This window comes from Lynx canadensis, chromosome D1 (genome assembly GCF_007474595.2).
Source record: "Lynx canadensis isolate LIC74 chromosome D1, mLynCan4.pri.v2, whole genome shotgun sequence".
Taxonomy (NCBI): Eukaryota; Metazoa; Chordata; class Mammalia; order Carnivora; family Felidae; genus Lynx; species Lynx canadensis.
Genome location: NC_044312.2, coordinates 46,711,381 through 46,955,699, shown reverse-complemented (window position 1 = coordinate 46,955,699; position 244,319 = coordinate 46,711,381). Strand labels below are relative to the sequence as shown.

Below are 244,319 nucleotides of genomic sequence, written 5' to 3'. Positions count from 1 at the left end.
AGTTTGAGAAGCATTTCTCTATACCAGTCCTACTGATGAATGAGGAAGATGAGGCCCATGCAGACAAGATCTTCCTTGACCTGGCACAGGCTCATCTCACTACCCAAGTGACTCCCTACAGTTTGGCCATTGTGGACTTTCTTCAGTCCTCAGAACATGCCATGCTCTCCTCTTCTGGGCCTTTCTACATGCTATTCTCTCTGCTTGAAACACTCTGCTCCTCTCCATGCCTCCTTGTCTTCCCACCCCACTCCTGCCTGCTGGACTCCTCAGTAACCTCTGGATCTCAACAAAGGCCTATTTGCTCTGTTCAAAGGCCTATTTGCAACTGAGGCACAGTTGCCAGCTCAAAGGTGTGAGATTGCTGACTGCCCCTCCACCCAAATATGGGGTGATTGTGAAAAAATCCTTGTCCAGTCCACGTTGATTCCTTCTCAGGGAGTTCTGACTGGTGTACAACAATGTGAGGTGAAGATCCAAGTAATAGGGAAAATGTGAAGGAAATGCAAAGTGAGACACACTTAGAAGATGTTGGTAGGTCCATGTGACAGCAGCCTTCAAAGTGGTCATACAGAGTTATTGGCAGATATCTGTTTCTTATAATGACAGTTTTCAGAGATCATCCTGACCTGCTACCCTGAGAGTTTGGAATACAAGAGGTCTTAAATATGACTACCTTCTAACCTCAGTAACTATATTTGACATTACTAGTAGTTAATCTTGCAAAAGTTCCACAAGAAATTATTGAAGACTTCACCAATGACAAAATACAGACACAAAACATGCTACCTGGTATATCTCAGGCATTTCTGTGGTGGATGCATGAATCTCTCCTGAAACACCCATCTGACAATAAATAAATAAATAAATAAATAAATAAATAAATAAACAAACAAACAAACCTGAAGTAATGTTGCACTAAAATTGTTCTAAACATGCAAGGAGCTACAAATGCTAAGTCAACATATTCCAAAATTGGCTCACCCCATTAGTATGTGGGCAGTATATTGTTAAAAAAAAACTAATTATCTTTTTAGATAGTATTACCCCAAACATTATTTTTACAAGCTTCGTAGAGTAAGTCAACAGGTTAAGTCAAGTCTCTGCTTAAGCTTCATTTTATTTAAAGTGACACTTCCTGGTAAACAGGTTTTAATTAACAAGGAAAATTACATTTGCATCCCTGGAAGATAAAGGAGAAACTACAGACTATTTCACTATCTACACTCTCTGTTTCTACTTATCTTTGGCACCAGTTACAAAGGAAAACTACCTGGAAGGATAATTTCTCCCACAAAAATCCCTTCCAATTAGACAGGACTTAGCAACTTATAAAGTATATTCATATACGTGATTTCATTTGATCCTGTCAACGGCCCTGAATGGCACATATAACAAGAATTAGAGTTAACTTCATATCATAAATGAGGATGCCATGGGTGCTACGTGACTTGCTCATGGTCACCCTGATGGTAGGCAATCAGCCAGGCTTTGAATACAAGGTCTGTGATCACAGCTCTCAGAGCTATCATCATCAGGTAAACTGTGGTTAAGTCGACCTGATGTCTTAGATCATATTATAGAGGGCCCGGGAAGGGTCTTCAAGTTGCTGTGGTTCTCAAACTATACCTCTTAGAACCCCAAAGGTCCCTAGTGATGCTTAGGAAGCCACCATAGGGAACATGAGAAGACCGGATACTGGGCTAATATCCCAATCAAGGATCTCTGTTTTCATGTCTCATATACTGATGTTTCAAGTAAAATTTCTTTGGAAGAAAGTATTCCACTGCTAAAAAAAAAAAAAAAAAAAAAAATTGAAACTCCAGTATACTAGTCCAAACTTGTCATTTTACATATTGGAAAAGACCCAAAGGGGGCGCCTGGGTGGCGCAGTCGGTTAAGCGTCCGACTTCAGCCAGGTCACGATCTCGCGGTCCTTGAGTTTGAGCCCCGCGTCAGGCTCTGGGCTGATGGCTCAGAGCCTGGAGCCTGTTTCCGATTCTGTGTCTCCCTCTCTCTCTGCCCCTCCCCCGTTCATGCTCTGTCTCTCTCTGTCCCAAAAATAAATAAACGTTGAAAAAAAAAATTAAAAAAAAAAAAAAAAGGAAAAGACCCATAAAGATCACATAATTTGTCCATTTTCACACCCAACTTAGATTGGAAACCACACCCAGTCGATGACCCTGTGATTGGGATAAGAGTTAAGTCTCTCAGTACAGTGTTTTGTCTCCATCTGAAGTTCCCCAACCTGAGTGTGTATCAGGATTGCCTACAGGGCTTGTCACAGATTTCTGGGTCCCGTGTCCAGAGGTTCTGATTTAATAGGGTTGGGGTGGAGCCTGGGAATTTGCATTCTCAACAGATTCCAGATGACACTAATGCTGCTGGACCACCAGTCTACAGAGTACAAAACAACTGAAAAGTCTATTGAATTGACCAGCAAATTGTGCATTTCCTCAATTTTATTTCACTCTGGAAAAGCAGTAAAGGAAAATTTCTCCTTCAGAATTTATAAACCCATGGCTTTAACCATGTCAGTATACATCCTCAACACCTAGTGTTGATATGCTATCACATCAAGATCCCAAACCCTCCATGTAGCAGATAACATTGAAGTCCCAGCTCATACTCCCTCATCCAACCTCTGAGTTCACTGGCATCTACAGTAGGCAGTTGCCATGCACACAGCCAGCTTTCTATCTCAATGGATGGCATATCGTTGGTGTCTCTGAGGACTTTCTTTAGCCAAAAAGAGCTTGCTTACTCCGTGTGTGTGTGTGTGTGTGTGTGTGTGTGTGTGTGTGTAATTAATGTCCCCATTTTCCAGGGCACCCTTCAAACAATGAAGACATGAATCTGCAGATAAACACTCCAGGTTCCCTATCTCTTGGTGGGATCATTTTTTTTAAGTTTATTTATTTTGAGAGGCGGGGGAGGGGTGTAGGCAGAAAGAGGGAGAGAGAGAAACCCAAGCAAGCTCCCACCATCAGTGCAGAGCCTGACATGGGGCTCACTCTCATGAACCATGAGATCATGACCTGAGCTGAAATCAAGAATCTGACGCTTAACTGTCTGAGCCACCCAGGTGCCCCTCGATGGAATAATTTTGAAGCTTGTTCAAATGACTCCTCAGAGGGTCCCCAGCGAGATTGTGCCCCAGTTTCACACAGCAGTAACTCACTTATTCATCACCCTTTGTTGGCATTTCTCCCTTTCTATCCACCTTCCCCACTCCCTCACTTGTGCTTCCTGAGATCACTTCCTGAATAAACTACCTGCATTCCATGTTCTTGTTTCAGGGTCTGCTTTTGGGAAAAAACAAACCAAGACACTCTATCTCATAAGTTGTTCACCAAATTCACAGAAGCATCACCTCCCAGCTGACTCACACCTGTTCTTGCTCACCTTTCATATCTCTGCCTTGGGGTTTTATCCACAGGTCTTCCAATAACACCATTAACACCAACTTAGGGTGCACAAGATGGGTGTTAAATAAGTGAAACAACAATTGTTGCTGCCCTAACAGCAGCAGAAATAGAGACTGTTGAATGTGTGAATATGATTCACTGACTGTACACTTAAGTAGTCACTCTTCAAAAAGAGGTCCAAGTTCATCAGTCATATTTGTGAAGGATGCCAGCTTTAAAAAAAATTGGCATTGGGGCACCTGAGTGGTTCAGCTGGTTAAGTGTCCGACTTCGACCTAGGTCATGATTTCGCTATTCCCAAGTTCGAGCCCCACGTCAGGCTCTGTACTGACAGCTCAGAGCCTGAAGCCTGCTTCAGATTCTGTGTCTCCCTCTGTCTCTCTGCCCCTCCCCGACTCACACTCTGTCTCTCAAAAATAAATAAACATTATGCATATTTTTCAGGGCATCACTATAAATATATTTTTAAAACTATCAATTCTGAAATGGAGAGAAGTTTCCTTTTGTACTGTTAAAGCAAGATTAACTTTCAGCTAATATTTACATTTGAGGAGTGGAGTTTCAGCAGTGAAGGCATTGACATTTGTCAAACTGTAGTGCAAATCTCAATGAAAAAAGAAAAAAAAGAACTATGTGAGAAGCAATTAAATTGTCCTCAAATTGAAGCCAAAGAATAGATACAGATCCTTTGGTTAAAAAAACAATTAAATGAATCAAACTTCATCCTAAATAATAGAGCTATTACATGTATTTCATTCCACTTGTTATTGATGGCTTAATTTTTTTCTTTTTTTTTTTTTTTAATTTTTTTTTTTTCAACGTTTATTTATTTTTGGGACAGAGAGAGACAGAGCATGAACGGGGGAGGGGCAGAGAGAGAGGGAGACACAGAATCAGAAGCAGGCTCCAGGCTCTGAGCCATCAGCCCAGAGCCTGACGCGGGGCTCGAACTCACGGACCGCGAGATCGTGACCTGGCTGAAGTCGGACGCTTAACCGACTGCGCCACCCAGGCGCCCCTTAATTTTTTTCTTTATTGAAAAAATAGTCTTATTGTGGGATAACTGACATATAATGAACTGTACATATTTAAAGTGTACAACTTAATAAATTTTGACATATATATGCACCCAGGAAACCACCATGTGCACTTATTTTTTAAAGCAATATTCTCAAGTTTAAGTCTATATTATTTTAAAATCCAATTTCTGGAATAATGCATTAATTATCATATTGATGCAGTGATTCCTTGTGGGCTAAAAGCTCTTTAAATTACTCCCTATTTCAAATGGCTATATATGAGTATGCTCAAAAAACTGGTTGGCCCAATTCCCAAGAACTTAGACATAGCTGGCAAATAATTATAAAAGCTACCACTCATTAAGGATCTGTCATTGCCAGGGGCTATTTTGTAGCTCTTTAAATATATCATTTGTAACCCTCACAACAATTCCATGAGGTAAATGTTACTAATGCTATTTTACAAGTGAGCAACTGAGACTTAGAGACATTTAAGGGGTACAACATGACAGAGCTTGGAACTAGATTCCCTCCATTACATAATATTCCCAAAAATGTTAATTTGCTTTTTATAAAGTTTATTTATTTTGAGAGTGAGAGCACAAGCATGAGCAGGGGAGTAGCAGAGAGAGGGAGAGAGAGAATCCCAAGCAGACTCCACCCTGACAGCATGGAGCCCGATGCAGGACTCAATTCCATGACTGTGAGATAATGACCTAAGCTGAAATTTAGACTCAGATGTTTAACCGACTGAGCCACTCGGGTGTCCCTTATTTCTTATTTATTGAACAAATATGCCCTGGACCCTAAGTTAATGTTGAAGATATAGCAGTGAAAGTGATTGATACGAAATTTCTTCAGTGATGAAGAAATTTACTATTTCAATGAAATACAGTTGCACAAATAATTGATTACAATTGCTATTAATGCCTACGGGAGAAGTACAAGGTGCTGTAAGAGCATGAAAGGGGACCTGATCTAGTTTGGGGGCAGGCAGTCAGAGGAGGCATTCATAAGGAAGTAATCCTTAAGCTAAGACCCAACAAATGAGTGGATCTATAATTTTTTAAGTAGGAGAGGTGACATAATCAGATTTGCAAGACTATTTAAGGGAAAGCCACTTACCTGGTAGCAGGCAGTACAGGAAGAAAAATGTCTTCCTTGAGAATTGCAAACTGCAAGCTCAACCCTCGGGCGGGGTTGGAACCAGAATCTACATGCCTATGTAACACAAGAAAACCTCATCACACCTAAATATTGTTCAGAGTGGTTCTTGGTTAGTTAATGCTCTCAGGCATTTAGGTTAGTAAAAGCAAATTTCCAGGGACAAAAACCAACTTTCAGAAAGTTCACACATAATAAGGTTTCCATGGACATGAACTCACAATCAAAACACCATGAAACAAGCTGCCATGAGCAAGTGTTAGCATAAACAATAAAGTATACCAGAATTAGAACTGCAAAGACTGCAGATATTATTAAAATTATCAGACTGAGAATATAAAATAAGTTTGTTTGATACATTTAAAGAAATAAGAATATCAAAAGTACAACTAAGAAGCAAGATATTTTAAAACTGATCAAATATATTTGAAAAAGAACAACACAGAACAACTTAAAATTTTATGTGTAGATAGATAGCATTAACCCTTTATCTCCTAAATATGTTGCACGTATTTTCCTCCAGGTTTGTTGTTTCTGTTTTAACTGAATTTGTGGTGATACTTGTCACTCATTCCTGAATTTTTTATTCTTTGGAGGTCAAATCTGTGTATCATTTGCCTTTAAGGCTTTTGCAGTTTGTCTCTTCCTTAGAAGGGCTTTTTGTACTTCAAGGTTATTTGAAGAATCTTTATTTTTTAATGTTTATTAATTCACTTTAATCTGTATTTTATATTAACACAAGAGTCAAATGTTGTTTTTAATAGACTGCATTTGGAAATTCCAGCACTGTTTATTAAATAGAACTTTCTTTCTAACTAATTTGAAATAACACTTTTAACATAAACTAATTTCTTGTTCTAGTCAATAAGAATTTAGTTCTCTTAAAACTTCTGACCTCACTTATTCCCTCCCCCATCGTCCAAATTTTGGGATAAATCATCAGTTGACTACTTATATAATAAAAAAGCATGCAAATATTATACACTGATGAAGAAGGTAATTACTACTATTATGTTTCCTTTCTTGAACAACTTTTTTTTTTCCCAGGAGTTAACAATCACCTTGTTATTTTGAGTTGCACAGTTTCCTATGAATCTATTCAAATGCTTAATTGGAACTGTCAAACACCTATTGTTATTATTTTCCAGACACTAAAATATATCAAATAATTTTTTTGTTCCACTTTTTTCCCCCCTGGCAATATCCCCCTCAAACTCTCAAGTTTTCCTACTCCATCTGGGCTAATTACTTTCTAGGCCTACAGCACAGCTGTCAGCTAGAATTTCCTTTAGTGCTTTCCTACGCTGGATCCTTCAAATGTCAGTATGTGGAGGTGTTTTCTCTTTAGAGAAACAGCCTCCAGTTTCCTGCCTGGGGGGACATATGCCTGATGGCTCTTTGGAAGAAGGGTCTTTGTGGGAGTAGATCTGAGAAAGAAGGCTGAGGGTACCTCTGTTTATTACTTGAATTTTCCCAGAATCAGCATGTTTCAGTCTCCTGCCATTAACCCAACCCCACCACACCCCTGTATGTCTTGTGTCCCTGAGTCTGTCTGGGTCTCTCTGGCTCATTGTCTCCAGAGAACATACTTCCTATCACCTGTGGAGGGTAGTTTCCCTGACTTCAAGGGATAGGGAAGATGCTTTGGCTTTAATATCTGCATAAAAACTTCAACCAATCCCTGCACCTCACTCACCTTTGGTGTACCTGGTACCACCTCAAGTTCTGCATCCTCTATGGGCTCTCAATAGTAGCCTCCTCTGCTCTCAGTTACATTTTGCTCCCTCACTCATTTTCCACCTTTCAAAATTTGCTCACATCTCCTTTCTAATTTTATCAGTCTTTGTGGATTTACACTCCCTCCAACTCTACCCCACCCCACCTCTTCCTATTTAGTCATGTTTCAGTAGGAGGAGACAAAGTCAACTATGCTTAACTGGAAGTCTCTCAACTTCACAGTGCCATATATGTATGTATAGATAGCACTATGAGGTATATAAAACCCCATCCTCAATGAAACAATCACTGATCTGCTTTCCATCACAATAGATTCATTTGCATTTTCGAGAGTTTTATGTAAGTACAATCATACATATGTATTCTTATTTGTCTGGATTCATCTCTGGATAGATTTGACCTTTATTCAATTCTTAAAAACCAGCTTTATTGAGGCATAATTTACATACAAAGTCACTAATTTTATTTACTTTTAATTTATTTAATGCTTATTTTTGAGAGAGAGAGAGAGAGAGAGCACAGGGGAGGGGCAGAGAGAGAGGGGACTCAGAATCTGAAGCAAGCTCCAGGCTCTGAGCTGTCAGCACAGAGCCCTACATGAGGCTTGAACCCACAAACTGCGAGATCATCACCTGAGCTGAAGTCAGACACTTAACTGACTGACCCACCCAGGTGTCCCCAAAGTCATCAATTTTAAATATAGAGCTTGAGAAGTTTTGATACATGAATATCATCATGTAATCACCACTACAGTCAAGATGCAGAACATGTGAAAAGGAATATTTAAATATTTGCTTAAACTTAAGCAAAGTTTTAAGGGAAACAGTTTCTTAGTTTCAGAGAAAGTCATGTGCTGTATGCACGCAACATTCAGGCATCATTCCATGGACACACAAAAATCAGTGCCATTTCACCTCCCTTTTCAAGTTACACAGTTGTGAGAACTTGCATTCTTGATTATTTACAGGGAACCCTTGTGATGACTTATAACTTTTTTTTTTTTTTTTACAAATACCCCTTTGGTGTCTTAGGAAATAACTTCAAAGATTAACAGAAGAGGCCTTGTAAGGGAGTTCGATTAAAACCTAAACTGTATTTGCATACTGTATATACTTTGATTCATTCACTGCTGTGATTCCTCTGTCTCCAACCAGGCTACTGGCCCCATAAGAAAGTGTCACACAGCTCACAAGTTTCTGTTCAGCCATGTTGTCTCAGTGCTCTTTGTTCCTATCTTGTGTCCCAGCCTCCAGTCTCTCCCCATTCCACTCCCACCTAGGCATCACTGTTCATTAATCTTTCTGAAGTCTTGCTTTTATGGCAGGGCACCTTCCACACTTCCCAGTGCTCACAGGAGTAGGTCTGAGTTCCGTAATGCTGCCTTCAACTTCGTGTGCTCCACCTTATTTATGTTCAAACTGTGGACAGCTGGGAGCCATTTCCAGAGAGTCATGTGGCTGAGCCCGGTTGTTGTTGTGCAGGGTGGGCTGTGTGCGTTTTATCCTTTCCAAACCCAGAACAACATGTGGAATGGCCTGGGTCTAGAAAAAAGGTGTTAGGATTTGTTGCAAAAGGATAAACATTTACACCTTAAGCTTTATTTAAAAAGCATAGTAAAGCTTTTAATCAGCTACTGTAAAGAGAGTTCAGTAATTTATGTGAATATAGAGATTTAGGTGTCACAATAACTTAGAGGTTTTATGCTCCATGTGTAATTTATTTGTCAGATACAGAGCATGACATGCCTTACTTACTTTCTGGTTTTTTTTTTTTTTAAGATTTTTTTTTAAGTTTATTTTTTTTGAGAGAGAGAGAGAGCAGGGGAGGGGAAGAAAGAGAAGGAGAAAGAATCCCAAGCAGGCTCCACACTGCCAGTGCAGAGCCCGACATGGGGCTTGAACTCACGAACCATGAGATCATGACCCGAGCCAAAACCAAGAGCCGGACACTTAACTGACTGAGCCACCCAGGTGCCCCCTGGGTTACTTTCTGAAAAGGATCATCATTTATTTACTTATCCAAACATTCATTAAATATCTCTTGAGCAACTATTACTTGTCAGGCTCTGTGCTAGGCATTGGCAATACATTTGTGAAGCAGAGAGATATTGTCTATAGCCTTACAGAGCTAACACATTGGCTGAATGAGTCATTTTAAGGATAAGCAGAGCTACGGATGGAAAGTAAACTGGGGGCTGTGGAGGCCACTACTGCCCTGCTCACATCCCCTCAGCACTCACCAGGCAAGCCAAAGGCTTCTTCCTGCAAGAGACTCTCAAGCTGAGTAAGGCTTCTCTGGCCCACAGCAGGCAGGAGCATGCTCGGCCCTAGTATGGTGCAGGCCGTCAGTGCCAAGGAATCAGTGCCCTCAGGAGCAGTCCTCAACCCATGGTGAATAAGACTTGAGAGTTAACTACGCAGATCCCTCACCCTCTGGGTGTTCTATACTATCTAAGCCTGGGCTGCCATAACAAAATGCCATAGACTGCGTGGCTTAGACAACGGAAATGTATTTTCTCACAGTTCTGGAGGCTGGATGGCTGAGATCAGGGTGCCAGCATGGGTGGTTTCTGGTGAAACCTCTCTTCCTGGCTTGTGGATGACCACTTTATCACTGTGTGTTCACGTGACCTCTTCTTTGTGTGCTCTCTCATGAAGAGAAAGAAAGACCTCAGGGGAGCTCCCTAGTGTTACTTCTTAGAAATATGCTAATGCTACTGCATCAAGGCCCCACCCTTATGATCTCATTATAGGCCCTCCTTAATTTTTAATTATCTCCTTATTGTCCCTATCTCCAAATATAGGCATATTGAGGATGAAGGCTTCAACATATGGATTTGGGGGAACACAATTCAGGCTATGGTGTATACTGTCTCCCAGAGTTTCCCAGTGAGACTGAGCCCCAGTCACCCACCTCCCATGAATCCATTCATTAAGGCACTCTGAATAGCCTTCTTTTTCTTCCTTCCTCATTCCTCTATCTTCCTACCACAGCTTCCTGAGATTACCCCCCACATAAACCACTTGCACTCAAATCCTTGTCTCAGGATTTGTTTTGGGGGGAACCCCACCAATGACTGGAGCATATATCAGGGAACCAGACTTATGCCTAGTGGGCCTGGATCTTAGAAAGTCTTACTGGCTGTGCCAGGTGGGAAGCCATTTAAAGTCTTAAGCCAAAGGAACGAATCTCTGGTAGCATGTGGAGAAAAGATTCAAAGAGGTAAGAAGCTGATTCAGGGCAACTAACAGGGAAGCTATTTCTTCAGTCAAGTCAGAAGAAGATTGTGATCAGTACTAGGGAGGAAGCAGTGAAGACAGAGCCTGACATGATGCCTAGTCCATAGTAACTGCTCAACAAATATTTTTGGATGAAAATTAATGAATAGGTTCAATGTACCAAATCACTAGATAGACTGTCAGAACTTGAAGACTCGTTTCATTTGGGATTTGAGGAAAAGGAAAGAGTCAAGTCTTCAGGCTTGAACAGCTAGGTGAATGCTGACACTATTTACTCAATATGGATCACAGCTTTGAGGATCAGCAAGTTGGAGGAGTAAGAGATAATGTGTTTGGGGCATGGTGTGCCTGTGAGACATCTAACTGATGCTGAGTAGGCAGCTGGGTACACAGGTTTGGAGCTGGGTTAGAGATGCATATTTGGGTCCCACCAGATATAGCTGCAAATTGCGTGGAGCAAGCCCTCTCCAACCACATGGGAAATGTGACCCAGAAGAGCTCCATGTTTTCCTATTTTCTGGAATTCTCTCTAAAATAACATTTCAGAAGGAGTATGAGGGAGAACTAATATCCATTGAGAACCTACTATAGGCCAAGAATTGCACTAGGTGTTTAATCTTCAGAACAGCCCTGAGAGGTATGAAATATTATCTCCATTTACAGACGAGGATATTAAGGTACAGAAAGGAGGTCATTTATCCAAGTTCACAGCTGGTCAGCAGCTTCAGAAAAACTCTAGACTGTCCTAGTCCAAATTTCATGTTTAAAATAAGAATCAACAAAACATGGTTCTGTATCCTATGACTCTTAGTCTCACCGGACTTCACAATGTGCAATTCCCAAAGTCAGGTGCATTCAGTAGTAGAGTCTTTCGATTCCAGGGACCAAAGGTTATTCTCTCTGCAGCCCTCTGTTCAGCTCCTCATCCCTCATTTGAACAACTCTCTTTCCAAGTGGTCCCCCTGCTGGTGACCCTGCTGTGGTAAAGCCCCAACTGAAGTCTCTCAATTTCTGTCTCCGCAGATTTGCTTTCTCTGGACATATCATTTAAATGGAAGCATATAGGGGCGCCTGGGTGGCGCAGTCGGTTAAGCGTCCGACTTCAGCCAGGTCACGATCTCGCGGTCCGTGAGTTCGAGCCCCGCGTCAGGCTCTGGGCTGATGGCTCGGAGCCTGGAGCCTGTTTCCGATTCTGTGTCTCCCTCTCTCTCTGCCCCTCCCCCATTCATGCTCTGTCTCTCTCTGTCCCAAAAATAAGTAAACGTTGAAAAAAAAAAAAAAAGATAAATGGAAGCATATAATGTGGTCTTTTGCAATGATGTTCTCAGCCAGTGTGCTGAATAAAAGGTAAAATATTTAGTATTTCCTCAACACCATATGTAACATAGAGAGTAACCCAAAACCTCATTATTTTTTTTAATTTTTTTTAATGTTCATTCATTTTTGAAAGACAGAGAGAGACAGACCACAAGCAGGGGTGGGGCAGAGAGAGAGGGGGACACAGAATCTGAAGGAGGCTCCAGGTTCTGAGCTGTCAGCACAGAGCCCAACGTGGGGCTCGAACTCATGAACTGCAAGATCATGATCTGAGCCAAAGTCAGATGCTCAACCAACTGAGCCACCCAGGTGCCCCTTTTTATTTAAAAATATAGCACACCATCTTGGATTTGCTAATACTGATACACAGTAGTGCAAACATTTTTTTTATAGATCTGCATTAAACTTATACATTTATTTGGAAAGATTAATACTGATATTATCCAATGTTATATATTTTCTATTCCTGGTATGATCCAGTCTGTTAAGTCAAAAGTTTTGAGAACTTTAAGAAAACTATTATTTAGGTTTTTAACACATACTATCTGTATCAAACTCTTTTTGTGGTGATATTTTTATATGGCACATTTTCCCACAGTCTATTCTCTCTCTCTCTTTTTTTTTAATGTTTATTTATTTATTTTGAGAGAGTGTGAGAGAGGCACAGAGATAGGGGCAGAGAGAGAACGACAGAAAGAGAGTGAAGCAAAGCGAGAGAGAGAGAGGATCCCAAGCAGGCTCCATGATGTCAGTGCAGAGCCTGATGTGATCATGATATGAGCCAAAATAAAAAGTCAGACACTTAACTGACTGAGCCACCCAGGTGCCCCCACAGTCTATTCTAAATCATTGTTTCTAACAGACAGGGAAGCTATTGAATTGCATATTCAAATTTTGGAAAACAGTATGGAGGTTCTTCAAAAGATTAAAAATAGAACTACCACATGATCTAGCAATCCCATTTTGGAATATTTACCCAAAAGAATTGAAATCAGGATGTCAAAGAGGTTATCTACATTCCCATGTTCACTGCAGCATCATCCATAATAACCAAAATATTGAAACAACCTAAATGTCCCTTGATGGATGAATAGAGAAAGAAAACATGATATAGGGGTGCCTGGGTGGCTCAGTCAGTTAAGTGCCTGACTTCGGCTCAGGTCATGATCTCGTGGTCCGTGAGTTCGAGCCCCGCGTCAGGCTCTGTGCTGACAGCTCAGAGCCTGGAGCCTGTTTCAGATTCTGTGTCTCCCTCTCTCTGACCCTCCCCCATTCATGCTCTGTCTCTCTCTGTCTCAAAAATAAATAAACGTTAAAAAAAATTTTTTTTAATAATAATAAATAAATAAATAAATATTAAAAAATTAAATTAAATTAAAAAAAAGAAAACATGGTATATTCATACAATGCAATATTATTTAGCTTTAGAAAAAGAAAAAAATCCTGCCACTTGCAACAATAGCCTGCAGGACATTATGCTAAGTGAAATAAGTCAGACACAGAAGGATAAATACTGCATGAATACACTTATATGAGGGATCTAAAATAGTCAAACTCATAGAAGCAGAGAGTAGACTGGTGGTTGCCAAGGGCTTTGGAGAGGGAAAATGGGTAATTGCGGTTCAAAAGGTATAAAGTTTCAGTTATGTCAGATGCATAAATTGGAGAGATCTGCAACTAAATACAGCACCTATGGTTAACAACAATATACACTTAAAATTTTGTGAGAGAGTAGATCTTATGTTGTGTTTCTTACCACAGTAAAAAAAAAAAAATCAACTAAAAACAATTATACAAACACAGTTCTTAAAAGATGGAAGTCAGAATCCATACTGCCTCATTCTCCAGATGTGAGGTAGTGCTGCTCCCTATGTTCTAATTCTTTTAATATGTTTGTTGGAGGCAAAGTTTCATAGACTACTTCCTGGTGTGGGGGTGAGCATCTCACCTGAGTCATAGAAGGTTCCAGAGATTGGGCAAGATTGAGCCAGAGAGATGAGGTCATTCTTTTTGCCAATCATTGCAATGTTGCAAAAGGCAGAGGCGGTGTCTTGGACAAGAAACTAGACCTAAGTGAGAGGCCCTCAGGCAGAAGAAAGAAGTATGATCAGTGGAGTTCACCCTGGACCGTGTCCCCTTCTTGACCTCTCCCAACCCCTCCACACTGTAGCCAGAGTGAACTTTTGTCACCATGAAAGATGGTTCAGAGGATCTGTGACTACTGGCTAGCTCCTCTCCTTTCTCTGGGAACCTATTCTCTAAGCATCTGTAAATCTCTTTCAGCTCCAAAAAACACATCATTTTCATCTTTACCTCTAGGCCTTTGCCCATGCCCATCCCTCTGTTCCAGCCCCCTTCACATCCAACCCTCCAAACTGACTAATGCCTGCTCATTGCCAAGTCTCTGTTTAGACCTCATTAGGAATTTTTTCCTGACCCTCAAGACTGGGTTAGGTTTTCCCTTTTCAGGGGCTTTTACCCCTATTCCACAGACCAGCCGAATGTGTTGTGATTGCCTATTAACTTGTCTACTCCTCACTCCCCCTAGACTGAAAGCTTCTTCAGGCAGGGACAGAATCTGCCCAACATCTGACCTCATGAGATACCCTAACTTAGAACTTCCCAATCAACTTGCTCCCAAACTCCTGATCCATAGGCACTGTGAGATAATAAGTGATTGCTGTTGTCCTGAACCATTAAATTTTGGAGTGATTTGTTATATGGTAATGGATAACTAATACACTATCAAAATTTAGAAGCTTTAAACAATCGTATCCCAGATTCTGCAGGATAGCAACTGGCGACCTCTTGCTCCTTGTGGCATCAACTATGGCACAACTCAGCATTACTCAGCTGGTGGATGGGCCGATTGGGAGGATCCAAGACAGCTTCACTCACATCTTGGGCACTTTTTGGGCTAGAAAATAATCTCCATTGGAATAGATTACCACAGAGCCTACACTTGGCCTCTCCAGAATGGCTGTCTCCAAGTAGATGAACTTTACATGGCAGTTGGCTTCCCTCAGAACAAGTATCCCGAAAGAACCCAGAAGAAGCTGTACTTTTTATGACCTAGCCCTGGAAATAACATACAGTCATTTCTACTATATTCTCTTGGTTGAAGCAGTCATAAGACCACCTAGATTCAAGAAGTGACTCCACCTCTTGATGGGAGGAATATCAAGGAATTTATAGCTATTCTTTTAAAAATAAATTAATTATTAAGGTATAAATTATATGCAATAAAATGCACCAATTTAAATATGCAATTTGGCAAGTTTTAACACATGACTATGTATTACCCTGTAACTACTATCACCATCAAGCTACAGAACATTTCCTTCATCCCAAAGTTCCCTTCTGCCTCCTTGCAGTCAATCCCTTCACCCTTCCCTCCTAGTGCCAGGCAACCACTAATCTGCTTTCAGGCTCTTCTAGAATTTTGTGTGACACCATATATGGTTTTTTACAGTTGGCTTTTTCACTTAGCTAAATTCTTTTGAGACCCATCATGTTGTTTGTTGCATGAATCAATAGTTCATTTATTTTTTATTGCTAAGTAGTTTCTGTTGTATGTCTATAAATGTTTTGTTTTAGCAGTTACCTGTGGATGGACATCTGGGTTGTTTCCAGATTTAGATTATTATGATAAAGCTGTTATGAACATTCATTTTCATTTCTCTTGAATAAATATCTAGGAGTGGGGTTGCTGGGTCATACTGGAGATAGATGTTTTAACTTTATAAAAGACCACTCAATTGCTTTCCAAAATGGTTGTGCCATCTTATTTTCCCAGCAAGAATATATGAAAGTTTTAGTTGCTCCCCACCCTTGCTAACACATGGGATTGTCAGTCTTTTTAAGTTTAGCGATTCTAATGGGTGTATAGCAGTATCTCATTGGGGTTTTAATTTGCATTTCCCTGATGACTAATGATGTTGAGCATATTTTCATGTACTAATTGATCACTGATATATCTTCTTTTGTGGAGTGTCTATTCAAATCCTTTGGCATTTGTAACTGGTTATTTTCTCACTATTGAGCTTTAGAAGTTGTTTATAAATTACGGATACCAGCCTTTTGTCAGGTCTATGTATTAAAATACTCTCCTCCTCAGGGCACCTGGGTGGCTCAGTCAGCTGGGCGTCCGACTTCGGCTCAGGTCAGGATCTCATGATTCTTGAGTTCAAGTCCTGCGTTGGGTTCTTTGCTAACAGCTCAGGGCCTGGAGCCTGCTTCAGATTCTGTGTCTCCCTCTCTCTCTGCCCCTCCCCCCCTCGCACTCTGTCTCTCTCTCTCAAAAGTAAACATTAAAACATTTTTGTAAAGAAATATTTTCCTCCAGACTGTGGCTTGCCTTTTCATCTTCTTCAAACTGACTAAAGAGCAGAAGTTTTTAATTTTGATGAAGTCCAAATTATTATTTTCTTTTTTTTTAATTCATGCTCTTGGTGTCCTATAAAAGAAATCTTTGCCTACTCAAGATCACAAAGATTTTTCTCCTATGTTTTACTCAAGAAGTTTTATAGTTTTAGCTTTTATGTTCAGATCTATGATTCACTTTGCGTTAATTTTTTCAAGGTGCATAGTCAGGTCAAGACTCATTTTTTTCCCAAACATATGCAATAGTTACAGTAGCCTTTGTTGAAAATACTATCCTTGCCTCGTTTATTTAGCTTGCCACTTCTGTCTGAAGCAACTACCTATATGTGTGTGTATGTATATATATAAAATAAAATATATAGTCAAATATATGTAAATATATGTATATATATTTTTGTGTATCTATTTCTGGATATTTTTGTCACGTTCTATTGATCTGTACATTTACCTATGTAGTCATATTTTAAAACTGCCAAAAGCATAGCAACTCACTGTAGCTGAACTGGCCTCATGACATCAGACACCAAAGCCCTTAGGCATGGTCCATATTACGTGGCTCAGGCTCCTGGGAGATGGCATGCTGGCTCCTGCTTACCATTCTGGGCTCCTCTCCCTCAGAGAGAATGAAGAGATCATAAAAAATTAGTAAGGAGGAGGAGGTATGTGGGGAAAAAAAAGAGATGTGATCTCTTTTTGCCAGAGTTCTGGTCATTCAAGTTAAACTCGGTGTGAAGAAATGAAGAGATGAGGAGAGATTGCAGAGCTATGTCTCTGGCCTAAAAGAAAAAGTTAGGACCCATATAAATTAGATGGGAAACAATCCCATTTTACAATATTGAAACATGCCAATGGATGTTGCATCACAACACAATCCCTTCTATGGGTTTGTTACAGTGTCTGCATAAAGGTAATGTAAGCCTTTCCTCTCAAGAGAATATTTTACTTCATGACTTTTTTTTAAGTTTATTTATTTATTATTGAAACAGAGACAGTGTGAGTGGGGGAGGGGCAGAGAGAGATTGAGAGAAAGAGAGAACCCCAAACAGGCTGCACACTCTCAGCACCGAACCTAACGTGAGGCTCGAACTCACGAAACCGTGACATCATGACCTGAACAGAAACCAAGAGTCAGAGGCTTAACCGACTGAGCCACCTAGGCACCCCGACTTTTTTTTTTTTTTTTTTTGGCAAAACACCTATTTAATTATCTCATATTTGTCAGGAACAAAGTTTTTGAATAAGAAGTTATCAGGGTTTTTCTGTTTCTGAAAAGTAACCTTATTTTCAGTAAACTTTCTGATTTACTGAAAGTTTTAACTGGTTTACAAAGTCAATATGTTAATCACTAGTTCAGGCGTCTAAAAATTATTGTGAGATTTAATATGAATGCATTTAGTTGATTGCTGTAGGGTCTGTTTGCAGAGGTAGCGATCCTCAGTAAAAGTGGGTGAAAATTTTGAAAAAGTATAAAATGTTTAGCAACTGTGCATACCAAACAGGTTCTCTGGCATTTTGCCAAATCAGACAACATATCTGGCTCTTTCTACCAAAGAAACTCTCCTACCTGTATTTCTACATCACTCAACATGGCAGAGCTAACAGAAAACCAAAGTCAAATGAGGAAACTTGGCAAATGATTATCTGGCTTCACTGTTTGACCACTAACTGGCAAATACCATAACAAAAACTGCCCAGGAGATAAATGAGGGGATAAGAGTACATTTCTGACCCTGGATCCAGGCTCTCATGGAAGAAGCAGGTCTAAGATTTATAGGAAATGATTTGAGAATGAGTTCAACGTACTGAATAATCACAAAATTGTTTTTCCATTTAACAAAAATACTCCCCACGCTTCAAAAATTTTGGTGGTAGCTTTTTTTTTTCTCCTGCAACAGCACTCTATTTAATATTCTTACCCCATAATCCCACCTGTTGGTATTCTAGCTAAGATCAAGTACTTAAAAACCTTTATCAGATTTGTAGATCCCAGCAACCTGCTGGCATTTAACAAATACACAACACTGATGGAAATAAAGGAAGGTCCAAATGAGGTAAAACACATAAATTGTCTCAAACTGGTTATTTTTTGGATGACTTTTTACTGATGAGAAAAACTCTCTCAGCCAAAAGCTAATATGCGTATTAACTGCTTCAATTCCCTTCTTCTAAGAAGTTCTGAATTTGTTATTAATATAACACAGCACTAGTTAGAAAACATATGATAAACTAGTTTTTAAAAATCGAATTCAAGAATGCCAAACAGGGTGACTAAGAGTGGAGGTTCCAGGGAGCGCCTCACTTCCGTCTCCCCAGGACAGAGGGATAAATAACTGAGTCAGAAGTTAGTGGCCTAAGTAGGTGATGCCAGGGCGTAAGAAATTGTTGTCTTGAGGCAGAGGATGAGGAAAAATGCAGAAGAGGAAAGGGGAACCTTAAAGGATGTAGGTGTGTGGCGATATTCTTTTCTCAAATGAGGACAGAGCTGCAAAAAGTATCAGGAGGGGCAAAGACGAACCTGCGTTGGTTTCTCGAGGTTTAGGAGCAAAAAAAGTAAAGCGACAAGCAAAAGAGGCAGGATCTTTCAGATCTTTCAGGATCTTTCAGAGCTGGACATTATCATACAAGCACTTAATCCAGGGGGTTGCAATTCTGTCTGGAGCCAAACCCGAAGGAACTTTTACCCAAAACAAGAGCAGAGAGAAGACAAGCCTTGGTCGCTGAAGGGCAGAGTGCGGCAGAAGCCCTCCACGCGCCTACACTCCTGTCCCCATCCGGTGAGCTGCTAGGAAACCCAGAGCGGTCTGTGACTCAGTTTACAGCGGAAGAAACAGACACACAGACCCAAGTGACCCGCTCACGGTCACAGAGCAGAGCCGGCTGTCACGTCTCCACACAACTCACCACTTACCGGTTTGCCACTCCAGGGAGGCAAGGAGGGGGTTGTGTGTTTCATGGAATCAACAGGGGGAGTCGTGGCGGTCAAAATCACGCGGGGAGAAGGCGGGAGGACGCGATCTCGGCTGCGAAAGCGTCCGTGCGTGCCCTTCGCCTGGACTCCTCCCCGTGCGGCCACCAGGTGGCGCGCCCGGCCCGCGGGTCGCGGCGGCGCGTGGCGGAGTGGGCGGGGGGGGGGGGGGAAGCCCTCTCGAGCCCATCGCCTAGGAAACGGAGGGCTAGGCTACAGCAGGGGAGTGGGTGGGCCTGGTCCGCGGGCAGGACGCGAGTGCTACCTGCGGGCCCACTGCAGTGCATCCGCGCCTGGAAGCGGTCGAGGGAAGGTAGGGAGACTGGCTGGACTCCTCGCTCGACCCCTGACTCCTTCCAGTTTGGCACTTAAGACTTTACATCTCCGTCCCACCCCCACCAGGCCTGGGGCTTGCTCTACGCCCAAGCGGGCCTGGGGTCGCTCCCTCCTGGCGTCCTCCACCAAACCCTGCTCCTGGACCGTGGGAAACCGCCGGGAGGGGTTCTCATAGGCCCGCCCCTCTTCAGGACGGAGACAGTGAGGGAGATTTTTTGAACTGATCAAAATATTAACCTCTCTTCGCCTTGCAGTAGAACCCCCGGTGACTTGCTGATTTGCCCGCCCATCGAAATCTGTTCCTGAGGGCAGGATCTGAATGTGATTCAGGTTTGTGACCTTAATGGTGCCCTCACAGCCTCTAGCACATAGGTGTTCAGTAAACTAATCCTTCCATTTGTGTGGAGCTTTATCGCTTGACAGTATTCCCAAAGCATTTGAGCCTCACTGATAACCTGGACAGGAGGTAGGAAAGATGGAAGAGAACTCAGGGTCAGAGGGGATTAGAGACTCAAGGTTATAAAACTCACTAGTGGAGGAGCCAGAACTAGACTCAAGTCTTGCTTTGCTTAGTGCTCTTCTCACCGAATTCCTGGTTTTGTGAATGCGTTTTGAGTGAGGACTCACACCTCCCTGCAACCTTCTCAGAGCCAGCATGGAGCCCTCCCACGAGGGTACTACCTGAGTGCTCTAAGTGTTGCTGATGGCCTTCCCCCCGCCCCCACTCTCCTCCACAGTCCATAGATTGGCTTTAGCTCCTTGCCGTGGATGCTGCAACATCCTTCTGAACAGGACATTAGGTTTCTTTCTTTTATTAATGTTAGATTTGTACAGTACTTTGTTCTTCACTCCCCTTCTTACTCCATGATTAATTCTCTGCTGGGCAAGAGAGAGTTGAGGAGATGGTTGGGTAGTGGGAGATGTCCCATTGAAGGAAAAAAAAAAAAAAAATATATATATATATATATATATATATATATATATATATTCTGTTAAGGCAGAGAAGGAAAACAATAAACCTGGGTATTTATCACTGTGTGTGTGATAATTGCTTATGGATTTCCTTACTGCCACCCCAAGACCTGGCCCCAGTAGATCTCTTTGTATTCACCACTGCTCTCTGAAAATAGAAGCCCTTTGGTTCTCCTCCACCATCAGAGTTTGAAAATACTACATGTATTTCCATTATCCTCACAACATTCTTTTCATAATTATGTCTCTTTTATTTTGACATTTCTAAGCTTGAAGGACAGCAGGAGTTGGGGAAAAAATGTAGTAGTTCTGGTTGCTAGAGAAATTAGTATACTATAATGCTTCTCAAACTATTTGTTATTAGCAAATCTGGATCAGAAGATAGACCAATTCAGAAGCTAAGTGTAATTTGGGAACTGCAGTTCAGAAATGTCCCACTGACCAAAGGATTTGTATTGGTGAAAAAAATACATGGTAATGTAATGTACATCACCAATTAGGCATGTGAAAGTTGAAAGTGTTATTTATCCAGATATTTTTAAATATCTTGATTTGAATATTTGGTTGTTTCACATATCTCCAAACTGGCTGTGTTTTACATTTTAAAGCTGTTTTGGGCTTTATGTATACATAATCTATACAAAAAAAGGACTGAATTTGTTTTAAGCTAACTTTTAGGTGATATTCTCACTACTAAAAGGCTTTAAATGAATTCAGCGCTTTTTAACATACACTGAAGAGCATTTCTTTTTTTAAATGTTTATTTATTGATTTATTTTGAGAGAGACAGAGAGCACAAGTGGGAGAGAGGCAGAGAGAGAAGGAGAGAGAATCCCAAGCGATGTGGGGCTCAATCCCACAAACCATGAGATCATGACCCAAACTGAAATCCAGAGTCAAATGCTCAACCGGCTTAGCCAGCCAGGCACCCCTACACTGAAAAGCATTTCTAAAACATTTAAATATTGTATTAACAATATGTTCTAGCATAAGTGAGAATTTGAATATAAAAGTGATTTACTTTCTAAATTCAGGGTATATACAACATTACAAGAAAATAAATAGGGCCATGGATAAAGAAAGTGAGTATACATTATTTGCAGGTCATTCAAATTAGACATTTATTGAGCATCTACTTTGTGTTCAACAAGGTATGTTCCAACATATATTTTGAAAACATATTTTGAAAATATATATTCCAAATATATGTTCCAACATATATTTTTGAAAACCCAAAGATGGTTTGTTGAAGCGGTTAGTTGTTATTCAGTATTAAAGGAATTATATTTTGTTGAAAATGAGCGTATAACACCATGAATGCTTTCAAATATATATTGCAATTAACACTATAATGGGATACTACTACATTATTATTATTTATTAGACATACACATTTAGAGCTAGTTAATGGCAGAGCCAGTACTAGATAGACTTCGAGACTTCCCACACCCATATAGAGATCTTTTCACTAAATCATGCCCTCAATCTCTGATGAAATCTTATTCAGAACTTTTACCGTTACTAATGCTGTTAAGTAGATATCTTCCATTTTAATCTACATAACAAACATCAGAATCCATTTCAAATGTCAAAAAAGCTATTAGGGCAGAGCTGCCATCCCTCTTAGCCTCCACAAAATTTGGAAAGAGTCATTAGGAGGCTTCTGGATATCTCCACAAAGTCATGAAAAAAGTCATTAGGAGCTTTCTCAGTATTGAGCCAGGATCCTGAGAATGCACTCTTTGGTTTTTGGGGGGGTAATTTTGCAGAGTCAAGTAAAGCATTATGGGATAACAGTACATTTGAATAAGATGGCTATTCTATGTCCATTTTTTCTAAACAGACCTCTTCCTTTCCACTGAGAAGCATTTGGGGAATATGTTTTGAAAAATTTTCTGACAGAAAGTGATTATGGAGTAGGCTCTGAAAAGGCTGGAGACCTGAGTCTTTCAAACCTAGCCTCCTCGCCTGCCATCGCTCCATGGCATATGTTATGGAATGCCCAAAGAGCATTGGGAAAGGACAAACAGATAGTACAAAAGGTCATACTGTGAGCAAAGATCTCCAGAGCATTCATTGCCTGCACAATCTTGCTAGCCTTTTAAAGTTGTTCATTATTTTTCTTAAAGTCCTACTAGAGTATGCTTCTTTCTTCCTATCCGTCTGAGTAGAGATCTTGCCTCTTCCATATGTTATAATTAAGGACCAGGTAACGTGCCATGCACAGAGCAGGCACCAGATAGATGTTTGCAGTTACTGACACACAGATTAGGTGTCCATCTGTCAAGAATTATTCTTCATAAAACCTCCTGGAAGATAACCTACATTACTGTGTGAATATTTTTCTAGGGTCCTCACCCTTTGCTGAGATAGAAGTCCTCTAGGTGGACAGGAACTGTAAATCCTTGTAAATGTTTATGAAAATCCCCATTGTTTGTAGGACATTATCAAATGTAGAAGGACATTCTGAAGTAATGTCATTAGCTCATTGCAAAAATGCATCTATTAAGAGGCCAATCCTCTGCTTACTGATTTTCTGGAAAGTATGTAAAACAATGAATCTTAAAATAGTTTATGGATAAATAATTTGTGCTAATGGATGCACATTTTCACTCATAGTTTGTTAAAGTGCTTTGCCATGAGTTGCAGTTAGGTAACTAATAATACTTTAGTCAGAGAGCTGAAAACTTAAGAGCCAGGTAACTGAGGTAATGAGCAAGATGAGGTCATTTTTCCTCCAGCACCAGATGGGTATTATAGATGGAAACTCTAACACTTGATCTCCTCCATATGACTCAGAAGGAAAATTAGAGATCAATGTTAACATTTGTTTTAACTTTTAAATAAAATATTTATAGTAAAACAATCACTGTTAAGTAGTAAGTTATTGTTGCAAAATGATACACTTGTCAGCATGTTATCTCTTTGTGCAATAGTCAAGTTAAAATTTCTAATTCTAAAATAGAAAATAATATAAAAATTCAACTCTGCATCTAAAACAAAACAAAAGCAATTTTTACTCAACTTACAAGTTTCTGTGAACTGTGACGGGAGAATGACACATTTTATTGTGTAGTTTATGAAATTATTCTCAATACTTTCATATCTGAGAAGATACCACTTAATATATTACTCTGTGTTAATGTGTTAAATCTTTTTGTTGACAGCTGTGTGCTTTTCAGTTGGAAAGTATTATATAGTATGTTTGCATTCACATATACTCGAATCTGTTAGAATGTAGAGATGAGCACACTGGCTGGAAAAGAAAAGTCTCAGACACAAAGACTGAGCCTCACTGGAGGTCTAGGTATGAAAACAGCATGTCTAGGAAGAAGTGTTTCATTTCAGAGACATTTTCCACTGTGGATCTCAGTGATCTATGTAGATTGCCGAGTCAGTGACCCAAGTCAATGATGAAGATTGACAATAGCAAACTGCATGGATTAGTTTTTCCACACATCATTATACTTGGCATTGGGTAGACATCCTCTGCTTTAGTTACCCGGAGTTTGAAAAAGCCTGATCTGGAGCTTTAACTAAAAGGGCATAATACTTAACTAAGCTCTTTCTGTATGTCACCCACTATGCTAGGTGCTTTAAATAATGGCTTATTTAATCCTTACAACAGCTTTTAGAGTATGATTTTTGCTCTTAACTTATAGATGATGAAACTGAAGCTCAGAAAGATTAAGTCACCTACCCAAGGTCACATAGATAATAGGTGGTGGATATAGGATTAAAACATGTCTGCCTGATTTATCCATCCAGTTTTTCCTTTGACAAGGACTTACTGTGCATCTACTTGTGCTAGGTGGGGAATACAGTAATGCACAAGAATTACATCATCCCCACTCTTATGGACTTCCCAGCCATCTAAATAAATAATTACAAAGGTTAAATTCTTTCTACCATACCCAACTACTACTACTTTGATTGAAGCTTAGGCACTTATTTTTTTTAATTAATGGAAATTAGAAGATAAAAATCTGTTAAGATTATAATCTGAAAAGAAGTACTTTAGTACCTATACAAAATCCATCAAGTATTCCTGTTTGCTATAAAAATCTGTTAACAGTGGACCTGATTTTTCACTCTTAAAATCTATTATTTTTGATAATTTTTAATTATTAGATAAAAAGCAATCGATAGCTGATGAGCAGTGACTGCTAAATATTACATTATTATTATTACTTTGTATTTGTAAACCTTTTAGCCATTTAAAAAAACATTTGAATATGTGCTTTTATTTGCTCTAACAACCCTAGCCATACCTAATTCTTTTGGATTCTAGTTTCTTTGGATTCTAGCTCACAGAAAATTGTGCTTTTTTGTTTTGTCTTAATTAAAAAAAATTAACAGACATTTCCTGAGCTGTTATTATATGCAGTAACACTGTGGAGAAATAAAATGACTGGAAAAGTATAGTCCTTGTTCTTAGAAAAGCTTGATAGGGACAAGAGATGTAGATGGATAACATAAGGGGGTGAGTGTCTTAGAAAGTTTGGGTAGGAAAGGGCACCTGGGTGGCTCCGTTGGTTGAGCAGCTGACTCTTGATTTCGATTCACATCACGATCTCACAGTTCAGTTCCTGGGATGAAGCCCCACTGCAGGCTCCACACTGACACCAGGGAGCCTGCTTGGGATTCTTTTTACCCCTCCCCTTCCCCTTCCCTCTCCCCCTCCCCCTCCCCCACTGCACATGTGAGCCTGTGCGCTCAAATCTCTGGCAAAATAAACTTTAAAAAAGAAAAGAAAATGTTTTGGAATGTGGAAATGCTGTACCTGGTCCAAACACGGAACTTACTAGACTCAAGAATCCATTGATTCACTGATGTCCCAGCACTGTGGTGGATGATAGGTCTGATAGGTTTCCTAGCCTGAATGGAAAAACAGTTTTAAATTAAGTGCTGGCAGTTCCTTATCTTGAGTAAACACAAGTAGAGGGGCAAAGACAGAATTTATTTGCTTTTCCTACTTCTTTTCTAAACAGGCATACCTCTTACTAACGAAGCAACACAATGGACAACACAGTGAAAGCAAATAAAAAGGATATTCAAAATGAGCCACCCAAAGAAGTCCAATTGCCTACCAGTGAAGCACTTCTAGACTATCAGTAAGCTTAGATTATGAAATCCAAACATCCCCACATGTAAATGGAAATCATTGTTAACATTCATATAACTCCAAATGGACAGTAATGCACTCAAAAGTTGTCAAGAGAGCCAGACTAGAGGTAGATTGGAAGCATAATTGAACTCTTGTGCTATGTGCAGACTTTTTTTTAAGTTTTGAAACTTTGACTATAATATATCCCAAGTAGTAGCTGTGAAACCACATTCATTAATGTGGTTTTGGATCTCTCTCTCCCTCCATTGTATTATTGGTCACTCTCCCACATACTGTGTACACTTTGTATATAACAGCTGGCTGGCTTACCTCTTAAAATACAACAGAGAATAGTTAGTGTCATCTCCAGTGGCTACAGATCAAATCCAAAAGATAGAATTATTTTTAATAACAATATTTCTTAATGTCTCACTCCCAGGAGCTGAAGATAAAACTAAAGGTAATACCTATTCTATATTTATGTTTTCATAGATAGTAAACTCCCGGAGAGATTTTGAACCTCAGCTTTTGACACAGGGTAGGTGTTTTAATGTGTAATTCTTAAGGAGTGAATGAATTCATTTCATTCTTTTACACACAAGAATGTACTTCATAACCCTCAACAAGGTAGGTTTAGAAGGAACATACCTCAACATAATAAAGGCCATATATGAAAGCCACACAGCTAACATCATAGTGGCAAAAAACTGAGAGCTTTTTCAGGAAGGTCAGGAACAAGGTCAGGAACAAGACAAGGATGTACGCTCTTCCCACTTTTATTCAACATAGTCCTAGCCACAGCAGTCAGCTAAGAAAAACAAATAAAAGGTATCCACAATGGTAATGAAGGAAGAAGTAAAACTCTGTTTGCAGATGACTTGATACTATACATAGAAAACCCTAAAGACCCCACCAAAAAACTACTAGAACTGATTGATTTATTCAGTAAGGTCACAAGTTACAAAATAAGTATACAGAAGTTGATTGCATTTCTATACACTAATAATGAAGTTGCAGAAGAAAAACTTAGCAAAAAAAATCCCATTACAACTGCACCAAAAAGAATAAAATAGCTAGGAATAAACTGAAGGAGGTAAAAGACCTATACTCTGAAAACTATAAAACACTGATGAAAGAAATTAAAGATGACACTAACAAATGGAAAGATATTCCGTGCTCATGGATCAGAAGAACAGATATTGTTAAAATGTCCATACTACCTAAAGCAATCCACACATTTAATGCAATCCCTATCAAAATACCAACAGCATTTTTCACAGAACTAGAACAGATAATCCTTAAATTTGCATGGGACCACAAACAACCCTGAATAGCCAAAGAAATCTTTTTTTTTTTTTTTATGAAATTTATTGACAAATTGGTTTCCATACAACACCCAGGCTCATCCCAAAAGGTGCCCTCCTCAATACCCATCACCCACCCTCCCCTCCCTCCCACCCCCCGTCAACCCTCAGTTTGTTCTCAGTTTTTAACAGTCTCTTATGTTTTGGCTCTCTCCCACTCTAACCTCTTTTTTTTTTTCCTTCCCCTCCCCCATGGGTTCCTGTTAAGTTTCTCAGGATCCACATAAGAGTGAAACCATATGGTATCTGTCTTTCTCTGTATGGCTTATTTCACTTAGCATTACACTCTCCAGTTCCATCCACGTTGCTACAAAAGGCCATATTTCATTTTTTCTCATTGCCACATAGTATTCCATCGTGTATATAAACCACAATTTCTTTATCCATTCATCAGTTGATGGACATTTAGGCTCTTTCCATAATTTGGCTATTGTTGAGAGTGCTGCTATGAACATTGGGGTACAAGTGCCCCTATGCATCAGTACTCCTGTATCCCTTGGATAAATTCCTAGCAGTGCTATTGCTGGGTCATAGGGTAGGTCTATTTTTAATTTTCTGAGGAACCTCCACACTGCTTTCCAGAGCGGCTGCACCAATTTGCATTCCCACCAACAGTGCAAGAGGGTTCCCGTTTCTCCACATCCTCTCCAGCATCTATAGTCTCCTGATTTGTTCATTTTGGCCACTCTGACTGGCGTGAGGTGATACCTGAGTGTGGTTTTGATTTGTATTTCCCTGATAAGGAGCGACGCTGAACATCTTTTCATGTGCCTGTTGGCCATCCGGATGTCTTCTTTAGAGAAGTGTCTATTCATGTTTTCTGCCCATTTCTTCACTGGGTTATTTGTTTTTCGGGTGTGGAGTTTGGTGAGCTCTTTATAGATTTTAGATACTAGCCCTTTGTCCGATATGTCATTTGCAAATATCTTTTCCCATTCCGTTGGTTGCCTTTTAGTTTTGTTGGTTGTTTCCTTTGCTGTGCAGAAGCTTTTTATCTTCATAAGGTCCCAGTAATTCACTTTTGCTTTTAATTCCCTTGCCTTTGGGGATGTGTCGAGTAAGAGATTGCTACGGCTGAGGTCAGAGAGGTCTTTTCCTGCTTTCTCCTCTAAGGTTTTGATGGTTTCCTGTCTCACATTTAGGTCCTTTATCCATTTTGAGTTTATTTTTGTAAATGGTGTGAGAAAGTGGTCTAGTTTCAACCTTCTGCATGTTGCTGTCCAGTTCTCCCAGCACCATTTGTTAAAGAGGCTGTCTTTTTTCCATTGGATGTTCTTTCCTGCTTTGTCAAAGATGAGTTGGCCATACGTTTGTGGGTCTAGTTCTGGGGTCTCTATTCTATTCCATTGGTCTGTGTGTCTGTTTTTGTGCCAATACCATGCTGTCTTGATGATGACAGCTTTGTAGTAGAGGCTAAAGTCTGGGATTGTGATGCCTCCTGCTTTGGTCTTCTTCTTCAAAATTCCTTTGGCTATTCGGGGCCTTTTGTGGTTCCATATGAATTTTAGGATTGCTTGTTCTAATTTCGAGAAGAATGCTGGTGCAATTTTGATTGGGATTGCATTGAATGTGTAGATAGCTTTGGGTAGTATTGACATTTTGACAATATTTATTTTTCCAATCCATGAGCAGGGAATGTCTTTCCATTTCTTTAAGTCTTCTTCAATTACCTTCATAAGCTTTCTATAGTTTTCAGCATACAGATCCTTTACATCTTTGGTTAGATTTATTCCTAGGTATTTTATGCTTCTTGGTGCAATTGTGAATGGGATCATTTTCTTTATTTATCTTTCTGTTGCTTCATTGTTAGTGTATAAGAATGCAACTGATTTCTGGACATTGATTTTGTATCCTGCAACTTTGCTGAATTCATGTATCAGTTCTAGCAGACTTTTGGTGGAGTCTATCGGATTTTCCATGTATAATATCATGTCATCTGCAAAAAGCGAAAGCTTGACTTCATCTTTGCCAATTTTGATGCCTTTGATTTCCTTTTGTTGTCTGATTGCTGATGCTAGAACTTCCAGCAATATGTTAAACAACAGCGGTGAGAGTGGGCATCCCTGTCGTGTTCCTGATCTCAGGGAGAAAGCTCTCAGTTTTTCCCCGTTGAGGATGATGTTAGCTGTGGGCTTTTCATAAATGGCTTTTATGATCTTTAAGTATGTTCCTTCTATCCCGACTTTCTCAAGGGTTTTTATTAAGAAAGGGTGCTGGATTTTGTCAAAGGCCTTTTCTGCATCGATTGACAGGATCATATGGTTCTTCTCTTTTTTTTTTTGTTAATGTGATGTATCACGTTGATTGATTTGCGAATGTTGAACCAGCCCTGCATCCCAGGAATGAATCCCACTTGATCATGGTGAATAATTCTTTTTATATGCTGTTGAATTCGATTTGCTAGTATCTTATTGAGAATTTTTGCATCCATATTCATCAGGGATATTGGCCTGTAGTTCTCTTTTTTTACTGGGTCTCTGTCTGGTTTAGGAATCAAAGTAATACTGGCTTCATAGAATGAGTCTGGAAGTTTTCCTTCCCTTTCTATTTCTTGGAATAGCTTGAGAAGGATAGGTATTATCTCTGCTTTAAATGTCTGGTAGAACTCCCCTGGGAAGCCATCTGGTCCTGGACTCTTATTTGTTGGGAGATTTTTGATAACCGATTCAATTTCTTCGCTGGTTATGGGTCTGTTCAAGCTTTCTATTTCCTCCTGATTGAGTTTTGGAAGAGTGTGGGTGTTCAGGAATGTGTCCATTTCTTCCAGGTTGTCCAATTTGTTGGCATATAATTTTTCATAGTATTCCCTGATAATTGTTTGTATCTCTGAGGGATTGGTTGTAATAATTCCATTTTCATTCATGATTGTATCTATTTGGGTCATCTCCCTTTTCTTTTTGAGAAGCCTGGCTAGAGGTTTGTCAATTTTGTTTATTTTTTCAAAAAACCAACTCTTGGTTTCGTTGATCTCCTCTACAGTTTTTTTAGATTCTATATTGTTTATTTCTGCTCTGATCTTTATTATTTCTCTTCTTCTGCTGGGTTTAGGCTGCCTTTGCTGTTCTGCTTCTAGTTCCTTTAGGTGTGCTGTTAGATTTTGTATTTGGGATTTTTCTTGTTTCTTGAGATAGGCCTGGATTGCAATGTATTTTCCTCTCAGGACTGCCTTCGCTGCGTCCCAAAGCGTTTGGATTGTTGTATTTTCATTTTCGTTTGTTTCCATATATTTTTTGATTTCTTCTCTAATTGCCTGGTTGACCCACTCATTCGTTAGTAGGGTGTTCTTTAACCTCCACGCTTTTGGAGGTTTTCCAGACTTTTTCCTGTGGTTGATTTCAAGCTTCATAGCATTGTGGTCTGAAAGTATGCATGGTATAATTTCAATTCTTGTAAACTTATGAAGGGCTGTTTTGTGACCCAGTATATGATCTATCTTGGAGAATGTTCCATGTGCACTCGAGAAGAAAGTATATTCTGTTGCTTTGGGATGCAGAGTTCTAAATATATCTGTCAAGTCCATCTGATCCAATGTCTCATTCAGGGCCCTTGTTTCTTTATTGACTGTGTGTCTAGATGATCTATCCATTTCTGTAAGTGGGGTGTTAAAGTCCCCTGCAATTACCACATTCTTATCAATAAGGTTGCTTCTGTTTATGAGTAATTGTTTTATATACTTGGGGGCTCCGGTATTCGGCGCATAGACATTTATAATTGTTAGCTCTTCCTGATGGATAGACCCTGTAACTATTATATAATGTCCTTCTTCATCTCTTGTTACAGCCTTTAATTTAAAGTCTAGTTTGTCTGATATAAGTATGGCTACTCCAGCTTTCTTTTGGCTTCCAGTAGCATGATAAATAGTTCTCCATCCCCTCACTCTCAATCTAAAGGTGTCCTCAGGTCTAAAATGAGTCTCTTGTAGACAGCAAATAGATGGGTCTTGTTTTTTTATCCATTCTGATACCCTATGTCTTTTGGTTGGCGCATTTAATCCGTTTACATTCAGTGTTATTATAGAAAGATACGGGTTTAGAGTCATTGTGATGTCTGTATGTTTTATGCTTGTAGTGATGTCTCTGGTACTTTGTCTCACAGGGTCCCCCTTAGGGTCTCTTGTAGGGCTGGTTTAGTGGTGACAAATTCCTTCAGTTTTTGTTTGTTTGGGAAGACCTTTATCTCTCCTTCTATTCTAAATGACAGACTTGCTGGATAAAGGATTCTCGGCTGCATATTTTTTCTGTCTAGCACGCTGAAAATCTCGTGCCAATTCTTTCTGGCCTGCCAAGTTTCAAAAGAGAGATCAGTCACGAGTCTTATAGGTCTCCCTTTATATGTGAGGGCACGTTTACCCCTTGCTGCTTTCAGAATTTTCTCTTTATCCTTGTATTTTGCCAGTTTCACTATGATATGTCGTGCAGAAGATCGATTCAAGTTACGTCTGAAGGGAGTTCTCTGTGCCTCTTGGATTTCAATGCCTTTTTCCTTCCCCAGTTCAGGGAAGTTCTCAGCTATGATTTCTTCAAGTACCCCTTCAGCACCTTTCCCTCTCTCTTCCTCCTCTGGAATACCAATTATGCGTATATTATTTCTTTTTAGTGTATCACTTAGTTCTCTAATTTTCCCCTCATACTCCTGGATTTTTTTATCTCTCTTTTTCTCAGCTTCCTCTTTTTCCATAACTTTATCTTCTAGTTCACCTATTCTCTCCTCTGCCTCTTCCATCCGAGCTGTGGTGGTTTGCATTTTGTTTTGCATTTCATTTAAAGCGTTTTTCAGCTCCTCGTGACTGTTCCTTAGTCCCTTGATCTCTGTAGCAAGAGATTCTCTGCTGTCCTGTATACTGTTTTCCAGCCCAGCGATTAATTTTATGACTATTATTCTAAATTCACTTTCTGTTATATTATTTAAATCCTTTTTGATCAGCTCATTAGCTGTTGTTATTTCCTGGAGACTCTTCTGAGGGGAATTCTTCCGCTTGGTCATTTTGGATAGTCCCTGGTGTGGTGAGGACCTGCAGGGCACTTCCCCTGTGCTGTGGTGTATAACTGGAGTTGGTGGGCGGGGCCGCAGTCAGTCCTGATGTCTGCCCCCAGCCCACCGCTGGGGCCACAGTCAGACTGGTGTGTGCCTTCTCTTCCCCTCTCCTAGGGGCGGGATTCACTGTGGGGTGGCATGGCCCGTCTGGGCTACTTGCACACTGCCAGGCTTGTGATGCTGGGGATCTGGCGTATTAGCTGGGGTGGGAAGGCAAGGTGCACGGCGGGAGGGGGGGCAGGCTTAGCTCGCTTCTCCTTAGGTGATCCACTTCAGGAGGGGCCCTGTGGCAGCCGGAGGGAGTCAGATCCGCTGCCGGAGGTTTGGCTCCGCAGAAGCACAGAGTTGGGTGTTTGCGCGGAGCGAGCAATTTCCCTGGCCGGAACCGGTTCCCTTTGGGATTTTGGCTGGGGGATGGGCGGGGGAGATGGCGCTGGCGAGCGCCTTTGTTCCCCGCCAAACTGAGCTCTGTCGTCCGGGGGCTCCGCAGCTCACCCTCCCTTTGTCCTCCAGCCTTCCCGCTTTCCGAGCAGAGCTGTTAACTTATGACCTCCCAGACGCTAAGTCGCGCTTGCTGTCGGAACACAGTCCGTCAGGCCCCTCCGCTTTTGCAATCCGGACTCAGGGGCTCTGCTTGGCTGGCGAGCCGCCCCTCCGCCCCGGCTCCCTCCCGCCAGTCTGTGGAGCGCGCACCGCCTCGCCGCCCTTCCTACCCTCTTCCGTGGGCCTCTCGTCGGCACTTGGGTCCGGTGACTCCGTTCTGCTAATCCTCTGGTGGTTTTCTGGGTTATTTAGGCAGGTGTAGGTGGAATCTAAGTGATCAGCAGGACGCGCGGTGAGCCCAGCGTCCTCCTACGCCGCCATCTTCCTGCGCCTCCCCGAACCAGCCAAAGAAATCTTGAAAAGGAAGAACAAAACTGGAGGTATCACAATCCCAGATTTCAAGATATACTACAAAGCTGTAGTAATCAAAATAGTATGGTACTGGCACAAAAATAGATACATAGATCAACAGAGTATACGTGTGTGTGTGTGTGTATGTGTGTGTGTGTGTATATATATATATATATATACATATATATATATACACACAATATATATATACAATGGAATATTATTCAGCATTATTATTCAACATATACAATGGAATATTATTCAGCCATAAAAAAGAATAAAATCTTGCCATTTGCAACAACATGGATGGATCTACAGAGTACAATGGATCTACAGAGTACAATGCTAAGTGAAATGTTAAAGAAAGACAAATACCATATGATTTCACTTATATGTGGAATTTAAGAAACAAAACAAATGAACAAAAAGAAAAAAAAGAGAGAGACAAGCCAAAAACACGCTCTTAACTATAGAAAACAAATTGAGGGTTACCAGAAGGGGTTGGTAGGGGTATGGGTGAAATAGGTGATGGGGATTAAGAGTACACTTAACATGATGAGCACTGAGTAATGTACAGAATTGTTGAATTGATACATTGTACATGTGAAACTAATATAACATTGTATGTTAACTATACTGGAATTAAAATTTTTAAAAAAGCATGTACTTCATTCATGCATTTACTGAACAAGTACTTGAATATTTACCAAGTCCAAGGCAAGTGCTAAAGGACAGCAACAAAGAGACAACCTGGTTCCTGCCCTGATGAGACATGGGAGACAGACATTAGACAACTAATTCAAGCTTTTTTTTACAAAATTGCATAGCTGCAATTAAGACACCATGAAAGAAAAGTGTAGGGTCCTGTGTAACAGTTTAACTAAAGGTTTAAACTATGGTCAGAGGTGTCAGGAAAAGCTTGTTGAGGAAGTGACATTGGAGCTGATCTCTGGAAGAGGAATAGGTATTATGGAGAGATAAAGTAAAAGAGAGAAAAGCTTATGGAAAAAAAAGCTGGAGTGAGGGAGAGGTTTCACAGCCCAGGAACTGAGAGAAGGCAGAGTGAGGGAGAAAGGGTAAGACTGAACTGATGATGTATGCAAGGGTCAGATAAACCGAGTCCAGTGGAATATTTGGGAGTCAGTATGAGAAACTATTTATTGGAGAGGAACAAGACTGAAAGTGGGGAGCCTGGAATTCTGGTGACTAGCCTGTGACACTGGGCTTCAAGAGATTTGTTTTTAACAACATTCAGATAAAATCTACCTCCTTCTTGAGAAACTCCAAATCTATCTGTCTGTTCTTTTTAGAGGGCAGTTGATTGAAAGGGTCAGAACACTGAGAAACCCAAGAAGGGACTTGTGACAAAGTTCCCTTTTATTTTTTACTTGAGATAACATTAAGTTATAACCAGAAACTACCCACACTCATTTGTCAACATAACTGAAAACTTCCCTCATTTCATCTTCGGAGAGGTGGACAAAAAGGCTCTAGGAATACAACCTGCTCTCTAATTTGCTGCCATGGTTTACAATGATGGCATCCAAATACAACCGTTTCTCTTGTAGGTCAATCAGAGGCCAGTCTTTAACAGAGGTTTACAAAAAGACAAACATTTAAAAATTCTCATGATCTAGCACAAGATATAAACTGAACATCTCATGCTTTTGTTCTCTGCTTTGTTAAGACTAAATAAACAATCTCATGGACTGAAACAGTCGAGGCCTGCCTGTACCATACTCTGCTAGTGACACTTGACTCATTCCAGGTGTTCCCAGGTGACAGAACTTTTGTCACATAACAAATTGGCCAAAACACCCACCTCACCATCTGAGAAAGGATTGTCCAAGGGTCCCCTGGAAGTATGTTCCTTCTCTCTTACACAATCTCATTTTAGAACAAAGAGCTGGGAGCACATAGTAGGTAATCAATGACTTCCGAACAACTGAACATTTTTTTAAATCTATCCCAAGAAAATAAGGTCATGAACCTCTATGATTGTGAAGAGCTGAAACTGTCTATGCCAAATCTATAAAGTGACACCATTTCTAGGTAATGGTGGTTTTTATTTTTTCCTTTGTACTTGTTTTTCCCCCAGTTTTCTACAATGTGTGAATAGATCTAGAAATAGGTATAGATATTATTATAGGTTAAAAAATAGATAAAAGTATAAAATTTTTAAATCCAGATTTATCTATTTTCCTTCTGAGAATTTTCAATGAAATTGCATGGAGGGAGAAAGTTGACACATTAATAACACTTTAGTAATACAGTGAGGTAAGGGGGAAGGTGACACCTTGTATTACTAACCATTTCATATCACTGTGCTTCAGAATAATGTATATCCTTTCCAAACGGCTTTAATATCTATTATCTCATTAGTTTATCGTCCCACTTGCTTCAGCATTTAGTGTGACATGTGGGCTACTATGGCATCTGAGAAAGTTATAAAAAGGAAAAAGTATATAGAGAAGAGTGAAGCTTGAACTCCCACAGTGGCTAAGAGTGTTGAGTTCTGAAGTTCAGTTTCATCTTCATGAGACCTAAGGAGGTTGAAGTAAATTCCAAGGAAAGACTCAGCTAACTTAGACCTATGACTACCATGTGAGCCACAATTGAGCCAATGAAGCCACCAAAATCTTTTGGGCATCTCAGAATCTCCCCCAGGCCTGCCGGTGCCATTTAGATCTTTCTGAACAGCTCACTGCAGAAGGAACAAAAGACAGAGCCCTAGGTCATTTGCCCCTAACTGCTCTGAGCAGAGGGGTGGTTGGCTGAAGTGTAAGGTTGCCAGATATAGCAAATAAAATTACCGGATGCGCAATTAAATTTGAATTTAAAATGAATATGAAATCATTTTTTTTAATGTAAGTTTGTGCCATGCAGCAGCTGGGGTTGGGGCAGGATGTAGTCTCTGGACCCATCTTTGTATACTCAGTCATCAGCAGGGAAGGCTCTCAGCTGAAGCCATTAGTAAGTCTATTAACTAGACCAACCAAAGACTCTCTCAACCAATGGAGACTACATATTTAAGATTCATTTGCCTGCTTCACCCATACTGAGAGTTAGGTTGCTATATTTGTAATTGCAGAAATTGCCTAATGTGTGAACATTTGCATAGCCTTTTTCAAATAATTCTCATAATATTTTTTATTTTTCTCCTTAAAATGGGAGGTAGAGAAGGCACTCCTTCAAAATTTTTGCATACCTAAGCTTTAGGTGAGAAGTAAAAAGATGGTTTATACCTACCTATAGACTTATTTATTATTATTGTGTGGAAACCACCCTTCCATTTAGCCTGTTATTTCCCCCATAACAATGGGTAAATAATATGATTGTGTGTTTACTTCTTTATTGTCTAATAAAATGTAAGCTCCTTGAGGGCAAGAATCACAGAGGTCTTGTTCAACACTATCTCCATAATGCCATAAACAATACTGGGCACAAAGCAGCAGCTCATTAAATCTTGTTATTTGTGAATGCATGAAAGGGAACAATGGTCAATTTAAATTGTATAATTTTTGAACTGAAAAACTATAGAGCTCATCCCCTTCAATTCTTTTACCTACAGAAGAGTAAGGCAAGGCCTAACTAGGTGAAGAGTCCTTGGGCAGTTAGTGGAGAAGCAGGCCTGAAATCCAAGTTTCATAGTATCCAAACAGAGTACTTTGCCACTAAAATGGATTGCTTGTTTTGTTTTTATGTTGCATTTTCTCATTATTGGGAAAGAAGGAGCCCTATTTTTCTCTCTACCAAATATGCAATATCACAAATATAAATGGTATTTTGGAGGAAGGGCTGAGGATATAAGATTCACTTCAACGAAATTTACTAAGCACTTACTCTATGCTAGAAACATTCACATACAATTTCTTATTTTAATCCTTATAGGATTAGGGCTAGGTATTGTTGTCACCACTGATAGCTTGGAAATTGATGCTCAGAGAAGTGACTTGCCTGAGATCATGTAGGTAAGAAGGGACAGGGACAAGATTGAAAACAAGAGTTGCTCAATCTTTAACAGCGTCTCTGTTCACTACACCACAGAGGTGCTATATATTTGTTTTGCTTTGTTTTGTTTTGTTTTGTTTTGTTTTAATTGAGGCAATGTATTTACATGAAGTTGTTTCCATTGTGTTACTTTGGTCTCAGATTTAAAGTTACAAGATGTACTGGGTAGTAGAGATATACTCAGCACTTCAAATATTTATCACATAGCCCACATTAAAGTCTTCCTGCACCTTTCTGTCTCTCCTTTGTATCTGACAGATGCTCAACAAATACTTGTTGGGTCTTAAAGAAATGTGTTTGTGTCAGGAAAGTTTTTATTATTTATAGAAGAGATGGTGTGTTAAGGAACTTGAACCAAAGATATGCCTAGTATATCTTTCTCTTTCAAGAAGATGTGCCTGCACTTATAAAGCCTTTGTTTTGTCATTTTTGTTTGAAATATTTAGATTTCTAGAAAGCATGTTTTCTGTATGCCCTTCTTTAGGTTCCCTTTAAGCTGAATTATTTATAGATAGTTAGAAAGTATAAAAATTATGAAGTACAAATGGGGATTGATTTAAGAAAAAAAAAACTTGAAGTTATCTCTCCAATATATATTTTAGTGAGGAAAATATACTCAGAAACACACACACACACACACACACACACACACACACACACACACACAAATCACTTAAAAAGTTTTCTGATCCCTAAATGGGTTTTTATAATGTATCTAATACTTTATTTCAATTCAAATAATTTAGTTTAAAATTTTAAATTTGCCCCATTAATTTTCCAAGATAAATAATTGTAAAACATCTTATCTTTGTTTATTATCAGCTGTCAAATAAAGGAAAATGCAGTAGAACGGTTTATGGCTCAAATAAAGAGACTTAGAGAAAAGAACCAAAAGTATCATGAAAGAGTGAGTATAACATTTAAAGCTTATATCTAGTTATTAAACACTTACACAAATGCTTTAAAAATTGTGAATTATGATGACATGTACTCTAGGAAAGTATCTTCTTTAGTGCTTGGAATTGATTAATTTACAATCTAAGTTTTTTGTACATGTAAGGCAAAAGGGTACTGCTGTTCCTATTATATTAATTACAGTGTCGAAGGAAGTCAGCTTGAGCTGTGTTATTTAGACATGATGACATTGAGTCTTGTGTTAAAAATTTTAAGGCTCTGAAACCACATTTATCATTTAATTTCTTATTTAGCCAAATGATAAAACATTGGGTCTCTGTTTTTAATTTCTATATCTTTTTGCTCTTAGATTTTCAGAGTGTGCATATGTAAATATTATTTGAAAAGTATAATCTCAGTTGTTAAAATGACTGATGTTTAAGATGAATGTTGTATTTATAAAATCAGATTGAAATGAATATCAAAGTCATGCTGTATATGACTAAGTGATAATTAGCACAATTTTTCCCTTAAGAGGATAAGGAAACGCTGAGACTATTCTCTACTAAAACATTTATATGGACTCTAAAGCTTCCACAGTTAAATGTTTTATTTGGCTTTTGTCTAAAATGACTATATCTACAAGTTTTAATGGAGTCTGGGGTCAGAGACCTGAGATTGCATCCTGACTGTACAACTTAAGGCTGGTCGCATTTTGGCCAAAACTGATGTGAACCCCAGTTTCCCTCCTATAACATGGGATTCCTGTCTTCCAAATAGGGCTAATTTGGTCATTCATTCAGCAATATTTTGGGGACTAGACATGGTGGTGATATAACTGTGACCCTGACATTGTCGTGATTCTCAACGATCAGTTACTAAAGTCTGTTGATCAGAAACTCAGGTCTGTGGGTGAAAATGGAAAGGGGACGTTTGGTCTAGGTGCTTGGATGCAGGTTCCACATGATGAGCTCCACAGCACATTAGATGAGTCAACTGCCGTCAAGGACCAATGCACACCACCCAGTGGTCAGCACTGGGACTTCCATTTGGTTGTGGAAATGACAACAGATCAGGACTGAGGGATCACTTTCCCATAGCCCCTCATTTGAAGCCAGAAACAAAATTCTTATTTTCATGACTATGGGATAGGCCTGTGTCTTCTTCCGGGGTCATGTGGACCCAGAAGTGACGAACATGGAGAGGCAGACTAGTTCCAGCTATGTATCTATTACTTTCCATTTATGCCGCTACTGCCACAGTTGAGGCTGCCACCAACTCTTACCCATCCTTCTTCTATTCAGTACATTTTCCACAGTGCAACCCTTTGAATACTGTAAACCTTTCAATGCTTAAAACCCTACAGTGGCTTTCTATGGTACAGAAAATTAAATCCATGCTCCTTACTAAAGTCTTTGAGGCCCTACAAGATCTGACCTCTGCTCACCTCTCCAACCTTGTCTCCAGTTGTTCTACCCTTTGCTCACCACTGCTTCTTTTAAATCTTGGAAAACCCAGTCTTGCTCGTTATTGTACCTTTCTTCAGGCTGTTTCATCCTCCAGAATGCTCTTCTCTTGGCCAGCTCCTTTTTGTTCCCCCAAACTCAGCTGGAATGCTCCATACAAATGTATCTCCATTATTAAATTGAAAGCTCTTTAGGGAGCAGCAATCAAATCTTACTTACCTTTGTTTCTCCGGAAGGGCCCAGCATGAGTCGGTGTTCGATAAATATTTGTTGAGTTGATTCACACTAACACCAGTGAAGGAAACATTTTTGAGGTCACAGATATTTACTTGCTAAATTAAATATGGCTCATTAACAAGACCTACTTTTTCTCTTCCATTAGGTCAAACTCAGAAATCCTTCCTCCCTCCCCATCATGTCCTCCTTTGTGTGAATTTTGTTTGGACTGTCACTTCATTGATTACCTTTCTTTCTCTCTGTTTGTATGCTCCACTCATGTCATTAGACATTTCATAGTTCACTGTGTCCACTTCCTTACCTCCATTTCATCCTTTCACTCGTGCTATTCCACCACACCTGCTAGGACAGAAGTTACTAATGACCAATTAGTCGCGTCCAGAGGCCTCTTTTTAGTCTTTATTTCTCGTGCCTTCATCATCAGCCCTGTCATCTTGAAACTCTCTCTTCCTTTGGCTGCCAGCACATCCTTTAATATTCCCCCATATTCTCCAACCATTTCTTGTTTTTTATTCATTGCTCTTTTCCCGGAACCATCCCTTAATTAGGTATTTTCCAGGGTTCTGATCTCCACTCTTCTCTTTAAATCTAAAGGCCTTACTTAACACTATGGCTTCAAATGCCATCTGTCTGGTGATAATTCTCATATGTATATGTGGCAAATTTTCTTAATACTTATCTACTAAAAACAACTAAAATGAGCATATGTAAAAACTGGTGAAATCCAAATTAAATTCTCTAATTTACTTAATACCATTGTACAAATGTCAACTTCTCCATTTTCGGGTGCTGTGGTTATATAAGATGTCATCATTGGGGAAAGCAGGGTGTAGTAAGGCGAAGCTCTGTGTACTATTCTGGCAACTTCTTGTTCCTGCAAATCTTAAAAAGTTAAAAAGTCAGAGCCCATGAGATGGCCTTATAACAAAACAAAATCAGTTCTTTCTTTGTAGTTTATTTATTTAATCTCCTTTATTCTATTATTATGGTGTGATAATGGTTTGCTTTGTAGGATAAATGTCTTTTTTTAAACACGTTGGTGAATATAGCTAACTAAATTGTATTTCATATATCACTCCAAATAATTTTTCAGATATAGTGAATTTTGTAACATGTTATCAGACACATGTCCCATCCACTTGTAATTCACTATGGGATTTGGGAAGTTTAATACAGATGCTATTAAATTTATATATAATGCCAAATATGATTTAGTCATGTTTATGTAATTTTTGAATACAGCTTTAGGACATATGATACTATTTTAATTTATAAATGAAAATATCATATGTTTTAAAAGGATAGTCATTGTGTTAAAAATTTGATCTAAGAGGACTGGATTCACTTTGACAAGTATTGTGCTAAGTATGGAAAGTAAAAGGAAAATTTGTTGATTCATTACACACTATTCTTTTATGAATTATATGTAGTGGTTTTTAAATGATCACTGTCTTTGGGTATTTTTTGCCTATTTTTCAGCTGGAATTGATTTTGAGGCAATTATTGCCTTACTATAATTACCTAACATAAATAAAATCAGATGAAGATTTATTTAGTATTCGGACTATACTTGATAAAAGAATTTTCCATTTCTACAAAAATAAGTAGAAAAGTCCATATTTAGAAAAAGTATTAGGAGTGCAATAGTTTGGCAAGGGATATTTCCATTGCTATTATTCAAGTTTCTACAAATATTTCATTTTCAGATAACTCATGTCGAGCCAAAGTAATTCAATTTATTTATAAGAAAAGCAAAACATGAATCAATTTCATTTAAGAAAATGGAGTTATTTGAGAACTGATTAAAGAGCAATAAATTGTTTATCAGTTGCTAATATTGATTGATCTTCATTTTTTTTTTTCAATGTTTATTTATTTTTGGGACAGAGAGAGACAGAGCATGAACGGGGGAGGGGCAGAGAGAGAGGGAGACACAGAATCGGAAACAGGCTCCAGGCTCCGAGCCATCAGCCCAGAGCCTGACGCGGGGCTCGAACTCACGGACCGCGAGATCGTGACCTGGCTGAAGTCGGACACTTAACCGACTGCGCCACCCAGGCGCCCCTGATCTTCATTTTTTAAATTAAACTTTTTTGAAATAATTACAGATTAGCATGCAGTTATAAAAAAATAATACAGGGGCGCCTGGGTGGCGCAGTCGGTTAAGCGTCCGACTTCAGCCAGGTCACGATCTCGCGGTCCGTGAGTTCGAGCCCCGCATCGGGCTCTGGGCTGATGGCTCAGAGCCTGGAGCCTGTTTCCGATTCTGTGTCTCCCTCTCTCTCTGCCCCTCCCCCGTTCATGCTCTGTCTCTCTCTGTCCCAAAAATAAATAAACATTGAAAAAAAAAAATAATAATACAGAGAGATCCTGTATACCCATACCTGGTTTCCTATAACATATTACAGAACTATAGTACAATATCACAAGTAGGATATTAACATTAACAATATTGACATTGATACAGTCAAGGCATAGGACATTTTTCACTAACACAGGTGTCTCTCATATTATCCTAATATAGCTACTCACTCATTCCCAATTCTGCCCCTTCATTAGCTCTTGGCAACCATTAACCTGTTCTCCATATTTATAATTTTGTTATTTTAAGAATGTTATATAAATGGAATCATATAGTAAGTAATCTTTGGAGATTGGCTCTTTTCATTCAGCAGAATTCTCTGGAGATTCAGTTTGCTGCATGTATAATTAGTTGGTTCCTTTTATTCATTTTTATTTCATGTTATAAATATATCACAATTTATTCAACCATTTACCTTTTGAAAGACATGTGAGTTGTTTCCAGTATTTGGCTATGATAAATACAGTTTTGTAAGCATTGTATTAATGTGAATATAAGCTTTCATTTCTCTGAGATAAATGCCTAAGAGCCTAGTTGCTGAGTTGTATGATAGGCAAATGTTTAGTTTTATAAGAAATTGGCATCCTTTTTAGCAGAGTAGCTGTACCATTTTACAAAGGAGTCAACTTTCAAGAGGAAGAGAGAAAAGAGGGATAAGGGGGGGAATAGGAGAGCAGAGAAGGAGAGAGTTTGAGAGAGGAGGGGGAGAGCAGATTTATAAAAAGTTTTTAAAGCTGAGATCTGACAGCATGTAAGGCTCTGGTCCAGATGTGGCATCCTGCCTTGGCTGTTTGGTCATAAGAAAAAATTAAAATCCTCTTTATGCTTAAGCTAGTTGCAGTTAAATTATTACCTTTGCAACCAAAGCATCCTTTTTCTGAGTCTGTTGTCCCCATGAAGCCGGAACTCTGACCATGGACACCTCGCCTTACATCTTTTAACCTCAAAATGGAGACCAAAAAACATGTTTCCATCAGTTTCAGTGAAAGTATTTCCAGGGAAGGACTCTGAGCATATGCTTGCTTGAGACAACATGCTCAACCTGGACAAATCCAGTGGCCAGGAGAAGGTGCCACTGTATTTTGTGTATAGTGTTCACTGATGTACTCCTAGTGTCTAGAAGACCTCCTGGCACATGGTAGATGCTCCATAAATACTGACTAAATGAATGACAATCGCTGGAGAAGAATGGTATTAGTGGGAGATTGAAGAAATTGGCCTCCAAGGTCTAACTTTAATGTTCACTGATCCTATAATAGAGTGATAGACTAGGAAATTAATAACACAATTTTTAAAATGTAACTTTCTATCCAATAGTTACTATGTTGATGGGTTTAATTTTATTTTGAGTCTTCCATATTCCATAAGCTTTTAGAGATATTGTATAAACTTACTTCATTAAATGTTTTTTTCTCATTTTGCAAGCCTCAGTGTGACTCTGTTTTGAGGCAAATCAATGTAAATACTTGAGCAGATGCTGTTACCTACTGTTGATTGTCATGACAGAACAGACGCTTGAAGGATGAACAGACTTGGCACATACGGAACCTACTGAAGGAGCTGAGTGAAGAGAAGTTGGAGGAATTACCAGTTGTAACAAGAGAAGATGTTGAAGAAGCAATGAAGGAAAAATGGAAGTTTGAAAGAGACCAGGAAGAAAACTTAAAAGGTGACTTAGGAACTTGGAAAATTATAAAGCTGCATAAAATTATTTCTTGAATGTGTTAATGCTTTTGTCTCCTAATATGTTCAAAATGCCATGAACATGTTTCAGATGAGATCATTAACACCACAAGCACACACACGTGTGGATAAATGGACAGGAGAAGGAAATAACAAGTGGGCAGAGCTACTGAAGCCAAGTGAGGAGGAGGAGGAAGGGCACTGATCAAAAACAAAGACAGAAGAAAACCACCTGGGTCTTGACACTAGATAACATCCTGTTAGCTACCACCCTGAGGTCCTCACAGTGGGGATTTGTTCTTTCTTGGGGAAATTCTCTTGTTTGGCAGTTTCTTTGACTTCAACTTCAGTTCAGACTTGGGAACAAGGTGAATATTACCATAAAGCTTCCCCCCACACCAGTATTGCTAAAGGAGCAAACACTCCCATTTAGGTGAAGAGAGGGATTAGAGTTGACCAGGGGGAAGGTTGGCGGACATGGATAGAAATGATGCTAGGTGTAGAAGATGAAAGACCCAGGATTTCCCAGGAGGCCCAGGACCCTCTTGTCATGGGCTTAGGAAATACCGTGGCCCTGTGGGGAAGTCATACATAGCTTTGACACCTACATTAAAAAGAGATTTTCAGGGCGTCTGCGTGGCTCAGTGGGTGGAGCAATTGACTCTTGATTTCAGCTCAGGTTGTGATCTCACAGTCATGAGACTGAACCCTGAGTCAGGCTCCACACCAAGCATGGCACCTGCTTAGAATTCTCTCCTCTGCTCCTCCCCAACTTGTGCACTCACACTCTCTCAAAAAAAAAAAAATGTTTTTCATTCCTTTATCCTCAACTTGCTGCTAAGATTTCCAGAACCACTTTTGCCAGGACCTCTATAAGTATCATCTTAGCTAGGAAGCTGGAAAACTTGGGAAAAGACATTGAGTGTTCTCAGGAAGCAGTACTAGAAGCTGGGAGGCAAAACAAGGACTTGCTTCCCTGAATGTGTCCCAAGTATTTCAGAGAGCCCACTTACCCAAGCACTTGACAAAGAGCAAGCACACCATCTGTAATTATTTTTGGTTTTGAATGAAATAGTTAACAACACAAAAAAACGGCCATCAGAAAACTTCATTTTTAGGGGTCTCCACAACTGTTCTCATAAGTCTGTTCTGACCCATCTTCTTATGGGCAATGATGATGTCATGAGGTGGTAGATACTGTATTTCTCAGGGCTCCTTTCCAGGAGAGTTCTGCTTATGCTTGGAAGGAGTACTTTAATAAGTCCCTTGAGGTGGGAGTGAGACCACAAAGGATACTCAGATGTGCTCATGAAACTGCCTTCTCAGGGAAATGAGCCCAGCTAGCAGAGGTGTGCCTGTTTATGGTTTGGGCTGAGTGATGGAACGTGTGTGTCATATGAGACTGGCGCCGAGCTGGGTGACCAGGCACAGAAGAGGAGTGCTGGGCATGGGAGGTGATCCAAGAAAGAAAAGAGCCCACAGGTGCCAAAGGAGAGAGAGGAAAGTGAGAGGGCAGGTGGCTCTGAAAAGGCTTTATGATGCAGTTCTGTCAGGTACCAGGTAGTCGCTTAAAGGCAAGCCAGTTTGGGGTGGCAGAATCTCAGACCCAGCCAGACCTACAGAGTTAGAATCTGCATTGTGACAGACCCTAGAGGATCCCTATGCATAGGAAGGTTTGAGAAGGACTGAGGTAACCCCCCTTTTTTTTTTCCAACTTAGGACTCTTTAGTTTCAAGGATAAAAATTTAACCCAAACTATAGCCTAAGCTTAAGGAGGATGTTAATTTTTTCATAAAATCAAACAGAAAAGGCAGATTGCTACTGACCTGGACCCACCAGAGTCTCACATGCTGTTAGAGTTCAGTTTGTTTGTTTTTTTTAATCTATCTCCTCTGCTTCTCCCTCTTTCTTCCCCCATTGTCCTCCTCCTCTACCTCTTATCCTTCTCCTCTCTCTGTCTTCCCCCTGAAAGATGGCTCCTTTAACTGAGGCTATTGTCCCCAGGAGGCTGGAACTCTGACAATAGACACTTCTCACCTTACATCCTTTTAACCTCAAAATGGAGACAAAAGAGACATGTTTTCCACCAGCTTCAGTAGAAGGACTCTGAGTATGTGCCTTGCTTGAGACACATGCTCACCCCTGGACAAATCCTTATGTCCAAGAGAAGGGACCACTGTAATTGGCCTACTGATTTGACAAGGGGTAGGAGAAGGGAAGGGAGATAGGTTCTGGGAAAATATAACAATAGCCGCTACATCCACCTCTTTTCCAGAATCTTCAGTAACATTAACCAGCCTTCCCCTCAAAGGCTGAATGTGGCCCAGGGCTGAGATAGCAGCAATCTTTTTTTTTTTTTTTTCAATATATGAAGTTTATTGTCAGATTGGTTTCCATACAACACCCAGTGCTCATCCCAAAAGGTGCCCTCCTCAATACCCATCACCCACCCTCCCCTCCCTCCCACCCCCCATCAACCCTCAGTTTGTTCTCTTATGCTTTGGCTCTCTTCCACTCTAACCTCTTTTTTTTTCCCTTCCCCTCCCCCATGGGTTTCGGTTAAGTTTCTCAGGATCCACATAAGAGTGAACACATATGGTATCTGTCTTTCTCTGTATGGCTTATTTCACTTAGCATAACACTTTCCAGTTCCATCCATGGTACTACAAAAGGCCATATTTCATTCTTTCTCATTGCCACGTAGTACTCCATTGTGTATGTAAACCACAATTTCTTTATCCATTCATCAGTTGATGGACATTTAGGCTCTTTCCATAATTTGGCTATTGTTGAGAGTGCTGGAGATAGCAGCAATCTAAACAAATAAGAGGACAGATCATCGGATAGGTTATAACAGTATTAATTGTTTAATGGCAACAAGTGCCATTTATTAAGGGATTTAAAAATATCTTATTTACATATTTGGAAAAAGACATGTCTGGAGTCCTTCCAGCCCTCTGTACTGAGGAACATCCCTCTGGCCTGAATGGAGTGTCTCAGTCATTCCATAAACATTTATTGAGCACCAACTAATTGCCAGACTCTGTGCCAAGTGCTGGATTTACACACATGAATAAGATGTGGTCTTGCCTTCAGGGAGCTCTCAAACCAGATGGTGTGTGGCATTGAGACAAATAGCCATTCACTTCACCGTACCTTTTTCTTTTCATGCTTCCATTTCCAAAATATTTAGAAGCATGAGACCCCGCCTAAAGATTGAGTAACATATCACGTTTAGCAAGTGCATCAGGGTGAACTAAAAGTTTATACAGTTGAGATAGCTCAATTGCACATACTATCCTAGTGAATTTATCTTTCACTCTGAAGGCCTTAGTAAGTGGGGGCAGGAGAAGACATGGTATCATTTGGTATGATATGGTATCATTTCACACAAGGGAAGCCCAAACAATGAACTTTAGATAATGGAATCAGCCAACTTACTTACAAAAATGGTTGCCAAGGACAGCACAAGGATACAAGTTGAGGTCACTTTGCCCAGAGGCATAATGGTTAGAAAAATCACAATTTATTAATAAAAAGTATATGCAACATAATCTTGTACAAAAAAGGACTCTTATCAAGCTATCATGGGAATAATTTAAGCTTATGGGTTCCTAGGCATATAGGTTGTCTATTATAGCTGTCAGTCACGGCCTAAAACCACACATCTACTTTATAATTGGAAGTTTAATTTTACTTAGATTATGAATTATGAGGGATAAACAACAGTTCGAATAGTTCAGATTTCCTTTAATTGGAGTTAAAAGCTTGTATTTATGAATTAACAGCATTGTAGTATCAGACCTTAACTTCATAAAATCTGATTGCAACATATAATGGTTGCAAGAACAAAAGAAATGACATGGTATCTTTATTTTCTTTCAACAGATATGCACATGCAAATAAATAATGCTGAGAAACTATTTCTTGAGAAACTCAGTGAGAAGGAATACTGGGAAGAGTACAAGAACGCAGGGAGTGAACAACATGCTAAACTCATTATCTCCTTACAAAATGATATCAATACAGTTAAAGAGAATACAGAGAAAATGTCAGGTGAGTTGAGACAAAGCTAGTTTAAATTCAGTAGAAAATCTTCGGAGAGCAGCCCTGTGGTAGAAGGAAAAAAACGCACACTCCCTGAATCATTCTTTACTCTCTGCTATCAGCACAAGTAGCTATGAACCTAAGGGTGAAGGTGGAAAGAGAAGGTTGAGAAACTCTCCCAGGACTGCCAGTGAAACTGAGAAGGATGGAGGGGTGGGTGCCGGGGCAGTGGAGAATCCCTGAGACCAGATGTCTTAAGAAAGAAGCTTCGTTCAGTGGATGGTGTCTGTATGCTCCCACACGTAGGTCTGGGGCAATTCTATTGGGGTGGAGGCAGGGGGGTCCTGGGACAGGGTTACATTAGAAAAGAAATTTACCTGAGACAAGCTTAAAACAGCCTAACCAAGCTATAAAACCAGAATCATTGTAGAGAAATGCCCAAGTAAATGCTAGGTTATGGTCAGAAAGAACTGAAGAACAAACATGAGATGGGAAATGGGAAGAACAAAAATGAGAAGGTATGGAGAAGGATGGCATCAGGCGAGATGAAACTTACCAGGACTAAATCTGGGAACCATGAGGCTACATGTCTGTCCCTGTGGCTAGCATAGTGGCTTAAAAAAACAAAAACAAAAAATCAGAGGCCCAGAGACAGAAAAGTCATGGGATAAAATAAATGGAGTAATATGATGACCCAAAAGACCACTGTGGCTGGATGACAATTCTGAACCCAGCTGGTGATGGTGCCCTATGTTGGGGAGGTGTTCCTGTGGCATAATTTCCATCCCCACCTCTGGGGCCCTCTTGGGATGTTCCACATCTAGACCAATTTTTCTGTAAAGTTCTCAGCTCAGGGCTTCTGCACCACAATGGTAGTGTAAATTTGGCCCAAATCAGACTGGACTTGGAGTTCTAATCTTTCAAAAGGTTCTCCTCCTCAGAAGAAAAGTAGAACATAAAAGGGACACCTTCCTACCCCTGTACATCCCCCAGTCACTCAGATACTCTCTGTAGATAAAACCACAATTACCAATTTCTCATATAGCCTCCATCAGAAATATTTTATATCAAAATATACAAAGCATGCTACAAATACAATATATGAACATTCTTATAGATCAGTACATATTAGGATGTCTTCATTCTTCCAGTGGCTACTTTGTTTTGTTCTGTTACAAATTTTTTTTTTTTTTTACCAGTCCCCTACTCACAAGCATTTAGGCTATTTCCTGTATTTTACTATTACAAATAATGCTGCAAAGAATATTCTTATATTTATATAATTTCATTTTTGGGTATCTCTAGGGAGGAATGGCTGGCCCAAAGAGCCCGTTTATTGATTTATTTTTTATTTTGATAGGGATGGCTCTCTGTAGATCTTGTACCAAGTTTATTTCCCCCATATGGATGAAAATGCCTATGTTCCCACATCTTCAACAGCAGGGATGTTAGCTAACTTTTTTTGTTCTTTGTCAGTCTTAAAAGTAGAAAATGGTATCTTCTTGTGGTTTTAATTTCCACTTCTCTTATTATAAGTGATAGTGAGTATCTTTCATAAGGTCAGGATATGTATTGAATTTCCTTTTCTGTGAATCATCTGTTTGTATCCCTTGCCCATTTTTCTACTGTGTGATGGAGCTCTTTACCTTTTAAGGAAATTAGCTCTTTAACTGTGATATAAAGTACAAATATCTTCCTTATTTGTCACTAGTTTTCTGTTTGTGGGGTATATTATGAAGACATTTTGTAGTTTTGGAGTGCCCAAGTTCGGTTTTTATTTTAAGATATCTGAGATTATAAATAGTCTAATATTTCTTCTATTAGCCATATTTATGGCTTCATTTTAATATTTAAATCTTTGGGTTTTTTGTGTGTGTCTATGAGGTGGGAAACCAACTTTATGTTTTGCCAGATGTTTTTCCAGTTGTCCTAACATCACTTCTCAGATAACTCATTTTAACTTTACTGATTTGAAATGCTGATTTTATCATACTTTAATTTCCCATGTGTAATTGGGTCTCTCTTTATGTTTCTATTCTGTTCCATTGATCTATGTATTTGTGTACCAGTATCATACTTTTAAAATAGTTATTGTTCTGACATGTTTAAAATTTTTTAAGTTTTTTCCCCAACATTTCTTTATTTTATATTTTTAAATTAGGAAGAGTCATCTTCTCAGATAAACTTATTATGTTGATCAGAAATTTGGATGATTTCTTTCGGTTGAAAATTGTCATGCTGTTGAATCCAACTTTGGGATGATGGTAATGACATTTATACATTGAATAACTTCCTGGTTGAACCTTGGTCTGTAGCCAACTTTAGGTGTCATGGGAAGTAGTTGTTGTGGGCTTGTTTTACTTGTCATTGAATTTAGGCATTTCTCCCAACCACGCAGTTAGCAGCAGCAACTCTGCCTGGGGGCTATTAAAATATTGGGGCCATTAACTGGACAATGAATATGAGCAGAACACTTGCATCTATTTTTCTGGAGCCTTACTATTATAGTGCCCTTTTTCTCCCCCACTGCCTCTCTTCTTCCACGATTTTTCTGGAATTTTTCTCCCACAACCATGATCATGGACTTTGTGTTAGTTAGACTTGGTTTAGTAGCAAGGAACAGGTATTTTAGGGACGGGGCAGGGGGAGTTACTGAAGGAGGATATTAAAATAAAATTCTTTAGTCTCAGTTAAACTGGAGTGGCAATATAACAGACACCACATCAGAGTAAACTGAGATACCACCATGCAAATGAGGCAGAAAACTGGTTTCATACCTTCAACCACTGAATTCCAGTCTATAAAAGGAGTTGGATAGGTCAAACAAAGATTGTTGGAAATTAGGGGACAGTGTTTAGAAAGAGATCTTGGTGTGCTTTACGTCCTACATTGTCCCCCAAAGGGGCAGGTGAAGGGTACTTCCTCCTTCATCTCAAATCAAGACGGAGGGTCTTCAAGGGAATTCCTCTGATTATTCAGTATGTGTCTCCTGAAGTTTGGGAGACATGGAGGTCTAGTTTATGACCCACCCCTGAGAAATCTAAGGAATAAGGGACTAACTAATCATTCTGACAGCAGAGCAAATATGAGGAGGCTGCTGTCCTGAGCTAGGGCTGTGTCTTAGTCCATTCAGGCTGCTGTAACAAAGTGCATTGAATGTGTGTCTTATAAACAACAGAAATGTATTTCCCACAGTCCTGGAGGCTGGAAAGTTCAAGACCAAGGTGCCAGCAAATTTGGTGTCTGGAGAAAATCCACTGCCTGGTCCATAGGCAGCCATCTTTGGTGGAAGGGGCAAGAGAGCTCTCTGGAGTCTCTTTTGTAAGGGCACTAATCCCACTCACGAGGGTTCCACCCTCTTGACCTAATGACTTCCCAAAGACCCCATCTCCAAATGCCATCACACTGAGGGTTAGGTTTCAACATATGAATTTTGGGGTACACAAATACTCAGTCTGCAAGAGGCTACACTTTCAAGAATTTGTTATGGCAAAGCATGAAAGAGTTTTTCTTGTGAATATACTATGAGGGAGGGCTAGTATGCTGTCCAGTTAGATCTTGGTGATGATGTTCCAACAGAGGAATTAGAGGCCAGCAATGTAAGGGAGGGAGGAATATATTGAGAGCCAGAGGCCAAAGGAAAAGTTGTTAGCCAGCCATTAAGGACAGTACATCCCCCGCATCAAGGGAACTCAGGTGAAATAACTAGCAATGGGGAAGGTGGTCCTCTGAAAAACCTATAAGAACACCTCCATGAAAAAGACATCAAACTTAAGCATCAGCTAGGACCAGAAAGTGCAACATTAACTTGAGACAGTATCTGTCAAGTGAGAGCTTTCTTGTCCCTTTCCATGCTTCCCTTCATCCCTAAGGGAAGAGGAAGCTCAAATCAGAGGATATAGTTGTACATCTAAGCTGGAAGGAAATAGCCAGAGTTTTGAATAAAATTTAAAGTTTTGTTTATTACAAAAGACTGGATATATTAATTACCAATTGAGAACCTCTTATCACAAAGGAAGCAGAAAAATTAGAAATTTGCCACATATCTTGTTGAGAGAATTACTAGCTTCACAGTATGAATTTTAAAGGGAAGAGAAAAAACTGAGGTTGCTTGATGTCCCATGGTCATGTTTGTTGAATATAACACTTATAATGAGGAATACAAAGTTTGAAGATGGAAACAGAAGCCTATCAGATAAGTGGTGGCTATAAGGATGGCTCCTCTCTACATTTATCTCTCACGGACTGTCTCCTTCAGATGTTCCTCTGCTTTGCTTTGCTCTGTCCTGTCCCCATTCTCTTCTTGCTTCCCAAAGACCAGTTCTTGCAGTTTTCTCCATCTCCTTCCCTATAGCCTAAGACCCCTGAGATTCTGAAGAGCTGGAGTGATCACCTACCTAATCAGAGATGAGCAAAGACCTTTGTCCATGCCTCCTCGTGGGTAATGAGTCAGCACCAGCACAAACCATTCTGTGGTCAGCTATCCAACACTGCCTTATTCAGCATGTCCCTGAGCTCTAGAAGGAAGCGGGAGGAAGCACCTAGAGCTTCTTCCCTGAACTTTAGCTGGGAAATGTTGGGATAGTGGGTATAGGAAACATGGTCACTAATGTATCCAGGACAAGGCTCTGACTCTCAATAAAAGGATGAAGCCCAGCAATACAGAAAGCGTGGGGTTATTAAGAGTCATTAGATATCAGAGCCACAGAGCATTTTTACTTTTGCCCTTCACCAGACATACAGGACAGGAATCTCTAAAATTTCTTTGTACGCTAATAGTGAGTTAAAAGATTAGGGTTCAAATACATTTACAAAAAAGTAGCATTACTTCTTTGAACATTAATTTCTTCATCTGTAAAATGGGAGTCCCCTGGTGATCTTCAAGAGAGCGTACAAGAGAGGCCACCACCACAGGAGGGTGGGTGGTCAGTAGTGTGAAGTTGTGTGACACCGACACGTGTGAAAAGTGGACAACAGACCCCCAGAGAGCTGTGTAGGAGCAAACCAACTCAGAGCAGATACAACAGGGAAGGTAGAACAATGCAAAGTCAGCTTCAGCCAGGGGGGGCTTTGAGCTCAGCTTCTGAGAAGTGGCCACAGAGACAGGAATCTGAGCAGTCCAGAGTTTAAAGGCACAAAGCCATAGTCGCCCATGCTCAAACTTTTATGAGGAGACATTTATATACTCATAGCTTCTTTGGCTGTATTCGCAAATGTGTGGTTAATAACTATTTCTCAAAACATCTTGTGAATCACAAAAGAAAGCAATGAGACTTTTACATGCTCCCTTGTGCTTGTTACTCTGCTTTTAAGAAGATAAAAAGTCCACTGAATTCTATATGGAACTTGGAACAGAGCTGGATATTTTTGTTGCTGTTTTAGTGTTAATATGGCAATAGAAAGAGGTATAACTTCAGTCAGAGCATATCTGATCATCTGTTTGTTATGATTTATAGCAAAGAATTAATATTTAATGTTATCAAGCTCCCAGTTTTACGGTTTCTTTCAGATGCTAAGAATGAAAAATCCACTATAACTAAACTCCTGATCCATAGCAACTTTTAGATTGCTTGTTGTGTTTTGTTGGGTAGAAATTTCAAATAAATATCCAGGCTTAGTCTAGTGGACTAGGTACTGAATTGAAAACAATTTCTATCAGAGATGAGATTGGAATGATTAAAATATTCAAGTGATTACCCTGGATGAGTAAGAAAAATACAGGCTATATAGATGAGTACATGTGCGTTGGAATAACAAAGAGTTTCATTTTCTTATTCTCCAGATGTCAAGTTAGACTAGTCCCCAAAACCCAACTCTTGTGTTTGTTAACTGCTGCCTCAGTCAGACACTCCTGTTCCAATTCTGTTAGACGCAGAAACTGACCTGCCCCCTTTCTGGCCACTGGGCAACCTGGGAGAGCCCCCCCTTCTCGCCCTCCCCTTCCCACCACAGTCACAACTGAAAGCCATCATTTGCTGCTGCCCTACCTGGTGGTGAAGCCTCAGATCACTGCCCGCCAAAGACTTGCACATTTAATTTTCTTCAACATATTCTTCATTATCTGTTGTGTCCCAGAGACTGCAGGAGAAGAAAGGTATGGAAGAGGAATTTTTACTCTGGTCCCCTTTCCAGAAACTCAGCTCCAACCTACTAAAAGACCAGATCTGCAGATCTCCTTCCCTGTAGCCTAAGACCCCTGAGAGTTCTGCTTTGACGGACTTGCTCTGGGGAGAAAATGTTCCCTTTGACACAGTGTCCTAAATGGCAGTTAGGTTCCACAGCACCACTCCTACAAAAGTATTGTTTAGTTACAGAATAAGTTAAATGGGTTTCTGTGGACCAGTACAGAAATCTAGCAAATACTTATCCTTCAGATGTTATAAATAAAATACAACTAATAGCAACTTATAACATAGATGCTATCATCAGGTACAACTAACTTTGATTATTCTCAGATTTGTGTAGTGTGGTTCCCTCCTGTTGCACATTGCTGACTACTTCATCTCATTCAGTCTTTACCTCCTCAAAACTTTCTCTGAAATGGAGAATTTTAGTTCTGCTTCATCACACATATCACCACCCAAAATATTATTTATTTGGTTGGTTACTTACGGTCAGGCTTCCGTACTGGAATGTACCTGTCATAAGGACAGGTGATTTGTTTCTTATTCAGCAGTGTTCCCAGCGCCTTAAGTAGTGTCCTGCACATCAGAACACATTGCTGCTTGTTTGTTGAATAGAAGATTAACAAACTGGACTCATTATGCACCTTTCTTCCTCTCCACTCTCTACAGAGACCTTAATGTCACTACTTCACTTTCCTTAAACAGAAGTGTTGATATGATCGCTAAGCATCTTTCAAGGCCTAAGATTTTATGATCCTTTGCTCTCTCCTTTCTGACTATGACACAAGAACCTTTGGAAAGAATAAAGAATCCTGCATTTCTTCATATCTCTCCTCCTTTCTTGCTCTGAGCCTAACTCAGAACCAGGGGCTGACTTCCAGAGCCCCTCCACACCTCTCCCCTCTTCTGGCTCTGTCTTTCCTGCCCACGGAGACACATGCCTAGAATACTGGAAATTTAGTTAGATGAAGTCAGAAGTACAGGGTGTTTCTTGTGCAGATAATCAGATCTTCTTTATGTTTCCATTGTGCAGTCAGAAGTGTGTGATATGAAAGGTAGATGGCTGCACACATACTAAAGTATTGGGAATTCTCCCTTTGGAGAGACAATTCTTTGAAAATACAAATATTCTTGGAAGAGATATCATCTTAAACCAATTCACATTAAGGTGTTAGTAAATTATTGGAGCATTTCTTCTAATTGAAGGTACTAGATGCTTCAGTAAAAATGTACCCTGAAAATTCAGGGGGGAAAAATATGTAGAAAGGAGGGGGGAAGATCATGGAAGATAACATTTATGAACACCATAGTTTTACCTAGGATTAGTCTTTTTTAAATTTTTTTTTAATATTTATTCATTTTTTGAGAGAGAGAGAATGAGAGAGACAGAGCGCAGTGGGGGAGGGTCAGACAGAAAGGGAGATGCAGAATCTGAAGCAGGCCACAGGCTCTGAGCTGTCAGCACAGAGCCTGACATGGGGCTCTAACTCACGGACAGCAAGGTCATGACCTGAGCCAAAGTTGGACACTTAACCAACAGAGCCACCCAAGCACCCCTTTCCTAGGATTAATCTTGTTGAGACTTCTAATTTTCTTTTTAAAGAACACTATAAAGTCACTCTGGAAGATGCTAGAAAGAGAATAATCAGAGAAACTTTGTTGCAACTGGATCAAAAGAAGGAATGGGCCACGCAGGTATATTTCAATTTTCTTAAAAACAAAAGTTCTTCCCCTATTTTTTTCCCATGGTATATAACAATGATTAAGATCTTGAGTACTAAAGTTAGTTTAGTTTAAATCACAGCTGTACCACTTACTGGGAATGTAAACTAAATTTGTTACTTGACTTTTCTGGACTTCAGTTTCGTAATTTATATATATATATAAAAAGATTGGCAATGATATTTACCTTTAAAGAATAGTATGAGGATTAAATGAGATTTTTTTTTTAATTTTAGAGTGGGGGGAAGGCGGGGGGGGAGGAATCTTTTTTTTATATATATTTGTTCATTTTTTGAGAGAAAGCATGCCCATGCACGTGAGTGAGGGAGTGAGGGAGGGGTTGGGGAGGGGACAGAGAATCTGAAGTGGACTCTGCACTGATAGCCGGGAGCCCCATGTGGATCATGATCTGAGCCAAAGTTGGATGCTTAACTGACTGAGCCACCCAGGCACTGAGAGAGAGAGAGAGAGAGAGAGAGAGAGAGAGAGAATCTAAAGCAGGCTCCATGCTTAGTGTAGAGCCAGGCATGGAGCCTGGCACAGCACTCGATCCTACTATCCTGGGATCATTGACCTGAGCCAAAATCAAGTCAGATGCTCAACTAACTGAGCCACCCAGATTGAGCCAGCCGGGTGCCCCTAAATGAGATGATTTAAGTAGCATAGTGACTCATAAAAAATAAAAAAATAAAAAAGAGCTCAGTAAATTGTTACTCAGTTATTTTTAAGTAATAATAATGACTACAACAAATTATCAAATAAAAGTTTTGGATGTGTTATAGAATGAAATATGATTTGTCTAAAAAGTACTTTCGTATATATCCAAACCTAAGAAAGTACTCCACATTGCTAGAGGTTTAAAGATTTGGGACATAAAAAAATGTTTGAGATATGGTTTCCAATATTATATGTTTTCTAATCCTTTTGTTTTTCACAAAATATCTGAATCTTTTCTTTTCACTGTTCTTCCCCTGTCCCCAGACTACCTTCTCAGTTAGTGAGGTCCCCACTGGGATTGTCTCTTCATCAAGAATATCTCTTCTTCAGAATCATAAACACTGGTCTTCTCTAAAGTTCCTCATTGAAGTTCAGTTGCTTTGGTTTGTTGCTTACGTGTTAGTTTAGTTGTTCTTTCAGTTACCATCCCATTGCATGATTTTTACAGATTTATGCGCGACTATGGAGAACTTGCCAATAGTTTACTGCCCATAAAATTCAGCCCCTTTGTGACAGAATATGACTAAATGGTGAAATCAACATTAAAATGATCTGAACATAGTTAAGATGATTAAAAATGAATCTGTAAATGAAATATCTTTCAAATATACATATTCAATATATAATGAAGACTGTTCCAGATACTGTTCTGAGCCTTTTATATTTATGTCTCTCAATAATCCTATAAGGCAGGGACTTGCTAATGAGAAGGCTGAAGCACAGAGAAATTTTGTGACTTTCCCAGAGCAAGTGGCAGAATCGAGAGATTCAATTTAAGGTGTCTTCTTCAGATCACTGCTCTTAATCGTTACACTATACATTTTCTTTTCTCTACATAATTCACACACATGAATGAAATTTCCCCATTTTTATCTGGCTGTTTTAGCATACATTTAACTTCTGATAATCCACTGTTGTACAACCTCGGCTGCAATGTTGGAGTCACCTGAGAAATTGGTTAACTCAGTCAGTGCCTGGGTCCTGTGCACAGAGATGCTCATGTAATTGACCTACAATGTTGCATTGGCTTCTGGATTTTTCAAACTGTCCAGGAGATTCTATCGTATGGCCAAAGGTGAAAACCTCTGCTCCATTTTTGGTAAATGAAGCCATTAACCATCTAACTTCAGTTATGAGCTATGTCCTGCTTTTGTTCAAATGAAATTCTGTGTTCCAGGAAACCTTAGAATTATCAGTTGTAGCTGGAGTATAAAAGTTCCTAGTTCCTGGGGAATACAGGTTCACTCTTAGTTTAATTAGTGTGATTTAAATAAAAAAATTATTGCAAATCTTCCAACACTAAAGACTTAGATAAATTTATTCTTAACATAGTTTTAAATTATTCCTGTGAATGCTTATGATCTATAGGAGTTTTCCTAATTTCTCTTCTTTAGGTTGTGCCCTTCAGTCACTGAATATGGAATTTATAACATGGTATCCATATAAAAGTACCTCACAGATAAATACAATCTTTCATCCACTATAAAGTTCGAGTGAAACTATAAATATACAAGTAATTGAAAATGAATTTACATTTTGTGAACCCACTGACAAAGTAATACTTTTTCTGTTTTCTTCATCTAAAATAACTTTCTCCAGGAGACTGTCTAGCTACAGCCTGCTACCCTGAAACTATTTGCTATTAAGTTTGTAAATATGTATATTGTTATTACTGACATACAGAAATATCTCAAATTAAAAAGGGAGTAATAGAATCTATTCATGCTTTTTGCTATATGTTGGATTACGACTGTGACCATAAACTTGAAGAATAGTTGATCACTGCAGTTCAGCCACCTTAATCACTTCTTTTTTTTGTAACATTTATTTTTGAGAGAGAGAGAGAGAGAGAGAGAGAGACAGTGCAAATGGAGGAGGGGCAGAGAGAGAGGGAGACACGGAATCCGAAGCAGGTTCCAGGCTCTGAGCTGTCAGCACAGAGCCGGATGCAGGGCTTGAACCCACAAACCTCAAGATCATGACCTGAGCCAAAGCCGGATGCCCAGCTGACTGAGCCACCTAGGCGTCCCATAGGAGCAGATTACTTAATGATTGATTTCACCATGGTAATCAGGTTCATTCACAATAGAAGCCAAATTGAATGGATAACTGCTATCGAGTTCTCTAAATCACCTGTATTAGGCAGTGCAAATCAGCAAAAATAATACAATAGGAGAATAAAGAACAACTGAAGCAAAAGTTCTTAGGTATGTTTCCAAAGTAATTGCAAAACATAAGTTAAAATGAATGATCAGCTAAGTTGATGTAGAACCACCATGTTACAATTCTTCCTTAATACAGAAACTTTCTTTTAGAATGCCATAAGGTTCATTGACAAAGGCAGCTACCGAGAGATCCGGGAGAATGACTGGCTAAAAAGAGAGGTGAGTGGAATTTTAAAAGCAATTTCTTCTTTCTCGTTTTTTTGAACTGAAAATGACTTTCATTTATGAGCTAAAGGCATGGGAAAAACACAGATTTGTGGCTAGCTGAGGTAAAATAAAATTCAAGTGGAATCCTAATCTTATTATAAGCTGTTACTCAATGAGTACCATCAACAATTTCATTAATAATCAGAAGTCATTTTTTGACATCATAATTAATGCAATATACTCAAATGTTTGAAGTTTCTCATGCCCTAAATTGATCTGGTCTTTCTCAAGACGCTACTTCCTTCTGGGTGGTGGGAGGAAGGCTAAAGGATCATTCTAACCTCATTCTCTGCTGTTTTTAATTGCCCCTTTGGGATGACGTGGTCTCCTTTGCATAAAGGTTCAGTTGTTTGAATTTCCTTACTTCCCCCTGCACTTCTCGAAGATGGACCCTGTTGTATAAGAAGGTGGGGTTACATGCCCTCTTGTGGGGCGTATTATTAAAGAGGGTTCAGATCTATGGGATTTCCTTTGGACCTTTGCTCCCTCTGCCTTTCATCTGTAGAGGACATGCATCTGTCTCCTCCCTGCACTAGTGACTTCTGAATGGACTGCTCTAGCCTTTTGGACATTGTTTTGCAGCCAACACCAAACCCACAATTACAGCCATTTGCCAATGATCAAGATGCCCCTGCCCACTGCAATCTCTATATCCTATCCTAGCTTGGTCCTTAGACTGTCTTCTGGAAAGCATGCAGAAACCAGTGGACCCAGCATGCTGCCTTAGACTCAACTATCTACTTGTCTCCCTATACCAGTGCTACAATATTGCTCTTGCTGAATGTGATCATGTGAGGACTTATAGACCTTCTTTGTTATGAGGCACTGTCCTGTTTTCCTTACATTGTACATACTAGTCCCTCTGCCTTATCTCCTTACCTTCTCACCCTCCTCTGCCTGGAAAACTCCAACTCTTTCTTTAGACACAGACCTTGATGACTAATTTCTTTCTGAATCATTTTGTATTTCCCCCAGAAAGTCTTGAGTACTTTTTCCTCAGTGCTCTCTTGTTTCATTGTAACTCTTGCTAAAATATGTTGAAATTGTCTGTTTATGCATCTATCTCCTCATTGCACAGAGCAGCCTATGCCTTTTCAACTACATGTCCATGAAAATTAATACATAATCTATGTTCACTAAATAGTTATTGAATGAAAGAATGTCTATGAGTATAGATATACTCATTGGGGCAATGAATCAAGTACATGGCTTAGATCTTGGGTGAAGATGTGAGAGCATGTTATTGGATATAACAGGTAGATAATCTTTGGTCTAGATGTTACAAGGGTGCTACAGAAAATGTGCAAAACTCACTACTTTGAAATTGCCTTTACATTCAAACAAGGAGTCACCCAAACTGTGCTTAGATACCATCTATGAAAGAAAACTCAGTATCTTTTGAAAGAATTCACTTCAACTACACACAGCTCTTGTTGGCAAGTTATATGTATGTCATTCTCAAATCACTAACATGTGATTTCTTCAGCATTATACCTTAGCTCTATACCTATATTTTTATTTGCCTACCAAATATTTCCACATGGATGTCCCAAAGGTACTCAACACACCTAAAGCAGAACTCATTAAATTTCTCCTTAAATTTTCACTTCTTGCATTTCCTTTTTCACCATCTGCTCAGACACTTGAAGTAAAACTGTCACTGTCACCTTCTTTTCTTTTTTCCCTGCCTCCTATTTGGCTGAACAGTATTGGTGAGTCTAGGAAACAAGGAATTTAAAAATTAATGTGCTTTCTATAATATTGACAATTATCTTTAAGTTGCCTTCATAAAGTCATGGTCAATAGGAGTCCATACTACTTCCAAAATGAATCAAGAGGAATCCCCAGTTTTGAAAAATGAATATTGATTTTAAAAAACTCACGGTGAAGGGCTTAATCAGCTCAGGGTCGGACTCTTGACCTCAGCTCAGGTCTTGATCTCAGGGTCATGAGATCAAGCCCTGCTTTGGGGTCCATGCTGGGTGTGAAGCCTACTTAAAAAAAACAATAATAATAACAATAATAATAATATAATAACAAAATAAGTTAAATTAAAAAATTTAAAAACTCAAGGTGAGCTTAACAGTTAAAGAGTATTAGGAAAGAGTTTAGTTTTGATACTTTTATTGAATACAATAGTATAATCCTAATTATAATAATTTCACAATTCAAACCTTAAATCCTATAAGATGTCATAGATATTAGGTTCAGAGAAAATGATGGCAAACATTTATATTTGACTGATAAGAAAGGCTTTTTTGGTGTTTTGAGCCTTCCTACTAAAGCCACAAATTACATTTTGTTTTGTTTTCTTCTCAGAATTCAGTAGAAATAAAAGACATAAAAAATGTCAAATCTAATCAAATCATGAACAAAAGAGCTTAGTAATAAAGGACAAATCATTTTAAGGAAATTTAGTAGATTTAATTTCTCCTTATTTCAATAAATATTTATTTTAGCATTATTAAATTTACTCCCAAAATTAATTAAAACCATCTCTGGTTATAAGTATTATCATAAGAATTGAAAATTGCCTGGAAATGGAATAATGTATGTCAATTAATTTCTTTGAGGAAGGTTTAGAATGAGTAACAAGGGATATTTAATAATGGAACTCCTGAAAATATTTCTCCATTTAACCATCTTTCAACAATAACCAAACAGTTAGATCTGTGGGAAGGATATGAAATGTCCCCTGCATGACTTCCATTATCTGGTTTTATTTAGTATGCATATTAAGGAAATGAAGAAAAAATGAAATTTACAAATGACTTAGACTAACTCAACAAATAGAAAGCAAATAAAACTAGGCAAAGAAAGGGATTCAAAGAGGTTAGTAATCAGAGTTTCAAGGGTGAGGAGGCATAAAGCTAACTGGGACCTTGCAGGGGAAAATTTAAAGAACAGGCATTTAATTCAGGATCCTAGGTCTCTGACTTATAATAGTTTTAACTAAATTCTTTCTCAATTTCTTGGATATTTGAGGATGGGGAAGATGAGGAAGGAAAAGCAGTCTTCTACTTCTTCATTTTCAGTTTCATACCCTAGAAATCTAAAGGTACTTTTCATCTCCCTAACATTTCGAAAGGCTGGAAAGGAGACATTAATTGCTGAGGACCTTAGTTAGTAGTCCAAAGGGGTACGTGATGCCACAAGACATCCTTAGCTTGAGAGGTCGGACCCCAAGGGGCCCTCATTCCAAGCTTTGGAAGACGACCAAAAACTGTGTGTGCTGCCTCCCAAGCATGCCAAGTCCTTGGGTCAAACATTTCCAAATGTTCTATCAATTCCTTCTGTTTACAACCTCTAAATATAATTTCTTTCTCATCCTTTGACATTTGAAAATTATTAACTTTTCTTTAAGGCATTCAAGCCTGTAATTGAACTGTTTATCTCCCAACACATGAGATCCTAAAGCACCAGCCCCTTGCTTTCTAATTTAGTATTATGGACTCAAACGGTTTTGCTAAATTGTTTAAGGCAGGTAAAAAATATATGCTTTTCTTTTGAACTCCAAACCACCAGCAATATTTGAGCTTTTTTTTTTTTTAAGATTTTATCTTTAAGTAATCTCCACACCCAACGTGGGGCTCGAACTCACGAGATCAAGAGTTGCACGCCTTACCAACTGAGGCAGCCAGGCACCCCTATTTGAGCCTTTTCTATGGTACCAGTGTTGTTTTATGTTACAAATATTTGTGTATTTGTTCACTGCATTGTAAACTTCTTTGAAGAAAGGAGCTATGCCTTATTCACTTTTGTGTCCCTCTGTCTCGCACAGAATCTTGCCCATAGTAGGAATTCAAGCATGTAATACATGACTTATGTGATAGAGATAGGAATGTGGTAATATACGGAATGCTTCCCAAATAAAAAATACAATAAATATATTTAATTACGAATCAAAAATGTTAGCTAGCTAAGTACTCTTGGAAACTCCTAACAAGAAATACTGAATCTAAACCCCTGAACCTTTTTTGTTTCATCATATTCTTCTGAAATACTTTTTCCAGTTTATTTTCTATTATTCTTACCAGTCTATTGCTTTCTCTTTTGTACTGTTGCTTCTAATTTTGCTATCATCCTGACCTCTTTCTGTGAGCATCTCTCAGGGCAGCACCTGTATAGCTCATACTATATGAGGCAGGGAAAAAGGTGAGTTGGGAGTTCTGTCTAGTAACATTCTGTGTATTTTTCCCACTATCAAGCCTTCTTTAGACAAAAGTTATCAAAATACACTTCTTAAAGACTGATGGGGATTCTGTCAATAGAAGCAGCACGTTCATATTTAAGTTAGCCACATTTCTTTACTAAACGTCAAACCTGCTATGTCTGTCAATGACCTTCCATCACCTGCAAAATAAAAACTAGTGCTTTATTATGCTAAGTGAAATAAGTCAGTCAGAGAAAGACATATCATATGTTTTCACTCATATGTGGAACTTGAGAAACTTAACAGAAGACCATGGGGGAAGGGAAGGGGAAAAAATAGTTACAAACAGAGAGGGAGGAAGGCAAACCATAAGAGACTCTTAAATACAGAGAACAAACTGAGGGTTGATGCAGGGGGTGCAGGGGAGAGGGAAAATAGGTGATAGGGATTGAGGAGGGCACTTGTTGGGATGAGCACTGGGTATTGTATGTAAGCAATGAATCACAGGAATCTACCCCCCAAATCAAGAGTACACTGTATACACTGTATGTTAGCCAACTTGACAATAAATTATATTAAAAAAAAAAGAAAAACTAGACCTGTTAGCATTATTTGGCTCTTCCCTAATTGTCCAATTTCTCTCCTACTTCTCCCCGCTTCCACTTTGTAGCTATCTACACCAAAACGATTGTGCCTAACATGTGGTTCCTTCTGCCTAGAATGTACCCTCTTTTGTTGCCTAGAGAATCCCTACTTGGCCTTCAAGATCCAGATTAGATGTCATCTCCTCTATTAATTCCCCTTTATCCCCTACACTAGACATAGGGTGAACCTCCCCCGGTACCTGGACAGCTTCCGTTATGGTTTGATCACACTGCTTTCTGTTTTTATCACCATCTTCCCCTACTTACATGGATAAGTTAGTCTTATTTTTGTTTATCTATACCTCCAGCTCATAGATAAGTCCAGTGATGTTTTTGAAGGGTAGGAAAGGACAACTCCTACCATTCACTAATAACTGCCTTGCCAAAAAAGTACTGCACATAATCTAGAAAAGAGACCCACCTATTCCTTCTTAGAGAGGAAGGACAAAACAAACCCAGTAATCAATAATACAGGATAGATCTTCCCCTTAGGCAAATGGATTTTTAAGAGTTGAATTTCTTATAGAAGACTAGATAGAAGTAAGTCAACAAGTACCAACATTCATTCTCTTCTTCTGAAAACAGATTGCAAATCACAGGAGGGAAATTGAAGAATTAGAAAATACTATTCATAAACTGGAAGAAGAAAACTTGGTGCTTATTGATCAACTATTCAACTGTAGACTTGTGGATCTCAAAATACCCAGGTGAAAGTCATTAGCATATCTAGAAAGTAGTTTGTCAATGTTTGTATCTATAAAAAAGTTGTTATTTTTATTTATTTTTTAATGTTTATTTTATTTTTGAGAGACAGACAGAGTGCAAGCAGGGGAGGGGCAGAGAGAGAGAGAGAGACACAGAATTTAACCCTATCCAGTTTAACCCCTAACCCCACAAAAATCTTCAGTAGAACTGGCAACGTTCATCAGTGCCTTGTGGGTTGATTTTCTTCAGTGAGAGATATGAGTGTTTTGTCTTGCCTTAGAGTTGGGAGAGATGAATTCAAAATCTGACCAAGCAAAAAGAAACAGCATGGGCGACATTTATAAGAACTGGGTTAGGTACCCTGGTATATGCTTCCAAGGATGGTTTTCCTTCATAACCAGCATTTATCACACTCACGATTACTTATTTAGTGTCTGCTTCCTTGCTAGATTGTAAATTGTCTGAGGCAAGTGTTTAGGACATTTTAGAAAGATCTGCATAAAGGAACAGAAATGTGTAAACCCTTCATTTCTGTTACACTACTTTTCCAGAAGGGTAACTCCAAGCATATTCAGCAGCTTTTACTATAACCCATTTTCAAGTCAAAGAAATATAACACATATTGCATATTTTATGGCAACTTCCATTTTCACCTATTTGTTGAGAACTCAGTCCTATATAATACTAGAAGGGGGTGAGAAGTAGACACAAACTGTGCCCAGAGGAAATAGAAAAAGTTGCTTTCCTATTTGGCTGAAAAATGGGGTATTCTAGCTAATAGAGTTACTACCTTTCCCATCCAATGCTCCCCAGACATTTTCCTTTCACAACTCACAAAGAACATCACAGTATTTGTTTAACACATGAGAGGAGGTAAATGTCCACCAGAGGTGACTTCCCAGGGACTCCAGTGCCACAGAACTAGACTAAGTGGACCAATACCTATATAATAGCATTCTTTAAATATTTTCTATATCATCAAGTGTTGCCCTATGATGGTATAAAAATGACAATAAATTAATGATTGAGACAGAATCCAGATTTATGAAGTTTATGACATTTAGTAAGATCATAATTATTCAAAAGGGTAAAACCACTTGGGCACCTGGGTGGCTCTGTCGGTTAAGCGACTGACTTCTGCTCAGGTCATGATCTCACGGTTAGTGAGTTCGGGCCCTGCATCAGGCTATCCGCATCCCCCGCTTCCCGTCCCCCATTCACACACTCTCACGTGTGTGCTCTCTCTAAAAAATAAGTAAACATTTTTTTTTAGGGGCACCTGGGTGGCTCAGTCGGTTCAACGTCAGACTTCAGCCTAGGTCATGATCTCGCCATTCCCGAGTTTGAGCCCTGCGTACTCTGTGCTGACAGGCTGGACTATGTTTCAGATTCTTTCTCCCTCTTTCTCTCTCTGCCCCTCCCCAACTTGTGCTCTGTCTCTATCTCTCAAAAATAAATAAACATTAAAAATAAGTAAACATTTTTTTTTAACATTTATTTATTTTTGGGACAGAGAGAGACAGAGCATGAACGGGGGAGGGGCAGAGAGAGAGGGAGACACAGAATCGGAAACAGGCTCCAGGCTCTGAGCCATCAGCCCAGAGCCCGACGCGGGGCTCGAACTCACGGACCGCGAGATCGTGACCTGGCTGAAGTCGGACGCTTAACCGACTGCGCCACCCAGGCGCCCCAGTAAACATTTTTTTAAAAAAGAAGTTTTATAAACATAAATATTGTATGTAGTTACATTATTTGCTTGAAACTTAAGCATTTTGAAGAACGTTTTACTCATGTTCTTTAAATAATTGACAACCTGTAATCCAGGGGCTTCACCCTGACTGCTGAGCTGCTAAGCATGAGGGGTGGTTTGACTATCGACAAGAGTGCAATTCATGCTGTCTTCGGGAAAACTTCATGAAAAAGTTACATGGAGCTTTCCAGACATCGTATTTTCTGGTTGCAAGTTCAGTGGGCGCTGCAAAGCAGATAACAGGATTAAACACATGCCCAGAGAGCTTCAATAGCAGACGTACAGCTCCCCAGGCTTGGAGCTGCAACATGGCACTCGGCGACAGCCAGCACCTCGATGTCATCTGGGATTCTTGCTGCTTGTTGTCCTTCTCTTTCCCTCTCCATCTTAAAACCACTCATTCAGGCCACGGCTGTTGCTCACCTGGACTACTACAACAGCACCCTAACTGGTGCCAAGCTCACTTTCATTTCCAGAACATTAAGTGTGTCACTCCCTTATCACACAATGCCCTTCCTCACCCCAAACTCTTCCCTGGCAAATAGCCCCTGGTTCTTCAAGACTCCGCTCAGGTCCCATCTCCTCCTGGAAACCTTCCCTTACCTCCTAAAAGCTCAACCAGGTGCGCCTTCTCTCTGTGCCATAGCACTTCTCACACTACCCCCATCACCCATCAGGGTACAGAATGTCACCCTAAAGTACTGTAAGTCCATCTGCCACCCCCTTGGGCCTCATGCTTCTCCAGGGGAGAAACTGTCTCAATTTTCATCTGTGTGTCTCCAGAACCTAGCAGAGACACAGACACCAGTGACCAGATGGTACAATGTTTGTTGACAGACTGCTTTTCTCATTTGTTCTTTTTAGGCGACTGTATCTTACTCAAGCTGCTGGACAGACAGTGACACCTGAAGTGCCTTTGGAGTTGCCAGAAACATTTAAAGGTATTATTTTATCGTAATGGTGACAGGTTTTTTTTTTTTTTTAAATAACAACTATTTATTGAGCATCTATGACAGGTACCTTGTACCCAAGAGCTATTCAGGGAATAGGTATGTGCCAGTTTCTCCATATTTCTCTTCTCCTTGCAGCACTTGTCCTAACCCACCTCCTTTCTCTAGTCCTGTTTTCAAATTCAAGTCACCACGTTTCACGTGGTGTATGTAATTCAGTATTACATAAATACTGGTGGAGAGGGATGGAGTGCTGTCTATACTGGTGTATTTCTGGGTTCTAATTTAGCCAACCAACCAAAATAACAACACACACACGAGTTACCATATGATTACCAAAACCTGTCAGCTAAGAGAATGGAATAAACTTGGAGGTTCTAAAAACGGGGCTCACTCTCACATTAATATATAGACTCTACATTCCTCAAAGAGCTTTCAAATTAAAAATGTGACAAATTGTATATTGCATTTTCATTTTTATCTGTCCCAAAATAACCAATCTCTTTGTATTTATCCCAGAAGAGTCAAAATTGCAATCTGTAGAAGTAAAAAGTGGAAACACAATGAGCTCCTCAGCTGAGAGCTGTGCTTTGTGTGTCACTCGTGAGGATGGGACCAGGTACAGCAAGGACCTGAAGACAGATGAGGAAAGCGACTCATGCACAGGGTTTGGGGACTCTGATATGAAATACTTACTGTATGAGGATGATCAGGATTTCAAGGTAAGATTCATGCAAAAAAAATTCTGTCTACTAAGAGAATGCTGTTTTATTAATTAATGGAGAAAATTAACCTATAATACGGATATTGAAAATTTCTGTTTGCAATTATTAGTAAAATTGGCCCACCATTCACATCTCTCATTAGACACAATTTTCACTCCTACCCATGTGCAATTTGCTGCGTATATTCACTAATAGAGTTCCATTCCTAGTATACAATGTAAGTTATCTAATGCCATATAACAAATCATCTCCAAACTTAGTGGCTTGTAACTTCTGTGGCTTATAACTTCTTTCATAACTTCTGTTGGTTAGGAATTTGAGAAGGGCTCCATTGGACACTTCTCACTTGGGCCCTGAGGAATTGCAGTCATATGTCAGCTGGGGCTACAGTCACCTGAAGGCTTGGCTAGAGTAGGAGGAGATCCGCTTCCAAGGTGGCTCACTCACATGGCTGGCAAGTTGATGCTGGCCAAGCTGGGACCCTCAGTTCTTCATCACATGGGCCTCTCGTGGGGTGCCTTTATTGTCTCTTGGTTATGGTGTCAGGCTTCTCCCAGGACAAGCAATACCAGAGACCAAGGTAAGAGCCGCAATATTTTGTATGACTTAGCCTTGGAAATCACACACCATCACTTCCATCATATTCTATTGGTTGATGTAGTTACAAAGCTCCACCCAAGGGGAGGGAATGTAGCTCCTGCATCTGAAAAGAGGAAGGAGCATCATATTCTAAGAAAAGCATGTGGGGGGTGCCTGAGTGGCTCAGTTGGTTGAGCGTCTAACTTTGGCTCAGGTCATGATCTCACAATTCATGGGACCAAGCCCCACATCAGGTTTTGCGCTGACCATGCAGAGCCTGTTTTGGATTCTGTCTTCCTCTCTCTGACCCTCCTTCTCTCCCTCTCTCTCCTTTATATATATATATATATATATATATATATATATATATATAAAGAAATCATGTGGCTCTCTTCCACTGTAACCTCTTTTTTTTTTTCCTTCCCCTCCCCCATGGGTTTCTGTTAAGTTTCTCAGGATCCACCTAAGAGTGAAAACATGGTATCTGTCTTTCTCTGTATGGCTTATTTCCCTTAGCATAACACTCTCCAGTTCCATCCATGTTTCTACAGATGGGTATTGAGGAGGGCACCTTTTGGGATGAGCACTGGGTGTTGTATGGAAACCAATTTGACAATAAACTTCATATATTGAAAAAATAAATAAATAAATAAATAACAGACAGAGATTGTCATAGTGGATCAAAAAACACAACCCAACTCTATGTTGTCCACAAAAATACACTTAAATATAAAGACCTGTATAAACTGAAAGCAAATGGATAGAGAAAATAGACCATAAAAAAAAAAAAAGAAAGAAAAAAATCATGAGGGACAGGATACCTATTGCTGTGGCCATCACTGGAAAGTACAAACCACCATATATACCATATTAGGTGAAACCTGGAGTATCAAAGCTTTTTAATTTTAAAACCTTTTTGGTATATTCCAATTACTCCCACATCTATCCCTTGCTATCTTCCTTCTTGGTACTACTAATAACTTTAAAAGTCATCCTAGAACTTAGGGGGCACTTGGGTGGCTCAATTGGTTAAGCATGTAATTCTTGATTTCAGCTCAGGTCATGATCCCTGATCTCTGTCTCTCTCTCTGTCTCTTTCTTCCTCCAAATAAATAAACTTAAAAAGATCAAAATAAGAGTTCTCCTAGAACTTAAAATCTGGTAGGATAAAATGATGTATGAAAGCAGAAGACACTGAAAAAAAAAATCAAACAAAAACCATTTTAGCTAACTACAACTCAGTCCTGCTAACAACAAGTGACATTTTTTTAATGTTTATTTATTTATTTTGAGAGAGGGAGAGCATGTGCAAGCAGGGGAGGGACAGAGAGAGAAAGAGACAGAGAATCCTAAGCAGGCTCCACGCTGTCAGCACGGAACCCAATGTGGGGCTCAAACCCACAAACCGTGAGATCATGACCTGAATAGAAATCAAGAGTCAGATGCTCAATAGACTGAGCCATCAGTAAATTAGATTTCTGTTTGTTGGTATCTTAAATTACAGTTAGTTTGGCAGAATATGGTAAGCTTTCTTATACAGTGGCCATTGGTCCTGTGAAAAGTGAAAATTCATGGAGAATTTTCTCAATATTAGAATATTTATAGTCGAAGTAACCTTTGCCAATCCTTCCCATTGTTCTTGAATAATATAGAAAACTCTGCTGTGTTTATATCCTGGCCAGCAGAGGGCTACATATATACAGCTAACATTTTCTTTTACCAATTAAAGACCTTGAGAGAATATATCTCCCCATTCTAATTGGTGCCCCTCATCCAACTCCCTGAAAGACAAGCTTGTCAGCCTTGCTGCCTGCCCTTTGGGAGGTCTTGCCTTACATTCCCCACTGGGTATATAAGTGTATTTAGTGGTTTTTTGTTTACAGTGGTTCTCATATTTCACTTGTTATTCAGTCAGTTAAAAGGACAATGAAATGTCAGATAAAGGCCAATTATAATAAAGGAAACCTATTTTTTTTAATGTTTATTTATTTTTGAGAGAGAAAGCAAGTGGGGGAGGGACAGAGAGAGAGCAAGACAGAGAATCCCAAGCAGACTCTGAGCTATCAGCGCAAAGCCCAATGCAGGGCTCAAACTCACGAACCACGAGATCATGACCTAAACTGAAGTCAGACACTCAACTACTGAGCCACCCAGATGCCCCAAGGAAACCAAACTATTAAGACTGGTAATTTGTTGGGGCACTTGGGTGATTCAGTCGGTAAAGTGCCTGCCTCTTGGTTTCGGCTCAAGTCATGACCTCACAGTTCCTGACTTTGAGCCCCGTATCAATCTGTCCTGCAAGCACGGAGCATGCTTGGGATTTCGCTCTCCCTCTCCCTCTCCCCTTCCCCACCTTGCCTTCTCTCTCTCTCTCTCAAAACAAACAAACAAACAAACAAACGACTGGTAACTTGTTGAATAACCTCTCATATTCTCTTCTATATCTGTTTATCATAGGATTATGTCAACTTGGGTCCCCTCCAAGTGAAGCTCATGAGTGTGGAGAGCAAGAAGATGCCCATTCATTTTCAAGAGACAGAAATTCCAGTCAAATTCTATGAAGATGTCAAGAGCCCAGAAAGCTATATCACATACAAAATGATGAAGTCTTTTCTCTAAGACTAAAAGCTACAAAGTAAAAATAACAACTTTTCCTTATAAATTTTCATTGGGAACTGAAGTATATCACTTGCCCATTTTATTTACACTTTGGTCCATTATTAAACCAGTTGTTATTTTTAAAGGTCATAATGATATTTAAAATCCAAGTTCTAAGTATTCAGTTGTTCATTTATCTGCATGGCATGAGTGACAAAAATGAAAGTACACTTTATATTTCCATATCCAAGTATTCAGAAGCATGATAATGGGCCCTAGATGGTTTCCAAGTTTCCTTACCACTTAAAAATCTGCTGATTAATCTATCATTCCAATATGAAATATTTCAATTAGAAATTTTCTAAGACAAATTTAGAGGTTTGCATAGCACTGACTACAAATCTTTCTCTCTGAGGGTGCCAGTCCACAATTCAAGACTATTCTTCTTTCATCTAACACTATTTATAATAAATACAAAACACTTCGGAAACAAACTTGAGGGTGATAATTATTGTATAAAAATATTCCACCACGGAGCACCTGGGTGGCTCAGCTGGTTAAGTGTCTGACTCTTGATCTCAGCTGAGGTCATGATCTCAAGGAGCCTGCTTGGGATTCTCTCTTTCCCTCTCTCTCTCTCTCTGCCTCTCCCCCACTCGTGCACACTTATTTATTCAAAATAAATAAACTTAAAAAAAATTCCACCAACAGTGAGATCCCTCTCCTCTCAGCTCTAAACTCAGTCTAAACTGTTGAGTCCCTGTTCAAGACCATTACCACTTCCCTCTTACGGGTGCCGCAAGCCAAGGACTGTGACCACGCCTGAAGTTGACATCAACACTCCATTTTAAAGCTACCTTTACTTATAAGGCTTTTACAAGGAACATGTTTTAAATATAAGGCCAAAGATAGAGAAAGAGAAAATCAGCGAAGCCAAACGCTGGTTTTTTGAAGGGCTCATTGAAATTGATAACCCCTAGTAAGACTAATCAGAAAAGAAAACAAGAAACAAATGAAAAAGGAAACATTGCTACAATGTTACTGACACTATGAAAAATATCATGAGAGGAAATGAAGGGAAAAAAACTTTTCCCAATAAAATTGACAACTTCGATGAAATGGAAATGGTTTCTTATAAAACATTTCTGAAAAACAGGAAGAAATAAAAATTCTGAATAGCCCTCGATCTATAAAAAATATCTAATCTGTACTTAAAATTTTCCCAAGAGGAAAATTGCAAACCTAGATGGCTTGCTTTACTGGTGAATTTTTCCAAATATTTCAAAAAGATTTAATAGCAAACATACACAAACTCTTTCAGAGAACAGAGAAAAAAGAAACACATCCAAATCATTCTATGAGGCCAATATAATTCTAACACCAAAACCTGGCAAGACATTACAAGAAAAGAGAATTACAGACCAATCTCTCTCATGAATATAGATGCGAAATCCCTGACAAAATATCAGCTTATTGCATCTAGTAATACATATTTCATGATTAAAGAATGCAAGGTTGGTTTAACATTCAGAAATTAGAGTGTAAACACAAATAGAACCAGTGGATTATATCAATGTCAATATCCTGCTTTTGATATTGTACTATACTTTTGAAAAATGATACTATTGAAGGAAACTGGGTAAAGAGTACACATGATCTATTCATATTATTTTTTTAAAGTTTTAATTATTTATTTATTTATTAATTTATTTAGAGAGAGAGTGAGCAGGGAAGAGGCAGAGAGAGAGGAAGAGAGAATCCCAAGAAGGCTCTGTGCTGTTAGTGCAGAGCCTGATGTGGGGCTCAACCCCACAAACCATGAGATCATGACCTGAGCCAAAATCAAGTGTCAGACGCTCAACTGACTGAGCCACCTAGCACTCCATATCATTTTGTACAATTGTGAATTTGTGAATTTATGTCTTAAAATTTTTAAATCAAGGGTATAAAGAACAAAAAAATAAAATAAAAATCAAGGATATAATGAATGGAGCATAGGAGGTAATTCATATGATCATCTCAATAGGTGCAGCATTTGATAAAATTCAATACTGTGAAAAAAATCATAATAGTATGGTAAAATTCTCAGCAAACCAGGAATACCTAAAGAACACTATAGCTAATTTTAATAGTGAAATATTAAATATTTTCCCACTGAGGTCAGGAACAAGACACACATGTTCACTCTCACACTTCTATTCAGCAGTGTTTAACACAAGTGGAGGTTGGAACCAGTTCAATAAAGGCAAGAAAAAGAAGTTAAAAGCATAGAGATTAGAAAGGAAGAACAAAACTATCTTACTTATAGATATAAGGTTTCTGTAAGTAGATAATCCAAAGTAATCTACAAATTAGTAGAATTTATAAGTGAATTTAGCAAAGTCACAGGTACAAGGTCAATAAAGGTCCATTATATTTCTGGGGCGCCTGGGTGGCGCAGTCGGTTAAGCGTCCGACTTCAGCCAGGTCACGATCTTGCGGTCCGTGAGTTCGAGTCCCGCGTCGGGCTCTGGGCTGATGGCTCAGAGCCTGGAGCCTGTTTCTGATTCTGTGTCTCCCTCTCTCTCTCTGCCCCTCCCCCGTTCATGCTCTGTCTCTCTCTGTCCCAAAAATAAACGTTGAAAAAAAAAAATATTTCTTTAAACCAGCAGCAAAAAATTGGGATAAAGTCAAGTCATTTATAATGACATCAAAAACATCAAAATAAATATGTCTAATGAAATATGAGCAAAATTCTATGCTGAAGACTGTGCAACATTGTTGAGAGAAATTCAAGACTTACATAAATGGGGTATAGAGACATATACAATCATAATGCATTGGGAGATTCAAAAGATTCAATTGGAAGATTCTTAACAGAGTTAAGATGTGAGTTCTTCCTATACCTGTAGACTCAGCTGATTTTTTTTTCTTAGAAATTACTAGTTTCTAACATTGTTATGGAAATCTGTAGCATAGGCAATAGACCTATGATAGCCAAAACAATCTTTAAGAAAAACAACAAAATTGGAGAACTTATTATCAAATTGCAAGAGTTTTTCTTTTTAAGTTTATTTATTTATTTTGAGAGAGAGAGTGAGAAAGAGAAAGTGCAGGCAGGGGAGGGGCAGGGAGAGAGGGAGAAAATCCCAAGCAGGCTCCCTGCTGGCAGCACCAAGGCTGACACAGGGCTCACACTCACGAACCATGAGATCATGAATGACCTGAGCTGAAATCAAGAGTCAGATGCTCAATGGACTGAGCCACCCAGGTGCCCCAAATTGTAAGACTTTTAACATTTCAGTAATTAAGACAGTGTGGTATTGGGCCAAGGATAAAGAAAAAGTACAATGGAACAGAATAAAGAGTCCAGAAACCAACCCACAAAATCACTTAAATTCTGACACACATGCCATTATAATTTGGGGAGAAAGGAGTTCTTTTCAATAAAAAAATGATGCTCAGGCAACTGTATATCTATATGGGGAAAAAAATGAACCTTGACACCTACATCATACCATACCCAAAAATCAATTCAAAGTGAATAAGAGACCTAAATATGGAAGGTAAAACAATTCAAGTAGGAAATAGAGTGTCTTCATGTTCCCCTTTATACACCCAACAGATCCAATAATTAAGCCTATGCTTGAATTAAAATCTATACCTGGTAGGTGGGTAAATGTGGATTTGGCAGTGTTCCAAAAGTCCCCTTCCCCAAGCCTACTGCTTCCTATGTTACCTACCTCTTTGGGAGGAAAAAGGGACATAAAAATCACCAATCATATATTGACAAATTGAATTTCATGAAAATTAAGATCTCTTTTCATGAAAAGATACCATGAAGAGTCAAAAGGCAAGCCACATACTGGGAAAATATATTTTCTATACATATATCTAACAAAGAAATGTCTAAAATATATAAAGAACTTTTACAAATCAGTTGGAAAAAAGACAACCATTTTAGGAAAAAATGGGCAAAAGATTTAAATTGGTATTTAACAAAAGAGTATATCCTAATGACTAATGAACATAAAAAGATTGGTATTATTAGTCATCAGGAAAAAGCAAATTAAAACGATTAGATACAACTATACACCCACTAGAATGGCAAAAATTAAAAGTTAAAAATAGCCAACATTGACAAGGATACAGAGCACTTGAACTATCATATAATTGTTGATGGGATCATAAATTGGCACAAACACTTTGGAATATGTTTGGCAGTATTTTATTAAAGCCGAACACATATATATGTCATGATCCACCACTTCCACTCTTGGCTTAATATGGAATAGAAATGAGTGCTTATGGGGCACCTGGGTGACTTAGTCTGTTGATAATCCGACTTCAGCTCAGGTTATGACCAAGGTCATGGGAAGGAGCCAGTGTCAGTTTCCACGCTGAGCATGGAGGCTTGCTTAAGATTCTTTCTCTCTCTCTCCCTCTGGCCCTCTCCTCTGCTCAAGTGCTCTCTCTCGCTCTCTCTCTCTCTCTCTCTGAAACAAAAACATTTTTAAGAAATTAAAAAAAAAAAAAAAGAAATGAGTGCTTCTGTTTACCAGAAGACATGGATAAGAATATTACCAGCAGCTTTACTGATAGTAACCAAAAATTAGAAACAACCCTAATGACTATCAGCAGAATGTGTAAATAGTGACTGATACATGTATATCAATATATATCAACCTATATACAGGCACATGGTGGAATAGTATACAGCAATGAAAAGGAATAAACAACTACCAAATGTAGCCACATAGATCAATCCTGTACACATAAAATTGAGTAAAAGAAGGCAGACACAAAACAGAACATATGTTATGATTCCATTTATGCAAAACAGGACAAGCACACTAACCTTAATGACAGAAGTCAGGATTGTGGCTACTTTTGTGATAGGGAATGCCTAGGATGGTATAGGAAGGAGTTTTCTGGTAATCCTGATCTGAGCGAGTGGCAGTTAACATGGATGGTTCACTTTACAAACATTAAGCAGGACAATTAAGATTTGTGTACTTGACTGATATAATACTTTAAAGTTATCTCTCTGATGGGAATTGAGGAGGGCACTTGGAATGAGCACTGGGTGTTATATGTAAGCGATGAATCATGGGAATCTACCCCTAAAACCAAGAGCACACTGTATACACTCTATGTTAGCTAACTTGACAATATTTTTTTAAAAGGTTACCCCTCCCTCCCCAAATATCCCTAAAATACCCATCTTCCAATCAGTTCCATAAAGTAACAGAATGGAAAGGCCATGCTTATGTCTTGCAGTGTGAACGGAAGCAACAGTGTTTCCTGACTGGAAGGCAGAATACTTTGTTAGGATGGTCTTTCAAAGGTCAACAGAAACAGAAATGCCCTTGGAAAAGTTAGTAACAATATGGAGTGGATTTGCCAATTTTCTTTTTAAGAAAGAAGGGTAAACTTTTTATAGATAAGACTTATCTTTACTTTTCTCTGATAGAGGAGGAAAACTTACTGCCTTTCTCCTGGGACAAATCAAAGAGCTTCCAGTAAACTGACAAAGAAAGGCTATGTGACAGCTCGTTGGTTTCAGTAGGTCAGCAGAAATTGACATTGTTTTTCTATCACTCTTGGAAAGTTCAGACCATGAGATTATGAAAACAAGCCAGGCATAACATGGTAGGACTCCAGCATTAATTTATTAGTTGTGGCAATTTTTACTTTACAATGTGAATTTGAATCGTAAGAAAATATCAAATGGCTAAAAGTCTTGTTTGCTGCCAAGAAGATGTCAGAGTAGAAAAGGCATCCTTTGGAAAAGGAAAGGGAAGAATGTTCTTTCCTTCTGTTAGTATCATTTCTTGCGTTTAGAATTTGCAAAATAGCACTATCTCTAAAAAAAAAAAAAATCTGCAGGTTTTGTTTTTTTTTTTAACAACTCAAACTGTAAAACAGTATAGGTGTGATAACTTTCTTAGATGACGACATTCCAGAGCAAATCTCAAAAACGTTGCCTACTACAGCGAACTTCCTACAAGTGTCCCTCATTCAATGAAGTGTTTATCAAACAAGGCCCTCCAGCCACGCACTGTGTGTAAGGCATTCGGGAGGCAAAATGAAATTGCCCCTTTCTTCAAGATGCTAATGGGTGCTGAGAACTGCTTTCGCTCTTCATACCAGCAGCAAAGGAGGAAGCAAGAGAGGTGAGAGAAGACAGGACAAGATACTCTAGATGTGGTGGGTGGTTGTATTTAACTTACAATATTCTATTTTTAGCACCATTAATAATAACTTTGGAAAAGAAATTTAAGATGAGTTTAGGAGGATCTTATGCTTTTTATGTGGTTTCAGTTTTCAGAATAACCAAGCATGTGAGTTTTATATGTTGCTATTCAAGATTTGAGGGGCAGAAGGATAGAGACTGGTGGTCAGCAGCTTTAGCTTCAGGCTGGGAAATTGCTTTTTTGGAGCTAGGGATTAGATAAATCTGGAGAAATTAAGGAGGTGTAGAGATGAGGTAGAGTGTGGGAGAAAACATTTTGTGGAGTCAGGCCAGCTACCTTGAATCTTGGGCAGTCACTTAACTTATTTTAAGCCTGGTTTCTGCAACTTCATTACATGGACCTAATTCTCCTATGGCAGGATTATTTTAAGGATTAGAAAGAGTACATGTAACCTGCACATACTAGACATGCAGGATATGGCAGCTGAAATAATGACTGGCACTTAACGGTAATCACTGGCAGGAAGGCCCAAGAAGTCTTTGCAGAGCATTCACTACAAAGGCATAGAGAGTGCCTGGGTCCCATCCACCAGATGCTGTGAAGCGCTGACCTGTCTCTGATGGTAGCTGTATGAAGGGGTTCATTCTGTCCTGGGTGGCTGGGGACAGGGACTGAGCTGCCACCTGGTGTGAGGGCTCCAAGAGGCCATACGCAGCCTCTGCCAATCAACACCTGGCAGTAGGGACCAGTAGTAAACCCATTTCCAAAATTTTCATGAGTGTGGGGGAGGCAGGGCATGGCACTGTGGGCCAGCGGTTACCATTTTTGTTTCTTTTTGAATCTTCTAGCCAGACACTAGAGCCATTCAGGGAGCAAGGAGGCCAGGGGATTTTTGTGGCAATAAAGGGCTGTTTGTTAAAGGTCCGCTTGATCCTTCCTTGTTTTACTAGAGCTCAACACAACAGTTTCTCTGTATTTTTCTTGGAGTAAAACTGGCTTTTGCACTAGCTGCAAGGAAATGTGCTCTCAAAGCAACAGAGGCTTTCTAAATATTAGTGACTTTAACTCGGTTAAGTATTTCCATTTCCTATTCCTGACACTTTATGAGGCTCAAGTTCCCTGAAAGGCTGCTTTTTTGGACTGTGACTTGGTTGGTTATGTTTTAAGTCATTCTGTTCTTAGGATCTGAGTGTTAAAAACCTTCAAGATGCTTTTAAAGAAGCATAAAGAAATGTTTTCAGATTTCCAGCAGAGTGAATGAGTTTGAAAGGGACCGCAGATTCAGATATCCTCACAGATTCTTAGTAAAATGTTTTGTCAGCATTTCCTTCCTTAAGCTGGGTGCTCAACTCACTGACCTCCTGCCTTCTTGGGTTAGGGCCATCTTTTTGTATAGTCTCAGCCATAAAAATATGCTAGGACTTGCAACATTTCCCTCCTAAGAGGAATGAAAATTAACTATGCTGGATTCCCCTCTGTATGACTAACTGAGGCCAGAGAAGCATTTTTACCTTAAAGCCCTCACTCCAAATCCAAGTGCTCTGGCCTCATTTGAGGTTCTGGCACTTTGGGTCTTTGATGCTCTTTGTTCTTTGTTATGTTTCACTTTTGCATCAGTTTCTTCTAGCCACTTCAAAAAGTGACTTCTGTGACTTTGGTGCTATTTATGTAAAACTGTCAATATGGAATCCTGCTGTGCCTGAAATCTGGTGTGAAGGTACACATTTTCAACATGTCTTGTAACACACACTGAGCATGAGCAGTTTGGATTCACTTCTTTTTAATTTTTAAGCATTTGACACTTTTTCTATTTAATTTCTTTGAAATAACTCAATTGTAAAACTATATATATATATATATATAACATATATATATATATATTAGTATATCTCAGATCTAAACTTACAATATGTGACATGGGAGGGATTTAAAGTCACTGATCAGAAAAAGGCTCAAGAACTTAGCAATTCTTTTAATGAAAATGAAACGATCGTGATAGTAGCTTCTAGTACTCCTTTGTCCCCCTTACGCTATAATAATGCATTGATTTAGCTATGTTGGCTGAATACATGGTCACCTAAATTAAAGATTATTTCCCAGCCTCCCTTGCAGCCACATGACAAAGTTCTGGCCAATGGAATGTGAGAAATTGTGCACAATTCTTCTCCCTTTCTCCCTACTTTCTCTATCCTGCTGCTTGGGGTGGTGTTATGCTGCTCAGCCACAGAGAATTATGAGATGGAAGGAGCTCCTTAAGGACTATGGAACAGCAAGTAGGCACCTATCAATCTGATGAGCAAAGCTGCCATGCCAGCTCAGACTTTTATGGGAGAAAATAAACTTGTCTTCTTTGAATCATCGTATGAATTTTGTTACACACAAGCCAAATCGAATACTGATACAGAGACTAGCATAAATATTTACCAAACAAGAAGTCAATGTTTCCAATAGTAAAACATAGTCTCTTCTACTAAATAAGACTTGGGTAAGTATTTATTCTCTGTTAAAAAGAAAAAAAAGGAGGGGAGCTCAAATGACTTTAGAAAGTATTCTGCTTTATCTGAGGCATCTAAAGCTGCTGACCTAAGTATACTTAGATGTGTGGGGGCTGACTATTTTCAAAAATGTGTTCTGTCACACCAGACTCAGGAATTACTGCCGCTGCTTCAGAATCAAGGACTCCTGCTTATGTGAGGACGTGTGGAGTTAGAGGTTCAGGGTTCTGCTTTGGAATCACGTCATGAGACCTCCAGCAGAGCACTGGGCTAACATCAGCACAATGCAAACAGGGCAGGGTGAACAAGTCCAAAGAGTGACATTTAAAAAGGCTCTTTAGTAATAACTAACAATGGCAAACACCTAAATGCTCTTATTGTTGCACTTTACATATATTACATATATTTACATATATATGCACATATACATATATTATATGCACTTTACATATATTATGTATATTATATATTAACCTAATTGATCCTTCTTATAATCCTATGTAGTGGGTCCAGAATTATTCTCACTTTACAGATGAAGAAATAGGCAGAGGGAAATTTAATAAATTTCCCAAAGTCCCCCAGCTAGTAAGGGACAGAGTCAGGATCTGAACACAGATGTTTTGCCTCCAGGATCTAGGCTCTTGACCACAAGCTATTCTGTATTTCAAGAAGTGTACTGAAACTTTATTACATGCAAAGATGTCCTAAATGCCTCCATTTTTAATTCATTAATTACAAACAGCAGTCATATGGGGTAGGCATTATTATGCCATTTTACAGATGGAGAAATCGAGGCATGGGCAGTTATATAAATTGCTCAAACTAGGAGTTAAACCCCCAGCATGGCTGCAGAGTCCACACTTACCATCTATGGAGCAACTGTCTCATCAAGCAGCAGGTGCCTCACTCAATGACAGAAATACTCTCTGAAGGGAAGAATGCTCTTCAAAGACTAATATTATGCAAATTGCCTTCTGTATATGTTCATATTCCAGGCTACCCATTTGCTTTTCTTTCATCACTTACCCCATCTCATCTCCAGTCTGATAACCACTCAGCATTTCCCTTCCTCCCATTGATTTTGCAACCTATCTCATAATGCTACATTGTTTTCATCTTTGAGATATAATTGACATTTAAAAATATTTAAAGTACATGATGTGATGATTTAATATATATATTCTTTGTGAAGGGATTCCTCCCATAGAGTTATATACACATCCAACACCTCACATACTTACCTTTTTGAGGGGTGGTGGGGGGTGAGCATTTAAGTTCATTCTCTCAGCAAATCTCTATTATATGACATAGTGTTATCAACTATATCACCATGTTATACATTAGATCCTCACACCTTATTCTTTTTATAACTTAAACTTTGCACCTTTTAACCAACCTCTCTCCCTATTTCCCCCACCCTCCAATTTTCTGTTTCTATTATTTTGACTTTTTTTTTTATTTTTTCAGAATCCACATATAAGTGAGACCAGGCAGTGTTAGTTTTTGTCTGGCTTATTTCACTTGGCATAATCCCTCCAGGTTCATCCAGGTTGTCATAAATGACAATAATTTCCCTCATTTTTAAGAATAACTAGTCAATATTCCAGTGTGTGTGTGTATGTATATGTATATATATCTTACAATCTTTTAAATCAATTCATCTGCTGATGGACACTTAGGTTATCTCCATACCTTGGCTATAGTGAATAATACTTCAGTGAACATGAGAGTAAGGTATCACTTCAAGATCATGATTTTGTTCCCTGCAGATATATACCCAGAAGTGGGATTGCTGGATCCTAGTTCTATTTTTAATTTCTTGAAGAAACCCCATCCTGTTTTCTGTTGTGGCTGTACTAGTTTACATTCCCACCAACAGCACACAGAGTTCCCTCCTCCACATCTTCACCAGCATGTTATGATTTCCTGTCTTTTTGAAAATAGTTAATCTTCAGCTCTGTTCTTTTCCTGGCCTCCATTAATCCTTTACTATATATCCCTTAATAATGGAGATAATCTCTGGGATTTATCCCTGAACTTGCCCTTATTCCACACTCACACAGTTGTTTCTTTGATAATCTCAATCCCCCTTCCCCAGATATATGGTGCTGATAAAAACAGCTTGTTAAAAGTCCACCTTCTCTTTATTCCAGATCCCTTAATACTGGGATTTTTATGGAGGCTTCTAATGATTGGCTTGGTTTTTCTAGTGGCCAGCCTTCATTCTCTGAAGGCATCCAGGAGCCAAGAGTTGCCTCATTAGAGCAAGACACCCCTGGCACCCAGGAAATTTCAAGAGATTTAGTAATTTTGTGTCAGGAACCAGGAAGGCCAATTAAAACAAGAGATGCTCCTAGGACTAACACTTAAATTGTAAGAGTTTTAGGAACTCTGTGCCAGGAGTAGGGAACAGAGACTTATATTTTCTATAATTTCCTATTATCCTATTGTACTGTTGCTTTTAGGCCAGAATGACACCAGCTTAACCTTTGTAAGATTAAGTGAACCGTCATTCTTTCATTTCTACTTCGGAGCCACTATGTGACGTAAATTCTATCACAAATTATTAAGGTCCACATATGAGTGTAATGGTTGTAAAAGATCAGCTCCGAGCAACAGGTGTTATGAACACCAAACAATGGGCACAGCCATCTTTATTGGGCTTCGTGTCACCTCTGTTTCCCGCCCCCCCCCCCCTACCACAGTGCCTCTGCCTGCCTTTTCCAGGCCCTTGGAGCCTCCTTCAAGCAATTACATGGAAGCGAAAAGCTTTTCAGTTCCTACCCTACTTCAGGACAAAAGTGAACAGAGAAATAGATTTCATTTTGTGCCTTTTAACATGACCCTTAAGTTAGCTGGCAGTGCCGTGTGGTGTGCCTGATGCTTCCATGTAAAGTGTTCCAGAAAGGCCAAGGAAATCAACTGAAGTTCTGCATTAGTGCAGACAGCATGGAGTCCAGGTGCAGGTGGGGAGTGGGGATGATCTACTTTGTTGATACTTTCTTCCCTACAGTCCCAGTCGAGGGGCAAGGGCATGATAACCCTGTGCTTGTTTAAATGGGGGTATAAGACAGCTGACAAGTACCCAGTCTCAAGGGAGACAGGCAGGGTGCCTGAGTGTGGAAGGCTCAGACTGAGCTAAGGTTAGCTCCCCAGGCGATTCTCACACGGCTATTTTTATTTCAAAACCAACCTTAAAATCATTTTTGGGGGAAGCCTGGGTGGCTTAGTCTGTTGGTTGAGCATTGGATTCCTGATTTCGGCTCAGGTCATGATCCCCAGGGTCATGGGATTGAGCCCTGCCTCGGGCTCCATGCTGAATGTGGAGCCGGCTTAAGAATCTCTCTCCCAGGAAGATCTCTTATGCACTGCTGGTGGGAATGCCAACTGTGGAGGAGCTGTGGAGGATAAGTTTAGGAATCCCCCGGGCTTACACCAATGGATTAACAAGGCATAAAGAAGTACAAAGCCATAGGTTGCTCACAGGTGAGTTTGGGTAAACAAGATTAGGTGAGTAAGGATAGAGAAAGGGGGCTTAAGCCCCCAGAATAGAGAGGGAGAGGCAAAGGCCCCAAAATAGGGAGGTGCCCAGGCACCAATATAGAACATAGGTATAGGAAATAAAGAAGATTAGATATTCAGAGTGGATGCACCCCCAATTTAGTACTATAGCAGAAAGCTGCTTTCACAGGAAGAAAGGACTAAGTTAGGTAAACATGTAAATAGGTCTATAGACCTCTGTGCTGCAGGTGAAGCAGCCCAGAGGAGAGATGGTTAACAAAAGGTGCCTTGTCAACCCTGAGGTGATTTCCCCAGTCTCATCCCTTAGGCTAGCTAAGATAAACAAAGGTGCTGCCTCACGTCAGCTGCAAACAACCTTCCGCCAGACTGCCCGGCGTCAGGATTTTGCTTTCTATTAACCCAAACCCCTAACCCCAAATATCTTGAAGAACCCCTTTCCCTCACGTCCACAAGTTAATGTTCACAGATTTATTGTCTCTTTGTGCACATCCACCGCCATGTTTGTAAGCCTTCTGATCCTAATAAAAACAGGCAAGGACCCTTATTCGGGGCTCTTGTCTTTTCCTGGACATTTAGCCATCTCCCGCTTTTCATCCTGAGTCCTACTCTCTTGCCAGACAAGAGAGAACTTTAGACCCAGAGTCTATGACAGTGCAGCCACTCTGGAAAACATTATGGAGGTTCCTCAAAAAAATTAAAAATAGAACTATCCTACAACCTAGCAATGGCACTACTAGGTATTTATCCAAGGGATACAGGTGTGCTGTTTCGAAGGGGCACATGCATCCTAATGTTTATAGCAGCACTATCAACAAAATAGCCAAAGTATGGAAAGAGCCCAAATGTCCATCGACAGATGAATGGATAAAGAAGATGTGGTATATATATATATATATATATATATATATATATATATACACACACACAATGGAGTATTACTCGGCAATGAAAGAATGAAATCTTGCCATTGGCAGCTACATGGATGGAGCTAGAAAGTATTATGCTAAGTGAAATTAGAGAAAGACAAATATCATGACTTCACTCATGAGGAATTTAAGACAGAAAACAGATGAACATAAGGGAAGGGAAGCAAAAAGAATATAAAAACAGGAAGGGGGACAAAACCTAAGAGACTCTTAAATATAGAAAACAGACAGAGGGTTGCTGGAAGGGTGATGGGCTAAATGGGTAAGGGGCATTAAGGAATCTACTCCTGAAATCATTGTTGCACTATATGCTAACTTGGATGTAAATTAAAAAAATTTGGAAAAAAATACACTAAATGTGATGAGCACTGAGTAATGTATTCGTTTGTTGAATCATTATGTTGTGCACCTGAAACTACTATAACACTGTATGCTAACTATACTTCCATAAAAATAAAAGGATTGTAAAATATATATTTGTAGCTGAAAAAAAAAACAAAAAACCTCCATCTCCTTCTGCCCCTGCCCCACTCGTGCATGCACGTGCACACAAAAAAATTACGTTTCGTAGCAGATAACTATTCTATGGTTTTTGTGTGTTTTTAAGTAGGCTCCAAGTCCAATGTGGGGCTTGAACTCATGACCCTGAGATTAAGAGTCACTTGGTTTACCACTGGGCCAGCCAGGTGCCCCATGGAAGAGCTATTCAAAAAATTTTTTTAATGTTTTTATTATTTTTGAGAGACAAAGTGTGAGCAGAGGAGGGACAGAGAGAGAGGGAGACACAGAATGTGAAGCAGGCTCCAGGCTCGGAGCTGTCAGCACAGAGCCTGACGCAGAGCTTGAACTTGTGAACAGTGATATCATGACCTGAGCCGAAGTCGGACACTTAAACGAGAAGCCACCCAGGCGCCCCTGGAAGAGCTATTTTAAATAAGAACCTATTGGAAAACAAAGCTTCTATAAAACTTTCCCTTCCCTTTTTTCTCCTGTCTGCCTACCATCAGTGTAACCTACTATCCTGCCTCAAGAGATTTGTACCTGCTCCCTCCCCCATACCACAGAAAGAACTTTACACAACTTTTGACAATGTAATTTCATATATGGCTTAAGAACTCAACTTGTATGCTTCAATAACAAATGGGGCATTCACTAAATGCTCACATGAAAATTAGACTAGAAATACTAGCTAAAGACTTAGAAAACATTTCTAATTGGTGACACACCAAAATAGATGATGATACTGCAGCTCTCCATTCAGAGCCCAGACAGCAGAATTTCAAGCTAGTCAGACCCATGGAAGGTAACAAGTATGGCTGAACAAAGAACTAAGCTACTTGGGGAGGCCACTGATGGAAGCTGTGAAGCCATCTTTTCTCCAAGAGTAAGTTCATCTGGCTGTGTGCTGTGACCTCTCCATGCAGTCTGTGACCCAGCCACTGCTGAACACATGGAGCCACACTCATCCTGAGTACTAAGTACATCAGTACTCTGAACCTCAGACTTTGGAAACATGTTTGGTGGTGATGATGAATAAATTATTCAGTTGAAGGAGAAACTTATCCCATAAAAGCGTATTTTTCAGGGGTCATGTTTTGTTGGTTTGTGGAGAAGTAAAAAATTCCTAGTGTAACATAGGTCTTTTCCTAAATATGGACTCTCACAGTCACTGGTTAAGAAAAAGACAGCTTTAAAAAAATGAGTCTGGGTGGCTCAGTTAAGCCACCTGATCTCGGTTCAGGTCATGATCTTGTGGGTCGTGAGATCTAGCCCTACATTGGGCTCTGCACTGACAGTGTGGAGCCTGCTTGGGATTCTCTCTCTCCCTTCTCTCTCTGCCCCTCCCCTGTTCATACTCTTGCTCTCTCTCAAACTAATAAACTTTATTTTTTTTAAAGATTTTTTTAAAGTTTATTTATCTATTTTGAGAGAGACAGAAACAGCAGGAGTTGGGGAAGGGCAGAGACAGAGGGAAACAGAGCATCCCAAGCAGGTTCTGCACTGTCAGCACGGAGCCCAATGTGGAGCTCGAACTCACAAAACCATGAGATCATGACCTGAGTCGAAACCAAGAGTTGGATGCTTAACCAACTAAGTCATGCAGCAGGCACCCCTAAATAAAAGTAAAAAAAAAAAATTAAATTAAGAAATGCTGAATGATAATAACGAGATGTTAAGCCAAAAGCAAAAGACTAATTTTGAAAATGATTTGGGACGAGTATAGCTGCCCTCCATAGCTAATAATCTAACTTCTCTCTGCAGCCTCCACCAACTTGGTATTTGGGAACTAAGATGGTTTGGGCATGTACAGGCTTATAACCTAATAATATAGTTATGCATTCAACAGCTAAGTTACCTCACTTGTTACATTGTGATTAAAGTTAATATGATCATATGTTTTGTATATTTCCTAGTCAATAATGTCTGGGCATCAGAGCAGGAAGCAGGAAATGTGCTTCAGAGAGGAAGTCCGTGTGGAAATGAAGAGTAGTCATCGGTCTACACTGCACAGGGATACAAATCTTTGTTTAGTTTATACACCTGAATTAACAACAGCAGGTCATAAAAAGGACAATGGACCATGAAACTAAAGACCAGACTCCTCTATTAGCTTATCAGCCTGATCAAGTTCCTTTTCTAATTCCTGATTTCAATTTGTAAAATGGGTAAAATATGGATAATACCTATCCAACAAGCCCAGAAGTTTTTTCAGCAATAGGATGAAAATATTTACAAAGCACCTTCATAAACATACAAAACACTACTGCTGCTGTAATTATAAAAGGACAAGCCATAGACCTGAAATATGAACATCCACTCAACATAAGACAAATCAAAATCTGTGAGAATGTTAAGGAAGTTAACTACAAAAGTACAATTTCCCAGTTTATATGAAAATGGTTTAATGATAGTGAAACTTAAAAACTAGTAAAGTTAACAAAGTATATTGGCTACAGATGAATTTTTTCCAACCATGGCAAATACTATGCAGATAATTATCAACACAAAGCCTTTAATCCCTTTCTCATGTACTCTGAATCCTACTTACTCTTCAATATGAAACACGATACAGTCAGAGGTTTCCTTGGCACAATAAACACATGCATTAATATGCCAAACATCAAGCATTTTCTCCCTGAAACTTACCTGACTGAAGGCATCTGATCAAAAGACATAAACAATTTTAGTAAGTAGTTTAGATTATCAATGAGTCTAAAAAGTGACAAAAAAGTACAAAGAAAAATCCTTAAGGAAATTAAGTTAAAACAAATAAAATTTACATTTTATTAAATCAGCAAATATAATCACCTGGGTATATTTTTATTAGCAAAAAATGATACTGATGATAAGGAAAAAGGAAAAAGGAAAAAAATGCACCTCAGACCAGAATACCATAACAAAAATTTTGTGGAAGCTGCATTTTATTTGAAAATCCACCCATTTTTGCTAACATACATTTTAATATTGTAAACAAAAATAGAATCTGCAGAGACAATGCAACAAGTATGCTTAAACTCATGTACAGAATTGCTTTCCTACAACGAACTGTCCTTCTTAAGGCCCCTCTCAACCGAAACGTTAAGATGTATTTACACAAAGCACCGATCAACAGTGCAGTTTAATTCTTCGTTAACTAAACTCTTGGCTAGACATTAACTTTAAAGATACTATTTCCCCTTATTTAAAAGGTACATGATCATAACATGGCATGAGCCAAATAAAAGGTTTCAAGGATTTTGTCCCCTTCCCTCCCCCCATAACACCTCCTAGAGTTTTACTGAAAAGAAGGAAAGTCTTGAAGTGAAAGCAATTCCTCACATTCATTTTGGAAAGGCCCTAATGTCAAATGGAAAATAATGACATGCCAAGCACAAAGCAGTAAAGTTCCTTCCCAATGCACTAATGCTGAATTTAAAATGTAGTGCTTTTCCTAGTCAGTGAACTGTTCCCTTGCAAAATCCTAGGCACAGAATTGACTATAAGGATTAATGCATTTATAATGCTTCCCTAAATCCCATAGAGACTGAGAATTCTGAAGCGATTCAGACCTATGGACTTGCCTTAAAATATTTAGTGCTCTGTATGTCAGCTGAAAAGCATTCGGAATCAGATTCATTCTTATGGATAAAAATCAAACATACTGTTTACATCCATACTCATTTTCATAAGGAGGTCTGATACAATATTAATGTTACGTAAATTGATAATCATAAATAAATACAAATACTTAAGGAATGTCTACTGCAAACTGAATATATAATTTTTTAAAAGAAAAGTTAATTTTAGTTACTGTTTCTGTGAGGACTGGAGAAAAGAAAGATACTGCATAATTAAGAATTATGATTTTGATCCCCCCAAAAGAGTCCTGTTGCATTACAGGAAAGGACACAGCTCTTCTCTCCAGGCAGCTTTTCCAAATACAAATTTCACACTTTCCAAATAAGGGCTTTTTTCTTGGTAGGTTACTGATTATGGGTATTAATAAGAGTTGAAAGAACTGAAGGGTTAGTCACCAAAAAGATCTTAGTCTGAAATCATGGCAATTCTTGGCTTTATAAACTGTATTGATACGTTTTCCTATATACTAGTCCCAATTTCCTTCATGGGCCTTCACTGGGTTACTGTAGCATTCTAATGGAAGAAGAGAGTTTAAGAGACAGCAGTTTGGATTTTGCTCGAAGTAAGTATTTGCTGCTTGAGCACTTGTCTTTTTGGAATAATTCCATTCTCTTCCATCTAGTTACATAAACTGTATCTGGAAAAAAAAAAAAAAAGAGTGTAAGTTGATTCACTGCATTCTAGGAAGTCTTCTCACAAATAAAAATGCTTTGTGGCTTTTACCATTCAACTGGCCCAGAAATGTTTATAGCATGTTTATCACAACGCTGATCACCAAACTAAGTATTATCAGCTTATCATGTGTCAAAACTCAATATGTAAAGACTAACTATAGGGACTTCAAATAGATCTTTCTAATTATTAAAAACCAAGAGATGGGGAAGAAAGAATATGAACGAGCAACTTTTCAATAACAAGTTCAGAACATCTCTCCATAAACACAAATAGTCTATGTGAAAAATCTCATTTAGAACAGCAAAGTGTGAATTATTATTTACAAATGATGTCATAAAATTAGAGATAATTGAGGGAACTGTAATATGCTTACTAAATCATTTCTTTACTAACATAAATCAAAATCTCAAAGATCTACACAGGAAAAGATTTCAATAGGGCATCACTATTTGCTCAGACACTTCACTCATGAATTCCCTTAAAGTGTTCCTCCAAAGACATTACTGAAGTAGATGTGCTAATAAACTTGTCAAATCAGAAGAATACAAACTCTCAAAGATCTAGAAGCTATATACCTACACACTGGGGGTTAGAGCATCAAGAAGAACAAATTACACTGTCTTCCAACAAAAAGAGGCAGTGTGAATCAAACACAGAATCCTTCTATCAAAAAGGACAGAAGTGTTCCCTTGCCCTTAATTTAAAAATAAAACAAAAGTCTGTTTTGGGGAAAATGTTACTATTTTTAAATGAAAAGGCACACATAAACATAACACTTTAAGAAACTGTTAAAATGAATTCTTCACAACTAACATTCAAGGACATTATATTAAAACTAGAGATGCTCCTAATCAAGCTCTAATCCAGTGTGTAAAATTATGTTTTCTATGCAAATCTTTTAAGACTGATGAAAATACCCAGTTTTTAAGGGTGGTATTTGATCTCATCCATCTGCTGTGGGCAGTGGATGCTCACATGTAAACATGAAAGATGGTTCTTTGATTTCACACCTTCTAATTATGTTAAAGGTATTTTCCAAAAGTTGTTTGTCCTTATGTCCTATTTTGATCTATTTTTATTTTTCACCTAAAGAACAGAGAAGGAGGAGGAAAAGAGAGAACCTAGAGTCCTTTAAAGAAACAAAGGAGAAGAGTGAATTGTGTTTAACACTTGATAAATTTTTAAAGTATATAAGTCCCCATCTCCCCCAACAAGCAGCAATAATACCTAAAGTGATTTATAAGAAATCCTCCAAAGAGAGCTCTGCAAAAGGGTCCTTTCCTGAAGCTCTGTGAGGACTGTGACTGGAGGGGCTGGATGCTGCCGACAGCTGGGGGAAAAGAAGACAGAGAGAGGGAAAGAAAAAAAGATCTCTGAATGACAGAACATGAAAGCAGAAAATGTAATGAAAGAAGAAGTGGTTTTTGTTTTGTCATCTTTAATAAATATAAAGGCAGCCTTTAGAGAAAATGGAATTATTAAAACAAAAGTTTCAATCACATGTCAACTTAAAGGGTATCCAAATGGCATGTGTTTTTCAGAAAACAAATTGTTTCTGAAATTCCAGAGGAATAAAGTATCTTACTCAAAAAGGTCGATAAAAGCTGACCCACAGTTAAGACTTCTATTGGGGGTGCAGGGGAGAGAAGAAGTGCTTGTGATTTTTTCCTTTTTAATTGAGGGAAGATGGCTTCGTGTATCCAGGCTATCTGTCAAAAGCTGTGCAAAGTCCAACCTCAGTCCAAACCAAACGCATCTAGCTGCAATAGTCTTTCCTTCCTTCCTCCTAAGAGGTGGAAGGTCACACTTTTTTCACACGGAGTTGTCTCCTGCCTGTTTCTCTGGATATGCTGTAGCTGATGCATATACTAAGAGGTGAAAGTGATCTTTGAGGTCACCTAGTCTAACTGCCCACATAATACCTTGAATATAGGGAATACTTCAGATCTTTGATTCTGTTTTCTACTTTATTACATTTGTTTGATTCTTGGAATTAGAGCTATCATTTAATTTGAGGCAAATCGTTTATTAAACTCAATAACATATCTTTAGTATTCCTTCAAAGAAAGTTCCTGAAGAACAAAGATGTTCATTTTCCTATGTCACCAAACCTACTTTGAGTATTTCAAACCAAACCCGAGCCATTTTAGTTTGGAGTAAACTTTTTTATGGTTTTTTTTTTTTAATGTTTATTTATTTTTGAGACAGAGAGAGAGCATGAGCGGTTGAGGGGCAGAGAGAGAGGGAGACACAGAATCTGAAGCAGACTCCAGGCTCTGAGCTGTCATGGGGCTGGAACCCAAGAACCGTGAGATCATGATCTGAGCCAAAGTCTACATTAAACCGACTAAACCACCTAGGTGCCCCTAGTTTGGAGTAAACTTTAATTTTTTTTTTCTCTCCCCCTGCAAAAGAATGCAAAGGCATGCAAGCACGGGGCTATTATGAAATGAGTCGTCCTTTTAGGGATGTTCAATTGAGTACTAAATCAAAGATGATCAAGTGGGAATGGTTTCAATTCATACTTCCAACATTCAAATTCTATAACAGATTTCAAGCCTCATAATCTGTCTTTGCTAGTTGAAGGTGATCTCATTTCTACCTTTAATTTTTTTTTTTAAGAAAAGCACTATAGAAAATGGATAGCCAATGACTTTCAGCAAATATTACATCACAAGTACATGCAATTTGTTATTGTAGATGCCAAAGTCAATTTAAAAGTTGAGAAATCATCCTCAGTTATTTTAGTGGTCGAGTCATTTTCCTGATCCATACTTTGTTCTCAGAAATAAATGTTCTAAGACAATGGAAAGAGACAATGGAAAGATGATGGAATTACACAAGCAGCTACAGACGGGAGGATGGAGCAGCTCTCTGGGTTTGGGGATTCAAATAACATCCAGGTAGAGACAGATTAAGGTGCAGCTTAAGTGAAAAGATGTCTCCTTCTCCCCACTTCAATTTTGTTATTATTTTTAATGTTTATTTTTGAGAGAGACAGAGACAGAGCATGAGCTGGGGAGGGGCAGAGAGAGAGAGAGAGAGGGAGACAGAATCTGAAGCAGGCTCCAAGCTCTGAGCTGTTAACAGAGCCCAACGTGGGGCTCGAACTCACGAGCCTGAGATGAGCGACTGCGCCACCCAGGCGCCCCTCCTACTCCCCACTTCAGAGCAAGCATGGATGACCATTCAGAAACAAGAATGATTGTATGCAAAGTGATCATCAGTCACTGAGCTGGATAGAGTCTAAGATTAACTGGGTTTCTCTCCAAAACAGATTCTTTCACTTGAAGTTAGAAACAAAAACAACAAAAATCCCTGCTTATTGTGGATAGATTGCATCCAAAATCTGAAGTCTCCTATGAGAGCCCACAGTAAAATGTCTTCTTAAATCACATGTTTTATGAGGCCAGCAGGCAGTCTGAAAACCTGCCAGTCCCAGAGGAAAATGCCCCTTCTATTCTTCTCAATGTGGAGCATACTGATAGGGAGAAGTCCCACAGGCTTACAAATAATGTTAAAGAAAATCAGTATCTTTGGAGGGGGAAAGTGCCAGTTTCTAATACTACTACTAGTCTCTTAAATTGGTAAAATCTACACACGTTTATCTTACATTTATAAATATGTAGCTAAATTAAAACGTGAGAAAACAAGATCTAATACCCCTGTAGTAAGTTTCAAATCATCAATGCTCATCCCAAGCATATGAAATGATGACCGAAATTGGTTTGGCTGACTGGAGAGTGCGAAGGGAGGGGCCACGAAGCAGCCCTGGACCACCTGTACCCACCTCTTCCTGGCACCTGTACCAAAGCACAGACACATGATGCACTGGTGAGAAGTAGCCAGTTCTGAGTAGTAAATAAGGATAAAAAAGTAAAGGAAATATACTGTAATAGCCCAATTACTGCTCAAGGAAAGGAGGAAGAACAAAAGAGCAAGACAGGGCAACAGGATCTGGTGGGAGCACCTGCAAGTAAAAGAGCTGACCCTCCTTTACTTAAGTGAGTAAATCAGAGCCTATGTAGGGCTCCAGTACTAAAATACAACTAATTTAAGAAAAAGAAAAAAATCCAACTATCTTCGTTAACTGTAAAATCACCAACTTTTAAAAGTCAGCAAAAAACAAACTGTAGGTGACCATTCCAATTAAGTCCTATTACAAATATGCCATCACAAAAAGACAAAACATAGCCAATTACCCATTCATTTCAAGTAATATTCTCTATACCAATTCCCACAGACCTATAAAAAAATTAGCATACCTATCACAGTTTGTTCAAATTAAACTGACCTATACCACAAAGGAATATGCCCTTTAAAGAAAGTAGTCATTTACCGTGAGTCTAATACAGACATTATTACTTACTCTTCCTTTCTCATTTTATAGGAAAATAAAATATTGAGAAGCAGTCAAAGGGCAGCACATAAACAGAAGCACTAAGATTTACAAGTAACCGATGATGGTAACTCTTAGCTGAAATTCTTCTACCCCTTCCCTCCACCCTAGTCAACCTTTAAAAAATAATGTTGACATGAAAACAAAAATTCTAATGTTACCAAAAACTTTTGCTTTTATCTATAGAGCAAAGATTTTTTTGGTTGTAGGTATGTTTCGTATAATACAGAGTACAGAAAACATAAGTTATCTTTAATAAATGGCAAACACACTTAAAAGGTTTTTTTTTTAAACAAAGAATTCTACTGCTACACCAAATGTCATAAAACAAAAATGGTTACTCCTTCATTAGACTCCTGTCCAACAGCAAAGAAAGAAAATTTCAGGTTAGAACAAGAAAATAACAGCAGTCTCAGAGAGAGACTAGTCCAAGTGAAAGCTTTGGAGAGAGTGAAGAATTGATATTTAAGGATAAACTTCTGACATATCATTGGCTCTGCTTAAAATTCTTAGAGAAGAAGCAACTTTGCCACATCTTTTCTTTCCATATGAATTCTGCAGTCACCCCAAAGCCTGGGTAGCAAATAGCAATGCTGTAGAGATTCACTTTGTCTTTGGTGGAGAAGTGAAGTCAACATCTTAAGAGAAAAATGGGTATTACTTCCTTTGTCCGGGATGACAGAGTTTTGAAGAAGGATGGCATTGAATCTAATCCTGGCTTTTTTATGAAATGTTTAGACTATCTAGACCTGATATGCGTGTCTCCCTTTAAGACCATCTTGAGAATTAAAATATACATAAAGCAACCAGTATGTTGCCTGGCATATATTAGTAGCTCAAATGCTAATTACACCTACAATCAAATGCTCTTCTATTCTTAAATAAGAGCCCAACTCTGAATCTATGTTGCTCATATTCTTCCACTGTGTTCTCAACACTCTGTGTTTCTCTTCTAATCGTTCTTATTGTGCCATCAACCAGTCACTTGTTTGTCCATATTATACTCACCTTAAACGGAGAAAATATACTTTACCTGATTCTTGTTCAGAAACTAGCAACCATTTACACATAGTAAGCATTCTATAACATGTTAAATTAAAATGCTTTTTGGTGATAAAACATGCTGTGTATAAAAATAAAAATGATCTACAAAGTAGGACTTTAGAAATAAAACCTAGAACTTCTCTCTTAATTTTTACCTATTTAACACTTCTATTTTTGTATATTGCTGTAGGAATATATAATTTATAAATATACATACACTAAGGGTTACATGCTTAAAAAAAATATTTTCCCGATAATGCTGTACAATCAAAACACTCAGAGGCAGAAATACCAGTTATAAAACTGAACACAGAGTTACAGAACATCAGGACAGGAAGCTGTTTTTGGATAATATGAACATATGAATATGAACAGAACATGGCCAGGACACTACTGGTGCAATTGGATCCCATTGCATAGGAACATAAGTATACAGTGTTGCATTCCGGTATTTTATATTAAAGACAAAGCTATTCCTCCTTTGTCCCTGTGAAGTGTGGCTAAAAGGATTTCTTTACTGTGGAAGGTAGAGGGCCTGCCCTGTAGGTTTACTCTAGTACCTCTGATAACTGCTTCTTGGGTTTGTGCTCAACATAACCCCATCTTGGGTTTCTGCCCATCAGTAATATCACAAAGTTATGCCACCATTACTCCTGTCACCCTCAAAGCACTACTCATCTTGAGGGCATCAGACTACTGCTAGAGTCTATAATAATTTACAACTGTTAATACGGAAGCAATAAGTTATTCCAAAATGGCATCTAACGTCATCTCATTAGAATTAGGGCAACCTACATTGACCAATAGTTAAAGAAAACCAAACTGGAGAAAGGGAAATAGATTACAAGATTTCCTAAACTCTGGGAGAAAATATTAACTGACCTAAAAATAAACATCTTCTGTATATCATAAGTGCTTCCTAGAGTCCTTTTAAAATCCTACTTAATGGGTGGGCATCACAGAACACTGGCTCAACTTAGTTGAAATAAGTGCTCACTGCTGATTCCTACTAGATTTCAACTTCTTACTCCTCAAAAACCAAAGAGAATGAAAAGCTAAGGTTTATGTCAACTGGTGCCAGAAGACAAAATAATGAAATGTGCCTATAATGTACTACTTATTTGCCATTTATTGGAAATGCAGCACTTCAGCTTGGCTAAAAAAGTTTTTCCAAACTGTCTTCCATATATGAGCTTGCTTTTGCCTGATTTATATACTGAGTTTCCACTAAAAATTTATATATTGAATATATATTGAATTCAATATATATTGAATTTCCACAAAAAAGTTTACCCCTCCCCCAAAACACAGTAGTTTTTTTATTTGGTCCAAACAAATATTTCAATTATTATAAACTAAAGTTTTATACTTCTGGGTAACACTATCTTCCATAAACGGTGAGCCAATTAAGGTGCTTCTGATACAGTCCTGAAGAATGATGTATCTTGGTTCTTAAGAACGATGTCCACAGTACACTGCGCATGTGGACGATCAATGCCCTAAAGCACGCTGTGCTCAGCCCGACTTCCCCATCTCACCACCGTGGCCTATGCCTGCGTATTTACATCTGATGTTGTCAGACAATAGTGAGTCGTAATTAAGGTTTCAAAGTAATGAAGTATGAATTATTTACAATCAAGATTACTTGTAATGCATGGAAAGAAATATAAACTGTATTAGAATTAGAATATGGAAATAGAGACAAGCACTGAATATGAAGCAACCTTATAAAATTTCCTTCTAAAAACAAAAAAGTTCCTTATAATAATCAACAAAGAAAAACAACAAACCTCCACATCCCTAAGTCAATTTCAAATATTTTTATTTGATTCTTATGGCAAACATAAAGTACACAAGGTAAAATTACCATTTTACAGATAAGGAAACTGAGGTCCATGCAAGTTACTTAGGCAACTTGCCCTGAAATACTGTTAGTGAGAAGGTGACACTATTGAATTGTGTCCTCCCACAAAAACATGAAGACCTAAACCCCAGGACCTATCTCTGAATGTGACCTTAGGGAAACAGCGTCTCTGCAGATGTCATCAAGTTAAGATGAAGTCGTTAAAATGGGCCCTAATACAATGACTGGTGTCTTTATAAGAGGGAAATGCCACATGCAGACAGACACAGGAGGACGCCATGTGACAGAGGCAGAGACTGAAGTGCCAACCAAAAAGTGACTGGGGCTACATCTTTCCCTCTGAAAAGAAGAAAGGAAGGATCTTACTCTGGAGGATTTGGAAGGAGCATGGCCCTGTGCCAGCTGACACCCTGTTTTCAGATTTCTAGCCTCCTGAACTGTGAGAATACACTTCTGTTTTAAGCCATCAAGTTTGTGGTCCACCTTGTTACATGCAGTCTAAGGACACTTAACAGTAGACTCAAATGCAGATCTGCTGACACCAAGGCAGGTGCTTCGTTTCCTCTCTAAAATCTGCTATCCCAATTAATTTCAACTTAGCTAGAATTTATGGCTATATTTAACATACAGGAAAAAATTATAGTGAGAGTAGAGAAATAATTTTTTAAAAGGGACTTCTCTAGTAAATGTTAAACAGTCAATAAACTGTTGTGTTTTCATCTATACAGTGCTGTATATGGCCACTGATGTTCATCATGAAGATTTTGTAGAACTTTACAGTCATTCAAGATTTTAAGAATATGTTCTGGTTTCAAGACAAGAAATTAGATCTCTACTTTTTACAAAGAAAGTCCTCAGCAAAAACCCAGTAAGAAGGTCTTACTCTACAGGTTGTCTTAATATCTTCAATTGTCAGCAGATGGGACTCCTCAAATTTTTGACTGATTCACGTGTGCCCTGGGGACTACAGAACCACCCACTCTCACCTATGGTGCTAAATCCCAATTCCCAAAATAAATTTCCTTACAGTCTACCAGGCAAGAATAAATGAGCATAACACACTGCTGACAAGGCAAAAGGCCTTTTTCACAGAAATCCAGCTGGACAGATCAGCTGACAGAAGAGGCACTGCCAACACCCACAATTAATGCACCAGGAAAGTTTAAAAAAAAAAAAAAAAAAAGAAAGAAAGAAAAAAAGAGAAAGAAACTAAGCCCCAATAACAAAAAGAGTCACTAATTCTGACACACAAGAAAGTCATTAAAAAGGCAATTTTTTGTAAAACTTGAATTATTCCTATATCTAACAGTGTTCCTATTTAGAAGGGTAAAAGGCACTCACAACAAGCCTTTGTTTCCTTTCAGACACTTAACTGATGTCAGACTTATTTAAAATTGGCCAAACTGGCCATTACAAACAAAACACAGCATCCATTTTGCATCTTTAGCCATATCCTCCATAAACAAAACTGGCAAGCCTCCATTTAAAAAACAAACAAAAATATAACAATACCAATCAAAACCAATAAAACTCTTAAAAGCTATTTTAAAAATTAAATACCCAAGTGTAACATTCTGTTTTTCATATTGCTTTTGGGAAAATAGATTAGTATGGAATCAGAGTGAGTTTCTCATACAAGGAAGTGATAAGAACATAACTAACACAACATTCACTCCCACCTCCGCCCCCCCCCCCGCCCTTAGGATCTTCAACAACATCTAAACTGCATGATATTCAATAAAAGAGTGTTATTTCACATCATAATGACTTTCAAAAGAAAACTGAAACTAACTAGATTAACTGTCTCCATGCTTCTAATAGAATAGCTGCATATTGCAATACAGGATAAGTTTAACAAACTACTGGTCAGCAATGGACATTTCCATGTATACACCAGTAAGTATCAGTAAGATTTACATAAAACACCATTAAGAGAAGGTGTAAGAGTCCCATTCTACTCTAGTTAACAAAAAGGCACACTTGTAACAAGCCATTAAATAGTGAATAAAACTGAGAGGAAGCACAGAAGAGAAAAAAAAAAAATCACTAACCACAGGGAGCTGGTATTTTCCATGTAGTCAAACATCTAGGAAGATGCACTAATGTAGAACATATATGTATTTTTTTAAGCTACAGTGTTGGGCATGAAACAGAACATAATCCCCATCTTTTTAAACAACTAACAGTTACACAAAACTATCTAAAAAATACAGAATAAGCCTGCACAAAAAAATGAGATGAGAACAGGGTAAGTGTATAGAAAGTCATTATTTCACTACTATAGTGAATACTACAGTGTAGTCTATTAAAGACAATATACTAAAGAACAGAATAGTCTAGTCTGAGCTAACAGCCATCCGGAAGGTATTAGCTAACAGGCACTAATGCAGCACTTATAACCTAGATATAATGTAGGACACAGAATACATTGTTTGGAATGGCTCATCAAATGTAACAAGATGAACATATCTAGGAGGGCTGAGATACTCTCAAAAATATTAACTTTATTTAGAATAATCACAAGACCAGAAGATACAAGTAACGTTCTGGGTGAGTAACAGGACTCAAAAAGGCACTTCAAGGAGCAGGGAAAGATTTTTGGCACTAGGTGTAGTACTGGGATTTGATTAAAAGGTTCTATTTTAATGGGATTTCATTTTACATTTAAATTACCATTTCATTTACCACGTACAAAGATGGTGTTGGTCTTCAAGTAAGTAGGAATCCAACTGAAAAAAGGGGCAGAGGAAATAATGAGAGAACTGAAAGGTAATTCATTAAGGAAAATTATTCTGGGGGGGCACCTGGATGGCACAGTCGTTTAAGGGTCCAACTTCGGCTCACGTCACAATCTGTTTAAGTTCGAGCCCCACGTCAGGCTCTGTGCTGACAGCTCAGAGTCTGGAGCCTGCTTCAGATTCTCTCTTTCTCTTTCTCTTTCTCTCTCTCTCTCTCTCTCTCTCTCTCTCTCTTTCTCTCTGCCCCTCCCCCACTCGTGCTCCGTCTCTCAAAAATGAATAAACGTTAAAAAAATTTAAAAATGTAACTATCTGGTTACAGCTAGCATTTGAATGGACAAAATTAATTCAAGGGACTACCTAAGAACAATTAAAAACTAAAACATGGGGCGCCTGGGTGGCGCAGTCGGTTAAGCATCCGACTTCAGCCAGGTCACGATCTCGCGGTCCGTGAGTTCGAGCCCCGCATCAGGCTCTGGGCTGATGGCTCGGAGCCTGGAGCCTGTTTCCGATTCTGTGTCTCCCTCTCTCTCTGCCCCTCCCCCGTTCATGCTCTGTCTCTCTCTGTCCCAAAAATAAATAAAAAACGTTGAACAAAAAAAAAAACTTAAAAAAAAAAAAAAAACTAAAACATGAAAAAAACTCACCTACTTCAAACATAAATAGTTTAATTGTTTTAATTATTAAAAATAATCATAGGGGAGCCACAGCAGCTCGTGGCTCATGAGTTTGAGCACTGTGTTGGGCTCTATGCTGACAGTGCAGAGTCTGGAGCCTGTTTCAGATTCTGTCTCCCTCTCTCTCTCTGCCCCTTCCCTACTTGTGCGCTTGCTTGAGCGTGCTCTCGCTCGCTCTCTCAGAAATAATAAATAAATAAACTTAAAAAAAATCAATCACGAAATTAAAAGTATCTTCATTCCTTAGGTGACAGTTGTCAAATATTTTAGGTTACAATAACCATTAGCTAACAAATTAAACCAATCTTAAACATTGCTCTAAATTATTACAGTGGTCATAAGTAAGTAAAAAGAGAGGTCAATGAGGAACAAGTAAGTTACACAATAGAAAAGGAAAGTTTTTCAACCAGATTCACTTGTTTGACAGTGTTCAAAACTATTACGAATCAGGTACTATTCTAAGAACCAGGGCCACAGAAGTAAACAAGCCACATAGAAGCCTGCCTCTAGGAGGTTTACAATCTACTACAGGAGTCTCTTGTTACACTGGATGGATGGATGGACGGACAGATGGATGGATGATGGACAGACAGATGGGACAGATGAACAGATGTTAGATAGTGGTAAGTTCTATAAAGAAAAATAATACAGGATAAGGAAAAGAACTTTAGATCTCAGAAGTACTGAAAGGGCATGAGAGATGACTAAAGAATTAGTGAAGAATGAACACTGGGACATGTATGGAATTGTTGAGTCACTACACTATATACCTGAAACTAATATAACACTATGTGTTAACTAACTAGAATTAAAATAAAAACTTAAAGAATAAATAAAGAATAAATCTACTTTATGACAGATAAAGGCCTTGTGGCAAAGATAATAAGTAGCAGCAGAAAACTGGATACTTACGGAGAACTATAAAGGCATGGGAATTGAAGAACCTGAATATTCTGTTTACTCACTATTACTGTTACAGATATGGAGACTTTGTGAGGCAGCTGTTAAGGCAGAAGGAAAGCTAAGGGATGTTCACATGTTGTTATATTTAGATTCACTTCCTTATTTTTAAATACGGAGATAAGACGCTAAAAATACTGCCATATCAGATTACTGGAGTATTTATAAAATAGATTAAATTACAAGGCAAGATACACAGGGAAACTACTGCAAAAGAAACCTGAGATTAAGGGTCCCAGCAGAAGACAAGAAGGGTGGATCTAATGACAGCAGAGGAACAATTAGTAGGGCTTTGTGATGAGACACCTGGAGAACAAAGGGAGAAAAGGGATTAAAAGTAACATTAAAAGATTTAGGATTCTGCCGTTCAACTGATTCAAACTGACTGAAGCTTTTTTGAGTCACTTCATTGCCACCTGATTTTTTTTTCCTGGTTATCCATTTGCTTCCTTTATGTGCTTTCTTTAATCTATAATATTCAAAGTTAAGTACTCACATCAAATTTGATTTCTTAACTGGAAGAAATCAGTTAATTATTATCAGCAATAATAGAGCATTATTGCTCTAATGTTCTCATTTCTTTTCTCTTTTGACATAATTTGGTTAGGAAAAGGTAGTTCTGCCACTGTCTCTTCATGACATGAAAATTCTCACATGTTTTTTGATGTTTCATGTTTGCATATTTTGGTGTTATGTGGATTTTAGAAGGCAACAGTATATAAAACCTGGATTAAGAGCAGATGCTAGGGAGTCAGCACTTTTTATAAAGGTAGATTTTTACTATGATTTTTTTAACCATATATTTTTTTAAAAAAGCAAAATTCATACAAAATGTTTCAGTAAGGTTGAAAGCATTCCCTACAACTATAGATGTTCTTGACATTTATAGTAGTTATATCCTAAAATGTGTAAATGTAGTTTATAATCCAGCAGGACACTCAAAAGATTGGCAGAGTGGTTCAGTGCTACATGCTAGTAGAGTAGCCATATGGACTCAGTCCCATTAGTACAGAGGCAGAGTGATACAAATGAGCACTGCACCAGAAATGAGGGATTCCTGGGAATAGTTGCATTTCACCATTTACTTGGCTGAAGAACATTTCCAAGTCTCAGCTTTCTCTATTGGAAAAATAGGATGGTCGGCCCATCCACCTTAGGTATTATGTTGAGAAGAGGGTGAAACAGTAAGTGCCTGCAAACAGTCTGGTGTTATCCAAGCTTAAGGTTATGATGTATTATGTTTCCGAGACAGGAGCCTGCAAGATAAGACCCAGACTGGGGATACAGGGTTTAGTCACACATCAGGGAAAAAATTACTGTAGTCAGTAGTTCCTGGTAAATGTATAGCTCTGGACTATAGCTTTTTCTCTTAAATACATTTCAGGTGCTAATCACTTAGTCCAATCAGCAAAAAAATAAAAGTAATTTTTAAAAATAAATGATACGGGGGCCCCTGGGCAGCTCAGTTGGTTAAGCATCCAACAACTTCGGCTCGGGTCATGATCTCACAGTTCATGAGTTCAAGCCCTGCGTCGGGCTCTGTGCTGACAGCTCGGAACCTGCTTCAGATTCTATGTCTGCCCCTCTCTCTCTGTCCTTCCTCCCTGTGTGCTCGCTCTCTCAAAAGTAAATAAACATTAAAAAAAAAATTTTAATTAAATAAATGATACATATCTGAAGTTAAAAGTATAGATAACAAAGAAAAAAACTGAAAAAGAAAAAAACAGAAAAACAAAATGACATGAGGAAGACATATAATCTCAAGAAAGCATCTACACCAATAGTTAGGGAAATCATCAACATTTTAAAAGATTATCAAAATCTAATATATTTCTTTCTTTAGCAAGTTAAGTCACTACTTAGGCCTACTACTGGTAAAAGACGGGAAAGAAAGGTATACATATCCATAATCCATCTTATAAGAACAAATACATACGAAATAAGTGACTTATAAAAAAGTTATGGCTGCATCAAGTACCCTTACTCCCAGCAACCTTCATGGTAAATACTCTGATAAACAAACAGGAAGATCACTTTAACATGGAAAAAAGAGGCAAGAGGGTAAATATATGAATTGCAAAGAACATGGATTTTACCTTTTAATCAGAATGAAATTCACTACCCATCCCAAGTTACTGGTGCTCCCTAAGATGCTAATTTATGAAATGAGTTAAATTCTTCAAAAGGGCTGAAAAACAAAAGGATCGATCCCCTTGTGATAGAAAAAAAATTCTATCACTTCCTGAGTGTCTCATCCACTGGTATGCCAGAAAGAAGGGACTAACAAATTTCATATCTCTCCTACCCATAATGAGGAGAAACTTTCAAAAAACAAAACAAAACAAAAAATCCAGATTCCTCTAATGCTAACAAAAATGGGATGAAAAACAAACTGAGTATTTGGGGTGAAATTTCAGGACCTGGGAGAGGGTCTACGAAACATCTGAAAAGTCTCTCCTTCAAAGAAATTAGGTCAGCATGGCATTGCTAGTTTTTGTTTGTTTGTTTCTTTGTTTGCCTTCCTCCCCCCACCAGTTTGTGTTTAAATACAATCCTCAGTGGCAGGAAGTTATCTAATAAAAAAAATAACATTCACATCTTTTTGTAGACTTGTCTTGTGGTACAAACATCTCAAGGGCAACATCTTTCGTGTAGCACCATTCAAACCAAGGCACTGGAGCTCAGTTTCTAGGGTTCACAAAGGAGAGCAAGCCAGAATCATGAACAGAAAGTAGGTTCCTTAATCTCAGAAAAACCACCCTCTGGACTGACCAACTACAAGTTATCAAGAATTTTTCATCCTTAATGTTTGTAATCTGCTTGTGCTTTCCTTCCAAATAATATTCTTAAAAGCTCTTAGATGATAAAGAGGCAAACAAGACAACATCCACCATCAATGGGGAAAAAACACTAATAGCTTGTTTCTCAAGTTGTCTAAGAGGAATTCTTAGTATTATATTCTTTCTACATCAAGCACGTTAAAAGTTACATATGGCACATTAATACCTGTGCTCCTGATACAGGACCAAAGGGGTTTGGTGGTCTCATGACAGGCTGGCTATATATTAAGGTTGGTTGTGTCATTACAGGTACACTTCCCATTTGAGGAGGCTAAAAAAATAGAAAAATATTAAGTTAAATGATGTTGACGGACATCTTCCTTAAGTAGTACACAAGAAGGATGTCAATAATGAAAAATACTAGTACTTTTGCTTTAACTCAAAGGAAAAATTCTTGTAAATACAGCTACAAATTCTTAAGAGCTTTTTTTTAAGTCTTTAATGTACTCACTTCTAAAGTTTGTTTTTTAAAAAAAAAAAAGCTTAAATTTAAGAAAAACATAAATCTTACTACAGTAAGACAGACAAAGCAATTCAAACCAATCCAAAATTTCCAAATTTGTCAGTTTTAGACACAGGAAAACTTAAAAAACTGTAAAATAGTGAAGCTATTTCAAAGTAAACTGCCTTTGTATATTAGATCAAGCTCTTACATCATTATGCAAGTAATCACAAGTGAATATAGTTGTTTCTTTGAAGAGGTTTACTCTCTATGGCTCTTTAACTTTATTTCTGCTACTGTTAGGGAGAACCAAGAAGAGGTTTAAACCAAGAAGAGGTTTAAATAACACATGAAGAGTTTAGTTCATTCTATAACTGAAAAAAGAATCACAACCAACCATCTCTTTCTTTAAAAATTACCACTCCATGGTATAAAATCAGCATAAGTAAGTGACCAAACAGAACATACACAGACCACTACGTTATTTTGGTTAAAATGCCATACTCTGAAGTCTTATCTTTCCATAAGTTCTATTTAACCTTTCAACTAAATTCCTATTTATAGCAAGAGCTTCACTTTAACCTGCGAGATTTTGTGCACACTCCTTTCTTCTATAGTAACCACCCATCCAAAAGCTGTGAAACTTCTTCATATGTGGGAAACAAGCTACTTCCAGAAGATGTAAATAAAGAAGTAGCACAGAGGCCGCAGTAACAATACCAAGGAAGGTGGTGTTGTCTCCTACTGGTAACAGTACCTCAAACATGTACGGGGGTGGGGTGGGGGTGGGGTTGAAGCCACTACCTCCATTTCTTATCTAAGTGAGTGTATATATTAAGAAAGCTAGGAGAGTAAAGGCACTGTAGAATGTGGATTGCAGGCAGCTTAAAGGTTTAAAGGACTATTTCTGTATGGTAGCAATCACTGTCAAAGCAAAGTTTCTCTGGCCTTTACTGGACTGAATTTGCCCCGATACAATTCAACAAATGTAATTCCTGCCCTTCCCCTACAGTATTAAGGTTTTTATAAGACTTCAATGGTATCAATGTAAGGTCACACAAACGGTTGGAGTTAAAATTAATGTTTAAATGAGTTTGTAATGAAGTAGAAAATGCTTAGCAAAGTTATGAGGGAAAAAATAAGCTAAGTAATACTGGGAAAATTCATAAACAATATCAGCTGTATAATGACTATTCTAGAAATATTTATGAAACCAATGCTGTAAGATTCTGTGTTAAGCACTAAGAGTATGTGTGGCACTAAGTGCTTTTTTAAGTTAAGTTTGTATAAAGGCATATTAAACATGAATTAATCTATTTTCAAAATGTGTCTAGAAAGATACTTACGATTCCATATCCTATCATGCCTGTTGGTGTAGTAGCAGGATAGGCCATTACAGGGGGTGCCTGACATGGTGGAGAAAAAATAAACAAGGATGTATATAACTTATGTGTGTCAACTGAGTACATGGAATTAATAGCTTGTGGTTCCACTAAAAAGAATTGCTAAGACAGCTGTGATTAAATGTGACACTTGTGATCATTAATAACTTGTGTCAATTAATGCTCAATGAAAAAGAGTATCTTGAAATTAGCAGAAAAGCAGAATTATTAGAAAGAAAAAAATACCATGTAAACTTAGATACAACAGTGATCTAAAATTTCTATGAGCTTTTTACAGCTTTAAAAATCTTCAGATTTTAAAAAATATTCAAAATTCTAAAAGTTAAAGGCCATCACTATCAGTAGCATAAAAAATGTTTACCTAGAAAAAGTTGTATTACTGAATGTTTTCTTAGGTACTTCATTTTTTGAGCAAGAAAAAATAATTTTTAAAGATCCCCAATCAAATAATAACCTGATCTTCCAAAAAATGAGTTTCTAAAGACCTCATTTACTCTTTTCAAAGAGCCCCAAAGATTTCAAAACACTACTAATAGGACTATTTCTATGACGCACACAGTTCTTAACATGGAGTACGTACATTAGCATGCCTTCTAATCTACTCTATAAATTACTTAAACTATCTTCTGCAAAGCACCAATTTGGAGGAGCAATACATTTTTAAATCTGTTTACGCTTTAATGCTTAAAAAAGCCACCTACCCCTAGGATGTTTAAGTTCCCTTTCTCCTCCTACTTTAACTCATGCTCTGTAAATATACAATCTGAGCACAGAAATCATTTTAGATATATTTGCTGTCTTAACAACATTCCCTGTGTTTATCTTATAATGAAAACTGAAACTGAATACAGGAGAAAGACCAATAACACTGCTGAAACAAAAAATAACTGAAATTTTATGGCAATTTGAACATATGCATGGAGAAGTTAAATGAAGCATAACTAAAGTGAACAGTTAAAAGTTGAGTATTTGAGTAAGCATGTAGGACTTATTGGTCTCTCCCTACTTAAAAACCGAGAGCTGCAAGAGCAGTAGACAAACTGCCAAGTACAGCAGAAGCCTGTAAGATTTCATGCAATTGTTATTGTCAACATTACCACAATCAACATTTCCCTTCATTCAGAAATCATCAAGTGCATAGTGGCAGCACAGATACACACACAGACACCCAGCCATCTGGCAGCAAATGGCAGAATATTAAGCAAGAAAAAAAAATCTGTATTTCCCATGCCACCATCAGAATCAATTCTGCAACACATCCATGAAATCAGTAGATGCTAGAAAGAATTTTTGGCACATTGAAAATCTGAATGTGAAAACAAGTAATAGCTAGAAGGTTATGAGATTCGGCTACAGCAGTGGTTAATAGCATGCCAATTTATTGCAAAAAGGCTAGTTTTTGGTCACTTACGTATTGTGGAAAATGCATGCCATTCTGTTTTTCCCAGGAAGAACAATTACATAATGCAATAACACTGGATTAGAACAAGTACTTACACAACAGAAAATACACAGAGCATTTTAGTTCACATGTACATTCACTAACTACCTAAAATCTCTTGTATTTCCAAAATCTAATGGAAGAACACCTAAACTAAAACACTATCAAGGTTACTAGGAAAATTTAGTCTCCAGCATAATCCCCTTACATACCTAATAGTTTACTATTACAAGTATCATAAAACATAAATGCAAAATTCATTGCATCCCATGAACAGGGTTGCATGTCTACCATAGAAAAAAAGCAAGCAGTAATTAAAAGTAATTAAAACCATATCTATTAATAAAATACTAATGAATTTTTAAATTAAAAAATGTTCAAAAACCTTGACAGTGTTTATGGATTAATAAAAAGGTTAGAAATGTAAAGACATGTCATAAGCAGCAGTTTATCTAAGTTGTGAATCACATCACCAGCCCTATATGTTAGTCATTAAAAGGAAACTCTATGAAATACATACATACAAATTTTAACATTTTAACAGAATTCTTAAGAGATGACACACATTGACACAATACCATAAATATCATCAACTTACATACAAATTCCAAATGGCTAAATGCCTATTCCATTCTGGTAGTCAATCTTAAGTCAAGTGCTGTCTACAAACTTCTAATATTTCATATAGTCTAATACTAATTTTATAACAAAATATTCACTGTATTTTCCTATCAGCATTTGGATTTATATCAGGTCTCATGTATTATCAATGTACAATTCACACCTGAGGCTACAAAATCCACTAAACTAACCTCTTGTCATCCCCTGGTCAGTGAGGTATGTTATAGTGTGGATAAACACTGGATTCAGAGTCAGAAGGAATGGATTTAAACTAAAATCTGCTTTCTACTTAAAAAAAAAACAACAAAAAAATAAACTGCATAACTTTATTCCTATAATTGGGATGATACCTATTCAAACTTCCCAAGAATGTACTGTTAACAGATTCAAGATAGTGAGTGTATACGTATGTGTAAAAACCTAACAAGCTACTTAACTGCAAGGATATATTAGTAGTAATGGCAGTGAACCTTATCAATGAAAAACTGTTGCCTTAAAAAGGTAGCTAAATTTCCTTGTTATTTTCCAATTAAGAAGATGGATTGGATGGAATGGATTTCAGCTAAAATCTGCTTTACAGAAGCTTTGTACTTAAAGTACTTTGTACTTAAAAAAAAATTGAACAACTTTATTCTTATAATTGGAATGGTATCAATTCAAACTTCCCCAAGAACGTACTATTAACAGATTCAAGATAGTGAGTGTATATGTATGTGTAAAAACTTAACAAGCTACTTAAATGCAAAGATTTATTAGTAGTAATGGCAGTGAACCCTCTCAATAAAAAACTGAAAAATTGTTGCCTTGAAAAAGGTAGCTAAATTTCATTGTTATTTTCCAATTAATTTTCCAATTAAGAAGACTAGAGCTGGGGCGCCTGGGTGGCTCAGTCGGTTAAGTGGCCGACTTCGGCTCAGGTCATGATCTCACGGTCCATGAGTTCGAGCCCCGCATCAGGCTCTGTGCTGATAGCTCAGAGCCTGGAGCCTGCTTCTGTTTCTGTGTCTCCTTCTCTCTCTGCCCCTCCCCCATTTGTGCTCTGTCTGCCTTTCAAAAATGAATAAATGTTAAAAAAAAATTAAAAAAAAAAAAAAGACTAGAGCTAACAAAACTTTTTGGATAATGTCACAAATTTTATCAGCACACTATTTTTAGCTCAGCCCTAGTAATTTTAACATATGATCAACCCCAGGAGAAACAGGGCAGTGCTCTAGAAGGGATTTAATAACAAGTGGCTGTAACAGGGGTAATGGTGGTCACTAACAACATCAGGAAGGCTACAATGTGTAATCAAAATGCTTCTATTCACAGTTATAAGAAAGCATGTTTTACATTTTTCTATGAGAAAAATTTTCTATGAGAAAAAATTGGTTTTCTCTGATGCAGGAAAACTTATCGCACTGATGAAAACAGCAGCTGACCAAGGATGGGGGGGACAGCCACAAAGCTAACTCCGGTACAACCATACTTTATAGTGATTAAAAATATGTGGGGTGCCTGGGTGGTTCAGTCGTTAATCATCTGTATTCGGCTCAGGTCATGATCTCACGGTTCATGACCTCAAGACCGGCCTTGGGTGAATTTGAGCCACTGCTTCGGGGTAAAAAACAACCAAAAACCAAAAAACACATGAGCCCCTGCCTTGGGCGAGCCCTGCTCCTTCCCCCCCGCCTCTCTCTCCCGCCTCTTGCTCACTTGTGCCCTTTCTCTCTCAAAAAAATTAGTAGGACTTCTTCAGTACTAGATGGTAACTACTTAGCATATACAATTAATCCTCATTTTTCACGGATTCTGTATTTACAAACCTGCCTACTTGCTAACATTTATTTGTGATCCCCAAAGCAACATTTGTGGTGGTTTTGAGGTCACTGACAGACATGCATAGAGTAGTGAAAAATCTGTTGCCCAACGCCTTTGTTCCCACCTAAAAGTGACCAAGGTAAGGTTCTGCCTCCAAGGGTGGGGAACAGGGCAGGGTACTGCAAGCAGCTCTGGCTCTGGCTACGGCTCGAGTCTCAAGTCTGGCACTTGTCAGTGCAGCAGCCTCAAGTAAGTAAGTCACTTAACACTTATGAACTGCATTTTCTTTTTTGTAAAATAAATTAAAAAAAAATAGCATCTACTAGAATGAGTTTGATTAGGATTTAAAATTATAATATTTGTAAGGGTTGTGTATGTGTTGATTCTCCTTATTTGCTGCACTTATGTTGTTAAAGTAACACAACACAAAATCAATGATTGCTAAACCATTACTAGAGGAAATAGGTATGTATGTGCGTGTGAACCTAGCAATGGTCAGTGTTCAGGGGATTTTAAGAATATAATTACAGCAAATAAGGAAAACCAACTGTGTGAACTATTTGACAATATTAACAAAAACCAAGCAATGTATAGTTTCTTTACCAATGGTGAGATCAAAAAAATACTAAAGATTTTATATTCTAGATAAATAAATAATAGATTTGAGACCAGCAGTAGAGGGTAATGTTTAAAAGCATTAATCATTAACTGCTCTGAGGTTAGACTGCCTGGGTTCTAAAAATTCACCCAATCACTTAAGAACTCTGGGAGCCTAGGCATATTATGTAACAACACCGTGTCTCCATTTCCTCATCTGAACACTGGGGACAGTAATAGTTACTACCACGTAAGGTTAATTTGAGGATTATACAAAACAAAGCCACATATTATTTATTGAATGATGCCTGCAACAGAGGAACCTTTAAATATACGTTAGCTACTAAAATGTACTCGGAAAAGATAGTCAAACAGATTCCTTTAAAAACAAAACAAAAACAAGTTTCTTATATTTCTAAAACTGAATAAACAATCTTTCCACTTATAGTTATCACTTTAAAAACATTTTCATGTCACACATTCACCTAAATTATTCTCGTTACTGTGAGCTTTTTCAACTCACCATTGTTGCAGCATTCCAAGCAGTTGTTGGTGCAACCTTTGGTTGCCAATTAGATCCTCCAGTTAGCTTCTTTTCACCTGGCTGACTCCAATTTACATCACTTTAAATAAACATAAGTGAGAACATTAAATGTCTGTAATTATAAACGTTCTTTCCTATACATTGAGATTGAACAAAAAGATGTAGGTTTGGCATCTCTACACATACTTTGGAGATGAAAGCCAAATCAACTTTTAAATGGTACATGAGAAAATAACACAAATAAACACTCACTTCTTAGTGGTTCCATTTCCAATGCCAAGATCTATGACAGGAGAAAAAGAAAGCATTTAAAAACTAGACTCATTTTTAATACAGCTTATTTTAAAGTAGATTAAAAGAATCCAAAGAATACTTACTGCCCACAAGGTTTGCTAAGGATGAATCCAAGTCATCAGATACTAACTTGTTAGGTGGAAGTTTGGCAACAGGAAGACTCTGGTTCTGAGAAGCCACTGTTGGTTTGAGAAGTCCACCTAGTTCATCAAAGCCTTAAAGTTACAAACAGATGAAATAGGATATGTAAGGGACTTTATGGTGCTACAGCTTTCTAAAGGAGATCTTTGCCTTTTCTACTCGTTTGTTTGTTGGAAAAGTCCACCAGAACACTGGACATTAATAAATGTCCTTAAATGAAAAAGGGAGAAATGCATCATTTCTGATTCATGAACTGATTGAAAAGGCAAATTTGCTTTGATAGAAATCATGTCTTACTTCATGACAAAATTGTATTAAGGTTATAAGGATGAAGAAAGAGGCGCCTGGGTGGCTTAGTCAGTTAAGTATCCGAATTCAGCTCAGGTCATGATCTCACAGTTCGTGGGTTCAAGCTCCACATCAGGCTCTGTGCTGACAGCTCAGAGCCTGAAGTCTGCTTCGGGTTCTGTGTCTCTCTCTTTCTCTCTCTCTGCTTCTCCTCTGCTTGTTCTCTCTCTCTCTCAAATACAAAAAATAAACATAATAAATAATAATAAAAAAAGAGAGATGAAGAAAGAAGGATTCAGGTAAACAATTTTTATTCCAAAGTTGTGAAAGAGGAGGGAATAGAATGTAATTCTGCCCCTCGCTGGGAAAATTTTCTGAAGACTCACATACACCTGAAGAAATATAGATAAAAATACATCCCTGTAACTTTGGAAAGTTTTTCTTCTAAGAAATATCTCCTAGACCTCTTTACATTCTTCAGCGTGGAGAATGTAAGGTATCTGTAAACCAGTATGTTACAAGCAAGTGAAAATGAACTGCTTGATCATCACTTTTCTTCCATCTAAAACCAGCTAACCTAAATTATACTGAAGAAACCGCTAATGCCCCTATTGGATGAAAACATCTAGTAAACAAGAACATTGCTTAGAAATGTAAATAAAATAAAATTCCTTAAGGTTCTCTACCAAAGCGAGAAGGGAAGGTAAAGCAAATCCAAACAAACCCACTAAAGAACATAATAATAGTGGGATCTAGGGGGCGCCCGGGTGGCTCAGTCCATTAAGCATCAGACTTGATTTCAGCTCAGGTTATGATTTCATAATTCAGGAGTTCAAGCCCTGTAGTGAGATTCTCTGCTCTATCAGCACAGAGCCTGCTTCGGATTCTCTCTCCCTCTCTCTCTGCCCCTCCCATGCTTGCTGGTTCTCGTTCTCTCTCTCTCTCAAAATAAAGCAAACACACACACACATACACACACACACAGCATGACCTAGAAATAACAGAGAATTTGAAAAAGAAAGTCACCAAAAATGGTGGTTTACAAACTATGAACAGTTGATCTCTACTTCCTTTATCCTTCATCTCAGAAAGACAAACTCAAAAGGAAAATGCATCAAAATGCATCAAAAAATATAATTATAAAACTACTAGTACGTAGAAAAAAAATCTTAGTTCATACATATTCTTTATAAGCCTGCTTCCTATTTATACATACAACTAATTATATATAAAATTAAAAACACCTCAGTGTTTCTTTAAATGGTATGAACTTAATTACTAACCAAAATCAAAGGTCATCGCGTAGTAAGAATAGTCAATTTTATGGAAACTCTTTAATCTTTACAAACTTCAAATTAACAAGATATTATATGAAAACAAATGGAAACCTGGCTCTACAAATTTACAGAAGTTCTTTTAAGACAAATGAACAAGCATACTATAAAAAGAATCATCCTTAAAATAACAAAAAGCCCCCACAGATCTGATCCATTCTAGCTGTTTATACATGGACTATCTCAACCAGTCAAGGTACCACAGGTTTTCTTTTCCTTGTTATCAAAAAAGCCAATTTCATTTCAGTAAAGGTAAAAATTCTAATGATTACAAAGCACAACACTCTACATATAGTCACTAGCAACTTAACAGTCTAATCTGAGCAAGATTCATTTAGGTCTGGGAGAGAAAATCTTCCCAGTGTCAAACTGCCACTAAGAAAAGGGTAATAGTTAAAAATCTCTTGAAGTTCTCAACTAGTGGTTGAAAAAGAGAAACAACTTCATTGGCTACCCCAATTTAATCTATTTACACCTGTTCAGAGGAGTATTATTATCTGTCCTTACACAGAGTCTATATGAGAACATTATAGTTATGTTAGTAAAACAATTTTTTCTGGGGTGCCTGCGTGGCTCAGTCAGATAAGCATCAGACTCCTGATTTCAGTTCCCATCATGATCTCATGGTTCATGAGTTCAAGCCTTGCATCAGGATCCATGCTGACAATGAGGAGCCTGCTTGGGATTCTCTCCCTCTCTCTTTGCCCCTCTCCCACTGACACGCACACTCTCTAAGTAAATAAATTACTTAAAAAACAAATGTTTCGGGGCGCGTGGGTGGCGCAGTCGGTTAAGCGTCCGACTTCAGCCAGGTCACGATCTCGCGGTCCGTGAGTTCGAGCCCCGCGTCGGGCTCTGGGCTGATGGCTCAGAGCCTGGAGCCTGTTTCCGATTCTGTGTCTCCCTCTCTCTCTGCCCCTCCCCCGTTCATGCTCTGTCTCTCTCTGTCCCAAAAATAAATAAACGTTGAAAAAAAAAATTAAAAAAAAAAAAAACAAAAAACAAAACAAAACAAAAAAAACCAAATGTTTCTTACCCCCAGAATCTACAATAACGTTGGTAGATTTATTTCCAAACACAGATTCAAAGTCAACATTAAGGCCAGCTGAAGGATGTGGCTGTGCAACTGGAGATGGAGTGAATCCTAAGAAAAACCAAAATGGAAAAAGTTCAATTCTTCACTAAATCTACATTTATAGCTCTTAATAATGATGACAATTGAATGGAAAAAGCAATAAATTCCATCAACAAAAAACAAGGCCAACCCTTCAAGCAAAATGTTTCTTAACATTACATTTTTTTGTGGTGATGACATTTTCCATAACAAAATCATCCTACTGACAAAGAAAACTAACAAAAGAACAACTGAAGTTGAACCACTATTTTGTTTCATTACAAAAAAACCTTTGCTTATCTTTTTACCTTTATTTTGTATGCTGATGATCTTTAAAAAACTAAACACATCTAAAATTCCAGGATTTTGCATGAAGCAAAAAAAACAAACAAAAAAAACACAACGTTAAGTGATCATTTGGTAATGAGCTAAGCCTTCTATGGTGCTTAAAAAATATATGAATCTACTTAGTATACCCAGGAGTCTTCCCCTCCCTCTACCTACTCACCTTCCTTCCTTCAATGGTTAATCAAATGTAATACAGTTTAAGTTCATTTGAGAGGTAAAAAGATTCTGAAAGTTACAACTCACTAATCCTTACATCCCTCTTGTGTCCAGGTGCTTTCTGAGTATCAAAAACAATAAAAGAGACCATGTTCAACTCCTGACCACCTTCTAACTTCAAGTTGCTACTTCAAGAGTAAAGTGGCCAACTATACAATTAAACATGCTAATTTACCTAACGCAAATCTGAAATACCAGAACATAAATAGGAAACCTTCTTTCCTGTCTGTTACACTGATGCTGGTGGTACTAAGATAACACCCAGCTCATATCTCTGAAACCAGCTATCCTCAGGTAACAAATGAAAATTTTCAAAAAATTGTGAAAGGTTGTATTTTTGTGAGGCGAGGTTCTGAATTTCTAGGGTTTGAAAAGAAGAATTAAAATCATCTAAAAATAGTTGGGCTGCCACATGATTTGGGGAGTATATTCCAAGCAGAAAACAGTCTAGCATCTAGCAAGGATTACAAAGAAGGAATTCTTTTACTTTGTGGAAGGCTATCATAAATGGCTCCTAAGTTCTCTTCAATTCTAAATTCTATAAAGTCAAAATGTGTGTGTGGGGGGGTATATATATATCACATATATATATATATATATATCACATATATATATACCCCCACACACATATATGTACATATATATGTGTGTGTGTATATATATATATATATATAAATTAGTATTAGAATATTATCAAATATATCATTAGGGAAAGGTTAACCTATTTAGTCCTCAACACGGCCTCTCTTCCCTCCCTCAACTTTCTGCTAAAGGACTTTCCGTCTGTCAGAATCTCACTTTGAATTCTTAAAATGTATAACATCAGGATATAAAGTACAATGATATTGTACTAAAAAGACTGATTTTTAAGAAAACTGTAAAAAGTAGGATAAGACTTGGTGAAAAGTCCATGAAAGTCCTCAAAGACAAAGAAGCTAGAACAATGACTTATCAATGACTCACAGAGCTGATACACATCAATACTACTACTTTAAAAGTAGCATTTTATTGCTAGCATAAGTATTCCATAGGGCACAAATTTTTAAAAATGTACTTATTCCATAATTACTTAACATTTAAACTACTCTTAAAGACACTGGTCATATAATGAGAACACAAATACAATCAAAATACAAAATAATTTAGTATATAAATCTGGCCATTAATCAAAAGGTTCCCAGATTTCTAGACTTACCAATTTAACAGCATTTTAAAGCGTACAAGCTGTTTAAGAATTTTACCATGGGCTCACTGCTTCTTCTCATAACTCCTTACAACTAAGAACTGATTTTATCTACTCAAGAAAGACAAAAATTTACCATATTTACTTATGTGCCTATCTGTGAGAAGTATACATATTGTTCTTTAAATCACTGTGGAAACAGTATCTTGGCTTTATTTCCAAACTTTAGAAAATACATGGAATAATAATTTATAACTAGGATAGCATATCAAATTCCTATTTTTTCCTGTTATTTTGTCTTAGCTTTGTAGATTTTGGTGATTATCAGAGATAAGCCTATCCTTTATATTAATCCATTCATTACTATGTGTAAAGAGAGGAACCATTTCCTGAGGTCCCTAAGGGCATCAATCTGTGTAATTACAATACTATTATTACCTAAAAGTAGAAAAGGTTTGAAAGGATATTAAGTAATCCAGAGCTAGTACTTCAAATTTAAAGTCTCTAGGTATACATAAGCGAAAAGTAAAATGACTATTTTTAATAAATTGTAATAGCTGACAGGCTACCAGGGAAGAAAGCAACGTATTTCACAGTAATAATCTTTTAAGTAAGGAATGTGTATAAAACATGTTGAAGGTAAGAGTTCTGCATTATCATTTCAATGAACATTATCAACTTAATGGCCTTTTATCCCAAGTCACTTTTGGGGAGACTGTTAGGATGTAATTTTTAAAAGTTACTTAAAGATAAAAAAACTAGGATCACCATTTCAAAAGGAAAATTTAGGGACAAAAAAAAGATAAACAGGCTCTCTGAGTTAAGGTTAACTGTATAAAACAATCATGATATTGAACTGCCTACTCTTTCATTTCACCAAGGCCCAGTGAAAAACTCTGCCACTGACCAGCACTAATTCATAGTTTAACATTTAGAAACCACTGCCCTACACGGCAAATCTCAGAAGAACAATAATAAATTAACTGAAAGTACAGGATGAACAAGCTTTGGGGACAAAAAGGCATTCCAAACACCTTCCAGAAAAATTTACTGTTTTGTTAACAGATTTTGGTGGTAGTTCCAAAATAAATTAGACCTCATACTTTTTGTGAAAGTAACTTCTATTTATTAAACCCTATTAAACACTATCCAAAAGCTTTATAAACAGTATTATTACTTAAATCTCACAACAACCCCATAAATAGTTATTATTATTCTCATTTTTACGGATGAGGAAACAAGGAGATTAAACAATTTACTCAAGATCAATGATTTAATAAGTGGCAAAACCAAGACTTAAACCCCAAATTGCCTGATTCCAAAATCTTTTAGGTGTTTTCAGTTTATCCCAAATATTTCATATTATATAAACTAGTTAGTAGAAAATTTTATTATTACAGCTATAATATTTATTCATCAGGACTACTAAAATTGTATGACCTTCTTGAGCTTTTCATAGCAAATGCTGGGCTTAAAAAGTGAAGAACCCATGGTAATTTTAAAACCTGAAAGCAATGAAAGAAGTGTTAAGACTGTATCTGATAATTAAATAATAATTTGGGTAAAAAGTCCATTGCAAATATTAAGGGAGCTGCATACACAAGATGGTTTTAATAGTTTCAATGATAACTCTATGTACCAGGCATAGTGCCAGATGTTATATTGTCATATACGTAAACTTCATGACAATCCTATCACCCATTATTATCCTATTTTTCATTGGCTTAGAAATGTTAAATACTTGTTTCAAATCATACAGGTAAGGAAGTAAACTGGAATTCAAAAAGGAACTCAAACGTAAATTCACTGGATTCTAAACACATACTTTCCATCAAATGTCCTCATAAATTTCATTTTTATTTATTTAATTTTTTTAAGTAGGCTCTACACCCAGCATGGAGCCGAATGCAGGGTTCAAACTCAGGACCCTTAGATCAAGACCTGAGCCGAGATCAAGAGTTAGATGCTAAACCGACTGAGCCACCCAGGCGCCTCATAAATTCCATTTTTAAATCCTTTAATCATGTCCAACTCTGCCAGTTGTTTAGTTGTGTTAAACATACTTTTTAATACCAACTGACCTAAGGTAATCAATGCAAAAAAAAAAAAAAAATCAGCTGGATTTTGAGGTTTCATCACTACTGCACTGGCCTAGAATATGTCTGCAAAGACAGAAATGAGTATCAAGTTGGCCATGCCTCTCTGGAAACTGTTTCCCATTTCTACTGTCTTGCATAGTGCTAGAAAAGCACACTTGTTTCCAACAGAACCTCCCTACACCTGTGCCACAACTGACCGAGTCGAAATTACTTAGTGTTTGTTCTATCACTAACATCTATACAAAGGGCTTTAAATTCCATAAGCTTGTAATATTAAAACGTTATAAATTCCTCTGAAAATGTGAACCTTTTGAGTATGGGCTAAAGTAGGAAGATGACAAAGTATCCATTCACAAAACAATCCTGTGTTTAATCAAGGAAAACAAAATTAGGCAAAAAAGCTGTTATTCAAAAGTATTTTTTTCTTACAAAATTAAAAAAACAAACCTCATTTTAAGGCAAATAACAACAGAAACTCCCTCCTGCATAAACAGATGATCTTAAGAGATACCATTACCTACCTCCAAATAAACCAGCTACAGCAGAAGACTCGTGGCACATAAGGGTAGAATCAGGATAAGCCTGAGTGCCACAAAAAGAATCTGACAAGGCATACATGGGGGAAAAAAGAACAGGAAAAAAAAAAAATAGAGAGAGAGAGAGAGAGAGAGAGAGAGAAATGAGGAGGAACAGTTAAGAGTAGAATGGAGTAATTAAAAACAAACAAAACAAAAACAAAAACAGGAGAGTCCAAGCTCTTAGTGTTCTTTAAATTACAACCTACTTTAAAAAAAAAAAAAGCGCCTGTCTCCATTATGAGTGTTATATTTAAAATATATCCACAACAAAATTTTGAAATAACCAACACTGCATTTCCTTAGAGAAATAAGAAGCAATTGGCTTTTGTCAATATTAACATGTCTTCTGCTGTCTTCTTTTAATGATGAGTAAGTAGGCCTGAACAAGGTCACAGACATGGACAATCCACTCTTCTGGACTTATAATTGCTTTAATAAGGACTAGATAGTACAGTGAGCATCACATCACCAGATTAATATCCTCCTCTGGAAGGGTTAGAGGGTGTCTAGGTAGCTATTCTGTGATTTTTCTGGGTCATTCTTAATCCTATAAAGCAGAAGCTGGCAAATTACAGCCAGTGGCCTATTTTTATATGGCTGTGTGAGCTAAAAATGGTTTTTACATTTTTAAAGGGTTGTTTTTAAAAATGAAACAAAAGAAGAATATACAACAGGGATTTTACGTATCTTGTAAAGCCTGAAATTATTTACTATCTGCCCCTTTACACAAAAAGTTTACTGACCACTGTTCTAGAGCAGTACTATCCTACAGAACTTTCTAATAACAGAAATGTTTTATAAATCTGCTCTGTCCAATATGGGGGCCACCAGTCACATGTGCCACTGAACAACAGAAATGTGGCTAATACAGCTAAGGAAGTAAAATTTTAACTTTAACATTTAATTTCAATTAATTAGAGCTTAAATGACATGTAGCTAGTGGCTAATTAGATAATATATCTCTGGGAATGACATATTTTGGGTGGTCCTTTCATGCTCTTAATACTCCAAGAAAACTTAGAATTTTTATTATACAAACGTACTTCTCAGGAACTTTTAATATGGATTAAAAGCCTTCTTATTAAAAAGCCTCTTCTTAGGATAGGCATTAATCAGCAAACTATAGGTGCAGGTCTTTGTAAATAAAAATTTATTGGAACACAACCAAACAACATGTTTACGTACTGTCTATGGCTACTTTCATGCTATAAAGCCAAAGCTGGTAGCTACAACAGAGACTATGTGGTTCGTGAGCCGAAAATATTTACAATCTGACCCTGTAAGAAAAAGTGTGCTGATCCTTGTTCTATACTAATGCCTAACAGTCTAAACCACATGTGTGGTTTTTATTTTGCCATTCTGTAGTCATTTTTACAAAAAGGTAAGTACTTTCTTTTTGCTTATGAAAAAAATACCTTTTACAAAAAGGTAAGTACTTATTTTTTGCTTATGAAAAAATCTTGGCAGATTTGTTTGTTTGTTTTTTAAAGTATACTTGATACTTTAGTCCTCACATCCATAAGGGAAAGGGCAATGTAGAGCAAAGCTAAAGGTCTCCTGCTTCGAGCTTTTGCTCCTACTAGCTGGGTTGTCTTAGTGTATTAACTTTTCTGGGGACTCAGGCGATCCATCCAGAAAATGACAGTAATTATCTTACCAATATGAGAGTTGAAACTTGACCAAACATTCTCTGGAGGTCTTTGTAAGCCCTAAACCACCAATTCTATCATTTTATCTTCAAATGCACCAACTCACCTTGGCGCACATGGCCATCAAACTTTACTTTCTGTGCTTTCTGGTCTTCCTCTTGCCCAAACCCATGGGCTCCAACTTAAGAAACATTTGGAAAATGACATTTCTAGTATATTCCTTTTGTTACAGACTTTCCTTGGATAGCTTTTACATATTTTTACTCTTCTATTTCAATGTGAAATAGCAATGGCCTTTAGCACTTAAGTTTAGTGACCTCCATTCTACCCCTCTTCGGTGAATAGAAGATTGACAGCCTGAAACATATGCACTGCTGACTTAAACGATGGAAATGATAGCCCCAAAGCAAAGATACCTTTCATACCCCAAATTAAAGCAACTGACTTAAAAAGACACAAGAAACCGTATTTACTAAATATATACTAGTTCACATTCAGTAAGCATAAAGAAAATACAAACTTATTAGAAAACCTGATTCAAAGGATAACTCTAGTAACCCTTTATTATCAGGCAAATAAGGTACTATATTTCACAAATTTTGTGAAGAGTAACAGAATGTGAAATTGCGTTTCAACCACTTTTTATTTAATTTGTAATGAATTACAATGACATACAGGAATTACTGTAATTAATTATTATAATTTGGAGCTATAAGACTAGTTATATATAACTAGGGCACCTGCCTTGGAACTCTCTCAAATCTCCAACTATTGTTTTCTCGTCACCTCCCTTCTGCCCCATTAGCTATATAGAACAGAATGTTCAGAATATGGCCACATGATCTCTTTAGGGTACACAGATAACTTTCTGCATGCTGATTTAAACAAAGATTTAAATTTACATCACTTTAAGCTGTTTCTCTGAATTGAATAAAAGCAATTTCACCAACTTTTAAGGAGCGTTTATCATCTTTTTGGAGGTTCAAAAACATTAATTTCAGGTTAGTGTATATTCAAAAACTTACATTTTCCTGTATTAACTCTAGAATGAAATTCTACCATTTTATGGATTTTTATACCACAATTAAATGCAAGTTAGTCAAGTTGTTTTTTATTTTCTACTTGTCATTTATCTCCAAGCTAACAATGAAGTGAAACCCTTAAGAATGGGACAGGGCGCCTGGGTGGCTGACTCGATTAAACTGACTCTAGATTTCAGCTCAGGTCATGATATCAGGGTTTGTGAGCTGGGGCCCTGTACGGCGATGACAGTGCGGAGCTGTCTTGTGATTCTCTCTCTCTCTCTCTCTCTGCCCCTCTCCTGCTCATGTGCGCCCATGTGCTCTCTCTCTAAATAAACTTAAAAAAACACAAAAGAATGAGACATACAGTATGTATTTATTTGAGACAATCTAAAATAGTACTATTCACAGTGTTAAAAAAAAAAAAAAAAGAGAGATAGCTACTAAGAGTGATTAACTACCCTCTCTCCCAAACACAGAGGGGGAAAAACAGAAGCATGCATAAACATGTTGGTAACTTTTAAGAGATGTTACCCTATAACCAACTCTTCGAATTAATAAAATGTGGCAAATGATGTTAGACAGCTTGAGCATCACACTAATATGATAGATAACAAAACACTAAAAAAAGCACAACTTCAAAGGAAATTTTCTTTCCTAAAAACTTGGATTAAATAAAATTAGGGATACTAGTGTTACTTTAAAAATCTCACTACATTAATGCTATTTATTTTATTTTAAAATTTGATATTAAAATCCAAAATTATTGCAGTGCCTTAAAAATAATTGATGAATACGTAAAAATACTTAGGCAGTATAAACATTAATTGGAAAGAAAGGTTAAATTGTACTTTACCAACAAACATTTCATGAGTAGGTGTCCTAGTAGTAAAAGTGGATACATCTGAAGAAATGGGAAGGTGAACATCACCACTACTTTTTGTGAGGAAAGGATTTAAGCTTGGAATGGCATCATCAACAGCATCTACAGTAGCAGAGAAAGGATCTGTGCAGTCCAAGTGCATTACAGCAAAATGAAGAAAGGAAGTAAATTAATTAGTATTGCAATTAGTCAAAAGATGCAAAGTGAAAAGTAGTAGCTATATTATCGTTTATTAATCTCAGTGCAAAATACCTAATCATCAACATCAAGATGGAAGAACTACATTTAATTATTTTTAAATGAATCCTCAGAAGAAAACATTTATGTATCCAATTAACATTGGTAGCATACTAAGGATAGATCTGCTTTCCAACATCAGGAAGCAAATAGTCAGATAGTTAAAAAAAGAGAAAGAAACAAAATGCATCTATAAAAGAGCCACCCACCCTGGACCATGTTCCCTGCCCTAGGTGGGAATGCATTGGTTTTCATGGCACAGCTATGTTTACTCAAATAACAGACATAAACAATCAATGTGTGTGTGGTATTGAGTAAAATTTCAAAAACAAAGAGAATCGGGGGTCAAGGGGTATTTCTAACAGGTGGAGGTAACTCGTGTATAGGTTCAGAGGTAAATTAAAAAATACAGATGAAAAGGTCTAATGATTTAGAAAAAGGAAAGGAATTTTAGAAAAATGAAGAACAGAGGAATGAGTGGTGGCCATTTAGTAAACTGGGAACTGCTCTGAAGGTCCAGTTAAGGATTCTAAAGCCAAATCATTAAGCCTTTAAACAATCTGCTGAAGGGACGCCTGAGTGGCTCAGTCGGTTGTTAAACGTCTGACTCTTGATTTTGGTTCAGGTCATGATCTCACGGTTTCTAGGATGGAGGCCTGCGTGGAGCTCTGCACTGAGAGTGCAGAGTCTCCTTGGGATTCACTGTCTCCCTCTCTCTACACCTCCCCCATCTGTACTCCCTCTCAAAATAAATAAACTTAAAAAATAAATAAATGATTTGCTGAAAAATAACAAAAGTATTGTTCCATTAGAATAGTACAAAATATATATTATTACCAAATCCTACCGTAAAGTTATTTTTAGAATCAGATAATTACTTTACCTATACCTCATTCAAGATAATCATCATTCTAATGATTGAAAGCTACTCATCCTACCTTAAGTAAACGAGGAGAGAAAAAATAAAAAGCAGCAGAAATACTTTTAACCTGTACTTCCTGTACTTTTAACCAGCAGCCTGTTCTTGCCTATCCTTGTCTAGTTTGTGATCCTCACTTAACAATGTAGTAAGCACTGTATTTTACCCTAAGACTGACAGAGTAAGACAGCAAAGGGCTTAAGGACCAGTTCATTCACTATAAGCATACTTTCCCTAAAGTCAATAAATTCAAATCCTACAACTGGTTAAAAAAAGAATACCAAGAAAATATTGAGATCAGCGGCTTATACAGAATCTTTTTATGAAACTTTAATTTTTGTATTATTTTTTTGTATTTTTTGTATAATTATTTTCTAGGAATTAATCATTTTTACAGAACATCAATTCACACCCCAAAATAAAGTCCTACAAATATATCAAAATTCATTGATGTAGTGTTCAAACTCATATGATCATGTTTAACATCTTTCCCACCCCTCCACTCCTGAATAAATGGAACAATGGATAGAAGAATCCAAAAAAGTAACTGAGAATTAAGAAGTAGAAAACAGATACAAGAAATGGGTTTTCTATACCAAAATAAAAATGTAATGATAACCAATCTAACTCCTTCCTGAGTAAGAAAGGAGATGCATTATGTTTACAGTTGATCAATTTGCTGAAAGTACTATTTTAAAATACTGAATAGTGGTATGGAGTTTTTGAAGTATATCATACATTGTTAGACTCAAAACATCTCTCTAGTTTTCCATGCCTTTGGCTATGAGAGAAGTCTTTCAAAAAAACACATTTTTCTATTACCAATCTATTGTTTTATGAGAAAAGACATGTTTGGGAAAAGTTGTTACTTATCTGCTACTCTAATGAATGCTTAAGTTTTACCTAAGTACTTATTATCGATCATCTTCTATTATATGAAACATCCTAGAGAAGAATATACAGAACCATGTAAGAATGCCGTATTTAGGTCAATCAGACAATAAGAAAAAAACAGTTCTTAATCTACTTGACAAAACACGAGGTAATCTAGATGATGTTAATCTGTTAGTGAACACTATACTATCAATAATTAAAACAGGGCGCCTGGGTGGCTCAGTCAGTTAAGCGTCCGACTTCAGCTCAGGTCATGATCTCACAGTTCTTGGGTTCAAGCCTCACGTTGGGCTCTATGCTGACAGCTGAGAGCCTGGAGCCTGTGTCAGATTCTGTGTCTCCCTCTCTCTCTGCCCCTCCCCTGTTCATGCTCTGTCTCTGTCTCAAGAATAAATAAACATCAAAAAAAAATTTTTTTAGTAATAAAAACAAGTTCATTAAGATAAAAAAAAAATAGGGGCGCCTGGGTGGCGCAGTCGGTTAAACGTCCGACTTCAGCCAGGTCACGATCTCGCGGTCCGTGGGTTCGAGCCCCGCGTCGGGCTCTGGGCTGATGGCTCAGAGCCTGGAGCCTGTTTCCGATTCTGTGTCTCCCTCTCTCTCTGCCCCTCCCCCGTTCATGCTCTGTCTCTCTCTGTCCCAAAAATAAATAAACGTTGAAAAAAAAAAAAATTTAAGATAAAAAAAAATAATAATGTTTCAGCTATCCCAACTTAAACTTTATTTACCAGACTGGCAACTACTATAAATCCCCTAAACTTTTAAGAATAGTTTTTATCATTATTCATTTGATGGTTTAATTTTGTTACAACATTCAAAACTAATCCAAAAAGTTAAGGATCAAAATAGTGTTGAGGTCCTAAATACTGGATACCTACATTTACACAAAGACAAATGAGTTTTTCATATAGTGTTGTGTGTTTTGTGCCAGCTGTGAGTAAAGCAAATTAAACTTCAGAAAGGATAATTCTTTTTTGCCTGAATTAAACTTTGAAATCTTGCTTAAAATATACATCAGTGCATTGAACTGACAATATTGTATATTTTTAGATATGCTGTGACACTAAATTTTAAAGGTGATATAAACTTAAATATTCTCACCTATTAGTATTCAACACCAAGTGCTTGTTGAGACTCCAAACCATTTCTTGAAAAATCAAAGGCTCATTAATAAATGCAATGAGGGGAACAGAAGAGCTTGTGTTCTCTCACGTTTTTAGGTGGAATCTTAAATGCCTTTTATATAAACATGCAAACCGTACTTCCCTTTAACTCTACATTCCTAACTTATCTGTGGTGCTTGGGATAAGAACTAAGTTAATACCAATTCTGTTTTAAAAATACCAAATTTGTTGTTTAAAACCATTTTTAGCAAATGAAAGCAAGAGAAACATAGAATAAGATCCTATCTTTGTTTTGCCACATGGTATAAAAGCAGCATGATGTAAAATGTCACATATTTCAAATGTTTAGGTAAATGGTTAATTTCAAAAAAAAAAATCTTTAACACTCTACTGTTATGATCAAAACATTTTATATACAGTTTAAGATTTATTTATCTTAGTCTAACTTTAATTTTAAAAATACAGTAAAAAATCTTAATCCGAATGTCCTTGATATAAAAAATACACTGAATTAAAAAGTATTGAAAGCCTTCACTTAAAACACTCTTCAGCTATCCAATTATGCAGAAATCAAAACTCTAAAATTATCACCAGCTCAGAAACCAAGTATCTTTATATGAAAGTCAAGACAAGATATAATTCTTAAATTGAGAGGCTCATAGTAAAAATCACTGTCCTTTCCTCACATGTAATAAGCTTTTGGAAAAATAACAGTCAATTGCTATGGCCTCTGTTCCCACTGTACTTGATTTGTATTTTTAATACTTTTAACAGTCTCACTTGTACACTGAAAGCCTAATGTTAAAATATGAAGGAAATTTTGATGGAAATAATACAAAGAGTAAAATAACCTGAAACAGAAAACTAAAACTTGACTACATGTATTCCAACATACTGTTTTCAAAAACTGCTATGAAATAATTTCTTCTGGAAGGACATAAAACAATTCTTAGAGGCTGAAATTACTTGAAATTATTCTCCCACAATAATCGTCTACCCACCTTCATATAAGAGTTCAATAATCCCAAGCAGAAACTTTAACTTTTCATTATTAGAATTAACTATCCAAACAAAACAACTTCACAGTTCAGTTTCTTTGAAATGTCCTATCAGTTCTCAATAAGCCTACTGTAAAATTTCTCACCTATTTTGAAAAATAACGTTCAGCCTTAACTTCGGAAAAAACAACTACACTGTTTTTTATAAAAGCGGGGGAGGGTGAAGCAAGTTAAAATTGTTTAAATGGCCATGTCAATTCTATTAAACTTTTCTAAAACAATTCACAGTAAGCAGAAAATACGTGTGTAATTTTGCCGATTAAAAATCCTAAAATTAGGACTTATCATTGGGATATTAAGGAATTACTTTCAGATAAATAGTTCTAAAGTATTTATTGACTTTAAACTAGCTTACCATTTTTAGAAATTACTTCTTAATCGTAAGATTTAGCTAAATTAAACTAATCTTCTGAGTTAGTTTTTTAATCAAGTCATGGCTCACAAAATTAGTGTAGAAATCTAGTGTTCTAGTGTTTCACTATTCCTGTTCCCTGCCATATCTTGAACCAGAAATAAGCTGTCCAGAAAAGAAAGAAAACATCCACTCATTCAAAAAACATTAAAAATCAAAGCATCTAGGCATTGATAATACAGCACTGAACAAAATATTTAAAAAGCCCTGCCTTCACAGAGATTATGTTCTATTAAACTAAATAGAGCCTTAAGAATTAACTATAAAAAATAATGAAACAAAAAAGTTTTTTTAAGACTCCAATCATCAAAATATAGATGAAAAGTCTAGTTCATGTTAACATAAAAACTCACAACAATTAATTTATCTTGCTATAAGAGGTAAACTGATCAATTCAGATTTTACATGAGCAATGAAAATTTTAAGGTAGCTTGCCATTCTCTATAGTTCTGCAGACAGCATCCTCTCAGAATATCTCCCCTTTCTGTCCCAAATAATTTTTGAGTGTCTGTAAAATAATACATATATGCAAACAAAAGCACCAAAACCAAGCAAATGGAATCACTTCAAAACATATTATATGTCTAAGCAAACCTGCTTAAAAACTGACAGGGACTAGGCTCCATCCTTCAAAGACGCCAGGTCAATGATCATGATACAGTCACCTTAAGATCAAAGAACTACTCCAGGGCAGCAAACATTCCTATTGCTATTAGGGGAAAATTCTTTGAATACCAAAATCTTAATGATCTAAATTAAAAGCTGTAAATACAAGTAGCATAAAGTTTGTCATAACATTCCCAGTCAGAACACAGTTTATTGAGTAGTAACACTGTACGCGTTTTATTAGAATCTATCATATATTTACATAGCATGAGTTTTCTTCCCCCATTAGTCATTTTATTTTCTATACCAAAAGCACAATAACCCTTATGCATTTTCTGATTATGGAATAGATATTCAACATTGAAAGAATGATTTCATACTTCAATATACATTGGGTCCTTCCTTTTCACCTTCATTAAAACCTCATAATTTAATTGAACAGAAATTCTAAAATTACATTTACAAATACATGAATGTCTTCAAGGAACAAAATTACCTCACTGCCATTTTAAATATTTTTAAAGTTCACACGTATCAAATGTAACCAAAAAGTACACAAATGAGTGAAACACTACAGAATGCAGATGGGAAAGGCTTACATAACAAATAAAGTAGAATTCATTAATGCTTACCTCCCCATGTACTTGCTACCTGAGAAGTAGATGGCATAGGAAGTACAGATGGGTGAAAAGTTGGCTGTTGTAAATCAAGCAGATCATTTGGTAGCTTTGATGTGCTAGAAAATATTTTGAAAAGATTATTTATTAGGTAAACCTTGCTGTATCGGCCACTCCCTTCTCCTGTCCCAGTAAATAAAAACATTAAAAGTAAGAAAAGGCCCCAGTAATGTAAACCTCAAGAAGAGGAACAGTTTCAGCAAGGTAAGAGTTGCATACCTTTAATATATACAATAGCATATCTATATTTATAGTAGCATATTTCTACAGAAGTCTGGAAAAAATATTCAAGTACCATATCTTAAATTTATATAGGATTCAAATAATTATACTATACCCCTTTTGGAATGTATCAGTGACTCTCCTGGGAAAATACTGATTTCCTTATGGAAATGTACCTAAACAACATGATTCTGAAATACGAAACATTATGGCAATTTTAATTTTTTTAAGGAAATTTGTTTTCTTACTTTTAATCTTCAAAGAACTTCCATTACATTTGTAATACTAATCCCTCTAACAAAGCAAATTACCTGTTAATTTCACTTGCCCTGCTTCAATATCCAAACATATCAATAATACAGGAAAAAATTATACATGCATATATGATATAAACTTATAACAGAGCCACCCCATTACACAACTACAGGGGGCATTATTTACATGATATGTATGACTTTTATGTGATTAAGGAATAACAACTAAAAAAAGATACCAGAGGAGTGCCTGGGTGGCTCAGTCAGTTAAGCCAACTCCTGAATTCGGCTCAGGTCACGATCTCATGGTTTATGGGTTCGAGCCCAGGTCAGGCTCTGCACTGATGGCACAGAGCCTGCTTGGGATTCTCTGTCTCCCTCGCTCTCTGCCCCTCCCCAACTTGTGCTCTCTCAAAAATAAACATTAAAAAAAAGATCACAGAGTTTCCATGAATTGAAGCATTGTGGACAAAACAACATACATCATTTTTAACTTATACTTACTCAAAAACAAAATGTCTCTTCGATGTAAAAAACAGTTTTACAGATAAATAAAAATATAAATGCATTTAGTGCTTTGGGGGAGAAAAACAGAATAAGGCAATATGCATTCTGTTATAGGCTGTTAAGATCTGCCTTCAATTAGAATTAAAAAGGTAAAAACTAAGAGTGTATTAAGTGAAGTAAAAAATAGCCAAATTAGTTCTTTATCTAATAATTTTTTTCATTCTTAAACATTCAGCTTCTTTTCCATTTATTTCCCCTAAGACAGAGTTCTTTCTAAGGTCCTCAAGTGGGGACGCTTCATGGGTTCAAAGTTATTTTAATGGGGATTTAAAAAGGCAGCATGCCAAACAACAAACAAAACAAATGAGAAAACAATAATTATAAAGTTGAAAGAAAAACACTAAATTCAACAAACATCTATTAAGACTTTAGGGAACAGGCAGCAACTAAGTAAGTTACATTGAATGATGACAGGTCTCAGGTGGGAGGGAAGACCTTCTAAGGATGAGTTAATAATAAAATAAACAGCAACAACAACAAAATCAAAGATACTGTTTAAGATTGTGTGCTTTAGTATAAGACTGTGCTAAATCTTATGCTAGCCACATGGCAATCTGTTGGAAACAGAAAATCTTGGGCCTCACTTTATATCTACTGTATCAGAAACTCTGGGGGTGAGGTTCAGAAAGCTGTGGCTTTAGAATCTCTCCAGGTGATTCTGCTGCTTACTAAAGAATGAGAACCACTGACCTATACCATACAATACCTTATGTGGAAACAGGTTTAAAAAAAAAAAGATTAAGAAATAACAGCCAGGATTCAAACCAGAATCTGACTTCCAAACTTCTACTTTAAACCACTCTGAGGTAAAAGATAGGACAAATTTAAAATAAACCAATTATTTGAATTTTCCTGGAAATATTATTATTTCCATTATTAAATAGCTTCAATTATTGACACTGCAACAGGATTATTGATGTTGGCCTGGTAGGCCCCAATACCACAGAAATCTGACAACTAAACTCTTACGGTGTTCCAGAGTACGGAGTTTAACATAAGGCAATAAACAGACATGAAAGACATTTAATATCCAATGAAAGGATACTGTGAAATATATTACCATACCCCTATATGTATATATCCATATATATAAATGAAACATCTGCCCCATAGATTACCCACTACATTCCAATTAGTATAAATTTGTAACTTAGCCATTTTCCATTTCCTAAATATGCAAGGTATATACTCTTAACATTTTATATTTAATTATACCATTATCACCATTTATTAACACCACTGTGTGAACTTCTGAATATAAAATCATAAATTAAACTAAATTTGAAAAGCTCTTTCTATTAGAAGCCTTTAGATCTAAGTATTCAAAGGTAATCTTTACCTTCTCCACCTACCTGTTAGAAGAACTAGGGGTAGAAAATATGTCAATGGCTGGTGCAGTCATTATACCCCCTGCAGAGGTGGACACAGGAGAGGCTGCAGTTGTTAAAGAGGTATGAGGTTTCTTTGCAAGTTCTTTTAGGCGCTGTTCCTGTTGAGAAAGGGAACTAGCATAAGGAATCCAAAACCCGGATTTGTTTTATGGCCACTGGAAAAAAAAGCATTATCTAATTGTGTTCTGATAGTAGAAAGGTGTTCTTGGTTTCATCAGTCAATGTCAGGATGAAAAATCAGATTATTGAGTTTCACCCCATTTGGATAACTATCATTAAGTTAGTCTATTTAGAGGTTCCAATTCCTTTATGAACACCTGTACCTGTTTTTCCAAATAAAATGAATGCAAACACCTACCTTTAAAGCTTTTAAACGAGCCTGTTCTTCCTCTAATGCTGCCTGCTTTTCCCTTTCATCCACTTTGGTTAGAGACAGGCCAGTGCTTGCCAGGGAAGAGACTGCGTTGGAAAGTGTTGTTGCCCTAGGAAATTGGACAAAGGTAATTTGGCTTTCTGCAACCTGGTTATAAAATGGTCTGGCAACACTGCCATGGATTGGTATTACAATTATGAATTTACCTTTTGGAGTAAAAATCAGTACTTCAGATAAAATATTCTACCTAGTGACCCACAGGATTATTAGCAATTAGCTAATTTATACAAATATTCCCTGCTTTTTAAATTGTTAGACTTTGGAAAGAGTTCACAATAAAGGTATGGGACACTGCTTCTTCCAAGCCCCAAGGAAGGGAACTAATGCAATTAGAAAAAAGTTCACATACTCCCAGGAAAACCCTGATGGGTAAAATATATTGAATTTCTCGCAGGAAATTACTCCACTAATTTACAGCGTAGGTTTTGGCAGTACAACTACAGGAACGCTAAAACATTAGTACCAGTAATAAATAATGTGTGTCTAGAGAGGTTTCCATTATAATACCACCCAAAGATGTCATTCCCGGAGGACCACAGGTTCCTTCAAAGACAGATCAATTTCGTCAGTCCATCTGGCACCTCCTTTCTATCTGCTACCCTCTTGCCAAGCTAGAAGTTCCTTTCCAAACATAGTACACACGCACAATGCATCACCATAGCAAGCCACCTCCTTCCCCTTATAGCATACCATAAACCCCAACAACATATATTCCCGAATGTCAATTCTAGGCAATATGAACACATCTAGGAAGAGTTCTAACCTGAAGAACTACTACTCACGACCTTCACTCATTTTCCTTTTATCACACACCAATCATCATTAATTTATACTCTAAGCATACAAGTGGCAGAACTACTAATAATTTATGTAAAATCAATTTTTATAAAATACAACTCAGAAGACAAGGGAAGAGTAATATAGTTGTGATAGAAATGCAAGAAACCCAGCAAATTTTATGATAACAAAAGTATGAAGTTAAATCAATGTACCTCAACTACTTGGCCATATTTTTTATTCATTTCTTATATAAGTGCCACGTAATTTGGCTTATGCTTCTAAAAACCTACTAGAAAATTCAAAGAACAAATTTGGAATGAAAAAGTACTAAAATCCAGTAACATTTTCCTTTAAAAATTACTTAAATTCTGCCACCACAAATAAAGTTCTGAAACAAAAAAATCTAAAGAAAAGGTTCTCATTACATTTTACAGAATTTTTTTCATGCCATTAAAAGGAAATCTTCATAAAGAAACATGAGAATTACTCAAGTCACACTACCCAACATAAAACTCATGTTACAAAGTCAATATGAGATGAACCGTGCTATTTTCAGTTTGCTAGGTTAACTGGTTTTAGTCTTGGAAATCCACTCAAAGCCCAACAGACTGATTAAAATATGTCAAATATCAACCCCATGAATTGGCATCAGAGAAAGATAATGATATTTGCTATCAGATATCCTAGGTTTGAGTCCCAGAATTACTACCGCACACTTCACTGGGCCACAGTGAGGGTTAATCAAATTTGTAGACAGGCATCTTATAAGTACAAGACACCACATGAATAAATGAATTATCACTTTTAAGAGAAATACTGACACTGTGAATACAGCTGTAAACCAAGTACTCTGTGTTATCATCTTAAGAGATGCTGACATCAAGGGGCAACTGGGTGGCTCAATTAGTTAAGAATCTGACTCTTGGTTTCAGCTCAGGTCATGATCTCATGACTTTTGAGATTGAGCCCTGTGTCTGCGCTGACAACGTGGAGTCTGCTTGGGATTCTGTCTCCCTCTCTCTGCACCTCCCTTGCATGCTCTCTTGCTCTCTCTCTCTCAAAATAAATAAATAAACATTTAAAAAGAGAGAGAGAGACAGAGAGATGCTGACTTCTACTGAAGATCAGGAACTATTCCAAGAATTTACATGTATTAACCCATCTAATCTTTGGTAGCAGCCCTACCAGGTAGATATCATTAAGTTCATTCTAATATATGATTAAATCAAGATAAGGCAAAGTTAAATGCCTTGACATTTAAAAGGTAGATTCATCAACTCTCTCAGAAACATAAAAACCTGCTCTTTGCCCTAGGAACAGTAATATACCTGCTTGCAGCTGTAGAATCTTTGATTTTCTTTCCTTCCAAGGAAGCTAAATGTTGTTCCAAAGCATCAAGTAGACTGCTGGGGGCCTAAAATTGTACAAATATTAAGATTTTCAGGATAAAGAGACCATTGGTCAAAATAAATTAAGTATCACCTAACATATGAGAGGAAAAAAAATAAATAGGTATATTCCTCGTGAATTAACAGTGGAGTTTTGTTTTTATTATGCTCTTATTTTTATTACATAAGCATGACCTAGTAAGGGGTATTAATAAACCTAATCAAAAAAAAAATTGAGACTATGTAAACACGAAACATTAAAGAGTTCTTGCAAGTACTTTCATTAAATATATTATTTGAATTTTAAATAAAAACATACTCTTAAAAGCTAGACATATCGTTGGGAATGTTTCTGGTATTTTAGTAAGTACTTGAGTAAATCAAAGTGTGCAAAGATTATTTTTGAATAGTTATTGATAAATGAAACTACAGACCAGCATCAATAAAATGCAAATTAAAATCACGATGAGATAAAATTTCTTAACCACTAGAATGGCTAACATTAAATAGATTAGCAACATCATATGTTGGTGAAGATATGAAACAACTGGAACTCTCATATGATGCTGGTCAAAGTTCATCCATCTTAAAAAATGATCTGATTTTTTTTTTTTATGAAGTTAAATATACATCTAGCTTAACTAGCCAATTCCATTCCTAATTATTTATCCAAGGGACATAAAAACCTATCTCTACAAGAAAAGATTTGTTGAAGAATGTTTTAAGTAGCTTAATTTACAACAGTAAAAAATTACAAATAATCCAAAAGTCCATCATTTGGAAAATGGACAAACAAAACTGTGGTAAAAGTCACACAATGGAATACTATTCAGCAATAAAGAAGAATGAATATGAGCAATACATTCAATAATAAGGACAAAGTTCAAAACACTATGATGAGCAAAAGAAGCCAGATATAAGAATAAATACTTGCGTGATTCCATTTATATCACATTTAAGATCTAATAAAATTATGCTATTAGAAATCACATCAGTAATTTGTGTTGGGGACTAGGGAAGGACCAGAAGGGGCCACGAGAATTGCAGTGATAGAAATGACTTAAATACTGAATAGTATGCTGGTAACACAAATGTTTAGTTATCAAGCTTCATTGAAATGGATACTTCACTCAATTTTGTTTTAAAAAGAAAGACTGGCCTTTAAAGACTATATATCAAATCTCAACTTAATATGAAAAGCTAGTTACTTTCAAAAGGAAACCTTTTAAGTCAGTTGAAAAGGAATTGTTCCCTATCTTTAGGTGAAACAAATGCATCAGGAGCATTTACTTGCCCCAAATATTCTTTAGGATTTGAGATAAAGAGTTACTGGATTGTAGGCATCTAAATCTCTCTACCAATTATAACTTCAACAATTTCCTTCATTCAGTGTTTTCCCTCTACATGCAAAACCTTAGTATAAGAAAGATACAGTAGAAAACCACTTAAAGCCAAAAATATTAGATTATAATATTAACTATGTTGAACTGAGAACACATGTATACCACTTCCCAATCCCAACAAAATGTCTGCTAAGACTCCCAAAGACACTAGTATTATCTTCATTTTACAAATAAACAACCTGAGCCAGTGAAAATTAAATAACTGGCCCAAGATCACTTGTATGATACACAGCAGGAGCCAACAAAGGGTCTTTGGTATATATGACTTGAAAGTCTAGATATTAAGTACTATGCTACAGAATCCTTAATTAAAACTGGGCATTTGATGGGGTGCCTGGGTGGCTCAGTCAGTTAAGCATCCAACTTTGGCTCAGGTCATGATGTTATGGCTTGTGGTTCAAGCCCCACGTCTGGCTCTGTGCTGACAGCTTGTAGCCTGGAGCCTGCTTCAGATTCTGTGTCTCCCCCTCTCTTTGCCCCTCTCCCGCTCTGTCTCTCTCTCAAAAATAAACATTTTTTAAAAGTTAAAAAAAAAAAAAAAAGGGCATTTGAACTGTACACATTAAAGGAAATAAACTAAAGGAATGGTATAGTAATGGCTAGCTCCACCAACATAAGAAATGAGGAGATCATAATGTTAGAAGTCAGCAATATATGTTCGAATCTGCCAAGAAAAATCACACCAATCCCTTGAAAGTAGTAACTGCATATTACTCATCTTTGTACCATTCACACCTAGCAATACATATAGCAGACAGTGAAATGATATTATAACCATACACTTACCTGTGAAAGGTCTGGTATATCACCTCTGTCAATTCCAACTTGCTGTAAAAAGAAGCAGCATTGTACTTAACAAAATTATAATAAAAAATAAAAATTTAGAAAATGACATTATGGCTAGTACCAAGAACAATATTCTAGATTGACTTCTTTAAAATCAGAAGACTATTTAATCTCCAGAGGGATCATTCACTATTTCCATGGGCTTAGATATTATTTACATGGTTCTAAAAGTTGTAAAAGGAGAAGAACCAGAGTTGGAAATCCAATAAGAGTATCCACATCTTCTGAGTACCTAATACTTAAGCTACCTTGTCACAATCTAAAAAAATCCATCACTTTTATGTGTCATATGACAAAAAGACTACAGCAAGAAAGAGAAAAGCTGACCATGAACAACTTTCCTGGGGCATAAAAAAGAAGTTAAGGAACAAATTTGAGGATAAGGACTTTGTCTTTCTACATAAAGTATGCTTTTCCTGGCAATCACCACAGATAACAGTTTTTAAAACCCATGTTCATGCAAGTAGGCCAGGTTTTATACAAATGCCAAGTGATCTTCCAACCAGGATATAACTATCTACACAAACCAATTCTAATACACTTTCTTAATGTTCGGGCATTAGGCAATTTCCAGCAAAAATGATAAAAACCATTCATACTTTTCTTGTGACCAAATAAAAAACTTTTTTCCCTTCCTGTGGTTATATTTCATTTTCTAATCATCCTCTCTTCCTTTCCACAGTTCGAGGGCAACTCCCAGAATGGTATCAGAAAATTTGACAGAATAATCCATACTAAGATCTTAATAGCTTATCACTAACTGATACATGAGTCCCCTCCAAACACATTTGAAAAGGTTACTTGTACCTTTACTCAAAGGACTAAGGTCTCATAATGAATTGCAACCCAAAGACAAAGACAGCCTCATGAAAGAATATTTTATTCCTCAGATCACACAGAGTAAATGGTCTATTTCATCTCAGACCAGAATAACTGAAGGTAAATAAAGGCTTAAAACTTAAGTCAGTAACTATCAAACGCAAAGAACATAAGAGGCCAAAGGGAAAAGTCAGCAAACTAAAACATTTAAAGAATTTACTGAAAACACAGTGTAAACACTACCTTTTTCTTGTTTTAGTATATGACTAACCCTAAAGAAATGGAAAAAATACATTGATCTCTTGAGGGATACTTTAAATCCAATATAAACTTCAGTAGATTTCATAAGATAGCTAACATAAAGCTCTTTTTTTCAAAAGGTCTTATGATGCTGTTTTATTTCATCTGCTAGAGAATGAAATATCACTATGGTAATAGAGCTAAAATCACCAACTTGCAAGTTCCAGATTAACTACTTTGATATAATTGATAAATGATAGTCATCTTCCAGAATTATCCTAAGGTACAGGAAGGGAAAACAAAAACACTTTGAGAGTTGCCTCTGTGCAAGCAAGATAGTGCCTTCTATGACCATTTCAGAAAATTATTTAAACAGATTTATAAAATTAGACTGTTCTACAACCTACATTCATGGTGTTCATAATCAATGACAAACAATAAATACACTAAATTCACTTCTGTGGGGTAATGAAACATTGTGGACCATGTGATTCTAGCTGCAAATCTCAGTGGAAGAAAAAGACTTGTACTCACACTGAAAATTCTCTACCATATAATAAGATAAATATGCTAAAATATATGGCTAATGCCAAACACAAAATTCTATTGCACCACTGTGTGCCACCTTCCTTATTTTAGCGAGAAATAAACAATTTAAAAATGGATTACGTTTCAATATTCAATATTGAATTAAGTATGTAAGATATATCTTAGTCAATACCATATCACATTCATAACATAACAAAGAATTCAATATAGTATATGGATATGACTGAATATATACTTTATTTATTATATTTAAGATGTGACTTTCATTTGGATAATGACTTATTTCTCTAAAATCTATACTTAAAGACAAAAAAAGCAAGTTAAGAGACCTAGTTAACTTAAGGACAGTTTACCTCTGCAACTTTGAGAAACTCTGAGATTCTTGTCATCCTAGTCAGGAACTTCTTATAGATGTCCAGACCTTCTTTGCATTGGTTCTTTTTCATATCAAAATATTTTTCTGCCAAAGGTAAATGTAAAAATACTTTTATTCACATCAAAAGAGAAAATTCAAAAGTGAAAACAAGTAATAGCTCCAAAGAGATCATATAGGTGTCTCAGAGAACAAACTCACCCTACAGGAAAAATGTCAGTGTTAAATTAGCTGAGATATTTAAATTGAGTTAATACAGAGATGCTATATTAAAAACAGAAAAATCATTTGACTTCACTCATATTACTAGTTTGTTCTATAATATTTCTATAATTTTTATTAACACATTATACTTTTTTCCATTCCAAATATTCTTACTTTCAAATATTCTTACTAATAATGTATTAACATATACTACTTCCAAATATTCTTCTTCCAAATATTCTTACTAATATATTAACATATTAATAAAGATGGCAACTTTACCATGTCCAAATGTCACCTGGAAAGCTTATTTAAACTTATTATATGGGGGCGCCTGGGTGGCGCAGTCGGTTAAGCGTCCGACTTCAGCCAGGTCACTATCTCGCGGTCCGGGAGTTCGAGCCCCGCGTCGGGCTCTGGGCTGATGGCTCAGAGCCTGGAGCCTGTTTCCGATTCTGTGTCTCCCTCTCTCTCTGCCCCTCCCCCGTTCATGCTCTGTCTCTCTCTGTCCCAAGAATAAATAAAACGTTGAAAAAAAATTAAAAATAAATAAATAAATAAATAAACTTATTATATGAACAGCAATAAAGAGCTTAATTTATAAGTAATTGTAGGGTGACTGACTCCCAAAATTATGTAGAAACCTTCCATTTTTTTGTGAAAAAAATAATCCCAATTTCCCTATCTTCACAGAGTAAAGCATCCCTAAATAAGTTTGTGAATAAGCCTATAAACAGCAAATTTAAATAATTTTTTTAAGTGAGGAGGGGAGGGAAAACAAGCACATTGGAGTGAACACACTGGACATATGAGACTGATACTTAGGCATTCTTTACAGACTGTTACTCATCTACTCCATCCAAATCCCACAGGAAAAAAAGATCATTTCTAGGCAAAATTAAATAACTAGGAATACACACATTCCTAAAATGCCTCAAAAGTAAAAGGCATCCTAAAAAATAAATTTTTAATCCATTTAAAATAATTATCAATTTTAAAATTAGGCCTAGAAAAAAATCTATCAATTTTATAATTACAAAATTGTGAAGAAGTAAATTGTGAGGAAGTAAGATTCTTCTAGGAGAGAAAATAACTTTAACTTAATTTTAAAGGGATCTTTATATCTCTAAAAATAATAAAACTGACATAAAAAAAACATAAAGATATATCTACACAACAAGTTCATCCAGCTGAACATTCTAGTTGTAAAAATAAGTATTTAATCTCTTAGCACGCGTAACTAGAAATAAAAATCTTTTCTCCAAATAAATTGTTACAATCAATGAATAGCCCAAGGAGTGGTTAGGCAGCTCTAAGTAACAACTCAGACAACAATATTTATCCATATGACACAAGATAAAAAAAAATAAAATGTATTAAGCTACAACAATATTTACCCAACAGGTTAATAATTCCTTCATTGTATGCTGCAAACAGTCTAATGGCATCTTTGAACAGGAGCATGAAGGCAGCATTTATTACCCCATTTGTAAGTTCATTGCTATTAACCTAGGGAAAAATTAGAAAAAAAGATGAACTAATCTTAATCTTTTAAATGACAGTGACTTCCTTCAAATTAAAATACAGTAAATTCAAATATTTAGGTGTATTAGAGAAAAATACATTTATTTCTTTCAGAGTTACATCCAAATAGTGCAAAAATGTGTCTAAGAGCTCAGATTTATGTAAAAGCCACAAACAAGAATTCTGTAACATTCAATGTAATTCAGAAGTAAGTCATAAAGAAAAAAATCCCCTCTTTCGAAATTCCTAGGCAATCACCAAGGCACAAAGCTAAGCTAGGTAGAAGAAATGTATTTTTTTTAAATATACCTTTTTCCACTATTATAAACAAACTTACCTTCAAAATGGTTATGATATTTCTATTTCATATGGTTAACTGGGAGAATTAAATGATACACTGATCGTAAGGAGCTTAGCACAGTACCTTACACATAAAGAATCAATAGTATTATTACTAAATATGCTGTAACAAAAAGCCAGCACCTATTTATCTATCAAGAATACAGGAAAACCTTTAGTTTTATCTCAAGAAATGAAATCAAGAAGACAAACCAATGAACTTTAAGTTCTTTTTTAGATTACACAAATAACTACTACATGAAAATTCATTTTTAGGTATAGAAAAACATAAGCACAAAGTTAAGTGGTAAACAACACATTGGTCAATACATGCAAAATATCTAACAAGGTTGACTTCCACTGTAGAGAATCCTAATAAAGCAAATGACAGACAATTCACAATATACAGTTAGTAACATGTGAGAAGACCTTCAATTATCAAGTAAATTAAAATATAATAATCAATTAAATCACTAAACTATCCTTTCTTGAGCACCAGATTGGTAGATACCAAAATAATCAAAACCAAGCTATTATTCAATGCCAACAAGGATGAAGAAAAAGAGGTACCTGTTGACAAGTGACTAGGTTTAAGCCTTCTGTAATGTAAGTTAGCAATATTTATTAAAAATTTTAATGTTTATGGGAATACAAGCTGGTGCAGCCACTCTGGAAAACAGCATGGAGGTTCCTCAAAAAACTAAAAGTAGAACTCCCCTATGACCCAGCAATTGCACTACTAGGCATTTATCCACGGGATACAGGTGTGCTGTTTCGAAGGGACACATGCACCCCCATGTTTACAGCAGCACTATCGACAACAGCCAAAGTATGGAAAGAGCCCAAATGTCCATCGATGGATGAATGGATAAAGAAGATGTGGTATATCTATACAATGGAGTATTACTCGGCAATCAAAAAGAATGAAACCTTGCCATTTGCAACTACCTGGATGGAACTGGAAGGTATTATTCTAACTGAAATTAGTCAGAGAAAGATAAAAATCATCTGACTTCACTCATATGAGGACTTGAAGACAAAAAAAGATGAACATAAGGGAAGGGAAACAAAAATAATGTAAAAACAGGGAGGGGGACAAAACAGAAGAGACTCATAAATATGGAGAACAAACTGAGGGTTACTGAAGGGGTTGTGGGAGGGGGGATGGTCTAAATGGGTAAAGGGCATTAAGGAATCTACTCCTGAAATCACTGTTGCACTATCTGCTAACTAATTTGGATGTAAATTTTAAAAAATAAAAAATAAAAAAAAAATTTTTAAGTTTTTGTCCTTTGATCCACCAAATTCTTTTTCTAGGCATTAAACTTACGGAATCAGGTTTATAAGTATGTAGATACACACATTAACACACACAGTATTTAGTGTATCCCTCATGTTTTTTTCCCATTCATTTTCTGTATTGAAAAAAATCAGAAAAACTCTAAATCTCTGTCAATAGGAAGATTGTTACATACAGTGAAAGACAACACAGACCATGAAACACATAATTTTATAAAGCATTCACAAAATACTAAGTGAAAAAACTTTCATGGTTGAATCCTCTAATAAAAACCAAAATGAAGCATAATAGTTACATTAATCCGCTACGCCCTCCACACTAGGGATCCACAACTGTTTTTTGTAAAGGGCCTGAATCTGAGTACTTTAGACTCTGCAGGCCTGATAGTCTCCATCACAACAACTCAAATCTGGTTATTACATCAAAAAAGCATCCATAGACAATACCAGTGAGCCCTGCTGTAGTCTAACAATACTATTGTAGAAACTGAATTGAAATTCCAAGTAATTTTCACCTGTCAAAAATATTTTTTTATTGTTCCGACCATAAAAAAATATATAAAAATCATTCTTAGCTCACAAGCCATACAAAAACAGGCAGCAGGCCATAGTTTGATACAATCCGTCCTAGATGGAAGCATCTACAGAATTCATTCATTGAATGTTTCCTGAACATACACTCTATGTGCCACATATGCCTTGACAATGGAGACACAGTAGAGAAAAAGCAGACCTGGTCCCTGCCCTCAGGAAGTTAAAGACTACCGATCAAAAGCAGAAATAAAAGAAAAAAATCTATTTCATCATGAAATTGTCAGTTTCATTCACTAACTTGCACTTATAAGCTCTAAAATAAAATATCTAAAGATAGATGCCTCCAAAAAGAACAAACTTGAAAATGCTAACACTTAACATATTAATAATATGTTAACAAGTTACATGTTAACATATTAACAATTACATATTAACAAATGACAAAGCTGGCAACCTAGTTTAAAAAATGATCATTAAAACAAAAATTCCAAGGAACACATTGCTCTTTGACAACAACTATATATATAACAAGCTGTTGTAAGTGTATTTGAACTTCACTGTATTTGTTAACTGTCATACTCTGAGTTCTACGATGTAGACAAAAGTGAAATATTAAGTGATTTATTCATAAAGAAAATCTTTACACATTTTTAAAATCTAAAAACCTTTATCAAAATACATTTTCAGATCAATCGCTTCATCTCTCCCTCACTTTCTTTAGCTTGGTATACCCTATAATTCTAGAGCTAGAGAAACACTACCAAAGAAATTAGAGTAAATCTTTAAAAATCATATAAATACCAAGTAATCTGATTTGGGACCACATTTATAGAAAATCCTTAGCCAAACAGGATATTAGTATGAAAAAACTAGAGTCGATGGAAACTTGAGAATAAACACTCTGACCAGTTCTAATAATACATATTTTTAAATCTTAAATTTTTATAAAATCATTTGTGTATTCAACTTACATTAAAATCAAGAAGGGCATCCATCTGATTTTGAATAATTGGTACAGTTTTAAGCAGTTTTTCTGTGTTCATTGTTCTCATCACACCATCAGCCCTATTTTAGAAAAAAAAGAACAAACTGAATTTGTTATTAAATCTATATTTTAAGCTCTCATCTGGTTCCCTATTTAAAGAAAGAACAAGTTGCTATGAAACATCACATGTTTTTAAGTCATTATTGAACCTGAAACCTCCAGCAAAAGACATACAGGAAAAACAAAAACAGGAAACACTGTTATGTCCAACATCGAGGAGCTTAAAAAAAAAAAATAAAAAGGTGTAAAAATATGAGACATAAAAGCATACATTAGAGTCAGGTTTATTGCGTATTTTTCACATGAGGAAACCATCTGATCCTCACACTACTCATATGTAAAGGGCAGTTCTACAACTTTTTTAATTGGAAAAAAAGAAATCATTTGCCTCAAATCACTAAACAGGACATGATGAGCCAGCAACTAAACTCAAGTCTTGGTAAGCACTGCTTTATTTAAGGTATTTTATTCATGACTCAAACAGCAAGACTTGTAAGTCAGAATATTATAACTAAAATTGTTTTATTACAAAATAAAGTCCAATTTTACCAAATCATTTTTAATCCAGCCATTAAAATATGTGATACTTAAGAGGAATGTTTTTTAATAAAGTATTCTGTTAAAAGTCCCAATATAGATTTCTTTAAATATTATTGCTTTGGGGCGCCTGTGTAGCTCAGTCGGTTGATCACCTGACTTCGACTCAGGTCATGATCTCACGGCTCGTGGGTTCTAGCCCCTGTCTCCGGCTCTGTGCTAACAGCTCAGAGCATGGAACCTGCTTCAGATTCTGTGTCTCCCTCTCTTTCTGCCCCTCCCCTGCCCACTCTCTTTCTCTCTCTCTCTCTCAAATATAAAATAAAATATTTTTTAAAATTTAAAAAATAATAATAAATTTTGCTTTAGGTATTTCTAAAAATAGATACAAGAAATATTAACAGTACCAATATAAAGAATTTTACAACAGTGGTACCAAAAACACTAGATAAGAGGTACCTGGGGCTAAAGTACACAGTGACCATCAGGCTCCATACTAAGGGCTTGATGTATGTTTTTCAAATCCTTACAAAAATCATATAGATAGACTTCTCCCATTTTGTAGATGATCAAGTTCTATGATCAGTGAGATTATATGACTGTCTAAAGTCAGAGAACTACTGGGTGGCAGGGTCATTATGTAAATCCAGATGTAACAGACTCTAAAAGAGTGCTGTTAATAACCCTTTGCGAGAGTAACCATCACTTCTTAAAAGTGTGTAGGCTTGGGGCGCCTGGGTGGCGCAGTCGGTTGAGCGTCCGACTTCAGCTCAGGTCACGATCTCGCGGTCCGTGAGTTCGAGCCCTGCGTCAGGCTCTGGGCTGATGGCTCAGAGCCTGGAGCCTGTTTCCAATTCTGCGTCTCCCTCTCTCTCTGCCCCTCCCCCGTTCATGCTCTGTCTCTCTCTGTCCCAAAAATAAATAAACGTTGAAAAAAAAAATTAAAAAAAAAAAAAAAAGTGTGTAGGCTTTCCCTAATTTACAAATGACCTACTTACTTATAAATAGCCACTCTACTCTGAGCCACTACCCCCTTTCAATCATAACCCCAGATACCAGAAAAACAATTAAGCTATGAAAATCAACAATAGCGCTTTGCAAGACAAAATCACGTTTAAAGAACAAACACTGGACTGCCTTAGGTAGGCAACCATTATCAGCCTTAGTCCAACAATTCTCTCCAATAAGAAGTGTTAACCCATGGATGCCTGTTTCCCCTTCCAAGTACTATACTCCACTGGTTGGTACCAGCTAGCGCAGTTTGGCATAAGGACACCACTTCCTCTTCACAACCATTTTTTCGTTCTCATACACCTCACTCTAATTTGATCAGTCTCCTTTTAGTCTCCCTCCTCTCCTTGCTGAAGTTATTTTTGACCTGCTGGTCATTTCCTCTTTACCACAGAAGACCTGAATACTGGCTCAATTTTTCTTGGTTGATTTCAACATCTACATGGACAACCAATGCAAAATTTTAATCTCAAAGTTCCTTGACTAAAGATCCTATTCCTATGGTCAGATCATGACCTCACTGTCCCCAGAAACCACATTACCCCTAACCCACCACCAATACGAAAAAAGATAAAATTTATACATCTTATCCTATGACAATAACCTCCCAGCTGCCTTGGTCAAGTACCACCAAGGCAAAACTATTTGACTTCATCATAAACTTGAATGTTTCAACTTCTACCACTATCCTTCACATTTTTACTTCCTTCATCTAGCTTAGAATTCCACAGATCATTATTGTGATAATTACCTTCCAAATACACTCAACTCTCTTATACCTCTCTTCTTCCCTTGCAGTCACTTGGTAAATTCATAATCCTGGCTAAGCAGCTAAGTGCTGGTAAAGAAAACCACACAACAGAGCAAACTGGTAAAACTCTAAATTTCATTATCATCAACCTCAAATGGGCACTCGGCACTGCCAGCAATCGTCTTAGCCTTCTTCAGTAAATTCCTCCAAGTACTCTGAAATCTGATTCTCCCACCCTTTCTTCCCTGCCTCCCCACACCCACACACAAACTCTCAGCTCATAACTCCCAAATATTTCATTCAAAAACAGAAGATGACAAAAAGAGGTTGTCTAGTCAACTTGCCAACAAAACTACATCTATCTGGTCTGGTCCAATTCAATGGAGGAAATCTCTCTTTCTATGAAATATAAATACCATTCACAGAGGTCCTCTGGATCCCACTCTGTCACAGTCCTTTGGTTGTCTTCTTTTTCTCTAACACAGCACTGTCCAACTATCTGCAATGGTGTAAATATTCAATATGTGCACCATTCAATACGGTAGCCACTAGCCACATGCAGCTATTGAGTATCCAAAATATGGCTGATCCAATTGAAGAAACGAATTTTGTATTTTATTTCACTTTAATCAATTTAAATTTAACTAGCCACACTGGCAAATAGCTACCATATTGGACAGTGCAGCTCATTAACCTCTTCTTTTAAACTAGACCATTCCCATGAACATGCCGGCAAAGTCTCTATTATCACCATTCTTTAAACATACACACTCCACTAAACCCATATGCCCATTCACCTACCGTTTATCTCACAAAGTCAAATACACTTCTCAAAAAGAGTTCCATGCTCACTTTTCATTCATTATTCAGTTCATCTCAATATCAGCCCCTCTCCTACCACTCCAGTTAAACAGCTCTAGTTTAGGTCATGTAGAAATTCTATGTTGCTTCTCCAATGGGTACTTGTCTAACCTTATCTGACTAGACTTCTCACAGTATTTTCTTCACTATCACTTTTTCAGTTTCTTTTCTTGGCTCCTCATCCTCTGTTCATCCTCTAAAATAAATATTGTATATCTCAAGTGTTCCTGGGCTCTCTCTTCTCATTCTGTACTTACCCCCAAGGTGATCTGTTATTTTCAAGACAGAAACCACCAAGATGCCAATAATGTACTTATACTCCTAAACCAAAACTTTTAAGTTCCAAGTTAGTATGTCCAATTGTCTACTTGATACCTCACCTTGTATAAATCACAGGCATGACAAAACTGGTATTTCCAAAACTAAATCTTTAATTTTTTGCCATTATGCCCAACCCTACCCCAATCCAAAATCTTCCCAGTGAAAGGTGCCCATCTCCCCAGTGACTTACATCAGAAGCCATGGGGACAATTTTGATTCCCCTCTGTCACTAGCCTCCACAACATTTCTTTCCAAAGAACTTCAAATTTCTCAATTAAGATAAATCTTAACAGTTACCAAATACTTTTATCAGACTTCAAAACTCAATTCACAAACCCAAATGCTTCAACATGATTTGCACCAAATACATGACAATTCATATTCCATGAAGAACACGAGTTTTATGACTTCTTAAATACATTTTAATTCAATTCAGACACTTGCTTCTCAAATATAAAAGCAACAGATTAAAGGCTGACTATCCATGTCCTTATTTACAGAAAATAACTGGATTATTCCGTGTTTTGCTTGTTACATAACAATATCTTGATACTTTGAACCAAACCAATTTAGATTTCAAGATAATTCAACTTAATACTATGAAAAAATGGAATGTTAAACAAAAAGAAAATATAGGGACTGATGTTTAACAATCAACTGGAAAGATAAATCCATAGGCAACTTATTGGATTCATTTTTCATAAAGCCATTTAATAAACTATTTACAAACTGAATTAGTTCTTTTTTCAAAAACTGTTAATCACCTAATATAGTAGTTTAGACTGTGCAAAGTCCTGAAGATACAAATGTGAGTAATGCTATGTTGACCTTGTGGAAGTGACAGTGCTATGTAAAATCTAACAGCAGAAATAAGGTTTCCTCTGGGGAGCCTAGGTGGCTCAGTCAGTTCAGCATCCAACTCTTGATTTTGGCTCAGGTCATGATCTCAAAGTTCGTGCATTTAAGCCCCGCACTGGGGTCCATGCTGACAGTGTGAAGCCTGCTTGGGATTCTCTCTCTCCCACACTCTCTCTGCCTCTCCACCATATGCATGCATTCTTTCTCTCAAAATAAATTAAAAATATGTATATACAAATATATAAAAGGATGGTCAGAAAGATGTACTGCTTTTATAAGATAAAAACTGAGAGTAAATCAAACGTACATCTAGAAGAGAATCCCATAGCCATCCAAAAGAATGAGATCTGAGTACAGACTGAAAATATCTAAAATACACAAGAGAGAAGGAAAGCAGTCTTCAAATAATGTAATTCAATTGTCGTGTGATTTTCTATGGGTCTTCCTACATATATTTATTTCTATTTACACACAGAAAGCAGGTTACATATACTAAAATGTTAACATTTCTTACAAATTTCCTACAAGTTACAACATAGGTTGCTATGCTGCCTCAGTTTTTAAAGTGTATTAGTTTTGTAAACATAAAAAATTATTACCCTAATAAATACAACTTTACTATTTACTACAAAACTCCTCTCCAAAACTGAAACAGTTCACTGAGGTTCTAGCCATGATATAATAAATTTTAAGTGCTGCCACATTCTCAACTTACATCCTATGTCCTATATTTTTTCTTTAATACAATGATATATATGTGTGTATATACACATACACACACACACACACACACACACACACACACGCACATACACGTATCTGTGTATGTATATCAATTTTGTGCTTCTTGGTTCACTCAGTTATGGCTCCTTGATTCACTTTCCCTATCCTCTAAGAGTAATTTCCTCTAAGTCAATATTAAATATATTGTGCATTATCAAGGAGTGTTCTCAGCTCTGTTAAATACAGAAATACTTAGTGGCTCAGTTGGCTAAGTGTCCCACTCTTGATTTGGCTCAGGTTGTGATCTCAAAGTTCAAGGGTTCAAGCCCCATGCTGGGCTCCATGCTGACAGCACAGAGCCTGCTTGGGATTTTCTCTCTCCCTCTCTCTCTGCTCCTCCCCTGCTCTTTCAAAACAAACTTAAAAAAAAAAAAAAAGAAAGAAGGAAATGCAACAACTCCCCTCAATCACAAAACTAGTCCTTCAAAGATTAGCTTTACTGAACACACTTTACACTGAAGTGTTAATATAAGCCCAACTGGAAAATGGTTCACTGGACAGAATACTGGAATTAAGAACCAGACTTCTAAGATGAACTCCTCTATTATCATCTCACAAATGACAGAGTATTTAAATATATGAAACAAAATCTGTGGAATTTAGTTTTGGTAAGTTCCAAACTAATCACCTCCTGATTAATTTGTAATAGTGACACAGAACATTTAGGTTCAATTTTTAAAATGCTTAAATTAACTAAGGGGTTACTTCTATTTTTGTATTAAATTTTCCATTGCAGTCTAGTAATTTAACATTTCAAGAGACCTACTCATTCATTCATTCATTCATTCATTCATTCATTCTTTTAGAGAGAGAGCATGTGCAAGTGGGGGACAGGTGCTTGGCATGGAGCCTGATATGGGGCTCAATCCAATGACCCCCCCCCTGGGATCATGACCTCCAGTGAAATCAGGAGTTGCATACTCAACCAACTGCTGAGCCACCCAGGTGGCCCCTTAAAAGAACAATTTAAAGAAAACATTAATTGTTTAGATGGAAGCAGGGAAATTCAGAAAGGCATTCACAAAAATATTTCTGCAGAAGCCAGATTCCCCTTAAGGCAGTCTTTCAGACCTACAAGGGTTACCAGTGCCCCTTAAGAATGTCTTTAGTGGCTTTATCCAAGGTCTTCTCATATATCCTAAGAAAAATCTGTATACCAGGCTATATCAGGTAGTGATCCACATTAGAACAAGGATGGTACAACTTGAATATATTTTGCTAGGTGAGAAAAGCCAAACTCAAAAGGCCATATAACATATGATTTCATTTATCTAAAATATCCAGAATAAGCAAATCCATAGAATCAGAAAGTAGATTTGTAGTCGTCAGGGTCTGGAGAAAGGGGGAAATGGGAAGTGATTGCTAATGGGTATGAGGTTTCTCATAGGAATGATAAAATATTCTGGGATACTTATGCAGCACACAACTTTGTAAATATATGAAAACCCACTTAATTATACACTTTAAAAGGGTGAATTTTATGTTTTGTGAATTGTATCTCAATAAAGCTATTACAAAATTTGAAAGAGCTTTTAAAAATCCTAGCACAAAGCATATGATATACTTCAAATAAAAAATAAAATTCTTATTTTAAACTGGCCTGAAATCATAATTCATAATCTATTAATTTCTATGGTTCACATTTTAAAATATTTGAATGCATTAGATATCAAAAAAAGGGAAAGCTTAACTCACCCTCTTTTCACTTTTGTGAAATCAAATGCAACTTGTCTGTATGAAACTGCTTTTTCATTAAGATATCTACTATACCGCCTAATAAATGTAGACATGTCATATCCTGTAAGAAAAAAAATAGAAAATATTTTCACAAATTATTAAAATCCCACTTTGCTTAGAAAACCAACTCATTTCATCCAAAGGCCATAATATCTTGCTATCCCAACTCAATCTAGTGATGTAAATTAAGTGACTAATAATGAATAGCATCACATTAAAAACTCTAACACTTCACATGTTTTAAGTCAGGTATGTCATAGGTGGCTTTGAAAAACCTTCCCCTTTAAAATTTCACTAAAAGAATATTTTTATTATACTTCTGATCAACATTCCTATAGGAATTGGAAAACCATGTTCTCTTAAATACTTCGTGATAACTTCATAACTCAAACTGAATATCCTATGGAACCATAAGCCCCTCTCTTCAAATCAGTAAGCAATTTTATAATTTTCATACTTAAGAAATCTTTAGTTATATATTATTTGGAAAACCCAAACTTATGTGTGCCAACCTTATAAAAAGTACAAAAATTACTATATAGTATGACGAGAGAAATGGCAATACCTAAGTTTAAGGCATAATAAGAAAGAACTATATGTTTTCAGTAAAACTTGAAGATTTTCTTTCATCATAATCATGAGATTTGAAAACTTCAGCAACATAAAACCTAATCAATGCTATTAAAATAACAACTTTTATTTTAGTTACTGCCTGGCTTAGGTAAGTCTACAAATTTTTGCTAATTACGAACCAGGTCTATCTTATTTTAGCTCATCTTCACCAACAAATTTCACTTTATTTGATGATCTCTACTACTTTAAAAAGACAATACCAAAACAATAACAACAAAAATGTCAAATAACTGAATTTAACATCATTACCAATTCATTTATTCAGCACATATTTCTTGAGCCCTACTAAGTGCCACTGGAGAAAAATGAACAAAATAGAAAAACACATTATCACCCTCATGTATGCTCATAAGTACTACTGTATTTTATAAGGTGTTACATACTCACATTCCTCAGCTGTTTAGTTTATATTGTTCCCTCTCATCAACTTTATTCCATCCTCCTGCTGGGAGAAATACCTACCATCCTTCAGTCTCTGACACTTTCCCTGAACTCTGTGTTTCCACATTATTCTTACTTCATGTACAGTTCCTAGCTATTTGATGTACATAATGTCTAATGCACTAGACTAGAAGCTTATTTGTATTTATATATATACCCAGTATATATATTATAAAATATAATGAAATATACCAGACTCCACCCAGCAAATTATATGAGGAACCAAAACTGTCAAAACCACTGAATTACATACTTTTAATTACTGTTTCAGTTTTATCTTTATAATCTCTTCAGAATGAGCTTCAAGCAAAAGGCCTAAAAAATGTTCTCTACATAAAAGGAATAAAAATCCTAAAATATTACCAGAAATGCTTAATTTCCATCTTAAGTGGAAAATCAGTAGCTAATAAGACAACAAAAACTCTATTTGCATATATGCATATACTCTGTTTTAGAGTAGTGGTTTGCAAATTATTTTCCACAGACTCTTAAAGTTGAAATATACAGAAATAAAAAGATAAGCAAGTAGCGTTTCTTCCACATCCCGGAAAACAGATCAGCTCCAGTTTTATCTGTTATATATTTCTGGTTGCTATTTAAGGTTTTATTTGAAAAAGTGATTCCACTGCTTAATTAATTTTTTTTTAACTACTTGGAGCACTACATCTTTGTCAAAATAAAATCAATCTTATAACAGTTCTATATACAGATTACTGGCCTTCCCAAATCTCTGGAAGACAGGGTATTTGATTCATTCTAATTAATACTTTCATCTTCCAAAAGTGAAGAAGTATTGAACCGGACAGCTCCCAACCCAAACAATGTTAGCCACTAAATTCCACTGATGTTACCTCCACAAAAGCCACAATTCAGGTCATTAACTTTCTACTAGATGACGAAAACGTTCTACTAGATGACCAAAAAAATGACCAGAACAGTCTCAATGTCTTCAAGACTTTATCACTGTAATCAAACTTGTACTTAGGTATGGCACTTTCACACAGTCCTTCTCCCCTTCTCCCTCTACTCAAAAACATGATGGTTTCTCACTGCATTATAAAATCCCAACTCTATCAAAATTTTCTGTGTCTGATTTTGGCCCCAAACAGCTCTAGAGGGCTATCTGCCACTACCTTTTCTCCAATATATCATCCATACATTCTATTCATATTGATTTGCTCTATAAATCTTAAATATCCCATGCTCTTTCATGTGTACTTTTGCTTAAGCCAACCCATGTTCTCATCTAGCTTTCAAAGCCCAGCAGAAAAATCTCCCTTCTCCAAAACATTTCCCAGATTGAGCCCTACTATTGAATATTCCCAAATCAGTTAGTATGTTCTTTGTGATGTTATTCCTAGAGCTGGCATTGTACAATGTTAAAGGCCTAGTTCAGGAACTAAGTATGACAGATCCCAGTAAGACAGAATGTGCATGGAGTACCAATGTAGCAATCTCAAGTTACTGAATTAAAAGCAAAATAAATAACAGGTCTGAGTATCAATGAGCAATTCATCTGAACAATACACCATACTTACTTTTGCTACTAAAATGTATGATATTCACAACTAAATTTCTTGGAATAAAGCATAAAATGGTAACAATAACAATGAAAGCTCATACTTACATGGATGGTGATTCCTGTGTGCCAGACACTAGTGTAAGCACTTTATAATTATTAACTAGGTTAAGCCTCATGACAACCCTACAGGGTAGGTGCTATCATTATTCCTGACTTTACAGATGCAGAGAGGTGAAGTAACTTGCTCAAGTTCATGCAGCTGGTAAGTGGTAGAGATGGTACTGAAACAAGGCAGTTTAATTCCAGAGTCCATGCTCTGAAAGCTCTACCCTATTTTATTTCCTAGAGTTCTAAGTGTCAAACACTGAAATCAATCTTAATCTTCACATTAAAACACAGTTTTTTCTTCCCTACACCTTTTACTAAAATATGAAGTTCCTCCACAACACATGTTCTAAAAGACAGAGTTCAACTCTACAATAATCATCATACAGGGTTGATTTTCTATAATGAGTAAGTTGTCTTTACCTTGCAATCCACTTTTATCCAAAAAATTGCTTAAGTTAAACAATGTGTTTCTTGAAGCCAAATACTGAATAAAACGCTGGAAAACAAACAAACAATTATGTCAAATTAAGATAATGCCATCTAACAAAGTCTAATTTGAGAATGTGGGCGGTGGTTGTGTTTAATACATTCCATTAAGCTTATCTAGCTTAAATTTCTCATCCTCAGTCCGGTTAACTAGTTACTAAACCTAGAAACATAATCCATATTTTTCACTAGCATACAGGAATTGATTAAAGCCTAATATCCATGGCTTCAGTATCAGCGTCTAAAAGGAAGTAGGAACTTTTAACCTAGAACCAGTAATTTTGGCTTTACTGCAGCATATTAGGGCTACAGCTAGTCACACTCAAGTGGAATCTTTACTTTATACAGCTACCTAGTGACCCAAATTTTTATGACCTTTTTAAAAACAAAATTATAATCATACAAGAAAACAGTATTACAGATATCCTCCCTTACCCACTGTCCAGATTAAACACACTGCCATATTTACTTCAAATTTTCTTAGAGAAACAAAACATTAAAAACTCTATTGAAGACACACACCTTCAATCTCATTTCCTTCCCTCTTCAAAGGCAATAATATTCTAAAGTAGGTTTGTATCATTCCCACACACATTTTTATAATTTTTCTATATATATATATCCTATAAACTGTACATAATTTTTTCTATTTTAAATTTACAGAAAAATCATACTGTATTCTTTTCCAAAGTGCTTTTTAACAACTTTTTCCCAAGAAAAAGTATTTAATTAATATACGTAGAACCAGTTAATTCATTTTAAATGACGTTCTAGCATTTCAAAGGCCAGTATATCATTATGTATCCATTTCTTATCCAGTTCTTTCCAATTTCACTATTATTAACCATGTTTCATGGATATCTTTGTACTTGGTCTCCATGTGCAAACATACAAAAGTTTCTCATGATATAAACTTAGGCTTGAATTTTTGGGTCAGCATGTATGCAAAAGTTCATCTTCTCAAAATACTGTCAAAATTCTCTCCAAAGTTCTTACCACAGAACACAACCTTAACTTCCCTTTACATACAACCTCTAAAATAGAGCTAATTCCTTTCAATTTCACTTCCCCTTAAGATTTCATTTTTTTTTTTTAATACATGCAGAGGGTTACTATCAATTAGGATATACACCAGCACTCCTCTAACTCAATCTTGTTTCATCTGCGTTCACCCCAAACTACCAAGCCAGGATTTTGAAAAACAATTTATAAATCAAATACTGATGTTTCATCACTTATCCTAAAACAACTGGTTTCAAAAAGGTGTTAAAATATCCTAAGACAGTATTAGACCCCATGATTTCCATAAGCTGTGATAATTCATTGTTGTGGGAAACCCATCCTGTGCATTGTAATGTTTAAAAGCATTCCTGGCCTCTCTACCTACAGATGCCAATAGCAACCCCATCATTTGCAACAAATGTTCCCTAGCAGGGGCAGGACAGATCACTCTCCTCCTTGCCCTATGGTATTCTCATCACCACAACAGAGTAAAATCCTATGCATACTCTCTCACAGACTACTAAACCTGCCAATAAGAAGAGTATCGAATTTGTCTTAGCTGCTTAAGGGAAATAAACATGAGTTTATCTAAAAACCACAATGAAATACTATTTTTCTCCTCTTATCAGTCAACTGTAAGGAATGGCTGTCAACTTTCTGTTTCCTTACTTTTATCAAAGTTTTGTGTCTAGTATTATCACCTTATTCATAGTCCCGGAAAGCCATGACTAATAGTCTTCCTCTTTATCTGGCATTCTAATTGGTTATACTCGTGGCTTTTTCTTTTTAAAGGATAAACTACATTTTCTTTAAAAAAGGTGAAAAATGCTATATAAGCCTGTAATTCTTCACAGTAAATAATCATGATCTTAAGTAAACACAATCCCAATAAAAGCAGAAAACTGTTATCGTAGTTAAGATAAAAAATGCTTCAAGTTCCGCTAAAGTTAGTATATATAAACATTCCTATTGACTCCATACACTGGTTACAATAAATCAGAAAACTGAGTCATGTCTGTTGACTAAGACATCATATTTCAGGTAACTTCTGGGAATAACTTTTAAAACTTAAACACTACAAATAAAGTCATCCAATGTGATGCTGCTGTAACAGTGAATCATCAGAAAGCTAAATTTCTAGGAAAGGGAAAGTTAAGAAAATTATGGAATATATGATCCATTAAATTGTCACTAAAGATAATAAATACAAAAAAAAAAAAAACACAGAACATGGAAATGCTTATGGTGTGACATGATATAAAAAAGCTAAATATAATAGTTTATCTAAATTATAAATTTAGCTATTTATAGTTATATATAGTTATATATAGTTATAGCTATTAAAAACAAGGACCAGAAGAGGGGCGCCTGGGTGGCGCAGTCGGTTAAGCGTCCGACTTCAGCCAGGTCATGATCTCGCAGTCCGTGGGTTCGAGCCCCGCGTCAGGCTCTGGGCTGATGGCTCGGAGCCTGGAGCCTGTTTCCGATTCTGTCTCCCTCTCTCTCTGCCCCTCCCCCGTTCATGCTCTGTCTCTCTCTGTCCCAAAAATAAATAAACGTTGAAAAAAAAAAATTAAAAAAAAAAAAAAACAAAAAAAAAAAACAAAAACAAGGACCAGAAGAGAACACCAAAACGTGCATATAGTAAGATGTGTTGCAATGATGAAGCTGAAGGTAAACTCTGGCTTTAATTCTAAACTAATTTAATGATTCTCTATTGGTATCTTCCCAAGATGACAGAAAAGCCTTAGCACTGAAAGCCCCAAATGAGTAACATGATGGATGTCAGAAAGTCATTATGCTCAAAAGTCTAATACCAACACCTGAAGTCTCTCCCCATCTCTCAACAATTGGTGGGCTGCATTTTTCTAAGGTGCACACTAAGCATAGATTTATCTAGTTGCATTCAAGTATTCTTATAACACAATAAAATAATCAGCCACTAGCCTATCATGGAAAACAAGATGATTCTCTCCAAACATTAAAATACAAAAGCTTATGCATCTTTTTGTTACCCTTTAGGGCAATGAAGACTTCAGTGAAGGCTTCAGACACCTCTCTGCTTAAGAAGGCACTCTTTAGACTCTTAAACACAGAGGAACAAACTGAGGGTGGATGGGGGAGAGGGGAAAATGGGTGATGGGCACCTAAGGAGGGCACTTGGGATGAGCACTGGGGGTTGAATGGAAGCCAATCTGACAATAAATTATATTTATAAATAAAAAAGGGCACTCTTTAATCAGTCCCTCTCAGCAAATGCCATCTTAGTGCTCAATGTAACAGCTTTGAACTAGACAAAGTGGTTCCAAAGACAACTATATAAAATCAGGGAGAAATCTGATTGGCCATAATAAAGCAAATAGATATAGACAAACATACAGTCTATGCACAAGGCCTGCAAAACCTAGTGCTGCTTATGGAATCTACCTCTAGACATTAATCCCTATTTCTTGATCCCATTATTCAAAATGCTCTGGGCTTTGACCCATTATCCTTCCTCAAATTGTAGAAGCTACAATTTTATTTCTGCCTAGTCCCCTTGCCCTTTTTACCTATATTATTTGGTTGCTAAAGCCATTCCTGAAGTTTCCATGAGAGAAGCAAGCTGAATAATCAGTCATCACACCAGTATGCTTGTTAATCAAAAATTTGGCTTACCTCATTTCCATACACCATCAAATGATGAGTTGTAATGAGAGATTTGAAGACCACGACCCAACTACTATTAGTAGTTCTTTCAAATAAACTGTCTGCCAACTGTGGGATGTTCACATTCATCTCATTTGTGCACTGAATTAAGTCTGCAATTAAAAAAAAAAAAAGACTTACTCTGCAGCTTTAATTTATTATTAATGTCGGATGTGCACACTAACGGGAAAAATCTAACAGTGGAGCAACAATAGATAGTTTGGAGAAGATATTAAAAATCTCTTAGGAGAATAATTGAGACCACTATAATCCACCTGAGAAGAATTAGGAAGGATAATATTAATTACAAAGGATTAGGAAGAATAATATTGATTAGAAGGATATTGATTAGGATCATATAAAGGATCAATACCATTAAGTAAATCAAATTTCCTCAGAGTAATTCACCCTCAACTATTTTATTGATCTCAAAAAGAACTATTTTAAGGCCCTGTAGAACTTTCAGTTCTCTTATTACTCATAAACCCTCAGAACTACAATGTTAGTATTATTCATCCCTACCATTCAAAAAACACAAACAAACAAACAGACATATAGAAGCATGAACAAACTGAAGGTCAAATGACCTTTATTAATATTCTCCCTAGAATGCTGTGTTTGTACTATAAGGAAGATAGAGCAGATATGTGGTCTGTGAGTAGGTAGGATCTCGGTTTATATAAAATTTTCATTCTTCTCACCCTTCAGTTTTACCATGAGCTCAGTTATCAGCTGATATCAACTAGCTAATTCTAACAAAACTGGAAATGAAGTGAAGTTTCTTGTTGCATACATGTCCAAGAAGAAATGACCCAAGAACTCTACTTCCTATTACTCTGAAAACAGCTAAAACAATCTAAGTTCCAATTTTATATTTCAAGTGGGAGAGCATAACTATAAAATGGTTTAATATACAACTGTTTCAGCCCCGAAAATGGGGGTGGGGGAAGGCAGCAGCTCTTAATAACCTCAGAGTTTTACCTCCAATCTACTTAAGAGATATTATTGGCAAATTCAGTGAAGAAAATATAAAATACGATCCAATTTAGAGAATAGAAAGGAAGAAATGAGTTGTTTCACTTGTAAAGTAACATATAAAAAATGTATAAATATCTCAGCTATAACTGTGGTAAAGGGAAAGAAACTAAAGTTATTCATGACTCATAAGTAGTTTGTCCATTTTTAATCTTCAGCACATAATGATTAAATAAAAATTCAAGTGACCTAACTTGGCCTTGATCACTAGCAAGAAACAGTAATGTAACTATGACCATTCTATCTGCTTACAATCTTTTAAAAACATTTCTTCTTATAGGTCCAATTATTATACAAAGTAACATTTGATAACAAATGAATTTTAGATAAGCAGTCACCCTAGCCAACAAAGCTTAAAGAACAAAGCACAAAACAGTCAAACAGAGCGCCCATGGAACAGAAGAATGACACAAGGCTTTCACAATTCATACTTGCAACAAAAATTAAACAGTACTTTCACAATTTGGTGTGTATGGTTCAGTTTCTGATAGTAAAAAAACACAATTTGATCTCTGCCTTCTCTGAATCTTCTTGAACAGTACTTCATACCTGTCCTACAGCACTAAATATATCACGTACACCTTATTCCCAAAGTTAAGCTTTCTCTGCCTCTCAAAAAATAATGAGGGCAAGGCATATATATCTGTCTTGGTCCTTTTGAATCCTTTAGAACTTGAAGCTCATTGATCAAGGTCTGAACCCAATTATAAGGAGTTATCTTAATTTTTTTCCCCCATTTATCTTGATATATCTGTATTTTTTCTTTTTTAATGTTTTATTTTTGAGAGAGAGAGAGACAGAACATGAGTGGGAGGGGCAGAGAGAGGGAGACACAGAATCTGAAGCAGGCTCCAGGCTCTGAGCTGTCAGCACAGAGCCTGATGTGGGGCTCAAACCCACGAACAGTAAGATCATGATCTGAACTAAAGTTGGCCACTTAACCAACTGAACCACCCAGGCACCCCAGATATATCTATATTTTTCTATATCCTTCCAGAAACTATCTTGATAAGCTATTCAATTCTTAAACATGTTTACTTCCCCATGATGGTATCATTTTATACACCTCAGAATCTTTTTTAGCTTTCAAAACTGAACTTGTCACAAAATTTGTCACAATACTACCCCAAAAGTGCTCCTACCTGTGTGTTTATATACACTCCGTACAGCCCATCAATAACTAAGTCTCCTAAATCTCCAGCCATTGCACTTGTTCCTCTCCATTACATGTCATTGCCAAAGCCAGAATTCAAGTCCTATTTATTTCCTAACCAGGAGGTACCACCTCTCCTGAAAGTATTCAGAAATTGGGGAGGGGGATTAACACACAGAGTTTTTACTGGCATTTAATATCAATGATGTGGGAAACTAACCATCCTGCAATGCACAATCAGCACTTCATAATTTAAAACTACTCTACCCATCGGGGTACCTGGCTGGCTCAATAGATAGAGCACGTGACTCTTGATCTCAGTGTCATGAGCCCAGGCCCCAAGTTGGGCACAGAGCCTACTTAAAAAAATTTTTTTTTAAATAAATAAAACTGCTCCACCCAAAATTGTCCCCACTGAGAAATGTTGGACTGACTGGCTGCTTCACTTCTGATTTGGGGTCTCACTCACCTCACACCCCTAAACAGTCTCTAAACTGACCAAAGAATGATCTACAACACAACACTGTCACTGCCTAACCTCAGTGAGGTCCCTACTACATACAGGACGGCACACATTCTGTCCTTGTCAATATCCTCCCTTCTTGACTTTTGGCTTCCAAAACAGAACCACTCTCCAGTTTTCTCTGATGTACCTTGCTGTTTCACACCTGAATCTTTTCATTCTTACTCATTCTTCGAAATGAGTCAAGTGTTCCCTTTCACATTCTAAAGTACTCGCCAGTCACTAAAGCTGACACATAATCCTACACTACAGAATTATTCCATACTATAATTATCTACTTACAAATGATTTTCTTCTAACTAGTTTGAAAGACCTTAAAAGGAAGCTCCAAACATTTTTGTTAGCAATTTCCATACTCTTCATCACAGAGGTAAGTAAAATGCTACATTAGTCAGAAAGAGCCTGGGGCGCCTGGGTGGCGCAGTCGGTTAAGCGTCCGACTTCAGCCAGGTCACGATCTCGCGGTCCGGGAGTTCGAGCCCCGCGTCAGGCTCTGGGCTGATGGCTCAGAGCCTGGAGCCTGTTTCCGATTCTGTGTCTCCCTCTCTCTCTGCCCCTCCCCCGTTCATGCTCTGTCTCTCTCTGTCCCAAAAATAAATAAACGTTGAAAAAAAAAAATTTAAAAAAAAAAAAAAAAAAAAAAAAAAAAAAAAAAAAAGCCTGATCTGGGGCGCCTGGGTGACTTATTCAGTTGAGTGTCCGACTTTAGCTCAGGTCATGATCTTACAATTCATGAATTTGAGTCCATATTGGGTACCACAATGACACTGCAAAGCCTGCTTGGGATTTTCTCTCTCTCTCTCTGCCCCTCTCCCTCCCTCAAAATAAACTTTTTTTTTTTTTTTAGAGTCTGATCTTAAATGAAGCAAAAAGTAGATTTTAGTTTCAACAACTAGAGGATTTTACATATATTAGAATTTATACATTTTACCAGTGCTATGTAATCCCTCTGTGACCAGCTCTCTCCTCTGTATCACTTTGCTTCAGTTACACTGACGTCTCCTTTGCAGTGCCTCCCAAAGGCCAAATACTCTTACCACAGGTGCTCAGGACCTGCTGTTCTTTCTACCTAGAATATGCTTCTCCCAGATATCTACACTTCTTGCTCCCACATTTTATTCCTATAGATCTTTGCTCAAATGTCACCTTATCAGATAACTCTTCTGAATAATTAAACAAAATTACAAAGCCTCAGGGCACTCTTCTACCTCCAAACCATCACTATCCACCCCCTGAACTCTTGTTTTGTCTCCAGAACACTTACCACCTAATTCATCTTACTGTATTTAATGTTTTTCTCTCTCAATCAAAATCTAAGTTCCAGGGGCGCCTGGGTGGCTCAGTCAGCTAAGCGTCTGACTCTTGATCTCAGCCCAGGTCATGATCTCACAGTTCGTGAGTTCACAAGCCCCGCATTGGGCTCTGTGCTGACAGCGCAGAACCTGCTTGGGATTCTCTCTCTTCCTCTCTCTGCCTCTCCTCCATTCTCTCTCTCTCTTTCTCAAAAAAATATAAACATTAAGATAAATAAATAAAATCTTAGAGCTCTTAAAAAAAAAAATCTAAGTTCCATGTGGGCAGGGCTCTGTTTTGTTCTCTGCTGTATCCCCTAAGGTTCAGAATAGTGCCTCATGTATAGTGGTCACTCATACTTTTTGATTCATTTTAATAAGCGTATTATTATAAGCATACACAGCCTTAGCATGACTTTTTTTTAAAGGCATCCAAAATGGTATTTTTTACATAGACTAAAACCAACAATTTCAGACTATCTGCACAATCTGCTATTCCCAAAAGAATAAAGAACCTGAGCCCATTACATGTGGAAATTTTCAAATTTCAAATTTAAGAGTATCTAACAAATAAAGGTTATTATTTGCTTATGAAAACAATACTTTAGAAATTTCTACACTTTAGAAATGACCACATAAAAACTGAAGGATAACTCCAGAAACTAAAATATAGCACTTCACATTAAATGGGAAAAAGAAATAAGCATTCATGTAGAGATTAGGAACCCAGAGTAGAGCAAATGCAAAACCAAAGTTATATAAATACTGCTGAGAAAAAATACTGAATCATTACACCAACTCTACAGACTATACTTCCCCCATAGTATTTTAAGCAGTTCTCCAGGCAGTAATTTTTCCTCCGCACAATGTTTCTACTACAACAATAACCTGAAAATGCTTCCAAGTCTGAGCTCTAACAACTCAGGAAAAAAATGTTTTCCCACTTCTGACTAACCAAAAGCAAATAATTCCAAATAAGAATCATGCATATTATGGGAATCTTGACAGCTACTGCTTTCCCTATTCTCAATTCAGAAGACTTCAGTTCTTAAAAACCACAAACTTGGTATTAAATTTCCCTTACCAATCGAAAGGGTTCCAAAATAGAAACACATCTTATATTTTCTTTTAGTTTTTTCCCTTAAGAATATAAAAACTAAATACCTTCTTGAATTTTACATTATAAATAATTCGTAAACGTCACACTCAAAAAAATTACTACATGGGATACAGGATCTATGCTTTAGGTACAAAAGAGAATTTTCAAGAGGATTTCTAGTATTTAAGGTCAAGAAGAAAATAGGCCTACTAAGGAAATGAAGAGCATTTTTCCAGAGACAGTGGAAAAAACCAATTCCTACTATACAAACAAAATACTCTCCCTTTTACTATTTAATATGCCCTTCCAATGTCTGTGGCAGGTAGACATTAATTGTATCAACACAGGCAAGACTTGCCCAGAGGTTAGGTCACACGAGCTCACTACAAAGTAGTAACAAATTTAGGATCAGAATTAAATTTTGTAAAAGATAAGGTGTTTAGAAACATATATACCAAGTGAATATCCAAATAGCCAATCTAGTGCAAGTACTAAACTTCTAATCAATTTAAAACAAAAATAGTAAAAAAAAAAAAAAAAAAAAAAAAAAAAAAAAAAAAAAAAAAAAAAGTAGTGAAATGCAGAACAGTATTTTTGTATTCAGGGGAAAATGTTCAGCAAAATATCAAAAACTCAGTAGTAACCAATTACCAAATGGCTTCATTAATGTTACAGCCATATTCCTAGTGCAGGCCACTAGCCTATACACATCTCCCAAGGCAAAGTTCACTAACTTTAGAAACTTAAGCCACTTAGGGTTCACTTTCACAACTCAGGAAAACACCATCAGCAGAATGTATAGGGTTTCAAGTTCCCAACTGTACAGGCATTCACTAAGCTATATCAAAACTATGCTAATACCCAAGTAGATTTTTTAATAAATAAACTTGGCCAAAAATAATAGTAAAAAACAAACAAAAAAACCTACAATGTATCATAATCACTCAGCCAAATGCTACTATCTCTTTCAAAATGATCACTCTGAAACCTACTGGTTTTTTTGGTGTGTATGTGTATCTACCTAGTAAATTTTGAGGATTAGTTAATGCTACTGGAACTACAAAGGAAATGCTCAACAAATACTGGTAATTAAGTACTACTATATAACATATAATATACCTATGTCACATACATGAATAAACATCTGTAGTTTAAACAATTCAAAATTTCTATGTGTTTTATATCAATTACATTTTCCTACTGTTAACCCCCCTTCACCCATTTCTCCCACCCTCATTCCCCACCTCTTGCAACCACCAATCTGTTTCCTGTATCTATGAACTTTTATTAGATTCCTCAAATAAGAGAGAGAACATAGTATGTGTCTTTCTGTCTGACTTATTTCACTTAGCATAATGCCTTGGAGGTCCATCCATGATGCTACAAATGGCAAGATATCACTTTTCATGGCTGAATAATATTCCACTGTGCATATACCACAATTTCCTTATACATTCATCCAACAATGGACACTTAGGATGTTTTCATATCTTGGCTATCATACATAATACTGCAATGAACATGAGGGTACATGTATCTTTTCAAGTTAGTGTTTCCATTTTCTTCAGATAAATACACCAAAGTGGAAATGCTGGATCATATAGTTCTATTTTCAATTTGATGAACCTCCATGTTTTCCACAGTAGGTACACCAATTTACAGTCCCACTAACTGTGCACAAGAACTCCCTCTTCTCTACATCCTTGCCAACACTTGGTATTTGTCTTTTTGATAAAGGCCACTTTCCCAGGAGTGAGGTAATAACTCACTGTGGTTTTGATTTGTATTTCCCTGATGATTAATGATGTTTAGCATCTCTTTACATTCCTGTTGGCTATCTGTATGTTTTCTTTGAAAAAAATGTCTATTCAGATCTTCAGTCACTTTTTAATTGAATTGTTTGGTTTTTGGTTTTGACTTGTATGTGTTATTTACCTATTAGCCCCTTATCAGATGTGACTTGCAAATATCTTCTCCCATTCAGTACATTGCCTTTTGGTTTTGTTGACCGTTTCCTTTGTAGTGCAAAAGCTTTTTAGTATTATGCAGTCCCACCTATTTTTGCTTTTGTCGCTTCTGCTTTGTGTGTCAGATTCAAAAAGTCATCCCCAAAACCTATGTCAGGGAGTTTACCACCTCTTTTCTTCTAGGAGTTTTGTGATTCCAGGTCTTACATTCAGGTCTTTAATCCACTTTTTATTTAATTTGTGTATGGTTAAGACAGTGGTCAAGTTTCTTTCTTTTGCATGTAGCAGTCCAGGTTTCCCAGCATCATTTGATGAAGAAACTATTCTTTCCCTAATGTATATTCTTGGCTCCTTTGTCATAAGTTAATTGATCATATATGCATGCATTTATTTGTAGGCTCTCTATTCTGTTCCATCGATCTATATGCCTACTTTTTTGACAATACCATACTGTTTTAACTGTTTCAAACATTTTTATTTTTTAAATGTTTATTTATTTTGAGAGAAAGAGAGTGGGGAAGGGGCAGAGAGAGGGAGAGAGAATCCCAAGCAGGCTCTGCATTGTCAGCATAGAGCCCAACGCAGGGCTCGATCCCACAAACTGTGAGATCATGACCTGAGCCGAAATCAAGAGTTAGACCCTTAACTGATAGAGCCACCCATGCACCCCAATACCATACTGCTTTAATTGCTATAGCTTTGTAATATAGTTTAAAATCAGGGAGGGTGTGTGATGCCTGCAGCTTTGTTCTTCTTTCTCAAGACTGCTTTGGCTATTTGTGTGTGGTGGTTGTTTTTGTGTAGTTTCATACAAATTTAAGAATTATTCTATTTCTTTGAAAAAATGGCATTGGAATTTTGATAGGAATTGCACTGAATCTGTAGATTGCTTTGGGTACTAGGGATATTTTAACAATATTAATTCTTCCAATCCATGAACGCAGAGTATCTTCACATATGTGTTTTCCTCAATTCCTTTCATTAAGCCCTGTAGTTTTCAATACAGGCCTTTCACTTCCTTTAAGTTTATTCCTAGGTATTTTTCTTCTTTTTTGATTCAATTGTAAATGGGATTGTTTTATTTCCCTAGTTCATTATTAGTACACAGAAATGCAACAAAATTTTGTGTATTTTTTATCCTAACACTTTACTGAATTTGTTTATTAGTTCTAACAGTTTTTTTGATGAAGTCTTGAGGGTTTTCTATATAATATCATGTCATCTGCAAACAGTGACAGTTTAACTTTTTCCTTTCCAAAGTGGATTGCCTTTAATTTCTTTTTCCTGCCTAGTTGCTCTGGGTAGGATTTCCAGTACTATGTTGAATAGAAGTGGCAAAGAGTGGACATTCTTGTCTTGTTCTTTCTTGATTTTAGAGGAAAGACTTTGAGCTTTTTACTGTTGAATAGGATGTTCGCTGTGGGCTTATGATACTTTTTGCAACTGCCTTCAGAATCAATTTCAATAACATGACCAATTTCTTCAGTCATCTGGAAAATTGGAGATACACTGAATCTAGAAGGCAAATTCAGTAAATCATCAAATGTTGCTTCACTGATCAGATCTTCGACATCTTTCCTGGGTAGGAGTACAAATAGGTAGGAACAAATATTCACCAAGAAACAGTAACAAAAATAGCCAAGAAACAGTAGCAGACAAATTTCTGAACCTGTGCTTTTTAAAAATACCAGCAACATTATTCTCATTTAGCAAAAAGTTGAAAGTATTTCTAAAACATGCTAGTTGAAATCAGACTTAAGCCCAAAGAATTACACACAGAGGCACATCTGCCCTTGTCATAAGTGTCAAATGTCTGAGAATTGGAATGCATGGTTTTATACCTTATTCCACTCAATTTTTTGTGTAAGGGGTAACAAATTAAGATGTAACTTACCATTTTATCTTTATAGTTTGCGGGTACTCTGTGTGAAACACAATGCTACACTTTTGCATAATTCCCATTAGAACTAATTCAGAAATAGGGTCTTCATAGATTAACTTATGCCTTAAGAAAAAAAAAATCTAACCAACTTATTAATTTGATGTGAAGATAAAAAACTGGGGAAAGACTTACATACTATAGAATTCAGTACAAGTAGCAAAGATTGAGTTAATTTGAAAAGAGGAGAGAAGGGTGCATTTCAAAGTATTAATAAGGAATAAAGATATCCGAGTGGCTTTGATAAAAGTGCTATGAAGTTAAAGGAACTAAGTTACAATGTAAGAGGACATGTTCAATAATGGAGGAAATAGTTCATTACATGACAGTGGTCTGACAATGAAATACTATGAGGCCAACAAACACAGGGCAAAAAAAGCTGACAAGGGAAAAATGCTGATAGTTCATTAAATCAAAGCCATGTTAAAGAACAATACACAGTAAGATTTCATTTTTAAAATTAACCTGTTTATTCCATGGTAAGTGTTTCTTTCCTTTTAACTGATTTTTTTAATCACCATGTAAAACGAGGTTTTCTTCCCTTAAAACTATTCAACAGAAAAATTACTATAACCATGCCATTACAAATTCATTATCTGGCTATCCCTATTTATTTTAAACAAAGTTTTTTTAAAGACGCATTAACTCTAAAAGACCTCTATCAGTGCTAATTTCAGGTGCTTATGGAAGCCACCCAAAAAAATCCAATTTTTGTAAATAGAGGAATAAAAAATTTGACATATTTAGAAAGTATTTCTAAGTCTGCAGCATATGTGGGATATATCACATAAATGTCAAGTGTTGTGTTTTCAGAACACTTTAAAAAACAACAAAAAACAAAAGACTGACCTCCTCTATATCTGCAGGAGAGGAAAGAAATACAACTAAGGAGGGAATACCTAAGAATTCAGATGAAGCTAGGTAAACAAAGTCAACCCTAAGATACTCTACATTAGTATCTGGCTGAAACTTAGCCTCTTAAGTGATAGTGAAAACAAGCCAAGTTTGCTGAACTGTCTATACTTTAATTTTAAAAGTGCAAAATAAAGTGTTTTAGTTAATGGAATCATTACGTAACAGCTCTAAAATTGTAATCAATATACAAGTGTCTTTTTCAAATCAGTCCAACCTATGTCTCTTAAAATCATCTATCTTTATTTATGCATTTGCCTCTTCACCCACAAATCTTTTATAAATACATAAATCTTATGAGAGCTGAAGAAAGTTTAAGTCATAAAAATGCTCTATAGAAAAACACATACTCTTTGAATACTCTCAGAATTCACTACCAATGATTTATATTTTCCAGCAAAAAAGGTCATTCTTTTTTCCCCCATTATCAAAATGTTTTAGCTCCTATATAAGCATTCTTAATATTAAAAAAAAATCTGAAAACCTACAGCTTCTCCTGGGTGTTCTGGTGTATTCTGCATTCCTACCACTAGATGGCAGACTGTACAGAGAAACAGTAAGACTCTAGGAAGAACACAGGTGGGTTCAGGTTTATCTCAATTTTGAGACTGTTTAGGATTCCATTCTAGTACTCCAAAGTGGTGATTTCCAAACCTTGACAACCTAGTCCCATCCCAGATTCCAAATAAGGATCTTAGGGGTGAGGAAAATCATATGTGAGTAAGTACTACCCCCAAAGGCAACTATTACTTCTGTTAATTTTTAATTTACCAGAAAAATGTAAGATGATAAAGTTACCTAACAGAATAAAACACGTGGCTTGATATAAGAATAAAAAATATTTATTTATAGGAAAACAAAATGAAAGCATTACAGGTGATCCAACATATAAAAACACCACTTCCACAATATAAACAAAGGTGTTTTCCTTCCCTTCTTTGAAGATCTGAAGTTTCAGAATCATCATCCTACCTGCAGGAAAGGAAACATGTAAGTATCAAGTAATTTAAGAGTAAATACAAAAATTACAAATTCTGTCTTTTTGCATTACATTTTAAGAACTTAATACTTCATCAGCCCACTTAAGAAGACATAACCAGGATTCTTAAAAATAATCTAATACTGGATCAGAAACACAAAAAATGATTTCCTAAGCAAAATAAAAGATCAAGTAACAACTCATTGTGAGTACTGCACTTACCTCCATCAAGACTGTAAACCAGAAGAACAGTCCAGGGGAGCAGGAAAAAATGAAAAGAATTCCTTCATTCCAACAAGACCAAGAAAAAGGAATCAAAGCTTGACAAGTTCCTCAAATGCAGATCAGAGTACTATGTAGGAAAAAAAATTATCTGTGGTCCAAGGAACTGGGACTAAGTATGGAGAAAAGTATGTTATTAGTAGGAGGTGATCAAGTGTCCTGGTTTTCCTGAAACAGTTCTGTTTTACACCTATTGTCTCAGTGTCCCATTCAAATAGCACATCCTTTCACTCTCAAAAGTGACCCAGTTTGGAATATAAATTATATGTCACCCTAGTTATAAGTGACCTAATAAAAGTCTACATGTAGCTAAGGAATTAATACACTACCACCATGTACTCCTAGGGTATTTGTATTTTCTTTCTGAAGTGCTATATTGTCCTTCTCCAGCCTTCTTAAAACACAAACAAGCTTCGATTCTATTTGTTTTGTCCTCTCACCCTCAACCCATGGGCATTTTCCTAACATCAATCTCTGGTTCTATTTGTTTCACCCTGAGAAAATTATCTCCTAACTTGAGCAAAAACCTCTATGCAAAGCATTCTCAAATTTCTTCTCTGAAAACCAGTCTAAGGTTGTCTGGGGAATTGGAGATACTAGAAAATTTCACCTCTATATCCGAAAATATTTGATGCATGAAAAAAGAGTATCATCTCAACTATAACCTGAGTGTCCCTTTTTTGTTTTAAGCAATCAATATTCATCCTTTACTCTGTTAAAATAAATTCAGGAATATTTTGTTTTCCAGTGTCTTCCACAATGTGTGACATGATGGTATAAATATTTATAGATTTATAGGTGAAACAAAAGTCTATTTCTCCATTCATAATACTGGTTGCGGGGGGGGGGGGGGGGGGGGGAAAATAACAGGCAAAAAGTCATACCTAGGTTATACTATAACAGCCCAGCCTATGTCTTAAAAGTAAGTAAGTTAGGTAGGAAGCCCAAAGATTTTCATGGCTTTTCTAAACAATTTAAATTATGCCTAGTCATAGTGAATAATAAATTGCAGTTAGACTCTCTGGGACTGTGCACCTCATCCAGAAAACACAACATGTTCATGTCCTGGATGCAATTAGAACAATAGATGGAACAATATATTCCATCTTCCCATAGCCTTGCAAACCTTAGTATGAGCAAGTAGAAATTCCATATATTCTACAATATTCATCATATGCCAAATAGTCTTAGGAGTTAGAAATTTGCAATAGTCGACAAAGTTGCTGCCCTCAGGAAGCTTATACACTAGTGGGGAGACACAATCAATAAACAAATGAACAAATATATGTCAGATGGTGATACATGGCTAAGGATTTCTTAGCACTTAAGGAGTATAGGACACGTGTTTGGGTAAATTGCTAATTATACATGATAATCAGGAGTCTTTGGATAAACAGATTTGAAAATCACAGTAACAATGCTCATGTGTCACCAGTTGCCTCTATGGAACTGACTACCATGATCAATTACGTCTCCCAGAGAGTGGGGAAGTATGAAGGTATCCTATTCATTCTGTATCACACATGTCTGCTCCACCCTTGCCAAACCACCCTTGCTAAACCAAAGTCTCATTGAACAGAAACCTTCTCTTGTTGATTCTACAAAGCCTCCAGTTTCATGTAGATTAAGTAGGGACTGGGAATCTCGTTTATTTATTCACGCACTTCACCATTAAATCAAAGTGACCTTGTGTCAAAATTACACCAGCCTTTTACTACAGTTCATTAAATTCCGCATTTGTGGCAAGCAGGTATCAAAAGACCCTTCTAAACCATTAACAAATGAAGGCCTTTTCTAAAAAATCTTCTTTCAAACCGCTGTAAACAGTAATGACATATACAGCCAGAAAATAGTTAAGCACCAAATAATAAGCTATCTACACAGCTTTAAGTTTCAAAATAATGCTCTGTAAGTGAAAAATGAGTTACTAATATTATAAATCTCCATAAAATGAAGTAGAAGTATTTTTCCTAATAAGCCTTAAACTTAAGCCTTTAAGTTTCTACAAGAAGGAATAATCACTAGGAGTGTTTCAACAAAAAATATCTCCACCCTCACACGTTTCGTAACTATACAACTGTTCTTCTAAAATTCCATTATGGCCCATGTTTGCCTATTTCGCAGCATAAAAGACAATTCATCCTCTGACAAATCCCCTTCTTAAAAGTCATACCTTTTGAGATAAAAATTTGTTTTATAAGCTAGCAAAATCAAAATTGAAGATGTTACTTTTTTTAACATAAAAATTCCATATAAATTATGCCTCAATAATGCTGATTAAAGGAAAAAAACTCCCACCAGTTTGAATCTAAAAGTTCAAGCTCAGGGGCACCTGGGTGGCTCAGTCAGTTGAGCATCTGACTTTGGCTCAGGTCATGATCTCACGGTTTGTGGTTTTGAGCCCTGTGTTGGGCTCTGTGCTGACAGCTCAGAGCCTGGAGCCTGCTTTGGATTCATGTGTCTCCCTCTCTCTCGCTCTCTGCCCCTCCCCCGCTCACACTCTGTCTCTGTCTCTCTCAAAAATAAATAAATGTAAAAGTCCAAGTTCAGCCATAAAGTGTTTGGTGATCTAAAAAGAATTTTTTTTTTTAAACTTTGTTCATTTAGAGAGACAGAGAAAGCGCACCAGTGAGAGTGGGGGAGGGGCAGAGAGAGAGAGAGAGAGAGAGAGAGAGAGAGAGAGAGAATGCCTCCACTGACAGCATGGAGCCTGTTTGGGATTCTCTCCCTCCCTCCCTCTCCCTCCCTCCCTCCCTCCCTCTCTCTCTCTCTCTCTCTCTGCCCCTCCCCCACACGCTCGCAAGTGTGTGTGTGTGCGCGCATGCTCTCTCTCAAAAATAAACATTAAAAAATAAGTTGACAAGATCACAACTTATTCTGCACAGTGCACAGTTAATTATGGATTTATTTCCCCTAAATATAGGCTTTAAGTATTTCTCAATACAACACATTCCCATAAACAGACTTCTGCTGCTAGAAAATTTAGAAACAAAAAATTTAACACAACATATATTGTACATAACACAGTGTTTTTTTATTTAGTTCTTCTGCTCCTATGTACCAATGATAACAATACTAATAATAAAAGGCTAAGAATAGTCTCAGTTGATTCTTTCATACAAGTAGCTATCTATATTTAGGTAGATAGACAATATCACATATATTTTCAAAATCTATATTCCATCTGTAGACAGACATCTAAATAGTCCCTTAAATTTCTGAGATAATTTATCTTTCTCTTGGTTATGAAAAGGCAATATAAATCTTAAATGGTCTAAAGTAGCAAAGAAAAATTTAACCACCTTTCTCCCTTTCCTATAATATCAACCTTTCACCAATTTCCCTTTTGCTATGATGACAAAAGCCCCTCAAATAAGCCTTCTTCTACCCAACTAAAAGGCTACCACTTTGAATACTACTGCTTTTCAAGTATGATCTCTTTCTAAACTTGACAAATATTGGAGAACATTAACTACCTTTTTGTTTCACTGCTATATTGGATACCTTCCAGAATGAATCAGATTGACAGATGGAAAAAAGGGGTGTCTATTTTTAGTTCTTTCTATTCTTTTAAAGTTTGTTTCTTCCTATTAGAGCTCTTTTCTGACTTACATTCATTTGATAATCTATCCTAAGTACTATTCATTTCCAATCTCTGCTTCAAACAGTGATGATGAAGGTGCTCATCTCACTATCTCTAAAGCTCTGTTCTAGGCTCTCCCATTTCTTTACATGGTGCCATCCATTTCCATGTGCTAGGACTATACTGTAACAGGATGAAGTGACATCAGAATGAGCAAAGGATGTAGAATCAAATTCCAGATCATTATCATTATGACTTCAGGCAAGTTAATTAGCCACTCACTTTCAATTTCTCTGTATTAACAGGAATAAAATTGCCCTTCACAAAAGTATAGGAACATATTTAGAGTATTTAATAAGCTTTAAATATTACAAATATTGTTAGTTTTACTTAGTATCCTATTTTACTGATGAGTTTTCCCTCATCATTTTTCCAATACAGTATTGTGAAACTACTTCCAAATCAATGACTTCTGCACAACCTTCTTTAGAAGGTTTATAAAACTAAACTTCCTCAACTGGAAAATGTAACCATAGTTACATGCATACATGGCAAAATCTTTACACATGCAGATCTCTCTATGCTTTACAAAGTTTCTTCATATCTTTAGTTTTCTATTACAATAGCCTTGTGATGATGCAAGGGATGCTCTGTTGTCTCCATGGTAAAGATTTAAATACTTGCCTATCTAAGTAACACAATACAGTGGCTGTGTTGGAACTAGATTCTTTAAAACGGTAATCTTTCCACTAGAGGGATAAAGATACACACATATTTTCTCTCAATTCTCTCTCTTCAAGTAGTCTTGTCATCACCTTCTCTTCTAAAATTCATACATCTCTCTTTTTATCTCTCATAAATCTAATTCCCAGTACAGACAGTAACCACTTCTTGTTTGGTACAGTATTTTCTGCTCATTGTCATCATCTTCATTCTGGCTTCATTCTTGTCAACTGAAGATGACAAGATATAAGGAAGGCATCATATCATTCAAACCAAGTTCACAAGGAACAGGTTTCAAGAGTTTGGGACATCTCCATCTCCAAGTGCCTCAGAAACTGTAAGCTTTAATTTACAAACAACCTTTAAAAAGCTGAGAACGTTATAAAACAAAGTCAATTCACCAGATTTCAGGTGAGGAGGACTAACATGATTTAACATGAAGAACACATAAAGCAGTTTTCCAGTCCTCTGGCCCAGAGATGTAATCATTACCAATTCTAAGAAATAGCAAAAGAGAAACTATGTTTAAAAAAAAAAAAAAAAGCTACAGGTTAGTCACTAAGTTAAGAAAACATAACTCTAATGGAGAAGCTCAAAGAAAAAAGCAATTCTAGGTTCAGTCTACAAGCCCCAAAATAGGAAGCAGCTTAAAAGGTTTCCATCTCCTGTTAAGAAGAAATGCTTTTCACCCTGCACAGCACCTTCCAGCAGTTTATCAAGGAATGTCTCAGCCTCCTGAGCTGCTCTCTAAATAGCTTTCTAACTTAGCTGTCAGTTACAACTCTGTAACTAATTTTTTTATGATTGATCTTTATTGCCACTCAGGTGTGTTGTGGGATGATTCTGGGATGTGCTAGAGAAATTACCTAAAAATAATGCCTTGGTCCACTCTAGGTCACCAATTCAAAACAATATTTTCCAAGAATATGAACAAAAATAGGTAAGTGTTCATACTGCACCAAGTCTAAAAGTTTGTACTGGATACCTAACACAAATTCCAAACCTGGTAACTAATACACAAGTAAGTAGTTGTGAAATAAAGTTACAAAAGCTAATGTTGAAAAAAGAAAAAGGGGGGAATACTGCACGCTAAACCATAATTTCCCATCATTTAACAGCTGGTTTTACTTCTCAAAGTATAAATTGGCCTAAGGATGATGTGGTTACATCTTCCACATCTGAAAATACAAGACAAAATGATCATATAAAGAACACACCAGATCTTTCCTCCAGTTTCATACCAAAAGATTAAATGCAGCTATCTTATAACCCTCATGAATATGCAGTTAAAAAAAAATTGCAGAGCAATATACTCAATTTTGTATTTACCAACAAATCTTCACACTGGCCTTATAAAATTGAAACCAGACCAATTCCCCCATGACAGCTCCCCTGAAATAAAGCTAATAACTGAAATTAGTGAAATCGGTTTTGTTTGCTACTCACCTAATATAAATGCTACAACTTTCCAAAATCCTGCCCCTCTTTCCAAAGATGCTATCTGCAGACAAACTTGGCAGTTAGAAAAGGTATCAGCAACTATTAAAACAAGTTTCCTAGATATAATTATGAATTGAATACAACTAAAGATTATTCTAAACTACACCAGTAAATTGCTTATTTAATTTCAAGTCACAAAAGGTCAAAAAAAAAAAAAATGGCCAAAGACAAAGCACCACACTGTATTTGAAAGTCAACTCAAAACTAACTACATATACAAGTAATGGAAGTGAAAAGGTTGAGACCAAAAATGAGGAAGCAGCTAGTCAGAAAAACCAATGCAACGTTGGCCTATTCTAGAATTTTTGTATTAATAAGTAGACATAGCCAACCCTCATCCACAATATGTATACAGTATACACATACGTCAGAAACAAAGTCCTTTCAACAAGCAAATAAATTAAGAATCTTTGAAACAATAATGCTTAGAAGAATCCAATGGTTCTAAAGTTAAGGAATAAAAATACAGTTTGAGAAATAATTCACAAACTCATCATGTAACCAAATAATTTTAAGATGGTGTTACTATATGTAAGAGCACATGGTGATGGATTAGTGATGCTCCATTATATACCCATAACTGATCTCCTATTATGATCAACAGCCACCAAATGCAAGATAATTACCCAGTGTAGATCATTCAGTCTACGGCAATAGTTAAGGCATCACCACCCTAACCTTTTTTAGGTATCAATTCATAATCCTGGAAAAAACACTATGACCTGATCAAATGATCCAACTAGCTCAAGACCAAGACCATACATATCTGGATATTTTCAATATAAAGATGAATTCTATCCAAGAAGTATTTCACATTTAAAAAACAAAAAACTGTTAACTAAATAGTACATTAGCTCAGGACACTAAGTCCATTATCTCCATGAAAGATTTATTTAATATTTACTAAGGTACTATTACACAATTACACCAGGCATTACATTCTGGGTACTAGGGATACCAGGATAAATAAAGCTGAGTCCCTGTTTTCAGGAGATAAACATGCACAGAGAGTTAAGAAAGAAAACGAAAAAACGGGCCTCTACAGAAGGACAGGGGAACAATTTGATTACAAATGCTACCCAAGTATGCCTCATTTGGCAGGGTGTAGTGGGAAATAGAAGTGTCCAGTCATCCTTCACCAAACCAGGACATCCAACCCAAGCATGCTTGCCCAAAGGGGCAAATCTGAAAAAAAGATAAACATCCTATAGTCAACCTGACTGACTGAAGTGAAAAAATGTGGAAAAGCAAGCACGAGACACAGATTGAAAGGCTAGTAGGCAGTCTCTTATTATCAAGTATCCTTTATATTATTCCCATTTTAAAGAACGCTAGAAGAAAATTCTCATTTTTGTTGGCAATTTCCTCCTAAAACGAAGTCACAAAAAACAGTGCTGCCCCTTCATCCCAATGACAGTAAGATATACAAGTTCAAACTGTTTTTGAAATAATGATGATATGATGGTAGGCGGGGCACTCCAATGGAGATTGAAGCAAAAGCTCATATAGAAACTGTCCATAGTCTTAGTTTTCAAAGCACTAAGCCAAGAACCCAAAAGCTAGAGGGACACAAATATATAACATCACAGAACAGCTGAGCAGGGAGACAATTTAGAAAATAAGAAAAGTAAGTAAGGGATTTTCCTAAGGTCAAATGGAGCTGGGGCAGACCCCCCACCTCCTCCCATATTTCAGTTCAGGGATTATTCCTCTTGAAGCACATTAATAATTTAAGAAGCAAAGGAAGTGCTGTTTCCAAATGTAATCTTACGTATTTATGAAATTATATTTCTCAAAGAAAGATTTTCTCCTAACAATATCCCATTCCCTAAAAGTCCTCTGTGAGCTAAGAAGTTCTTCAAATCGCCTGACTTCCCTTCAAGGTTGTTCACTGAATTTTAATGGTAAAATTTATTCTCTATTTCCTTTTCCTAGTAGAGTCTCAATTTATGTAAGGATTGTGTTATGGTGCAAGACAGAAAGGATTCTTTAAATCTTATTAGCTATTATGCCTATAATGCAAGTTATGTCCTAATTAAATTGATTTGATCAGATTTTGTGAAACACCAAAGACTGAAAAGTCACCTTAAACTTTTATAAAATCTCTATGTCTAGATCAAAATTAGGTATGTATCATTTCTGTTTGGAAGACTTTTTCATTAATTCTTGAGCAATCTATGGACTCAGAAATCCAGAAACCTTAGATACTGCCACTATTAATGCAGTCTGTAATAATTAAAGTAACATAAAAAGCATAAAGCAGCAAAATCCCATTTCCAACTTCAAGATCAGCCAAACTCCTTGTCTTCTGTATTTTAGCACTAGTGACAGAAAATAAAGATATAATACAATTTTGAAAATCAGCTCTACAGTAACCAGAAGCTACCTGGAGGTGAGATATATCTAAAGGTTTTATGATTAAAAACCATACTCCACATACTCACAATTTTTTTTTTTTTTTTACGATAAAAACCATACTCCTCAAATGCTCCAACTGTATTTCTCCTTACTCCCAAACCAATCTCTTTTCTGGCTCCACAGCACCCCATTCACCCTCTACAATTAAACAGACTCCTTTGTTCCCCAAACACACTTCCAACCTTCCTACCCTCAAATGTTTGCTCATGTTGTTTTCCCCATCTCAAATACCTACTGTTCCTGACTACTTCTCATTTAGGGTCCAGTTCTCTCCCTTATCAAAAGCAGTATCTTTCTCTCCTATGATTTTCAACAACATTGACATGAATTTTATCTCACATTACCTGTTAATACAGCTATCTGTATATATCACCTTCCCTACTAGACTGAGGATGTGATCAGCAATTTCACTTTTGGATTTCTCAATAATCTCAAACACAGTAACTCAGATACACAGTAGACACTCACGATGCAATTGCTAATGAGCATATTAATTTCTACAAAACTAGCTAATAAAGTCTTGTTTGGTACAGAGCCAGCTTTAGAAAACCTATGAATGACTGAAAATTAATATATCATTTGCAGATAAACAGATGTCAGCAATTAAACCACATAAATCAAACATGCCTCCAAGAATCTTGTGACTAACTGGTTTATCAAACCTTTTCTATTCATAGTGGTCATCATCATATGATGATTGTTTGTGTTTAAGTTCATTCATAATTTGGAACTCAAAAAAATTCAAAAGCCATGAAGATTGGTGTACCTGATTTTTTTTTTTTAATTTTTTTTTTCAACGTTTATTTATTTTTGGGACAGAGAGAGACAGAGCATGAACGGGGGAGGGGCAGAGAGAGAGGGAGACACAGAATCGGAAACAGGCTCCAGGCTCCGAGCCATCAGCCCAGAGCCTGATGCGGGGCTCGAACTCACGGACCGCGAGATCGTGACCTGGCTGAAGTCGGACGCTTAACCGACTGCGCCACCCAGGCGCCCTGGTGTACCTGATTTTATTTAGCAACCCAAACCACCACGTATAGCAATATTCAGAAGTCCAATTTCATATGCCAGTCATCTAACCCCCTGCACAAATGGCAACAGGACTGTACATTCCTTCCTTCCCTATCCCTTTCAATAACCTTACCACAAATTACCTAGGAAAGGAAAGAACACTTCCCCAGTTCCATAGCACTGGCATCTAAAGCTAGGAGAGCAGCTAATAAGCAGGAAGAAAGGGAACTCTAAAAGGAGGATTTGGAGAAAAGGGCTACAGAAGACCAGATCTATCAAAGTAACTCCTGCCCCAATAAGACCTTTAATGGTTCCCTCTCCAGCCTCATCTCCCTCTTACTCTTATGAACACTTCACATTCCACCACAAAGAACTACTCAAAAATTTCCCCAAACACATCATAATGCTCTTTCTCACCTCTATTGTCACTGCACATGCTAAATTACTTAGACAAAACTTTGTCCATCTGGCAAATCACTATTCGTCCTTAAAACCCATTAGGCTCCTCTATGAAGCTGTCACTAACCTTCAAAATTAATTACTCCAGCCCCTACTTTGAAGCTTTATGTAAAAAGTATTATGCAATTATCTCAATGTATTACAATTATTTGTTTACACATTTTCACCATTAGATCTCGTGTTCCTTTTAAAGTAAGGATGATCAAGTGTCATCTTTACATTCTTTTCTAGATCTTGATCACTTTCCCTCAGTACCCCACATACTGCTTCAGACTAGTGTTTCTGTTGGTACTGCTTGCTACATGTTAAACAGAACTCCATCTCAGGACTTTTGCCCCATATTCTTGCTCTTACAGCAAGCAAAAGATTTTAATAGTTCCCTAAGGAATTTTAATCCAATAACGCAAAATTTTTAAAAAATTATATATATTTACTCTTAAAATTTTTTGTTCTCAGATATTCTCCCAGAAAAAAGTCACACAAAATGATTAACTCTGAATCATTAAGTTCACAAATAAATTAAGATTTACCTACATGTCACTTTCAAAAGAAAATTAATTTGGATTTTCACAGGCAATTCACCAGAGTCCTAAAACCAGAAGAGAAAGGGCATAACGGAAGTGGGTAGTAGGAAGAAATCAATCAAGGTCAATGCTTGACTCATTCAATACAGCCTACTAAAGTCATATGCTTCATTTCTGGGTATCTTTATTTGCACTTTAAATGTTTTGCCAATGTTTTATAACAAAGCACACAATGCTTATTTCGCAAACAAGGCCTTACAGCATTCTGCTATAAGATGCGGATTATCATGGATAACACAGAATGTAAAATAAAGGACTGCCTTGGAATTTACTTTTAACAACCGAAGAAAAGGAAATAATGATGATGATGATGATGATGATGATAACAGGAAGAAAAGGAAAGCAGAAGTAGCAAACCCAAGATATGACAAGTTTAAACCCATCTGTTTGAAGTTAAATATACCAATAATAGGTAGGTCCTGAAGTGAATAATACTTTACTTTATTAAACTGCTCTAATTTTACATCTAATTCTGGAAACTTATTTCCCAACTTCCATAATTTCTCACATTTTCAACCAATAATTTACTTGATCACAGAAATGGAAGAAGTTGCAACATCCACTACTCAAAGACAACTTCTACAGCAACTATCCTCTTTATTAAAAACAAAAAAAAAAAAATGCTGTTTGAATACACATCAGAAACCCTCAATGACAATTTCATTCCTTCTTTATTCACTAGGCATCTTTTTACTGCATATTTGTTACATGCTATTTGTAGCACAATAAAGACTACACAAGGGCTCTTCATTTAAGAAATTATAATTATAGAAGCTATAAAGAATTACTACATAGTGCAATTATCTCAATGTATTACAATTATTTGTTTACACATTTTCACCATTAGATCTCGTGTTCCTTTTAAAATACTCCACTACATAGTGTTTATGGAGAAGTACAAGATACTATGGCAATATACACACTACTCTGTGTGGACAAAAGTAACCACCTATCGATACTCAGACAACTAAGTATTATCTCTTCACACATTTAAAAGACTACATTGGGGGTGCCTGGATAGCTCAGTCAGTTAAGTGTCAGATTCTTGATCTCTGCTCAGCTCATGATCTCACAATTCATGAGTTCCAGCCCCACATGGGGCTTTGCACTGACAGTGCAGAGCTTGCTTGGGATTCTCTCTCTCCTTTTCTCTCTGCCCACCCCCTCAAAATAAATAAACTTTAAAAAAAATAAAATACTACACTGGGACCCTAAAAAAAAAAAATATATATATATATATATATTGGATTAGAGTAAGCAGTCCATCCAGTTGAAAGGATGTTTGGTTCAAATATTTCTATTTATCAGTCAACAAACTATGTAACTCAGTACTAGAAACTGCCATCAAGGAGATCTTTTTTCTCCCTCACAAATCTCTATATTTATATTATACAGGAGCACAGTAGAGTTATATCCCATGACAACTTCAGAAGAAGGGAAAAAAATACCCTTAATTTTCCTTACTACCACCTTGCCACCTCACACTACATACAAAAATTAAAATCTGATCAAACCTAAAAGAGTGAGCTAAAAACTATAAAGCTCTTTAGTAGTAGGTTAGGCATAAATCTGAATAACTCTGGATTAGCCAATGGTTTCTTAGCTATTATATCAAAAGCACAATCAAAGAAAAAAATTGCAACTTCAAAATTAAAAATATTTCTGCATCACATCAAAGGACACTATCAAGAACAGCAGGGGCGCCTGGGTGGCGCAGTCGGTTAAGCGTCCGACTTCAGCCAGGTCACGATCTCGCGGTCCGTGAGTTCGAGCCCCGCGTCGGGCTCTGGGCTGATGGCTCAGAGCCTGGAGCCTGTTTCCGATTCTGTGTCTCCCTGTCTCTCTGCCCCTCTCTGTCTCTCTCTGTCCCAAAAATAAAATAAAAAAACGTTGAAAAAAAAAATTTAAAAAAAAAAAAAAAAGAACAGCGGAAAGACAAGCCATAGGATGGGGAAAAAAATATTTGCAAATCACATGAGGATCAAGCATCAGGAAAATGTAAAGAACTCGTCTAGTACTGAAATATATTAAGGATCAAATTTAAAAATGGGCAAAGGATCTGAATGGACACTTTTTTCAAAGACATACAAAGGTCAATAAGCACATGAAAGATGCTCGACATCATTAGTCATTAGAGAAATGTAAACCAAAATCACAAGATATCATTCATACATTGCTGCTGGTAATGTAAAATGGTGCAGCAGCTGTGGAAAAGACTGGTCGTGTCTCAAAAAGTTAAAAAAAACTCCCACATGACCAGCAATTCTTCTCCTAGGGATATACCCAAGAGAACTACTATGAACATTCCTGTACAAGGTATGTTCATAGCAGTATTCTTCTTAGTGGGTTTCAAGAGGGAACTGACCCAAATGTCCATCAATGGATACGCCGCATTTTGTGGCACAAGGGAATATTATTAAGTTATGGATAGAATGAAGCACTCTTATATGCTACAACATAAATAAACCATGAAAACATTAAGCTAAGTAAAAGATGTCAGACATAAAAGGCCACGTTATGTGTGATTCCATTTACATGAAATGTCCAGAATAGGAAAATCCATAGACAGAAAGTAGCTTAATGATTGCCAGAGAATGAAGGAGGGGAAACTGGAAGTGATATGCTAACAGATATATGACTTCTTTTAGGGGTGACAGAAAACATTCTGGAATTAGACAGTGGTGATGGTTACACACAACATTGTAAATATACAAAAAACACACTGAACTGTATACTTTAAAATGGTGAATTTTATGTTGTGTGAATTACCTCTCAATTTCAAAATTGAAGAAGAACTCACCTTGCCTCATAATCTCCTTTTTCACATTAGATTTGGATTAAATAATATTCCTAATTATTCCATACCCTGCATGAACCAAATTTCTGCAAAGTGTTTCAAGTACATCAAAAATCCTGCCAATCCTGTGTGCCAATCCTGTGTTAACGGTGTGATGGGGGGAAAACCATCCTTCTACTTAGTTTTTGGTATATACTTGAATTACAGTAAGATTTTCAAACATTAGATGTATTTAAAATATGGTACATTCGTATTAAGCATCCACAAGACAACTGGCTATATCACAGCACGTAAAATTTCTAATATCACACACACACACCCCTCTTATAAAGAGCTTATAGTCACATGAAGAGGTATATAGTCAGTAGACACATGTACACTAAGTAAAAATATGAAATCACTTCTAAAGTATACCTGCAATCTTGAGTAAGAGAAAACATTTCTAAAGCAATGCTGCTTCAACCACTACTTGGAAGAAGTGTCCCTTGAGTAAAATTAGAGCCCCTACAATGCTTTCAGGTAGTAAGTTTATGACTACAAATATCAGTACCATTTTGAAAATTACTGCTGGAATTCCAAATGTTCAGAGAAAACTTTCAGTAATCCCCATTAGTCCCTAGAATCAACCTAGATTCAGTGGTCCTACTATCATGACCATCACTACTACTCTCCAATGCTTGCCTTGTATCTCATAAAGCTTCATTCTAAAACAGTCACTTCTTTTCCTTTGCATTTCGACATTAAGTGTACTTTATCCTTCCTTACATCTAAAATAAGTTTGCCATACAGTTAGTACTCTGGAGACCCCCTGCACAGAGACTACAATGTGATCAGCACCTCCTGGAATTGTGTAAGGAAACAATTCTATTGACAAACATTTCAAATTTATTTCTTAAATTTCTTAATTCTTTAAATTAATTTTAATTTAATTCTTAAAGTTTAATTCTTAAGCTTTTAATTCTTAAAGTTAATTTCTACTTTCAAGAACATATCCTCAAAAATATGCCTCAGTATAGTTTTCAAACTGAGCAACTGAAAACCCCAATTTTTTTGGCTATGAAAATATTTTAAAAATATCACCTACTATTTTAACAAAACTAACCCTCTTAATGCCTCATAGGTTCCATGAAACAAAGAGCAATTTTGTTATGTTTTTTTATTGATGCTACCAAATGACTTCTATATTTAATTTTGAAACCGGGTAATTACCATTCATTGCAACTAAGAAAATCACCATAAAATTATTAAATGTTTACTGGAATAGATCTCTATAGTGACTGTGTCCCTAAGTTGTTCATGGAATAGTCTGAGCTGGGAAGGCAGATTATGTGTAATCATCTGAAATTTACTGAGCACCCACAGGGTCCCTGATTAGGTACTTTGAGAAGAGATATAAAACAATACAGAAAAGTATAGTTCCTGTTCTACAAACACATGTGAACCCAAAATATATATAAAAGCATGATACTAACTACAGTTTAACAAGGTATTATTCAATAACGTCTTTAGTAAAGAAGCTACTTTAACTGTGAGTGTTAAGGAAAGCAAGTTAGTTTTGAGAAGATTTAAAAGGAGAAGGTATCTGTTTTGACAAAGAAGATGTTTTACATCCAAAGAATGGTATGTCCAAAGAATAACTGCTAATAGTTTGGGAGTTAGAGTTTTTGGCATAATTGGTGACTAACGTGCTTGGCTGAGGGGCGCCTAGGTGGCTCAGTCGGATAAGTGTCCAACGTCAGCTCAGGTCATGATCTCAGGGTCTGTGGGTTCAAGCCCGTTGTCGGGCTCTGTGCTGACAGCTCAGAGCCTGGAGCCTGCTTCGGATTCTGTGGCTCCTGCTCTCTCTCTGTCCCTCTCCTGCTTGCACACACTCTCTCAAAAATAAACAAACAACAAAAAAATTAAAAAAAATAGTAATAAAGTGCTTGGCTGAAAGGGATAGCTTAGATGTAAAAAAACAATGAGGAAAAAATGGACCAGGAGTCCCAATTAATGATGAACTTTATTAAGGCCTTTCAGGAAAAGAATAGGTATTATTACTGTTAGATTCTTTTTTGCCCCCAGCAGTCTCCTTTCCAAGTCACATTTCACTTTCCTTCCAATCTACTTAACAGTATGACCTAAAGGATTATGCCACGTCTCTTCTCAAAGTCCTCCAAATGATGGGTCACTGTTACCTACCAAATTATTCAGAGTTTAAAGGACCTCATATATCTACTTTCTAAGTAGCCTTTTTTTCCCCTCTAATATACCTTCTTCTTTAGGGTTACATTTTCTAATCTCAGAACCTTTACAATCTTAAAAACTGAGAACGGACCTCAATGAGATTTTGTCTATGTGGGTTTTCTCAATTGATATTTACTGTATTAAGAATTAAAATTAAGAATTTTTAAAATATTCTTTTTAAAATAATAAATCTCATCCAATGCTAACAGTTTTCATGAAAAATAGCTATATTTCCCAAAACCAAAATTTACAACATTGGTATTGTTTTACCTTTTTGCAAAACTTTTTACTATCTGGTTTAATAGAAAGTTGTTGGACTGTCGTATCTGCTACTACATTCAATCTGCTGCACTATCATGCATCACATAGACCCTGGAAAACTCTACTGTACACTCATGAAAGTACAAAAATTAAAAAGACAAATAATGTCCTAATATATGAACATAGTTTTGACCTCACAAATAAGCTGAAAGGGTCTTGGAAACTCCCAGAAGTGCCAGGAATACACTTTAAGAGCCACTGCCATGAATAAATGAATATTGTTTATTCATTCCCTGGAACAGTAAAGCATTATGTAAAAAGTCACACTGACATGAAAACACAAACCTGATGCTAGACTACCTGGGTGCAAATCCCAGTTTTCCTCTTCCTGGCTGTGACCTTGAGCAAATTACTGAACTTCTCAGTGCCTTCATTTCTTCTTCAGTAAAATGGGGATAATAATAAAACCTCTCTCACAAAGTTGTTAAAAGGAATAAAGTTAATAAACGTAAAGTGTTTAGTGCAGTGAGTGCCCAGCACAAAATAAAGACAAATAAGTATTAAATATAAATTGAATCAATGCATAAAGAATATGATTTGCTGTACTGCCACTACATTCTAGTATAACTTGAAAAATTCTTAATACTATACTTCTGATAACCTGGCAAATTACAAGCCTGAACATAAATTTTAATACAAAGGTTTAGGTTCATCAGCATTCCCTTATAAAGGAGTATCATTAGTAAAATCTGACTACCCGGAAACGTTTCTCCATTAAAAGAGCCATACACACAATGAACATACAAAATTTTAAAAGGTCAAACCCAAAAATTGCAATTCTCTAGAGAAATGTATAAAGCAGTTTAACGGGGAACATACTGAGACAGAACACAAAGTAACGGAAATGCCACTTCAGCCACTAAAAGAACAGGAAGAGCAAATACTAAGGCTGTATGTACTTTGAAAATCTAACCCTATTTCTTCTTGGTAAGACTCTAGCCTCTTGCCAAGAAGCCTTTAAGTTTATTTTTCTTACTTCTTTGATTTTTTAAAAGGGAAATCACGAACATAAGCATTTTGGATATAAAGAAAATACTTGTCTATGCATCATGGTAAACTTTTACATTAAATATTCTAAATGACAGGGTCAAAATAATTTTATTTCAATTAAAGCAATTCTAGTAATTAATTAAAATAGATTATTTTAACTATTAATGTACTTTTAAAATAGCTAATTAAATATTTCATATAAATGCTTCACAAATCAAATGAGGAAAAAGAAAGCCTAGTCACCTCTTACCAAGTTTTACTTCTCACCTGCCGCTCTAAATTAAACTCAAAAACACCTTTAAAAACTATTCAAATTGATAAAAAACACAGTAAACATAAAAAACCTTGTTATAAGGATAAAAAATACATGCCTAGAGTCTAATATTAGGTATTTTTAAAAATAACAAGTCCACTAGTGCCGCCTAATTACTTTTCAAAGGTATTTGAGAATAAATTTGCTAATTATGCATAAGGCAGCTAGCAAAATGGTTATATACCAAATTCTCTTCTGAGTTTCCCTTTTAAAACATATACAATTTAGAAACATAACTACGTGTAACAAGGAGGGAAAATTACATCTGTATAGTTCTACTACATAATCTCAGGCCATGTGACATATTTGACTCCATTACCATTTTCTTTTTTCAGAAGTATTAAAGACTAAATAGTAAGGAACAGAATAGGTCAAATAATGAAAAGTGAAAATATAAATCATATGATTAATTCTTAAGGGAAAGAATAGTAAGCCCATAGGTCAACTACAAAATAACTACCTCTTTAAAACAAGATCCATCCTCAGTTACTTTATTTCTAAACAAGACACATCGTGGAGCAGATTACCCACTTAGTATCTTCCTCACATGCATCTTCTTGTAAATCAGATCCCAGTTACCAGATACCTTCTTAACAATATGCAAACTAAGCACCCAATCCATGCCATTAATCAAGACACTGAAAATCAATACATTTGCTTAAAAAGGTAATTATTTCAGGTACTTTTTGATATTTTACATACATTTTCAATAGTTATACAAACCACTAATCCAAATACAAATTCCACCTTCTACATATTCAATACATTCACAAATTCTTCCTCTTAAAATTGTTTCCACAACTAAATTTAGGCAGGATATGGATCCAGCACACAACACACAAATACCCACACTATATCTACTATAGAGATACGCTTATAATGGATGCTTAATAAGAACAAGACCTCAATTTGTTGTCAAGAATCTAAGGCAGAGATGCCTGGGTGGCTTGGTGGGTTAAGCGTCTGACTCTTGGTTTCGGCTCCGGTTATGATCTCACAGTTCAGTTTGTGGGATCAAGCGCCATGTCGGGCTCTGTGCTGACAGCATGGAGCCTGCTTGGGATTCTCTCTTTCCTTCTCTCTCTCTCTCTGCCCCTCCCCTTCTCTCTCAAAATAAATAAAACAAACAAAAAGAATCTAAGGCAGATGATGGTTGGAATGAAGTGTCCCTGGAAATTTTAACTGGGAAAAAATATGGATGAAAAAGTGAAGCCGTTATAGCCATTAACATAAATATTATGTTTCAATGCAACATGTTGCAATGTAAATGCCCAAAGACAATAAATTAAACAAGTATAGAAAAAAGAAAATTAAGTATTCACATCAAAAAACAAAGGCCAACGGTTGTGAAGTTAGACAAGAATGTTTTTTAAATTAAGAATTTATAAATTTAAATATTGTGTTTTATTTACACTTCAATCATTATGGATGTTTTAATGGAGGTAGAAACTACTTTCTAAGCATGTGGCTTGCCTCTCCCATAGCCATGAAAGAGGATTAAATTAGATAATGGTTAATAAGTGCCTGGCAAATTGGAACACCTTCCAATTTAAGGTTTGCTATTCTTGTGCCTTGATTATGACCATTAGAGACCGGAAACTAAATGCAAATCATGTTTATTTTTACATATTATTTCAAGCTGGACAACTCTTCACACTAAGGACCCTAGTTAATACCATTATCTACAGCCACCTATAAGCAAAGCAAAAGATCTTTCTTAAACCAGTATATAATGTAGTATGAATTAAGCCGTAATTCGTAGATTATAATAATTACTTCCTAATATGGAAAGACCTTGGAGAAGTACACAGAAACCACCTCCACAGTCTAAAGGCCTATAGGAAAAAAAACAGTCCTAAGCATATTTTTGTTAAATACTAATATTTAAAAGATGAAATTGCTTTCACTGAGTTGGACTAAGTAGGCAATAGTCCTTCAAGATATTAAAAGGTGCAACAGAACTAAGCACTCACTAGAAAGAAAAATTCCTGGAAGAAGAAAAATTATCTCTACATTAAAGCCTGAAGTTCATGGTGTCAAGCCACAGAAATGTCTGTGAAAGCCTTTTTAATATTCTGGAAACATGTTAAAGTGTGTGGAGAAGGAAGGTGTTTAGAAAAACCATTCATTGGCCAAACTTTACTTAATATAAATCTATGTCATTGCTGAAAACTGGTTACAAGCGCATTTAAAACAATATAGGGAAAATAGCATTTCAAAAGCCCGCAGAACAGAACTAGAGTAGTGGCTCCTTATTTATGTGGATTAAAAAAAAAAAAAAATCACACAACGCCACATATATTCAAGTTCTAAAGTGGGAGCTTATTATAAACACAGCAGTAGTAGAGAACTACAAATGAGAGTTTATCCTCCAAACCTAATCCCAGTTAGCATTTGCAGTAGCTATCACAAGAGAAAAAGAACAGCACTAATAAAACCACAAACAAGTATCACCCTCCTAAACCCATTTAGCCTATTTTCTGCCCTTCTTGGTAACATGTTAAAATAACTACTCCTCCATTTGAAACAGGCAAAAACCTTCATAAAGACTTTTAAAAGCTATACATCCTTTTGTTATAATTTATCATTTTGAAGCGAGGAAAGAGAAAAATAGTTCATACAGTAACAAGTAGTTTCTTCACCTACCCATCACCAAAAAGAAAAATAAAAAACAATTAACAAGAATTAACACAATGTTAGGACAAACCATTAAGACTGGGACAGCAAGCCAATTAGTCACTTGAAGGGAAGTAAACAGCAAAACTGTCCACTCCAAATATCAGATAATCAAAAAAATCGCATAAGGGTCCACTATACATTTTAAACAACTTTCCATTTATAAGTGTCACCATTTAAATATATTCTGCATTTTCTAAACAGGCAAGGACTGATTGTTAAAAAGCAGCCTGCTCAATCAGCACATTAAAGAACCAAGCAGTATTTTTTTTTCTTTTACTTTTCCACAGTGAAGGAACAAGTCACAATGAATAATGGGTTTGTAGAAATAACTTGTTCTAATAGCACTTCATGAGCAAAGTTATCTTGGAAGAATTCACATTTTGTACATTTCTTTTTAAAAATTGCAGACCTTACGGCCAAAGTCCAAATGAGAAATCCAAACAGGACTCCTGTCAGTGAATTCCCTTTCAGGACATGCTCACTCTTGCTTCAAACAGTAAAGCAAAGTAACTTTCATGTAGAATAAAAGCCAGTCAAGCTAATGTGTCCAGTTACCATTTTAAAAAGGAACTTATTACTGTGCCTATTTCCGTGTATTTTCCTGAAAAGTTTTCGGTCACTCCATTGAGTCAAAGCTTGAGTAATCCACTGAGCTATCTGTACCTCGAGGTAAAGGAAAGAAAAATGAGGTATTATACGTGACTTCCAGGTTTGTAAAAAGTTGGGAGGAGTTAGCTCTGGTAATTGTGTGTAAGTTAGTGAATGGAGTAATATTATGCCGTATAAGAGAAGCTAGTCTCCCCAAATAACCAGAATAAATTAAAAGTAAATTGAAACTCAAGTATTATCAATCACCTTTTTAGCATTTTTAAAGACATGTATGTAAATTGTAGTTTTAGTTATTAGTCTATGTTTTACTCCAATAATGTACACTTTACACTCAACCTTCTAAATTCAAATCGCCAGGGTTAACAGCTCCAGGAAATGATACCAGTATCACCCAATCCTTTTCCAAATTCCCATTAGAGAAACACGGAGGATGGGGGCCTGACAATCACAACTTATCCAAGAAGCATGAAAATAGAATGATTAAATTCCACCAAAGCCAATTAAAAACCCCAACTTCCCACAGAGCGTTCCCTACACCAAACGGAATCCCTTTATTTTCACTCTCACGAAGAAAGTAATTTGGGATAAAAGTCGGGTATTGAGTATGATATATCTAATATAAAATGAGACGAAGGAACCTAACTGAAGCTACAGAAGCAAAGAAACGTAACCAAAACGGGAGAGGAAAGCTGGAAGAGAAACCCGAGAAGGAAAGGGACAGAAGAACCTAGTGGAGCAAAGGAAGTAGAAATCACTTCAACGGAGATAGCCTTCAGGATTGCAGAGAAATAGGGATGTAGGTCCACGGAACCGGGCGTTTACGGAACTCAAAGGCTAATGGGGAAACAATGGGGCGGTGAGACCGGGAGCAAGCGGAGAGACTCTCAGGAGAGGGCGACTAGGCAGCACGGGACGGGGGGGGATGAAAGAGCAGAAGGCTGCAGCAGACACAGGCGGCAGGGAGGTAAGAAGCTAGGTGGAGAGGCAAGTTGGTCGGGTGTGATCGGCTATCGTGGCGCACCGGGTTGGAAGCGAGGGTCCCCTAGGAACCCGGGATGGGGGTGGGGGGGGGGAGTGGCTTATCAGGGATTTTTAGGCAGGGAACGGAAGCCGTGAAGGCAGGTGTGATGGAAGCGAAAACACACCTCGGACCAGCACAGGACCCGACGTGCCAGACAAAACGCAAAGGAAGGAAAAGACGTCTGAAGGGGCTAAGAAAAGAGAAGAGAAGAACGCCGGTCGCGGGGACATGGGCCGCGGTCGGCTTCACTCACAGTCCAGGTGCTTTTTCTTGGGCCCCATGATCTCGTGGGTCGTGGCCTTGCATACTGTCTTGGATACGGCGGAGCCGGTGACACTGTGTTGGGCGGCGGTGATTCGGTCCGTCAAGCTCTGGCCGGACATCTCTGCGGCTCCTCCGCCACCCTTCCCGCTCGGCAGCCGGCGGGGACTGGGACCCCCAAGCGCCGGAGGACCCCCACCCCCCACCGCACCCCCTACCCCCACCGGCTCCTTCTCCGCCTGCCGGCCTGGGGCGGGGCTGAGGGCCGCGCGCTGCCACCTAGCCCGGAAAGAACCGGCTCGTGTCACCCGCGGGGTCAGGCACAGTGTCGGGCACTCCCCTGCCCCCGCCTCAGCTCAGCCCACCCCTTCCCTGGTCAGCTGGAGCCGGGCTGGGCAAGAGGGACAGGCAGCTGCAGGAAAATGGCGGCGCCAGGCTCCTCCTCGGAGCTTTCCGGGCTGTCCCGGGTCACGTGACTTGGGCGCCGCCCCTCCTTCTTCTTCTCCCGCCCCTTTTCCCTTCCCTTTCCTTTTCGACGCCCGCCCTCCCTGGCTCCGCGAGGGAAGAGCGGGGCGGCGCCCGCGCGTTACGTGATGGAACCCGCCCGGCGGGCGCAACAGGAGGCCCGCCTGGGGGCAGTGCGCTGCCGGCCGCGTCACGTGACGCTTCTTGCCAACAGGTCGCCCGAGGCGGGACGCGGGGGTCACAGAGGGTAGGTGGGGCGGGGGAAGGGCGGGAAAGGGATCGCAAGTCTGGCGCTCCGGGGGCGCGCCAGGGAGTGGCGTCCGCCTCTCCCCTCTCCCACCCCAAGGGTCTCTTGGTGCCTGTGGTTGAAACCAACATCTTGACAAAGAGAAGGTGCGGCTGCCTTCACCGCTCTGCGTGGGGAAGGGGCTGTCAAGACTCCCGCTGCCCGGACTTTACTAGCTGAGTCAGAATTGAGTTGAGGAACTACTCCAAAGCCGTCCTCCTGGTTTTAAGGAAAAGGAAAACGCTTCAGTTGGCCCATTTTCGGAGCCTGCAGGCAGGCCTCTCCCTACTGTGGAACTGTTGAAGCTCTCCCTTCTTGCTTACCCTAGAAGGGTTGGGATTTTTTTCTCATTTTCTTGAAAGGCTTGCAAATGTCACCTGTTTTTGTTTATCTCTCTCCTGTTAAAAGTCAGACGCGTTGCTGCCGGACTAAATTTAGATACTAACCAGCCCGTGTTCTTTTCGTAGGGTGTCAAATAGGACAGGAAACACATAGCTTCACTGGAATTTGAAAAGGGAAGTAGTAGGATGATGTCAACAGAGATTAGCTTGACCCTACAAGGCTGACTCCTGTGGTGATTAAAGGTCCAGACCATAGAAGGAAGTGAGAGGGCTGGTAAATGGAGAAGTCCCATTGAAGGAATTGAGACATCACTACCTGCCATTTCCCCTGGTTTAGTCTTTCTTCCCTTTGGCCTTTTTTCTCTTTGGTAAATCAGATTTTCAGGGAAAGGAGACCTGGACACTGACCTGTGAACATTTTAGAGGAATTACTGTATCCTGTGAATCTGTTCTTTGAGATCTGTATCTTTAAGAAAGCCTTAAAAATGTAATTGGCGGAGGGTGGGCACCTAGGTGGCTCAGTTAGTTAAGTCTCTGACTCTTGATTTTGGCTCGGGTCTTGATCTCAGGGTTGTGAGATGGAACCCTGGTGGGCACTCTGTGCTGGTAGTAGAGTCTGCTTAAGATTCGCTCGCATCTTTCTCTGCCCCTTCCCTGTGCTCGTGTGCTCGCTCTCTCTCAACAAAACAAAACAAAGAGCCCCACATTTAACTCAGGTTTAGGGATAAATTTTTAAATCTATGAATGTTAAGTTACTGTGATAGTCCTACATAATCTTGCTAGTTCAAATGAAATGCTACCATACTCCAAAAGTCTGTGTACACCATCTGCCAGCCAAATCCAAAATTTGTGCTTCAATCTGGTGACTCTCAGAAGATGCAAAGCAAATAGTTAACATTTTATGTATCATATCACAGGTTTTGTGGTCTCGTCCCATTCCCTTTCCCCCCTTTTTTCCACTATGGCTGGTGAAAATCTGCAGCACCATGCTTTGCCAAGAACATATAGTCTTAAACCAGCAGGCTTCATCTTTGTCAAGCCAGCCCCAAATTTCCTTCAGTGCATCTGCAGTCCTTCTGCGGTTTGGTGCCCAGTTTGCTGCCCCATGCCCATTGTGCAGTACAGTTACCACATTCTCAAGACATGTCTGCCATCCTTGCTACTCTTCTATGGTTCCACCCAGTGAATTACCAGTTGACCTGAGCCTCTGTACTAGTGAACCCCCTGCTGAAGTAAGTAAACATGAGGCATGGCATTTAAGTGTCAATAGCTAAATATTTCAACCTTAAGAAGAGTTCAGAAATTATTCCTAAGTACACAACAGGAAATTTGTATGTTTTGCACTACTATGAATGACATTATAGGATAATATTTCACTGTTACTTTTAGCAAAGAGGTTGTTACAAACCACCTTTATTCAAATTGTGATCATGTTCACCTTACTAATAAACTAGCTTCTGTTAGAAATAACAATGTTATTTTTTTTTCAAGGACACATTTTTACAAATTTGTGAGTAAATAGTCACCATTATAGAAGTTTATGTACAACGGTGAACTGAACTGAAAGATATAAAGAAATTTAGAAGATGATGGGAAAGTATTCTGAGGTTAGGAATTACTGACCTGCCTACCCTGTCTTATATAAGTTTTCTGTGTGTTCTACTTTCCTTGGTCTGGTCAAGAAATATCTTTATTTGAAGTACCACAGATGCTTCAAACTTACTATGGCCAAAAATGACTTCTCTTGCCCTTGCCCATTCCACATCCGTAATCCATATGGATCTTCTTCTTTGTTTATTTTCAGGAATGGTCTTACCACCTGCCTAGAAATCCAGGTCAGAAAACTATGACTCATTCTTAGCTCTGCTTCTCTTATTTCTCTTATCTAGCCTAATCTAGTTGTATCCTTCAAACCCATTTGTTCTCCAACATCACTTCTATTGCCTTAGTTCTAGCCTTTATGATTTATTACCACTTCCCCATGTAGACTGTTCTAATAACTTCTTAGCTGATTTCTGTCTCTCATACCTCAACTCTCCAATCCAGATCTTTCCAAACCTAAAATGTATTCATCTTTTCTTTGCATTAAAACCCTTTAATAGCACCCCCAAGCACTACTCTAGAGGATAAAATCTAGGATTCTCAACTTGGCATATAAAGCCCATCATGATCTAGCCCCTACCTAACTATAGTTTGTTGAACCTCATCCTTCCCCATTTCCCACATGCACTCCAGCCAGTATCACATGACTGGCTGTACCTGGGTATGCCATGCTCCTTCGCACCCTTTTAAGTAGTCAGTGGTTTCCTGCTGTTACTCGTGTAGTTATCTTATACAGTCTCCTACTAATTATTTTTGTAATTGTTTTATTGTGCTAGCATGAGGCACAGAGATATCTTCTTGCTTATGTTATGGCTGATGCAAAATAGACACACAGTAGAATGCTGGTTGAATGAACGAATGAATGAAAACACTTTGAAGTCACCCATTTGGAAACACCACTCCAAACTTCTCATTTGATAAAACCTGCCTACTTTTTCACACTTACAACATGTCCATTCCATAAGTATCCACCTGGAGGACCATCCTTATTTCAGTAACTTATTAATTCATTTACAAAAATAAAAGTATTGAACACCCACTATGGGTCAGGCACTGCTCTAGGTGCTGAATACTGTTGTAACAGTGAGTTCATCAGTCCTTTGGGAACTAATAAGCTCTTAACTTTGATCATCAACTTGAAGGCCTATGTGCTTTAATTACAAATGAACAAAAACAAAAACAGAAGTAAGGAAAAATTTGAATAGCACATGATATTTCCTAGGTTCGCAAGTTAAGAAGTATGCCTTCTATGTGTTTGTAACACTTATAAATTTTTCATTTCTCATTACTATAACACTGAAAAGGATTGTACTGTTTAATAATGGGAGGGGGGAACAAGTTTTAGAAGTTAAGTGCTTATATAATTTTTCTCTATTGCTTAAAAAAAAAAATTAAGAATTCCAGAATCCCTCAGATAATGAAGTAGCAGAAGCGAGATTTAAAAACTCATTTTTCAGTTTCTTTGTCTAGACCTGTTCACCAAGCAACTGCCCATAAAGATTAAATTTATTCAACAAATTCTTCTTGCCTGCATACTCTATGTTAGGTATTGCTAGGTATTAAAACATAATAATGTATGAGACCAACATGCTCTCTGTTCCTAGAGTCTTACATATTTTCAGTGGCAATAGAGGAGAAAATAAATCAAGTGAAGAAAACTTGAATCTGGAGGATGTCTAAACTTCAAATTAAGACAGTAAGAAAGAAAAAGAATTTGGAAGAGAGGATTAATTTTTTTTTTAACGTTTATTTATTTTTGAGACAGAGAGAGACAGAGCATGAACGGGGGAGGGTCAGGGAGAGAGGGAGACATAGAATCTGAAACAGGCTCCAGGCTCTGAGCAGTCAGCACAGAGCCCGATGCGGGGCTTGAACTCACGGACTGTGAGATCATGACCTGAGCCGAAGTTGAACGCTTAACCGACTGAGCCACCCAGGCGCCCAGAGAGAGAGGGGATTAATTAACCACAATTTTTACCTCTTATTACTTCACTTAAGCTCATTCTCAAAGGCAAAGAGTCTACCACTTTACTCTATTCCCACTCTTCTTGGACATTAGAGTCTATAATTTAGATTTATAACATAAACTATAATCTTTTGATATTCTGTAAATTAAGCCAATATGAACAGCTTGGCAACCCCTTTCTTCCTCACCTTTCTATGTTTATACTTCCTGATGCTGCCAAATGAATTAAAGATCATAATCTTTAAAAGGTAAGGAATTGTCTTTGAGTGTATGTGAGTTCTCTTGCTAAAACTTCCATGCAAGTACTCCACTTCCAACTGTGTGACCCTTATTCAGGCTCTCAGCATACATACTTGTGATAATAATGGTAATGTAACTTTGTTGGTTACTTACCATGTGCTAAGCACATTATCCAGTTGAACGCTAAAGCAACTTCATGACCTTAAGTGGCAGGTGTCTTCACCAAAGTCTGTTTCCTCTTCTCCTGAGCACACACATTGTATTTCCCAGACTCCTTTGTAATTATTTGGGGTCATGTGACTGATTTCTGTCCAGTAGAATGTGAACAGAAAAGATGAAAGCCATTTAAGGTTTGGTCCACAAAATCTCTAGCACATCCTACACATGCTCCATGTTCTCTTTCTTTCTGTGTTTATCAGGAAATGAAAACTTCAAAGAATTTACAGGAGGGGCACCTGCATGTTTCAGTTGGTTAAGTGTCCAGCTCTTGATTTCACCTCAAGTCATGATCTCACAGTTTGTGAGATCAAGCCCCATGTCGGGCTCTGCACTGACAACGTGGAGCCTGCTTGGGATTCTCTCTTTCTCCTCTCTCTCTGCCCATCCCTTGCTTGTACTCTCTCTCTCTCTCTCTCTCTTTCAAAATAAATAAATAAACTTAAAAAAATTTTTCAGAGGACGCCAAAACCACAAAACATGAAAAGCCTGGGGCCCCCAAATTAATCCTTGCAGAAATGTCCTCCAGGAGAACAGCATGGTGAGGAGCACCTGTGTTGGATTTTCCTTGTTTTATTAAATTATGCCTGTGAAATTATGGTGCTGTGTTTTACAGTAATTAGCTACCCTGCCTAATATACTTTTCTCTCCATTTCACTGATGAAGAGATTGAGACAATGGAAAAATTAAGTAACTTGCTTAAATTTGCTTAGCTATTAGATGGGGAAACTAGGAGTAGATCTCAGGTCTGTCTGACTTTAGAGTTTGAGCTGTCACTGCTTAAGTTTCTCATTATACTATTTCATGTATTTCTAAAAATTTCATAAGTTTCATATGGCCTTTAGTACACACTGTTTCACCTAGCATGCTGAAATGACAGTAATATCAGGGTGACCTCCAGGTTCTCTCATATATATAAGGCTCTCTTACTTTTTTTTTAATTTTTATTTATTTTCGAGAGAGAGAGAAAGATAATGAGGGAGGGGCAGAGAGAGAGAGGGAGACACAGAATCTGAAACAAGCTCCAGGCTCTAAGCTCTCAGCACAGCCTGATGCAGGGCTCGAACTCAGGAAGGGCGAGATCATAACCTAGGCCAGAGTCGGACACTTAACCAATTGAGCCACCCAGGTCCCCCTCTTACTTTCTTTAACTCATTCCTACCACACTTTTCTTTCTTTTGAATATATTAATTTTATAATTTCAGTACATCTTACAGTGTATTTGGATCCTATATGCCTGTTGAAAAATGACATGTAGATTAGTTTTTAAGTACCATTCTTCCCTTTGAAAGGAAGATTTACTACCCCTTGACCATGAATCATCACCAATAACTAATTATGAAACAGAATAAAAATATGATACCTGAGCTGTTAAGATATCTGAGGCCCATTTTCTGTAATCTAAAGAGGCTAAATCAAGTACAAATATACTAGAACATGCAACACTGAGTTAAAATAAGAATAGAGTTTTAATGTTAATGTTATATACTTATTTAGAGAGAAAGAGAAAGAGAGTGGGGGAAGGGCAGAGAGAAGGAGAGAGAGAATCCCAAGCAGGCTCCGCACTGTCAGCATGGAGCGCATCGTGTTGCTCAAACTCACAAACTGCAAGATCATGACTTGAGCCGAAATCAAGATCACTTAGCTGACTGAGCCACCCAGGCGCCCCTAATGTTAATGTTAAAATTAGGCTATCGAATTTTGGCTGATATGTATCAATAACATGAAGGAGATTTAATTAATTCATTTAACGCAATGGGGGAAGTACTGGAGTAATGCAGTCAGACACACTTAGGTTCAAAACTCAACAAGTTATTCAGTTTCCTCATATATAAAACAAGGATAATAGTACACGTGTTGTGGATTTCTTACCAGGATTAAAATAATGTACATAAAAAACTAATACAATGTTTGACACACAGTTGTCACTCGATAAATAAAATCATACAACAAACCTTTATTCAGAATTCACTCTGGGCAAAGCATTCTGCTAGATTTCCAGGATACAGAGATCAATCAGACAAAATATTAACGAATGTATTAAGTAATGTGATAGAGATATGCATACAGTGCTATAAGAATAGAGAAAAAGGACACCTAGTTCTTCCTGGAGGGATCAGCAAGGTTTCTCAGGGGCAGTGACACATATGCTGAGTCTTGAAGGATAATTAGGAATTGTGAGGGAACCATGGGACACCTGAGTGGCTTAGTCGGAGGAGCATTCAACTCTTGCTCTCAGGGTCATGAGTTCGAGCCCCACGTTGGGTGTAGAGGTTACTTTAAATAACTTTTAAAAAATGAATTGTGAGGGAATCAGGGAGAAGTTATTGTAGACAGAGGAAAACCGCATATGCAAAAGAAGCAGCAAATAGTTTTATATGACTGAAACATATTACGTGTGAGCTTTTTATTTGCTCATAAGATCAGCAGGTAGTTGTTGAACACCTATATATGCCAGATAGCATGCTAAGTCCTGAAAACACATCAGTGAACCAAAGAGAAAAGTCTTTGTCTTCTTGAATGGTGCGTACATTCAAGAGGGGCATGTAACTAACAGATAAATAGGAAGAGGGGCGCCTGGGTGGCGCAGTCGGTTGGGCGTCCGACTTCAGCCAGGTCACGATCTCGCAGTCCGTGAGTTCGAGCCCCGCGTCGGGCTCTGGGCTGATGGCTCAGAGCCTGGAGCCTGTTTCCGGTTCTGTGTCTCCCTCTCTCTCTGCCCCTCCCCCATTCATGCTCTGTCTCTCTCTGTCCAAAAATAAATAAACGTTGAAAAAAAAAAAAAAAAGCAGATAAATAGGAAGAAAAATTAAGCAGGGTAAAAGAATCAAGAATGACAGAGAACTTTAGATTAGATGAAGGGAAAGCCTTTCTAAGGAGGTGGCATGTGACTTAAGTGGATTGTGGGAGTCAGCAATGCAAATATTGGGGAGAATCATTTTGCAGAAAAGGAACAATAGGTACAATGGCTCTCAGACAAGAACAAGATTAACTTGTTTGCAGAACAACACAGCCAGTGTAGCCAAAGAAAGAGTGAAGAAGGGAAAAGAGAATTAGGAGGTTATCTCAGAGATATGACCAGATCATGAGGGGCATATTGAGGACTCTTAAATAATATCTAGAGGTAGATAACCCATGAAAATGGACAGCTAGCCTTAGATCCTTGGAACAAGCTGATGACTGCCTGAAGTAGGGTGTTTCCCACCAAGACCTCTGGAACTAGACCCCACTGATTGCCATGTTCTTCATATGCATATCCCCTTGGCTTTTCATCTTTATCCTCTTGGCTATTCCCCCTCTTTTGGATTAAGGTCCTAAATTATTATGGATACCTTTTTTTTTTTTCTTTTTCTTTTTCTTTTTTTTTTTTTTTTTTTAGTAAATACATATTATTCCCAAGACCTGTATCCTTGAAAACTACCAGATACAGGATTAATTCTTCATTCACTGGTAAGGTTGAACAAAACCTACCCAAATTAAAGGAAAAAAGAAACTTGATTGTATAAGGAAGATTATGTCACATGTCCAATTTTTTTAAATTTATTTTGAGTATAGTTAATGTGCAGTGTTATATTAGTTTCAGGTGTAACAATATAGGGATATAACAGTTCTGTACTTGTCCAATTTTTAAAATCTAGGAATATAGCTTTGAAATGCCTTGCAAACTCTAATCATTTTTGTCTTAGTGTCTGTCTGCATTGCAGTTACCAGATGTATGATCTTCAGAGTCTTAAATGCTGCTGCACAGCTACTGCTACATTTGATGATTTACAAATGATCATCCAACAAAAAGAACAAGAAGGCGTGATATTTACAGAGGTTAATATGACTACCATGAAAAACTCAATACATAACTACAAATTATTAAATAGCAGTGCAGATCTGATCACGTTCTCTGAAAAATAATGGCCTTTCTTCTAACTTAGGCTAAAGAATGACTAAGAGAATGGGGACTGAGAAATGAAGCAAAAACTAAATCAACTATGCTATTGATATGCCACACAAACAATTCTAGCTCCTGTTTTAACACCAATTTGTGTAGACTCCTATGTTACAAGACCACAAACTGATTTAACTGTAACTCTGAGCAGACTCAAATGTTCTAGTAATTCACTCAGTTTACAAATTCTAATCAGTCCCTGCCGAAGCTAATAATATCTACTATAAAGGCACCCTATGATTAATAGCAGTCCCCTCTCAAATTCCTGTATCTTTCCCTAACTACTCCCTTTTGAGACATTATTGAGACTAGGTTACTGTGATTCTTCCCCTTACCAGCAACTTTAACAAATCCAGATTTTTATCATCTATAGGGTTCCAATAGTGCTATGTTTAGGTCTCAGTCTCTGGGTGAGCCTGTGGCCATGGACTGTGAACTTTACCAGTGCTTCTCAGTTTTTGTTTTTGTTTTTTATTGAAGTGTAGTTGATACATAATTTTACATTAGTTACTGTGTACTATGTGTACAACATAGTGATGCTACAACTCTATATATCATGCTATGCTCACCACAAATACAGCTACTATTTGTCACCATATAGTATTATTACATCACCATTCACTGTATTCCCTATGCAGTACCTTTTATCCCCATGACTTACACATTCCATTATTGGAAATCCAGTACTTCTGATTCCCCTTCATCCATTTTGCACATCCCCCCACACTCCTGCCCTCAGGCAACCACCAGTTTATTCTCTGTATATATGGGTCTCTTTCTTCTTTTGTTTATTTGTTCATTTGTTTTATTTTTTAGATTCCACATATAAGTCAAATCATACGGCATTTGTCTTTCTCTGACTTATTTCACTTGGCAATATACCTTCTAGGTCTATCTATGTCATCACAAATGGCACAATCTCATTCTTTTTTATGCCTGAGTAATATTCTATCGGGTACATATATATGTATATAGATATAGATGTATAAATGTGTAAATATATATATATACACATATATACATACATATGTGGTGTATATACATATATGTATATGTGGTATATATACATACCACATATGTATGTATATATATTTACATACATATGTATTTAAATATGTATATATTTATGTATGTATATATACGTATATATGTGTATATATACATATATACATATGTATGTATTATATATACGTATGTATATATGTATATATATGTATATGTATATATACACATATATATATGTGTGTACCACATCTTCTTTATTCATCTATTGATGTACACTTGAGTTGCTTCCACATTTTGGCTATTGTAAATGATGCTGCAATAAACATAGGAGTGCATTTATGTTTTCAAGGTAATGTTTTCATTTTCTTTGGGTAAATACCTAGTAGTGAAATTACTGGATCATGTGGTATTTATATTTTTAATTTTTTGAGGAACCTCCATACTGTTTTTCCCAGTGGCTGCACCAGTTTACATTCCCACCAACAGTGTATGAGTATTCCTTTTTCTCTACATCCTCACTAACACGTGTTATTCTTGTCTTTTTGATACTAGCCATTCTAACTGGTGCAAGGTGATATCTTGTGGTTTTGATTTGCATTTTCATGATGATTAGTGATGCCAAGCATCTTTTCATGTGTCTGTTGGTCTTCTTTGGAAAAGTGTCTACTCAGTACTCAGGTCCTCTGCCCATCTTTTAACCAGCTTATTTGTCTTTTTGGTTTTTTGTTTTTCGCATTGAGTTGTATAAGTTCTTTATCTATTAGATTTTAATCCCTTATCAGATTTATCATTCACAAATATCATTTCCCATTCAGTAGGTTGCTTCTTAGTTTTTTTCTTGCTTAGGCAGGACAGGGTAGACAGACAGGTCTGGAGTTGTCTATTTTTCTCCCACCAGATACTTTAGCCTCTGATAAAACTTCAGCAGAATAGACTCAGGCAGAATAGTTTCTATTGAGGGTAGGCCATGTTAAGAACAGAATACTCTGGCATATATTGAAATGGTTCCTTTCCCCTCCTCCTGCTGGAAACACTAGGGGAATTTTCTCTGGTATTTACTGAGAGGGCTTGGTAGAGTTCCCATAGGTAGAGCTAACAAAAGTGTGGGAACCTCCCCCATACCTTGTCTGCACTGAGCCTCCAGCAATTTGTCAATCACAGTTTAGGTTTCCCCACCCTGGGACAGTTCTGGTGGTGGTTTCTGCTTGTACATTCTGCCATTTTAAGCTGTGATTCTCAGTGTTCACCTATTTCTCCAGTATAGGGAAGAACAGTGATTTGCCCTGTGACCTCACTTCTTTGACAACTAAGAAGAGTTGACTTTCAGTTTGCATAGCTTTCTACTTGTTCTTATGTTGGAGTGGTGATAAGGGACAAGAAATCAGAAGACTGGACATACTGATTTTGGGTGCCCATGAGACACCAAAATGGAGCTGTCTAGTGTACCAAAGAATATAATATGGCTTCGGTAAGCTAGAGATACAGATCCAAATGATATGAGTGTACAAGTAGTTGGCAAATCTTGGAGTATATGAAGTTAAATTGGGAGTTAGCTCCCAGGAGTGAAACAGAATCCTGGGGAATTCCAACATTAAAGAGGCAGCATACAATTTTATTTATTTTTTTATTTTTTAAATGTTTCTGCTTTATTTTTGAGAGAGAGAGAGAGAGAGACAGAGAGAGACAGAGCTTGGGGGGGGGGGGCAGGTAGAGAGAGAGAGAGGGAGACACAGAATCTGAAGCAGGCTCCAGGTTCTGAGCTGTCAGCACAGAGCCCAATGTGGGGCTTGAACTCACGAACTGTGAGATCATGACCTGAGCCGAAGTCAGATGCTTAACTGACTGAGCCACCCACGTGCCCCAAAGAGGCAGCATATAATTTTAAAGGAGCACTGAAGATATAGTCACTCTCTGATAAAACTAAATTTTCACAGGTACCTTGTTATTACTCATATAAATTTATCAAAGTTCATTACCTTTTATTCTTTTCCACCCACACCTCCCACACCCCAATTAAGTAAAGCAATTATATTACATAATCTGCTCATCCTGGGACAATTGTTAACATGGAGGCTTTTCAAAATTAAAATATTTCAAACTACCTTTTAAATAAGGTTCTATAGATTGGTCTATAAATCTTCTTCTGTTTAAAAAATACCATTTTAAAGGAAAGATATTTTATTCCAGTAGGCAGTCCAGAGAAAGTTTCTGAGTACCAAATTCTAAGTCTCCAAAAGTAGGATTAAAATTTTAGATACTGAAAGATTCCAGGAAACGGTTGCATTTCTGCATGCTACAGTAAAATGAAGGCAGGAGGGACACATCTGCCAAACTTTATATTATAATTAAATCACTTTGTACTGACATAGCTTTACTTTAGAGGAGAATGTTTGTGGGGATTTTTAATCAGATAAAAATAGGGCTGCTGTTTTCTCTATACCAATTAACATAGTTGACATTTAGCCAGATCTGCCCTGGACACAGCAGGGGATGTACAGTTTGTCCTGATTCTGTGGGAAATGAAAAATGCAGTACTTGGCACAAGAAAAAATATGTGAACCCAAAAAATGTTGTCAAATATAGAAGTCAAATTAAGAAAATTGATTTACTGAAGGGCAGTCTATGCTTTCTAGAGAACAAAGGAGAAGAAAGACTCTCTGGACTATTCAACAACATTATGGACCTTGAGTTTAACTATAAATATGATATGCCAGTGAATAAATATATCTGGTTAAAGATATTTTTCCACAACTCAATTAAATATGCAATTATTACCGTGAGTTTCAGAAAGAAACTGCTCACAGCTCACAGATAACATATAAAGACGTGTTAAAAATATTTGCACAGCAGGGGCGCCTGGGTGGCGCAGTCGGTTAAGCGTCCGACTTCAGCCAGGTCACGATCTCGCGGTCCGTGAGTTCGATACCCGTGTCGGGCCTGTTTCCGATTCTGTGTTTCCCTCTCTCTCTGCCCCTCCCCCGTTCATGCTCTGTCTCTCTCTGTCCCAAAAATAAATATTTAAAAAAAAAAAAAATTTGCACAGGGGCGCCTGGGTGGCTCAGTGTGTTAAGCGTCTGACTTCAGCTCGCGTCATGATCTTGCAGTCCATGGGTTTGAGCCCTGCGTGGGGCTCTGTGCTGACAGCTCAGAGCCTGGAGCCTGCTTCGGATTCTTTGTCTCCCTCTCTCTCTGCCCCTCCCCCATTCACCCTCTGTTTCTCTCTCTCTCAAAAATAAACAAACACTTAAAAAATTATTTTTTGCACATTAAGTCTGCTTAGATATCATCTAGTCAAATTCTTTCATGTATGGATGAGGAAAATTGTTCCCAAGGATGTTAAATTACTTCCATAAGATCACACTGATGCATTGCCCTCATAGATCCTTTGGTTCTCAAAAACTTTATGGGAACGTCAAAGCTATTGAAGCATTTCAAATTTATCAGAGTGCCTGAAGAATAGTTTATTCTTGTTTATTGAACTTATGATTAACTAATGATGTAAAAGAAAAGTGCCTTTATATTTATAATTTCTTAAAAATTGATCTAAGGTAGGGGCACTTGTGTGACTCAGTCGGCAGGGCATCCAACTTCAGCTCATGCCATGATCTCGTGGTTCGTGGGTTCAGGCCCCACATTGGGCTCTGTGCTGACAGCTCAGGTCCTGAAGCCTGCTTCAGATTCTGTGTTTCCCTCCCTCTTTGCCCCTCCCCTGCTCATGCTCTGTCTCTCAAAGACTAATAAACATTTAAAAAAATTAAAAATAAAATTGATCTAAAGTATTTTACTTCATAGTTCGACCTTTATAAGTAGTAGAATGGAAACATAAAATCGCTGCTGTTGGATATTTACCCACAAAAACAGCAAAATTCATGTATTTCAAACTAAAATATGAAGGTGAACTGAATATTTGAATAACTTGTAATAATTCAAGTTCATAACTGCAAAGAGCATTTTATATACTTAGGGTTATGGCTCCAATACAGTAGTTCAGGTGACTGTGTAGAAAATATTTTGACTCCCTGTATACCCTGAAAAATTTGTGGCCTGTGCTAGCTAGCCTCCCAGATGAACTTCACTGATCCTCATCTTCTGGTTTTTGTGCCATTGTGGAGTCCCCTCTCACAATGAATAGGAATGACCTGTGTAACCAGTACAATATTGGGGAAATGATGGTGTGTGACTTCTCAGGCTACTCTCTCTTGGCTCTCTCACACTGGCAGAAGTCAGACACCATGTTATGAGAACACTCAAACAGTCCAACGGAGAGGTCCACATGGCAAAGAACTTAGGCCTTTTACCAGCAGCCTGCATTAACTTGCCAGCCTTGTGAGTGGGCCATCTTGGACACAGATCCTCTAGCACCACAGCCAGGCCTTCAGAAGCCCTGACCAACATCTTGATTGCAACCTCAGGAGAGACCCTGAGCCAGAACTACTCAGCTAATCTGTTCCCAAATTCCTGACCCACAGAAACTGCATGAGATGTTGTTTTAAAGCCTCTAAAATTTGGGATAATACATAACTATATTGGACTTTTAAAAAATATATATGCCCTATGTGTTAGTTTTCCTAGGGCTGCTCTAACAGATTACCACAAATCTGGTGGCTTAAAACAAGAGTTTATTCTCTCACAGTTCTGGAGGCCAGAAGTCTGAAATCAAAGTGTTGGCAGGGCTGTACTCCCTCCAAAGGCTCTGAAGGGAGAATCCTCCCTGTGTCTTTCAGCTTCTGGTGGCTCCAGGTGTTCCTTGGCTTGTGACTGCATAACTCCATTCTCTGCCTCCATTTTCAGGTGACCTTCTCTTTTCCATGTGTCTCTCCTTTATGTGTCTCTAACAAGGACACTTATCCTGGGTTTAGAACCTACTCAGATAGTTGAGGATGATCTCATGTCCAGATCTTTAATACAATTACATCTGCAAAGAGCTTTTTTCCAAATAAGGTCATATTCACAGGTTCCAGGATATGGACATATCTCCGGTGGGGGTGGCGGGGGGGGGGGGGGGGGGGGGGGGTCACCATTCATCCTACTACACACTATAAGAGTTTATATATAGTTTGAATATATAATTTACTTAAGTCTTACCTAAAAGAGTCATGAAGGCAAACTAATGATAAGATGGTAATAATAAGGGGGCACCTAGGTGGCTCAGTTGGTTAAGCATCCAACTTCAGCTCAGATCAGATCTCTCGGTTCATGGGTTGGAGCCCCACCTCGGGCTCTACACTGACAGCTCAGAACCTGGAGTTTGCTTCGAATTCTGTGTCTCCTTATCTCTGCCTCTCTCCTGCTGGCACTGTTCCCCCCCCCCCCCGCCTTCTCTCTCTCCCTCTTTCTCTTTCTCTCTCAAAAATAAATATGAAAAATAAATAAAAAATAAAAGATGATAATAGTGGTAATAAAAGACCTGGTTAATTGAGTGCTCTAGTGGATGGGTTTGATTACTCAAAGCTGCATCATATCATCTTTTTTATGAACAGGAATCAGGAGTCCTGGGATCCAGCCTCCACTGGCTGTATGGTCTTGCAGGAGACTTTACTTCTATGATCTTTCCTGGGGGGAGGATCTCTTCCCTTAGCCTCTGTGTGCAGAGACATCTACTAGAGTAGCACCTCTGGCCTGTCTTGGCTTCCTTACTCATTCTCCCTAGTGACTTCAGGAAAAAGAAATGAATGTTCTTTGCCAGGACCAGGACTAGTATAAGGTCACCAGGACTAGGGAGGCACCAGGGGCACAAAATTTAAGAAGACCCTCACTCTCGTGGTGCCTGAGTGTGTCCATCAGTTAAGCATCCAACTTTGGCTCAGGTCATGATCTCAAGATTTGTGAGTTCAAGCCCCACGTGGAGCTGTCTGCTGTCAGTGTGGAGCCTACTTCGAATCCTCTGTCTCCCTCTCTTTCTGCCCCTGCCCCTTCCCTAAAATAATAAATAAATAAACAAACAAACAAAAAAAGAAGATCCTCATTCTCAGGGTCATGAGGCAGACACATTCCAGGTATTACATTATGGGCCTCACTCCAGTGCCACTCGAAGAAGCTCTCCCTGCCAAATGATTCAAGATCACATCAATCCTTCTCTACTTTGATGCTCCATAATAGTTGCCTGTATCTCACAGTTCACAGTTTTTATAATCTGTTCTCTAATTGTTCCAGTATACATCATTTAGATTGTAAACACCCTCCCTTCAATGTTGTCTAACCACATTGGAGCACATCATGTGCACATCACTACACATTTATTGATTGACCAAATTAATAGACACACTTCTTCAAGAAAAACTTACCTAACATGTTTTCCCTCCTTGAAAATCATTTTTTCTCAAAAATCATTCATTATTTTAGAACATAGTACATTTTCCATTTGGACTATTTTCTTCACAGAAATCATGTAGTTCTTAAAACATCTGAATCCATTGGGGCACCTGGGTGGCTCAGTCGGTTGAGCGTCCAACTTTGGTCAGGTCATGATCTCACCGCTCGTGGGTTCGAGCCCCATGTCAGGTTCTGTGGCTCTGTGCTGACAGCTCAGAGCCTGGACCCTGCTTTGGATTCTGTGTCTCCTTCTCTCTCTGCTCCTCCCCTGCTCATGCTCTTTCTCTCTCTCTCTCTCTCTCTCTCTCTCTCTCTCTCTGTCTCTCAAAAACAAACATTAAAAAAAAATTTAAAACATCTGAATCCATCATGCAGTCTTCTGCAAGTTAGTTATATTTTTAAAATGTGTTCAATTCTTGGTATTAATTTGTTTTCCCAGTTTCTTACTTTTGAGTCTATTTGTGAGGCTACTGATCTAATTGTGTTATTTTAGACAGGGTAAAATACCAGTTAGGCCAAAAAGAGCTTGCTTGGGTAACTGTGTATAAACTCTGCCTGAAAGTCCCACTGCTAACATTGTGGAGGTAGAACCAGACCATACACAGAGCCCGGTATCATGTGCCTACATATTTAAAAGTTATATATCAAGCTCTTAAACTTTTGGAGAAGTATGTCCTATTCTTCTACTTTGATAGATTTTTTTTTTTCTTTCCAGAATTTCACTTTTATATTTTCCATTTCTATTTTGGCCTCAACGTGATCTCATTCTTAATGCTCTAAAAGATTAAAAACCAAATGTAATTACATTCAAAGTATTCAAATTGTGAGTATATTTTCCATCAAAAAAAGTAAATATAAAAGACTGAAAAATTACAATTATTTTTGGGTGAAGATGGTCTAAAGTACAAACTTCCAGTTATAAGATATATAAGTTCTGGGGATATAATGTAGAGCATGGTGACTATAGTTAATAGTACTGTATTGTATATTTGAAAGTTGCTAAGAGAGTAGATCTTAAAAGTTCTCACCACAAGAAAAATGAATTTGTAACAGTGTGAGGTGTGGATGTTAACTAAACTTATTGTGATAATCATTTCACTGTATATACATACATCAAATCATTACATTGTATATCTTAAACTTACACAATATTATGTCAGTTATTTCTCAAACTGGAATAAAATTATAATTATTTTACATGTTTAAAAAATGACTTCTGTAAAGAATTCAAAGTTATATCTCAAAATTGGAAAGGAAAAAATAAATTATAATTATTTAATATCAAAATTTTAAATCAAAATCATAGAGAAAACTTAAAATTTACCTGCATCTATTTAAATATATTATTAAAAAGAAAACTATTCTTTATTCTTGCATTGACCATCTGGTAGTCAGTGGGAAGAATTGATATCATGCTTCATGCATGTTATGTCTAGCTTACATATTCACACATTCAAGAGTAATATGAATTGTTTTATATTGCAAATGTTCCTCAGCAGTCATGTTTAATTATTACAAATAATATACTAATTCATGGGTACTTCTGGAAACACAAAATGTAAAGAAAAGCAAGAGGGGCGCCTGGGTGGTGTAGTGGTTAAGCATCCAACTCTTGATTTTGGCTCAGGTCATCATCTCACGGTTTGTGGGTTTGAGCCCCACATTGGGCTCAGCACTGGCACTGCAGAGCCTTCTTGGGATTCTCTCTCTCTCTCTCACTCCCCTGCTGCTGCTCTCTCTCTCTCAAAATAAATAAATAAACTTAAAAACTTTCTTTAAAAATAGATACTGGGTGAAATGGAAAATGATACTGCACTGTGCAAAAATCTTTTGCACTCATGCTGAGAGGAAGGAAATGAAAAGTTAGTCCTTTCTCCTCTCTAGGTACTCCTCTTATTCAAACCCACCCACATCACTGGTGTTCATCTCCAAATTTGGTGGCAGTACAATCCACAAGACCTCACAGCATTTAGACACAGTTGCCTTTTCACTCAAGAAATAGGACAAGAGAGGTAAAGAAGCGTTTCCCAGAGGGCTGAATGCTGTTAAGCATGAAAGTGGATGTTTAAGGACACATGTGCCAGTGCTGAGCACCAAATCACAAGTGCCAGAGGTACCCATGTGCTATTAAACAGATTTATTTTTTGTGTTTGTGATATGTGGGGCCTTCTAAAACACAGAGCCTAAAGCGGGGCCACCTTGCTTGGGTGGCAGGGTTGATTGTATCACTGTGCCAAAAGTCAATCACTGAAGGTCAGAAAGTTCTTTCTAGTCCCAATAGTGTTCATGGGTTAAAGAATTAAGCTATTTGTAGTGATACGGTATAATAGTGAAAACACAGACTCTGGAGACATAGTGATTGGGTTCACATCCCAACTTTGCTACTTAGTTGTCTAACCTTGGACAAGTTAGTTAACCTTTCTATACTTCAATTTCCTCATCTGTAAAATAGGGATGATAATAATGATACTACTTTGAAGGAGAGTTGCAATGTTTAAAAAATACTCATCTCACTGACTAAAGTGAGTAAATATACGTGAGAGAAAATGTAGTGAATATGTTTTCCATCAAAAAATGTAAAATGGGGCGCCTGGGTAGCTCAGTTGATTGAGCATCCAACTCTTGATTTAAGCTTGATTTAAGCTCAGGTCATGATCTCACAGTTCATGAGATAGAGCCCTGCGTCGGGCTTGACAGCATGGAGCCTGCTTTGGATTTTCTCTCTCCCTCTCTCCCCCTCCCCAACTCATGCTCTTTCTCTTTTGCTCTCACAAAATAAATAAATAAATTTTTTTAAATGTAAAGTAAATATAAAAGATATTTTGCAATATAAAATTACTCATATTACTCTTAAATGTGTGCTACATAGGCTAGCATATGTAGGCTAGCATATGTAAGCTAGACAAAGACATATATCAACTATGTGCACCCTCCAAATCATTGTGTAGAACCAATTCACTCTTGGAAAAAGTACAATAATTAATTTTAAAAAAATAACAACAACAACAACCAGCTTTTGGATGCCTTTTGTGGCCAAGCACAACATTTACATTGTATCATTTAATCCTCAGAACAGTCCTCAGAGATAAACATTATTTTCAGTTTTCAAGGAAGAAATTAAGAAAGGTTCAGGAATCTGTTCAAGGACACAAGTAATAAGCAACGGTGCTAAACTTCAAATGGATGTTTTCTGAGTACTAAACCTAAGCTCTTTTCAGTTTGTTCTTAGTGGACCAAACCATGTCTCTTAATCGCAAATTCTAAATTCTAAGATCATACAGTGGTAATGTTATCGGTAGGAATGGAAATTATAAATAACTTGCCACCACCAAACTTTGAGCTCTTTGAGGACACAGGTTGTTTTATTTAGCTCTTAGCACAATGCCTGGAACACTGTAGACACTCAATAAATGCTTGTCTCAAACCAGTAATGATTAATCTGGGGCCAAAAACAGGCTAAGGAAGTTAACATCATATTTTGTTAATTGACAGCGTAAAATAGATTCATTGAGACAACTACAGTGCTCCCTCTACTTCATATAACAAAATTTTACATGATTAATATTTTTTTAAAGTTTAGTCATCTCTGTACCCTTAGATCTTGTTTTGACATTTTTAACCATGGCATATGGAGCTTGACTTTGATTCTTCCATGAATCTTTTTGAAATGAGGACTCAGTTTATTCAGATTTATCTGGATGGCACTATTACTTCCCTGATCCTTGCTAGAAAATAAGTTACAGAATATTTGAAGATGTTTTCCTTATTTAGATTTGAACTGCATGGGGCTTTTTATTGTTTTCCAGAAAATTCTCATGGGCCACACAGGGTTCATACCAGTCTGGAATATGGTTGTTTGGCCCACCCACCATTTTCAATAACATTTAAACTTAGGTTTGTATATTTAGGGATACAATGATGATGCTATGGATTTTTATCCTGAGTTTCAGTTCTTTTGGTGTTCCACAAGGAGCAACCACATCTAGTACTGAGCAACATCTTAAAAAACATTGCCTAGCAAATTGTAAGGGAAAAAAAATGAATTCCTTCAAGTTTGTCTCTCTTCTACTAGACCAGAAGCATCAGCTATTTATTTATGCTTTAGTCCAGATTGGGAGATAAGAGGAGTTCAAAGGGAGATCATGTAGCCTTCTTCATGTCTATTTTCTTCAGTTGGGCTGAAAAAAAAATGTGATGACTGAAGCTCCAGCAATAATTTTGGGCCACTAGGTACAAGCTACATACTGAGGGTAGCAGAGCAACAGGGTAAAAGAGAGTCTGTGTCCTTGATGATTATAAATCTGCCCTACCAACCCTGGACTGTTTACTTCCAGACTTCACTTATGTAAGAGAGAAATGAATTTATATCTCATTTAAGCCACTGTTATTTGCAGCTTTCTGTCTTTTTCACCTCTCTACCTAATCCCAACAAAGAGGCTGTATTAAAGTCCTCATATGTTGTTTTATCATGGGCAAAGTAAAAAGAAGGATGTGACTTTATCTCCATGATCATCTTTTTCTACTCCCGATACCAAATATTATCCCATTTACATCTGGCCCATAGAAGCCAGACACCTAAACAATTCTATAAGAAGACGGAACTTATTAATTTATCCTAGCATATGAATGTAGTAGCAATTTCTCAAATAACATGCTTATATTTTCCAAGCTGGCCTAATTAAATACACTGGATTTTGTTCTATGAAATTGATTTAAATGATTCTCCTGCACTTTACACAGTTCATTAATTATATACCTTTAGGGCTCTAGAACCTTTTCCTAGAGTACCAAGAAATGTAAACTAGCCAAATGTGACTTTTAACCTCAAACTTCAACCTGCTTTATATGTCACATTGAAAAGTACTGCACAGCTGTTTTCCCAGAAAGACTAGTTTTTCTTTCAAATCTTCCTTCTTTTTTATAATCTAATCTCTAAAATGTTTCAACGTATGGTTATATATTGAGTCCTATATTATAAGGCTTAAATTCATTTCTTTTAAAGTTTTCTTTTTACCCTTGAAAAGGTATGCATTCTCAATAGTGAATAATTATTGTGAGATAAAGAATAGAAGATGGGAAGAAAAAAGAAATTGAAGATAAAATTGGGCTTTAACACAGAAGAAAACTTACCTGGGTGCACATTAAACATTTGGCTAAGTAAATTCTTACAGGGAATACCAAAAGATTTTTAACCAGCAGTAACAAAAGCTTGACAAAACCAAAAGGCAGGTTTCCTTATGATCTAATAAGATAATTTTGTCTTCATAATTAGCAAATTGATGTTGCTAAAATAGCACATGGAAAAGTATGCTCAAATGTTCCGCCAATGGGAACAATGTGCATGATTCAGACTATGAGCAAAGACAGCATAGGATGACTTTAGGGAAATGCACACAATTGCCAAATCATATCCTCAGGCACCAGAATGTGTGAGTCCTCTACCCACTACTGATTCTTGTCTCTAAGATATGTTGACACATTTATTTGTCATGTGTCTTTCTTCAGTCTGCAGTGTGGTGTAATACAAAAAGTATTGAGTTCAAGATCAGAAGACTTGAGCTCTAGGCCAGGCTCTCACACTTATGGCCCTGTGCATGCCACTTGACCTTCCCCAGTGTCAGTTTCCTCATCTGTAAATTAGGGTTAATAATACCTGTAATACTTACCTCACAAGTGTGTTGTGAAAATCAAATGACATGTATGTATTAGTGCTTTGTAAACTACAAAAATTAAGCATTCTCTTCCTTCAGATTTTGCCACCTATACCTTCTACTTATGATATTTCTTTTCCTGAAGTCTGTTTTGAAAATTAAGAGCCGGTCTACATCTTCTAGTGGCCTCTCTCAAGAGCAAATCCTTTATCCACCTGAGCCCCCTTATCTAAAAATGATGAGTTGGACTAGACTGACAGGTCAGAATTTTATTTAGCAGCAGAACATTTTTATTCGGAAGATCAGCATAATGAACAAAAGTAGGGTTGCTCTTAGTTGAGATGGTTGAAGCTGGGATGAAGAGAACTCAGAGTCCTGCCTAATTAGACCTCCCCCACAAAGATACACACTATACCCCACTCAACCAGCTCCTAAGGTCCCTTAAAACAAACCTTAGATCCTCCTACTCTGACTTTCTATAATGTTGATGTTATGATTCCAGCCCTGATGTTTCTATGATTCTTCAAGCAAAATTCACTCTACTGTAAAGGAGTAGAGAAAAGCTGTAGTATGTTATGGATGGATAGATGTGACATTTGAACTCTTGTTAGCTGACCAACAAATTTGTTGAAATGTAGCCATGTCAGTCTAATCATGTAAGTACCAAACTACTTGAGATGGATGCTGTGTGAAATATCTCAACAGTCTTCATGGATCAGAGCACTCTGCCGAAACTATAAAAGTAAATATTGAATGGGCACTTCTCCAATTTGTTCTCCACTAAATATACAGCAACACTGCAGTCTCTTTGAAACCATTTTCAGTAAGAGTGACTCAGAGATTAAGAAGCCACTTATAACAAAGTAAGTAATGCAATGCCATTTCTCAATGCCCCCAGACAAGTGAGACTGTGTATGGAGGTTGGCTTCAGTGTACACAGATCATAGAATCACAGAAAGTCTGATCTGGAAATCATGTTAGAGAACAACCAACCTATTTTATAAATGATGGGTCTGAAATCCAAAAAGGCTGTGAGCTGCCCAAGTTTAGGAATTCATTCAAGCTTCATTAAGTAAACATTAGCTAAGCACTAACCATGTGCCAGGTGGTATTGATAGGAAGACAAATAAAACATGATCTCTGTCCAAGTAGTGGGAGAAGTCAGACAAATAGATCCATAATTGCAGTCAGATTATTGCAGCACCAGGACTCGAAACTCTGTGTCCAAGTTCTTAGGCCAGTGTTTTTACCACCAACTTACACTGTCTCTCAAAACAAAACAAAACAAAACAAAACCCATGAGAAATTAGTAGTGAGGAACTATAGCCAAATTGATCCAAAGATATATTAATGTAAACTAAGCCTAGGTCTTTGGGGTGCACAAGTACTTATTCACATTTCTTGAGGACCTAAGAGTAATAAGAGGGTTCTATCCTTGTGTGAAAGAAAATGCTTACAAAAATCTTTCACTAATACTAGTAAGGACTTCCTAGAAGACTGAGGAAATCATGAATGGAAAAGTCCTACAAACTAAGCATACATAGCATGGCCTTTGCTCCAACTTTGAGGAAGTTGCCATCAAGGTCAAATTCATGAAAAATTCCATTACCTACTGACATACTTTTCAACCTATTTAAGCAAGAAAAAGATTTCAATTAGCTGTCTTCCTGTCTTCATGTGCTTATTATTTTTATTTAGTATTTAAAATAATGAAAAAATACACAAGATTTCAAAGATCTATGCCACCATCCAGAAAGAAAAAAAAACAAACAAAAAAACTATGGGCATACTTTATAAAATCTCATTTCTTCATTACTAGTAAGATTTTAGGATGAATTTTTTCTGCATTCCTGCTCATTGTCTTCTCTAAACTGCTTTGTGGTTTTCAACTACATCAAAGTAAAATCAGCACATATACCTAACAAGAAAACTTCAGGGAACACCACCAATCAACCTACATTTATTTGTCCAAAGTTTATCACTAGTAGATCTGAGGACAGGCATCTTTACAAAGAATCCATCATCTATCCATCCTTTTATCCATTTGTTCATCTAGGATGCATTTATTGACTACGTTCTACATGAATACCATGATACGAAGAGCTATGTGGAATACTAAAAAAATAGAACAATGTTTCTCAAAGTGTAGCTTGAGGACCTACCTCCATCAGAATTACCTGGAGAATTTGCTAAAAATGTAAGTTCCTAGACCCCAGTAGTATAGATTTTCTTTATTGGTTTAGTTCCCCATTGCAAGCAACAAAAACAAATTCTTGCTACCTTAGACAAAGAAGGAACTGACTGAAAGGATATCAGGGATTCACACAATTGACCAGAGATTGGAACCGAGGAAGCTTTAGAGGAACCACAACAAAAATAACACCACAGGAACAATGTAGTCATCATGCTGACACTGTAATGATTTCCAGTTCTAACTTTGGTGTTGTTTTACTGCTATAGACTGAAATTTCTGAAGTAGAGTCACCAAATGATGGAGTGTCACCAAGCCCAGGTGACACTTCTTCAGACTAATCTTCCAAAGGGAGATTCCTCTAAAGGGAAATTAAGATGAAAATGAGAAGTGGCATTAAATGCTGGTTACAACTGACAAATGCCTGGTTACATGTTAAATCAGAATCTCTGAGGGTGAGGCTGGGGGGGGGGGGGAGGAGAGGGTATACATTTTTTAAAAAAGCTTTCAGATAATTATGAAGTATTCTAAAGTCTGACCAACACTGATGTAAATGATATGATCTATCCCCTGAAATAGATTTAAATCAGAGCAGAAAGCAAAGACATCTTATTTATGAAACTGGAGATAATTCCAAGTTTCTAATTAAGTGTTGTCTATCTGTGGATGTTGCCCCCATTTCCACCCCTTGCCCTCATCAGCCATCCAATCAAAAATGAGCATCTTTATAAAAAGGTATATAATGCTTATTACAATAAAAAGTAAGTATACACATATTTTTATGGAAAAAATAGATGCACAAAAAGCAAGTTTGGAAGACTACATATCAAAATGTGAACAATGGAAAAGAAAGAATAATTCCAAAGACAATATAAACAAGTTCATGACAGTTATATAGCATAGATGTACTTGATATAAAAGATATAAAATAAAAATAAATGTAACTGAAATTGTTTACTTCAAACTCTTATATATACTTTCTGTATTTCTAATTTTCCTGGAATGAGGAAAATAATGTCCTAATCCAAATTATTGAGAGTATAATTGATCATTGTTAGTGACCATGTTTAGACTTTCATATGGCTAGTCGTTTCAGACTTTCCAAAAACACTGCATGTCAGATTTTCTTAAATTATAGAAATTTTGATGCCTGAGTGGCTCAGTCGGTTAAGTGTCTGACTCCAACTCAGGTCCTGATCTCACGGTTTGTGGGTTTGAGCCCTGTGTCAGGCTCTGTGCTAACAGAGTGCTAACAGCACAGAGCCTGGAGCCTGCTTCAGATTCTGTGTCTCCCTCTTTCTCTGCCCCTTGCCCACCTGTACCCTGTCTCTCTCTCTCAAAAATAAATAAACATTAAAAAAATTAATTTTCATCATTATCACTTACTGTACATTAAATGAAGATAAATGGTCACCAGCAAGCTCCTCTAGTACAGCTAATGAAATAATGTTTGTCTGTATTTACTCATTGCGAGCAATATCTGAGGATCTTCCACATATATAGTTTTATCCTAAGAACTATGTTATAGGAAAACAATTGTAGGAAGGCACTAGCTAAAGAAAAAAGATAAATTTAATAGAAACAACTAAAGAATCATGTGAAAGCAACTTATAAACAAATACATGATGGCATAATCTAGATTCTAGTTAGTGTCATCTCAAACTAAGCAGTGGATGAGAGCAAGACAAACCATGAGCATTTTTTTGTTTTGTATTCATATTAGGTAGGCATAGACCTAAAATAGAAGACTTACAGGCAATTCTGAAATAGAGTGTCAACCACTGTGTGGTAGCTGTGGCCTAGGGTAACCAAGAACAGCCTGAGTCTTTTCTTGTTAAGAAAGTGTCAACTGGTCACCAACAATTGCCATGTCTCTAGCTGATCACAGGGCTCAGAGGCAAAACTGAGAACAAGGAGCCAACAGAGCAGTTAGTAGCTGTGTTCAGGAATTAGGATGGTAGCTGGCTCCTAGTAGGAGCTCAGTAAATGTTCCTTGTTGAATAGTCATTCATTTGGAAAGAACTGCTGCTGTTACATTGATTTATCCAACCTTTCTCCCACCCTTTCCTCCTCATTTTCTCACTCCTCTGGGTCCCTGCCACATACAACACAGCGAGATAATAATCACCATCCACAATATCATCTTTGAATGAAATATTAAATGTGTATCTGGATGCCAAATACTTAAAAATACGTTGCAAAACATAACCTAAAATGTGCATTTAGCTAGAGGCCCATCTAAAAAAAAAAAGAAAGAATAAAAATAATCTGAGTTCAAGCGAGAAAGAATGTGCTGTTTTTATGCATAATATTTCAAGCTTTGCCTCTATGAAGCTTAGATTTGCTAAAAGCATATTAAAATGCAGCTAGTTGGCTAATTCACAAATCAAGTCTTGTGGGTGTAGACCATTATTATTATTATTATTATTATTATTATTAACATTTAATAGTATTATAAATATTTATGTACTGCTGTACATTACCAAAGTGCTTAAAATTAGTTAAAGCCAAAAGCAGTATCATCTTTGTTCACTAATGAGAATGAAGTTTGACTGTTTTGTGGAAACTACAGAGAAAAAGACACATGGACTAGAAATTTAAATATTTGATGTAAATTTCAGTTAAAATATTAAACTGTAATTTAACTAAGAACATAAGCTCCACACATTAAAAAATCAAATTATTAAAATAATGTTATTTTATGTCAAATTTTGCTTGTAATTATAGAACATGACACTGAAAGTCTGTATCAGTGTTCCTATAACTTTTCTGATAATATGAATCACAAGGAATGTTTGTAAAAAATACAATTCCTTGACTCCCAAGACTTGGAATTTCTGATTCATTGAGTCTGGAATGAGACCGGGGAAATTTTATTTTTAACCAATACCATAAGAAATTCTTATTATCAGGGAAAATTGAGAAACAGTCATTTCTGTGAACTAGTATCCAACTCCAAGACCCCATAGGAACTTGGAACATACAAACTTTATAATCAATCAAACCTTACTTGTATAATCAATCCATCAGGCACTGGGCTGATCCACATCTCTTTTGATCTTCATGGCATTCCATAAGATATCCATTTCTCTGATCAAATTTTGAAATGCTGAATAACTAGATCAAAAGAAAAATTGAATAATTAGACCAAATTCACAAAGCCAGGTCTATCTGACTCCCAAACCTATGCCAAATCAGTATGTATTTTTGTCTGCACATTGCCAAATCTTGCATCTTAGAAAAGACAAAAAAGGAGGAGAGGGAAAAAGAAAACAGAATTCCAGTAAGTGTCCTTAAGCTTTTCAAGAGATTATTGAATATGCACACTAAGTTAAAAAGTTAAATCCACCTTAAGTTCTCTAGTTGAAATGTAAAATTGTTAGGAATTGTTTAAAATTGTTATAAATTGTTTCAAATTATTAAAAATTATATTCTTGGTGCCTGGGTGGCTCAGTCTGTTGAGCGTCCAACTTGGTTTGGCTCAGGTCATGATCCCAGGGTCATGGGATTGAGCCATGCAGCGGGCTCCACACTGAGCAATGGAGCCTGCTTAAGATTCTCTCCTCTCCCTCTGCCCCTCTCCCCCCTTCCTCTCTCTCTCAAACTAAAGTAAATAAATAAATAAATAAACATAAAAATAAAAATAATTTAAAAAAATAAAATTACATTCTTCAGTTGAAATGTAAAATTGTTAAAAAGAATCATGTCCCAGGGGAAGACCAAAGGGAGTAAATGGTCATAAAATAAAAAAATATAGTTGATTTCTATATTAGTGTTAAGATAGATGTTATTTTGTTAGGAAGTGTAGAGTTCCTTTTGGTTGAGGAAGTAGAGGAAGAAGTAAATAGGTCATGGTATGTAAGGGAATCTGGTATATTATTTCTCTGAAGTTGGCAAGTTAAACTATAAGGAGACCATTCTTTTCTTGTGGGTGCAACTCTTAATCCTGACTGAAGGACCTAAGGCAAAAGTTATGTACAGTCTATACCTCCAACCTTTATTTTACATTAGTGCTGCTGAGAAGGAAGATTCTCCAAAGTCTCTCTCCATAAGCAAGCCTACTTAAGAATCAGGTTATCTTGTACAAGTGCAAGAAATAATTGACCTGAGTTGAGCTAACTTTTTCAGAGAACACAAGCTGAGGTGAGCTAGTTTTTGTACAGAATACAGCTCTAATGTTACCTTGAAAGGCCCAGCAAACAAAACCTTTGGGCCTTTGATGTAGAAATGAGACAAATAGCATGACAAGAAATGGTAGACTCTGTCAGCAAATTGTTATTGAAATTAATGCCCCTCCCATTTTTGGTTTGTGGTACTGGTCTGAATGTAGACAATGGTGATTACCTTTCAGTTTTCTTATAAGATGTGGCTACTTCCTTGGCTTTCAAAAATTCTACTTCCTTGGTTTCTTTGTCTCAATGTGTCACAGTATTTCTGCTTTAAGTCAGGGGAGATGGCCTTGAAAATAGACTTGGGAGGGGGGCAGCTATAGTTTAAGGGAGAACTCAGTGTAGTAATGAACTTAGCTCAGAGGAGCTTTCAAAAAAGTAACAGACCCATCAACCAGTAAGAAGACATTTATGGGAATGAGTCTGTATAATGAGATGGCCATTGTAAAAGAATCTGATAAGCTGAGAGGGCCTGCTATAAAGCAACATCAAACCATATTAAGCCCTATCCTTCTTATATAGATGGGACAAGCCAGAAATTAAGAACTTTGTGTTAGAAGAGCAAAATGATATCCCAGTGGAGATGTTTAGCCACTAGGGCAAAAGCCAGGAAGGGTGGGTGGGAGTGTGGGGAGGTGCCTGGAAGGATGGTTTTTTAGTTTCAAAGAACATTTTGCATATAAGGAAGCATCCTAGTGATTATGAATTATTTTTATGTTTTGTCCATATTGAATTTATTTTATTTACACTTAATTTCTTAGCTGAAAATAGGTTTTGAAGACCTAAATGTATAAAGTTGTTGAAGAAAAGGCCTATTTCTCAAAGGCAGTAAGCTCTCTTACAAAAATAGAGTAATGATTGACTATCAAAAAGAATGAAATCTTACCATTTGCAACAACGTGGTTGGAACTAGAGTGTATTATGTTAAGCGAAATATGTCAGAGAAAGACAAATATCATATGATTTCATTCATATGTGGAATTTAAGAAACAAAACAGATGAACATAGGGGAAGGGAAGTATAAATAAGATAAAAACAGAGAGGGAGACAAACCATACGAGACTCTTAAATACAGAGAACAAATTGATGGTTGCTTGTGGGGTGTTGGGTGGGGGGATGGGCTAAATGGGCAAATGGGCACTAAGGAGGGCACTTGTTGGGATGAGCACTGGGTGTTCTACGTAAGTGACGAATCACTAAATTCTATTCCTGAAATTATTACTACACTATTTTAACCAACTGGGACCTAAATTAAAAAAAAAAAGTAGGGGCGCCTGGGTGGCTCAGTCTGTTGGGCGTCTGACTTTGGCTCAGGTCACGATCTTGCAGTTTGTGGGTTTGAGCCCCGAGCTGGGCTCTGTGCTGACAGCTAGGAGCCTGGAGCCTGCTTCAAATTCTGTGTCTCCCTCTCTTCCTGCCCCTCCTGTGTGCACGATCTGTCTCTGTCTCAAAAATAAACGAACATTAAAAAAAACTTTTTTAAAGTAATAATTAGTAAATCACCACTGAATTTAGTAGTGATAATAATAAAGTAAGTAGTAGTGATTCTTCTAGGAATTGACTGGCTTGATACCTTGCATGCCTGAGATCAGGAGCTAACTCCATTGTTCTTTGAGATCTTTCCAATTTTAAGAACTATAAATTTATGAACCAGAATCTGAGGGAGAAGAAAAATAAACCCTTTTCTCTTTAGTGTGTCAATGCATAAGAAACATTTTCAAACCAGATTGTATTATTTTTTCATGCCATGCCCTATTCTATCTGTATGCCAAGTGGAAAATGTAGTTGGAAATGTTTTTTTGGCCAAATATAACTCTGTTCTGGGAAACTACTTCCTTTACAAACCACAGCTATTCAGACACATATTAGAATGTAGTATAGGTGTCCGAGGAATACCCCCCCATGGTCCCCTAAGCCGCTGCATTAACTCCTAGGGAAAATTGCAAGTTGATGACAGAGGTATCTGGGACTGGCATGGGTGTCTGGCCTCTTTCTTAAAGATCTCTAACCTAGCCAACAAGATGGCTGTGTGTTGTGAGAGAGGACAATGGAAGCATCTGGTAATAGCCAAAGAAGTTGTCCTTTTAGACATTTCCATTTGACTATCTCATAAGTCTACCATACTTTCCCAAATCAAAACCAATTCCCCAAAACATGTTCAACCTCCAATCTTTCCTATCTCAGTAAATGGCACCATCATATGCCCAAAAATTCAAGTCCAAACCTAGGACTTATTCTAGTTTCTGCTTTACCTCACTCCCCAAATCCAATTTATCAACAAATTCTGGAAATTCTGAACAAATTATTCTGAAGGAAATCTTGAATTTCCCCATCATTACTACTATTATCCTGCTCTAAGCCACAGTCATCACTCATTTGATAAAAGCCTTGATAAAAGCCTCCCATTTTCACTGCTGTTCCCTCTATACTCCGTCCTCTAGCCAGAAGATGGAATCATCTTTTAGAAAAACAAATCAGTCCAGGGGTGCCTGGGTGGCTCAGTCGGTTAAGCTTCCAACTTTGTCTCACATCATGATCTCCCGGTTTGTGAGTTTGAGCCCCGCGTTGGACTCGGTACTGACAGCTCAGAGCCTGGAGCCTAGAGTCTGCTTCAGATTCTGTGTCTCCCTCTCTGCCCCTCATCCGCTCACACTCTGTCTCTCTCTCCCTCTCTCAAAAATAAATAAATGTTAAAAAAAAAACTTTTTTTTTTTTTTTAACAAATCAGTCCATATTTCTTCCTGGCTTAATCCAACTTTGTCCATAGCCTCCCACTGTAACTTGAACATAATCAATGGTCTTGCCACACCCCATAAAATCCTATATGGTCTGGCCTCTGCCTACATCTACAATCTCATCTCCTATCTCTCACCCCTTTGTTCAATTTACCCCAACTACATTGTCATTTCCTCTGTTCCATGGACAAAGCTCCTTTGCACTTGGATTCCTTTTCCTGATATGCTCTTCACAGGCCTTCTTATTAGCTGTCTCCTCCTAATTCATGTCTCAGCTCAGTTATTAGCTCCTCAGAAAAGCCTTCCCACCTTTCTTCTCCCTATTCATTAGATTTGGGGGGAGATAATTTGTTTTTTTTTTTTTCACTACGTGCATCTATTACTTTGCTTTGTAAATTAAGGTAAAAATGTATAAATAAACAAAATAGCCTCTTTAATCACTATTATATCACTTTGTTTTGCTTTCTTCATTGCAGTCATCATTTTCGCACATTAATTTTCTTTATTTATGTTTTCTTATTTATTGTGTGTTTCTCACTGGAATGTAAGATCTATGAGAGAGGAATTATTTCAATGACCCACATCTGCCATGTCAACCAGTGTATCCCAGCACCTACAAGGTCATTTATACATTGCAGATTCTCAATAAATATTTGTTAAATGAGTAGATTTCAGTTGCCTAAGAAGTTGTTTCCTTTGGCTGAGAACGGTCATGTGCATTCATTTGAAAAGAGTGTTTAGTGAAATATTCTGTTTGCATATTAAGATACTATTGCCAAGGGACACCTGGGTAGTTCAATCAGTTAAGGGTTCAACTTGGGTCCAGGTCATGATCTCATGGTTCGTGAGTTTGAGCCCCACATCTGGATCTCTGCTGTCAGCACAGAACCTGCTTCAGATCCTCTGTACCCCCCCCTCTGCCCCTCCTCCCCCTCAAAAATAAATAAACATTTAAAAAAAGATACTACTGCCAATACCCACGCACGTGGAATGGTTCCTTAATACAAGTGAGAAATTGTCAAAATACATGCAAAGCTCCTAACAAAGATGGCAAATAGATTAGTATCCAAATCTATTTCACATGTCAATGGTAAGGTTCACATCAATGTGAAAATTGAAAAGCAAACTTTATGTTGTTTTGAATCTGATAGCTAATACCTGAGTTCTGCTTTCTAGGCAGTGGTGAACTGTGTGGAATTGCTGATGCTGGAGCTGAAACCTGAATATGAGGATGCTCTAAACTGATTTGCAGCACAGTAAAAATGGAAGAATAAGAGGTAAGGATAATTGCCTACACACTCCAAACAAGACACAAAGTTATGAGGATGTGGCTATGACAAGTTGTTTAGAATTAGGGCTTTGAAAAATAAGAGTTCTCATTGATTGAATGCCTACTGTGTGCCAGGTCATTGTCTATAGTCTTTATAGAAACAATTTAGGTGGGTATTATTTCCCCATAGCTATGTAAAAAGTAGAGCAATAACTTAAACTAGATTTTTCAAATCCCAAAGTTAACATGCTGTCCACTGTACCTCTCAGTCTTCTTCTGATGATGCACTCCATTTATTTCTGTGATTCCTAGCCCAAGTTTAGAGCCTGGCACAGCATCCTAACAGAATCATGCCTCGCTGGACAGTAAATGCCTCTGCTGCCAGCGGAGGGGGCACCTAAATGTCCAAGCTGAACTGAATCCAAGGTTTGCTGACTAAGCAGGTTTCAAGTTTCATGCTCACGCCTCTTCCTCCTCCCTTTCTTTCCCAACATCCCTTGAAGCTCACCTCTCCCACTGTCCACTGGGGAAAGCATCTTCCAGGTGCTAATAAGAAAGATACTCTGGCCATAGTGTGATGGAAAGAGGCAGCTCAGCAAAATCACTGCTGAGAACCTGGGCAGGCTTAGACAATGTGATCTGAAGAGCTGAAGTGTGCAACCCACAGAGAGAAAGAATTGGGTAGAATGCAGAATTGAAGAGGATGAGCTTAAGAGGAAAATCTTCCTGACAGAAATGAATTAGTTATGGGATCAACTCCCCAAGGAAAGGGATATGGCTCCATTCCCTAACTCCCAGGCAGAAAACATACTAGAAAGGACAAGCAGGAGACAAGGGGAGACATCAATGACTAATCGGTGCTTTTCACCTTTGAGTTTTATGAAGATGAATGGAGCACTTTTGAATGGAGGAATGAAAACAATAATAAAAATGAAGAGATGGTACTGACTAAGGCACTGCAAAGATAAAGAGGAATAGAGGCTTTTGGCCCTGTGCAGAGTGAGAAAAAACTTTTCTTCCAACTGGGAGATGCAGAGGTGAGCAGTTCAGAGTTTTGAATTCACAGTTCAGGCTCTGTGAATTTATATGAACCTGAGTAAATTAGCCTTTCTAAGCTACAAAATAGGATATTATTCCTATAGGAATCCTATAGGAATCTCCTATTTTGTAGGTTATCTCTCACTATAAAATAGGAATAACATCTTTACAGAGGGTTCTTGTGAAGATTAAGGGAGATAATTTGTGTCAAAAACAGTGTTTAGCACGTAGTAAGCACTCACTGAATGACAGCAATTATTAACGGGTTATGGCTTTGTGCAGAGGGAGAATATAACCAAGATCACTGTTAATCAAGGTCAGATTATGGGGACAATTCTTCCCTTTAGACTTAAGGATGGTGCCTCCTTGGTTGAATCATTTGCTATGTTGATGTCTCACACCCTCTTTATTGACTTGGCTTTCAGCTCACAGAGAAGATGAAGCCCAAATATGATAGACACCACCCCTGCTCTCAGGCAAGCTTGCTAAAGAGCAGCTCAACCCATGTTGGTACTCTGCATCATTCTAAAGATAAAACCATGTCCCCAAGGAAGGATATTGTGCACAGATGATAATAGTAACAACACTAGGGGCGCCTGGGTGGCTCAGTTGGTAAGGTTCCAATCTAGGCTCAGGTCATGATCCCGTCATGTGCTGACAGCTCAGAGCCTAGAGCCTGCTTCAGATTCTGTGTCTTCTTCTTTCTCTGCCCCTCCCCCATTTGTGCTCGTGTGTGTGTGTGTGTGTGTGTGTGTGTGTGTGTGTGTGTGTGTGCCTGTCACTCAAAAGCAAATAAATAAACATTAAAAAGAATAAAATAGCTAAAAAAAATAGTAACAGCACTATACATTTATTCAATCTTTTACTATTTACAAAACACTGTTACTTATAAAAGGTTACTATTTTTACTTCATAGATGAGGAAACAGAGGCTTAGAGAGGTGAAGCAACTTGATTCAAGTGACATAGATAATTGGTGGGTGGAGCAGGGATCCACACCCAGCTCCTCTGACTTCAAGTCTGGGGTTTTTCTATATCACAAGATGATGTAAAGGATGGGAGCAGGTAGCAAATTAGAAAGCCATTTGCTTCCAATCATAAAAACATTGAATTTTATTTACTTTTTAAACTTTTTTAATGTTTATTTATTTTTGAGGTGAGGGGACAGGCAGAGAGAAAGGGAGACATAGAATCCAAAGCAGGCTCCAGGCTCAGAGCTGTCAACCAGAGCCAGACGTGGGTCTCAAACCCACGAATGCGAGATCATGACCTGAGTTGAAGTCAGACACTTAACCGACTGAGCCACCCAGGCGCCCCCACATTGAATTTTAGAACAGAAAGTAGCTTTCAGATTGCCTAATACTGTGGTTTTTAGACTGTATCCAAGGAATCCTGTAGGAAGTGGGAAAAACCAAGCAGGAAGTAGGATTGTATGCACCTCAGTTTTTATCAGTTAATTTTATAACATTACAATGTACTTTGAATGAATGTTTAAATCATTAAGACTTTCCTTTAAGAAGAATGAAGTTGAAAACTCCTAATCTAGTGCAACTGTTTTCCTTTCTCTAGTATGATACTGAGGCCTGGTCTGGTTAAGTAACTTGTCCAAATTTCATAACTAGTTAGAAGCAGAGTGAGGAATAACACTGAGTCCTTGTCACCTGCATATTTGATAAGCATGTTGTAAATGTCCTCATTCTCCAAATATTTCCCTTTGATTATCTCAAGCAGTCATTTAAATCATCAAGAAATAAGCCCTGGGGTTATTCTCTCCTGATGATTCACTATGTGACCTAATCAGTCCACTGATCTCTGCACCCTTGGCTTTTCCATAGGTAATAGGGAATGATAATTCCTGTCTAGGCAGCTCTCAGTGGGGGTGTTGTAATGATTGTAAAAAAGAACATGTGGAGGTTCACAGGTTTCTTCCAGGGAAGGAGACTCAGAAAGTTCAAGATCTTAATTATTTACAAATGCCTACCAAGTATGTCATTGCTTCTAAGGTGACCTTTGCAATTTACCATCCCTGTGTATTTATTGTTCCTCATTTGAGAAGTCAATGTAGTTTATTTTTGTAACCATGTTAAGATTTATGAAATAGCCTCAAAACTTATCACATTGGCTTTCTGATAAGACTGTGATTTCTTACTACTTGCAGGTGGTAAGTAAATCTTTTAAGGTTAAACACCTTTCATTATACACATGTTATAAAGGAAGTGATCACTACTGGGTTCTAGCAATCATGGGGAACCTAGAACCAGATGAAACCAAAGGACTTGCATGCAGGTTACAGAGTTTGTAATTTGTAACCCTTCCACCTAACTGGCAGTTTTTCCTTCTTCAACAAGGAATACTAGGAAAATGCTATCACAGACCTTCAGGCTAACCTTGAAAGCAGCCTGAGGACTGTGTGTCATCTTGGCTGAGTTCTTTATTTCTCTGAGCTTGTTTTCTCACTTGTACAAGGCAGACATTGCATTCCCTTTCCACCTCACAGGGTCACCAAGGATCAAAAGAGAGAACATAGGGTGACATGTTTTTAAAACCATGATGTGTATGCTAACTGAAAGGATGGTCATTTTTAAGAATGTGTTAGGGGCACCTGGGTGGCTCAGTTGGTTGAGTGTCCAACTTTGCTCAGGTCATGATCTCGTGGTTCATGAGTTCAAGCCCCACATCAGGCTTGCTGCTGTCAGTGCAGAACCTGCTTCAGATCCTCTGTCTCCCTCTCTCTGCCCCTCCCCCACTTGCATTCTCTCAAAAAAAAAAAAACTTTAAAAAATTTCTGTAAAGAATGTGTTAAATACTATATTTATAATGTACGTTTCAACTAAGTCTTCTAAATTTGTTAGGAATACCTACTTTGGAATGATCAACTACTTAGGATGAAGAAAGGTATTTCAAATTATGCTGATCTCTATAAAGAGAGTAAAGTGCCAATATCGAGCAAGACGAAGTTAGAGCTAAGGAATTCCCTCCTTAACTGGCATTATCACAAAACAAGAAATAATTTTCTATTTTCAATTAAGAATATTTTAAATATAGGGGCACCAGGGTGGCTCAGTCAGTTAAGCATCCGACTTCGACTCAGGTCATGATGTCGTGGTTCATGGGTTCAAGCCCCATGCCGGTCTCGGTGCTGACAGCTCAGAGCCTGGAGCCTGCTTTGGATTCTGTGTTCTCCCTCTTTCTGCCCCTCCCCTGTCTCTCTCCCTCTCAAAAATAAATAAACATTAAAACATTTTATAAAAAAAGAAAAGAATATTTTAAATTAAAAAATAAGAAATTAAACAGGTCTTCACCAAAATTCTACTCTGGATGCCTCAGATTTCTAACTACAACTCTTGGAGAGTAGCATTTCTATGCTTATTCATGTTGATACTTTCAAAAATCTGGACCTAGTTTCCATTATGCAGACAAGCCACAGAAGTGGACCAATATTTTAAGACTACAATGTTTACTAATGGATGTCTGGCTAGAAACAGTGTTGGCAGAATTTTGGCGGAGGCATTTACTCTCACTAATGATGTGGAACAGGGCTGCGTAATCATGTCCACTTGTATAAAGTCTACCCAATACTTCATATTTTGAAATAGAACCAGAAACAAGCACCTCCAAAAGTCCTGGGATTTTCCTGGAAGAAACATTATATCAGAACTGGTTTAGACCTTCTGCCCCATGACTTCACAGGTAAAGTGGATATCGGATGCTTTTGCAGAATATTTAGAGACAAAAAGACAGTATGTCCTATGTATGGGCCATCCGAGGCCAGGAAAAATCTTTCAAACATTTCCTTAAGAAAATATATCAACTGTTTTTCCTGCACATATATTAACAAATCTTTAAAGTAAAAGGACACTCAATCCACACCACTGCCCCTTCCTTCCATGCCCCAGGAAAGCTATACTCAGTTATGCATTATCAATTTCTTTCTTAGCTATACTTGGGACTAAAAGCATTAGCAGTTATTCATCAATAAGGAAGAAGGACAATGACATTCATTTAGACTGCTTGGACATTGTTACTGTATCACTCTTCTGGGAGAAGGTAATTTCTGTCTATTAAAAGAGACAGATTCCAAACTAAGATATGTGGGAAATCATAAGGTATTTAATAGAATTCAAGTAATGCATGTGGTCCTAAAAAATTGTAATTAATAAGGATCTAGCCAAGGAAAATTAATAACAGCAAACCTTTAAAATGGAAATCCTTAGAATAAAGGAATAGCTGTTAGAATATTAGTATTACTCTGTATTAAAAATGTCAAGATACTGTCATTGGATTTCTTTCCCTTCTACCTAGTTCTAGATCAACAAAGAATCTTCATTATTTTCTGAAATTAGATGCTGCTTCAAAGATTTTAGAAGTAAACCATGAAATGAGTACACTGAAGAAGCATTATTAGCTTTTGCAGATTACTATTAAATTACATTTTTTATCCCACATTAAAACTTAATCACAACGTTTGTCAAATATCTCAAAGATATGCTTTAGACAAATACCTAGCATTATCTGAAACCAAATCTGATTGTTTCAAATGGGTAGGAACTAGGCTGTGGGGTAGGAAAAAGTCCTATATTTCTCACCTCCTCTCTTCCTTCCTCCCTTCCTCCCTTCCTGCCTTCCTGCCTTCCCTAACTTCCTTCATTCATCCTTCCTTTTTCCACTAATTTGACTTATGGTGCTCCTGATCTATATCAAGGCAACATTTCAGTGGAAGGTATACTGCAGGAAACAATGTGCCGAATGGTTGTCTGGTAGTTCAGACAAGGAGACACATTTGCAGTGCATGATGCTGTCATCACTGCAGCTTCCATATGTCCTCTCTCAAGATGTCTGTGCCTCAGTCGTTGCAGATGTCATCAAAGATTATCCCTTTAATTTTTAACGTTGTCACAGTTAATATATACCCTTTACTTTTCAACACTGTCAATGCTAATTCAAACCTTTTAACTTTTAACATTTTAAAGTTAATATAAACTCCATTAAAGCTTCTCAGCTGATCAAACACAGGAATGATCAGTATGAACTAGTCATATTAGTAGTTTTTCCGGTAGATAGTCAGTAGATTTTTTTGGTGATGCTATTGTGAACAGTTATAACGATAGCTACCCTTACTTACCATATTATTTCATATGCAAAGTGTATCATCCTAAACACCTCATTTGAGACTCTGCTCACTGCTCATCACTCCAGGCTTCTTCCCTAATTGCCTGTGCCATCTCATAACTTCTCCATGCTGCTGCCCCATCCCTGGAGCTTTATTCTTTACATGTACATCAACTCCTGTCTCCATTCTTCCAAGTATTGTTAACACAAGATATTATCTGCAGTAGACTTTTTTAAGTGTGTTGGTTTCCTAGGGCTGGCATAACAAAGGACCACAACCTGAGTGGCTTAACCACCAAGAGTTTATTGTCTCAAAGTTCTGGAAACTAAAAATCTGAAATCAAGGTGTTGACAGCGTTATTCCTTCTGAGAGCAGTGAGAGGAGGATCTGTTGCAGATCCTTGACTTCTAGATGGCTGTGTTCTTCCTGTGTCTCTTAGCATTGTCTTCTTTTTATGCATGTCTCTGTGTCCAAATTGCCCCTCTTATAAGGACACCAATCATGTTGGATTTGGGCTCACCCTAACGATGTAACGATGTTACCATTGTAACTTGGTTGCCTCTATAAAGATCCTATCTCCAAATAAGGTGACACACTGAGGTACTAGACGTTAGGACTCCTACATATCTGTTTTAGGACACAATTCATCCCATAACACTAAGGTTTAAAGATAACACATGGGAAATACAGCGTAGAAAATAAAAACTTAAGCTACATCTTAAGTGTCATTGTCATAGAAGCTATTGACTATGCCTGGTACAGAGTCTGATTCTCTCTATCCTTCTGTCCAAACTGCTACCATATTTCTGTGGCCAGTTCACCATACTGGATGGAAATCTGATTGTGCACTCTTACTCCCTGTGATGGTTAATTTTATGTGTCAACTTGACTGGGCCGCAGGGTACTCATATATTTGATTAAACATTCTGAGTGTTTCTGTGGGGGTATTTTTGGATGATATAAACATTTAAATCAGTAGATAAAGCGTATTGCTCCCCATAATGTGAGTGGGCCTCACCCAATCATTGAGAGTCTGACTAGAACCCAAGGCTAACCCTTCCCTAAATAAGAAAGAATTCTCCTACCTGACAACCTGCAAACTGGGACATCAGCTCTTCCTAGTTCTACAGCAGCTTCCAGTGTGAGACTCAAACTGGGACACTGGCTCTACAGAATGTACATCCCTCCTCCCCCTACCCCCCCCCCAACATGAACATTATTTGTTCTGTTTCTCTGGAGAAACCTAACTAATACAGTCCCTAAGACCAGGTCCTACCTAATAAAGAACAACCACAAATACTGTAAGTATCCCTTCAGGATTGCAATCTCTCTGCTATAGAGCCAGCCATTTATCTTACTCAGCACAGTACCCAACTCCTCCAATCTTAAGCCTTTATATATAGGTTATTCCCCTGGGTTTCATTCATCTTTATGACTAAAAAATGTTCCCCCATTGAACTCTCCAAGAGCCTGCCCCAAAGACAAAATCCAGCTCTCAATCTTAGTGAGACTGAGAAATACTGAAGTCCAAACTCAGAGCACTCTGCTATATGCACAGAACTTCTCATATATTCTTTGCATACATCTCAAATCACTGAGGACTTCTCAAGTTCTCCTCATCTAATTCCATCTAAGGCTTTTTATGCAACTATACAATTTCTTCTATAGCTTAATATTGCATGTGTGTGGCTTGGTAAAAAAAAATTAGCCTTGTTTAATTAAGACTCAGCACATATCCTCCAAAGTTTAAACAAATGAGAGCTGAACCAAATCAGACTCTTCAAAGAGTGTTTCTAGGTTAGAAAGGGCCACACTACTTCCCCTGACTCTGTGCTTGACTTTCATCTTTACTTTGGGTTTCTGTTTTCCAGATTCTCTATGTCACCACATCAGCTGGTCATGCCTCACCCAAAGCTGTGTGGTTCCCCTTTAAAATTTTCAATGTGGACAAAAATGTTTTCCCTTGGCATAACTAAGACAGGCTGGTATTTTCAAGAACAGCTTTACTAAACATGAGGGAAGCAGAAAACAAATAATTACATAAAACATACACCATATAAAAATAGCCAAGTTTCCAACTGCAGGTTTCTGTTTCTAAAAATTCTATTAGAAGTAGGAAAGTTTTACTGGACCTCAATCTCATTTACCCCTTAGTCAACCACATCCCTTATTTTGCTGTATCCTGTCTGGACTCCTTCTCTCCTACCTTCAACACTTCATCTATCCCTGAACCCTATAATCTTGAGCTGCTTGCTTGGTTTTCTTAACCCGTATCTCAAAGAAAAAAATACCCAGTAACTTACTTTTAAAACTATCATTCTCCTGGGGCGCCTGGGTGGCTCAGTCGGTTGAGCATCCGACTTCAGCTCAGGTCATGATCTCGCAGTTTGTGGGTTCGAGCCCTGCATCGGGCTCAGTGCTGACAGCTCAGAGCCTAGAGCCTGCTTCGGATTCTGTGTCTCCTTCTCTCTCTGCCCCTCCCCCACTTGTGCTCTATCTCTCTCTGTCTCTCAAAAATAAATAAATGTATAAAAAAAATTTTAAACTATCATTCTCCTAATGAAATATCCTGGACTCCCAAAGACCTGCCAAAATGCCTGCTTACAAGAGATTTTCAAGTTTTAATGTTGAAGATTCACAGGGTCTCAAACATTAACTCTTCTCAATATTGATATTAAATCAGCATTTTAAAAAAAGTACATTCTAGGAAATAGTTCCTGGGATAATGAATATTCTTGACAATAGCAGATAGCATTCTGAGCTCAAATAAATTTGAAGAATGTTGGGTTAAACTAAGTTTCAGTTTTCTCCAATACATAATTTCTCAAATCATTTCATGCAGTCAGCCAATTCTTTTTGTGTGTGTGTGTGTCTTTTTTTATTTTTTAAATTTACATTCAAGTTAGTTAGCATATAGTGCAACAATGATTTCAGGAGTAGATTCCTTAATGCCCCTTACCCATTTAGCCCACCCTGCCTCCCACAATTCCTCTAGTATCCTCTGTTTGTTCTCCATATTTAAGTCTTTTATGTTTTTGCCCCCCTCCCTGTTTTTATATTTTTTTTGCTTCCCTTCCCTTATGTTCATCTGTTTTATATCTTAAAGTCCTCATATAAGTGAAGTCACATGATATTTGTCTTTCTCTGACTGACTAATTTCACTTAGCATAATACCCTCTAGTTCCATCCACGTAGTTGCAAATGGCAAGATTTCATTCTTTTTGATTGCTGAGTAATACTCCATTGTATACCACATCTTTTTTATCCATTCATCCATCAATGGACATTTGGGCTCTTTCCATACTTTGGTTATTGTTGATAGTGCTGCTATGAACATGAGGGTGCATGTGCCCCTTCGAAATAGAATACCTGTATCCGTTGGATAAATACCTAGTAGTGCAATTGCTAGGTCATAGGGTAGTTCTATTTTTAATTTTTTGAGGAACCTCCATACTGTTTTCCAGAGTGGCTGGATATCCAGATATCCAGAGTGGATATCTTCTTTGGAGAAGTGTCTATTCATGTCTTGTGCCCATTTCTTCACTAGTTTATTTGTTTTTTGGGTGTTGAGTTTGATAATTTCTTTATAGATTTTGGATACTAACCCTTTATCTGATATGTCGTTTGCAAATATCTTCTCCCATTCTGTCGGTTGCCTTTTAGTTTTGTGGATTGTTTTTTGTTTTCGTTTTTGTTTTTGTTTTTTGGGTTTTTTTTTTCTGTGCAGAAGCTTTTTATTTTGATGAGGTCCCAGTATTCATTTTTGTTTTTGTTTCTCTTGCCTCTGGAGACATGTTGAGTAAGAAGTTGCTGCGGCCAAGGTCAGAGAGGTTTTTGCCTGCTTTCTCCTCAAGGATTTTGATGGCTTCCTGTCTTACATTGAGGTCTTTCATCCATTTTGAGGTTATTTTTGTGTTTGGTGTAAGAAAGTGGTCCAGGTTCATTTTTCTACATGTCACAGTCAGCCAATTCTTCATGAGCACCTATTATGTGCCAGGCACTGATCCAGGCACTGAGAAAATACTAATGAAGAATGAGCAGAACGTATAAAATCCTGGCCCTGCCTTCATAGAATTCACCTTCTAGGTAGGGTTCACCAAGAAAAGTGAATGAACAGGCAAGCAAATAAGATTTTCAAATAATGGTAAGGACTCTGAAGACATTAGGGGGTGATATTATAGGGAAGAGCTGGAAGTGGGGAAACCCAGCAGGCAGAGGGAACAATGAGTCCACAAGACTCAAGGCAAGAGAAAGTTCGGCATATTGGAGGAAGAAAAAGAGCCTCTGTGGCTGGAACTGAGAAACTGTATGGGAAACTGTATGCATGTGAGAAGGTATGATCTTACAGGCCATGGTAAGAAGGAAGATTTGATCATTGGTGCTATGGAAAGCAAGATGAAGGGTCTTAAGCCTTAGCACACTGTCATAATACAATTTGAAAAAGAAATCTCCTTGGCTGTTGCATAGCGAATGGAATTTAAAGGCCAAGATTACAAGTGGAGACCAATTAGGAGCCTCTCACAGTAGTTCACCTGGGAGACGATGATGGGGTTGGCAGAGCAGATAGATGTGGATGGCTTCAGCATGTTTTTCAGGAGTGGAGACAACAGCACTTCCTGATGGGTTAATGTGGGAAATTGGAGACCAGAGAGAAGACAGTGATGACTTTTAGTTTTGGGGCTTGGGCAGTTAACTACATGGTGGTATTATTGACAGAGCAGGGAGAGACTAGGGAAGCAAAGGCTTACAGGGGTGAAGGAAATCAAGAGATTGTTTTATCCACATTAAGTTCAAGATACCAATTACGAATATAAGAAGCGCTATCAAGTAGACATATCTTACATATCTATGAGTCTGGAGCTTAGGAGAAACGTTTGTGATATAAATTGGGAAATCACTGGCATAGAGATGGTATTTAAAGTCATGGAACTGGAGAGATCACCTAGGGAGAATGTAGGGATTCTAAGGCCCAAAGCCAAGCCCTGAGGCACTTTGAATTGAGAAATCTGGTGTAGAGGAAGAGCCGCAAAGAAGACTTTTAACACATTCATGTACATTAATGACTCTTTAAGAAGTGATAACAGAAGTCAGCATTTCTCAAACTTACTTGATCTTGGAAACTTTTGTCACATGGCATCTCACAGGGATAGGGTCCCAAGGAAAATATTTTGGGAAACATTGTTCATACCCTTCTAGCTGCTAATATATTAACTTCTAAGGTGACATAGGCAAGTCTTTTCCCTCTAAGTGGAGAGGTATTTCAATGAAAGCCTATCAGTTGCTAAGCAAAACACTCCCCTGATGATCTAGGCCAAAAAATGTACCTGCGGGAAACACACATGAGCCAAATGCAGTAAAGAAGAAGGAAGGCTGTTGCATCATTGCTTTACTGAGCCAAACCTCACATGCTGGCCATTTTTGCCTTGTTACATTAATAATAGTTATTTTGGTGGAAGAGTGAGATTGAAGGTCTGAGGAGAGGCCCAGGATTAAATGCTCTTTTTTTTGGTGAATTATGTAACTTTTTTCAGAAGGCTAGCATTTGGGTGTTTCTACCTGTATACACTATACCAGAGTATCTTTTGATGCTCTGGAAAGAGTTAATTTAGATAAAGATTTTTCTCTATTTTTTAGAAAGTTTGTTTTTTTTTTTTTTTTTTTTTTTTTTTTTTTTTTTTTTTTTTTTTTTTGTTATAAACAACAGAAACTCACTCATGCATATTATTGGGATCTAAGGCAGCCCTAAAGACAGGTTTCTCTCTAGGACCCCTTTTTCCCTCCTCTTCTCTCTCTTCTTTCTCTGCCCCACCCACCCATAGGCCAGAGGCTGTCTGGTCTTTCACAGTACCTTTGAGACTTCTTGCTTTATAGGTATGCACTATGAAATCATAATAAAATCCTCTACATGTGTATAGCACAGTCTAAGTAGACCCACATGTTATGGACTGAATGTTTGTGTCCCTGTAAAATTCATATGTGAAATCCTTGATCTTTGTGAGGTGGGGCAGCAACTGGGAGTCAATTAAGTCTTAAGCATGGAGCCCTTGTGAATGAGATTAGTACCCTTACAAGAAGAAACACAAGAACAAACTGATGGTCATCAGAGGGGAGCAGGGTGGGGGAATGAACAAAATGGATGAAAAGGAGTGGGAGATACAGGCTTCCAGTTATGGAATGAGCAACTCATGGCAATAAAAGGTACAGCATAGGGAATGTAGTCAATGGTATTATAATTCCTTTGTATGGTGACAGATGGTAGCTACACTTGCAGTGAGCATAGCATAATGTATAAACTTGTTAAATCACTATGTTGTATACCTGAAACTAATGTAACATTATGTGTCAACTATATTCAAATTAAAAAAAGAAAAAAAAACCAAGAAGCAAAGTAAAAAGAGAGATGATCTCTCTCTCTCTCTCTTTCAGCTGTGTGAGGATACAAGAAGAAAACAGTCATTTGCAAACAGGAAGAGTTCCCTCACCGGACACTAGATCGGGCCTTGATCTTGGACTTCTAGTCTCCAGGACAGTGAGAAATAAATGTTTGTTGTTTAAGCCACCCAGTCAGTCTATAACACCCTAAACTAAGAGAACACAGTCTTGAAGGTTTGCTTTAAAAATGAGGAAACCAAGGCCTAGGGAGGAGAGACAAAACACAGTGTGGAAGGACTCTTAGATGGCTTTGATAAACCTAAATTGTACTCTTGTGTGACTGTAGGCAAGTTTGTGACTAGGCCTCAAATTCCTCTTCTGCAAAGGGAGAAGACTGAGAAGCGGTAAGTGATTTTCAAGATGCGTTTTGAGGCATTTACAGTCTGCTTTTATGATTTTGAGATGGAGTGTCTTGGCTGAAGTCATACAGTGTTCTATCACCTGGCCCAATGTTTTGTTTTATGACACCACACTGAGTTTCCATTAAAAAATTTTTTTATGTGAACTAATTTTTCTTATGTATTTGTATTGCTATGAAAATACTACCAGAAGGCAGCATTGTACAGTGCATAAGCATAAACTTTGAAACCAATTGGACCTAGGTTTGGATGTAGGTCTACTTTTAGCTCTTGTGACCTTGGAGGAGATACTTAACCCCTTCTCAGCCTCGTTTTGTCATTGTAAGAAAACTGTGTATAATACCTGCCTTATAGGGTTGCTGATTAGATTGAGATTGTGTCTATAAAGCATCACGGTCATAGCAGGTACAAAACATTCTTAGTCCAATCAGGCTGCTAACAGAAATTCATTTCTCATAGTTTTGGAGGTTGAGAAGTCCAAAACCAAGGCTCTGGCAGATCTGGTGTGTGGTGAGAACCAACTTCCTGGTTTTCAGATGGCAGTAAAAGGGCTAACTGGTTCTTGGCCTTTTCTTATAAGGGCACTAATCCCATTCATGAGGGCTCTGCCCTCATTACCTAATCATTTCCCAAATTATGCCCTGCTTCCTAATACTATCACATTGGGGATTAGGATTTCAGTATATCAATTTGAGGAATATACAAACATTCAGTCTGTAGCACATTTCACATCTCCCTCCTTCTTAATGATTTGGGGAGATAAGGAATTACGGCAAAGAGTTCATAAACCAGGATGGAGATGGGGCATGCATTTTTTCTATAAGTAATATTTATTCAGGAAAACATTTTAGTTCAATCAGTCTTGTTGAAAGCCTTTTCAAAATATTACTCTGTGCTCCTCCTTTGGAACACTCTGAATATAATTGGATCTTTCTTGATGACTGAAGACCTTGCCATGCCTCAGGCTTATTATTCAGCTCTTTGGATAAATATGCAGAAGGTGCAAAACTTAGTTGGAATGTGTTGAACTCAGGAAATCTTCTAGAAGTTTGTTGTTTATTTTGAATTGAATTCTTTGTTAACAATTTTATCGTGGTCAGACTTCTAAATAGTGTAAGCATTCCATTTGTAGATGTGTAGATATTGGATATTGTGTTCTGGTTAAACAAATGATCAACAGTTTTTTTTTTCTTTTAATGACTTCTTTGTTAACAGACCTGAACCAGGAATCATCTTTAACATGAGGAAATATGAAGGCCTTTGAGGCCTTAAGGAATGGATACCCTAATGGGGGGAGGGGCAAAACATAAAGTCATAAAAAAATAACTATAACAAGAACCAAATGAAAAAGAGAAGTCTTTATAAGGAAATCAGTACTTGAAATGGGACTTGAACCACATAGGATTTGGACCAGTTGTGCTCATTGCTAAGGGAATGATCTTTAAAGTAGAGAAAATAGTTTGAATAAAAGCACAGGGATGGGGAATCTTGGGGTATATGCATAGGACGATAAATTGTTAAATCAGAGATAATTAAGGTTAGCAAAAGATACTTAGTTGGGATATTTCTGGTTTTTGATAACATGTGTTGAATATCCAAATATCTTGAAAAGTGTTTCTTAGGTTCTTATATAGTTGTGGGAAACTCTGATCTACCATATATTCTTTTGTAAGTTATTTTATCTCTGTGGGCCTATGATATATAGGTCACAAAAGAATTCATAGGGCTTCCAATTTGCCTGTTGTTAGAGGCCTAGAATCATTTCATGGACACCACAGATGTCTAGTAGAGCAGAAAGCCCTACCAAAATCCATCTGCCTATGTAGAAGACAACCTTTAGAGCCACAGGATAGGTCATGGGTTTGGATCTTCATTGCCCCTCCTTAAACACCTCAAGCCGGGAGTGTGGAGGAGGGAGAGAAACAGGTTTCTGTAATCTCCCCACTTGCCTCACCTGCCCCTCATTTGCCAGCCCAGCCCTATGCCCACTCCCATCCCACACTGGCTTATTAAAAACAAGGTCACTTTCCTCAGAGGGAAAGACACCCTTTCATCTACTGGTCAATGGACTTACATACTCCTTTGTGAAAGTGGAAAATGAGACAAAGAAGGGAAAAATCTGTGCAGGACCCTGGTGTTATGGGACATAGTCTGCTTTGTGGAAGCCATCACTCCCAGCAGGAAAAAAAAAAAAAAAAAAAAAAAAAGCATGACATAGCAATGTGTATATTCCACATTAAATTAATTGGGCAGTGAGCCCCTTGTTAAAAAATTGCTGGATAGACAATCTCATTAACATTTCCAAGTATTGATTGACTCTGATAAGTAAGGAAAAGAAAGATCGATGAGATTCCCAAACTCAGCATTCCACATGTAGAGCAAAGCAAGACTATGCCAGTGAACATGACCTTTTGCTTTTTAAGGAAACAGACATTCTATCCTGGCCACCAAATGAGGAGGACACTTAGTATTACTCCCTGTATGGGGCCAAGGCTCCCTTCTAATTTTCTCTTTTTTGTTGTTTTTCCATATCTGACTTCTTTGTTCCTGCCCTTTACCCTCAATCATAAATGTAAGACCGCTCACCTAATAATGAAAAACTCCTTTCCTAATAAGGCACAGGGCCAGAGTGGTAGAATTGGAAGGAAACTCAGAAGCATTGAATTCACCCTTCTGGTTTTTGAAATAAAGAAAGTGAGGCCCCCCAAAATAAAGTGGACTTACTGAGTATGGAGATGGTAGGGATGGAAGCAAGTGGTGGTTCATGTAGTGTTAGTCCGTTTACAGGGTGTTATCACATACGTGATCTCATAAAAACCTTTGATGTAGGTGATATTATTATGATTTTTTTTTACAGGTGAGGAAACTGAGACCCAGAAAATTCTCCCAAAAAGGGAAAGCGCACTTTCCCTTTTCATCAGGGAAACTGCCATGACAAAACCTAGTAATTCTGAAATGCCAAACTCTGCTCTGAAGGGCAAGGCATTCAAAGATTGAGAAGATGCTGCCCGTGTGCTTACATCTGTTAGGGGCAGGTTGTCAATCTTCCCACAAGGCTACACGCAGGGCACCCTAATGCTGTTGAAACATCACCTGACCCCTGCAAGGACTGAGTTTCATATAGCCATTTGATGCCCTCTAAACATGGTTATGTGGAAACCCTAGAAAAGGCCAGCTCTTCTGCAGAGGTATCTACATCTTTAAACCACCCAAAACTAAGAGTCTCTGTAATGTGAAAGGTGAATGAATTAAAGTTGTCTCAAGATTATGAAGGCATTCATATGATTTTTGTCTTTCTCTGACTAATTTCACTTAGCATAATACCCTCCAGTTCCATCCATGTAGTTGCAAATGGCAAGGGAAAAAAAAAGATTATGAAGGCATTCAGACTTTAATTGGGAACAGAGGCAGGATGGGGATGAACTCTTCTCATCCTTTTACTGTTCTTTGTGACTAGCACCCACCTCTATGACCCTGCCTTTTCAAGTGACACTGACAAGTATCTACTCTTTTTTCCCCTGTTTTAGTCATGTAGAAAGAATCTGATCACCAACTAGATCATGCTTTCAGGGATGGTGAAAAAATCATTTGGAACTTCTGTTCATCTAAGATAAGGGTCAGCAAACCACGGCTCACAGGCTAACTCCAGCCTGCTGCCATTTTTGTAGGCTCATGAGTTAAGAATAATTTTTACATCTTTAAATGGTTGAAAAAAATCAAGAGAAGAGTAATATTTCATGCCATGTGAATCTAATATTAAATTTAAATTTCAGTGGCAATAAAATTTTACTGGAACGCAGACACTTTTATCATTTACATCTTGTTTATAGTTGCTTTTGTGCTGCAACAATGGGGTTTGGTAGTTGCAACAGAGATTATATGGCCTGCACAGCTTAAAAATATTTACTGTTTAGCCTTTAACAGAAAATCTTTGCCAGCCCCTGTCTAAGAGCACTAATCACACTGTATGACACTGGTTCTATTCATATCCACCTCCTAAACTAGACTTTTAAGCTTATGAAAGGCTCCACTGTGCTTAGAATGAAACTCTACTTTTGGTTGGCACTCTGTACATGTTTGTAGGATGAAAAGAAAAGTGAATAAATGATGTGGGCTTGGGCAAGTCAGTTCCCATTTCTGGGCCTTAGTTTCCCCTTTTGTGAAATGAAAGAGTTGGCTAACATGACATTGGTCCCGTCTAGCTCCCGTCTAGCTTTAAGGTTACTGCAGCCAAAAATAAATATTATGCTCAGTTCATTGAATCTTCTGTTTTATAACTTCGGGTTCTCCCTTAGTGACTTTCAGAATATTGGCTGGTTTCTCAGGTCTTTCAGTACTGTGAAGGGGGTACCCTTACTAGCTAACTTTACTGGAGCATTTGATGCTAGTGCTGTGTGCATTGCCTACCATGTGAAAATTCATTATAAATCAGCAACTTCCTTTTCTTCATGGCTGCCTGTCTTATGTGAGTGTAGCAACATGAACAAATTTCTCAGGGCCTGGTCACTATTAAGAATCTGAACATGTGGATGAGTCTCAAAGAGAACACACTCTGGATTTATGGCCCCCCCTTTCCCCCTCCATCAAGATGCATCCACATGGCCTAGAAAACAGCCATCTGCCATCACTTAGAAAAATCTCACTACTTAGAAAAATTTAGTACTTGGAAAATAGTGGCATTTTCAAACCAAATGGATATAAAAGTTCTCCTCAAAACCTCTTAAGTACACAGGGCCATGTTCTCAGGTGGTGTTTAGTGGACACCGTCATGGCACAAGGCTGTGGCCTGATATGTTATCAGTGGGATTTGATTTGAGTAGTTATCCTGCACTGTTTCCTCCCAGAAAGGTAATTGTGTCTCCCCAACCCCATCACTATTAAGGGGACAGAAAATCTTAGAATCCAGGCACATATGACATGAGGAAACATGCTTACAGCAAATATGACCCGATGAAGTCTTCCTGTGCAGCAGCCAAGACCAACCCTCATGCACCAGATGAAATTTGTTTTCTGGATTTTTCTGTTGCCTTTTCTACTTCTTCCCCCAGGTTGCTAACACTGTCCATTCTATCTCAGACCTCTGCTCTGATGTACCAGGCATGGGAAATACTCAAGCTTTTAGTTCAGTATCTCCTTTCCTTTTCTCTTTTAAATGAAGGATAGAGAGGTATAGTGAAAAAGTGTAAAGCACTTAGAATCATATTAGTCTGAGACCCAACTCCTCCACTCATTGGTGGACTCTCAGTTCTTATTTGCTTAATGAAGATAATACTTATTACCTACCTCTACTTATCACCCAGAATCCCTTACAGACAAGGACCATGCATTATTTATTATTCTTTTTATCTTGCAGTACACAGTACATAGCATGCAGTAGATCCTTGACAAGTGTCTGAGCAAAATTGAACTGACTTTATACATAATTTTACATGGATCATGACATGTGGAGTGTTTGAGCTAAAAGGAATTCAAAGACCTCTTCAGTTCACTTGTAGCAAATAGGAACTTCTCACTTCTGTGCTAAATGGTCCAAACAGTCACCATTTTCTTTCCAGCTGAGTGTCTTTTTTTTTTTTTTTTCCACCTGAACTTCACAATTTTCAACAAAGTTCTCTGGAAGGCCACTACCATTTGACTGAAATTATCACTGGAGGGAAAAAAATTTTAGGTACAATTCTGGATTGAGTTCAACTTCTACTTTATGAATGAAAAAACCTAGACCTAGGGAGTTGATATGATTTGCAAAGGTCACAGGACTAATTGCAGAGTGAGTTGGAACTAGAATATAGGTCTCTAGGTTCTTTATCCAGTGCTCTATCTACTACATAACATTTGTGTTCTGATATAAGTCTCAGTGCCTTCCAGCTAGCTCTGGAGGAAATGTCTAGCAAGGACAAATGAATGTGGGAGAGGTAGGTATAAAGGAGGGCCTTAGAGTCAGGTAGCTGTCTCCCTGTCAATTCAGAAGGTAAGTTATTCAGCAACTTTCACTGAAGGCCTCTTTCAGGCAAAGGTGCAAGGCCCCAGAGATCTAGATGAATGAAATAAGGACTTTGCCCCAGGACTTATAGACCTGTAAACAAACAGTGAAAAATAAAACAGGATGATAAGTGAGCTAACAGAGATATGCTTAGAACCCTCCAAGGGCCAGAGGGCATGACCCAGAGAAGTCAAGAATGGCTTAACTGAGGAAGTAACTTCTGAGCTGATTCTTCCAAAAGGAGTTATAGTTCTGCAAAGCAAAGAAAGGAAAGGGTGTTCCATCAGAAGGAAGGGTCTAGAAAGAACTTGGCACACAGAGAGACTAGCAAAAAGTTCTTCATGGAAGGAACATCAATGTGTGGTAAATGGGGGAGGAGAGGGGAGGAAATTAAGGGCAGTGTCAGGCAAGGGACCTGGAGAGATAAGCAAAAGCAATCTGCTTTGAAGGAGTCTACAAAGGGTGACAAGACATATATGTAAACAATTAAAACATAGGAGAGAACGATCCAGTACTTTTCAGACCACCAAAGGAAGTGCAGGGGAGTCAGAGAAGGGAGACATGATTTCCCACTAGGGGTTACAGAGACTATATCACTGAATAGTCAGGCAGAGTTAAAAGTTAAAATCAATTTGAATTTTTTGGGATTCAAATAGAAGTTAAAGATCTGCAGTATAATTACATACCCAGTCATGTTCTTTTTGGATCATATCTTTAACTTAATGAACCAGATCCTAAATCCCAACATACTGCCCAGTGGCTTCCCCCTTCCCATTATATAACATGTTGTGTATTTTGTTCACCATTCTATCGCCAGCACCTAGAACCATGTCTGGAACCTAATAGGTATCAAATAAATATTTGTAGAACCAGTCTTTCAGTTGATGTGTTTCAACCACATACACTAGATTTTTCAATGTCTTTAAAATACCCTGTCTTTGGGGCAGCTGACTGGCTCACTGTGAAAAGCATCCAACTCTTGATCTCAGGATTGTGAATTCGAACCCCATGTTGGGTGTAGAGATTACTTAAAAAATAAAATCTTAAAAAAATACTCCTTTCCTTTAGTTGCCATTAGTATGACTGTATTTGTAATACATCTAGAGTTCTGACTTAGAAAATATGGTGACAAAACTCATAGACACAACATAAGAAAACTTCATTCTCGTTGTCATAAACTCCCTATGCCAGGGGAGTATTTGGGAAGGAGGTGGGAAGAGAATGTAGTCTTGTGTAGAGCACACCATTTCTGGGCTGGAGGCCTCAGCCGCTCCCTTCTGCATGGTTGGCTGCCCATGTAGTCTCAGACCAGGGCAGCCCCTCCATCTCGTTCTTTGCTCGCTGAACACACAGGCTTGGGAGTCTTGGATGAAAGTAGAAAGCATTAGCATCTTGGAAAGGATGTAGCTGGGGTGCTTGTGGCCTCGTTTGGGTCTTTCCAAACAAGTTTCTGGCTCTTCTATTGGGAGAGGGAATCTTCCACATCTGCAGAGATGAAGGAGTGTGTTGTTACAAACTTAGCATCTTCCCAACACTCCTTGAAATATAACATTTAATATGCTTGATTATCACTATCAAATGGATCATCAGTGAAAACCATTACCAACCCTATAATGTTCTTCCTTTTCTCCTCCTTCTCTCCTTCCTTTCCCCCTCCCCTTTTTCTTCTTCTTCACCTTATTCTTCTCTCTTTCCTCCTCCTCCTCCTCCTTCTCCTCTCCTTCTTCTTCTGTCCTTCCATTTTTGTTTAGTTTTATATTCAAATGTCAAAATTACTGGGTGCGCATAGACTTATTTGTTTGTTCGTTTGTTTGTTTATTGAGTTGAGGAAGAGGCTTGTGTTGTATCCTGTATCCTGACTTTTCACAGTTTATCTCTATCTCCTGGAAATTTTTGCATCCCTTCTGTATTTAGAAAGCAATAGAGAAGCCTGTCTTAATGGTTTCACCATTCTTCCATTCACCCAAAATATAACTCCTTAGAACTATGTCCTCCATTTTTCTCACCACTTCATTCTTTTTATTTTGTATTTTTTAATGTTTATTTTTGAGACAGAGACAGAATGCGAGTGGGTTAGGGGCAGAGAGAGAGGGAGACAGTATCGGAAGCAGGCTCCAGGCTCCAGCTGTCAGCACAGAGCCCGACGTGGGGCTTGAACTCACAAGCCGTGAGATCATGACCTGAGCTGAAGTGAGACACTCAACTGACTGAGCCACCCAGGGGCCCCCTCTCACCACGTCATTCTTGAGTCCTGTTAATACTACCCCAAAGTATTCTCACATGTATCTCCTCTCATCTGGCACCTTGACACTCTCAATCTGGGTTGTTCCAACAGCTTCTTAACTGACCTCCTTGACTCCAAGATCTAATCAGACCAGCCTTTACTCTACTCCCTAAATCATGTTAGACTGTGACACTGTCTTCCTCTGAAGTCATGGGCGACTCCTCATCATATAGGGAATAAAATACAAAATCTTGTGCATGCTATTCAGGACCACACTGAGTCTTGACAGTGCTTTACCAGCCAACCTTTGGAAACGAAAAATCAATAACAGGAAAAATAAATTTATAAAATAAACCAGATATATTACATAAAAAGTGTTGCCCAAAAATCCACTGCAAAAAAAATATGTGAATACATGTAAATAGGTAGATGTGTGTGTGTGTATATATATATGTATGTATATGTGTTTGCACAGTGTTGTAAGTGATTATTAAGGTTTCTAGGCAAGCCCATAAACGTCTATTGAATATATAATTGTAGGCAAACTACTGTGCGTGTGCAATTTTTTAAAAATTACTCAGCAATGCCAATAAATACTACAGGAAAATCACTAAAATTTTAAATTATTTTTAAGAAATAGATCTTGACTACTGGCCCTTGGGGTGACACGATGGACAGACAACTCCACTTGTCTTAATAAGTAACATTAACTACATGCTTACAATATGCCAACCCATGTTAGAAGACCTTTGCAAGCATTAGCATTTCAAGTATTTGATGTCACAACAACCTTATAAAATAGGTATCATTTTCCCCACTTAACAAACAAGGAAAGTGAATCACAGGGAAGTTAAATAACTTTCCAAGGTCACACAGAGAGTGGTAATAGAGGAATCTGAACTGAGGCAGTTTGGTTCCAAAGCTCTCAATCTGAATGACAACCCTAGATTAAGAACCACTAGAGAGTCCTCTGGAAGAGGCAGGGCCAGTTAATAGTGGGGGATGCACAGGAAGTGTCTAAAGCTGACAGCAAGTGACTGGCTAGGGGCAAAGCTGGGTAGTCAGAATTGGGTACTGGGTATATGACATTTTGTTAAGGTCATTTTGATGCTAGTGCTATTTTGACATTCACACTTAATTCATTTCTATGAAGAATAAAGCATTAAACTTTCAACTTTTAAAAAATCATCAAGTACTCTGTGCAGTAGAAACTGATCCTAATGACAGGATGAACTGAGTCTCATCAGCGATTCAAGGCTAGAGCTGGAGTCAGAGATGTGGTGGGAGATGATGATGCCTAAAAATGGGGTAGGGTTGTCACACGCATTTGTTCATTTTCTTTTTAAGTGATTGGCTTGATAATTTAGGATTACAGAATGTCCATGGTGTCAAAGTGTTCTCAAAAAAAAAAAAAAAAAAAAAAAAAAAAAAAAAAAAGAAAAGAGAAAAGAAAAGAAAAGAAAAGAAAAAGAAAAGAAAAGAAAAAGGCTCTACTTCAAAAAAGGACTTGCAGGAGGAAGAGGTTAAACAGTGAGTGCTAACCACAGCCTGCTTTGGGCAGAAGCAGAAGGAAGCCTCCAGCCAAGTAATGGAAGGAGAGTCTCTTTCTGTTCTGGTTGTCACAAAGGGCAAAGAATCAAAACATCACTTTTGCAATGGATGAGTTTACAAAATTGCAGGAAGTGTGACAAGACTTAAAAGACAAGACACATTTTTTTTTAAGAGTTCAGCTTTTCACTGGACAGGTTACAGAAGAGGTTAGTGAAAAAACCAAAGCCCATGTCATCATCACACTCTTCCGATTCTTCTTTCTTTGCTTCCACCTCCTTCTCGCCAGCTGGGGCAGCGGTGGTGGAGGGGGTGGGACCTCCCACTGGTGCAGTGCCAGCTGCTGGGACAGGTCCACCAGCCCCTACACTGCAGATGGGGCTCCCGATGTTGACACTGGCCAGGGCCTGCGTTTGCAAACAAGCCTGGCCAGAAAGGTTCAGCATTTACACCTGCTGCTTCAGTGAGGGCGTTGTTATCCTCTGTGACTGTCACTGCATCATGGTGCAGGTTGAGGGCTGAGGAGATGCTGGCAAGCTGTGAGAAGGAGGCTATGGGCCGGTGAGCACTGAGCGGGTGCTGCTGGGCACAGTGCTAGTCACCGGGTGAAGTGAAGGCCTCACCCCAACACACACTTAGCTTCCCCAGAGAGACCCAGGACCTTAGTGGCAGCTGAGGAAAGGCAAGACATATTTGTTAAACATCTTTGTACAGTATCTTTTTGCTGTGGAGGATTTCCCATCTGAAAATTGGGATTACTTGAGAAAGTGGCATCACTTCTGGTATTATCCATGGATCAAGACAAAGTATTGTGAGATAACGAGGGTACAGAGCCGGGTTCAATTCTGGGCTCTACCATTTGCCAACTGTATGTCTTCAGGCAAATCTCAGCCTCTCTGAACCTCATTTCTTGCTTTCATTGATTAAAAGGGAGTAATAACATTACTTAAGTCTTGAAGTTGTTGTGGTCCTTGAATTGTGCCTCAGCCAGTCAGCATTCAGTAAATATTTATCAAATGGCAAGAGTGGTTAGTAGCATTATAGCTGAATATTTTATTTTGCTTTTCTCTATTTCTTAAATTTTCTACCATAAAATTTTGCTTTTGTAATTAGAAACAAAAACATATTATTTTATTTATTTGTTTGTTTGTTTGTTTGTTTGTTTAAGAAAGAGAGAGAGAGAATTCCCAAGCAGGCTCATGCTCCACACAGAGCCTGATGCGGGGCTTGAACTCACGACCCTGGGATCATGACCTGAGTCAAAACCAAGAGTCAGCCATTCAACCGACAGAGCCACGCTGGTGCCCCAAAACTTAATCTTTAAAAAAATTTTTTTCAACATTTATTTCTTTTTCAGAGAGAGAGAGAGAGAGAGGGCAGTTGAGGGGCAGAGAGAGACACACACACACAGAAACCAAGGCAGGCTCCAGGCTCTGAGCTGTCAGCAAAGATCCCGACACAGGGCTTGAACTCACAGAGGCCAAAGTCAGATGCTCA

The 244,319-nt window shown here is 37.5% G+C and overlaps 3 protein-coding genes and 3 long non-coding RNA genes across 19 annotated transcripts; 2 read left to right on the top strand and 4 right to left on the bottom strand.

Annotated features, from left to right (window-relative positions):
- The first annotated feature begins 36,277 nt into the window (after nucleotides 1–36,277).
- On the top strand, nucleotides 36,278–70,780 carry CCDC83 (coiled-coil domain containing 83). The gene is made up of 11 exons (XM_032595068.1): nucleotides 36,278–36,281; nucleotides 36,851–36,926; nucleotides 37,793–37,877; nucleotides 43,436–43,598; nucleotides 47,501–47,668; nucleotides 55,388–55,479; nucleotides 58,539–58,607; nucleotides 64,038–64,159; nucleotides 66,772–66,848; nucleotides 67,377–67,579; nucleotides 70,619–70,780. Exons 1-11 carry the CDS (start codon nucleotides 36,278–36,280, stop codon nucleotides 70,778–70,780), a joined length of 1,221 nt encoding a protein of 406 aa, XP_032450959.1.
- A 16,354-nt stretch (nucleotides 70,781–87,134) lies between these two features.
- On the bottom strand, nucleotides 87,135–188,211 carry PICALM (phosphatidylinositol binding clathrin assembly protein). 14 transcript variants are annotated; one of them, XM_030331201.1, is made up of 22 exons: nucleotides 187,736–188,210; nucleotides 155,038–155,180; nucleotides 151,312–151,387; nucleotides 148,146–148,248; nucleotides 141,255–141,348; nucleotides 137,985–138,096; nucleotides 136,364–136,470; nucleotides 134,343–134,384; nucleotides 132,094–132,179; nucleotides 129,911–130,034; nucleotides 129,514–129,650; nucleotides 127,074–127,177; nucleotides 121,165–121,314; nucleotides 113,136–113,243; nucleotides 110,420–110,551; nucleotides 110,295–110,325; nucleotides 110,022–110,121; nucleotides 106,451–106,474; nucleotides 104,983–105,042; nucleotides 103,361–103,465; nucleotides 89,900–90,002; nucleotides 87,135–88,634 (listed from the first exon to the last, which is right to left on the bottom strand). In XM_030331201.1, the coding sequence occupies exons 1-21, from the start codon at nucleotides 187,863–187,865 to the stop codon at nucleotides 89,910–89,912; spliced, it is 2,061 nt and encodes a 686-aa protein (XP_030187061.1). In that variant the 5' UTR covers nucleotides 187,866–188,210; the 3' UTR covers nucleotides 87,135–88,634; nucleotides 89,900–89,909. The 14 variants fall into 14 exon arrangements, with proteins under 14 accessions (XP_030187061.1, XP_030187062.1, XP_030187063.1 ...); XM_030331202.1 differs by having other exon boundaries at nucleotides 110,420–110,536; XM_030331203.1 differs by having other exon boundaries at nucleotides 121,165–121,293.
- Nucleotides 165,808–168,643, bottom strand: LOC115524703. Its single transcript, XR_003972185.1, has 2 exons — nucleotides 166,189–168,643; nucleotides 165,808–165,959 (listed from the first exon to the last, which is right to left on the bottom strand). It is a non-coding gene; the product is annotated as an uncharacterized LOC115524703 (long non-coding RNA).
- Nucleotides 173,988–176,470, bottom strand: LOC115524705. Its single transcript, XR_003972188.1, has 2 exons — nucleotides 175,477–176,470; nucleotides 173,988–175,238 (listed from the first exon to the last, which is right to left on the bottom strand). It is a non-coding gene; the product is annotated as an uncharacterized LOC115524705 (long non-coding RNA).
- An 89-nt stretch (nucleotides 188,212–188,300) lies between the features above and the next one.
- On the top strand, nucleotides 188,301–234,375 carry LOC115524704. Its single transcript, XR_003972186.1, has 3 exons — nucleotides 188,301–188,455; nucleotides 220,039–220,139; nucleotides 232,706–234,375. It is a non-coding gene; the product is annotated as an uncharacterized LOC115524704 (long non-coding RNA).
- An 8,617-nt stretch (nucleotides 234,376–242,992) lies between these two features.
- On the bottom strand, nucleotides 242,993–243,615 carry LOC115526230 (60S acidic ribosomal protein P1-like). The gene is given in 3 exon segments (XM_032595067.1): nucleotides 242,993–243,235; nucleotides 243,237–243,416; nucleotides 243,535–243,615. Coding segments are annotated over 3 exon segments (504 nt in total).
- Nucleotides 243,616–244,319: the final 704 nt, after the last annotated feature.

Bases quoted from the DNA above. Each gene is read 5' to 3' on its own strand.
- PICALM (XM_030331201.1), bottom strand. From the start codon at position 187,865: ATGTCCGGCCAGAGCTTGACGGACCGAATCACCGCCGCCCAACACAGT. The intron at 148,249-151,311 runs GTAAAGACAACT...TTTTTCTTACAG, and splicing joins GGATAAAAGTGGATTGCAAG to GATATGACATGTCTACATTT. The intron at 130,035-132,093 runs GTATATTACTGT...CCAATTTCCTAG, and splicing joins GATTCTACAGCTGCAAGCAG to GGCAACAACACTTTCCAACG.
- CCDC83 (XM_032595068.1), top strand. The intron at 55,480-58,538 runs GTATATTTCAAT...ACTTTCTTTTAG, and splicing joins AGAAGGAATGGGCCACGCAG to AATGCCATAAGGTTCATTGA. The intron at 67,580-70,618 runs GTAAGATTCATG...TGTTTATCATAG, and splicing joins AGGATGATCAGGATTTCAAG to GATTATGTCAACTTGGGTCC.